The 243,376-nt window shown below is 35.6% G+C and overlaps 8 protein-coding genes across 37 annotated transcripts; 3 read left to right on the forward strand and 5 right to left on the reverse strand.

The window, feature by feature from the left end:
* Positions 1-21,163: 21,163 nt before the first annotated feature.
* LOC106079579 (uncharacterized) lies at positions 21,164-75,525 on the reverse strand. Its single transcript, XM_056026421.1, has 3 exons — positions 75,389-75,525; positions 30,024-32,817; positions 21,164-27,385 (listed from the first exon to the last, which is right to left on the reverse strand). Exons 2-3 carry the CDS (start codon positions 31,806-31,808, stop codon positions 24,758-24,760), a joined length of 4,413 nt encoding a protein of 1,470 aa, XP_055882396.1. The 5' UTR covers positions 31,809-32,817; positions 75,389-75,525; the 3' UTR covers positions 21,164-24,757.
* On the forward strand, positions 66,302-75,435 carry LOC129925947 (uncharacterized). The gene is made up of 2 exons (XM_056027549.1): positions 66,302-66,448; positions 73,549-75,435. Exons 1-2 carry the CDS (start codon positions 66,302-66,304, stop codon positions 75,433-75,435), a joined length of 2,034 nt encoding a protein of 677 aa, XP_055883524.1.
* An 18-nt stretch (positions 75,526-75,543) lies between the features above and the next one.
* Positions 75,544-112,786, forward strand: LOC106072114 (uncharacterized). Of its 10 annotated transcripts, none has more exons than XM_056026422.1 (23): positions 75,544-75,665; positions 94,165-94,287; positions 94,988-95,383; positions 96,109-96,340; positions 99,571-99,663; positions 99,932-100,009; positions 100,782-100,875; positions 100,962-101,195; positions 101,348-101,506; positions 101,776-101,887; positions 102,008-102,139; positions 103,072-103,170; positions 103,334-103,446; positions 103,581-103,777; positions 105,037-105,205; positions 105,299-105,440; positions 106,037-106,173; positions 106,311-106,512; positions 106,828-106,970; positions 107,126-107,278; positions 109,025-109,084; positions 110,445-110,496; positions 111,379-112,786. In XM_056026422.1, the coding sequence occupies exons 1-23, from the start codon at positions 75,567-75,569 to the stop codon at positions 111,511-111,513; spliced, it is 3,354 nt and encodes a 1,117-aa protein (XP_055882397.1). In that variant the 5' UTR covers positions 75,544-75,566; the 3' UTR covers positions 111,514-112,786. The 10 variants fall into 10 exon arrangements, with proteins under 10 accessions (XP_055882397.1, XP_055882398.1, XP_055882399.1 ...); XM_056026423.1 differs by having other exon boundaries at positions 110,448-110,496; XM_056026430.1 differs by lacking the exon at positions 75,544-75,665 and adding an exon at positions 93,064-93,085.
* A 2,348-nt stretch (positions 112,787-115,134) lies between these two features.
* On the reverse strand, positions 115,135-131,202 carry LOC106072113 (cell division cycle protein 123 homolog). 6 transcript variants are annotated; one of them, XM_056026432.1, is made up of 14 exons: positions 131,063-131,202; positions 129,928-130,007; positions 128,051-128,119; positions 126,929-127,028; positions 125,399-125,437; positions 122,241-122,336; positions 120,680-120,786; positions 118,763-118,896; positions 118,285-118,407; positions 118,134-118,162; positions 117,928-118,029; positions 117,701-117,835; positions 117,377-117,462; positions 115,135-117,068 (listed from the first exon to the last, which is right to left on the reverse strand). In XM_056026432.1, exons 1-13 carry the CDS (start codon positions 131,093-131,095, stop codon positions 117,397-117,399), a joined length of 1,113 nt encoding a protein of 370 aa, XP_055882407.1. In that variant the 5' UTR covers positions 131,096-131,202; the 3' UTR covers positions 115,135-117,068; positions 117,377-117,396. The 6 variants fall into 6 exon arrangements, with proteins under 6 accessions (XP_055882407.1, XP_055882406.1, XP_055882411.1 ...); XM_056026431.1 differs by having other exon boundaries at positions 115,135-117,236; XM_056026436.1 differs by having other exon boundaries at positions 115,135-117,236; positions 131,125-131,195.
* A 202-nt stretch (positions 131,203-131,404) lies between these two features.
* LOC106078250 (ribonuclease P protein subunit p14-like) lies at positions 131,405-139,088 on the forward strand. 8 transcript variants are annotated; one of them, XR_008777490.1, is made up of 9 exons: positions 131,601-132,089; positions 133,555-134,344; positions 134,625-135,055; positions 135,420-135,500; positions 135,619-135,724; positions 136,188-136,281; positions 136,412-136,485; positions 136,595-136,676; positions 138,935-139,088. XR_008777490.1 is itself a non-coding variant. In XM_056026440.1 (7 exons), the coding sequence occupies exons 3-7, from the start codon at positions 135,421-135,423 to the stop codon at positions 138,983-138,985; spliced, it is 381 nt and encodes a 126-aa protein (XP_055882415.1). In that variant the 5' UTR covers positions 131,564-132,089; positions 133,629-134,344; position 135,420; the 3' UTR covers positions 138,986-139,088. The 8 variants fall into 8 exon arrangements, 5 of the variants coding, with proteins under 5 accessions (XP_013094533.1, XP_055882415.1, XP_055882414.1 ...); XR_008777489.1 differs by lacking the exon at positions 134,625-135,055; XM_056026440.1 differs by lacking the exons at positions 134,625-135,055; positions 135,619-135,724 and having other exon boundaries at positions 131,564-132,089; positions 133,629-134,344.
* Positions 139,089-139,118: 30 nt separating this feature from the next.
* Positions 139,119-197,882, reverse strand: LOC106064033 (trichohyalin-like). 6 transcript variants are annotated; one of them, XM_056026414.1, is made up of 52 exons: positions 197,567-197,882; positions 196,231-196,345; positions 195,685-195,858; positions 195,035-195,141; positions 194,127-194,221; positions 193,261-193,443; positions 191,664-191,767; positions 191,459-191,500; positions 189,949-190,021; positions 189,602-189,819; positions 189,314-189,379; positions 189,121-189,220; positions 187,843-187,857; positions 186,323-186,510; positions 185,195-185,257; positions 184,824-184,925; positions 184,076-184,225; positions 183,100-183,165; positions 182,905-183,000; positions 181,599-181,769; positions 179,389-180,120; positions 179,228-179,265; positions 178,661-178,781; positions 178,032-178,195; positions 177,355-177,515; positions 176,807-176,939; positions 176,380-176,460; positions 175,987-176,085; positions 175,447-175,531; positions 175,177-175,299; positions 174,751-174,828; positions 174,415-174,519; positions 173,980-174,114; positions 171,551-171,630; positions 171,318-171,402; positions 171,100-171,156; positions 170,742-170,861; positions 170,603-170,649; positions 169,044-169,185; positions 168,430-168,618; positions 167,444-167,659; positions 164,426-164,545; positions 164,033-164,104; positions 162,484-162,582; positions 156,782-156,811; positions 156,580-156,653; positions 155,907-155,976; positions 155,158-155,253; positions 152,044-152,229; positions 151,567-151,745; positions 151,050-151,222; positions 139,119-142,499 (listed from the first exon to the last, which is right to left on the reverse strand). In XM_056026414.1, the coding sequence occupies exons 1-52, from the start codon at positions 197,782-197,784 to the stop codon at positions 142,378-142,380; spliced, it is 6,558 nt and encodes a 2,185-aa protein (XP_055882389.1). In that variant the 5' UTR covers positions 197,785-197,882; the 3' UTR covers positions 139,119-142,377. The 6 variants fall into 6 exon arrangements, with proteins under 6 accessions (XP_055882389.1, XP_055882393.1, XP_055882391.1 ...); XM_056026418.1 differs by lacking the exon at positions 162,484-162,582 and adding an exon at positions 163,885-163,917; XM_056026416.1 differs by lacking the exon at positions 191,459-191,500.
* A 4,012-nt stretch (positions 197,883-201,894) lies between these two features.
* Positions 201,895-217,744, reverse strand: LOC106064032 (probable glutamate receptor). 4 transcript variants are annotated; one of them, XM_056027771.1, is made up of 10 exons: positions 217,589-217,744; positions 216,265-216,315; positions 212,086-212,280; positions 211,259-211,366; positions 210,812-211,046; positions 208,484-208,680; positions 205,407-205,527; positions 205,157-205,280; positions 204,555-204,867; positions 201,895-204,277 (listed from the first exon to the last, which is right to left on the reverse strand). In XM_056027771.1, exons 1-10 carry the CDS (start codon positions 217,598-217,600, stop codon positions 203,948-203,950), a joined length of 1,686 nt encoding a protein of 561 aa, XP_055883746.1. In that variant the 5' UTR covers positions 217,601-217,744; the 3' UTR covers positions 201,895-203,947. The 4 variants fall into 4 exon arrangements, with proteins under 4 accessions (XP_055883746.1, XP_055883748.1, XP_055883749.1 ...); XM_056027773.1 differs by having other exon boundaries at positions 212,086-212,296; positions 217,589-217,741; XM_056027774.1 differs by lacking the exons at positions 216,265-216,315; positions 217,589-217,744 and adding an exon at positions 215,911-216,013.
* A 2,075-nt stretch (positions 217,745-219,819) lies between these two features.
* On the reverse strand, positions 219,820-225,059 carry LOC106070093 (uncharacterized). Its single transcript, XM_013229921.2, has 3 exons — positions 223,543-225,059; positions 222,610-222,717; positions 219,820-222,412 (listed from the first exon to the last, which is right to left on the reverse strand). The coding sequence occupies exons 1-3, from the start codon at positions 224,693-224,695 to the stop codon at positions 222,252-222,254; spliced, it is 1,422 nt and encodes a 473-aa protein (XP_013085375.2). The 5' UTR covers positions 224,696-225,059; the 3' UTR covers positions 219,820-222,251.
* Between the last annotated feature and the right edge of the window lie 18,317 nt (positions 225,060-243,376).

Consider the following 243,376-nt stretch of genomic DNA (forward strand, 5'->3'; position numbering starts at 1 on the left):
GTTGTTTCATCACTCTATCTCTTGTTGTTGTTTCATCACTTGTTGTTTCATCACTTCATCTCTTGTTGTTGTTTCATCACTTGTTGTTGCTTCATCACTCGTTGTTGCTTCATCACTTGTTGTTTCATCACTTCATCTCTTGTTGTTGTTTCATCACTCTATCTCTTGTTGTTGTTTCATCACTTGTTGTTGCTTCATCACTTGTTGTTGTTTCATCACTTCATCTCTTGTTGTTGTTGTTTCATCACTCTATCTCTTGTTGTTGTTTCATCACTTCATCTCTTGTTGTTGTTTCATCACTTCATCTCTTGTTGTTGTTTCATCACTTCATCTCTTGTTGTTGTTTCATCACTTCATTTCTTGTTGTTGTTTCATCACTCTATCTCTTGTTGTTGTTTCATCACTCTATCTCTTGTTGTTGCTTCATCTCTTGTTGTTGTTTCATCTCTTGTTGTTGTTTCATCACTCTATCTTTTGTTGTTGTTTCATCACTCTATCTCTTGTTGTTGTTTCATCACTCTATCTCTTGTTGTTGTTTCATCACTTGTTGTTGCTTCATCTCTTGTTGTTGTTTCATCACTCTATCTCTTGTTGTTCTTTCATCACTGTATCTCTTGTTGTTGTTTCATCACTTGTTGTTGCTTCATCTCTTGTTGTTGTTTCATCACTCTATCTCTTGTTGTTGTTTCATCACTCTATCTCTTGTTGTTGTTTCATCACTCTATCTCTTGTTGTTGTTTCATCACTCTATTTCTTGTTGTTGTTTCATCACTCTATCTCTTGTTGTTGTTTCATCTCTTGTTGTTGTTTCATCTCTTGTTGTTGTTTCATCACTTGTTGTTGTTTCATCTCTTGTTGTTTCATCACTCTATCTCTTGTTGTTGTTTCATCACTCTATCTCTTGTTGTTGTTTCATCACTTGTTGTTGCTTCATCTCTTGTTGTTGTTTCATCACTCTATCTTTTGTTGTTGTTTCATCACTCTATCTCTTGTTGTTTCATCACTCTATCTCTTGTTGTTGTTTCATCACTTGTTGTTGCTTCATCTCTTGTTGTTGTTTCATCACTCTATCTCTTGTTGTTGTTTCATCACTCTATCTCTTGTTGTTGTTTCATCACTTGTTGTTGCTTCATCTCTTGTTGTTGTTTCATCACTCTATCTCTTGTTGTTGTTTCATCACTCTATCTCTTGTTGATGTTTCATCACTCTATCTCTTGTTGTTGTTTCATCACTCTATCTCTTGTTGTTGTTTCATCACTCTATCTCTTGTTGTTGTTTCATCACTCTATCTCTTGTTGTTTCATCTCTTGTTGTTGTTTCATCACTTGTTGTTGTTTCATCTCTTGTTGTTGTTTCATCACTCTATCTCTTGTTGTTGTTTTATCACTCTATCTCTTGTTGTTGTTTCATCACTCTATCTCTTGTTGTTGTTTCATCTCTTGTTGTTGTTTCATCACTTGTTGTTGTTTCATCTCTTGTTGTTTCATCACTCTATCTCTTGTTGTTGTTTCATCACTCTATCTCTTGTTGTTGTTTTATCACTCTATCTCTTGTTGTTGTTTCATCACTTGTTGTTGCTTCATCTCTTGTTGTTGTTTCATCACTTGTTGTTGCTTCATCTCTTGTTGTTGTTTCATCTCTTGTTGTTGTTTCATCACTCTATCTCTTGTTGTTGCTTCATCTCTTGTTGTTGTTTCATCTCTTGTTGTTGTTTCATCACTCTATCTCTTGTTGTTGTTTCATCACTCTATCTCTTGTTGTTGTTTCATCACTCTATCTCTTGTTGTTGTTTCATCACTTGTTGTTGCTTCATCTCTTGTTGTTGTTTCATCACTCTATCTCTTGTTGTTGTTTCATCACTCTATCTCTTGTTGTTGTTTCATCACTCTATCTCTTGTTGTTGTTTCATCACTTGTTGTTGCTTCATCTCTTGTTGTTGTTTCATCACTTGTTGTTTCATCACTTCATCTCTTTTTGTTGTTTCATCACTCTATCTCTTGTTGTTGTTTCATCACTCTATCTCTTGTTGTTGTTTCATCACTTGTTGTTGCTTCATCTCTTGTTGTTGTTTCATCACTCTATCTCTTGTTGTTTCATCACTCTATCTCTTGTTGTTGTTTCATCACTTGTTGTTGCTTCATCTCTTGTTGTTGTTTCATCACTCTATCTCTTGTTGTTGTTTCATCACTCTATCTCTTGTTGTTGTTTCATCACTCTATCTCTTGTTGTTGTTTCATCACTCTATCTCTTGTTGTTGTTTCATCACTCTATCTCTTGTTGTTGTTTCATCTCTTGTTGTTGTTTCATCTCTTGTTGTTGTTTCATCACTTGTTGTTGTTTCATCTCTTGTTGTTGTTTCATCACTCTATCTCTTGTTGTTGTTTTATCACTCTATCTCTTGTTGTTGTTTCATCACTCTATCTCTTGTTGTTGTTTCATCACTTGTTGTTGCTTCATCTCTTGTTGTTGTTTCATCACTCTATCTCTTGTTGTTTCATCACTCTATCTCTTGTTGTTGCTTCATCTCTTGTTGTTGTTTCATCTCTTGTTGTTGTTTCATCACTCTATCTCTTGTTGTTGTTTCATCACTCTATCTCTTGTTGTTGTTTCATCACTTGTTGTTTTATCACTTCATCTCTTGTTGTTGTTTCATCACTTGTTGTTGCTTCATCACTCGTTGTTGCTTCATCACTTGTTGTTTCATCACTTCATCTCTTGTTGTTGTTTCATCACTCTATCTCTTGTTGTTGTTTCATCACTTGTTGTTGCTTCATCACTTGTTGTTGTTTCATCACTTCATCTCTTGTTGTTGTTGTTTCATCACTCTATCTCTTGTTGTTGTTTCATCACTTCATCTCTTGTTGTTGTTTCATCACTTCATCTCTTGTTGTTGTTTCATCACTTCATCTCTTGTTGTTGTTTCATCACTTCATTTCTTGTTGTTGTTTCATCACTCTATCTCTTGTTGTTGTTTCATCACTCTATCTCTTGTTGTTGCTTCATCTCTTGTTGTTGTTTCATCTCTTGTTGTTGTTTCATCACTCTATCTTTTGTTGTTGTTTCATCACTCTATCTCTTGTTGTTGTTTCATCACTCTATCTCTTGTTGTTGTTTCATCACTTGTTGTTGCTTCATCTCTTGTTGTTGTTTCATCACTCTATCTCTTGTTGTTCTTTCATCACTGTATCTCTTGTTGTTGTTTCATCACTTGTTGTTGCTTCATCTCTTGTTGTTGTTTCATCACTCTATCTCTTGTTGTTGTTTCATCACTCTATCTCTTGTTGTTGTTTCATCACTCTATTTCTTGTTGTTGTTTCATCACTCTATCTCTTGTTGTTGTTTCATCTCTTGTTGTTGTTTCATCTCTTGTTGTTGTTTCATCACTTGTTGTTGTTTCATCTCTTGTTGTTGTTTCATCACTCTATCTCTTGTTGTTGTTTCATCACTCTATCTCTTGTTGTTGTTTCATCACTTGTTGTTGCTTCATCTCTTGTTGTTGTTTCATCACTCTATCTTTTGTTGTTGTTTCATCACTCTATCTCTTGTTGTTTCATCACTCTATCTCTTGTTGTTGTTTCATCACTTGTTGTTGCTTCATCTCTTGTTGTTGTTTCATCACTCTATCTCTTGTTGTTGTTTCATCACTCTATCTCTTGTTGTTGTTTCATCACTTGTTGTTGCTTCATCTCTTGTTGTTGTTTCATCACTCTATCTCTTGTTGTTGTTTCATCACTCTATCTCTTGTTGTTGTTTCATCACTCTATCTCTTGTTGTTGTTTCATCACTCTATCTCTTGTTGTTGTTTCATCACTCTATCTCTTGTTGTTGTTTCATCACTCTATCTCTTGTTGTTGTTTCATCACTCTATCTCTTGTTGTTTCATCTCTTGTTGTTGTTTCATCACTTGTTGTTGTTTCATCTCTTGTTGTTGTTTCATCACTCTATCTCTTGTTGTTGTTTTATCACTCTATCTCTTGTTGTTGTTTCATCACTCTATCTCTTGTTGTTGTTTCATCTCTTGTTGTTGTTTCATCTCTTGTTGTTGTTTTATCACTTGTTGTTGTTTCATCTCTTGTTGTTTCATCACTCTATCTCTTGTTGTTGTTTCATCACTCTATCTCTTGTTGTTGTTTTATCACTCTATCTCTTGTTGTTGTTTCATCACTCTATCTCTTGTTGTTGTTTCATCACTTGTTGTTGCTTCATCTCTTGTTGTTGTTTCATCACTTGTTGTTGCTTCATCTCTCGTTGTTGTTTCATCTCTTGTTGTTGTTTCATCACTCTATCTCTTGTTGTTGCTTCATCTCTTGTTGTTGTTTCATCTCTTGTTGTTGTTTCATCACTCTATCTCTTGTTGTTGTTTCATCACTCTATCTCTTGTTGTTGTTTCATCACTTGTTGTTGCTTCATCTCTTGTTGTTGTTTCATCACTTGTTGTTTCATCACTTCATCTCTTTTTGTTGTTTCATCACTCTATCTCTTGTTGTTGTTTCATCACTCTATCTCTTGTTGTTGTTTCATCACTTCATCTCTTGTTGTTGTTTCATCACTTGTTGTTGCTTCATCTCTTGTTGTTGCTTCATCTCTTGTTGTTTCATCACTTGTTGTTGCTTCATCTCTTGTTGTTTCATCACTCTATCTGTTGTTGTTGTTTCATCACTCTATCTCTTGTTGTTGTTTCATCACTTCATCTCTTGTTGTTTCATCACTTCATCTCTTGTTGTTGTTTCATCACTCTATCTCTTGTTGTTGTTTCATCACTTGTTGCTTCATCTCTTGTTGTTGTTTCATCACTTGTTGTTGCTTCATCTCTTGTTGTTGTTTCATCACTTGTTGTTGCTTCATCTCTTGTTGTTTCATAACTCTATCTCTTGTTGTTGTTTCATCACTCTATCTCTTGTTGTTGTTTCATCACTTCATCTCTTGTTGTTTCATCACTTCATCTCTTGTTGTTGTTTCATCACTCTATCTCTTGTTGTTGCTTCATCTCTTGTTGTTTCATCACTCTATCTCTTGTTGTTGTTTCATCACTCTATCTCTTGTTGTTGTTTCATCACTTGTTGTTGCTTCATCTCTTGTTGTTGTTTCATCACTCTATCTCTTGTTGTTCTTTCATCACTGTATCTCTTGTTGTTGTTTCATCACTTGTTGTTGCTTCATCTCTTGTTGTTGTTTCATCACTCTATCTCTTGTTGTTGTTTCATCACTCTATCTCTTGTTGTTGTTTCATCACTCTATCTCTTGTTGGTTTTTCATCACTCTATTTCTTGTTGTTGTTTCATCACTCTATCTCTTGTTGTTGTTTCATCTCTTGTTGTTGTTTCATCTCTTGTTGTTGTTTCATCACTTGTTGTTGTTTCATCTCTTGTTGTTGTTTCATCACTCTATCTCTTGTTGTTGTTTCATCACTCTATCTCTTGTTGTTGTTTCATCACTTGTTGTTGCTTCATCTCTTGTTGTTGTTTCATCACTCTATCTTTTGTTGTTGTTTCATCACTCTATCTCTTGTTGTTGTTTCATCACTCTATCTCTTGTTGTTGTTTCATCACTTGTTGTTGCTTCATCTCTTGTTGTTGTTTCATCACTCTATCTCTTGTTGTTGTTTCATCACTCTATCTCTTGTTGTTGTTTCATCACTTGTTGTTGTTTCATCTCTTGTTGTTGTTTCATCACTCTATCTCTTGTTGTTGTTTCATCACTCTATCTCTTGTTGTTGTTTCATCACTTGTTGTTGCTTCATCTCTTGTTGTTGTTTCATCACTCTATCTTTTGTTGTTGTTTCATCACTCTATCTCTTGTTGTTGTTTCATCACTCTATCTCTTGTTGTTGTTTCATCACTTGTTGTTGCTTCATCTTTTGTTGTTGTTTCATCACTCTATCTCTTGTTGTTGTTTCATCACTCTATCTCTTGTTGTTGTTTCATCACTTGTTGTTGCTTCATCTCTTGTTGTTGTTTCATCACTCTATCTCTTGTTGTTGTTTCATCACTCTATCTCTTGTTGTTGTTTAATCACTTGTTGTTGCTTCATCTCTTGTTGTTGTTTCATCACTCTATCTCTTGTTGTTGTTTCATCACTTCATCTCTTGTTGTTGTTTCATCACTTCATCTCTTGTTGTTGTTTCATCACTTCATTTCTTGTTGTTGTTTCATCACTCTATCTCTTGTTGTTGTTTCATCACTCTATCTCTTGTTGTTGCTTCATCTCTTGTTGTTGTTTCATCTCTTGTTGTTGTTTCATCACTCTATCTTTTGTTGTTGTTTCATCACTCTATCTCTTGTTGTTGTTTCATCACTCTATCTCTTGTTGTTGTTTCATCACTTGTTGTTGCTTCATCTCTTGTTGTTGTTTCATCACTCTATCTCTTGTTGTTCTTTCATCACTGTATCTCTTGTTGTTGTTTCATCACTTGTTGTTGCTTCATCTCTTGTTGTTGTTTCATCACTCTATCTCTTGTTGTTGTTTCATCACTCTATCTCTTGTTGTTGTTTCATCACTCTATTTCTTGTTGTTGTTTCATCACTCTATCTCTTGTTGTTGTTTCATCTCTTGTTGTTGTTTCATCTCTTGTTGTTGTTTCATCACTTGTTGTTGTTTCATCTCTTGTTGTTGTTTCATCACTCTATCTCTTGTTGTTGTTTCATCACTCTATCTCTTGTTGTTGTTTCATCACTTGTTGTTGCTTCATCTCTTGTTGTTGTTTCATCACTCTATCTTTTGTTGTTGTTTCATCACTCTATCTCTTGTTGTTTCATCACTCTATCTCTTGTTGTTGTTTCATCACTTGTTGTTGCTTCATCTCTTGTTGTTGTTTCATCACTCTATCTCTTGTTGTTGTTTCATCACTCTATCTCTTGTTGTTGTTTCATCACTTGTTGTTGCTTCATCTCTTGTTGTTGTTTCATCACTCTATCTCTTGTTGTTGTTTCATCACTCTATCTCTTGTTGTTGTTTCATCACTCTATCTCTTGTTGTTGTTTCATCACTCTATCTCTTGTTGTTGTTTCATCACTCTATCTCTTGTTGTTGTTTCATCACTCTATCTCTTGTTGTTGTTTCATCACTCTATCTCTTGTTGTTTCATCTCTTGTTGTTGTTTCATCACTTGTTGTTGTTTCATCTCTTGTTGTTGTTTCATCACTCTATCTCTTGTTGTTGTTTTATCACTCTATCTCTTGTTGTTGTTTCATCACTTCATCTCTTGTTGTTTCATCACTTCATCTCTTGTTGTTGTTTCATCACTCTATCTCTTGTTGTTGTTTCATCACTTGTTGCTTCATCTCTTGTTGTTGTTTCATCACTTGTTGTTGCTTCATCTCTTGTTGTTGTTTCATCACTTGTTGTTGCTTCATCTCTTGTTGTTTCATAACTCTATCTCTTGTTGTTGTTTCATCACTCTATCTCTTGTTGTTGTTTCATCACTTCATCTCTTGTTGTTTCATCACTTCATCTCTTGTTGTTGTTTCATCACTCTATCTCTTGTTGTTGTTTCATCACTTGTTGCTTCATCTCTTGTTGTTGTTTCATCACTTGTTGTTGCTTCATCTCTTGTTGTTGTTTCATCACTTGTTGTTGCTTCATCTCTTGTTGTTTCATAACTCTATCTCTTGTTGTTGTTTCATCACTCTATCTCTTGTTGTTGTTTCATCACTTTATCTCTTGTTGTTGTTTCATCACTTGTTGTTGCTTCATCTCTTGTTGTTGTTTCATCACTTCATCTCTTGTTGTTGTTTCATCACTCTATTTCTTGTTGTTGTTTCATCACTTCATCTCTTGTTGTTGTTTCATCACTTCATCTCTTGTTGTTGTTTCATCACTCTATCTCTTGTTGTTGTTTCATCACTTGTTGTTGCTTCATCTCTTGTTGTTGTTTCATCACTCTATCTCTTGTTGTTCTTTCATCACTGTATCTCTTGTTGTTGTTTCATCACTTGTTGTTGCTTCATCTCTTGTTGTTGTTTCATCACTCTATCTCTTGTTGTTGTTTCATCACTCTATCTCTTGTTGTTGTTTCATCACTCTATTTCTTGTTGTTGTTTCATCACTCTATCTCTTGTTGTTGTTTCATCTCTTGTTGTTGTTTCATCTCTTGTTGTTGTTTCATCACTTGTTGTTGTTTCATCTCTTGTTGTTGTTTCATCACTCTATCTCTTGTTGTTGTTTCATCACTCTATCTCTTGTTGTTGTTTCATCACTTGTTGTTGCTTCATCTCTTGTTGTTGTTTCATCACTCTATCTTTTGTTGTTGTTTCATCACTCTATCTCTTGTTGTTTCATCACTCTATCTCTTGTTGTTGTTTCATCACTTGTTGTTGCTTCATCTCTTGTTGTTGTTTCATCACTCTATCTCTTGTTGTTGTTTCATCACTCTATCTCTTGTTGTTGTTTCATCACTTGTTGTTGCTTCATCTCTTGTTGTTGTTTCATCACTCTATCTCTTGTTGTTGTTTCATCACTCTATCTCTTGTTGTTGTTTCATCACTCTATCTCTTGTTGTTGTTTCATCACTCTATCTCTTGTTGTTGTTTCATCACTCTATCTCTTGTTGTTGTTTCATCACTCTATCTCTTGTTGTTGTTTCATCACTCTATCTCTTGTTGTTTCATCTCTTGTTGTTGTTTCATCACTTGTTGTTGTTTCATCTCTTGTTGTTGTTTCATCACTCTATCTCTTGTTGTTGTTTTATCACTCTATCTCTTGTTGTTGTTTCATCACTTCATCTCTTGTTGTTTCATCACTTCATCTCTTGTTGTTGTTTCATCACTCTATCTCTTGTTGTTGTTTCATCACTTGTTGCTTCATCTCTTGTTGTTGTTTCATCACTTGTTGTTGCTTCATCTCTTGTTGTTGTTTCATCACTTGTTGTTGCTTCATCTCTTGTTGTTTCATAACTCTATCTCTTGTTGTTGTTTCATCACTCTATCTCTTGTTGTTGTTTCATCACTTCATCTCTTGTTGTTTCATCACTTCATCTCTTGTTGTTGTTTCATCACTCTATCTCTTGTTGTTGTTTCATCACTTGTTGCTTCATCTCTTGTTGTTGTTTCATCACTTGTTGTTGCTTCATCTCTTGTTGTTGTTTCATCACTTGTTGTTGCTTCATCTCTTGTTGTTTCATAACTCTATCTCTTGTTGTTGTTTCATCACTCTATCTCTTGTTGTTGTTTCATCACTTCATCTCTTGTTGTTGTTTCATCACTTGTTGTTGCTTCATCTCTTGTTGTTGTTTCATCACTTCATCTCTTGTTGTTGTTTCATCACTCTATTTCTTGTTGTTGTTTTATCACTTCATCTCTTGTTGTTGTTTCATCACTTCATCTCTTGTTGTTGTTTCATCACTCTATCTCTTGTTGTTGTTTCATCACTTGTTGTTGCTTCATCTCTTGTTGTTGTTTCATCACTTGTTGTTGCTTCATCTCTTGTTGTTGTTTCATCACTTGTTGTTGCTTCTTCTCTTGTTGTTTCATAACTCTATCTCTTGTTGTTGTTTCATCACTCTATCTCTTGTTGTTGTTTCATCACTTGTCGTCTTATCACTTGTTGTTGTTTTATCTCATTGATCACACTCTTTGAGTTTTTGTTATGAATTTTGTCTCGGGACAGTTTTAAAGGAGAGATAACTCCTGGACTATAGTCTCCATAGAGTAAGTCCAAGGGCTATTAGTCTGTTTAGTTAGACATGACGGAAAGTTTGACAGATACTCCTGGACTATAGTCTCCATAGAGTAAGTCCAAAGGGCTATTAGTCTGTTTAGTTAGACATGACGGAAAGTTTGACAGATACTCCTGGACTATAGTCTCCATAGAGTAAGTCCAAAGGGCTATTAGTCTGTTTAGTTAGACATGACGGAAAGTTTGACAGATACTCCTGGACTATAGTCTCCATAGAGTAAGTCCAAGGGCTATTAGTCTGTTTAGTTAGACATGACGGAAAGTTTGACAGATACTCCTGGACTATAGTCTCCATAGAGTAAGTCCAAAGGGCTATTAGTCTGTTTAGTTAGACATGACGGAAAGTTTGACAGATACTCCTGGACTATAGTCTCCATAGAGTAAGTCTAAAGGGCTATTAGTCTGTTTAGTTAGACATGGCGGAAAGTTTGAAAAATTATTTAGAATTTTATTTCGTCATAAGAATTTGTTTTTGAAACCCATTCAGTTTTAAATTGGAGACTTGATCGATTACATTCCATTGATTGATTACATTATGAAGATTAACCAACAGCAAAAAGAAATTTCAAAAGATTGGGGAGGCATTAAATTTTTTTTTTATTTGGTAAACTGAATCCAATGTTAACAATCACAAACAATTCATGAATTAGATTCCTTTGGTCTAGTATCTAGTTCAGGATCACCTCTCCCTCCCTAGCCCAACTCTCTCAAATCATCTTATTGACACTTTCTGTTGTATCTAATAATAACAACTTTTGACTTAGCACAGTGAAAAAAAAATATAATAAATAAATTATGGCTTTTATATAGCGCTACTTTCATGCTTATAGCATGCTCAGAGCACTATGGTCCGATCTCATATGTGGACCAGTGGAAGGGAGGGGGTATATGGGAGAAGGTTTTCCGTGCTGCCTAGTTACCCTAACTGTGTCGAACCTGGTGCCCCTTTATAGGTAGCCAAGTTCAAGCCTCTCGACCACGCTTCCCATATAAGCCTAAAATGTAAATCCAAAAACTTTGTTCTCCATAGCTATAAAGTGGAAGTATTGTCTTTAAGGAAACTATTGGAGTTATTTTCAGTTGTTGTTTTTTCAAACAGCGAAACTAGATCTATTTAAGAAACTTAGTCAATTAAAAAACAACAACAATGAAAGTAAAAATCAACCAAGAGGGAAGATCACCCCCCCCCCACCTCCTACATACACTAGGGGAGTATTTTTCGACTTTTTAGTTCTTTATGGAACTAGTGGAAAGTGGCACCGGCACACCTTTTTAGTTCTTTCTCGAACTAGTTGAAAGTGGCACCGGCACACCTTTAAAGTTCTTTATGGAACTAGTTGAAAGTGGCACCGGCACACCTTTTTAGTTCTTTATGGAACTAGTTGAAAGTGCCACCGGCACACCTTTTTAGTTCTTTATGGAACTAGTTAAAAGTGGCACCGGCGCACCTTTTTAGTTCTTTCTCGAACTATTTGAAAGTGGCACCGTCGCACCTTTTTAGTTCTTTATGGAACTAGTTGAAAGTGGCACCGGCACACCTTTTTAGTTCTTTATGGAACTAGTTGAAAGTGGCACCGGCACACCTTTTTAGTTCTTTATCGAACTAGTTGAAAGTGGCACCGGCACACCTTTTTAGTTCTTTCTCGAACTAGTTGAAAGTGGCACCGGCACACCTTTGTAGTTCTTTCTCGAACTAGTGGAAAGTGGCACCGGCACACCTTTGTAGTTCTTTATCGAACTAGTGGAAAGTGGCACCGGCACACCTTTGTAGTTCTTTCTCGAACTAGTAGAAAGTTGCACCGGCACACCTTTTTAGTTCTTTATCGAACTAGTTGAAAGTGGCCCCGGCACACCTTTGTAGTTCTTTCTCGAACTAGTTGAAAGTGGCACCGGCACACCTTTTTAGTTCTTTATCGAACTAGTTGAAAGTGGCCCCGGCACACCTTGTTAGTTCTTTATCGAACTAGTTGAAAGTGGCACCGGCAAACCTTGTTAGTTCTTTCTCGAACTAGTTGAAAGTGGCCCCGGCACACCTTTTTAGTTCTTTATCGAACTAGTTGAAAGTGGCTCCGGCACACCTTTTTAGTAGTATTGCATTCTGAGCATCGAACTAGTTGAAAGTGGCACCGACACACCTTGTTAGTTCTTTATCGAACTAGTTGAAAGTGGCACCGGCACACCTTGTTAGTTCTTTCTCGAACTAGTTGAAAGTGGCCCCGGCACACCTTTTTAGTTCTTTATCGAACTAGTTGAAAGTGGCTCCGGCACACCTTTTTAGTAGTATTGCATTCTGAGCATCGAACTAGTTGAAAGTGGCACCGACACACCTTGTTAGTTCTTTATCGAACTAGTTGAAAGTGGCACCGGCACACCTTGTTAGTTCTTTATCGAACTAGTTGAAAGTGGCACCGGCACACCTTGTTAGTTCTTTCTCGAACTAGTTGAAAGTGGCACCGGCACACCTTTTTAGTTCTTTATCGAACTAGTTGAAAGTGGCACCGGCACACCTTTTTAGTTCTTTCTCGAACTAGTTGAAAGTGGCACCGGCACACCTTTGTAGTTCTTTCTCGAACTAGTGGAAAGTGGCACCGGCACACCTTTGTAGTTCTTTATCGAACTAGTTGAAAGTGGCCCCGGCACACCTTGTTAGTTCTTTATCGAACTAGTTGAAAGTGGCACCGGCACACCTTTTAAGTTCTTTATCGAACTAGTTGAAAGTGGCTCCGGCACACCTTTTTAGTAGTATTGCATTCTGAGCATCGAACTAGTTGAAAGTGGCACCGACACACCTTGTTAGTTGTTTATCGAACTAGTTGAAAGTGGCACCGGCACACCTTGTTAGTTCTTTATCGAACTAGTTGAAAGTGGCACCGGCACACCTTGTTAGTTCTTTCTCGAACTAGTTGAAAGTGGCACCGGCACACCTTGTTAGTTCTTTATCGAACTAGTTGAAAGTGGCACCGGCACACCTTTTTAGTTCTTTCTCGAACTAGTTGAAAGTGGCACCGGCACACCTTTTTAGTTCTTTATCGAACTAGTTGAAAGTGGCACCGGCACACCTTGTTAGTTCTTTCTCGAACTAGTTGAAAGTGGCACCGGCACACCTTTTTAGTTCTTTATCGAACTAGTTGGAAGTGGCACCGGCACACCTTTTTAGTTCTTTCTCGAACTAGTTGAAAGTGGCACCGGCACACCTTTGTAGTTCTTTCTCGAACTAGTGGAAAGTGGCACCGGCACACCTTTGTAGTTCTTTATCGAACTAGTGGAAAGTGGCACCGGCACACCTTTGTAGTTCTTTCTCGAACTAGTAGAAAGTTGCACCGGCACACCTTTTTAGTTCTTTATCGAACTAGTTGAAAGTGGCACCGGCACGCCTTTGTAGTTCTTTCTCGAACTAGTTGAAAGTGGCACCGGCACACCTTTTTAGTTCTTTATCGAACTAGTTGAAAGTGGCCCCGGCACACCTTGTTAGTTCTTTATCGAACTAGTTGAAAGTGGCACTGGCACACCTTGTTAGTTCTTTCTCGAACTAGTTGAAAGTGGCCCCGGCACACCTTTTAAGTTCTTTATCGAACTAGTTGAAAGTGGCTCCGGCACACCTTTTTAGTAGTATTGCATTCTGAGCATCGAACTAGTTGAAAGTGGCACCGACACACCTTGTTAGTTGTTTATCGAACTAGTTGAAAGTGGCACCGGCACACCTTGTTAGTTCTTTATCGAACTAGTTGAAAGTGGCACCGGCACACCTTGTTAGTTCTTTCTCGAACTAGTTGAAAGTGGCCCCGGCACACCTTTTTAGTTCTTTATCGAACTAGTTGAAAGTGGCACCGGCACACCTTTTTAGTTCTTTCTCGAACTAGTTGAAAGTGGCACCGTCACACCTTGTTAGTTCTTTATCGAACTAGTTGAAAGTGGCACCGGCACACCTTTTTAGTAGTAGTGCATTCTGAGCATCGAACTAGTTGAAAGTGGCTCCGGCACACCTTTTTAGTTCTTTATCGAACTAGTTGAAAGTGGCACCGACACACCTTTTTAGTAGTATTGCATTCTGAGCATCGAACTAGTGGAAAGTGGCACCGACACACCTTTTTAGTTCTTTATCGAACTAGTTGAAAGTGGCTCCGGCACACCTTTTTAGTTCTTTATCGAACTAGTTGAAAGTGGCTCCGGCACACCTTTTTAGTTCTTTATCGAACTAGTGGAAAGTGGCACCGGCACACCTTTTTAGTTCTTTACCGAACTAGTTGAAAGTGGCTCCGGCACACCTTTTTAGTAGTATTGCATTCTGAGCATCGAACTAGTTGAAAGTGGCACCGGCACACCTTTTTAGTTCTTTATCGAACTATTGGAAAGTGGCTCCGGCACACCTTTTTAGTTCTTTATCGAACTAGTTGAAAGTGGCACCGACACACCTTTTTAGTAGTATTGCATTCTGAGCATCGAACTAGTTGAAAGTGGCACCGGCACACCTTTTTAGTTCTTTATCGAACTATTGGAAAGTGGCTCCGGCACACCTTTTTAGTTCTTTATCGAACTAGTTGAAAGTGGCACCGACACACCTTTTTAGTAGTATTGCATTCTGAGCATCGAACTAGTTGAAAGTGGCACCGTCACACCTTTTTAGTTCTTTATCGAACTAGTTGAAAGTGGCACCGACACACCTTTTTAGTAGTATTGCATTCTGAGCATCGAACTAGTTGAAAGTGGCTCCGGCACACCTTTTTAGTTCTTTATCGAACTAGTTGAAAGTGGCACCGACACACCTTGTTAGTAGTATTGCATTCTGAGCATCGAACTAGTGGAAAGTGGCACCGACACACCTTTTTAGTTCTTTATCGAACTAGTTGAAAGTGGCTCCGGCACACCTTTTTAGTTCTTTATCGAACTAGTTGAAAGTGGCTCCGTCACACCTTTTTAGTTCTTTATCGAACTAGTGGAAAGTGGCACCGGCACACCTTTTTAGTTCTTTACCGAACTAGTTGAAAGTGGCTCCGGCACACCTTTTTAGTAGTATTGCATTCTGAGCATCGAACTAGTTGAAAGTGGCACCGGCACACCTTTTTAGTTCTTTATCGAACTATTGGAAAGTGGCTCCGGCACACCTTTTTAGTTCTTTATCGAACTAGTTGAAAGTGGCACCGGCACACCTTTTTAGTAGTATTGCATTCTGAGCATCGAACTAGTTGAAAGTGGCACTGGCACACCTTGTTAGTTCTTTCTCGAACTAGTTGAAAGTGGCCCCGGCACACCTTTTAAGTTCTTTATCGAACTAGTTGAAAGTGGCTCCGGCACACCTTTTTAGTAGTATTGCATTCTGAGCATCGAACTAGTTGAAAGTGGCACCGACACACCTTGTTAGTTGTTTATCGAACTAGTTGAAAGTGGCACCGGCACACCTTGTTAGTTCTTTATCGAACTAGTTGAAAGTGGCACCGGCACACCTTGTTAGTTCTTTCTCGAACTAGTTGAAAGTGGCCCCGGCACACCTTTTTAGTTCTTTATCGAACTAGTTGAAAGTGGCACCGGCACACCTTTTTAGTTCTTTCTCGAACTAGTTGAAAGTGGCACCGTCACACCTTGTTAGTTCTTTATCGAACTAGTTGAAAGTGGCACCGGCACACCTTTTTAGTAGTAGTGCATTCTGAGCATCGAACTAGTTGAAAGTGGCTCCGGCACACCTTTTTAGTTCTTTATCGAACTAGTTGAAAGTGGCACCGACACACCTTGTTAGTAGTATTGCATTCTGAGCATCGAACTAGTGGAAAGTGGCACCGACACACCTTTTTAGTTCTTTATCGAACTAGTTGAAAGTGGCTCCGGCACACCTTTTTAGTTCTTTATCGAACTAGTTGAAAGTGGCACCGACACACCTTTTTAGTTCTTTATCGAACTAGTTGAAAGTGGCTCCGGCACACCTTGTTAGTAGTATTGCATTCTGAGCATCGAACGCTTACATATTTTGGCCGACCCCCCCCCCCCCCATTTTATGGCTCATCTAACCTAACTTTGGCCCAGGATTTTGAATTTGTTACGTTGAATTCGAATGTCCCTCTTCTATCGACCTTCCATACAAAAAACACATACTTCTGGTCGGAGAACAGTCCCATTTCACTGTTCTAGCTTTCAGCCATCACCACCCCTAAAAACAAAGTATACATATACTTACTGACTTTTCTTCGGCTTCTCAATTTCTGATTTCATTAGGTCTGTGATGCTTTAGGTCATTCTTTTTTGTTGTTCTCACTCTGGCATCTCTCACGCAAGAATTTTATTATTCTTTTGTGTTTTTACCTCCACCATCCACACACACACACACACTACTAGTTCTACCAGTTCAACTTATACCTACATTTCAGTTGGTTGTTTTCAATTATTTATTTTAAACACAAAAACACTTTTCAATATGTAGGCTTTAATAACAACATATTTTGGGTCGTTTCTGATAAAAGGGAGAATTAGTGATAGGTGAGCTAGTGAGGGCCCTTGAGTAGGCCTACATATAAATATATATACAGTGCTTTTTTTTTTGTAAAAAAAAAAAAAGGTGCCGGTACTCAGTGATAGATTGCCTAACTTTTAACTACTAATAAACTAATAATAAACATTAAAATTCAAGAAAAGTAATAATTTTTTACCCATATAGAAAAAGGTGCGGTACCGGTACGTCGTACCGGTGCGTACCGTTACAAATATACATATATATATATATATTGTCACCAAATTCCAGATGGGGTTGAGATCCCCTCCCCCTATACAAAACTAAAGCAAAACTATATATATATATATATATGTAAGTTTATACCCATGCTTCGCTACTGTTGAAATTTGTTTGTTTTGCTCTGAACACTTTTTTCATTCTCCAATAGGACGGCCAGTGGCGTAGCATCCATGGCGCGAAAGGGTTCGATGAACCAGGGCCCACGACCATTAGGGGCCCACAGTAGCAACAATGACGCAAAGGGGTTCATTGCACTTGGGCCTATGACTATGACACTTGACTAGATGGTGCCCACGTGAGAACTTATAGATAACACTAATAAGTCCTAATGTTCAAAATTAAAATTTCGACACAGCTGCTAATTATTCAATTTTCTCAAAGCTCAATCTGTTTCTTTATTTTTTTGCATTTAAAATCTGTTATAACAAGATTTTTATGAGGGTAATAGTATTATTTAGATTTAAAGCATATCCGATATTTTAACTGACTTTCAACTTTGTTAAATAAGTAACAAACAAAGTAAGTAACCAACTATCTCAACAGGTGTGAGTCTACAACGCTCGTATCCGCGCCAAAGAAATAAGATACTTTTTTTATTGATTCAATCCAATGGAACTTCAGTTTGACAAACTCGGAAGTATTCATCACATTGTCTTGTCATCCTTAGAGTGTGTAAAACAAATGTGATGTAATCATTAGGAAAGAATAAAAAAAAATGGAGATGAAATCCAAAACAAAAATATAAAAAAAAATAACATAAATATTTAGCAAGCCAACGAAACACCATTGTAGACCTGTTTCATATGTCTTGTTCATGTTGACTATGTTTGTTCTGCTACAATGGATGGCGAAACCAAATTGGGCTGCAGCTTTATAACAAAGATCTAGAACAGTGGTTCCCAAACTTTTTTGTCTCATAGACCCCTTGCCATGTTTTCTGATTTTCGGTAGACCCCCTGCTCAGCTTGCAAATTTTTGCAAATTCATCAACATTTTTTTGAGCAAATTTCTAACTGTAGTGAGTTGAAGAGTGAAAAAATGATTTAAAACTACACAACTATGGATATTATGTTTCATATACGAATTTGTTGTCTGAAGTAGTGTTTCCAAAATTAAATTTTAATTAATTAATTAATTAATATGCCTTAAGTATCATTGTAAAAGGTTTCGCAAAGAGCAGTTTCTTGTGTATTTCTTGATCTTTCACGTGTGGCTCAAATATTAAATCTGCGGAACTGTTTTCATTAACAGGAGAAGGGGCGAAGGCGAGTAACTGGAGCGTAAACCAGTAAACTTCGAGCAGGGCTCATTAGCCTTGGCTTGCTACCCACCTAGCAGAAGGAAAACTTAATTCAAAACTCTACTGCCTTGCAACTATACCCAAACATGAAAAAGGTCTCGTGGGTCAACCCTAAGGAAATATACGGAGACGGCAACCATTAGACCATAAGACAGTTTGTAGGACACAGCGCTACACCTTGTCAGGACAAACTGTATTTATGTCGTTTGCAAAGATTTACATAAGAAGCTTTTAATTTTAGAACTCATGCCACCAAAGCGACTCTGAACTGTTGCTTTAAGAAATTCTTATAATTATAACAAATGTAGGTTTGTGTAAAACGGCTAGTAAATTCAATATTTGACCTTTGCTGCTTTCCGTATTTTGCTATAAGTAAAGAAATCTTGAAAGACGCTCACAAACCATCATCTTAATTTATATGATGTCGAACAGAGATTTTGTGGGTCTATATCTGAACTTTATCTTTGAGTGTTTTAAAGTTTTTCAAATCTTTATTTTTGTCAGGGTGGCATTGTCTCAGATGATCCTCCAGCGTAACTGGTTTCATATTGTCATAAAAAAGTCACTAAGACAACCAATTGTTTGAAAAGGAAGGAATGAATCCCAATTTTAAATAATCAACGCTGTATAGTCTACATTTATTTTTTTCTAAACATTAGTTACATGTAGACAAAAGCTATTTAAATAAGTATTGGAATTGAATACAACAATTTTTCGTTTGAATAGAAGGGTAAATATTGAAAGGATTAACAAAGGTACTAATCATATATTAGTGTAGGAAATAATTACATTAATGGAATCTTAAAATTAAGTAATGACCTGCATAAATGAAATCTACTATCGTAGACCCCCATGGACATCTCATGGACCCCCAATTTTTTTTTTCACTTTCGTAGACCCCTTGGAGGTCTTCGTAGACCCCTGGGGGTCTATATAGACCACTTTGGGAATCACTGATCTAGAAGATAGAGAGATGTCCAAATTAATCAGGAATAGCGTCTTTCTCTGACCAATGCTTAGTATTTGGTTCATAGTTCTTAAAGAAAGTTAACATCATTATATTTATACAAAATCCACTGACCAGGCTTTATTTAAAATTGTTAGGAATATTGAAATTTGACAGGAAAACAAAGCCGCACAAATTCCAAACGAGATAATAGACCTGTTGGGCGATGCAGTTCTGGACAAAATACCGAGGTCCAATCAACACCATTGTTCTTTTTCATTTTCACTATGCTAACCACGACTTCAACTTGGTCCTAAATGATTTCGTCAGCTGGGTTAAAGAAGTTACAGATTTCTATTATGTGTTTTTTTGCTCACAGCATCTCAAGATGGGCGCGTTTTAAATTCAATAGGCAGAGAATAGATTACATTACACTCAAATACTTTTGTCCACAGGTGGTCATCAAGGAATGCTCTAAGAAAATGAGATTCATATATTTTGATTGACTAAAGTTGATCACTCAAATGACTTTGTGTTCTTCAAAAGAAAAAGAGCGCCTGGAAGCTGCAGCACTTTGAGGAACATTAGAAATATTCGATACAAATGTTTTGCTTATTGTCAAGTACACAATTGTAAGTGCAGTCAGTGTTACGTGATATCAAGTAGAAAGTAGTGGAATGTCTTTTGGTGAACGTACCCATACATTGAAAGTAGTGGAATGTCTTTTGGTGAATGTACCCATACATTGAAAGTAGTGGAATGTCTTTTGGTGAATGTACCCATACATTGAAAGTAGTGGAATGTCTTTTGGTGAATGTACCCATACATTGAAAGTAGTGGAATGTCTTTTGGTGAATGTACCCATACATTGAAAGTAGTGGAATGTCTTTTGGTGAATGTACCCATACATTGAAAGTAGTGGAATGTCTTTTGGTGAATGTACCCATACATTGAAAGTAGTGGAATGTCTTTTCGTGAATGTACCCATACATTGAAAGTAGTGGAATGTCTTTTGGTGAATGTACCCATACATTGAAAGTAGTGGAATGTCTTTTCGTGAATGTACCCATACATTGAAAGTAGTGGAATGTCTTTTGGTGAATGTACCCATACATTGAAAGTAGTGGAATGTCTTTTCGTGAATGTACCCATACATTGAAAGTAGTGGAATGTCTTTTGGTGAATGTACCCATACATTGAAAGTAGTGGAATGTCTTTTGGTGAACGTACCCATACATTGAAAGTAGTGGAATGTCTTTTGGTGAATGTACCCATACATTCAGATGACTCAAATGTTCTATCACACACTATATTCGTTTTATTTGGAGGAGGGGGGCCCACCAAGATATTCTTGAACCCGGGCCCACGGATACCCTGCTACACCACTGAGGACGGCCCACGTTACAACGCCCACCCCCCACCAACGCAATTTGGTCCATCGGTTATATGCAGACGGTTGTCTTTTTTTTTTAATGCAACTGTATTTTAACGTATGTATTTAATTGAGTCCACGACATATCTAATATATATATACAACTATTTCATATTTTGAAGCAAAAAAATAGAATGACATGTATTATTAGGTTTTTCTAAAGTATCTACAAGAGCGAGTTACACCTCCTGGAGGTTGTTCTTCAGTGTCATGACACGATTCCGGTTTTATGAAAACGTAATGGGACGGGACAAACATTCGTCAATTCGGTGTTTGGATCATATTACACTAGGTCAACGATATATTAGGTTTGATATCTTACAACTGGTCAGTGAAACGTATGTTGGAATACATAGGCGTAGCCGGGTGGGGGGTGGGTTGAGGTTAAGATTTTTTTGGAAACAGCTTGCCGCCCAATGCGCCGAACGGCGCCTAAGGATATAAGTAAGTAGGAATAGCAGATTATGTTTTTGAAATAAAACTTTTTAATAGCAGGATAATGTTGGCTTTCAATAACGGAAGTGGTGTTTGGCGGCGCACAGCGCTCCCCCAGACCCTCTTGCTGGCAAGGGCGGAGAGTCTACAATTTTTGCACTAACTCCAGAAAGAACCTACTCTAGGGTACAATAAACGTCTTCCGAAAGAATGAATCGTCAGAATTTAATAAAGATCAGTTATGTTCACACACACGCATATATATATATATATATATATATATATATATATATATATATATATATATATACGCGGTCTATATGTATATGCGCGGGGGGGGGGGGAAAGAAAATCCCACCCACACCCCCCAAAAAAAATCCTGGCTACGCCCATGTTGGAATCGTATACCAATTGGTAATTGATTAGTATGCTGTAATCATTTTCAACTTGATCTTTGATAAATATATTGATATCATTTTACATTTGGTCAGAGATAAGCATGTCTGTGTCATACTACTTTTGGGCAAAGATAAGTATATATGTGTCGTATTACTTTTGGGCAAAGATAAGTATGTATGTGTCGCTGACCACGTCAAGAAAAGAAAACAACTATTCCGTAAGAGAGACACACATTACAAACCGGGAACAAGTTTTTCTTCATTTCTCGAGTTACAAGAAAATTTATTGACATAAATCAGCAGTTTGAGCAAATACACATTTTGGTCTTCAAAAAATAACTTGAACAGATGAACACAAGAAATCCAATTAGAGTACACTTTCAGACCTCAAAACAAACATTTTCTGATTCTTTCAATTATTCTCACATAAAACTATCATTGATACAAATATCTTTGTATCTGTCCCTTTTGACTCCTTTGTTTTAATGAGTCCGTGTTATGTAGCTGCGAAACACATTTAAAAAATGAACGGACACACACACACAGAGACTAAATCATTTGGTATAATAGAAAATATTTGACAAATAGAAATATTCAACCATTTTTAGCAGTGGTCTTCTTCAACATGTCAAGTCTAACAATTCATAACTTTAACGCCACGAAGCAGTCTGTTATTAGATTTGTGCAATAATTTTTTACGCCGATAGAACAATGTAGAGTGTTGACAAGAGATGAGATTGAAGAGTTATGTTACATGATTAGAGTTCTGTCCATGACCTATAGTTTGTAAAGTTAAGGTAGAGAATGAATGTAGTGGAACTAGGTCTATCTTACACTGGACAAACTCAAATGAAATGACTTCCTTGAATAAAACCCAATTCTCAAGATATGTTGACGTAGTAGTTCTGTAGCCAACCTTTTCTTATGACCACCTTTTCAAAATGAATCTTTTTTTTTTTTTGTAGTGAAACTTAGAGTTTCCCACAGTAACACGCAGAATAGTTGTTGTTTTTATTTGCTATTTTTACATAATTCAGCAACTTCTGAATTGCACAAGCATTTTCTATTCAATATTTGTGCACAGAGGTCAACAAACACGTCTACACATAATCCTGTGTTGGGTTTGGCATTCACTGACAAAAAGTCATCCGGAACTAATGCTAGCCAGATATGCTTCGGTGACATTTAGCTCTGATGTTTTAACAGGTGACTTTTTTTTTTCAAAGAAAACCCACTTAATTTTGAAGAGATCAATTTACGCAACCTGTCAAATTTCAGGGATATTGAAATAAAGTGACATAGCTATTTGTTGTGTTTCCCTGGTGACACAAATGACAATTTAGTGCGTATGTGTTTATACTGTTTATGCAGAGTATATATATATATATATATATATATATATATATATATATATATATATATATATATATGTGTGTGTGTGTGTGTGTGTGTATACACTACTCTCTTTCCCTTCTTTCCTCGCCCCCCCCCCTCTTCTACTACTGAGATCAAGAAAGATGTTTGTACAAAGTTTTCTCGACACGAGTTAAATGTGAGTAGAGGAACTCGTCAACTCAACTTCATTTTCTAAATGCAGATAAACGGGCTGCAAATAAACGCATAGACAAACATTGCATGACACGAATGTCGCGAGCAAACCAAACCAAATAGTTCCCAGAATACACCGTTAAGTGTGTACCATTGTAGCCGTGACGCATGCTCTATCAGCTAGGATCTTTCTAGAAACCTCGTGGAAAAAAATGTATTAATTTAGTGAAGCACACAGGACAAATAGAAACCCGAATACTAATACTTCCATTGTATCTAACGAATGTTTCTTTATATAGGAGTGCGTCATCACATATAAAGATTGTGACTCTGCATATGGCGTACATATCAGACATAAGACATACAACGCTTTTAATCATAATAATAATGGGAAAGGTATAATGAATCATAAAAGTTTTAAAAAAAAATAAATTAACAAAACGAAACAAATAGTAATGTACAAAAATGTGTAAATTGGCAAACCATAGACCTATATAGGTCTGTGTTGTTAACCATCTCATTTACAGCTGTCAATGTAAACACACATATAGATACTTTCTCTAAATATTGAAATAGCTAGATTAGCTATTAATCACAAGGTTTATATAATAGTATATATGTGTGTGATATAGAATCTATAGATTTCTAGGAGAAGCATACAGTTACTTCAAAGGATGCACTACAACTGTACTAAGGAAACAATGTCATTCAAATAGTTGACAGTTTTAAAGAGCGCAGTAAGTGATAGGCCAACGCAGAAGTAGTCTGGCCTCTCCCAGCCGTGTCCTAGAGCAGATGTTATTGAGGTCACCAGGCTAGACTGACTTACAGTCAGACACGAACATAAATCCTGAAACTTTCCATCGTGTCAAACAAGGGGAGAGAACAAGGCCAACAAAGTGAACTTTGTGCTTAGGTTCTAATGAATAGTTGACACAAGATGGATGCACTTTAGACAAAGGAGAACGTCTTCGTCGTTTGAATGTTATCAAAAGTTGTAGGTAAACATGCAACAAGCAACTAGACTCGCAGTGTAAGCATGCAACAAGCAACTAGACTCGCAAGTTTCTGTCAAATTCAAGAAGAAATGCAGATACACAAAATTGTGTATTGCGCCTGGTAATCTCTTCCTTTGAAAAGATCAAACATTAATCAACTAACGAAGACAGAGAAAAACTTTGATAGTTAGATGTTCCTGTAGAGCAACCAAAATAAAATTATAACTAATAGCAAAAAGGCAAGACTTTGTTAATAAACAATCAAATAAGAGAATGAAGAAAGTCTTGTTTATGCATTCTTTATATAGAAGAATAGACCAAACACAATCTTACTAGACCTTACCCTTTTCCATTCCATAGTCTAGTGCTAGTCCATTGTGCAGTCATCATTGTTGTTTTTTTTAATGAAAAACTTTAAAAAAAACACAAAAGATCTAAAAAATTAAATGTAAAATGAAATGCAGAATGTAGAACTAAAGAAAGAGTTCCTTTGAAAATAGAAATTTCATTGAAATACAGAGCCAGCAGATCAGGGAGATAAGTGCATATCCAAGTACAATAGATAGCAGGGGAGATAAGTGCATATCCAAGTACAATAAATAGCAGGGGAGATAAGTGCATATCCAAGTACAATAAATAGCATGGGAGATAAGTGCAGATCGAAGTAGAATAGATTGCAGTACAACTGAGGTAACGGTCAAAGTCAGGGAAGTGATACACCTTGAGGTCTTTATACATATGTGGATGATACGAGTGCTATAGCACCTTTCCTTTAGATCAGGCCAAGTGTATACATATGTGGATGATACGAGTGCTATAGCACCTTTCCTTTAGATCAGGCCAAGTTTATACATATGTGGATGATACGAGTGCTATAGCACCTTTCCTTTAGATCAGGCCAAGTTTATACATATGTGGATGATACGAGTGCTATAGCACCTTTCCTTTAGATCAGGCCAAGTTTATACATATGTGGATGATACGAGTGCTATAGCACCTTTCATTTAGATCAGGCTAAGTTTATACATATGTGGATGATACGAGTGCTATAGCACCTTTCATTTAGATCAGGCTAAGTTTATACATATGTGGATGATACGAGTGCTATAGCACCTTTCCTTTAGATCAGGCCAAGTTTATACATATGTGGATGATACGAGTGCTATAGCACCTTTCCTTTAGATCAGGTCAGGTTTATACATATGTGGATGATACGAGTGCTATAGCACCTTTCCTTTAGATCAGGTCAGGTTTATACATATGTGGATGATACGAGTGCTATAGCACCTTTTCTTTAGATCAGGTCAGGTTTATACATATGTGGATGATACGGGTGCTATAGCACCTTTTCTTCTTATTAAGCCAGGTTTAGAAAGTGCTGGCTTTGAATCAGCAAGTGTTGTTGGACTAAGTGATGTCACGTTAGAAAGAAGTCCGCGGCTCAACAGTCGAGACTCAATCTCCAAGGATTCCGAAAATTTGGCGCGAGTTTTCTTATTGTTGAGCAAGATGTAAATGTTTTCCCTTCTTTTGGACGCCATGGCGTCGTGTAGACCATCGATGTAATCCAATACGTCACCCGACTCCCACGACGTCATACTCTCTGCTGATGTCACCGGTGCCAAACGCCAGTAGTTTTCCGATGAGACGGCGGAATGTTCGGGTCGGTGCGGTTTCGGCGGCGCATCAGAAGGGGGTGTGGAGTGAGCGAATGTGTAGCCTTTAAGTTTGTTCACTTCTGCGTAGTTGTAACTGTGGGGTGACATCACTTCCTGTTTGACGAAAACAGGCTGTGGGGGCGGGATGGAGTCTTGCTGTTCTCTGGGTGCAGGGGGCGGAGGTTTGCTGAGCGGCTTAATGTGGTGGTGATGGTGACGGTGTTGATGGTGATGGTGGTGTTTCCTGCCATGCGACTTGCAATGACAGCTGGAGTGACCGAGCCTAGGTGAGAATGACCCACAGTCACTATGACCTGGACTGTTGGGACTGTCACTATGGTGCGAGTTAGATCGAAGTTTAAGTCTGCTGATGTAAGTTCTCTCCGGAAGTGCTGGAGGGATATCAACCGGAAGTGTTGGTGGGATATCAAGGACAGTTGCACTATGGTCTTTATTGTTTCCAATAAATGTGGTTGATTTACTATTTACAAACGTTTGGTTTAACTCCTCACCAATAACGTCATAGACATGGTCCTCTTCCTTGTGACTAGACTTGTTCCCTGGACTTGGTGCCCAGATAGTATCCCAGTCAACATAACCACGAGAGTTCCTAGTCTGAGCGGTGGGTTTCAGGTCAGTTCTACCCAGCCAACCAGAACAAGTTCTCCACTCCACATAGCCACGTTCTTGTGTGTTAGCCTCTGGAACGATTTTGACGTTGCTCGCTCCTGGTGTACAAAGAACTTCCACAGACATAGCCCTATGGTTGGCACTTAGTTTTTTGTCCAGGGACGATGTCATTGTCACGTAGGTGGCATGATCATTTGACATGGACAGTGTGTTATCGGGTTTAACTTGACACTGGCCACCGCTGTCACTGATGCTTCTGTGAGCCATGAAATCAAGTAAGTTAACATTATTGAATCGAGGCGGCTCTGCCAATGTCCTGTCTTCCACAACGGTAGGGACGATGAGGTAGGTATTGCCCTCCCATACGAACTGAGGGGATGAGAGGGATTTGTGCAGCGGTGACCTGACCATCTGAACATAATCATTCACACTTTCATAAATTCTGATTCCTTTAGATGCTAACATTTCCTCCTCTGCTTCAGTCACTACAAGAGAACTAATGCTGTCAGCACCAGATTTCTTTAGTACAGATGACAATATAGAGTTTGTGTCCCTAGAGGGAACGGGAAATCTATCCGGTGGACTGTGATCAGTTTTTGTCTGTGCACTAATTACACAACATTCACTCTGAGTGCCACAATGACGTGCTGTATTTAGAATGTTGTAATTATGAACTTCAGTCTGTGAGTCTGACCTGATCCACTTTGAGGAGAGTTTTTGATGTGACTCAAAATATTGTTCGGAGATGTGATCATTTCGTGCTGCTGGACAAGTGTCGATACCGTGTTGATTGTCTCTAGAATGGGGGGGTCTGTTTTCTGATGAGAATTGGGAAACCGAGGTCAAACTCTCTTGTTGACAGCTACTTAGAGATGTCAGTGAAGAGCACAAATCTTGATCGTCAGCAAACAGAAGACGCAGCTGGTGTACTGAGGAATGGTTCAAGACCTGGCGAAGATATTCGTTGTGCTTTGCAATGTCTGAGACTTGAACAAGTTTCCCGATAACAGACGTCTGGAAGCTGAGGGGATGAGACTCTTGTTTTGGACTGTGTTGGATGTTAGCAGTTACACAGTGGCTGTCTGTCTGCCTACTTGTTGTACGGCTGATGGAAGTTTCATGGACTAAAGATTTAGAAACATTGTTTTCATTGTTAGAGCTAAAGGTGGACTGTCTTGAGCCTAGAGGAGTCTCAGAAATATGAGAAGTAAGAACGTCCGTCTCCAGACAGTTACTGTTTTGAAATGTCTCGCTCACTAATTTGACTCTTGGTGGAAGGGGCGGTGGTACCAATGTTGGTGTTGAGAAAGAATTTTTCAGAAGTTCTGAATCTATCTCCGTATTTGAATCACTCGCATATTTAAGATTCAAGTTTTCTTTATTTCCAGCAGTTACAGCTTGTGTCCTTGCAGCCCTGTCCCTCTCAAACCTGGCTCTGGGAGATTCTTTATGGTCGTACAGTGTCACCTTAGTAGAGACGTCTCTCTGATCAGTGCTTTTGATCTGTTGCAAAGAGTCGATCTGAGCTTGTACTTTCTCATCCCCTTTATTGTGACGTCTTTCAAATTGTTGTCGAGGTGTGACTTTACTCTCTTGACCACATTGTTGTGACAAGTGATCAGATGGAATGTTACTTTCTAACTGTTTAGTCTGGAAGTACAATTGAACAGTGTTATTAGTGTTGAAGTGGATAATGGTGTAAAATTTCAGGCCTAAAATAAATAATAATAAGATAAAAAGATCATTTTATTGGTCCAAACAATTATTAATTTTTAAACATAGGATAATTAACAAGCACTTAGAATGTAGGTCTAAAGAAAAAGTTTAAATTAGGGTTTTAAATTACATACTTGATATGTAGGATTCAATTTAACACCAACTGACAATGAAAGCTTAAAATGAATGCGCGTACTTATAACGATAATTTATGAAGTAGCATTTTTGAACAAATTTAGAACTAGAACTTTAATCGGCTTAAAATAAGTTAAAATGGGAAAAAGGTGAATTTTAAATTAGAAGTTGAATTTAATCTGCTATATTTATATTTACGCGAAAAAATGTCATATCTAGTTGCTAATAAGAAAATATACGACTGCGAAAGAATAAGGGAATTATTTCCATTGAAGGAATCTATGTCTATAAATCCTGGCCTAAGAATAAGAACTCTCTTGCTTTTTAGAACATCAGATCTAACAAGTAACATTTGAAAAGGATGTAGACCAATCCTGCTGACTGAAGCCTATAACTTTGTATGAGTGACAGCACTACCATGTTTGTAATAAATAAGAAGTGATAGATTTCAAACCATTACACTACCTTGTTGTTAATAATAAATCAGCAATAGATTTCAAAACGTTTACATTATGGCACTTCACTTATATTGGCCAGTGAATGGTCAGTTTAAAACGATTACACTACCTTGCTTTTAATGACTAATGAGAATTGTAGATTTAAAAAATGGACATGTTTTAAAACCCTGCTCCAATGCTCAACTCTCCAAAACTATTCCTCGTTGAGCGCATGTGTATATTTAAACTACTCAGAGTATATGCAATTCTAATTAGACCTATTGATTCAGACCTTGAAAACGGTGTGCGAAATGTATTGATTTATTGAACTCTTTTATTATGTCTGAAAACCGTCTGGTGTATGTGTGTTCAATATATGGAATGTCTAGACCTCCAGACCAAATTGTATTTTTTAAATTATATTTTGAAAAACCATAATCAGAGTTTAACCCGTGTAGCTAATTCATAAATAATTCTTTTCCCAAAGATAAACATTAACTGTCAAATTTCTAGAAAAATCATAAAATCCGTTTTCGAGAACCGTGTCCAGGTTCCAGGTTTTGATATTTCCTGTTGTTGTTTTTTTTTTCATTGAAGAATTTGCAAGCTAAAAAGAGGAATTGTAAAAAAACAAAAAACTTGGCTTCAAGTCTCAATATGAAGGAAGATTGCCAGCAATGTTTCCTGGCTCCCCAGACTTAGCCTAAATAGTAGATCAAAACCAAAACAAAGTTATGACTATTTGTCCCAGGACTAGTGGCAAGCATATGGTTCATGGGTTACTCAGGATACCGACAGAGAAACAAACATTGATTTCGTTGTAGATTTTTGATAACAAAATAATCAAAGAAATAAGCATTTGTAAATTAAAGGCATAAAAAATCTAAAAATAAAGCTCTGTTAAAAAGTTACAAAACAAAAAACATACTGTTAGTGTTATCGTGAAAACACACTTGTTAAAACTATATTTAGATGACCTATATCTTGAATAATAAATAGGTTGAATTCCGGTTTTAAATCTATTACGATCCTCCTCCCCCCCCCCCCAATCCTTTTACAAACAAATGAATGTTATAGTGTAAGATTTAGATCTAGAGTCTAGAATGTGTTTGCTAAAAAATTGTTTAAATTGTTAATACCAAGATTACAAACCGTGCCTAGCACTTGTAAAGCGTTGTTGATGCCATCATTGGGAACAAATCAATGTCTTAGAACAACAAGGCATCTAGATAACTTTTCAATTCCTAACTTAAAACATAGGGCCCTATAGGGGCCTACCCAGAGTTTAGGGAATACAGAATGGAGAGAGAGCGATAAGAAACAAAAATAGCTAGAATAACCCAAGCATAACCCTAGCATAACCCAAGCCTAACCAAGTCTGCTTTGTGAAGTCTCTTATAATTCAAAGTTATTCCATTGAAAATATATTCCTATAAACCTAGAGACAAAATATTCCACTGTAAAATGTTTTCTTTGATACTAACTTCTTGATCAAATAAACAACTTTGAAAATGTAGGCCTATTCCTAAACGTCTATTGAGAAAATACAAAATACATGTTTTAAAATATATATATCTATATAAATAAATAAATAAATATCTATCTATATATATATCTATATATATATATCTATATATATATATATATCTATATATATATATATATATATATATATATATATATATACAGTGCTTTTTTGTGACGGTACGCACCGCCGGTACGAAGTACCGACACCTTTTTCAATGTGTGGAAAACATTTTTACTTTTTCTTGTATTTTAACGTTTGTTATTAATTTATTAGTAGTTAAAAATTAGGCAATCCATCACTGAGTATCTATTTTGTTTTTTTTACAAAAAAAGCACTGTATATATCTATATATAATATCTAGTTCTATTGATAAAACATAGGCCTAGAACTAAAAAAAATTGATAGTGTGGACAACAAAACGCCAACTTTTAAAGTATACAATAATGATACACTGTACTGTAAACAAACTGACCTGTGATGGAGTATGTTCTAATAAACTTAACACCGGCGGACGTGGAGAAAACTTCCAATTTTCTACTGATGATGTGTTGAACCAATTGTGGCTAGTCCAAATCTTTTCTCCACTGGTATCTTGTACGGAGATGGAACTCTGAAGTGATAGGTCAGTCACTTCCTTACCATCATGAAAGCAAGAGGAAGGCGAGCCTCTTCCACTCTCTCTAGGATGACTATCGACTTGACTCCCTTTAGGATGACTTAAAACAATCTCCCGAGGTTTTATGATGTACTTTCTCCTGTCTATAATATCTTTATGTGGTCCCGTGGAGCTAGGATTAGCGCTGGTGTGGTCTAGAATCGCTCTGTTTGGTCTCGCAGTAACGGTGCCGTGGTCTGGTGGCTGTAGCGCGCTGGACGTCGACAGTACGGTATGGTCACTAAACTGTACGGTATGGTCACTAAATTGTACGTTGTTGACTTTATGTCCAGGTTTCCCCCGCGAACAGTTCTCTTTGTTCAGCAGAATGCTTTTGATCTCCGCAGACCTGGTGACATCTATTTGGTCAAGTAGGTCATTCTTGATCGTTTGCTCGTCTCGTTTGACTGAAGCTTTCAATGTCTGGTCTCTGGTCACTCTCGACCTGTCAATGACACGAAGGTCAGCGGGTAAACGAGGATTTAATTCCTCGTTGATTGCCTCCTCTTGCTGACCGCTGACTGGGTGTCCGAGAACTGAAGCATGGAACTGAAGATTATGCCATCTATTTCTACGGTTCTTGTTGGACTGATGATCAAAGTTATTGATTTGAATCAGGCTTGGTGACGACGAAGTTTGTCCTGGGACTCTAGACTTATGTTTAGACCTTCCTGTGAATGAACCTCTTAAAAGCGAAGGTATTTTAGACAAACTGCTTAGACCGTGCTGACGACTCTCTTCTACATATTTTGAATTAAAATTGTCTGACACTGGAATTGTTTCGTTATCTGAGGCTACACCCGAATCATCGTTGTGTTCCTGGCAGTCTTCTAGAATCAAAAGTCGAACTGAATCCCCTTCACGTTTGAAGACTGCACGTTTTGTGAGTTTCAAGTTCTGAGAGTGAAGAGAGTTGAACGAATCATTTTGTTCTCCACTGAAATGCTCCCAATGTTCAGTCGCATGTTTGTACTCAGCTAGATGAGAGAATTCAGTGGAAAGATCGCAACTGGCGCCACTCTCCAACAAAAACACATCTTGAACAGACACTTCAGTTTTATCCAAGAATCGCCTCCCATTAAAAGTAGTCCTCTCCTGTGTGTGAAGTGGGGTATTGTAGCTAACGCCATTAGACGGGAAGATAGCGCCCGCAACTTGGCTGGCGACAGTGACGGGAAATCCCCGTTCATTGAATGTTTCCCCACACTCGTTTGTGTGGCTCTGCCGTGATACGACCAATCCCGTGGTCCTGTTTGGCACAAGTCTAGCGGAAATGTTTGTGGCTGGGTCAGAGCGGCTGTAAGTCTTGTCTACCACTTCTCGTCTTTTGTTTACTTCAGTTTGTTGACATTTTGAACCAGTCACGTGGCTTGCACTTAGCGAGCCTTTGAAATTACTGGCGACGTCTGACTCGGTTAATCGAACATTTTCATTCCACAAACTGGTTTCAATATTAATATTAGAACCTATCACTGATTGGGTGAACCTGTCACTCATGGGTTCATTCATTCGTGTCCCACAGCGGCCCTCGACTAGGTAAGACAGGGGGACTCGTGTGCCGGGCTCATACCTCAATGTCGCCCTCTCGGTAGACTTGTTCATCTCGAGGGGTGGGGGGCCCAAGGTAGAAGGTTTTGCCCGAGGGTAGTCAGGATTACCGCTGTCAAGCAGAAGAGATCGCTTGGGCCGAGGCGGGGTAACAGATGGTAAGTCGGACTCAGTGTGTCAGGGGTGGTGGGGGTAGACTTTCGGACAGGGAGGGGAATGGCGTAGTCCGAGTTCGTCTGGTGGACAGAGTCGGACAGTGTTTGCCTACCATCTCTGACGTCACATCCGCGTTGATTTGAGTCAAACACTCTGTCTATCATGTTGCGCTGACATTCACTAAACAAATGTTGGTGTTACATGCCTACACTTTATGGAATGTCATATGGTTCACTAAACAAATGTTGGTGTTACATGCCTACACTTTATGGAATGTCATATGGTTCACTAAACAAATGCTGGTGTTACATGCCTACACTTAATGGAATGTCATATGGTTTACTAAACAAATGTTGGTGTTACATGCCTACACTTAATGGAATGTCATATGGTTCACTAAACAAATGTTGGTGTTACATGCCTACACTTTATGGAATGTCATATGGTTCACTAAACAAATGCTGGTGTTACATGCCTACACTTGTGTCCAGATTTTCGAGGCTATACTATGACTAGAGCCAGTAGATCCATATGAGACGTAAAGGTGCCAGTTTTGTTCTGATCCCTAGACAGACCTGTATCAAGTCTACCTCCGGTTTTTAACGTAGGCTTAATTAGTCTTCAAAGTCACTTTCAGTATAATACTTCACTTTGAACTTGACAAGAAGTCATTGGTTGACGGATGAGTCAGGTGACATGATGCTACGACCTGGCCCATCCATCTCTAACGCGTAAACGTAATGCATTCACCAAATATTAATCCCGGCCCAAAACTCCGTCCGATGAATTGACCATTGTCCTCTTTATGTACTTTGCACTTCCATTCCTGACATGTCCAATGGGCAGTGTCCACCAAGTGTCCACAATTAGGAATGTCCATTGTTACGTCACAGACTCGAACCATTTTCTGAAACAAGTGAAAATGTGAAGTTTTTAACCAAGAAACAAAATTGTTATTTCAAAGACTAGAAGTCAAGTTTGAAACAGGCGATTGCTGGTCAAGAACTAAATGAACAACAACTAGACGAGGCTGTACGGCTTCTCTAGTTTCAAAGCCGTCTCTTGGCTTCAATTGGCTGTGGAGTTGTGAACACTACATACATTAAATCTAAACAGATAACAAGACTTGTTATTCAGATTAGTATTAATTATCATGATCTGTAATTCTGTACTACAATAAATAAAAATTATCCAACTGTAAATGAAGAAAGGTTCGTTTGTGTGTGTGTGTGTGTGTGTCTATGGAAGAGTGCAGGAACACCTCCCCAATAAAAGCGAAAGAGTAAGATTTAAAAAAAAGGAAGTTTACTTCCGAGCCATACTTTCGTTACGAAACAAATCAATATCAAATGGTTCAGTTATAGTTGAACGTAATAGCAATGTTGTACAAACTTTGACAATGCCCTAATTAGAAGTTGCTTTAAAAGATATTACTTCGATTTGTAGACAATGTTATTTCAAAACAACGAAGCAGTGACCAAGTTCTTGTAACATAGGCCTATTGAAAACATGTTTTTTTTTTTAATTTCAGTATATTCTACTTATCGGTATTGTAAAACCCACTCTTACACTTCCCCCCCCTCTCCCCCAACATTTCTGTTTTCTATAACTCCATCTCCAGTAACTAGTTCAATACAATGGAAGAGATTACAGTCCTGTTCCACTCGGTTGTCTACCCTATTGTCCCCCCTCCCCCCAAAGACACTTTTCAGGATCGCAAACAGTGACAGTTTTTGTATTATTTGGCAGGTTCTAAACTATTTCTACTTTTCTAAGCCTACACAGTGTCAGTAGACTACACAACAAAACGACGGATTGTGTTCAAACAAAACCAGGTTTAAACTAGCACTGTAAGGAGACAAAGAAAAAATGTGACTAAGATGTCAAAATATTTAAATATCATTTCAATTTAATGTTTCATTTCTTAATGACACTAAATGTTTCTTACATCTTGCGACGTAGTCATTGTTAGTCTAAAGTAAATAGTTGGTCTTCTGAACAGAACGTGAGTCAAAAAGTGGTCACCAGCGATACACAGAGAGAAAGAGAGAGAGAGAGAGAGAGAGAGAGAGAGAGCTCTTTCTGTAGATTCAGACCCAATGAAAGAAAAACTAGCCCCAAGTTTTATGACGGCAATAGTTTCACTTTTATTACAGATCGTATTTCTGTCCTAGGGCAACGCTTTAACTGTCTCCGGCATACTGGTCATCTAGCCAACACTTTCCCCGGCTGATGTCATCTGCGGACTCAAGATGACCACTGGCTAACTAATGATGAACGATATCCGTCATTCAACCGTGAAAAGAAATGTCCTACCCAAAAGCCCGTGATGGGGGGGGGGGGGGGAGGGATTAATGGGTTTTTTTTAGCGGCCCCCGAAAGGGGAAAAGACGCTATTAGTTTTGTGTGAAATGTCTGTCCCGTTTAGATCTCGTAAACTAGAAAAGATTGTGAAAATCAGACATCATGATATTTTAGTCCATTCAAAGATCTGATGCAACGGCTACGTTTTTTTCTTTTCTAAAAGCGAAAAATCTAATTTTTTAAATCACTTATGCAAGCAGTTTTTTCATAAAAATACACCACTTTTACAAGTATTCACTATTTATAGAAACAAACACTGGAGGCTCTTAAGTAGGGGTGTAACCAAATGGACATATTTCCAACACATTTATGCAAACGTTTTTGATTTCTTGTCTAAAAATATTTTTGTAAACATTTATATTGCTTAGTTAAATAAGTTCTGTCATACTAACTACTACATTTACACGAAAAAAAAAAGTTTACTTTTTTAAAAGAGAAAAAATTTATTTGGTATGTATATAAGCTGGACAAAATTTAAAACAACAATTAATAAGTAATATATCATATCGGGTATCCGAAATTTGATATAGCACAAAGTCTACTATAATACGTTTTACACATAACTAAAGGAAAAACAGGCCAGGTTCACATTTAACTTCAAATTCGCTTTCAGCTATCCTTCGTTCTCCATTCTTCTCTGTAATTTTTCCTTGATCGAATTTAATTCTGATGTTCTTTCTGAAAATAATGATACCTGCCTGGGTGGACCACGTCGGGGACCGATTTTGTAACCTTGTATTTTTTTGTCTTCTTAACCTTAAGATTTCCATTTCATCTTAAATATGATTTTAAAACAACATCAACACAAAACCTTGTATAACCAAAGTATTTTCGAAAGGATTCAGTGCAGAAATAATTTAACTAGCTAGTGTGTCTGTCTGACAGGGTGTCTGGAAATTATGGCACCCGGTAATTTAGCCACTGGGAAACTTAGGCACAGGTAAATGGGCCCTTATTGACAAGGCGGAAAATCAGGCACCGGAAAATTAGGCACTCTTTAATTAACTACCTTAATTTTAAAGATTATTTAAAAATGTTAACGTATTTTTAGCGGCCCCCAAAAGTGGAAAAGACGCTATTAGTTTTGCGTTGCCTGTCTGTCCGTGCGTCCCGTTTATATCTCAGAAACTAGAAGAGAAAATGAAATCGGACATCATGATATTTTAGATCATTCAAAGTTCTGATGCAACGGCTACTTTTTTCTTTTCCGAAAGAAATTAAAATGATATATGCAAGCAGATTTTTCAACAAATTACACCACTTTTAAATGAAAAACTTCATGGGAACAAAGTCTTATTAAGAAGTCCACATGCTTCTTCATTAATAAAGTAAGCTTGATTCATAGATTCGCACATTGGTAAAAAAAAAATTGCATCTAAGTTCACAATGGAAAAAGTATCAATGGATCATTATAAAATAGATTTTCCATTTATTAACTAACTCGTGGAATAGAATACTGATTCAAATGTTGTTTTAAAAAAGAATTTTAATACGAACTTCGTTTCAATTGTAAGTTTAAAAAGAAACAAACTACTTTTATACCGCGCAGTTTTCACATATCCTCATTAGGTTATACACTTGACAACAATCTAAATTACAATAAATAGAGGTCAGACACATGGGCGTAGCCAGGATTTTTTTTTCGGGGGTGGGTTTTGGGAGGGGGTAGATTTTTTTCTCCCCCCCCCCGACCCCCCCTCCCCCGCGAATTTTTTTTTGTATATGTATTTATATGTGTGTGTGTGTGTGTACATAATCTTTATTGCATTCTAACCATTCATTCTTCTTTCGGAAGACGTTTATTGTGCCCTAGAATAGCTTCTTCCATGAGTTAGTGGAAAAATTGTAGATTCCAGCCAATACTAGCAAGGGTGTCTGGGGGAGCGCTAGGAGCTCCCCCAGCGCGGGGCGAAGCCCCGCCGCCAAGCACTATTTCTGATATTGAAAGCCAACAAAATGCATATTCTGAGGTATCTACAGTGCATTTTCCTGCTATTAAAAAGTTTTATTTCAAAAACCTAATGTGCTATTCTTACTGACTTAGACCCTCCCGCGCCGTTCGGAGCATTTGATGTCAAGCTGTTTCCATAAAAATCTGTCACTGGTAATGTCTGAAGCCTCTTCCTACCTGCCATGAGGACCTCAATGAATGAGTGGCGTCAAGTTGTACTAGGATAACATAGCAACTCTTCTTATGCGTAATTCATTTTGTCGGAGAACATGTCCCGCAAACCTCATGCGTCGCTCTCTCACAATCTTACTAAAGGGTCGACTCCCAGTTCGGCATAGGATTTCCTTGATTTAAACCCGATCTCTATAACTGACTCCTAAAATCTGTCTTAGCCATCTCTGTTCAGCCACATTTAGTGCAGATGACTATTCACTGCAGTTTATTAATGGAGCCCTGCCACTGGTAAAAATGTGGAACCTCACTTGAATACGCTCTTGGAATTAAGTGACTGTAGTTTGCTTTAGATTTTATATCGAAAAGAGAAGTTTTATCGTCAATATCATCTGTTTTGGGTTTTCCACCTCAAAATGCTCCGTAAAGGGGATCTTAAACTCAAAACCATCTAGAGGGGTTTTAAACTTTAAAAAAAAAGCCATCTGTAGAAGAGGGGTTTAAACTCAAAACCCCCGATTGGATTGGCTACGCTCAAATAATTTTAGTGTGTCATTTGCTTTTTTTTTTTAATATTGAAGATGTATTTTTTAGCATCAAATCCATCTGAATGGGGTTTTAAACTCAAAACCCCTTTTGGCAACGCTCATAGCATTTTGAGTGCGTACTTTGCTTTTTTTCTTCAACTGATGATGTATTTTTTAGCCTCAACCCCCCCCCCTGGCGGGGGGTTTAAACTCAAAACCCTTTTGGCTACGCTTATAGATTTTAGAGTGAGTAATTTGCTTTTATTTATATTGAAGAGTTACTTTTTAGCTTCAAACTCCACTGGAGGGGAGTTTAAACTCATAACCCTTTGATTACACTCATAACATTTTGAGTGTATAATTTGCTTTTGTTTTTATTATTAAAGAGGTATTTTTTACCTTCAAACCCCGCTCAAGTGGGGTTTAAACTCAAAACTAAGTCAAAACCCATTTAGCTACGTTCATAACATTTTGAGTGCGTAATTAGCTTTTTTTATATATTGAAGAGGGGGTTTATCGTAAATTTTGGAGGTGGGTTTAAAATCAAAATCTCCCTTAACTGTGCTTTGGAATTAGGGGATTTTCGTTTGCATTTTTTTTTGTTTTGTTTTATAGAAGAGGGGGAGTTAACTGCAAAAGCCCCAAGTAGGGGGTTTAAAACTCAAAAGCCCTGGTAGGGGGTTTTAAACTCAAAACCCCTGGTAGGGGTTTTTAAACTCGAACACCCCTGGTAGGGGGTTTTAAACTCAAAATCCCCTGGTAGGGGGTTTTAAACTCAAAACCCCATTGGTTGTGCTGGGGCAAGTGATGGTTTAGTATTAAAATATCACCTAAAACAAACAAAATCAAAGCAAAATATCATTCACTAAATTCCGATTTCATTTCGGGGGGGGGGGGGGGTTGAACCCCCCCCCCCGGCTACGCCCATGGCCAGACATAGATCTAAATTTAATTGTATTGAACAATTTGAACAAAATTTACATTTATAATCCATTAAGAAAATAGTTTTTCTAACAGCTTAGGGGTGCAGATTTATTTATTTGTCACATTAAGAAGTGAATCTGATGCGAACAGCATAAGTGCACGATAACCCAGTAGCAGGCCTACTAATCCTGATCATAATATTGGCCTAGATTTACCTCTAGATTCTATTTATAGATTTCTAGATCTAGTCTAGATTCTAGTCTAGATTAGGCTATAGATTTAGTTCTGGATCTTTATTAAGAGGATGCGGTCCGCACCTTTCGACACCATTTTGGGGGTGACAACCAAGTTGGAAAAATTATAACTTGGTAAAAGCAGACACATGGGAAAAGAAAATAATAAAGTCTCTAGATATCTGCCCAAATATGCCTAGACACATCTAGATGGTAGTTTAAGTGTAAATGATACAGCACAACGTTATATCATTTATAGTATAATAAAAGAAACCTGTTAATATGATGTTAAGTCTGTTTATAATTTTAATTAAATATTATTGTAACATTTGCAATAACATTTGAATAAATGTAATAAACATTGGGATTTTACATTTTAGTAAAATTCAATAAAAGTAGACAATCAACTCACTGTATTGGTTCAACAAAAAAAAAAAAAAAAAAAAAAAACTAGCAATAGTGTTCATTGGAACATATTTCAAGAAAGTTGATGGGGAGTGGTGACACCCTGAGCTACCGCACTAGGTGCCACCGACACTGTATCGGGAGGTTTCCATGATCTTAGGTGATCACTTAACGCTACTCTACTTATTCCAGAAGAGTTAGAAGAGTCTTATCAAAGACGACGTGTTGCACTGTTTACTTTTATGTGAAAAATAACGTCAAATTTCATTAAGCGATCAAAACATATATATATATTATGTCGCTACCCCTCTCTAATTTAAAATTCAGCAATTAATAAATCCTTACTAAATACAAAGTTAGTTTGTGGGCAGGGTTGTAAATGTTACCAATCAACAGCCTACACCTAAACTATAAAGCAAAAGATTCTGATAGTAGGCGATACTATTTATCAACAATACTCCCCTCCCCGACACATTTTTTAATTATCTTCAGGATAAAAGTCGCTATGAAAAGAGTGCCTAATGCCTAATGCCTGCCGCCTTGTCAAAAAGTGCTCAATTTACAGGTGCCAAAATGTATTGTGCATGATTGTACACAACAGTTCATTTGATGCAAAGTTGTAGCTTATTATCTTTGTATTCAAGTCAATTAAACTCAGCACATCCATGGAGCTAAAGTCACTTTTATGTTTATTTACTCGATCTTGACTTATGTAGGAAGGGGAGAGAGGGGGGGGGGAGTGGGTTAAGACGTCTGTAACTAGAGTGTGGAGCAGACTTTGATTGATGGTAATTGTGTCAGCGCCCGTGTGCCAACATTGTTTCTCCTGACAAGGTGAAACTCCATCTGTTATTAGTGTAACAGCGGGGTGAATGAACAATTATGTAGAATTGGAAAGCGATGTATAAGGTGGGCAACAAAGAAAAAGCAGTGCACTATAGATCACCGTCTTCAAGGGGAGACAAACATTTGTGAAGGAGAACCGAGTGAAATAATGAAATAACAACCAGTGTGTTGGCTTTGTTCTTTGTCTCTACTTCTAGTTCTGGTGTAGGTCTTGTCTCTACATCTAGTTCTACTGTAAGTCTTGTCTCTACATCTAGTTCTAGTGTAGGTCTTGTCTCTACATCTAGTTCTACTGTTAGTCTTGTCTCTACATCTAGTTCTAGTGTAAGTCTTGTCTCTACATCTAGTTCTACTGTTAGTCTTGTCTCTACATCTAGTTCTAGTGTAAGTCTTGTCTCTACATCTAGTTCTAGTGTAGGTCTTGTCTCTACTTCTAGTTCTAGTGTAAGTCTTGTCTCTACATCTAGTTCTAGTGTAAGTCTTGTCTCTACATCTATTTCTACTGTTAGTCTTGTCTCTACATCTAGTTCTAGTGTAGGTCTTGTCTCTACTTCTAGTTCTAGTGTAAGTCTTGTCTCTACATCTAGTTCTAGTGTAAATCTTGTCTCTACATCTAGTTCTAGTGTAAGTCTTGTCTCTACATCTAGTTCTAGTGTAGGTCTTGTCTCTACTTCTAGTTCTAGTGTAAGTCTTGTCTCTACATATAGTTCTAGTGTAAGTCTTGTCTCTACATCTATTTCTACTGTTAGTCTTGTCTCTACATCTAGTTCTAGTGTAGGTCTTGTCTCTACTTCTAGTTCTAGTGTAAGTCTTGTCTCTACATCTAGTTCTAGTGTAAGTCTTGTCTCTACATCTAGTTCTAGTGTAAGTCTTGTCTTTACATCTAGTTCTAGTGTAGGTCTTGTCTCTACTTCTAGTTCTAGTGTAAGTCTTGTCTCTACATTTAGTTCTAGTGTAAGTCTTGTCTCTACATCTATTTCTACTGTTAGTCTTGTCTCTACATCTAGTTCTAGTGTAGGTCTTGTCTCTACTTCTAGTTCTAGTGTAAGTCTTGTCTCTACATCTAGTTCTAGTGTAAATCTTGTCTCTACATCTAGTTCTAGTGTAAGTCTTGTCTCTACATCTAGTTCTAGTGTAGGTCTTGTCTCTACTTCTAGTTCTAGTGTAAGTCTTGTCTCTACATCTAGTTCTAGTGTAAGTCTTGTCTCTACATCTATTTCTACTGTTAGTCTTGTCTCTACATCTAGTTCTAGTGTAGGTCTTGTCTCTACTTCTAGTTCTAGTGTAAGTCTTGTCTCTACATCTAGTTCTAGTGTAAGTCTTGTCTCTACATCTAGTTCTAGTGTAAGTCTTGTCTTTACATCTAGTTCTAGTGTAGGTCTTGTCTCTACTTCTAGTTCTAGTGTAAGTCTTGTCTCTACATTTAGTTCTAGTGTAAGTCTTGTCTCTACATCTAGTTCTAGTGTAAGTCTTGTCTTTACATCTAGTTCTAGTGTAAGTCTTGTCTCTACATCTAGTTCTAATGTAAGTCTTGTCTCTAAATCTAGTTCTACTGTAAGTCTTGTCTCTACATCTATTTCTACTGTTAGTCTTGTCTCTACATCTAGTTCTACTGTAAGTCTTGTCTCTACTTTTAGTTCTACTGTAAGTTTTGTCTCTACATCTAGTTCTACTGTAAGTCTTGTCTCTACATCTAGTTCTAGTGTAAGTCTTGTCTCTACATCTAGTTCTAGTGTAAGTCTTGTCTCTACATCTAATTCTAGTGTAAGTCTTGTCTCTACATCTAGTTCTAGTGTAAGTCTTGTCTCTACTTCTAGTTCTACTGTAAGTCTTGTCTCTACTTCTAGTTCTACTGTAAGTCTTGTCTCTACATCTAGTTCTAGTGTAAGTCTTGTCTCTACATCTAGTTCTAGTGTAAGTCTTGTCTCTACTTCTAGTTCTAGTGTAAGTCTTGTCTCTACATCTAGTTCTACTGTAAGTCTTGTCTCTACATCTAGTTCTAGTGTAAGTCTTGTCTCTACATCTAGTTCTAGTGTAGGTCTTGTCTCTACTTCTAGTTCTAGTGTAAGTCTTGTCTCTACATCTAGTTCTAGTGTAAGTCTTGTCTCTACATCTAGTTCTAGTGTAAGTCTTGTCTTTACATCTAGTTCTAGTGTAAGTCTTGTCTCTACTTCTAGTTCTAGTGTAGGTCTTGTCTCTACATCTAGTTCTACTGTAAGTCTTGTCTCTACATCTAGTTCTAGTGTAAGTCTTGTCTCTACATCTAGTTCTAGTGTAGGTCTTGTCTCTACATCTAGTTCTACTGTAAGTCTTGTCTCTACATCTAGTTCTAGTGTAAGTCTTGTCTCTACATCTAGTTCTAGTGTAGGTCTTGTCTCTACTTCTAGTTCTAGTGTAAGTCTTGTCTCTACATCTAGTTCTAGTGTAAGTCTTGTCTCTACATCTAGTTCTAGTGTAAGTCTTGTCTCTACATCTAGTTCTAGTGTAGGTCTTGTCTCTACTTCTAGTTCTAGTGTAAGTCTTGTCTCTACATCTAGTTCTAGTGTAAGTCTTGTCTCTACATCTAGTTCTAGTGTAAGTCTTGTCTTTACATCTAGTTCTAGTGTAAGTCTTGTCTCTACATCTAGTTCTAGTGTAAGTCTTGTCTCTACATCTAGTTCTAGTGTAGGTCTTGTCTCTACATCTAGTTCTAGTGTAAGTCTTGTCTTTACATCTAGTTCTAGTGTAAGTCTTGTCTCTACATCTAGTTCTAATGTAAGTCTTGTCTCTAAATCTAGTTCTACTGTAAGTCTTGTCTCTACATCTATTTCTACTGTTAGTCTTGTCTCTACATCTAGTTCTACTGTAAGTCTTGTCTCTACTTTTAGTTCTACTGTAAGTTTTGTCTCTACATCTAGTTCTACTGTAAGTCTTGTCTCTACATCTAGTTCTAGTGTAAGTCTTGTCTCTACATCTAGTTCTAGTGTAAGTCTTGTCTCTACATCTAGTTCTAATGTAAGTCTTGTCTCAACTTCTAGTTCTAATGTAAGTCTTGTCTCTACTTCTAGTTCTACTGTAAGTCTTGTCTCTACTTCTAGTTCTAGTGTAAGTCTTGTCTCTACATCTAGTTCTAGTGTAAGTCTTGTCTCTACATCTAGTTCTAGTGTAAGTCTAGTCTCTACTTCTAGTTCTAGTGTAAGTCTTGTCTCTACATCTAGTTCTACTGTAAGTCTTGTCTCTACATCTAGTTCTACTGTAAGTCTTGTCTCTACATCTAGTTCTACTGTAAGTCTTGTCTCTACATCTAGTTCTACTGTAAGTCTTGTCTCTACATCTAGTTCTAGTGTAAGTCTTGTCTCTACTTCTAGTTCTAGTGTAAGTCTTGTCTCTACATCTAGTTCTAGTGTAAGTCTTGTCTCTACTTCTAGTTCTAGTGTAAGTCTTGTCTCTACATCTAGTTCTACTGTAAGTCTTGTCTCTACATCTAGTTCTAGTGCAAGTCTTGTCTCTACATCTAGTTCTAGTGTAGGTCTTGTCTCTACATCTAGTTCTACTGTAAGTCTTGTCTCTACATCTAGTTCTACTGTAAGTCTTGTCTCTACTTCTAGTTCTAGTGTAAGTCTTGTCTTTTCATCTGTCTGGAAATAAATCCAATGGAATATTGACCACCGGAAATTTATTCACCTAGATAAAAGGCCACCTGAAAATGGGCACTCTTTAATAGTGACCTTGATCTTTAATATAATCTAAATTTTCTGACGTAAATTATATACTTAGGGCGTATTTCTCAGACATACGACATTTCACCAGAATGTTTTTGTACTTTGTGAAACCATTTTATAACAAAAAATAAATGATCACAATGGCCACCTGCCAAAATATGAACACTTAGATCTATATAATAATAATAAACTACCCTGGGTGGACCAAAATTTAAACCTACTGCCTTGAATGAAATGGAGGGATCCACCAAGACTAAAGCACCTTATCTTATCCGAAAAAAAGGCACCTATCTAGAGAGATTAAAGGAGCAGCCCCCGAGATGGTTATGCGCAGGGCTAACAACCCAGTCTTATAAAAAAAAATAGTTACGAAAGCGAAGGCACATATGAAAAAAGCAGACTAATCACAAAAGAAAACGACCTATGACTGGACTTTTTCTATGACCACGAGTACGGTGGCTTTATGACGTAGAGGCAGATCAACAGCTAAAAGCCCGGACATGGAGAAGTAAAGCACAGGCTAGATCAGAATGGAGAGATGTGGTAAATCAGGCCAGGGCCCTCCACAAGATAGATCAGAATGGAGAGATGTGGTAAAGCAGGCCAGGGCCCTCCACAGGATAGATCAGAATGGAGAGATGTGGTAAATCAGGCCAGGGCCCTCCTCGGGCTAGATCAGAATGGAGACATGTGGTAAATCAGGCCAGGGCCCTCCTCGGGTTAGATCAGAATGGAGAGATGTGGTAAATCAGGCCAGGGCCCTCCTCGGGCTAGATCAGAATGGAGAGATGTGGTAAATCAGACCAGGGCCCTCCACAGGCTAGATCAGAATGGAGAGATGTGGTAAAGCAGGCCAGGGCCCTCCACAGGATAGATCAGAATGGAGAGATGTGGTAAATCAGGCCAGGGCCCTCCACAGGCTAGATCAGAATGGAGAGATGTGGTAAATCAGGCCAGGGCCCTCCACAGGATAGATCAGAATGGAGAGATGTGGTAAGTCAGGCCAGGGCCCTCCACAGGCTAGATCAGAATGGAGAAATGTGGTAAATCAGGCCAGTGCCCTCCACAGGCTAGATCAGAATGGAGAGATGTGGTAAGTCAGGCCAGGGCCCTCCACAGGCTAGATCAGAATGGAGAGATGTGGTAAATCAGGCCAGGGCCCTCCACAGGATAGATCAGACTGGAGAGATGTGGTAAATCAGGCCAGGGCCTTCCACAGGCTAGATCAAAATGGAGAAATGTGCTAAAGCAGGCCAGGGCCCTCCATGGGCTGGTGCCTCACTGGGATGGATGGATAGATCAATAATAATACAGAAAAAGTTGTATTTATTATTGCATATATAATATAGATCTAAGCAACGGCTATTTTATCACAGATATAATACAACACTTAGTGTTTAGCTAGTAATGTAATAATGGACACTGACTGCAGAGCTAGAGAGGAGGATCCTAGCGATGGAATTGAGATGCTACAGAAGGATCTTAGGTATCACATTTAAAGACCGCATCACAAAACAAGAGATTAGAGAGAGGGTTACATGGATTCCATGATGACCTACTAACTATCGTAAAGAAAAAACGCAAGCTAAAAATCTATGGTCATATTACAAGATCTTCGGGGCTCGCAGAGACATTCCTTCAGGGAACAGAGAAATCGATGGGAGGACAAAATAAAAGAATGGACGGGCCTGCCATTGAAAGAGGTTTTAACTAAGGCAAAAGACAGAGAGGAATGGAGAAAGACGGTCGACGACAAATCTTGCATGGTGCCCCAACGGTCCAACAGACTAAGGGATAGGTTAAGTAAAAAGGTTAAATAATAGTACTTCTAATTGATTTGAGTAAAGTCCATTTGTTCCATTGAATTCAGATTATATACCAACTATTATGGTCCACTAAGCTATGTTACAAAATATTTAAACTGTCCAGTTTATGTTCGAATTATTTATAGACTGGAAAAACCAGAAGTGTGACATTTTACTTTTTTTTTACTTAAAAAAAATGTTTGTCTCTATTCAAAAATACTTTGATGAAAATTATATACAACAAAAGCTTTGTCTTTTGTTTTTCTACTTTATTATCAAAGTTGCAGTGAACTAGCTAAATCTTTGTTAGTTATAAGTCAACAAACTTGTAAGATTCGTTGGAACTTTTTTAAATAACAAAAAACATTTTCATTAGACTTTTTTTTTTGAAAATAGGCACACAAACAAAAGTAAGGCAGCTTAAGAATGTTTCATTAATTTTTTATTTTACTGTAAACATACACATACACTCTCTTTCAGAGACACTGAACACTCGACATACACGTACACGCTCTTTCAGAGACACTGAACACTCATTAGCAAACACACACACGCGTGACAGCCTAATGTCGGGAACCAAACCAGGTTTTTGTGAAGAAGTCGTACACACTGAGTGTGTGTGTGTACACAAAGGTGTACGTTCTTAAAGTCGTACTTACTGGATGTGTGTGTGTGTGTACACAAAGGTGTACGTTCTTAAAGTCGTACTTACTGTGTGTGTGTGTACACAAAGGTGTACGTTCTTAAAGCCGTACTTACTGTGTGTGTGTGTGTACACAAAGGTGTACGTTCTTAAAGTCGTACTTACTGTGTGTGTGTGTGTACACAAAGGTGTACGTTCTTAAAGCCGTACTTACTGTGTGTGTGTGTGTGTACACAAAGGTGTACGTTCTTAAAGTCGTACTTACTGTGTGTGTGTGTGTGTGTACACAAAGGTGTACGTTCTTAAAGCCGTACTTACTGGATGTGTGTGTGTGTACACAAAGGTGTACGTTCTTAAAGTCGTACTTACTGTGTGTGTGTGTGTGTGTACGTTCTGAAAGTGTACGTTTGCGTGCAGTATGCGCATGTGTTGATCTAGGTCAGTGTTGGATGCCAACTTGGATACAACAACTGACAGTGAAACACAAGACAAATGGCTGACGTTATACCGCTCCCCTCTCCTGTGAAACTTGAGAACAACACATTTGGAAAAGGAGGAGGGCTGGGGCGCTGGTATCTGAAGACTTGGGCGGAGGAGAGGGGCTGAGCGGCATAGACAAGATGAAACGATGCGTTACATCTGGGATACATTGAACTTAGATAAAGATCAGGTACAACACTCGACGGTTAGATGTGTTATTGGTGTCAGAAGAGAGCTGTTGTGGGCTATAGGAGACTATGAATTGTCCAAACTAGACATTTAAAAAATGAAAGAGATACTCAGATAGATAATTGGAAGTTTAAAATATCATAATAGGGTAGCACTAGGGAGCAGCGATTCTCAACTTGTGGAATTCCAACCGCTATGTCTAACAAATCGATAGTGACCAACCCACCAAGTCATTTAGCAGGTAGTCAATGAGCTGACGATCCAACCAGTCATTTAATTGGTAGTCAATGAGCTGACGATCCAACCAGTCATTTAGCAGGTAGTCAATGAGCTGACCGATCGAACCAGTCATTTAGTTGGTAGTCAATGAGCTGACCGATCCAACCAGTCATTTAGTTGGTAGTCAATGAGTTGACCGATCCAACCAGTCATTTAGTTGGTAGTCAATGAGCTGAACGATCGAACCAGTCATTTAGTTGGTAGTCAATGAGCTGACCGATCCAACCAGTCATTTAGTTGGTAGTCAATGAGCTGACCGATCCAACCAGTCATTTAGTTGGTAGTCAATGAGCTGACCGATCCAACCAGTCATTTAGTTGGTAGTCAATAAGCTGACCGATCGAACCAGTCATTTAGCAGGTAGTCAATGAGCTGACCGATCCAACCAGTCATTTAGTTGGTAGTCAATGAGCTGACCGATCGAACCAGTCATTTAGCAGGTAGTCAATGAGCTGACCGATCCAACCAGTCATTTAGTTGGTAGTCAATGAGCTGACCGATCGAACCAGTCATTTAGCAGGTAGTCAATGAGCTGACCGATCCAACCAGTCATTTAGCAGGAAGTCAATGAGCTGACCGATCCAACCAGTCATTTAGTTGGTAGTCAATGAGCTGACCGATCCAACCAGTCATTTAGCAGGTAGTCAATGAGCTGACCGATCCAACCAGTCATTTAGCAGGTAGTCAATGAGCTGACAGATCCAACCAGTCATTTAGTTGGTAGTCAATGAGCTGACCGATCGAACCAGTCATTTAGCAGGTAGTCAATGAGCTGACCGATCCAACCAGTCATTTAGTTGGTAGTCAATGAGCTGACCGATCGAACCAGTCATTTAGCAGGTAGTCAATGAGCTGACCGATCCAACCAGTCATTTAGCAGGTAGTCAATGAGCTGACCGATCCAACCAGTCATTTAGCAGGTAGTCAATGAGCTGACCGATCCAACCAGTCATTTAGTTGGTAGTCAATGAGCTGACGATCCAACCAGTCATTTAGCAGGTAGTCAATGAGCTGACCGATCCAACCAGTCATTTAGCAGGTAGTCAATGAGCTGACCGATCGAACCAGTCATTTAGCAGGTAGTCAATGAGCTGACCGATCCAACCAGTCATTTAGCAGGTAGTCAATGAGCTGACCGATCCAACCAGTCATTTAGTTGGTAGTCAATGAGCTGACCGATCCAACCAGTCATTTAGTTGGTAGTCAATGAGCTGACCGATCCAACCAGTCATTTAGCAGGTAGTCAATGAGCTGACCGATCCAACCAGTCATTTAGTTGGTAGTCAATGAGCTGACCGATCCAACCAGTCATTTAGTTGGTAGTCAATGAGCTGACCGATCCAACCAGTCATTTAGCAGGTAGTCAATGAGCTGACCAATCCAACCAGTCATTTAGTTGGTAGTCAATGAGCTGACCGATCCAACCAGTCATTTAGTTGGTAGTCAATGAGCTGACCGATCGAACCAGTCATTTAGCAGGTAGTCAATGAGCTGACCGATCCAACCAGTCATTTAGTTGGTAGTCAATGAGCTAACCGATCGAACCAGTCATTTAGCAGGTAGTCAATGAGCTGACCGATCCAACCACTCATTTAGCAGGTAGTCAATGAGCTGACCGATCCAACAAGTCATTTAGTTGGTAGTCAATGAGCTGACCGATCCAACCAGTCATTTAGTTGGTAGTCAATGAGCTGACCAATCGAACCAGTCATTTAGCAGGTAGTCAATGAGCTGACCGATCCAACCAGTCATTTAGTTGGTAGTCAATGAGCTGACCGATCGAACCAGTCATTTAGCAGGTAGTCAATGAGCTGACCGATCCAACCAGTCATTTAGCAGGTAGTCAATGAGCTGACCGATCCAACCGGTCATTTAGCAGGTAGTCAATGAGCTGACCGATCCAACCAGTCATTTAGTTGGTAGTCAATGAGCTGACGATCCAACCAGTCATTTAGCAGGTAGTCAATGAGCTGACCGATCCAACCAGTCATTTAGCAGGTAGTCAATGAGCTGACCGATCGAACCAGTCATTTAGCAGGTAGTCAATGAGCTGACCTATCCAACCAGTCATTTAGCAGGTAGTCAATGAGCTGACCGATCCAACCAGTCATTTAGTTGGTAGTCAATGAGCTGACCGATCCAACCAGTCATTTAGTTGGTAGTCAATGAGCTGACCGATCCAACCAGTCATTTAGTTGGTAGTCAATGAGCTGACCGATCCAACCAGTCATTTAGTTGGTAGTCAATGAGCTGACCGATCCAACCAGTCATTTAGTTGGTAGTCAATGAGCTGACCGATCCAACCAGTCATTTAGTTGGTAGTCAATGAGCTGACCGATCGAACCAGTCATTTAGCAGGTAGTCAATGAGCTGACCGATCCAACCAGTCATTTAGTTGGTAGTCAATGAGCTGACCGATCGAACCAGTCATTTAGCAGGTAGTCAATGAGCTGACCGATCCAACCAGTCATTTAGCAGGTAGTCAATGAGCTGACCGATCCAACCAGTCATTTAGCAGGTATTCAATGAGCTGACCGATCCAACCAGTCATTTAGTTGGTAGTCAATGAGCTGACGATCCAACCAGTCATTTAGCAGGTAGTCAATGAGCTGACCGATCCAACCACTCATTTAGCAGGTAGTCAATAAGCTGACCGATCCAACCAGTCATTTAGTTGGTAGTCAATGAGCTGACCGATCCAACCAGTCATTTAGTTGGTAGTCAATGAGCTGACCGATCGAACCAGTCATTTAGCAGGTAGTCAATGAGCTGACCGATCCAACCAGTCATTTAGTTGGTAGTCAATGAGCTGACCGATCGAACCAGTCATTTAGCAGGTAGTCAATGAGCTGACCGATCCAACCAGTCATTTAGCAGGTAGTCAATGAGCTGACCGATCCAACCAGTCATTTAGCAGGTAGTCAATGAGCTGACCGATCCAACCAGTCATTTAGTTGGTAGTCAATGAGCTGACGATCCAACCAGTCATTTAGCAGGTAGTCAATGAGCTGACCGATCCAACCAGTCATTTAGCAGATAGTCAATGAGCTGACCGATCGAACCAGTCATTTAGCAGGTAGTCAATGAGCTGACCGATCCAACCAGTCATTTAGTTGGTAGTCGATGAGCTGACCGATCCAACCAGTCATTTAGCAGGTAGTCAATGAGCTGACCGATCCAACCAGTCATTTAGTTGGTAGTCAATGAGCTGACCGATCCAACCAGTCATTTAGTTGGTAGTCAATGAGCTGACCGATCCAACCAGTCATTTAGTTGGTAGTCAATGAGCTGACCGATCCAACCAGTCATTTAGTTGGTAGTCAATGAGCTGACCGATCGAACCAGTCATTTAGCAGGTAGTCAATGAGCTGACCGATCCAACCAGTCATTTAGTTGGTAGTCAATGAGCTGACCGATCGAACCAGTCATTTAGCAGGTAGTCAATGAGCTGACCGATCCAACCAGTCATTTAGCAGGTAGTCAATGAGCTGACCGATCCAACCAGTCATTTAGCAGGTAGTCAATGAGCTGACCGATCCAGCCAGTCATTTAGTTGGTAGTCAATGAGCTGACGATCCAACCAGTCATTTAGCAGGTAGTCAATGAGCTGACCGATCCAACCAGTCATTTAGCAGGTAGTCAATGAGCTGACCGATCGAACCAGTCATTTAGCAGGTAGTCAATGAGCTGACCGATCCAACCAGTCATTTAGCAGGTAGTCAATGAGCTGACCGATCCAACCAGTCATTTAGTTGGTAGTCAATGAGCTGACCGATCCAACCAGTCATTTAGCAGGTAGTCAATGAGCTGACCGATCCAACCAGTCATTTAGTTGGTAGTCAATGAGCTGACCGATCCAACCAGTCATTTAGTTGGTAGTCAATGAGCTGACCGATCCAACCAGTCATTTAGTTGGTAGTCAATGAGGTGACCGATCCAACCAGTCATTTAGTTGGTAGTCAATGAGCTGACCGATCGAACCAGTCATTTAGCAGGTAGTCAATGAGCTGACCGATCCAACCAGTCATTTAGCAGGTAGTCAATGAGCTGACCGATCCAACCAGTCATTTAGCAGGTAGTCAATGAGCTGACCGATCCAACCAGTCATTTAGTTGGTAGTCAATGAGCTGACCGATCCAACCACTCATTTAGCAGGTAGTCAATGAGCTGACCGATCCAACCACTCATATAGCAGGAAGTCAATGAGCTGACCGATCCAACCAGTCATTTAGTTGGTAGTCAATGAGCTGACCGATCCAACCAGTCATTTAGTTGGTAGTCAATGAGCTGACCGATCCAACCAGTCATTTAGTTAGTAGTCAATGAGCTGACCGATCCAACCAGTCATTTAGTTGGTAGTCAATGAGCTGACCGATCCAACCAGTCATTTAGTTGGTAGTCAAAGAGCTGACCGATCCAACCAGTCATTTAGTTGGTAGTCAATGAGCTGACCGATCCAACCAGTCATTTAGCAGGTAGTCAATGAGCTGACCGATCCAACCAGTCATTTAGCAGGTAGTCAATGAGCTGAACGATCCAACCAGTCATTTAGCAGGTAATCAATGAGCTGACCGATCCAACCAGTCATTTAGTTGGTAGTCAATGAGCTGACGATCCAACCAGTCATTTAGCAGGTAGTCAATGAGCTGACCGATCCAACCAGTCATTTAGCAGATAGTCAATGAGCTGACCGATCGAACCAGTCATTTAGCAGGTAGTCAATGAGCTGACCGATCCAACCAGTCATTTAGCAGGTAGTCAATGAGCTGACCGATCCAACCAGTCATTTAGTTGGTAGTCGATGAGCTGACCGATCCAACCAGTCATTTAGCAGGTAGTCAATGAGCTGACCGATCCAACCAGTCATTTAGTTGGTAGTCAATGAGCTGACCGATCCAACCAGTCATTTAGTTGGTAGTAAATGAGCTGACCGATCCAACCAGTCATTTAGTTGGTAGTCAATGAGCTGACCGATCGAACCAGTCATTTAGCAGGTAGTCAATGAGCTGACCGATCCAACCAGTCATTTAGTTGGTAGTCAATGAGCTGACCGATCCAACCAGTCATTTAGCAGGTAGTCAATGAGCTGACCGATCCAACCAGTCATTTAGCAGGTAGTCAATGAGCTGACCGATCCAACCAGTCATTTAGCAGGTAGTCAATGAGCTGACCGATCCAGCCAGTCATTTAGTTGGTAGTCAATGAGCTGACGATCCAACCAGTTATTTAGCAGGTAGTTAATGAGCTGACCGATCCAACCAGTCATTTAGCAGGTAGTCAATGAGCTGACCGATCGAACCAGTCATTTAGCAGGTAGTCAATGAGCTGACCGATCCAACCAGTCATTTAGCAGGTAGTCAATGAGCTGACCGATCCAACCAGTCATTTAGTTGGTAGTCAATGAGCTGACCGATCCAACCAGTCATTTAGCAGGTAGTCAATGAGCTGACCGATCCAACCAGTCATTTAGTTGGTAGTCAATGAGCTGACCGATCCAACCAGTCATTTAGTTGGTAGTCAATGAGCTGACCGATCCAACCAGTCATTTAGCAGGTAGTCAATGAGCTGACCGATCCAACCAGTCATTTAGTTGGTAGTCAATGAGCTGACCGATCCAACCAGTCATTTAGTTGGTAGTCAATGAGCTGACCGATCGAACCAGTCATTTAGCAGGTAGTCAATGAGCTGACCGATCCAACCAGTCATTTAGTTGGTAGTCAATGAGCTGACCGATCGAACCAGTCATTTAGCAGGTAGTCAATGAGCTGACCGATCCAACCACTCATTTAGCAGGTAGTCAATGAGCTGACCGATCCAACCACTCATTTAGCAGGAAGTCAATGAGCTGACCGATCCAACCAGTCATTTAGTTGGTAGTCAATGAGCTGACCGATCCAACCAGTCATTTAGTTGGTAGTCAATGAGCTGACCGATCCAACCAGTCATTTAGTTGGTAGTCAATGAGCTGACCGATCCAACCAGTCATTTAGTTGGTAGTCAATGAGCTGACCGATCCAACCAGTCATTTAGTTGGTAGTCAATGAGCTGAACGATCCAACCAGTCATTTAGTTGGTAGTCAATGAGCTGACCGATCCAACCAGTCATTTAGTTGGTAGTCAATGAGCTGACCGATCCAACCAGTCATTTAGTTGGTACTCAATGAGCTGACCGATCCAACCAGTCATTTAGCAGGTAGTCAATGAGCTGACCGATCCAACCAGTCATTTAGCAGGTAGTCAATGAGCTGACCGATCCAACCAGTCATTTAGTTGGTAGTCAATGAGCTGACCGATCCAACCAGTCATTTAGTTGGTGGTCAATGAGCTGACCGATCAAACCAGTCATTTAGCAGGTAGTCAATGAGCTGGCCGATCCAATCAGTCATTTAGCAGGAAGTCAATGAGCTGACCGATCCAACCAGTCATTTAGTTGGTAGTCAATGAGCTGACTGATCCAAACAGTCATTTAGTTGGTAGTCAATGAGCTGACCGATCCAAACAGTCATTTAGTTGGTAGTCAATGAGCTGGCCGATCCAACCAGTCATTTAGTTGGTAGTCAATATGCTGATCCAACCAGTCATTTAGTTGGTAGTCAATGAGCTAATTAAACATCAATCGAGGGTTGTGATATAACTTTATAGCATAGATTTCTAACAAGAAGTAAGCCTACTTTCGGCAGTAGTAAAGTATTCGCGCCAACATTCGCGTGGAACTCGGTGCAAGACATTTTCTTTAATATCAACCAATTGACAGAAGTCTTTCAGCGCCTCCGTACGTCAAGTATAAGTAAACAAATAGTTTAAAACTTTAGCCCCATTATTTTAGCATCTGTCTATGGCATTTTACGTCTCGAGAGACGATCTTTTCCCTTTGCAACTTCTTGTGTGACTAAAGAGGCCAATCCTTGATACACAGCTGTGAACGCAGGTTGGGCATATGTAATCATCAGGCGCTGTTGCATTTTCACCTTTCTTTCTGCTTCTGTTGTGTATGACATCTGCAATCCGTGACCCTTCCTTTATGCTCTCTCTCCATGTGGATCTGTCCAGTGCCACCTCTTCCAAGCTGCTAGTGTCGATTTTGAAGAGCTTCATGTCGCCTTTGCATACATCCGTATAACGTAAACATTGGCGACCAGCGGCTCTCCTGCCTTCTATTAGATCGCCATACAGAATTTAAGAATCTACTGGCAGCAAATCTGCACCAATAAAGAATGTGAGCTGGAAGCCAACAAGCGGTTTCTTAAGCTCAGTTTTCAAATGTGAAAATACATTCTTTGACATGTTTCCTGTTAATGCCTCCAAAGTTCACAATGACATTGTCTACTCACTTTCCTGCCAACACAAATAAACCCTAAATCCTAAATAAACAGCTTTAAGAATGAGCTACATGCTAGATCAGGGGTCGGCAACCTTTTGAGTCGGAAGAGTCAAAAATTAAAATGTACAAATTTTCAAAGCTTTTGAAGAGCCAGAAATTTTTTTTTGCCAACAATAAATAGTACTCGCATTAATAAAGTTTTTTGATTTAAAAAAAAAATGAATCTATTTATTCATTAGAAAAATATATATTTATTTATATATAAGTAGTACTTTTCACAACAAATTAGATAATATATATGATATTATTAGATAATTACTTAATATATATGTAAAAAAAAAAGTAAAACAATTAAACATTTACATACAAAACGTGTACTTCAATAGCATGTATCTAAGCAGATAAATTCAATGGAAACGTTGGCTTTGCATAGTTTTAGAAAGTTTGGAAAAAATTTGGCTCATTACCGGTACTTGTTTTTCGTTTCAAACAAGACTCTAAAATTTCATTTGTTAGTTGACTTCTTATTTTACTTTTAATTATATTCATGCAAGAGAACGCTTGCTCGCACGAATATGTCGATCTGAAGAAAGTCAGTACTCCTAATGCCAAAGCTTCACCTCACTGTAACATTCTGGAAGCCTATTCCTTGTGTCGAATAAAAATGCCTCAACTCGCGGCATTTCTTTCAAAGCTGTCCACTTTTGTTGCTTCTCGTACATACATTTCTAGAGCTCCAACTTTTCCAACTTGATTTTCAACTCAGTAAATTTCCCTTTTCACAAAGCTTTACTTTTCAAATCAATCAATTGCATGTCTAGAGATCCAGTATCGATTCCAAACAGATCGATATGCATTTTGTTACTGTTTGTTTTGAGAGGATTTACTCTGAATACTAGAATGGTTTTGTTCGTTTTGATTTTCTCAAATCTGTCAGCAAATTCCTCTTTAATTTTTTATTCTAACTGTGCTGAAGTAATTTGTGCCAGCAGGCAGGGCCGGTCCAAACGAATGCGGGACACTATGCGAAATTGATTGCGCGGGGCCCAGTCTTGGTAGGGATAAGGATAATTTCAAAATTTTGATTTTGTATTAGAATAAATTGCAATAAATTTATAGCGCGTACGATTGGCACCCCAAAACGACACTTTTGTCTATTTTTCAGGAGATTTTTATGAGTTTTCAGAAGATTTTAATAATTTCAGGAGATTTCCAGGAATTTATTTGTGTAGGCCTATATTTTGCAATTTCAGATTTCCAGGAGGCCTTGGAAAATCAGGAGGCCGCGGAAACCCTGTTATTATATATAAGTTATAATGGTTTAATTGAATAATTTACACCTAGAATTAGCGCGGGGCCTATGAAAGTGCGGGCCCACTGCAGTGGCCTAAGGCCGGCCCTGCCAACAGGGGCACGGGTTTTATCAAGATATTGCTTTAGAAATTGAAAATTTATCACTCTGAATATCTTCTGCAAAAAAAGTATTATTTCTTCCAAACAAATCAATTCTTCTACCAAAACCTAGGCTGGGTTTCCCTTTCCTTACAGTTGTAGATTCAGCTCATTTTAGTTCGCTGTTATTTCCACCATAATGTAAAATTGTAGAAATTATTTGTCGTTCTCTAATTTAGGGAGATAATGCCTTTGTCATTTAGGAATGTATTTCTCGTCATTCATGCACAAAGCCAAACGTCTCCACGACTTACCTCATCGTACAACTTTATTGGAAAGAAGGTGGTCGGAGTCTCCGTTTCGTTGAAGATTTCTTCAAATTGACGAGATGGTAGAATGCTTTTGAAAAGAGCTTCTTGATGTATTATTCTGTAAAACGTAAGAATTTCGCAGTTTATTTTGGTTCGAGGAATCGTTGTGGCCCTTCTATTTTTTTTGTCATACTTCTGGCTCCATCAGTTGCTATTGAAAAGATTTTATCTAAATCGATCTTATTTCTTCAATGTATTTTGCACGGCATTTGCTGTACCTTCCCTTCTAGTTTGTCACGAGAACGGTAGCAATCCTAGAAGTTCTTCTTTTGGACCTTGGGAAGACATATACCTGACAAAAAAGGCAACTTGTGACTTGTGCCAACATGCTGCATTTGAAGACATGGGGGAGGGACGCGCTAAAAAGCGAGTACAAGTGGCTGAAAGATAAAATCGGTCCCTAATCCTCCTTAGTCAATTCAAAACGATTTTTAGATTTTTTTTTTCGATAAAATAAATCATACTAGCCGCTATTTTGCAGGGCCGGCCTTAGGTTGGCACCGCACTTTCATTTTACCCGCGCTAATTCTAGGTGTAAATTATTAAATTAAACCATTTATAACTTATAACAGATTACCTGATTTACCAGGAGCTCCTGGAAATTTCCTGAAATTGCAAAATATACTAAAAAAGTCATGGAAATCTCCGGAAATTATTAAAATCTTTTGAAAACTCAAACAAATCTCCTGAAATATAGACACAAAAATTGTCATTTTGGGGTGTCATTCCAATCCTACGCGCTATACAAAAAAAAAAAAACAACAACGGCTTTATGTAATACCATTTATTGTGGAATCTGGTGAAAGAAGCTTCTCGCGCCTGAAACAAATGAAGAATTACTTAAGGTCAACAATTCTCGTAAATAGATTGAAATATTTGGTAACTCTTGCTATTGAGCGTGATCTATGTAGGAAATTTTTATGATATACTGTATGACTTCGCTAAACGCAAAGCTTGTAAAGTAATTCTGTACGTAGTAAAGAATGAATAAAATGCAAAGACGAATTTCTTTTCTAATACAAAATCTTAATTTTCACTTATTATCAGTATCCCTACCCAAACTGGGCCCCGCGCAATCCGTTTCGCATAGGTCCCCGCAATGGTTAAGTCCCCCCCCCCCTCTTTTTTGTTGCCACTAAAGCTACGTGGGGTAACTCTAGTCCGACTTGCAGAAATAAAAGAGTGATATTTCCATGACTTCTTGGTCACAATGGTTAAGTCCGGCCCTGCTATTTAGTGACGGGTGAATACTATTTGTCCCCCCCCTCTCCTTTTTTTCGCCACTTAAGTTACGTGGGGTAACTCTAGTCCGCCTTGTAGAAATAAAAGAGTGATCTTTCTTTACTTCTTGGTGTTCAAACTGTTGAGACATCAAGAGAATTATATATATATAGATTTGCGTATGGAATTAAAGAGCCGCAGCTTAACATCCAAAGAGCCGCATATGGCTCGCGAGCCGCAGGTTGTCGACCCCTGTGCTAGAAAATACTGCACGTCATAGATCATTGAAAGGTGTAGGTCAATTGGATATTTCAAGGCTAGTAAATGGCTGAAAAGTTTTTGATTAAAAAGTTTTTAAATAGAAGAGGAGATAATGTCACTGTCCATTAGTATAGCAGCATAAAAAGAACAAAAAATCTTTGTTTTAAGTAGAATAATCTGTTTTTGTGTAAGTTGTAAAGAAACTCAGATTTTCATATCTATGGAGGCCAATCTAATATATAAGAACACTGTTTTTATGTATCCGACGTAAATAATACGAACGTATTGATAAGTTATAGATGGGTGCTGTAGTCTAATATTATAGATGGGTGCTGTAGTCTAATATTATAGATGGGTGCTGTAGTCTAATATTATAGATGGGTGCTGTAGTCTAATATTATAGATGGGTGCTGTAGTTTGATGTTATAGATGGGTGCTGTAGTTTAATATTATAGATGGGTGCTGTAGTTTGATGTTATAGATGGGTGCTGTAGTTTGATGTTATAGATGGGTGCTGTAGTCTAATAGTATAGATGGGTGCTGTAGTCTAATATTATAGATGGGTGCTGTAGTTTGATGTTTTAGATGGGTGCTGTAGTTTGATGTTATAGATGGGTGCCGTAGTTTGATGTTATAGATGGGTGCCGTAGTCTAATATTATAGATGGGTGCTGTAGTCTAATATTATAGATGGGTGCTGTAGTCTAATATTATAGATGGGTGCTGTAGTCTAATATTATAGATGGGTGCTGTAGTTTAATATTATAGATGGGTGCTGTAGTCTAATATTATAGATGGGTGCTGTAGTCTAATATTATAGATTTGTGCTGTAGTCTAATATTATAGATGGGTGCTGTAGTCTAATATTATAGAATGGTGCTGTAGTCTAATATTATAGATGTGTGCTCTAGTCTAATATTATAGATGGGTGCTGTAGTCTAATATTATAGATGGGTGCTGTAGTATGATGTTATAGATGGGTGCTGTAGTTTGATGTTATAGATGGGTGCTGTAGTTTGATGTTATAGATGGGTGCTGTAGTTTGATGTTATAGATGGGTGCTGTAGTCTAATATTATAGATGGGTGCTGTAGTCTAATATTATAGATGGGTGCTGTAGTCTAATATTATAGATGGGTGCTGTAGTTTGATGTTATAGATGGGTGCTGTAGTTTAATATTATAGATGGGTGCTGTAGTCTAATATTATAGATGGGTGCTGTAGTCTAATATTATAGATTTGTGCTGTAGTCTAATATTATAGATGGGTGCTGTAGTCTAATATTATAGATTTGTGCTGTAGTCTAATATTATAGATGGGTGCTGTAGTCTAATATTATAGATGGGTGCTGTAGTCTAATATTTTAGATGGGTGCTGTAGTTTGATGTTATAGATGGGTGCCGTAGTTTGATGTTATAGATGGGTGCCGTAGTCTAATATTATAGATGGGTGCTGTAGTCTAATATTATAGATGGGTGCTGTAGTTTGATGTTATAGATGGGTGCTGTAGTTTAATATTATAGATGGGTGCTGTAGTTTGATGTTATAGATGGGTGCTGTAGTTTAATATTATAGATGGGTGCTGTAGTCTAATATTATAGATGGGTGCTGTAGTCTAATATTAGATGGGTGCTGTAGTTTGATGTTATAGATGGGTGCTGTAGTCTAATATTATAGATGGGTGCTGTAGTCTAATATTATAGATGGGTGCTGTAGTTTAATATTATAGATGGGTGCTGTAGTTTGATGTTATAGATGGGTGTTGTAGTATGATGTTATAGATGGGTGCTGTAGTTTGATGTTATAGATGGGTGCTGTAGTTTGATGTTATAGATGGGTGCTGTAGTTTGATGTTATAGATGGGTGCTGTAGTTTGATGTTATAGATGGTTGCTGTAGTTTGATGTTATAGATGGGTGCTGTAGTTTAATATTATAGATGGGTGCTGTAGTTTAATGTTATAGATGGGTGCTGTAGTTTGATGTTATAGATGGTTGCTGTAGTTTGATGTTATAGATGGGTGCTGTAGTTTAATATTATAGATGGGTGCTGTAGTTTAATGTTATAGATGGGTGCTGTAGTTTGATGTTATAGATGGGTGCTGTAGTTTAATATTATAGATGGGTGCTGTAGTTTAATATTATAGATGGGTGCTGTAGTTTAATGTTATAGATGGGTGCTGTAGTTTAATGTTATAGATTGGTGATGTAGTCTACTGTTATAGATAAAAATAAATGGGTGTTGTAGTGTGGTGTTATAGATATGAGTGATGTAGACTGATATTAAAGATGGGTGCTGTATATAGTCTAATGTTATAGATGGGTGCTTTAGTCTAATGTTATAGATGGGTGCTTTAGTCTACTGTTATAGATGGGTGCTTTAGTCTACTGTTATAGATGGGTGCTTTAGTCTACTGTTATAGATGGGTGCTTTAGTCTACTGTTTTAGATGGGTGCTGTAGTCTAATGTTATAGATGGGTGCTTTAGTCTACTGTTATAGATGGGTGCTTTAGTCTACTGTTTTAGATGGGTGCTGTAGTTCAATGTTATGGATGGGTGCTGTAGTCTGATGTTATAGATTTGTATATTTAATTCTTTCAGTTTTCCTATTTTTCCGTTTTATTTTTTGATCTTTCAAGGGCCCTTAGTAATCATAAGCTAAGGACCAATGAACCACCTTCGCGCCAACGTTTCCATTGGCATGATGTCATACTTTGGTCACGTGGTGCACAAATATACGTTGCCATAATGTGATAGATAGTAGGTTACAAATATTAAATGTCACAGCGGGATACAATGCTGAGCTGCAATAATTAGTTCTATAACTAATCTTATAGTATAAAATACAGACGTTACTTAAATAAAAAAAAAGAAGTGTTCCTTGGTCATTCTAGTCACGCATGCTAATCAATGACTTAAATTCTGCCAAGTCATTGGTTTTCCTTGCTGACTCAGGCAACCCATTCCATGCTCTAATAGCACAATGGAGTATTTGTACACATTTGTCCTAGCATATGGGACGAGGAATGTACCTATATGTTTGTATCTTTCTGAGTATTTTGTTAGGTTTCTATTTGTATTTGGAGATTATGGTTCAGTGTTTTATGAAGGCCTATAATTGCAATATTTATATGTAGTGTAACTGAGTTGATTTTCTGCGTGCGTCCAGCGTGTCAGAAGGTCATGCCCAGTGTGTGTTTCATGTCCTGTGTGTGTGTGTATATAGTACTGCATCTGTGTTATGCGAGACGTGCTGGTTTCATTCACTGTTTACTGTAGTCTAATTTTGTCGAATAAAGCCATGCTATTGGTAGACTAGTATTTGTTGTTTCATTACATTATATCTATATGGTGTAGCAAGCTATCATAATGTGGCCCTATAATTGGATGCAATGTTTGCTATTGTAGAGAGGTTGCATAGTTTGGTGCAAATTGTTGGTGCCACAGTTTGATCCCGTGCACTAATGTTGTACGTGCATTAATGTTATACGACAGTGTGATGGCAAAGCAAGATCTCTATATTTGGTGTCTTAGTGAAGTGCAATAGTGTGTTAGGTACAAGACATGTCCTGGTGTGGCACAAAGAAAAGTGAAATGGTCTGTGTCCTGGCAGTTCCAGAATAAGTCGACCTGACTAAAAAGTGAAGTCATCAGGTCGCTTCAGTTTCTAAATAGAAATAAAAACAAACCATCTCAAACATATTGCTTCTAAATTCATGTATAACTGTATTGCACTAAAGTGAGAGAATGTAGAGCTCCGCACAATTGGGTTCAAGCTTGTAGGTTGTATATAGGTCAGTAAGTCAGTTTATGATTACTGTAAGTTGACTTTTAAAAAAAATTGATAAAAGATTATCGATTTGATTTGGCTCTAAAATAAAATCAATGCTTTTATTGAGCTATTACAAAATCTAAAGGTACTTTAGAACATATTACTTGCATTTCTTTGTTATACCAACTGAAAATAATTTAAACATCAGAGTAAATATAGACATCACAAAGCAAGGGCGACAATCAGTACAAACATTGCAAGTTAATGTTCAGTCAGAGTACATATTCTTTTTTTTTTTTTTTCACGTTTCTCGAAATAAAAAATAAACACGTAAACCACACACACACAAACAAAAAAAAAACTTTTGATATTTTAGTTTAAAATTTATTTTTGAAAAATCCTCTTCTCAAGCTATTTTGTATGGTGGTACACGCCAGATGTCTGTCACTCCAACAACTCGTGTACATGGTGCAGAACTCTGGCATACAATGGCCAAGTGGGAACACAACAACTCGTGTACATGGTGCACAACTCTGGCATAGAATGGCCAAGTGGGAACAAAGCGTGGTGGATGAGCCGGATCCGAACCAAAGGCTCTTAATTAATAAGAGGTCCTGAAATTGTGCTGGTCACATGACACCCTTATTAACCAAGTGCCTCATCCGCTCCATAGATCGCAAGGTCGGAAAGAGGTACTTATAACTTAAAAATAAAGTTCCCTTTTCAGACCGTGTGGTCTAGAGGGCAAATGATGTAAAGGTCATCTGTTTCTGTGGCATAGGGTTAACGAAAGGTGTTATGTGGCCAGCACAACGACTAACCACATATACTTTACCCCAACTAATGTCAGGTAGCCATTAGAGCTGGGTGGACCCAGAGCGCGAAATTAAAAACCCAGTGCTCACCGCGTGGCCACCTACTTTTAATTTACTCTAACGTTTTTAGTCTTTTAGATAACATCGTGACAGTCAAACGGACAGACATAACACTTAAAACTAATCTTAGAGGGCCACTAAAAGAACTGTGTTAAGGGAGAAATGCACGTTACAGTCACCTAGAAATAAATCGTAGATAGAGATAAAGGTATGACAACCATCAATCAAAAGGACAAATTTCAGCCTAGGGTCCATCAAGTTAGGTCAAGGACACACAATAAACATACATTTGAAAAAGTAACTTACTTCAGTGGGTGGCAGAGGAAATCCTTTAAAAAAAAACTGTTGTCCCCCTCTATGGCCTTCTTTATCAGAGTACACACACAGCTCCACTTTCTTAATAAAGATCAATGGAATTTTTTTTCTTTGCTAAATAAAAAAAGTGTGTGTGTGAAGGTATTTATTCAAACGATGAACTGCACTGTTACCTTTCTTCAAATGTCTACTATATAGTGTTCAAAGTCCTAATGATGTCTTCAAATGTCTACTATATAGTGTTCAAAGTCCTAATGTTGTCTTCAAATGTCTACTATATAGTGTTCAAAGTCCTAATGTTGTCTTCAAATGTCTACTATATAGTGTTCAAAGTCCTAATGTTGTCTTCAAATGTCTACTATATAGTGTTCAAAGTCCTAATGTTGTCTTCAAATGTCTACTATACAGTGTTGTTACGTGCGCATCTTAGTGTGAATGTGAAATGGTGCGAATGCGTGTTGAAAGTAAGAAGAAGAACCGAAATGGAGGACTATGAACAAGAAAGTGTTTTCAGTGTTAATAAAGATTAAAGTATTTATAAACTGTGATTTGTCGTTTACATGTCTAAAGAGTCTCATCCAATATAAAGAGGTAACAAGTGTTCAAAGTCCTAATGTTGTCTTCAAATGTCTACTATATAGTGTTCAAAGTCCTAATGTTGTCTTCAAATGTCTGCTATATAGTGTTCAAATGTCTACTATATAGTGTTCAAAGTCCTAATCTTGTCGTGAAGCCATTTCCACATGTTGATAAAACGAAGGCAACCAAGGATTTGGCAATGGCACCAACTGCTTATAAGATAAAATCACGACAGCATAGAAGCAAACTAGGTCTGGACACTGGCACCAACTAATACGGTTCTGACAACGAACATTTACATTGGCAATATACTACTAAAGGCGCCGACTGTTACAGAGATAAAATACTAGCTCGCCGCACTGATACCAACTAAAAATTACACATGGCAGGATCAAAGTATACAATAAACGCCTCAATGGAAATGTCACATCGCAGGATAACTAGCATCACCACGATGGAAATGTCACATCGCAGGATAACTAGCATTACCACGATGGAAATGTCACATCGCAGGATAAAGCTTAACTAGCATCACCACGATGGAAATGTCACATCGCAGGATAAAGCTTAACTAGCATCACCTCAATGGAAATGTCACATCGCAGGATAAAGCTTAACTAGCATCACCTCAATGGAAATGTCACATCGCAGGATAAAGCTTAACTAGCATCACCTCAATGGAAATGTCACATCGCAGGATAAAGCTTAACTAGCATCACCTCAATGGAAATGTCACATCGCAGGATAAAGCTTAACTAGCATCACCTCAATGGAAATGTCACATCGCAGGATAAAGCTTAACTAGCATCACCTCAATGGAAATGTCACATCGCAGGATAAAGCTTAACTAGCATCACCTCAATGGAAATGTCACATCGCAGGATAAAGCTTAACTAGCATCACCTCAATGGAAATGTCACATCGCAGGATAAAGCTTAACTAGCATCACCTCAATGGAAATGTCACATCGCAGGATAAAGCTTAACTAGCATCACCTCAATGGAAATGTCACATCGCAGGATAAAGCTTAACTAGCATCACCTCAATGGAAATGTCACATCGCAGGATAAAGCTTAACTAGCATCACCTCAATGGAAATGTCACTGTGTGCGACTTGTTTTCTATGCGATGCAGCACCGTTGGGGTGGCGAGTGGGGCAAGCAGCTCAGGTCGCAGTGACACTGTCAGTCCAATATTGATGTGTTCACGTGCAAACAATTTAGAGATTTAACAAGAGAAAAAAAGTTTCTTTATTGAATGAGAGGTTGGCCCTTTAGAAAACCTTCCATGAGATAATCATTCCATAACATCAGAGAAGCCAGCTTTAGATTGAACCCTATCTTCTCGGTCATCGGTTCATTGAATGCGAATGAATGTTCAGAATGTAATAATAATAAGATGAATATACACTTGTATCTCCGCATTAGGAAAAACTTGTTGCTACTAAATGAAAAAGACGAACGTAGTCAGGGCTATAGTTTTCATGTTATATTATTTACAATTAGTTATTTAGGTCATTTACTCAGCTAGCTTTTAAGTAATATGGGGAAACTGGATTCGCTTTCACTGTTCCTATTAAGCCAGTGGGCATCGAATCCTTACATGGCGTCACTCTTGTTGTGGCAAGTCAATACTGTGTCCAGGTCCTCAGCAACACAACAATTCAAACTTGCTCCCAGACCGCCAAGTGGTGTACCTCTTTGGTTTTGGTAGCTGCCTGTTTGTTCAGTCCACGTTCCTAGTTGTTGGTCAGTCAATTACGCTACGCCCGCGCCTCCAGATGGCCAGTGGACTCCGTGCAGAATGGACATATTTCGTCACGTTTCAATTTCCAGACAAAGATTGATTAGCCAGGACAAAATCAGAATGTCAAGGTCACACTGGGCATGTTGACTTTCAACGTCATACTCCGAGGTGGAGTGGGGGGGGGGGAGGGATAACAGGTCAACTTGACACTTTCCCTTAAAGCACGTCTTTATTTCTTTTGCTATTTTCTTTTTTGTCCAAATGTGTGTGCTACTTAGACATCTCAATGGTAGATAGCTGCCAGTAAACTAGAGTCTATGTGTGTGCTACTTAGACATCTCAATGGTAGATAGCTGCCAGTAAACTAGAGTCTATGTGTGTGATACTTAGAAATCTCAATGGTAGATAGCTGCCAGTAAACTAGAGTCTATTCGAAAACAAAAATCCAGTAATTATCCTCTGACAGAAATCCTTCAAACCATAAAGTGGATAAAAAAATATCTTTATGAAATAATATCGCAAGAACAATATCAACGTGAACCCTGATAGCGTCTAGTCTACCCACTGCTCGTACAGTCCTATAGTATAGCTTCTACATTAATTAGTTTGTTAAGAATCCACGTGGTAGAGAGCGTCAAGGTACGTCAGTTCTAGCACTATCATTCAATCTCAACAATGTTAAACTAAGGCACATTCAGAAATCTAATAATGATCTTGATAGTAATGTTTGTGACAGGGCTAGATATACGGTATCACATTAATCCACCTTATCCAACATCGGACAAACTAATCCACTAAGTTTATCGTCTATCTTGACCTATATCTTACTGAACACTTTGTTTCAACGCACCCAATAAGTGCCGCAGCATTCAGATACAGTCGACTGAAATAGTCAGTGACCCCGTCATTAGTTCAGGTCATGTAGTCCTTTTTTTTTTCGTTCGTAAGTTATTGAACAGGTGGGCAGTTGAGTGACATGTGACAAATGTCAAGTAACAGTTTACCATCGCCTGTAGAAATGATGTTAGTGATGAACAATATGTAGTATTATGTAGTAGTATTTTATGTAAATGTTAGTATTGTAAATTTGCATAATTCATTTGATGAAAACCAAACTTATCCACAAAAACAAAAATAGCAGACAATCGTGTTAGAACTTGCTCAAAATAGGGCGTTCTTGAGAGCCTTATAAAAAAGAGTCTGTTGATAGTGTTAGGATCTGAGACTTAGTTATCTGTGCCTGCACCACTGATCAGAGTACGCTATTGAAATGTTGGAATCTGAACTATGTCCTTCAAGTCGAGGCCAAAGTAATGCCTGACTAAGCACAGCAAGATTCAGCTCGTGCGGCCTAAGCCTTGATCTTTTTTTTGTTTTTTTGATTCTTCTTTCACTGTTGTTTTCCCCGCGTCCCCTCCACGACACACACACACATTTTAACAACTAAATGTTAAAGTTTCCCAAAAAGAATAGGGCATGCGCGACTGGACATTCCTTTGTTCAAGTCATTGGAAGGCGTATACAAACACACACACACTCACAGACGCATACACACACACTATGGTACACGTACACAATACAAACCAGAAACTTAAACATAGAGAAAAGATCAATACACACACAAACACAAAGAAATTACAAATTTTGAAATGAACTCAATCAACATGTGAATTAACCCTAACCTGTCATTACAAGATACTACTTATCCACAAAACTATATGAAAACAACTCATAGGTCAAGAATCTAGGCTAGACCATCAATTCATTTAGTGTGACCATCATTCCATCGAGAGTGACCATTATTCCATGTAAAAAGGCCATCATTCCATCTAGTGTGACCATCATTCCATCTAGAGTGACTATCATTCCATCTAGTGTGACCATCATTCCTTCGAGTGTGACCATCATTTCATCTAGAGTGACCATCATTCCATCTAGTGTGACCATCATTCCATCTAGAGTGACCATCATTCCATCTAGTGTGACCATCATTCAAAATAGAGTGACCATCATTCCATCTAGAATGACCATCGATACATCTAGTGTGATCATCATTCCATCTAGAATGGTCACCATTCCATCTAGTGTGATCATCATTCCTTCTAGAATGACCATCTATACATCTAGTGTGAACATCATTCCATCTAGTGTGACCATCACCAGACCGGGCGTTAGATAATAAACGGATATTCACATTTGACCATTTGTAAAAAAAAACAACAATCACTCAGTTATAGATACAGTTATAGATACAGTTATAGATGCAGTTATAGATACAGTTATAGATACAGTTATAGATACAGTTATAGATACAGCTATAGATACAGTTATAGATACTAAAAGACAGAAGACTAAATGTTCAATGACACACTGAGTCACCCAAAAGACAAAGAAAACAAAAAACAGATCAAGGTACATTTCTTATAGAACAGACTTTAAAGAGAGTGTTTTCACACCAACTGAGAAGCGGCCTCAGAATGCCCGCAAGTTTTAATATTTTCAGCACGACTATCAGAAGTTCTAAAATACATGTACAAAGTGGTAACAACCAATCAAATCCTCCCTCTCCAGACGTATGCGGGATGAAAGTGTTGCAGACGTGATTGTATTGTTTAGCCGACAGACAGCATGATACCGCGAAATGCAAAGATAAATCAATTTAATGTTATTTGTTAAAATGGAATTGGGTGGTGAATATTTCTAGGTATTTTCACAAGCTCTATCTGATGAGCTAATATGTCACTTTCATAAGCTCTATCTGATGAGCTAATATGTCACTTTCACAAGCTCTATCTCATGAGCTAATAAGCTATTTTCACAAGCTCTATCTGATGAGCTAATATGTCATTTTCACAAGCTCTTTCTGATGAGCTAATATGTCATTTTCACAAGTTCTATCATACAGTGCTCCCCCTGACCCCCTACCTGTAAAAAGAAGGGTCACCAACATATTTCTTTTTGCTGACCACTGCACTAATTGTAATATAGAATACTTTTTAGCCATATATTACCCGCGGCTCACGGGTCTTAATTTGCGTATCACTGTCGATACAGTCACTGATAGTGTTTTGGAAACAAGTAAAGGAAATAATAATGCTATAAGAAAGCGAATGCGTGAATTTAAAAAATAGTATGAACGGAGCTATCAAAATAGCTAATCGACCTAAATCCATTATTTTAAATAAAAACATTTGCTTGTAGGTCTACATATATTTAGATCTAGATCTAGAGTCTAAATACTATTATAATAGATGTAGACCTACATTTATAAGAGTGAATTTAATGGCTCAAGAAGCTTATTAATTATTATATGTTAGTATATTTAATATCCCCCACATAGAGCCTCATGTAGCCTGTCCAATCGTAGTGTGTTTACATAGCGGTGTGCACGACACATGAATGGGACTATTAAAATGCATGTTAACATGGAAGCTATAGCGAACGAATGTATGAATAATGTTTTAGGGTAAATTTGATTAAAATATGAAATGAATGGACTTTATTTTGTATGTTAACGTGTTAAAGTATTAAGTAGGTCTTGAGTTAGACATAGATCTAGATCTAGACTAATCTGGAGTTAAATATTGGCTTGGATAGAGCTCGTTCTGCGCGTGAATAAAGGATACGCTCTGCGCATGCGTGACCTATTTTTATTAGATGTACGCGATGTACACAGCTTCGCAGCTTCAGCGAACGAATGTATGAAAAATGCTTTAGAAAAACTAATTTGAATGTTAATTTGATTAAAATATGAAATCAATGGACTATAATTAGTATGTTCATGAATAGATAGATATACGTGTAACATTTCGGTATTGTCTAATGAAAGAATGTACCTCAGGAATTCTAAATTTGCAGATATAAGGAACGAATTTATGTAAAAATGCTTTTGAAACACAAATATGAAGGTTAATTTTTATTAAATAATGAAATCAATGGACTATATTTTGTATTTTCATGTGTTAAAGTACAAAACTGAGCAAAGTGTAGTTTTAAAAATTAGATATAGATCTATAGATTTTTTCGATTTATACATGGTAAACATGGCTTAGATAGATGAAATTATAATACTTTCATAGAGTTGGTCAACATTTTTTTTTGAGGGTCTTAAGTTTGTTTTAGGGCTACAATACATACACTACGTTCTCAGTTGGTAGGCCTATCCAAGGGACATTTGTGCCACGTTTTATCAAGATTGGTCAAACGGTTTTGATTTCTATTCGTAACACACAACACACACAACACACACAACACACGCACGCGCACACACACACACACACACACATACATACATACATACGCCTTACGTTCTACTTTATAGTATATATATATATATATATATATATATATATATATATATATATGGGTTCTAAAGGACTGTCAGTGCCAGGGGTGAAGGTGGGGATAAGCTCCCACTTTCCAAGAAATGCTCCCATGGCTTGTGTCTCTAAATGTCTCTGACAGTCAAATCCAGCTCCTGGCCTTCACGTGTGATTTTCCCAAAAATCTGGCGGAACCTGTTCTTAAAAACTGACAGAAGAAGGGATGAAAGGCGGAACACTGGCGCCTCAAAACCAGTTTAGCTTCGTGTTGATGGGGCACGTCAGCCTAAATAACGCAACCCATCAAGGAGAAGGAAAACTCCAAACCTCCACTTTGTGGCGAAACTCCACCGTGTCGGCTTGGAAATGACCAAGAGTAATAATAACCCCACTGCCTTTCCACTTGCATTTCATTTCACTAAGGCGAGTAATAGTGGAGCTCCCCCCCCCTCTATGTCCTTTTGACGGAGGTCTGGACTGCACTACTACAGACAGAGGTCTATGTCTCACTACTCTCTCCTACTGGATATAAACCCATCAAGAAGTTTTTTTTTCTGGAACTGGTGAATGTGATAGCATGAAGGGACCTGGATCCAGGATGTGATTATTCCACAGGGCATACCCAGGGCACAGTCCACCTTAAGCTTTTCTACTGCAAAATAGTTACATTTGGAGAGCTATGTGGACGGCGGAGAAAGGACCATTGGCCAACCCCACCTTGTCCCATGGATATTTCAGTTACAGTTTCAGACCCAGATGCTCTTTTAATTCAGTATTGGAGCAACTTGCCAAGACAGAAAACTTCCGTAAAATGCGGTGATTATATATATATAATATATATATATATATATATATATATATATATATATATATATATATAGAGAGAGAGAGAGAGAGAGAGAGAGAGAGAAGCCTGAGGAAACACCCAGCCAGTGTAGATTACATATTCTCCCCTCCCCTCTTTTTTTTTCGCCGCTAAAGTTACGTGGGGTAACTCTAGTCCGACATGCAGAAATAAAAAAGTGATCGTTTCTTTACTTCTTTTTGTCCAAACTATTGAGCCATGAAGAGATTTATATATATATATATATATATATATATATATATATATATATATATATATATATATATATATATATATATATAGTCGACCCACGGCGTAAGATACGCCGCTATTTAGCAGGGCCGGCTATAGGTCACTGCAACCTATTCGACCGCAGTGGGCCCCACACTTTCATAGGACCCGCGCTAATTCTGGGTATAAATTATTAAATTAAACCATTTTATAACTTATAACAGATTTCCCGCGGCCGCCGTAATTCTGTAATCTGGTGAAAGAAGCTTCTAATCCGTTTCGCATAGGGCCCCACAACGGTTAAGTCCGGCCCTGCTATTTAGTGACGGGTGAATACAGAGTGTATTACTTGTTCTCCTTCCTCCCCCCCCCCTCTTTTTTTCTCCGCTAAAACTATGTGAGGTAGAAATAAAAAAAAAAGTGATCTTTCTTGGTCACAACGGTCCGGCCCTGCAATTTTGTGACGGGTGAATACTACTTTTTCTCCTCCCCCCTCTTTTTTTTCGTAGGGTAACTCTAGTCCGTCCGACTTGCAGAAATAAAAGAGTGATCTTTCCTTTACATCTTGCGTGTCCGCTCTTGATCCATGAAGAGAATTATATGGTTGAGAGCAAAACAACGGGCGTAGCCGGTGTGTGTCATGCTAGTATGTAGAGTTTTATATATAGTGCCAGTCAACTTTGCAAGCTGCAAATATCATGATGAAATCAGATATTCGATGTCTCTAGTTTTTAAGATCTATAGGTGACATACAAAAGGAAAGACAGACAGGCCACACAAAGCATATAGCAACTTTTACCTTTTCAAGAACCGATGATAAATAATAATACATATTAGTATATTTATAATAAAAATCGATATTTGGTTAAAGACAAAAATCAGAAACCTACAAATGATCTTAACACTGTTAGAAGGACTAGAGCTAATTTGATTTGTGAACTACACAAATAATGTTTTCTTATTTTTTAATTAAAAAAAAATGAATGTAAAAATCAAAAGGAATGTACCTAATATAGGCCTTGATATAACCATGTTCATAGTAATAGTCGGACTTCAAAAGAGCTGATTGTAGTGGAGAAAGATATGCAATCTATAGTGTTGTGGAGAAAGAGATGCAATCTATAGTGTAGTGGAGAAAGATATTCAATCTATAGTGTAGTGGAGAAAGAGATGCAATCTATAGTGTAGTGGAGAAAGAGATGCAATCTATAGTGTAGTGGAGAAAGAGATGCAATCTATAGTGTAGTGGAGAAAGATATTCAATCTATAGTGTAGTGGAGAAAGAGATGCAATCTATAGTGTAGTGGAGAAAGAGATGCAATCTATAGTGTAGTGGAGAAAGAGATGCAATCTATAGTGTAGTGGAGAAAGAGATGCAATCTATAGTGTAGTGGAGAAAGAGATGCAATCTATAGTGTAGTGGAGAAAGAGATGCAATCTATAGTGTAGTGGAGAAAGATATTCAATCTATAGTGTAGTGGAGTAAGAGATGCAATCTATAGTGTAGTGGAGAAAGAGATGCAATCTATAGTGTAGTGGAGAAAGAGATGCAATCTATAGTGTAGTGGAGAAAGAGATGCAATCTATAGTGTAGTGGAGAAAGAGATGCAATCTATAGTGTAGTGGAGAAAGAGATGCAATCTATAGTGTAGTGGAGAAAGAGATGCAATCTATAGAGTAGTGGAGAAAGAGATGCAATCTATATTGTAGGATTCCCTTGGGCAAACTACTTTTTTTTTTAGTTGTGTGCCTCTAAGTTACAGAGAGCTCATTAGGACATTTCCATATGTAAGAACGAAAACATGGTCAGTTTTAAATCTTTCAGAGGTGGATTTCTGTTTAGGGGTAGTGGTCAGTTTTAAATCTTTCAGAAGTGGATTTCTGTTTTGGGGTAGTGGTCAGTTTTAAATCTTTAGAGGTGGATTTCTGTTTGGGGGTAGTGGTCAGTTTTAAATCTTTCAGAGGTGGATTTCTGTTTTGGGGTAGTGGTCAGTTTTAAATCTTTCAGAAGTGGATTTCTGTTTTGGGGTAGTGGTCAGTTTTAAATCTTTAGAGGTGGATTTCTGTTTGGGGGTAGTGGTCAGTTTTAAATCTTTCAGAGGTGGATTTCTGTTTTGGGGTATTGGTCAGTTTCAAATCTTCCATAGAGGGATTTCTGTTTGGGGGTAGAGGTCAGTTTCATGAGTACTAGGGGTAGGCAGAAAGTAAGATTCGCAGAACGACTTTGGCTCATCTCTTTGTCCTTGTGTGTCTCTCTTCACATTGTGAAGTGGTCAACATCTATTTCCACCGCATTGTAGTCTTGTTTGATTATATCCACATACGTGGGGGATTAGGCTGCCTTGACATTAGCTAGACCAAGACCAAGAGTTTGGAAATACCGGAATCTCAATACTGTTACAAATGACCAGTGACAGGAAGAGGTTAACGTGTGACCCCGGCGTACCCAGGGCACAGTCCACCTTAAGCTTTTCTACTGCAAAATAGTTCCATTTGGAGAGCTCTATGGATGGCGGAGAATGGACCATTGGCCAACCCCACCTTGTCCCATGGATATTCCGGTTACAGTCTTCAGACCTAGATGTTTCCTTTTATGTCAGTATTGGAGAAAATTGCCAAGACCGAAAACTCCCTTAAAATGCGGGGACTATATATTTATATATTTTTAAAAAGCCTGAGGAAACACCCAGCCTACACTAAATGACCCGGGCGATATAACAAAGCAGCGAGTGTTCTCTGGAATGTACATGTATAAACAAAGACAGGATGTGACGTGTCCTTACGTGTTATTCCAGAAGGTACTAGCAATGTCCAGTGACAGATAGAGGTCACTACTTGTGACGCCGGCAAGATGACACTGCAGCGGGTGTTTTCTGGAATCTACATGTATAAACAAAGACAGGATGTGACGTTTCCTCACGTGTTATTCCAGAAGATACAAGCAGTGTTTGTGCAACTTTGGAGAAGAATTTAGGGACCCTATATAAACCAGAGAGTTCATGTAAAAAGCTAGTCGTATGGAGTCGTTGGTAGAGTCGTAAAGTCAGTCGTCGTTACTGTTGTCTACTGTGCGAGACAGTAGAAGAGAGATGTGTACGACTCGATGCAGGTTAACTAGGGTAGAGTTAACTGGAGTGGACTACTGTCGTTAAAGTCTATACAGCGAACTACAGTGGCCTTGGGCCGTTACAGTCGATACAGTCGATGTAAGACGTGTACGGCTCTGATTCGGTAGACTTGAGTACGACATGGTTCAGCTTTGGGAGACCTGGAGCGACACTGGGAAGTGTGTCGGTGGTCTGTTCTGTGGAATACGGCTCGATGCAAGTTGAGAAGAGATAAATTGCAGCAAAGTGAAGAGATGAATAGCAACGAAGTATAACTAACTGTAAACTGACAGATATTGTATAGTCTTCTACGCTACATGTTACAGTGACGAATTGTTAGAGTTAATAGTCAATAAAGTTATATGAAGCTGAGAGTTGAGTCGTCAAGTTCTTTGCAGTGTTTTTATTTGTGTGCCTACTAGTACCTACATTTAGCCAGAAGATTCAGAAATACGTAACAATACAATGGCAAAAAAATGGAGGTCCATAAGGCATGTGTTGTACGCAACTGTACGGAAGTGGTCATGGACTCGCAAAACAAGAGCGAAAATTAATTTTATTTCATTTGCGCTGCCTCAGGGCGATCCTGAAACATTCCAAGCATCTTTACTATCCTCAACAATGCTGCCTGTGATAGCTTGGCCGTGTCCACCACTTTTAGAAATTAATCAATTAACTATATCACCTAGCCAGATTGCCACAATTATACTCAACTCAAGTAAATTAGCTGGCATATCAGTTCTACTCAACTAAGTCACCTATTCAGTTCTACTCAACTAAGTCACCTATCCAGTTCTACTCAACTAAGTCACCTATTCAGTTCTACTCAACTAAGTCACCTGGCCAGTTCTACTTAACTAAGTCACCTATCCAGTTCTACTCAAGTAAGTCACCTATCCAGTTCTACTCCACTAAGTCTTCTATTCAGTTTTACTCAACTAAGCCACCTATCCAGTTCTACTCAACTAGGTCACCTATTCAGTTCTACTCAACTAAGTCACCTATCCAGTTCTACTCAACTAAGTCACTTATCCAGTTCTACACAACTAAGTCACCTGGCCAGTTCTACTCAACTAAGTCTTCTATTCAGTTCTACTCAACTAATTCACATATTCAGTTCTACTCAACTAAGTCACCTATTCAGTTCTACTCAACTAAGTCACCTATCCAGTTCTATTCAACTAAGTCACCTATCCAGCTTTACTCAACTAAGTCTTCTATTCAGTTCTACTCAACTAAGTCACCTATCCAGTTCTACTCAACTAAGTCACCTATTCAGTTCTACTCAACTAAGTCACCTATTCAGTTATACTCAACTAAGTCACCTATCCAGTTCTACTCAACTAGGTCACCTATTCAGTTCTACTCAACTAAGTCACCTATCCAGTTCTACTCAACTAAGTCACCTGGCCAGTTCTACACAACTAAGTCACCTGGCCAGTTCTACTCAACTAAGTCTTCTATTCAGTTCTACTCAACTAAGTCACCTATTCAGTTCTACTCAACTAAGTCACCTATCCAGTTCTACACAACTAAGTCACCTGGCCAGTTCTACTCAACTAAGTCACATATTCAGTTCTACTCAACTAAGTCACCTATTCAGTTCTACTCAACTAAGTCACCTATCCAGTTCTATTCAACTAAGTCACCTATCCAGTTCTACTCAACTAAGTCTTCTATTCAGTTCTACTCAACTAAGTCACCTATTCAGTTCTACTCAACTAAGTCACCTATTCAGTTCTACTCAACTAAGTCACCTATCCAGTTCTATTCAACTAAGTCACCTATCCAGTTCTACTCAACTAAGTCTTCTATTCAGTTCTACACAACTAAGTCACCTATCCAGTTCTACACAACTAAATCTTCTATTCAGTTTTACTCAACTAAGCCACCTATTCAGTTCTACACAACTAAGTCACCTATCCAGTTCTACTCAACTAAGTCACCTATTCAGCTCTACTCAACTAAGTCACCTATTCAGTTCTACTCAACTAAGTCACCTATCCAGTTCTACTCAACTAAGTCTTCTATTCAGTTCTACTCAACTAAGTCACCTATTCAGTTCTACTCAACTAAGTCACCTATCCAGTTCTATTCAACTAAGTCACCCATCCAGTTCTACTCAACTAAGTCTTCTATTCAGTTCTACACAACTAAGTCACCTATCCAGTTCTACTCAACTAAGTCTTCTATTCAGTTCTACACAACTAAGTCACCTATCCAGTTCTACACAACTAAGTCACCTATCCAGTTCTACTCAACTAAGTCACCTATTCAGTTCTACTCTACTAAGTCTTCTATTCAGTTTTACTCAACTAAGCCACCTATCCAGTTCTACTCAACTAAGTCACCTATTCAGTTTTACACAACTAAGTCACCTATTCAATTCTACTCAACTAAGTCACCTATTCAGTTCTACTTAACTAAGTCACCTATTCAGTTCTACTCAACTAAGTCACCTATTCAGTTCTACTCAACTAAGTCACCTATTCAGTTCTACTCAACTAAGTCACCTATCCAGTTCTACTCAACTAAGTCACCTATCCAGTTCTACTCAAGCTACAGTTTTCTTGTTTTAAGTAAAAAGTACAAAGTAAATCTCAAACCTGTAGCCTTGAACTTGAGACATTACATCATTCTATCCGTAGAGTGAAAAGAATCACAACGATATTCCTTTTCTAGGTTCCTTTAGTTTGACACAGTTAATTTGTTTCAAGTTCTCTTGTCATCACGGATGTTATACTATAGACCACAACAATCACTTGAATAACGGTTTAACGTTAGATGCAATGGAAATCGATCTGTTTTGTAGTATTGAGTCTAGATCATAACATTGAAGATGTGTGGAGAATGTTCTCGTTGAATGTAAAATTGATTCGAATTGTAAGTAGACAAGATCTATTAAGAAGTCTAGATCTAGATCTAATTTGGTTCTCTGATGGTTGAGAGAAGAATTAACTGGTATCACCGATGGAATGTCATTTGTTTTACGCGAACGCCTCAAACAATATTGGAACAGCCCTCAAAACACTTTGGGGGGGGGGGTCAGATTGACGACCTTTAACCCTTGACACAAAGACGTCACTTATAGTATTGAACAGCAGAGGTAAACGAAAAAGAGGGAGTGCGGGGGGAAAAAATGTGAGGAGGGGGTGTCCTCACACCGCACAAAATTGAGTGTCTATTGAAGTCGAGCAAGTCGTGTGAATAGTTGTCGGTCCGTTGGTAGGGCGTCGAGGAACACAATGGCCACGCGAATAGCCACTGAGAAGTACACTTCATGCTTAAAAAATGTTAGAAAAAAAACACAAAACTTTGCCGTAGCCTGGGGGATGAAGTCTATGTAGATGTGTGTTGAGTGATAGGCAGATCAAACATTAGTATTGAGAACCAAGTGTAGTAGCTATATGTGAATGGATGGTGTGTGAATCATATACATTAGTCATTACATGTTTTTTTTTACTTCATTAGAAACATTAACAGACATTTAATATACTTCCTGACATTATTCTGAGATCTTAAACAAAACAGTAGATTAAAGAGTCAAGTAGTTAGGTCTATTTTCTGTGTGAAGTAACAATTTAATATTAGGCCTACACAAAACATTCAAGCGATATTTAGGCCCTACAAATGCAAAAATAGGTCTACTTAGTCAAATTACAAAGAACAGTATTTTTAGTTAATTCTAATCATCTACACTTCGATCATCTTTAAATAAAATATATTTTTTTTTATTAGATTGGGTTGCCCCCCGGACATTTACAGTCATATGTTATTTTTACAAATATAATTCACTTACACTACTACTTTTGTTCATTAACAAATACATCTTATGATGTCATGAGAAGTGTATACTTTCAAGAGGCCTGGTGGATCATATTCAAGAAACGTTAACAAGAAAAGAAATGACTCGCTGAAGCCATTACCAGATTCGTTCTACGCGTTATATCAGGAGGCCAACCGATAGTCAGTGCTTATCAGGTTAGTCTTCATCAATAAAGTATTATCAACGATTTATATGTGAATGTACTTCCTGAAGAATCAGAATGTATACACAAAGCTATTGACATTTCTACAGAAATTAATGTCTTGGAAACGTAGACATTTATTTCAGACGTTGACTACTTTATCCAGGGTGTATCCAGGGGATCAAGCACCTCTAGGGGACAGCCAGTCATACCCTCTAAGGAGGGTAGCTTTGCTCACTCTTGGTCCCCACTCGGTACACAACTCTCACCCGTGGCTCCCAGTAGCTGTAGCATGCGCAGCGGCCACACCCCATAAACGGCTTTGACTGGTTGGCTAAACCAGATAGAGGGTATTTGACGTGTCCGTGTCAAACCTAGCATGTGAAATCAGGATTTGGCGGCTTCCACGAAACGTCACAATAAATAAACCAATCGGACATAAAAGCAGCGACCAGCACAGCGCTGTGGACCACTCTAGTGCAGGACAAGACACACAGAAAGCCTCTGGTCATCCACTGCACCCAAACTGGTCCCCGGATGTCTTGATCAAATCTTGCTTCTGGAAAAAAGATGGTCTTTAGGGCGAGAAAGTGTTGCGTGATACCCCTAATTTTCATCCAAATTGACAGCGGAAGTCACTTAGTAAAACTATACTTTAGCCAAGACATAGTTACAATAAATCACGTGACCGAAGGTGCCTGTCCAATAAGACAGACTTTAAGATTTAAGGGATGCTTCATATTGGTACATGCCAGTATCCAGGGCCGCCACGAGGGCCCACGAGAAATTAAAGAATGCTGCCCCCCCCCCCTTTTTTTTTCTAGATAAAAAATTCATAAAGACTGAGCTGGATACTGTTCTAAAAATGCCCTTTGATTTAAATCCATCTTTTGTAGACCATTCCGTATTTCCCTTTCATATTCGCCCCGTTGTTGTATCCATGAAGTACAACCATGAAACATGAACTAGGAACAATTTTTTTTACAGAAATCAGACATTTTGGTTCTTTTTGAAAAACATTAAAAACTGATGAAGTTCTGACTACTCACTTATGCTCCTGTATTTGTGACGATCATAATTGATTAGCTGCGGCAGGTATATTATAATAAATAGTGTAATTGATCATGATCAATATACAATATTTTGATAACTACATGGTTAAGGTTACATGGTGTAGATGTGGTTATGTTAATTTGTTGTTTTTTTTATGGTAAGTTCAAGCATAATCCGAAAAAAAAAGCTCGAAATACAACAGCCAATGACAGTGGTGCTCCGACTCCAAATCTGCATTGCAAGCTTTGGGGCGGATGAAGACTGACATCCCATTGGTACATAAGAGCCTGAAGCTGTTGGACCTAATAACAGCCGACCATAGGGATGTCACCTTCATCTGGGTCCCCTCCCATGTTGGCATTGAGGGAAACGAAGCCGCAGACAGAGAAGCAAAGAGAGCCCTAAATCATGCGGTGTCAGGAACCCAAATTCCCTGCTCGGACCTGAGACAAAGTATTGCTTCTGCCACCTATCGAGAGTGGCAGAACCGATGGGAGGCTGAGACTCACAATAAACTCAGGCAGATTGTGGCGGATGTCAGGTGGCGGCATACATCTAAGGGCCTGACAAGGCGTGGTAGCACGACCATGTCCAGACTTAGGATTGGCCACACCTACATCACGCACTCTTTTGTGCTGAAGAGAGACGAGCCCCCACTTTGTGAGTACTGTGACTCTCGCCTCACCGTGGAACATATCCTCGTTGATTGCCCCAGATACCAGGATGTCAGGGAGAAATATTTTAGAGCCACTAACTTAAAAACACTATTTGATAATGTCGACCCTGGGAAGGTACTGGGCTTTATCCGGGAAGTGGGGTTATCTACGAAGATCTGATTTATGATTTTGTGAACATGTACTATTTACATTAGATTTTTACCAAATAGTTAAATGTTTACCACCTTTAATATTTTAACTGTGAATAGACCTTGATTTTAATGATATGACTGTATAGAATCTGGCCCTTGTTGTTTAGAGAGAGAATAGTCCTTAAAGGACTGCATGCACGACATGGCCTAAATTGTGCCGATGTGCCTAAAATCAAAACCAAACCAAACCTTTTCGACGTTCCTTGCACTTTCATAATAATATTCACGAATGTATTTTGGAGAAGTGTGCAGTGTATCCACAATCATCTGACATACACGGAGTCAGAGTTGCCTACACATTTTTCCAACAAATGAAGCAACTCAGCGCTGAATTATTTTTCTTGAGTTTAATACAAAGTAAATAATCCAAAGTACAAGTCACTTAAACAATGACTTGAAATAAAACATAGTAAGGCAGCTTGTTTCTCATATTCCAGGGTGGCGACTCCCTAGAAAACAACATTTTCGTTCGAGACCCCTTTAGAAGCTGGAGCCCAGAGGAGCGACGAAGGCTTCCACGGTGAGGCCCGTGAGTTTTTAAAGAATGTAATAAAAAAAGAAAGTCAAATTCCTTTAGGTTTTATTTATCATTTATATTAATTGAACACTGTGTATAGAATCCAAAGTGACGTCATGAAAGTTCATTGAAAGGTTGTTGTTTTTCTTTTCGGAAATTGTTTGCCTGCATAATTTTTAAGCCTTTGTAAAAGTTCTTCCTGGAGATAGAATAGGGTTTGTTGGACTAGTCCGTTTCGTTTCTTTGATATTGGGCCGGAAGTCGCTTTTTTATTTATTTATTTTATGAGTATTTTACCCAAGATCTGTGTTGTTTTTTTAGGACTAGCTTATTTCATGTACCCGGCATTTTCCGATACACAATTTAATACACAAAGTAATTGTTGAAAAAAATTGTAGTGATTTTAAACTTTAAATGATTACTTAAAAGGGTGTTACTCTAATCAATTTGAATATTATTTTGTTATGAATGTCACTGTTTATTTTGTGTCTGTTCTAGTTTCTTAAATTTTTCTTGAGTAAAGGGGTCGTTTTTCTCCTAGCAGCCTTTGTAAAATATTGGTCCTAAATAATGCTATGTTTATAAACGAAAAATCGCATGGCTGCATTATGATGAATGTACGTGTTAGTTCAATATATTTTATATTACTAGGTAACTATAAATAACGCATAAATAGATGTAAGTTTAATTTTTTTTTCTGTTAGATATAGTCATATGACAAATTTTTGTTTATATCCTAATTCTAAAAAGGAATAATAATAGAATTATACAGTAAAAATAATCACTAAGTTTTTCTTTTAATAGTTTTGAAAGTCTAACTGAGTTTGTGTTTTTGCAGATGTACACAAGCTACACTATGAGTCAGTCCATCTCTTCTGACTATTTAGAAATGAGAGTAAAAATGTAGGCTTCGATATTATTAGCCTGAATTTAAGAAGTTACAATCTTCAAACAACTAATATATTGCCTCTTCCATAAAACTTTGTACTTAAAAAATAGGCCTATTATTATAAAAAAATAATCAGTCATTATAGACATCATTCACAATTTTATTCTTAGGTTTAGGCATTGAAAAGTAAATTTATTAATAAACTAAAATCGATCTAAGTCTAAGTACTAACTTTTTAAATAAGTCATTATAAGTAGAAGTATTATAATGAATATTGTATAGATCTAGATTGACTATATTATAGATAGATCTATAGATCTCTAGTTTAGTAGATTAAGTATAGAGTATAGTAAACGTATTACAGTATTATTAGATCTATGTCTTATGTCTATATCTAATTAATTCTAATAATCTAATAATTAAAAAACTTTAGTCTTTATTAATATCTAGACTTTTTTCTTATAAAAACTGACTATAGGCATAGCATAGGCTAGACTCGGCAATCTAGTCTCAAGATAGAATCTATACTATTAGGCCTACTAGATCTATTCAATTTTTATATATAGATCTAGACTAGAATTAGATTATAGATCTAAATATACTAATGGATAGATGATATGAGGTGTTAGCTAATAGCGTTGCTCAAGAAACAAACCTGGATTTTTCAAAACTTTAATACTTGGTATGTAATAGTAAAACAGCACCTACCTAAATAAATCGTAACTAGCAATCAAAAACCTATATTTATTGTAGTATATATAGGTCTGTGGTTGTATTTTATATAGCCTTCGTAACTTCTTCTATAGAGAAATGACTTTTTGTAATTTCTTTTACTAAAAATTGGGCTATTCGCGTCTGACACATATATAAATTTTATGTTCAGCAACAAACCCCATTGAAGATGTGTCAGGTTTCGTTCAAGTTGGCAAGGAGTCTGAACTTTTTTTGCGCCCCCAACCCCCTTCTGTTGTTGATAATTGCTGGCCTGTAGCTCCAAACAGCTAGTACAACTGAACCAATGAAGGCGTTTAATATTTAAAAAAAATTAAACTTTAAAAAACTCGAACAAAGACTTAATATAACTTTTAGTGTTCACAGATTTAACTAGAGATGAGATATAGATCTAATAGTAATGGAAATAAACTGATATTGAAACAAAATCTAGCTTACAACAACAACAAAAAAGTCTTTACTCCTTCATGTCTTAAGATCGTCTCCCATTGACACTAGGTACGTCAACTTCATCATGGTCACTGCAGAACCAACCAATCAATCACTTCACTTCTTCTCACCCCACACTACATAACACACACACACACACCTTTTGTCAGGACGTTGTGTCCTGCCCCATCCATATGAGAGGAACTATAGCGCACCCCTCCTAGTGAAAATGTTTGTATAATCGACTTTTTAATTACCGGAAATAGATCTACTTACATGGCGGGGTATTCGACTTAAAACAAATATAAACTAACAACCCGCGAAAATTCAAGGCTAGAAATGAGCAGGCGCTTATGGAAAAAAAAATCGCGGGAATCCCTCGCACCTGCTCTGTTTTATTTGTTCTAGTTTCCAAAATAATTTCTTAAGTACGAATATCTTTTATATTTTCAAAGGATAATGGAATAATTAGAATTTATTTAAAATATTTAAGTAATTTTTTTCTATTTAATATATTTTTTTGAAGTAACTTTGGAATGATGATTTGACCGCCACCAAGGTCTGCCGCCAAGAGGTAGCGGCGGCCCGCCAGTATCTTATGATAAACAACATTAATACAGCAATTTATTTATTAAAAAAAAACGTTTTAAAAAAGCTTATCTAAGGGAAATAACAAAAACGCTACCATATATCTCTATACTGCATGAATATACCCCCTTTTCTATTTAAAACAAAATTATTTAATTACCACCAATTGATTACCTAATTATTTTTTTTTTTAATTGATTCATCTATTCAACTTAACATAGTGACACTTATATAATTAGGCAACATTTCAACTTGATCCGATTACGTTACTTCAAAAGATAAGATTAATTCCTACGCATTTCTTTGTGTCAATCATTCATGTACGGTAGTAATGGGAACTCTGCTAAGTCGTTGGTTTTCCTGGCTGATTCAAATAACCAATTCCATTTTCTAATGGCACTAGGTAGAAGGAGCACGTTGTTGAACTTATAGGAATTTGTGCTAGCATAGGGGAAAACGTGTATGCCTTTATCTTTGTGTATTTCTGAGTATTGTTTAGGTTTTGTTTTTCTATTGGGTAGATATGGCTGAATGGTCGTGTGGACTGCTGTCTCGAATTGATTATACCGGGTTCGAACCTTGCCCGCTGCTATCCTTCGTCGCCCTGCGGGCGTTTTGGGTTAAGATCTTCATCAGCACTTGGATTATTATTATTTGGGCATAATATCTAGATCTGTTTGTCACTGTTCTGAATCTTGATAAAAAATCATAGACTATATAGTTAATAATAAAAACTGATTTTAGATTATACGCTGCAACCTCTTTCGGTTTATTTATAAACCTCAGGAAAACAGAAGTCATGTTCCAGAAGTGACCCAATAAAACCTACTCAGTCCCAAAGATCATCGTAAACGGAGAGCCCCTCAACGTGGTAGACCACTTCACATATCTGGGTAGTGTGGTATCAAATGACGCCCCACTTTCAAGGGAAGGGACAGAAGCGCCTTTGGACGCCTTCAGGCGAGAGTTTGGCGGAATAAATCGCTCCGCCTGCCTACAAAAACTCCTTGTCTACCAGGCGGTGGTTCTCTCAAAACTTTAATATGGCTCTGAGACATTGACACTAGACAGAAAACAACTAAGTCTACTTGAGCGCATTCACCAAATGTGTTTGCGCTCCATCATGGACATACGGTGGCAAGACCGCAATACAAACAGCGATGTCCTTACGAACGCCGGTATGGACAGTATAGAGGGATTTCTTATGGTCCGACAGTTATGCTGGGCAGGGCACGTATCCCGTATGACGGACGAACAAATGCCAAAGGCAGTCTTTTTTGGTGAGCTAAAAGGTGATCGACGTAACAGAGGCGCCCAACGGAAACGCTTCAAAGACCAGCTTAGGCGCCAACTAGCCTTAGCTGACATAAAAGAGAGCAACTGATTGCATGCGGCCTGAGAACGAGACAGCTGGAGGTCACTCACAAAGGCCGCGGGATACACATTTGAGAAAATCCGCTGCCGAGGACAGACGCAGACGGCGAAAAGAAAATCTAAATCGACCACCTGCGGACAATGGTTATGCTTGTCCTGGGTGTGGCAAAATATGTAGTTCACAGCAGGGACTGCGTAGCCACGAGAAATATTGCATTCCTCACTGATCTTCGGACTCGAAGACAAGCCTTATTTATTATATATATATATATATATCATAAGCGTAGCCAGAATTTTTTTAGGATCCCCCCCCCCCCCCGCGAAAAAAAAATATATGTATATTTATATTTATATGTTTGTGTGTGTGTATATAATTAATCTTTATTATATTCTGACTCTTCATTCTTTCGGAAGACTTTTATTGTACCCTAGAATAGGTTGTTCCTGAAGTTAGTGGAAAAATTGTAGACTCCACGGTACCTTTTAGGAGCGGAGCCCCGCCGCCAAGAACTATTTCCGGTATTGAAAGGTAATGTGACGATCACACTTGCCGGGGATTATATTATCAAACTTGATAACTCAATGAAGTGAAGAAAGAAACATCTCTCTGTATTTTCTTAAAACTTCTTTAATAATACTTATTCAACTTTCACATAAAATTAACTTCTCAATTCAATAACAACTTGACTTGATACTTCATAAATAAAACTTAAAGATACATGAAACTTCACTTAGTATAACTTCAACTTCAACTAATAAAACTTTAATTAATGGACCCGCTTGTTGATATGGTGCGCAAAGGTGCACGCGTTCAATATAATAAAGTATCATTCTCCGCCATGACACTAATGGTTGTTGTTTGTTTATTGCTGACTGTGAACCTAGATCATAATTAACATGGTGGCAGCGGTATATTAATGATCAGAGGTAATCATTAATCAGTATATAAAAGTTTATTGTTTGCAATAATAAATAGACAACAATTCAAGGCTACGCCGTGCAATGGCAGCTAGAAATTTCCTTCCTGTACCCGAGCCGCTCGAGGTAGAAGGAAACATGGCCGCTAATTGGCAAAAGTTTCACCGGAGCTGGCGAAACTATGAGTTAGCCATTAAATTGTCGGAAGAATCAGATGAGGTCAGAGTGGCCACCTTTCTAACAATTATAGGAACAAAAGCGATGGACATATATGATGGTCTTGAAATTGAGAAGGTAAAAGAAAGAAAGATGGAAGAAATAGTGAACAAATTTGAAAGTTTTTGCATTGGAAAAACGAATGAAACTTATGAGCGCTATGTGTTCAATACTCGTGAACAGCAAGAAGGCGAGGACATTGAAAAGTACATAACAAATTTGAGAAGACTAGCAAAAACGTGTTGTTTTGAACGCCTGGAAGATAGCTTGATTAGAGACAGAGTAGTTCTTGGTATTAGACATGAATGCCTCAAAATGAAATTGCTACAAGATAGTAGTCTCACATTGGAAAGGTGCAGAGATATTTGCAGAGCATACGAGACCGCCAACAAACAGTTGAGACAAATACAAGCCGACCCTCCAATCATTGAGAAAGTATCAACACCTTCAAGAACAAACATTCAGAAAGGTAAATGCAGGTATTGTGGAAGGATTCACGAATACATTAAAGAAAAGTGCCCTGCATGGGGTAAAATGTGCCTAGCGTGCAAGGGGAGACATCATTTTACTGTGATGTGCAAAAAGAAAATTCAGCAGGTGTCAGATATGTCTAACGATGAAAGACAGCTACAGTCGGACACAAGAGATGATGTCATGATGGTAAAAAATGAATGGGTGATGTCTTTGGAGAACCACAAAACGAAAAGGATGACAGCAGTTATGACAGTAAATGGTCACCGAGTAAGGTTTCAAATGGATAGTGGAGCTGATGTAAATACCATCCAGGAAAAATACGTAAATAAGAATCAGATAGAAAAGGCAACGCAAAGATTACTAATGTGGAATAAGACTGAAATGAGACCCATAAGGAAAGCCACTCTAACGACGAGAAATGAGAAAACTAACGAAACATTCGAGGTGGAATATATAGTTGTACCAAATAATCTTGCATGCCTTCTAGGTCATGAAATTTAACAAGAATGAAGTTAATCAAAGTCAATAAAGATAGGTTCATAGCATCAGTAGTGAATAACCAAGAAGAAGACTATAGTCCAAGTTTACTGGTAATTTGGGTGACTTAGGAGAAGTGTCTTTAAAGATTGATAGCAGCATTAAGCCCAAGGTTCTGCCGTGTAGAAAGATCCCTATTGCTTTACAAGAAAGAGTTAAGGAGGAGTTAAAGACCCTAGTGCAGAGAGGAATCATAGAACCAGTGATAGAGCCTACAGAGTGGGTGAGTCAGATGGCAATTGTGGAAAAAGCTAATGGAAACATTAGGATCTGCATAGATCCACAAGCCCTGAATAAAGTTTTACTAAGGGAATTATATAATCTTGCTACTTTAGATGACATATTGGCAGATTTGAACGATGCCAAAATATTCAGCAAATTGGATGTGCAAGAAGCTTTCTGGCATGTCAGACTAGACACAGCGTCATCTAATTTGACAGCAATGATAACCCCTTTTGGTAGATACAAATGGAAACGATTACCCTTTGGACTGAAAGTGAGTTCAGAAATTTTTCAGAGACGATTAAATCTAGCACTAGAAGGACTGAAAGGCTGTTTCAATTACGTTGATGATATTATAGTGGTAGGAAGAGGAAGAACGAAAGAAGAAGCACTCAGAAATCATGATATTAACCTAAGAGAGCTGATGAAGAGATGTCAAGAAAAGAAGATTAAACTGAACCATGAAAAGTATGTTTTTAGAACAGCTGAGATTAATTTTAATTTTTTGGGTCATATTATTACAGAAGCAGGAATAAAACCAGACCCGAACAAAGTATCTGCGATTTTGAGTTTGAATGCTCCAAAAGATATTTCATCAGTCCGAAGATTCTGTGGCATGGTTCAATATCTTGCAAGATTTGTTCCAGATTTGTCGACAGATTTACAGCCCATAACAGAGTTGATCAGAAAGAACACACCATTTGTTTGGTCTGATCAATGCACACGAGCTTTCAACAAGATAAAACAGAAAATATCGACTCATGGCACATTGATATATTTTGACCCTAACAAAGAGCTTACATTACAAGCAGATAGTAGCCAAAATGGGTTAGGAGCAGCGTTATTACAAGATGGCAGTCCAATAGCATATGCTTCTAGATCATTAACTGATACTCAGAAAAGATGGGCACAGATTGAAAAAGAATTGTTAGCAGTGGTTGTTGGTTTGGAACGTTTTGACCAGTATACGTATGGCAGGACAGTTATAGTTCAGAATGACCATAAACCACTGGAAAACATCCTTCAAAAACACTCAGTTCTGCTCCGAGAAGGCTACAAAGTCTAATGATGCGTCTTTATCGTTACGATATCCAGTTTCAATATGTCAAAGGCAAAAATTTGTTCATAGCTGATACTTTGAGTAGAGACCCATCAGAGGAAAAGAGTGATATCCCTGATGTTTGTGTCAATACAGTCGGACTGGCAATACCAGATGCAGTGCTGGAGAAAGTCAGAATCGAGACAGAGAAAGATAGAACAATGCAAACACTTATTCAGTATATCCTAAATGGATGGCCAGACAAACATAATAGTTTACCTGAACTCAAACAATATTTTTCACTAAGAGACATGTTAACATACGAAGACGGACTCCTGTTGAAAGGAGAACAAATAATCATACCGATATCACTTCGCAAGGAAATAGAAGAAAAACTCCATGCAGCACATCTGGGAGTAGACTCAATGAAAAGAAGAGCAAAAGAAACAGTTTTCTGGCCTGGATTATCAGCTCGAATACAGGAAATAGCCAACTCATGCTACATTTGTCAGAAAAATAAACCAGCAAAACAGGGAGAAGAATTAATACATCACGAAATAGGTTCTAATCCGTGGGACAAGATTGGAATTGATTTATTTCAAATGTGTGACCAACAATATCTAGCCGTAGTGGACTATTATTCAAACTTCATAGAGGTAGAAAACATGCAGTTGACAACAACACACGCAATTATAAAGAAACTGAAAGTTTTATTTGCAAGATATGGGGTGCCCAAAGTTTGTATATCTGATAGCGGACCTCAGTTCACATCGGAATATTTTTCCAAATTTATGATGGAATGGGGAGTGACTCATTTGAAATCTTCTCCAGGACACCATCAATCCAATGGAAAAGCTGAGTCAGCAGTTAAAATTTTGAAGAACATAATGAAGAAATCTAGAGAATCAAAGTCAGATGCTTATGAAGCTCTTCTGGAATTTAGAAATACTCCAAGGCAAGACACAAATCTAAGCCCAGTTCAGATGTTTTTTGGTCGGATGACTCGAACACTGATACCAAACAAAAGGAGTAACATTAAGATTTCTACATGTCAAGAGAACATTGTGAGAAGGAAAGAAAAACGTCAGATGAGTGTAAAAACATCTTATGATAAGAGGTCAAGAAATTTAAGTCAGCTGAAAACTGGACAGATGGTCTATTTCCAATCTCCTAATGACCCTACATGGAGACGTGGAAGAATCCAGTCTCAAGTCAATCAGAGAGCTTACATTATTCGAGGTGACAATGGTGCAGTGTACCAAAGAAACAGAGTGCATATTAACCCGAACAGAGAAACAGAAGAAGATATATTTCCCGATACTGATAACAACATACAGGACAATAGAACTCAGGATCAACACGTTCGCCACTCATCAACTCATCATTCCCTGCGACCAAGGGATCAGTTGAAGAAACCGACAAGATTCAATGACTATGTGTCTTAATGAACTATTGAATGTTGATTTTTAAATGTGATATGTTTCATATTGATTGAAGCGTATACATGTATGTTACTTTTAGTTGTTTATGTTGTTGTTTTATTTTTTTTTTCTATGATACTCCCCGAAATGTTTTATTTTTTAATATTTTTTTTTAAAGAAAAGGGGATGTTGATATGGTGCGCAAAGGTGCACGCGTTCAATATAATAAAGTATCATTCTCCGACATGACACTAATGGTGGTTGTTTGTTTATTGCTGACTGTGAACCTAGATCATAATTAACACGCTAATATCACAAAACTTATAACCATTACTAATCGAGGACTAAGCGAGGACCATCGCTCTACAAGAACTACAACTATGCGAGGACCCCGTCTAACTGACTTTCCCCTAATTTATACTTTCTTTGATCGTACGTTCCAGAATCATGGAACCTTCTCAGATAATTATTTTAGTAGCTTTGACCTTCTAGAAGCTGACGTGTGCTATTTTTTTCCCTTAACCTCTTTCTTTGATTGGATACCTAAAATTAACTTGTTTACGCTGGACACTTGCACTGGTTTGAACTCGCTTCTAGAAACTGGTCGAAATAGGTCACAGACTCGACTCGTGACAGGTATATACAGTGCATTATTCTGCTATTAAAAAGTTTTATTTCAAAACCGAAGGTGCTATTCTTACTGACTGAGATCTTCCCGCGCCGTTCGGCTCATTTGGCGGCAAGCTGTTTCCACAAAAATCTGTCACTAGCAATGTCTGAAGCCTCTTCCAACTTACTCTGAGGACCTCCATGAAAGTGTAGCGTGAAGTTGTATTAGGATGTCATTGATTGCGATTTCCTCGTATTGGCCTCCATGTCATTGCAACTCTTATTATGCGTAATTCAATTTGTCGGAGAACATGCCCCGCAAACCTCATGCGACGCTCTGTCACAAACTTACCAAGGGGTCGACTCCCAGTTCGGCATAGGATTTCCTTGATTGAGATCTATAACTGACTCCTAAAATCCATCTTAGCCATCTTAGTTGAGCCACATTTAGTCTTTTTCAATTTTGGCAGATGACTATCCACTGCACTTTATTAATGGAGCCCAGCCACTGGTAGAAATTTGTAACCTTTCTTGGCTACGCTCTTGGAACTAGGTGACTGTAGTTCGCTTTAGATTTTATATCGAAAATGGAAGTTTTGTCGTCAAAATTATCTGTTGGGGAGTTTTCAACTAAAAAATCTCTGGAATTTTTTTTAAATTTGCTGAGTGTAGTTTGCTTTAGAATAGGCCTTATCTTGAAGAGGGGGTTTTCAACCTCAAAACTCTCTGTAGGGGGATTTTAAACTCAAAACCATCTGGAGTGGTTTTAAACTTAAAAAAAAAAAGCCATCTGAAGGAGGGGGGTTTAAAATCAAAACGCCCCTTTGGCTTGGCTCTGCTCAAAGAATTTTTTTTTATATTGAATAGGTATTTTTTAGCATCAAACCCCGATGAAGGGGGGTTTAAACTCAAAACCCTCATTGGCTACGCTCATAGCATTTTGAGTGCGTAATTTGCTTTTTTTTATTTTGCAGAGGTGGTTTTATAGTAAACTTCGGAGGGGGTTTTAAAATCGAAATCTTCCTTAGCCATGCTCTTGGAATTTGGGGATTGTCATTTGCATTATTTATTGTTTGTTTTGTTTTACAGAAAAGGGGAATTTCAATGCAAACCCCCCTGGTAGGGGTTTTAAACTCAAAACCCCTTTGCTGCGCTGGGGGAAGTGGTGGTTTAGTATTAAAATCTCACTTAAATAAACAAAATCAAAGCAAAAAATCAGTCACTAAATTCCGTCTCCCCCAACCCCCACCCCCCGCAGGGGGGATTTCATTTCGGGGGGGGGGGAGGGGTTGAACCCAAACCCCCCAGCAAAATAATAAGAAAGTTAAAGCTACCTACGGGTCTAATCATTTAAAGTGTAAACAATTTATAAAACCTTTAAAACACAATAACTAATCATACATTAACCAATTTAATTTCATTATTTTTCTTCCATAAATTCCTAATGGATCAATGTACAATAAGATGGTGAGCAAATGTTTAATTAGGCCAATGGATTCATTAAAACTTGTTCTTGTTTGCCAAGAAAAGTCTTAGTGTACTGCTGTGAGCCTATTATAGTGACGTACTGGTAAGCGGTGTCAAGTTTTTTTTTCCCTTTGACGTCATGGACAAATTTTCATTCACAAAACATTCTAGCCAAAATTAATTTTTCTATAATGAGACATTTTCAAACCAATATAACGGTCGCAGTGACGTAACTAAGGGGGGGGGGGAGGGGGGAGAATTTGAAAATCCCCCCGGGCCCTCACCTGGGGGGGGGGGAGGGCAAATGGGTGTCCGAAATTTATTTGTGAATACATAAATTAATATATTTGATTGAAAAATAGTGTCAACCGGTGTCTTTTTTTTTTCAACATTTATGGATTAAATTTATCACAAAGACTAAACCTAGATCTAGGTCTATCAGTACGTTGACTTTGTTGACAAAACATAAACAACAAACGATGACGTAATATCTTATAATATTAGCACATCCTTTCTTTTGAAGTTATGATCACACCCTTCCTTTTAAAGTTCTTAAGAGTGATATCTACTAGCAGGGCCGGCCCTAGCATTTGCGGGGCCCTATGCGAAATGGATCGCGCGGGGCCTAGACTGGGTAGGGATAAGCATAATGTCAAAATTATTTTTTTTTGAATTAGAAAATAGGCCTACTTTCGTCTTTGCAATAAATTTTTAATAAATGAAAGCTCGCAATGCATCTTTTTATTTATTGGAACCCCAAAATGTCAATTTGGTCTATTCTTCATGAGATTTGAATAAATTCAAAAAAAGTTCAGGAATTTATCGTATATTTTGCCTTTTCATGAGATTTCCTGGAGGCCCTGGAAAATCAGGAGGTCGCGAAAACCCTGTTATTTTATATACGTTATAATGGTTTAATTTAATACTTAGAATTAGCGCGGGGCCTGTGAAAGCGCGGGGCCCACTGCGACCGCATATGCTGCAGTGGCCTAAGGCCGGCCCTGTCTAGTAGGAACTTTAACAATTCGTCCGCTTCTGGTTGTCTTGACTGGCACAACAAGTTCTCTAGACGTTGGTCTATAACTGTCTGTTTCGTTTTTTCCAACAGTTTGCAGTTCATTGTCTTCATCGGTATCATAGTACCCAGAGATGTCTTCATCGAAACTCTTATTCAAAAAGCGTTGATTTCTTCTGTATGTTTTTCCATAGTTTGTCTTTATGATGTAAGATCTGGGTGCTGAATGTTTTTTTATGACAACTGCTTTCTGCCATGTTTGACCTAGACGAACTCTCCGACAGAATAATCTTTAGGTAGTCTAGCTTTTGCATCATATTTCACTTTGCTTTTCATCTGTCGTTCGTTGAGTAATGTCTCTGCATTTTCAGCCACCGATGGTTTCAATAGTTTGGGATCAGTTGGAATGATTCCCTGAGTCTTCTACTCGTCAGCAGTTGTGATGGTGAATACGGCAGTCCACTTATCGGAGTATTTCTATACTCGAGCATAACGAGATATGGATCTTTCCCACTTTTGTATGCTTTGAATCCTTTTGCTTTCGCACAAAACATAAACAACCAACAATGACGTAATACCATATAATATTAGCACAGAATCTTCTTCATGCAGTGGAAAAGTAAGAATTTTTTGCCTAACTTGAATTCTGGTCAAAGCTCCTGCGCCCAATTAATATAGTTCAGAAGAAACTACAAAAGTCTGGACTGTATATACGGGACGCTGCTAAAGAAATTAGTACCCTTTCATGCTTTCTGCAAAATGATGAGAAACTGACAAAACCCAATCCATCGAAAAAGCAAAAGAAGGTAGTGAATACTATGGATTCCCTGTAATCAAAACAACCAGAAGAAAGAAAAGACTTGATGGGAAGTTGAGTTCTAATGTAGGACTGTCAATAGAACTGCAATTCAAACGTGTTGCCACAGAAGTGCTGTAAAAATTTCATATGGAGATGAAGGGCAGATTCCAAAGGCTGGAAAGAAAATGGATACCTTTGGGTTTCTTCTTGAACCTAGACACCTGTTAGATGAAGACACGCTTATGACAAACTGTGCTACTTTTCCTGTTTCTATGATGAAATAAATGGAAAATCGCTTTTTTAATGATGTCATTGATGCACGAGCATTTTTCATCAACAAACCAGTAATACAATCACCAATAGACATATTGAGGAAAAAGGCTTCATATGGGAATTACGTGTGCTCAAACTTTGCAACCTCCTCCGAATACCGCTAACTCAGGCCACTTCCATTACGTCATGTGAGAGATCATTCTCAAAGCTCAAGTTCATCAAAAACTATCTCAGGTGCACAATGACGCAAGAAAGGCTTATCATGGTTTGAATGTCAGTGAAGTCACAAATACTAGAAAGTATCGATGTAGTTGATGTTATAGATGTCTTTGCTGCACAGAATGGACGACGTGAAGCGATATCAATTTAGGTTTGTCAATTGTGCAGTATTTAACTAATAAACAACGCATTATTCATTAAAAGAGTCTTGATGATTACTTTTTGTTAAGTTTACTGATATACTGAACCAATTTAATTTGGGGCTTATATATTTTTGCATACATTATCTCATGTCATATGTCGAATGTCAAAATGCAAGGGGCCCCCAAAGAGGTTAAACCCCGGGGCCCCCTAATCCCTAGTTACGACCTCGAGTTTTCCCGATGTGACCAATGAGTTGAGAATTTTTTCCTCATTAATTTAATATTCACATACCTTGAAATTTTAAAGAAAATCGTTAGAGCCGTTTTCGAAAAAAAAATTATATATAAATAAAAATAAATAAATAAATATATATATATATATATATATATATATACAGAGAGAGAGAGAGAGAGAGAGAGAGAGAGAGAGAGAGAGAGAGAGTCTAATTAAAACATTGTCTATGGTCAATAAAAGAATAAAAAAGCATTTTTTTCTTTGCGACTTCCGAGTTAAAGGACGACAACTACTGAAGGTAACGGAAGCGTTGTTAAGTACGCACTAACCAACAAAATGGCCATCATAAATAAACAAACAGATGGGCCTAATCTTACCGTAGCCTTAGCTCCTCTGCTCCAGATAGATCTTGTCTAGTAGATATAGAATATATCTTACTTTGATTTTAAATGAACGATTTGAATATTATATTAAGTAATTTTGCCGTAATATTTTTCTTTATAAATAGATCTAGATCTAGATTCCAGTTTTTATTTTTAAATTATTAATAATTTTAAATTAAATTAAAATGATTAATCATTATCATTGATTATCATGATTATGATTAATATAATAAATATGATTATCATTATATTAATCATTTAATGACATTAATGTATTATTATTATATAATTATAATGATTATTCAATTATTCCAATATAATATTTGTAATCTAGCCTGCTACTGAGAATTTAACTATACTTAAGCTTATACTCTATACTCTATAGACTATACTATATTATAATATAATATATAATATAATATAATAATTATATATATAGTTACACTATAGTACTATAGTCTATAGTTATAGACACTAGACAGAATTCTGAGTATACCCAGGCCCAGGATTTGTACAGTCAGTATAGATCTACATCTAGATTGACTAGATGTAGATTTCTAGACTAACTAGATTTTACTAGGGCTAACTAGGGGTAGATCTAGATCTAGATCACTTTCCAAAAATAAAAAGAGACAAAATCACAAATAAAAAAAAATGATGTCCAACTAAAGGCACTATTTCATTTGGGGCCACCCAATTCACTTAGCTTAGGGCCTTCAAGGCCAGCCCTGACCTGGGACCATTGAGATGACCAAATGACGGTCTAGTGCACATACCACATGACCATGGGCAGAGTTTTAATATGATTTATTAAATTATTACTTAAATTTATGTCTATATTAAAATTATAGCTCAGACCGTAAGTTGATTTTCAATGTGCACATTCTTCAGAATATTCTAGATCTAATCTAGAAAATATTTTCAATATTTAATTTTTTAAAATTATTTAGATATGCATTAACATTAGACAAAATTCTGCTGCATATATTTGTAGGAACTGTCAGAAATGGATTCCGATTACTTTTTCTATGAGCAAAGTCGGCATAAACCATTTCAAAAACGTTTTAAGAAATTGCCTGAAGATTTCCCTGACAGTCTTAAGGCTGTAAACCCAAAGGTACTTTGTTGACTTAAGTTAGTAGTTATATGCTATCTTTATGTTTTATTGAATTAGTGTTCTAAGAGTTTCCAAATTTAGCAATCTTACTAGATTCTAGATTTACATCTAATGTTTGTTTTTCCATAGGAATAATATCATTTTACCCTATTGCTTACCATAAATTATGGACAAAAATATTTCAATTCCAGTACATTTCATGAATAATACCAAGTGCGTATTATATTTATAACATAAATATATCCCACCTGATGGCAGCTTTTCATTTGAGCTATGACCACCCAAAAACATGCTAAAATCATAATCTGTCTACAATTATAACCCTATTGATTCAACAATACTCATGTTACCATTATAGGTCAATGTTCATACTATGTAGCTCATTTCCCTTATTAATAGTGTTAGGTCTACATGGGACCACAATCTCTTTTTTTTGTAGCCAGCTAACATTTCTCTGGTCAGCTTCTGTTATGATCAATCTTTCTAGTTGAGGGGGCACTTGGATACAAGTGGGTAATTGTCACAGGGTATGGTCAACCTTTGGAGTCCAGTATTCCAATGAGAAGTGTGGCTGATAGGTTTATTGATATTCCAGCTTTATTGACAGTTTATCAAGGGATCCCTTCTTCAATATATGGTTACTATATTATTGGTCTCATTTGATGAAAATTAATCCTACATTTTTTGTTTATAACTCAAGGTTGCAGCTTATTATGCAAGTAAAGAAAAACAGGAACAAGATGAGGAGCTCTTTGGAGATGGTAAAAAAACCTTATTGCCTCAAATCAACCAGGCCTTCAATGCTTTAAGAAATCATCTGGATTCTTCATTATGTAATGATGAAGACTCACAGCGCTACATTTTTGAGGAAGCCAAAAATAATGCTGGAAATATTTTGTACCAATTGAGTCGTATAATCTACTATTATGAAAATATAGCATCATTAATTCCCAAGTCCTTAGAATGTCAAATGATGGTTGGATATTCTGAGCTGACAGCAGATGTTCAAGTTATCCCTAGAGAATGGCAAACTCAGGCCTCAAAAGAGGCTTACTTAAAGAAGCTGTCAGAAATTTCCAATGGAGAAGATGAGAAAGTAAGAAAATACTTCAAACTTATCTCAGCGCAATAAATCAAAGTATTTGAAGTTTATTATAAATAAATAAATAAGCGAACAGAAATAATCAACAAATACTATACTGCTCATAATCTTTCCACTCAAAGACAAGCCTTATTATAATTATTACAAAGCTTATATCTGCTCACTCTGTCTGCTAAACATTTTATACACATTATTTCACCCACACCTAATCTTGGATCAAGCTGAATATTTGCACAATTATTTCTTGTACCTGACAAAACAAGAATCAATAAAAAATTAACTAATTAGTTAATTAACTATTGGTAATTAGTTATTTTGTTTGAATTGAACAAAGGAAAGAAATTTTACTTGATAGATGTGGTGGTATAAGTTGAATTAGTTCCCTTGAGGAGGCTTGAGCCCAGATTTTGAATTCAAGTCATAGACCTTTTTTTTCAATGCATTTATAAAGTGATCATGGTAACATTCACCAAGATACCCCCTTCTTTCTCTTACCTCCTTTCCCAACTGGTCCAGCTAATCAAAAATAATTGGTCAAAATATATCTATAGCACAGATTTAATTATTGGTTCTTTTACAAATGTAATGACATGACTGATCCAAACTAATTGTTACAATTACAGTTAATACAAGTTTTATTTTATTTAAAAGTATTTTTTTATTATTAAATGTAATAATATTATTAAACTGATAATATGTGTACATTAAACATTTGATAGGTTTCACCAAGTGTAATGGAGGAAGGTCGCACAACTAGATCACAGTCCATTGCTTCAGAGTCAGGGAGAGGAAATAAAAGACTTTTAACAAAACCAGGAGCTGGATTACCAGAAATATATGAAGATGGAGAAACAATGTCTGTAACTGGACACCAGAATGTTAAGAGAAATGATAGTCGAATGTCTGGTGTATCTAAGCGAAGTAGTCGACCACGGCTGAGTGACTTTAGAGGTATAGTCTTAAACATAAAATCAAATATCAATTTATTTCTTACAATTATAAATAACTAGACAGATATTACCCGCTGCCCGTGGGTCTTAACTTGCGTATTGCTGATAAAGTCACTGAAACATTAACATTAGAAACAATTAAAGAAAAAAATAATGTTATAAGTAAAGCGAATGCATGAATTCAGGAATAAAAAAATATTATGAATGGAGCTAAAAATAGCTAATTGACCTGAGTTCAATTTTTTATGAAAACATTGGCGAACGAATGTAGATCTATGTAAATATGCTTTAGAAAAACAAATTTGAATGTTAATTTGATTAAAATATGAAATGTATGGAATATAATTAATATGTTCATGTGTTTAATTACAAAACTATCTTTGCGAAGAGAAGTTGTATCATCTTAGAGTGGAATTAGAGTTTTAGACCTAGGAATAGAGAGATGTGTAACATTTCGCGTAATGTCTAATGAAAGAATGTTCGTCAGGAATTCTAAATTCGCAGATATAAGGAGCGAATTTATGTAAAAATGCATTTGAAACACAAATTTGAAGGTTAATTTTATTAAATAATAAAATCAATAGACTATATTTTGTATTTTCATGTGTCAAAGTAAAAAACTATCTGTGCAAAGTGTCGTTTCTAAAATTAGATCTAGATCTAGATCCTTTCGATCTTTTCATGTAAATATGGTAAACATAGCCTAGATCGATGAAGTTATAATACTTTCATAGAGTTGGTCAACTTTTTTTTTTTTTGAGGGTCTTAAGTTTGTTTTAGGGCTACAATACATACCTACGGTCTAAGTTAGTACCCAAGGAATATTTATGCCAAGTTTTATCAAGATTGGTCAAACGGTTTTGATTTCTATTCGTAACATATATAATAATTAATTACTTTCTCCTTTATAATATAGATTAAAGAAAGTCTGAAAAAAAAAAGATTTTGAGTTGAATCATTTTGTACCTTAATGACTTTGATTTATGGTTTGAATTACACCATATATAAGCTAAATAATTAGTTTAATAAGTTCTTTTTAAATATTTTTAAGTTTTTACTTATATCACCTATAGTGAGAATAATCTTCTATCATTTAAAAATTTTTTTAAGATATCATTAATTAAATTAGTAAAAATAACATCTAATAACATCTAGTTCATAGATTTTCTTGTTTAATGTGTTTTTGTTTTCAAACTGGCCTAATGTGAGCTTTAGCTTTACATCCTAAAATGTTTAGTTTATAAAAAAAAATTTTTTTTTTAGTGTGTAGTAAACATGTTGCATTAGAAATGATTTCTTTTTTTTTTTTTTTATAGAATATTCAGTGCTTGTGAGTTTTTAGACTAAAATATATTTGAATAATATATATTTATATGTTAAATGTTAAATAAAAGTGTAATGGAATCATTTCTATTGCAACATTAAACCCTTTTAATTTGATAATTACCCACTAGCATTTTATGTGAATTTCTGTTATTATCCTTCTGATGAAGTGAGCAGCTCTCTACACAGCTCTGCAAATGTAAATGTTCTCTAAGTGTTAAATGAAGTTATCCTGTAGCCTAAATCAGATACATTCTATTGGAACAAAACAAAAATACATGCATATATCTGATATATCTATTGCTATAGACGTGAGGAGAAGGAAAAGATAACTTTTTTTTATATTGCTGGATGTACAGATTATGAGATGTAGACAATGGCTATACAAATAGCTTCCAATTTCATGAAATAAATAAGAACTACACTATCAATGAGGTAGTTCTTTATTTCTGACCTACTTTAACCAAAGTCACGGGATTGTTGGACAACAAAGAGAAGAATTGCCTTGTCTTCCTATATTTCCATTGCTGATGCTCCTCTATTTTTACGAAATTTTACATTTACAAACATTTTAAAATATACAGAGTACATCAACGAACTCCCTGAATGTTCAAATAATTATGCCAATGTTTTCATAAAGGGCCAAGAACCGTTTAAGGATAGGTTTAAATTATCAATGATATTTCCTTTATAGTCATGACAAGCGTCAATACTTTGCCGATGATAGATCTACATTCACATACAGAAGAAGATGTTTTTACAAACGTTCTTGTAAGATTAAAAAAAAGCTTGGTATAAACTACACAAAACACACACACATATATATATATTTATATATATATATATATATATATATATATTTATTTATTTATTTATTTATAGGCCTATATATGGGATAATATGCATATTAGTTGAAACATTGTTATTTTCATAAACTTCAGCTATTTTTAACGTTATGTATTTCATATTCCGCTAATTTGAAATACATTATGCACATTGATTACATTAAGAATTATTTTTTGTTTTAGATACATGATGTATTATTATGTTGTTAAAAGTTCTATCATTTTTAAGAAATTCACAAAATGTTACATTAAAGTTTCAAAAATGCGTCGACGAAATAGATCTAGATCCATTTTATTACTTAGAAACCAAATTTAACAATGAAAGGGCGGAGTAAGACACATTTGGCCTGTGTAACTGTAAGAGTAGATCTCGATTTATCCTTGACTATCAGATGTGTTATTTGTTCGCTAAACAACTGAAGCCTATTACGCACAAGGAACACACATGGCAGTCTTTTATCTTTTATAACAACTAGTCGACATATCGACTACACACTAGCCCTAGAGCTATCTGACCAATACAGGCTGGTCTGCTGTCCAACTTTAAGTGTTCTACTCAAGTTCAAGCTTGTTTACTTTTGGGCAGAGAGGAAAGGGGGGGGGGTGAAAGTGTTGCTTTTTTTTCTAGGACTGGTTACCCGAATGCTAAGAACTGTAAGTGTAGTCATTCATTGTAGATCAAGAAATCTTGATCTCAGTATGGCAGATTATAGGCCAACGCTTCGGTACCTTCTATCAAAGGTTTAACTATTTGTTTTAGTTGAAACTATTAAAAATATGTATCTCTAGATTCTCCTGTTATTAACAAATTATAGTTTAGCGCTAATGAGTAAATTGGAACCACTAAATATTGACTTAAAACGCTTCAGATTCCCACTACAAACTAACTAAAACTAAGCACGGTGCGCGTTGTATACACACAACCACGTGACTTGGGGGGAATACGAAACTACCTCATTGTGCAAACTAAACACATTTTTCAGTTAATCCATTCTGTGGCTTTTATGTACAAAAAAAACAAATGTTTCGCTTGGTTAAAAGATTTAGTGACCTATTTATTTAGGTCCAAGTTCCTTAGCTAGCAAGTCTCCAACATCAAAACAAGGTTTCTATGAGTTTTTATCAGCACTGACAGAAACAGCTTCTGAAACTAGATGTAGGTATAAACCTAGAAATCTCAAGCAAAGTTGAAAAATTTTTTGTAGCAGTAAATGTCTTTTTTTTTCTAACTTAAAGTATTTCTTTATTTATTGTTTTTCCTATAGTAGAGTTGTTTAGTGTAGTGTAGTGAGTTTTTATAGTTTAATTTCTAACTTTTATTAATTTTTTGAAAACCTTTCTATTCTACTATTTTTCTTGGTAGTATTGTTTTTGTTGTTCATTCAAATGATATATAATACTTTGAATTTATCTTGTTCCTTCAGCCTCATCTTTGGCAAATCCTCCCAACTATGTGTCTGTTCTACAGTTTCAGCTTTCTTCCAAATTATGTCAGGATAAAGGTAAGAATATGTAGCATTTATCATAAGAATATGTAGCATTTATCATAAGAATATGTAGCATTTATCATAAGAATATGTAGCATTTATCATAAGAATATGTAGCATTTATCATAAGAATATGTAGCATTTATCATAAGAATATGTAGCATTTATCATAAGAATATGTAGCATTTATCATAAGAATATGTAGCATTTATCATAAGAATATGTAGCATTTATCATAAGAATATGTAGCATTTATCATAAGAATATGTAGCAACTATCATTTATTAGAAAGCCTTTTTTTTTAAAAAAAAGTAATGCATGTTTTTTTGTGAGTGTTTTGGAAGACACACACATAGAAAATTAAGTTGTCATTTTTCTTTGTGAGTTTGTGTCTTATGCCATATGGTAATATAATTTGTTCATCTTTATTTAATTTATTTCCTTTTTTTGGTCTAAAGTTTGATTAAAAAGTCTCTTGTCTAAAGTTTAAGTATCTAGTCTCTTGTCTAAAGTTTGATTAACAAGTCTCTTGCCTAATGTTTGATTAACAAGTCTCTTATCTAAAGCTTAACAAGTCTCTTGTCTAAAGTTTAACAAGTCTCTTGTCTAAAGTTTGAGTATCTAGTCTCTTGTCAAAAGTTTGAGTATCTAGTCTCTTGGCAGCCTCTTTAATTTTTTTCTCTGGTACTGAAAAACACTTTTATTGATGTCCAAAAGATTTGTAAAACTTGCTAATCCAAAAGATATACAAGACAAAAACCATTCATTGAGTTTCTTTGTATGCCAGGCTGGATAGTTCATAAAGGTAAAGAGGACCAATTGGCAAAGGAAGCCATCTTGGAATACTGTGTTCAGCGTTTACATCAGGAACTCAAAGCAATGTAGGTTGATAATTGTTTTGTTTGGTCCCTAGTAAACTTGATTGCCTTCAATTTCTAAGGAGTTGTCTTTCTTTCCTTCATCCTAGAAAAGAACAAAAAGCTAAAGAAGCTTATCTAGGTCACAACCAAGATGTTGTTGTGCGTTACTATGGAGACACTCACAAAGAAACTGTTCTCAAGTATCGTAAGTCACCTGTGAAAACTTCACCTCCTGTTCTGATAAAAAATGGAAAACCACGTATTCCACGTCTGTTTAATGAAAATAATGAAGGGAGACAAATCATGCTTTCCACACATCCAGATGGCACCACTGTTGTATAGTATCCTTTAATGTGTGTTTGCAGATTAATCTATAGTCAGCTATATTGATGTTTTAAAATACAAATATTGATTATGTTACACAATGTTTTCTAATTATTATTATTATTAACTGAATAAAAAATATACAAATGAAATTAACATTTGAATTTAGCTATACATCTGGCCGTCCCGCTATAGTAGCCTCTGCTGCTGGAATCAATAGATATGGATTCTATACAATTGTTTATGATGATGATGCTGATATGAAAATGCTTGCAGCTTTTACACCAAGTGGTTGCGGTGTTTGCTATCATATGAATGGTCATATTAGGTGAAGATTTTATTGTTTGACCTTTAGCATGGTCTGTATCTATCAACTCATATATATTACCATATTTATTTTCCTCACAATATTGTTCCATATAGTCTTATTTTTTTTAAGGATATTTTGTGCCAGTGTATGAGAAAAATATTCAGAACATAGTATTATTTGTTTTACTAGTAAGCTATAAAAATTACATAATAAACACACAATTTTTCTATAGTTAAAATTGTTTCTTTAGGAAAAGTTAATTTTAGGCTTTTTCATTTCTTATTTAGATTTCTTTCTACAATCAAAGGGGGTCACATTGCAAACAAAGATGGTCGAGTTATCCGCCATTGGAAATGGCCACAAGCTCAAGTGAAATTAACCAGTCCAGTTCAATTTCAGGTTTTGTTTTTATAGTAGATAGATCAAGTTGATTTAAATTAATTCAATATATTTACAGACCCAGGCTAACTAAACACTAGTGATTAAAGTCATTCAAATCTGTTTGATGCTATTTTGTAGATGAACCAATATATAGGACTCCGCTGTGTGGCAGAGAATTACATAGTTCTAGTATTTGCCTGCCAGAAGGAATCAACCCGACTTTTTGTCAATATGACTTATGAAGCAAGGGAGAGAAAACATACTGAACATGTAAATATTTTATTTGTCACTAATTTACATTAAAACATAAGAGATTTGTATTTTGTGATGTTTTTTTTAAGTTGGATGTGTTCAAATTTTAAAAAAAAGTTCTTTGTATTTTATTCTTAAAGAAAGCTAACACTAAACTAATAAGCCTATTCAACCTTGATCTTAATGTTAATTAATGAATTGTAATTATTATACATAATGTTTGAAAAATGTTTTACATGTTTCGGATGTTCCTTCGTAGTTGAAGATAATCTCCCTAGTCTAAACCTCCTGCTGGATGACAGGGGAGGGCAGCTGGCAGGGTATAAACCTGGGACCATTGAGACAACTGAATGACAGTCTAGGGGGCATAACACATGACCAGGCTACCATCATAACATTGCTTTTGTAAAGAAAATATAATATTGTAATTGAAAAGAAAAGATGCTTTGTTATGGTTGTTTCCTATATATTTGTACACTTTGTTATGGTTGTTTCCTATATATTTGTACACTTTGTTATGGTTGTTTCCTATATATTTGTACACTTTGTTATGGTTGTTTCCTATATATTTGTACACTTTGTTATGGTTGTTTACTATATATTTGTACACTTTGTTATGGTTGTTTCCTATATATTTGTTGTTAATTTGGAGAGTAGAATGTGTTATATTAGCTGAATGTATTTTGTTGTTTCACGTTTGATTCTATAGTATTGAGATGGGAAGTCTATTACTTCATGGTATCCATGGACTATAGTTCCATGTTCTATCCAGTTCTTCAAAATTTTAGGACATTTACAACTTGGGCTTCAAGGCATATTATTTGGTGTTTTTTTTTTGTTTTTGTGTGACCCACATCATAATGCTGTGCAAAAGTTCACACAGTCTACTAATATATTTTTGAAAAATTACTTAACTAAAATCTTTTACTAGCTTTTTATTTTCTGAACAGGAACGTCTGCTCACAAATATAACGTTTACATCCAAATCAGCTAAAACTATTTTGTCAATGACAGGCTCTAGATCAAAATCAAAATCGAAGAAAAAAAAAGTAAGTATAGAAACAGTTTGATCAAAATGATAGATTCTTATTGTTTTAACATTTTTGGTAGGGTCATATATTTTGTGTGTTTTTATAATTAAAATGTCATGTGCAATACACAATAGTAAGACTAATTTCCTCGAAATAAAGATTACTATTCATTTTTTAAAAGGAGAAACTCAGTAAACAATTGGCTGAACTTGTCAGATCTGTAGACAATGAAGATAAACTTTTATATGACATAGAAGCTGATAAGGACCTTGCCAGGTTGCAAAGGAAGGCCAGGTTAGAATTTTTATGAAATTTCAAAGTAATCTTAATTGAAATAAATGTTTTTAATTTGTAGTTTAAATTAGCATATTGTTGACGATTTGATAAAATCAAAAAGGACAAAAAAACTTTAAATTTTATTCAAACAGGATTTTAGTTGATGATTGGCTGGAACACTACAGAATAACCATTGGACTTAAATCTCCATCATTAGAACAAGTTAGAGAGACACCAAGAAAGTCACGAGTGGGAGCTTACTCTGCCAAAATGACAGAAAGCAGAGAAGACAGAAAGAATACTTTTGGGTTTAGTTTAATATCAGCCAGAGTTCCATCAGCCCCAACAGGTACATAGAAAGTATACTACATTCTGCAACATGTTATATAGAGTAGACTACATTGTGCAACATGTTATATAGAGTAGACTACATTGTGCTACATGTTATATAGAATAGACTACATTTGTGCAACATGTTATATAGAGTCGTAGACTACATTGTGCTACATGTTATATAGAGTAGACTACATTCTGCAACATGTTATATAGAGTAGACTACATTGTGCTACATGTTATATAGAGTAGACTACATTCTGCAACATGTTATATAGAGTAGACTACATTGTGCTACATGTTATATAGAGTAGACTACATTCTGCAACATGTTATATGGAGTAGACTACATTGTACTACATGTAATATTGATTAGACTATGTTGTGCTACATACATGTTATATAGATTAGACTTCATTTGCTATAGGTTATATACAGTAGACTATATTCTGCAACATGTTCTATAATATAATTATACCTAAATGCTAGTGTTATATATAGTAATGTATATTGCTAGGGATATATATACTACACTACAATGATAGTTTTATAGTAAATTAAAGTAGAATACCCTTTTCAAAGCTTGCGATCGCTAAGGTTGATAATGTAAAGCTTATCTGTATCTATGGCCATCGATTGACGAGGTGTTATGTGATCCAGTCTATCTCTAGGGTTGATAATTTTTAATACTTTATCTGTATCTATGGCCGTCGGTTGATGAGGTGTTATGTGATCCAGTCTGATCTCTAGAGTTGATAATGTAAAGCTTATCTGTATCTATGGCCATCGGTTGATGAGGTGTTATATGATCCAGTCTAATCTCTAGGGTTGATAATGTAAAGCTTATCTGTATCTATGGTCATCGGTTGATGAGGTGTTATGTGATCCAGTCCTTACTGAGATTCAAACCTGAGACCCCTTGCTTTGGAAGTCAAGTACTTTACCACTCCACCACCATGCCCCATTAGTTCTATACAGTCTATATATTGATGTAAAAATGAAGGTTTACATTTAGTCATACTGACATTTGCCATTAAATCTATTGATAAAAAAAATGATCACTCTACATTACATTCTTGTGTACATTGTACATGTTGTCCTCTGAAACTCAAATAAATGTAAAAAAAACTTTGATATTAATTATAGATCTCTTTAAAAAATAAAACAAATGCTTTTCATAAAATATTGCACTAGAAGCAGTAAGATATACTAGATCTAAGTATTTCTAAGATATCTAGATCTAAGTATTTCTATGATAATTCTTTTTTTATGTAGCTACTGTAGTCAGACTTTTGGAAACACCAGTTGATAATGAGACAAAAGCTCCAGTTAATCCACCAACAGTCAGATTTGAACAGAATATCAATTCAGAAACTAAAAACAATGTTGACGAATTGAAATCATTTCTACCAACATTCAATGACAGAGTGGCAAAGATTTGGCAGTAAGATTTTTTTTTTTGCACCATATTATTTTCTAATAAATGTATCGTTTCTATAATTAAACAAAAAAGTAACATAACAATTTTAAACTTCAGATCTGGTCAACGAAGTAGGTCAGCTGGACAAAGCAGGAGTAAATCTTCTGCTGTTTCCAGACAGTCTACAGCTGTTTCTCTACCTGAAAAGGAAATAACAGTAGCTAATGTTACCCTTTGTCCTATGGCTCTACACACACTGGTAAATACTAATTGCTATGTAGAATTACTCTTGTTATAATATAGCACTATTGCTACCAACCAGCTGAAATAACTGCCATTTCCAAAAAAAGATAAAGCAAAGTATTAAAAATGTGTATATTTTTAGTTGTTTTTATTTCAATAGCTCTCCTGTTGATGGGATCTATGGTAACTTTCAACAACTTTGAATTAATAAAACCACGATTGATTTCATGAATAGGTTGGATGCTGTTAAACACTCTGGTTGCCATATCCTATGAGGATATTTGAAGACATTTAGTTAAGCTAGTGTGGCAAGTAGGGTACTAACATAGCTAACAACCTTCATCTCATTGTAAACAATTTTCATGAAATCAAACAATTTTGATTTTATTGATGAATATACTTTTTTTTTATTAACTTCATTTTATTTATTAGATAAACCAATAGCCTAGGAAATTCTGTTTAATGGCATAATTTTTTTTTTTAAATATGAAATCATTACAGTTTTAGAATACATGAAAAAAAAATTGCACTGAAAAAGCTTATATTATTGTATTATTATTATTATTATTATATATTGTTGTAAAATAAATTTAGGTTCTGTTTTCCTTCTAGATGCTTTCAGATCTAAAACCCATGTGTCGATGTAGTCGACATGCCATTCCATTCATATCTGATGTGGTGTATGATAGATACATACAGGAAGAAGCTCCAGAAAATCAACTTCAGATCATTGCAGTAGTATCATCTGCGTATGTTGACCTTCATTATTATTAGAAACCTTCAAGTAGTTTAAACAAGCCTCTCAATTAGTTTACTCTCTACATCTTTAGTAAAAACAGTTAGTAATAATAAAATTAATTAACGATGAATTGATTACTTCCATTAGATTTCCTGAAAGTAACCCTTCTGAGACCATGCTCAATGAAATTTATCAACACCAGAATCGAAACAGAACACGACCTTGCCTTCAGTGTCGTGCTGACAGTTTTCGTATACTTAAATATGACATTAATACAGCTATGGAAGGTTCAGATCATGCACAACCTCTTCTGTTGTCACGTCACAATGTTGTTCCTGGAATGTTTCTGGTTTGTAGCATGTCAGAAAGTGAAGAATTAATTGTATTTCAAATAAAGTCCTTGAAACTCTTCTAGTTTAAAAAAAATACTGAAAAAAAAATTCTCTTATATAACAATGTCCTTGCAAGAAACCTCACATTTTCTTTAATAGCATTTCAAACATGAAAGTTAAGGCTCTCAATAAAATTACTTGCAAATTTAAGTGATGCCTTAATTTGTATCTTTTACATTTTTCAAATCATATTCAACAGCTTTAAAGTAAATAATGAAATTAAAATTTCAAATGAATGTATCAATACATATACATTTTTTCTTATGCTCTAGATATATTGTGAAGGAAAGCTACTGTTCTGTGACCATATATTCAATGGCTATGGTAATGCCAGAAAAGATTTCCAGAAACAGGTCCTTCAGTCAAGATTAGATTTTACTCATGGTTTTTCACTTCCTCCAGATTTCAGATTCAGGTCAGTTGGAGAGTAAAGGTGCTGGAATATTATTGTTTTTATTAAATATAGATCTAGTTCAAATATATTTTTAAAGATGATATAATTTTTATCATAATTCTATTGCTCATACCTAGTTCTTAAATATAAAGATTTATTGTATTTGATTCCTCTAGTCCTTCCCAGGGACCACAAGGACCCAGAGCACCTTGGGGTGGGGAAATAGGAGGTGCTGGTGTTGACCACTATGGCAGCTCAGGTACCTTAAAGTCAGAGATAGTCAGTGACAACAATGTGGGTTTATCACAAAGTCAGGCCAACAATATCAGGTAAAGTAGCTATGCACATGTATATCTTTGCTTCTTGGAGAATGACTTTATAGTACCTGAGTCTCAAAATGTATTTTTATGATAATGAAAAATCCTAAGCTTTAGATATGCTCTTTCTGAGGTGGATAAAATAGAAAAACAGTTTGTAATGAAAGAATATTTGTTTGAGATGGCTGCAAGAGAAATGATTGAAGCCTGGACAGTAACAGTACACAAAATATTGTTAGTTTCAAACCTGTTTCAAAAAGTTGTTCAACTCTAAGTGGTCAACTTTGTTCAACAACTTCTCAGGCAGAAAGTTGAAGCACCTACACACAATAAATATACATTCAACTCATTTCCATTCTGGGTTATAATACTGGTTTATTTTTTTTTTTATCAATTTACAGGGCATATGCCAGGGGCAGTGTTGTAAAACCTAAGCTTTAAAGGAAAATATTATTTTCCTTTTGTAGCATTGTAATATAATTACTATATTAATTGTCAGGTTCTATTTAACATCAATCATGCTTGTTTATATCTGGGCCCAAACAGATTGTCTATCACTCAGTTGTTGACACAATTACAATGGATAACAATGACCATGAAATGGTAACAAAGCATTTAATATGGAATGAAACTATGAAATGGAAAGACCTAGACTAATGAGATATCCACTGTCTGTCTGAGATCACTGACCAACAGAACTCCATTAGCTCAACAGATATTTGCACTAGATACATTAGGCCTGTACTGGGACAACAAGGACTAAGTTCAAGCTGACTCCCTGTGAAATAAATGCCTTGTAATGCTCCTCTAATAAAATTCTGTATCAGTACAAATTACTCACACTAAATGGGGGACAGATTTCATACCTCATAAGAACATGCAAGAAACTTTAACTTAGCTAAGCACCAACAGATTGCATTGATCAAGGAAATGTGTGTAATGTGATTCTCATACAAAATCCTTTATCAACAAAAAACAATTCAAAAATTGCATGCTAAGAACAGAGGATACTCTAGCCGCACACAACATTAAGTCATCTTTATAACCTTCCCAGGTAGCCTGAACATTTTAAAGGAATATGGCTTGTGAAACTGTGGTTCAATAAAATAGAAAGAAAAAAATCAAAACTGTTTCTCTACAAAGCAATACAAAAGTTGTCACAAAGCCGTTTATTATATTTACTAGTTGTTTACATTGGGACTTTGATATCTATAATTTAATACATGAAATGCAACTGAGGTGTTAGTTGTTGGTAGTTTGAATATGTAATAATAATGAAGCATTAAATGTAGGTCACTTGTACATACACTGGCACTGTAGTAATAAGAAACTATAACATGAAATTAAATCATTATTGTGATAGATCAAATCAGTAGCAAGTAATAGTTATCTTTTTGGAGATACTGTTAAAAACAATAATGAATAATGAAACCATTTTTTTTTCTTCACTTTGATTGCTTCCCTTTATAAATCTTTAAATATGTGCTAAGAAAACTAAAATAAAAGCTTCCAACTTTCAGAAATGACTGTCATATTTTGAAAAACAAATTATATTACTAAAGTTTAATTGAATAGCAGTTCTTCTGCACAATAATTAATTGCTGCCTAATTTTGTAAACAGCCTTAAAAATACAGTTTGGGCATTGATGTAAGCTTTGGTTTAACTTGATTTAAACTGAAAACAATTACATGAGAATTTACTTTTTCTTTTGAAATCTGAAATTCAAGTTCTTATTTTTTCCCATTGAATGCCTACAGAGCAGTTTATAAATACATAGGAGAAATGTTAAACCTGCAACAGCAGCCTCTTCAGGAGAGGTAGATTGGAGATTAACAATATTTTCTTTTTTGGGGGGGCCTTATATCAGTTAACAAACTTGATCTCTCTATGTCATGTATTGTGTGTAACTCTAATCATCAAAAAAATATAATTATCCTTTCTATGATCCTTATTTAGTCTTAAAAAAACAATTATAAATCTTTATTGATGTGATATTTACAAAGCACAAAGTTGATTTGAAGTCAAATTTGTTAACTGTCAAAAAGATGACTCACATTTTGTTTTCATTTTTAACATATTTCTTGTTCATTGTCATGTTAACAAATTGGAAAGTGTGTACTTGAAGTCTCCATTGTGATGAATTCTTGTAAAAGTAGACCTACGAAAAACTGAAAACAGTAGAAAACAAATATGACTAACAATATAGATTAGAAGTGACTTTTGATTGTTTCTGTATTTCTTATTGATAAAAGATTCTCACTTAGATAATAGGATAATTATCTAAAATGTTCATGAGAATTTATTTTGTATAAGAGACCATATAATCTGTGCACTTGCATGTTATATTTACACAAAAAAAACAAAAAAGATCCAAATAAAAAACAATTATCACAAATTTGATCCTAAACAACCAGTGAGTTTCTTGTTACTTTCAAATTTCACTTCAACACAAACTTCTCAGTTCTAGAGAATACATAATCCTTTACAATTGTTTGGTTAAATCCAACTAACTAGATTGGTTGAACTAACTTTACCAAGTAAAACTAAACTAAATTAAGTTTAAATATAAATTCTACTAAATAATTTATATAAATATTTTATTTGCATGTTTATAAAGCTAAGATACCAAAGATCATGTTTATTGTATTTATTAATCTTTTAATGTAAACAAAACAGTCAATATTGGATCACTTAGCTTACCTAGAGTGTGCTAAACACACAATGAGCCAAAGAAATATATTTCTTGAATGATGCAGGAAACAAATTTTTATTGCATTGCCTAGTAACTCTTTGCTCAGATGTATTTTGCTTTAACAAAACTTGAATCAACTCCTATTTTTTTAATTACAGTTATTCTTGTGTGTCTTTTTATGAAGAGTTTTTTAACAGACTAACACTGTAGATTTTTTAGTATACATGTGTTTACTTATTTTTATTTTCATTATGTGTGTGTGTAATTATCTTGACCTTTGTAAAATAAAAAATTAACTTTTTCAAAAAAACAACAAAGTCATAAGTCAAACTTCAATAGATTAAATTTAAAAAAAATGATAATAAAAAGAACAATAATTTGATATAAAAGTTAACAGAAGTGAAACAATGTTTATTAAAGTGATCAGATACATATAATAAAAACAACAACACGATTTGATTACTACAACAAATATTTTATTTCAGCAGTTCTCAACTTCTGAAGCTTCCCCCTATTCATGTTTATCCACCACTCCAGGTAGCCAGCATTTAAATAGCATCTAGTTTTAAAACCATTTATAATGTTTGTTTAGAGTTATTACTGAAAATGAAATTCAGACCTTGTGAAAATGATGTATTCTATTGTCATAAATGTTTTTGTTTATTCTGTTACTAAATTTAACTCTTTCTCTCCGTAATTATTTTCCAATGGAATTACTCATTTGGCTCATTTGTATTTCACTTTCCTGTTTGGATTCAACTTCAAGAACCGTTTTGTTGGTTTTGAGAAAATGATATAATTTGGTATAGAATTAAAGAGGATTGCATGCTCTTTATATGCAATGCTAATTAATGTTCATAAAACCAAAAATTAATTAAATTTCATGGGGTCAAATTGACGTTGGTATCATCAATTAGGAGAGAAGGAGTTAATATTATGAATCTCTATGTGATTTGTACAGAGTCAATTTTATGTGACTTTTACAATGCCTATTCTTTGAAGAGTTTTTATTTAAGTGGATTAAATGTTGTGACTTTTTCAATTACCTACAGGTAGAGTGTGATAGTTTTGTCCCCCTTCAATATTCACTGCAGGAAATTGTGATGGTTGTTTGTATATACAAAATGAAACTCACCCACTTCAAATTATATTTCAGACAATACAAATATTTGTCTTAGTTTTGCATTCCATTAGGATATCCTATGCAAGATTAATACTGAAAAGTATTCAGCAAAATGCCATGTGTGTATTAAGTGGACATGCGAAGTCACTACAAAACAGTTTGACTGGTGCATTGAATTCTTTTATTTTGTCTAACAAACTTGCAGGATAATAAAATATCAAAAGTTGTTTTTTTTTTAACATCATATAAGTTAGCAAGAAATATACCCAGCTAATATTCAACTTGTATTTTCCTAGACAAATGGACACTTTGAAGCTACAAACTGTGAGTCTGTGGAAGACAAGAAACTACACCCCGTCGCAGCTCTGCCTACAAACAAGTTGCTACTTACCAGACACTCTAGCACTGCTCTCAAGTCAGTTACCTTGTGATGGTATTAATACTTGATTGGAGACTTGGCTGTCATTGTTGGTTATGTAAATGTTACTCCTGTGTTGTTTTTTTAATTGCAAGGCTAACCTTTAAGTATTATGAATACAGTTCAACTTCCTTTTATCAAAATCTAAACCAAGCTCTGAGGTCATTGGGAGAATGAGCATACACACAGTTTTACTAAAGTGAGGATATTTTAAACAAACTGAGCTGAAGAGCGCTATACTAGGGTTGAACTGTATTTTGTATATTAGTATGTGTACAAGCAATAAAACATTCCACTAACTTTGTAATATGTACATAGTATTTAAGTAGCACTGTGTAAGTTGTTCTTCTTTGATTTACACTATTCATTTGCTTGTTTTCTTCCAATTTATAGCTAGTTTATTGTACTTAATTAGTTTATTGTACTTGTTTTTGTTTAACGATGTATCTCTAACAATATTTATTAGTGTGATATTCAGAACTAACCTATACAATGGAGCAAAGTTTCTCTACCTGAGGATGCACTTAGCAAATGGTTGAGTTTCTAACTTCAAAGACAGTTTTCTGAGTAAACATAAGAACTGGAATTGGAAAAGTTCTTTGAAAAACTCAAATGGAAACTTTAGAAAATAAAGTTTGCAGTACAACTGGTACCCCCATTCATTTAAAGTAAAAAAATAAAAAAATTAATGGGATTCATTTCAAGAGAAAGTATAAATTTAACCACGAATCAAAGTTAGTCATATTTCAATTGAGCATCTCCTGCTATTTGAAAGCCTTAGCACACGTTTTCATATTTGATGAAAGAAATATTTACAGAATACAGATTGCTAACCGTTTTTCAAAGACATTTCTGTCAACTAAACGAGCTTTCAGTTATTTCACATTCACCATGGGAAGTTCTCACCCTTGTAGTGCAGTGCATGGACTCAACTGTCTAGTAGACAGCAAAATAGGAAGCTAACATCAGAACTTTTGTCTTGAGTAGCCCAGAACAACTGACCCTTAGTCTTGTTAGCAGACGTTGCCCAGCCAAGAAGCCAATTGTTTCAGGTTTAATATACAATTATTCACATTGAAAATGAAGCCAAAAAAACATTTGTTTCAAACCTGATATAGTTAAATATCATTTAAGTTTATGATGATGTTCTGACTCTACATTCAGTATGTTGTAAATATTTTGGTAATGGTGATAACACTTTGATATATGTAATGTGCTGTCATTTAAATATGGTCATTTTCAAATATAACAACATTCCATCAGTAGTAAAGATTTCTTTTATCAAACATGGACTTGTAATCTTCTTTTGTAAGTATGTGTGTTGATGCAATCCAATAAAATAATACACAACTTGTATGTCCTAGTAGACTGTGTCTAGAGGTCACATTTCTTAAAAGTAGTCACTTCAAATCTTTTGTTTCTTCCAAGATTATACACAGTACATTTGAAAAGAAAACTTCTCTTCTCAATAGTGCATTTCAAATCTGCATCGATATATTTTCTGTAAGGTAAAATAAGTATATTGGCTAGAATATATACTTTATATTTATACGTTTTTAAAATGGTATCAATAAGGCATTAACCTTGATTCCAAATATTAGGGATGAGTGAAGTATGTCAAATTACTATGCAAACCCAGTTGCAACCTGCTTATTGTAATAACTTAAGTGAGATGACTCAAGAAAACAAGGATGTTTATTCACATGAAATCACAAATACATTATAACAACATCTATCTCTAGCAGTCTTTTCACTTCGGCTCTAGACATGGGCGCGGAAAGGAAATCGTTCTTCTAATGTAAACATCCTTCCTAGTCTGGTTTCTAGAAGTGCACACCTTCTGCACTATCTTGAACGGTGGCGATGCGCATGGCAGAGTTATAATCACATTACTATGCAAACCCAGTTGCAACCTGCTTATTTTGCCACAATTGATACAGACAAAGCTGTTTTCTGCCAAGGGTCTATATTTAAGTATTCTTTTAATCATCTGTGCCTGTCTTTGGTAAGCCTTTTTTTGGGTCTCAAATGTGTGTCCTGTGCCATGCTAGTGATGACAAAAGGTATCTGAGTGGATATTGTTAGTGCTTCCAGGGGCAACTCTATTTCACCATCCTCCTTTTAAGCTTCCAAAAAAAGATCCCATTTGTATACTTGTTTGTCCAACCGAACAAAGCTGTCAAATAATAAGTAGTGCCTCTACATTGTCCACATAGACCTATAGCAGAACATGTTTGTTTGTAAGGTAGTCTTGCCAGCATGTGTCCATTTAAAACGCAATCACCTTTGATGAAAATGTGAAAGGAGCCTTAATAGATCACCCAGGTCAAACAAAAGTGTGGTTAGAACCACTGCTTTATAGACATTGATTTATAGTAGTCACTCAAATAATAAGTGACATTTCTGAAATCTAGTTATGACAGCAATGTTGACACAATGAAGTTTTTAAATTCAGTTCTTTGTTCTGATAAAAACATTCTTTTCACTCCTCTCATTTCTACCAGTGGTCTCGTATAGGCATAAGCCACCAACTAGCTTCCTAAGGCATCTTGGTTCTAGGCATAAGCCACCAACCAGCTTCCTAAGGCATCTTGGTTCTAGGCATAAGCCACCAACCAGCTTCCTAAGGCATCTTGGTTCTAGGCATAAGCCACCAACCAGCTTCCTAAGGCATCTTGGTTCTAGGCATAAGCCACCAACCAGCTTCCTAAGGCATCTTGGTTCTAGGCATAAGCCACCAACCAGCTTCCTAAGGCATCTTGGTTCTAGGCATAAGCCACCAACCAGCTTCCTAAGGCATCTTGGTTCTAGGCATAAGCCACCAACCAGCTTCCTAAGGCATCTTGGTTCTAAGCATAAGCCACCAACCAGCTTCCTAAGGCATCTTGGTTCTAGGCATAAGCCACCAACCAGCTTCCTAAGGCATCTTGGTTCTAGGCATAAGCCACCAACCAGCTTCCTAAGGCATCTTGGTTCTAGGCATAAGCCACCAACCAGCTTCTAAGGCATCTTGGTTCTAGGCATAAGCCACCAACCAGCTTCCTAAGGCATCTTGGTTCAAGGCATAAGCCACCAACCAGCTTCCTAAGGCATCTTGGTTCTAGGCATAAGCCACCAACCAGCTTCCTAAGGCATCTTGGTTCTAGGCATAAGCCACCAACCAGCTTCCTAAGGCATCTTGGTTCTAGGCATAAGCCACCAACCAGCTTCTAAGGCATCTTGGTTCTAGGCATAAGCCACCAACCAGCTTCCTAAGGCATCTTGGTTCGGGGCGAGTCTCTCCAACTGCTTGGCACCTGCTGTACCATGTATTCCACTCTTTCCTTGCCAGTTCCAGGTAAGTGCTTGTCTTGTAATGTTGGATGCAGGCTTGTGAAGGGTGTAAAATGTCTCTGAAGGATTATCTACTTCAATGGGCTGATGGTTTTCTTTGCCACAGTTCGAGATCTTGTCTGGCCAGTAGATCATAAGAATCTTCATGAGGTAGGTATTGATGAATACCTGGATTTTTTTTCATGGTGTTTCTTCATGTCTCAGCTCTATAAAGCAGTATTGCGGTATCTCTGGTACAAAAATTTAATCCTCAAAGCATTGCCTCTAAACATGTGGAAAAAGAATTGAATTCTGTTTAGTATTTCATAACTGATAATTATATTTTATTGGACTGGCTAAATTAAATAAACAAAAATGTGTTGCTATAGTTTAAATGATCTTTTAAACAGTTTTTTTGGTTTCTAGATCTGAGCTTTGATTCTTGGAAACAGAATCAGAAAATACTTAGCCCATGGAGAGATATGAAAGCTAACCTATCAATAGTTCTTTAATAAGAAATGAGAAGAGAATTGCTTGCTGCTAAGTTTGTTCATTAAACGTTTCTGCTGGCTGGGCTTGATAGTTTTGAAAAAAACTTCTCTCTATAAATTATTTTCTGCATTGAAAATGTTCATATTTAAGTTAATCACAGTAAATGTTTCCTTTGATATTAAAGTTGCAGTTTACAGTAATAGAGAAATATGAGCAGTATATGGAATGTCTAAAGAAAATGAAAGCAGGAAAAGACTTTGAAAGACAATTAATAGATGATATAAACAAGGTAAAAAAAAAAGCTCAAGTCAAAGATTACTATTGATGACAAAACATTCATGAATATCTAAGGATGATAAAAAAACTTTGAGAAAAACAGAATTAACTTTGTACATGTATTATGTACAGAGGAAAACCAAAAAAGTCACAGACCATCTCTTCCATTGCTATGTTTAACTAAATGAAATCATCCACCTGATGTATCTGTACAGGAAAATTTGCACTTGATTTAGTCTGACACCTATAGCTCTAAAAGAAATAAAATGTTTCAATTCCATCATGAAGTATGGAAATGTTGCCCTCAGATAGTCATTACACTAAATCAGCTAACTATTCATACAGAGAAAAGAATTGATGACATTATCAAGAATCTTAGAACACAGAAATAAGGTGAAGGGAAATGCTTCAAGTGTTTCTCTAGACAAATTTGATTCTTCTTTGAAATTGTGTTCTTTCTACTGAAATGTGATAGTTTCAAGTGGCAAATGAAGGAAAGAAATAGATACATTTGATGATATGTTTTTTTAATTAATTAGAAACAAATTCTTTCATCAAAAAAGTTGTACAAATTTAACTTCTAATTTATATATATATATATATATATGAATTGCCTCCTTCACTTGCAAAGCAGCTATGGATCATTGCATTGAGATGAATGCCTGGGCATTTGTTATGGTTGGAACAATGTTGCTCACACATCAGTTTCATCTCCCCCCTCTCCACACAGCTAAGGAAAAATCAGGAGCCAGCGACTTTTAGATAGTTTGGAGCACACAGTGCTACACCCTAGTAGAGGCTGTGACACAACTGACCTAATTATATAATGCTATCAGAATTGTACAGGTATAAACAAAACAAACAAACAAATAATCTATTATTAAATATGAAAATATTAAAAACAGACTACATAAATTTCACTAAATTAAAAAATGTACATGAAATATACATGAACTGTTGTTAAAAAAATCTGTACTATATTATGTCTATTTTTAAAAGCTAGTCAGAGAATAACAATCAATACTACATTAAATCTATCTGTATACTTTGGATGGCAGTCTATTCATATGGTATGTATGTCATATGGTCATGGATATGATTCATACCCCCTGCCATCCTAAACCATCCTGCAAGAGGTGTACCCTATGATGTAAAAATCTTCATTTAAGGAAGAATATTCAAAACGTATACAATAAAACAAACACTTTATGTGCAAAAAGATTTCTGTGACATACTGCATAGATAAGGCAATATATATAGTTCATGAACTGTCTCAATACAAAGATAATGGAAGAATCTACAAATGTGTCGCAGCCAAATCTGTTAACATCAGACATTGTGTAACGTATCTAGTTATAAAACACTGTTTCAAAATGTTCCAATGAGTGTTTTGTTTATTACTTTCCAATGGGATTGTTGCTAGAGGACCAACACAACAACAACAAATTTCTGTTGAACTCAGCACACAGCAGCTCTTGTGTTTTTAATCTGTTTGAAAACATAGAAGATAAACAGTTTGTCAATTCCAGTGACTTTGTTAAGCAGGAGGATGTCTTTTTATTAAGCAGGAGGATGTCTTTTTGTTAAGCAGGAGGACATCTTTTTGTTAAGCAGGAGGACGTCTTTTTGTTAAGCAGGAGGATGTCTGAGTGAAACCTGTTAAGCAGGAATTGAATCACTCATAAAAATACAATAACATCTTTAATACATGGACATAATTAGATTTTCTATAAAGAACAACATATTATTAATAATGTATTAACAATTGATAATCACAAATTGCAATAGTGACTGACCAAATGGAAGGCTCTATTCTCTATGTATTAGCTGTACCCTCCTCCTCCTCTGAACTAGAGCTGGTATCAAACTCTTTTTGTGTCAGCTAGAGATAAAATATGGAGTAGCTTTACATTCAGCAGGTAAATTGAACAACTAGTTTTTAATTCAAAACCTCAGAACTAAAGAAACATTTGTAATAATAATCACAGTTGATTTTATATTCTTACAATTCTTATTCTGATTATTACTCTCTTGCAATGACCTAAAAAAAATGAAAAAAATGAAACTTAATGGTTTAAAAAAAAAAAAAAAAAGAATTCAGGGTAGACTACTCAACCTACAATTTTCATCCAATCCATGAATTTGTATGGATCTTCTCCAGCTGCCAAGTCCTGAATGTCTTGTGGAAAAGCAAAGTTGGCATAGTCTGAGCACTGAACACCTTCTTCACTTTCAACACAGCGAAAACATGGAAGCTAAAATAATAAACATGTGTTAACTTATTTTTTTTGACCAAAACATACTGAATGATCTAGCTCTCAATGCAACCCTAATCAATTATATTTACCTCTTTTATCTGAGTGATGAGGTCACTGAGTTCAGACCAAGTAAACATCAGAGCATCTGTGACTGGACCAAATGGGTTAAAGTCTATTAGTATCACATGACCCTAGAGAACAATGAAACAAATATTTCAATAGAAACATCATTGAGGTGTATGAACAATTAATTCAACATTACTTTGTTCATTCTATCATCAACTGAACCAGTCACCTGCTTGACATGAACTACATCCACAACATCTGGAACAAAAAAAAAAAAGGTATCAATTGTATTTTGGTGAAAGGGATTTGATTACACTAAACATGTTAGGAAGGCTTATATAGAAATTCTTAAGTTGCTATCAAGTTCTCTACAAACTTACAATTAGTTTCTACAAATTTCTCAGCAATGTGAATCTTTACAAACTCGCAGATATCTTCTAGGACAACATTTTTATTGACAATAATGTGAGGGTAAAATTTATTGGCATTTCTTTGACATACTCCTGCGGAGATTAGACAAAAATGAAAATATTGTTTTGGATAGTATCCGGTCAAATTAATTATGATTATGGGTAAGACATTTGTATTTAGTCAGAGGGCATCATCTGGTAAATTCAACTGCAACATACTATATTTTTTTTAATATAAAGAAAAAATCAATAATAATCATCATCAGTTACTTACTTAACTAACTCTGCCCACCATTTGTTTAGATCCTTTTAGAAAAAGCTATCACTTCCAGCATTCCTTTGTTTGTTTTGTTTTGGACGTTTCAAACATAACAAAGAGACCAGTGTGATATTGACTTGTTTTGAAGCTTTACAAAAACAACTTTACAAGGGAGAATTAAAAAGTTACCAATGAGTTTGTTGTTATGAACAAAGCATCGAAACTCTGAAGCTGGGTTAGGAGGCTCCCATTTTCTGAGTACAAGTGTGTAGGTTAGAGATGGCAGTAGTGCATCCTTCTGGTAGTCTTCACATTGATCAAAACTAAAATAACAACAAACTTTGAAGTTCAATAACTAACAAATACTGCAGCTACTTCTCTTTTATTTCAAACTTTTAGGATGGTGGCATTGTACCCCAACCAAGCAGCTTATCAACAATGTGAAGTTTATAAGGATAAAGCAAATATATAATACAAAGACATAATGTACAAGTCGCTATATAATAACTTTCAATTTTGTCTTTTTCTCTTTAAAGTTTGTCAATGCAAAAAAAGAAAATACATTGCATTTAATACAGATATTGCATGACTACACTAATTTTTTTTATGTGAGAACTGCGACTGCTTATGACTAATATACTATACGACTTATACTAATGACTGCTAAGGCCAAATTATGCCTGTTAATATAATGCCTGCTCTCTGTACAGGCCAATTAATGTCTTTTTAGTATAATGCCTGCTCTGTGAACAAGCAAAATAATATCTACTCATTGTATAAGCCAAATAATACCTGCTCAGTGTATAAGCCAAATAATACCTGCTCAGTGTATAAGCCAAATAATACCTGCTCAGTGTATAAGCCAAATAATACCTGCTCAGTGTTTAAGCTAAATAATATAGTTCGTCCATCGTGGTTCGATGATTGACACTGTCATCCAGGGGGCTGAGGGCTTTGCACTGGGGTTCTATGCCTCCTCATGTGGCTGGTGAGACCTATGTGAGCCCGGAATGTTCGGCTGCACAATGGGCAGGATTTCAAGCTGGAGCTAGTGTCGCCAGCCTTGCTTTTCTTCTCTGGTGTTTTTCTTCTGTCAGCGTTGTTCTCTTTTCCTCAGCAACCTGTGCGCCAGTTTTCACAGCGCAATCCATGATGCTCTGTCATGTGCCTCTATCTCCCAGGTGGCTGGGTCTATGCTGAATGCTTTCAGAGAAGCTTTGAGGGTGTCCCTGAAGCACTTTCTTTGACCACCTTGCGAGCGCTTTCCTTCGCTTAGTTGGCCATACAAGAGTTGTTTAGGGATGCAAGGGTCTTCCATTCTGCAGACGTGTCCTGCCCATCGCAGCTGGAACTGCATCAGTATTTGTATGCTAAATAATACCTGCTCAGCATATAAGCTAAATAATACCTGCTCAGTGTATAAGCTAAATAATGCCTGCTCAGTGTAAAGGTCAAATAAGGCCTTCTCAGTGTAAAGCCTTCAAACACTGTTATTTTTTCTATGTTGATTTAAAGCAGAAAATGACTACTGTCTAGAATAAAAAAACTGGTGACTGTTATATAAATATGGAAGAAAAAAAATTTCACTGTCTGGAATTGTTCTTTAAAATATGGCCCAAATAAATATAAGTGGCTGCTCTGGTTAAAAAAACTCCCCATTAACATAAATCTTTTATAGATTAAACAAGTCTATTTCAATGTTTTTAACATTACTATTACGAGGAAATCTTCATGTAATATTTAGGATATCATTTTGGTAATTTTAGCTAATAGACAATATAGTAAACCTTAAATATTTTTTCATGATATTGAAACTTCTGAGGACAAAGCATGTTCACGTTTCTATGGTTTACCATCAATGAGGTTCACATGTGTCTACCAACATTACTTTTTCAGCCTAATTTCATGTCCTAATTAGAACCAGTTGGACTCAAGAACACAAATCAATTATAAATGAAGGAATCTTATAATTTTCAATTCATCCACTTTTTTTACCACTCAGCCAGCAAGCCTTGTTCATTGTAAAACAAGATAACTCAAAGTACTATAGATATGAAGAAAAAAAAACAAAACAACTAATCAAGTGTAAATTTTTTTTAGCCTTACGGTTGATCCAAGTCATGGGAGATAAACTGAGAACTCTTCAACAACAAGTACACATCACTGGGGCATGTACACATTAGACTTTTGTCAAAAGCTATCCAACTGGCATCCTGGAGATGACATACAACATTCATTTAATATTTATTATCCATTTGAACTTGGTCGGGTCAATGAAAGATCTTAGTCTACAATGTAATCAAATACCTTCTAATGACTATGAAAACAGAGGAACCCATTAGAAATAGTTTAGGACTTCATGGTAGTTTTATAGAAAAAACAAAATCAAAAGGAAAATTAAAAGTAACAAATTTGGTGCTTTTGAAATGATTTAACAATACCATAACATACAATAATAACTGTCAAGACTCTTTTCTTCTCTAATATACGTATGTGTACTTCAATACTGATTACTAAATGTACCTGATTCCTGGGCAATACCGTAACAACACATATAACGACAGAATTCACAGACATATAACATGTTTATTACATACGCTGTAATGTCATACAGGTTCAGTTCAGACAATTGAAATATCCAGTATCAATTAAAATATAACAGCTTAATATCCCATACACAGAATAATGACTACACAGAAAAATAATTTGAGTCTACACTTCGACTCTATCTATATCCAAAAAGTCCAACTGTCCTGGACTAGGAACAAAGCCACACTACTTTATTATGAGTCACATTCTATCCAAAAAAACATCTCACCAAGTAAAAACAATCCAAAACAAAAACAGTTTTGAAGTCAACAACCTGAATTTCCCCCCTTATGCTCTACAGTTAACAGGAGACCCAAGCTGACTATTGCTGTCAATAACAGGGCAAAATTTGAAACAACTGGACAGTGGCCTGTTTAGTACTTTGCTATGATAGCTTGTTCAGGTCTAAGAGGTCCCTAGCATGGGGAGGCCTGGTTAGGGCATTCCATTAGCTCCCAGAATGTGAAGTCTTTTCTGTACTTCTTAGAGCACTTAGAACAAGGATGGGCTCAACTGAAGGGAATAGCCCAGAAAGGAGTATGATGATGAAAGTCCTGTTGCACCCTACTAGCCCACTGGGAATCTATAGCCAGGAACAGAATCATGTTTCCATTTCTACAGCTGCTCAAATGCTATAATGAATGCAAAGAAATGCCTTAAGAAACACATGACAACATTAACAAAATGCCTTAAGAAAGACATCACAGAATTAATAAACAATGCTTTGCAAGCCTGAAAAACAAAAACTACTTATTACATTTATTATTCAAGACATGAACAAGTCTGACAAATGTGTAGAATGAAGAGATTTATCTGAATTCAAGCAAGATAAAAGTACAGACCCAATTTTCAGTCTTTGCATACAGAAACTAAAATCTATACCAGTATTAAAAAATACTATAATTAAGATAAAATAAATATTAGTTCTCTCAAGTGTCATCCACTTTGGAGCTAAAACTAAAAAAAAAATATTTATCTAATAATGTTTGGCCTACTGAGGAGCTGAATATGGACTAAATTTTTCTTCCACTACCAAGAAAAGTAGACTCTAATAATTTAAAAGTTTTGAGTCACTTACTTTGGGAGAGCTCCAGTTTAATTTTGGAAACACCCTTCCACCTAGTGTTTTAATGGCAGCCTTCACTTTAAGATCAAATTCACCAAAGTCAGGAGACTGAAGCAGATAAAGTGAATACAGTAAAAAAAAATATGTAAGAATCATTTAATCTTAATTCAGGCAAGACTGTGCGTCTACCCTTCCTCAGGTATTAGTGTAAACAAGTCAAAGTACTATCTACCTTTCCTCAGGTATTAGTGTAAACAAGTCAAAGTACTATCTACCTTTCCTCAGGTATTAGTGTAAACAAGTCAAAGTACTATCTACCCTTCCTCAGGTATTAGTGTAAACAAGTCAAAGTACTATCTACCCTTCCTCAGGTATTTAGTCTGAGAACAAGTCAAAGTATTATCTATCCTTACCTCAGCTATTTAGTCTGAGAACAAGTCAAAGTATTATCTATCCTTACCTCAGCTATTTAGTCTGAGAACAAGTCAAAGTACTATCTACCCTTCCTCAGCTATTTAGTCTGAGAACAAGTCAAAGTATTATCTATCCTTACCTCAGCTATTTAGTCTGATAACAAGTCAAAGTATTATCTATCCTTACCTCAGCTATTTAGTCTGAGAACAAGTCAAAGTACTATCTACCCTTCCTCATCTATTTAGTCTGAGAACAAGTCAAAGTACTATCTACCCTTCCTCAGCTATTTAGTCTGAGAACAAGTCAAAGTATTATCTATCCTTACCTCAGCTATTTAGTCTGAGAACAAGTCAAAGTATTATCTATCCTTACCTCAGCTATTTAGTCTGAGAACAAGTCAAAGTACTATCTACCCTTCCTCAGCTATTTAGTCTGAGAACAAGTCAAAGTACTATCTACCCTTCCTCAGCTATTTAGTCTGAGAACAAGTCAAAGTATTATCTATCCTTACCTCAGCTATTTAGTCTGAGAACAAGTCAAAGTATTATCTATCCTTACCTCAGCTATTTAGTCTGAGAACAAGTCAAAGTATTATCTATCCTTACCTCAGCTATTTAGTCTGAGAACAAGTCAAAGTATTATCTATCCTTACCTCAGCTATTTAGTCTGAGAACAAGTCAAAGTATTATCTATCCTTACCTCAGCTATTTAGTCTGAGAACAAGTCAAAGTATTATCTATCCTTACCTCAGCTATTTAGTCTGAGAACAAGTCAAAGTATTATCTATCCTTACCTCAGCTATTTAGTCTGAGAACAAGTCAAAGTACTATCTACCCTTCCTCAGCTATTTAGTCTGAGAACAAGTCAAAGTACTATCTACCCTTCCTCAGCTATTTAGTCTGAGAACAAGTCAAAGTATTATCTATCCTTACCTCAGCTATTTAGTCTGAGAACAAGTCAAAGTATTATCTATCCTTACCTCAGCTATTTAGTCTGAGAACAAGTCAAAGTATTATCTATCCTTACCTCAGCTATTTAGTCTGAGAACAAGTCAAAGTATTATCTATCCTTACCTCAGCTATTTAGTCTGAGAACAAGTCAAAGTACTATCTACCCTTCCTCAGCTATTTAGTCTGAGAACAAGTCAAAGTATTATCTATCCTTACCTCAGCTATTTAGTCTGATAACAAGTCAAAGTATTATCTATCCTTACCTCAGCTATTTAGTCTGAGAACAAGTCAAAGTACTATCTACCCTTCCTCATCTATTTAGTCTGAGAACAAGTCAAAGTACTATCTACCCTTCCTCAGCTATTTAGTCTGAGAACAAGTCAAAGTATTATCTATCCTTACCTCAGCTATTTAGTCTGAGAACAAGTCAAAGTATTATCTATCCTTACCTCAGCTATTTAGTCTGAGAACAAGTCAAAGTACTATCTACCCTTCCTCAGCTATTTAGTCTGAGAACAAGTCAAAGTACTATCTACCCTTCCTCAGCTATTTAGTCTGAGAACAAGTCAAAGTATTATCTATCCTTACCTCAGCTATTTAGTCTGAGAACAAGTCAAAGTATTATCTATCCTTACCTCAGCTATTTAGTCTGAGAACAAGTCAAAGTATTATCTATCCTTACCTCAGCTATTTAGTCTGAGAACAAGTCAAAGTATTATCTATCCTTACCTCAGCTATTTAGTCTGAGAACAAGTCAAAGTATTATCTATCCTTACCTCAGCTATTTAGTCTGAGAACAAGTCAAAGTATTATCTATCCTTACCTCAGCTATTTAGTCTGAGAACAAGTCAAAGTATTATCTATCCTTACCTCAGCTATTTAGTCTGAGAACAAGTCAAAGTACTATCTACCCTTCCTCAGCTATTTAGTCTGAGAACAAGTCAAAGTACTATCTACCCTTCCTCAGCTATTTAGTCTGAGAACAAGTCAAAGTATTATCTATCCTTACCTCAGCTATTTAGTCTGAGAACAAGTCAAAGTATTATCTATCCTTACCTCAGCTATTTAGTCTGAGAACAAGTCAAAGTATTATCTATCCTTACCTCAGCTATTTAGTCTGAGAACAAGTCAAAGTATTATCTATCCTTACCTCAGCTATTTAGTCTGAGAACAAGTCAAAGTATTATCTATCCTTACCTCAGCTATTTAGTCTGAGAACAAGTCAAAGTATTATCTATCCTTACCTCAGCTATTTAGTCTGAGAACAAGTCAAAGTATTATCTATCCTTACCTCAGCTATTTAGTCTGAGAACAAGTCAAAGTATTATCTATCCTTACCTCAGCTATTTAGTCTGAGAACAAGTCAAAGTATTATCTATCCTTACCTCAGCTATTTAGTCTGAGAACAAGTCAAAGTACTATCTACCCTTCCTCAGCTATTTAGTCTGAGAACAAGTCAAAGTACTATCTACCCTTCCTCAGCTATTTAGTCTGAGAACAAGTCAAAGTATTATCTATCCTTACCTCAGCTATTTAGTCTGAGAACAAGTCAAAGTATTATCTATCCTTACCTCAGCTATTTAGTCTGAGAACAAGTCAAAGTATTATCTATCCTTACCTCAGCTATTTAGTCTGAGAACAAGTCAAAGTATTATCTATCCTTACCTCAGCTATTTAGTCTGAGAACAAGTCAAAGTATTATCTATCCTTACCTCAGCTATTTAGTCTGAGAACAAGTCAAAGTATTATCTATCCTTACCTCAGCTATTTAGTCTGAGAACAAGTCAAAGTATTATCTATCCTTACCTCAGCTATTAGTGTGCTACAACCTGTTGACCAGTCAGACTAGTAAACAGAAATATGGTATAGAAAAAAATAAGTAACTAAACAAGAAAAATATTAAATTCTAATAAAACAACATAGATATAAAACTTTTTATCAATGTCACATAGAAGAATGAATGAATAAAATGATGTGAAGGGCTAAACCGTTTGATTGTCAAAAGAGCTGAGCCGAAGGCTCTTCGAGCTCTAGGCATGTAAGCTTGCTGGAACAACTGTTCTGTCTGGAAGAGATCCAAGTCAATGCCTATGTAAAGCATTGCTATTTCCAATATATCTGGCACTCTGGGCGCATGGACTAGAATGCATGGCCAGAGGCCGAGTACACTGAGAACCTCCGCCATTTTCTTATGTTGTACCAAGCAAACCGTGCAGGACTCGCCATTGGTGTAACGGTCCCTTGAGGAACGGCACATGGATTATCGACAGGGATGTGGCAGCTCTCTTTCAACTCCGCAATGTGCAATGGAAAAGCTCTCACATTCCCTTGGACACTCACAGGAGTTTTGTTTTGCTATTCATTTAGCCTAATTACTTCCTCAAGTTATGGTTTCCACCAGTCAGATAATGATATATTTGATATGTTTATATTAAGTGTTACAATACATAAGAGAAATGTTGATTTAAGAGCAGTCATATAATAATATGTTTATATTAAGAGTTACAAGAAAAGGTTTTGCAACAACCTACTACCCTTTGGGGAAAATATAAAAAATACTTTAAAAAAAAACAAACATAGCTTATACAAAGTGTAGTTGTATCAATAACTTTGGATCAGTCATGTAATTAAGTTTGTAATAGCTCTAGACCAACAACAATATGTGCGATTAGAAATATTTTTACCGATTGTTTTTGTTTAGCGCTATTTCATGCTTTTAGCTTTCTCAATACAATAATTGGTGGGGTTGGGGGGGGTGGGGGGGGGGTGGGGGGGAAAGGAATATTTGGTTGAATTTAACAGTAATCATTTTTTAAAAGCATTTATAAAAAAAAGTGGAACAACCTGAATTTGAACTCATGACTTAAGCCTCCTCAAGCGACATTCTAACTGCTCTGCTAGTGAGGTGTGTATAAAAATATAAGATTGTACAGTTATATATTGTTTGTTTCTAACTTACTTTAACGAACTGACCTATAAAGGGGACTAATGCAGCTTATACCACCACCACAGTCAAGTACATTTTTGTCCTTTATTTGAGATACCAAACAAAATAATTAATTATTAATATTTAATTAATTAATTGGTTAATTTTTTAAATTGATTCTTGTGTTGTCAGGTAGAAGAAATATTTGTGCAAAATTTCAGTTTGATCCGAGATTGGGTGTAGGAAAAATAACATGTACAAACTTTTTACCAGACTGACAGAATGAGTTGACATAAGCATTGTAAAAAATGAAAAACTTGTAACCAAATGGGATTTAATTGAAGACTTAAATAATCCTGTAGGTTTACCATGTTAGATGTTAACTAAGAAAAGAAATATCACAGTCTCACCTCATACATTCTCATTAGCTCATCATCTCTTAAATCTTCATCTTCAACATCCCCATCCATAATTAAGTTGTTAGCTTTACCATATACACCATGTGTAGAGCTAATGGAAAGAAAGACAATATTTTGTTAACAAATTGACTCCGTGTGTAGAGCTAACACTCCCTAATAAAGTTTGGGCCCATGATTTGTAGTATGCTTTGTTGAATTACAATGGCCCGCTTATATTGACCTCCCACAAACAAACACATGCTTCCAGCCTCAACAAACAAAATAATATAATTATACCTACATTTCATTTTGTTTTCATAAATGTTTACCAGTCAAGAAATCGAAGAACAAAAAGAGTTTAAATTAAATAGTGCATAAAAATGGAAGGAATTTAAATCTTGCACTTTACTAAACTAAATGTCAGCTTTAAATAAATGTATTGGGTCGAAATTGTTAATAAAAAATTGTTTCACGTAAATTTAACAACTGTGGTTTTGATCATGAAAATGTCTTAGTTGTCCTAAATCCAAGGTAAGTGATAACAGGTTAAGTTTTCATAGTTTTTCGTCTTGGGCAAGTAGGGCAATTAGCGATAGGTGAGGTTGTTTGCTCTTATAATACGGATTTGCACATTGCAGTTGTTGATCCATTCATCTTGTGTTGAATTTGTTATAACCTCCAGAATATAGGTTATAGGTTTCTTTGCCAAGAGGACTGTCACATCCAGCAATGTTTGCTATAGTCTATGGCATCCAGCAATAATTGTCCCATTTGAGTTATTGCATTGGTTAGGTATTCCATAGATAGCTACAGTGGAGAGAGTCTGGAGCCAGTAAGGAGCCTGTTCACTATAGTGTCAGAATCTGGGAGTGAGACAAGGCCCAGCTGAGGTGTAGTGTGGTCAGTGTTGGCCAACATCTGCATTTTGCCAAAGTCATTGTACTGCAAGTTTAATGTTATGTAATTTATAAGGTGTTGTAAACAATTGCAACTATCTAGATCAATACAAATGAATATACAATTAATTGTCAATTATTTGCAATATGTTTATATTGTATATATCATCATTTTTCCATTGTTCATCCTAATAAATACTTTAATGTTATCCTGTATAAAAAAAAACAACTTGTATACCTGTTTGGCAATACCAGCCCATCTGTATGTAGGTAAGTGAGGAATGACTCTGGAAGTGGAATCAAAATACTAAGTGGAAAAAAAAAACTAAAATTAGTTAAATAAAAAAAAATAATCTCTAAAGATTATAGATATCTGGCATGAAGTTAAAACATTTATTGCACACCAGATTATAGACATCATACATGAAGTAATCAATTTTATTGCACACCCTGATTATACTAGCATGAAAAGAATGGAAAGTGGGACTTGGAGTGGTGGGTGAAGGCATCAAAGCAGCAGTTTATGTTTCTACAAAGAGACTTGGAATATGGTGAGTGGTAGTTGAAGGCATCAAAGCAGCAGTTTATGTTTCTACAAAGAGACTTGAAATATGGTGTATTTTAATATGGCCATTGCATTTTCTAGCTTTGGCATGACCAGGTGGATAATGTACAATAATTAGATATAGCCAGTGCTTTCTTTATGTATCAGACAATGGACTGTAACACTTTGACAATACTCTCTAATGGCTACAAGATTAGACTTTAAGAAGTGAACAGAGAGAATCTAGAGCAAATTGTTTCTGCACTATCACAGTATCCAAAATAATACACAAGTAAATGATTCAGTTAAGTAAGAACTAAATAATCTCTAATATCTAATATCATTGTTATAAATTGACTTATAATGTGAATGAATTTGAAAAAGTTATTAACAACAGTCTAGTAAAGACATCAAGTCACTCAATATGTTACTATCCTTGTAATATCTCAATTTATGTAAACAAGAACATAACAAACAACATTGTTTATAGACTGTTGAATTTATTATATATTATATACCTTTTGTTTACTATAACAAACGAATATTCACATTAGACATTAGACTAGAGTAACACCTCTAGTAAAATCACTAAATTTAGAAAGCCTTCAGGACAGAAGACTCAAAAGTAAAGTAGCAATTATACATAAAACACTGAACCATAATCTTCAAATACAAAAACAAAATTTAATAAAATACTCTGAAAGACACAAAGATAAAGGCACATTCCTCGTCCCATATGCTAGGACAAATTTGTACAAATACTCCTTCTTCCCAAGTGCTATTAGAGCATGGAATGGGTTGCCAGAGCTAGCCAGAAAACCAGTGACTTGGCAGAATTTAAGTCATTGGTTAATATGCATGACTAAATGCATGACCCGTAGGACGTAATCATCTTCTTTTTTAAAGTAACGTCTGTATTATATAAGATAAGATATGTTTTTACTACACTTTCTTATCCAACAGGACTAAAACTTTCTAATAAAAAAAACCCTAAGAAACAATGTAATAATTCATTGCATGACTTATTATATAGCATTCATTAAATGGATTGTCATTTTTCTGTGTAAATTGCTCTGCTAAAACCATACAGCAGATGAAATAAGCTGATGTCAATAATAAACTATTAAAAAACAGAAAGCTAGAGTAAATAGTAAAGATTAAATCAATATATAACAGCAGAAGATTAAATCAATATAGAAAAGCAGTGTCTTTAAAGTCTGTTGATACTGTGGAGACTTGGTACTCTATAATTTGGGGAAATAATGCCAACTGGAAGAAAATTGTGAACTAAACTAATAATCATCTTCACTTAGAATGCAATACCGTGAGCAAGTCAAAAAAAAAATCTAATCTTTTACATTTTGCTACTTTTACAACATTTACAGTGACTGAAGTACTAAAAGATCATTAATGCTTTAACATGTCAAACAAAATCAGGTGACCAGCACTACAGATGTGAAAAAAAAATAAATTTTAAAGCTAGTGGAGGATATAATTTTTATTTGGCAACTTAAAAATCAAGAATAATTTTCAATGAAATCTGAATGGATGCTGATCTTTTATAAACTTACCTTTCAGTAGTAATGGTTTTAAACTTTGAATACCACTCAGGGAACGCACAGTTACAAACATTGGAAATCTTCATCTTAATCTGATAAAATGGAGGAAAACATTCAATACTACGTTAAATGTTAAAGTTAAATCTCTTTGAAAGAAATACTGATTAGCGTTTCTTCTTCTTCATTCTCAGGCTGTCCAGAGAGTAGACAATGAATTATTATATTTATATATTGTTGTAACTGAACTGTGATGCGGGTCAGTGTAGCCCCATGGGTAATCAACCGACACATGCGGCGCAGGCCTGTGTACTTAATAGGACTGATGTTTTCCAGGTAGATCATTGGTATTATGGTTATTTGACTATGGACTGTGTGTTGTTTTGAAACTTAATAGGACGATGTTTTCCAGGTAGGTCATTGGTATTATGGTTATTTGACTATGGACTGTGTGTTGTTTTGAAAAGGTTGGGTTGGGTAAGTCAGTCCGACTCAAAGAGGACCAGGAGAGTTAAGGCAAGAATCTAGATTCAGTATAAATTGTACTAAATCTAGATTCTAGTAGATCTATTCTAGATTCTAGTAGTACACACTAGTACTCACTCACTGTGACTATAGTCATAGTGCACTACTCATACAAATTATTACTAGTACCAGACTTTCTTAAGTCTAATATTAATTACTAAAACAGTCATTACTCATTTATATTTACTGTCATTTGACGTCATTAGACACCATTAGACAGTCACAGTCTAGTAAAACTAGCTAAAAGTCTAAAAAAAAGTAGTCTGCATACTACTAGATCTAGTACTAGATTAGGTTATTCTAGATCTAGATTCTATGCCAGACCTAGATCATGATAGATCGGTATTAGTTTACTATAATACTATATATAACTATATAATGATATATAATAATTATATATAGATCTAGATCTCATCTAGATTTCTATATATATATATATTATATCTAGTGACTAATTCTATAGTATAGTAGTCTATACTCTCTCTCAATATATAGATCTACCTAAATATATCGGTAAAACTTTACATCGAAGGACCCTCGATATATCTAGATCTATATCACTGTATTATCAGTATCATGGCTATGCATGAAATGCATGCTATGCTGAGTATTTTAAGATACGCACATGAAATTCGCTTTCCGCTTCTGCGGTTACCATTGAAATTAATGTTTTTTAAATAAATTTACCAAGAGCACAGATCTATATATAAATAAAATATATGTAGATTTATCAATGTAGAATTATAGATGATCAATACCATCTAAAGACATTAAATAAATATAGATATATATATATATATATATAGATCTAGAAGGATAGACTGGCCGATTAAAGAGTTTTATGAAACGAAAATTTGTGACTAGCAATTTTGTGTACTTTATTATACAGCATTTATGAGCAGTATAAAAGTTACGTATTCATATCTATTTCAGCCACCCACCTATATATATTGTAAATAAGGAGGCAGTGTAGTTTTGTTTAATCTCTAAGAATGAAGATCATGCAATTTTTCATAATTCGGAAATCCGAATTAAATAGAATTCAATAGATATAGTCTACATACATGTTTTCAAGTTACATGAAGTTACTTCCTTCGGCCAGTGTATGGGCAGTATAGGTGTGAATCAGATAGATCTAGATCCATCTGATTTTCTGTGTAAAAGAGCTAGATCTACATCAAAATAAAAATTAACAAAATACAAATAATACAATATTGATTATTATGAATATAATTTTATTTAAAATTAGATCTAGATCTACTAGAGAATCTAAATATATCAATATCAAAATAGACCTAGATCTAGATCTACATTAAAGACCTGACATATAAAAAGACTAGACTACTTAAACTACTAAATAGTTAATACTGACTACTATAGAGATCTTTGAATTTTCTATCTAGTAACTAGTTTGCTGCCTAGAGACGTAAATACGCCAGCTAAAAGCGGAAATTACCCTACTAGATCTAGTTTAAGTTACCTAGTAGTAGATCTACTAGTCTAGTTAAGTCTAGTACTGAGTAGTAGTAGTTACTTAGGTACTAGTCTAGAGCTAAAGGAAAGACTAGACTAGATTAGACTGAGTCATCACTGAGTAGACAGTCTGTAGACGAAAGACGTAGTCTAGTAGAAACTCAAACTGGCCTTCTGTAGTAAGTAAAGAAGACTTTATTATATAGATCTAAGTATGTCCTCACACCATACCAACATGGCTTTAGGAAATATAGATCATGTGAAACACAACTAATAGGAGTAATTGATGATTTTTCAAAAGGTTTAGATAATAGTGAACAAATAGATGCTATCTTACTAGATTTTTCCTAAGGCTTTTGACTTTGACAAAGTTCACCACCATAGTTTGCTTAAAAAATTAAAATATTTCGGCATTAATGGTCCACTGCATCAGTGGATTACAGATTTTCTGATAGGGAGAGAACAAACTGTAATAATAAATGGCTCTAAATTAACACAGATAACAGTAAACTCAGGTGTACCTCAAGGAACAGTCTTGGGTCCACTACTATTTTTAATTTACATAAATAATTTACCAAATAGCATTACTTCAGGAACAAAAGTCAGATTATTTGCAGACGATTGCATAATATATAATATAGAACAATAAAAACAACACAAGACACCTGTAGATATTTTACAAAGAGAATTAGATGAATTACAGAAATGGGAATCAAATTGGTGCATGTCTTTCCACCCAGAAAAATGTCAGTTGTAAGAGTAACAAAAAAACTAAAACAAATTAATTCCACTTATCTTATTCATGGCAAACCAGTAACAGAGACTAAAAATGCAAAATACCTAGGTGTTATAATAAATGAAAAACTGTCATGGAATCCACATATTGATGAAACTACAAAAAAATCAAACAAAGCATTAGGATTTATTAAAAGAAATTTCTATAAATCATATAAGAAAATAAAACTAAAATGTTATTTAACCTTGGTTAGGCCAATAATAGAATATGCATCCTCCGTTTGGGACTTCTCAACTCAAGAAAACATTAAGAAACTGGAACAGACACAAAATAGAGCAGTGCGATTCATAACAAACGAATATTCACATTTGACTAGAGTAACACCTTTAGTAAAATCACTAAATTTAGAAAGCCTTCAGGACAGAAGGCTCAAAAGTAAAGTAGCAATCATACATAAAACACTGAACCATAATCTTCAAATACAAAAACAAAATTTAATAAAATACTCTGAAAGACGCAAAGATAAAGGCACATTCCTCGTCCCATATGCTAGGACAAATTTGTACAAATACTTTTTGTTCCCTAGTGCTATTAGAGCATGGAATGGGTTGCCTGAGCTAGCCAGGAAAACCAGTGACTTGGCAGAATTTAAGTCATTGGTTAATATGCATGACGCATAGGACGTAATCATCTTCTTTTTTGAAGTAACGTCTGTATTATATAAGATAAGATAAGATTTTAAAATATTCTGATTTCTAAACTAATACCTTAGATTCAAGATCTAGTTAAATCTTGTAGCAATGCCCTGTTATGCAGCACTATGCATAAATTTTATTAAAATTAAAATAGTAACACATGACATAGCAATACTTAGTCAACTTAGATCTTATACTTTTATATATAGATAGAGCAGACTATCTTGACACACAGTATATAGCTCCTCCTTCATGTTCAAAGATGAGCACATTTCTCATTTCCTAAGGCCTTGAAGATGACTGTAAAGTCCAATCCTCGCTTTAAAAAGCCAGCCGCATGCATGGCATGGGAGGGTTTGGTCAGTTGCAGACAGGCCTGCTTCTTCCGAGACTCACAGCTTCTCGCCATGAGGAATGATCAAGAGCTAGTGCTTCCCAGTCATGAATGTCGATTTTGCATTCCTTGAAGGAGCTCTTCAGAGTGTCTATATAGCGCTTGTATTGACCTCCCTGGGAGCGCTTTCCTGCACACAACTCCCCTTACAGAAGTCGTTTGGGAAGGCGATATTGTTCATGTTGGACAGCTTTAAGATTTCTGTGTGGTATGTGTTCAGACCAACGCACCCTATGGATACTCCTTAGACAGCGTAGGTGGAAGGAGTTTAACTTTTTGGTGTGGCAGGAATATAAGGTCCAGGACTCTGATGCATAATATAGGAGTGACGGAAGAACTACAGTACTGTAGACTTTCAGTTTTGTGGATATGCTGAGTCCTTTCCGTTGCCACACTTGTCCTTGTAGTCTACCAAAAGCAGCACTGGCACTAGCAACACGGAAGTCTACCGCATCATCTAGGTTGATTTGCTGATATGGTGCTTCCGGTGCTTCCCAGAAGACAAACTTTTGACATTTGCTAATTTCTGGCCATCTATCAGAATGTCTGGTTCTATGACAGCAACAATGTTAAATTATTAAGCGTCTAACAGTCACCACTACTTTTCAGGTAAAATATTTACTGAAAAAAGTAACAATCAACTTCATTGAACTTATTAACTATTCTTTAATGATCAGATTTTTTAAAGCTAATAATATATTGAAAATTTTGTTTATTTATTAAGCTCGAATTATCTTTCAAGTTATCTTTTAAGTTAAGTGTTGATTTGTTAACTTTTTAATTCTAAAGGCTATTATTAATTGTTAATAATCACATTATAAATAAGCTAATATGTTAGAGTTAGACTTACATTTGTCACAAATCATTTAATGAATCTGATTTTATTAAGGAGTGTGTCATTAAAGCTGCCAAAGTAATTTGTCCAGAAAAGGTGAAAGCATTCCAAGAAACAACATAAACTAGGAAAATACTGGCAGATAAAATAAATGACCTGTCAGTCAACTTGCGTAAACAATTAAAGAACAAAATAGCTGATTTTGAATTAATTTTTATTGGCTCTCGATGAGTCAACTGATGTAGCGAGTGTAGCACAGTTAGCTATATTCATAAGTTACGTCATTGCTGGGTCTAATGTCATTTATCTAAGATCTCTAAGTCATTGCTGGGTCTAATGTCCTTTATCTATTGCCTGAATGTGATTATAAAATAAGTTGAAGTTGAATAGGGTGACACTTCTGAGTTCAGGATAAGATTATATACAAGTGATTGCTGTATTTGATGATTCATATACCTATGTCAGATAAAACATACAATTCTAAGGTTTCTTTTCATTTTTTAATTTATTTTTGTTGCATTGTTATACTTATGGTAAAGCATAAAGATTTACAAGAAAAACTGTTGGGGAAACTCCTTGACTCTGTAATATATGTAATATGGCAGAATATGTTGTTGCAAGGCTATTAGAACAAAAATAATACCAACAATCAAATGTTCAGTAATCTAATGTCAGGAACTAATACTTTGTGCTAATGGAAAGTTTCTCACATCAGCGTCCAGATAGTGGCTGCTAGAACAGAATGCAGGCTTGAAGGAAATAATTAGCTCTCTGTTTAAATCCTTGCTTCTGGAAAAGTTGAACAAACATATTGTTAATTGGCTAATTAGGAGTATCTTTTTATTCCAGAATGGAAGTTCAAGAAGAAGTCAAATCCAGTCTATTGATTTCTGATAAACATCACCCATTTGTTTACTTGAAGATACAATTGTGAGTCAACATTGACATTTTTTTGTCTTTCTCTTCTTCCCTCTGACTTCTTTAATCACTTACTGATTAGATTTTATTACAAATGTTTCACAATTTTGTCAATATTTTTATTCTATAGTCTCAAAAAACTTGCAGTGTGCTCTATGGTCTTAGTAGTCCTTAACGTAAAGATCAGTTTAGTGGGATCTTTGGTCACTGTAACAGTATTGTTGACAGACATACAGGTGTGTGTATACTGTCGGACTTAAGTTACCTGTAGGGTCATGACAGAATAGAATGACTGGCTGGACTGATTGTTGATAGCATACTTTGGTACAGGGAATAGTTGTTTATATTTGAATGAGTAATTTGATAGAAACATGCAGACTTAGTAACTATATAAAGGCTTGTAGTTTATTAAGTCAGTTAGTTAATTGCTTTACTTAAGAGTTTCTTCCTTGAGGTAGCGAGTGGGTCAATGAAAGAAATAAAATAAAACATTACTATCACAACATCTCTAAATGCTTGGGAACTCAAACAACTAAGTTGGAAATAAAAGTTGAAGCCCTGGAGATTGAATACAACCTCAAAACGGGTGCATTACATACATGTAGTATTGAAAGACTATCACTATATGTACTCCTTGTCACACCTTAATAGAAATTCTTTAAAAGTTACAGTTTAAATTTAATGTATTTTTTTTTTAAGAACTTTTGAAAATGGTGAAGAAGATGTGAATGAATTAACTCCAGTACAATTTAAATTTCTTGTAATGCAAGCAATCAAAGAAACACTTGGTGAAGTAAGCAATGATGTCTTTAAAAACTTCAATTAACTAGAACATTTTATATTAACTCTCTTTAACATTTAAAAAAAAAATTAACTCTCTTAAATAATTCAGCTTCAATTAACTCTATTGGCTCCAATTACAGATAGGAGCAAGTACACCAGTTGATATTCTGAAGCTCTGGGATGAAGGTCTGGCAATCTTGAGAGTTCCAAGCATGTAAGAATTGTCTACCATGTGTTCAATGCTTTTTTGGTTTGATTTTTTTTTCCCAAATAGAACAAAAAATTAAACATTAGTTTTTAAATAAATTTGTTGTGTTTTACAGTGAGGCTGAAAAAATCTGGGCAGCATTAACACTTTATAGCACTACAGCCACTCAGAAGAAATGTGCCTTCAGAGTCCTCCAGGTTAGTTGTCAAATTTATCTTGAATGGTCAGTATTGCTAAATGCTCATCTTCTCTTTGATGAAAAAAAAAATTGGGCCAGAAATACATTTTACCTTTTTATATCTTTTGTATTTTTCAGTTCTCCTTTTAAATGAAAGTGTTATTATTAGGCTTTGAATCTCAGTGTAATATTTTGTAAAAAAAAATATACGAGAGTTGGGATCAAACCTAATGCAGGCTATAAAATGAAGAGACATAAAACAAGGCATGTAAAACTACACATTAAAGATACTTTCTTTGACAAGTATTTTAATCAAGCTCTATTGTTTAGGTGTAGATTATTTTAAGTACCCAACTTTTTCCAATACCCAATTTTACACACAAAAAATATTTTTTTTAAATGATTATAAAATGATAGTAGTGTTAGAAATTACTTTGACCAGATCATTCATAAAATTTAACTATATAATTAAAGACCCAAACAAAGAAGTCATCATAAAAATAGCATCAATTCTGGCATTTTGTCCTTTCCCCAGTTGCCTTCCTCATATTCTTCCTCACATTTCTACCTGATTTCTCAAAGCAGCCTTGATGGGACTTTGGCATAAACATTGCTTACTATTTATAGGAATAAACAAAAATCGCATAGCTTCATTAGGATTTGTTTGTTAAAAATATATTTTATATTGCAAGACTGTATTTTAAAAAAATAAATATTTGCAGAGATAGGCATAATTTTCATTATTACTGTTGTTAAGACCAAAGGCATAATTTTCTTTATTACTGTTGTTAAGACCAAGTCATAATTACTGTTAAGACAAAGTCATCTGATAAATCTTTCTGTCCTAGTTAATATTATTATTCTAGAAAAGAATAATAAAATAGAATTATACTGGAAAAATGATGCTTAAGAATAATTGTTTGAACAAATCTGTTTGAAAGGCATACCTGATTACAAAGAGAGTTTGTGTTTTTTCACAAAATTAGAGAATGCACCCTATAGATCAATCCCCCTCCTCTGTTTGTTAAGAAATGAATGTAAAAGGCAGGGTTTGATATTTTCAGCAGGAATTTGAGAAGCTACAAACATTCAACAACCAAAATATTACATCTTCCTTAAAAATGTTTATTTGAGAAATGAATTTAACCAATCCTTATATGAATAGATCCATCGTCAATATTATGTAAATGTAGCATAGCATTAATAATAACTGAGCTTTAGAAACTTTTTTTTTGAAGTTATGCAAACTTAATTTTAAAAAAGGGAGAGATTGAGGAATGGTAAATGTTACTCTTCAATATGATATCCTTTGTATTTTTGTATTATTATATGACCAATGACCATTCAGTTAGTCAACAAGTGTTTTATGAACCTCATTTTTATAAAAGAAATATTTGAAATTGAACAAAGATCTGAAAGTGGTATAAAAAAAAATGTATTGATATCTTATTTGTTCAACTCACATTTACATTATCTGTTTCTACTTGAAGGTCTCTTTCCTCTTTGCCATGGGTCAATAGATTATGGTGATAGTAGAGTGGTAATGCATGAAGACCAACTTTAAAAAAAAAATGTTTGTGTAAAATGTTTTACACGTTTCGAATGTTCCTTCAGAGTTGAAGATAATTTACTTCCTATTCCAAACCTCCCGCATGATGACGGGAAGTGGGATTGGGCAGGATTTGAACCTACTTTATTTTATTTAGACAGGTCGATCTATTTCTCCTAGTTGAGATTGAAATGCAAAACTTTATTACTTCATCCTTGTTTAAAATACACAAATTTAAAAGTAAGTTGTTTTTCCAGGACAGTCAACCATTTTACTATTTTACTAATTTTGTTTTTCAGAACTTTGCCTACTCACTTGTTGAATAAATTCACTTGTAGTTAGTAATATTACTCAAAATGCATTGATGTTCATGTATCATTAGTATGGGCCTGGTGGCTAAGTGGTAAATCACTTGGTTTCTGAGCCAACGGTCTCAAGTTTGAATCCTGGTAAAGATTAAGAATTTTAACCTTATTATATTCAGTATGACCTCAAGTCTACTGGGTTCCTGACATGAAATAGGGGAAAGTGTAATTACATATATATTTAATATTTTATTTAATATATTATTTAATATATATTTATATATATATATTTAATATTTTAATGGACTTAATATTTATCAAGTTCCCAAAACTAAGGTTACCCATTTCCTTGTGTGTGTACATGTTATTGGAATATAATTGAAATAAGTTTATTAATTTAATTTCATGGAACAACATCCACAGGCATCAGCATTTCTTCTAGCCTTATCTGTCAACAGCAGAGACTTGAGATAGCACTGGCTGAGTGATAATAGACCCAATACTTGTATTTTTATAGAATAAAATGACATCAATAAATTAATATTTATGTAAAAAAAAGTGTTTTGTTGTTTTAATAACATGGAAAGTAAATCAACACATAGAACACTGAAGTTAGAATACTTGTCTTTAATATGATATTGTGATATTACAAAGACTTGAATACACTTGGTGACACTCTGAACGCTACATACATGAGCATACTATAAGCAACTATAGAAAATTGTCTCAACTCTAAAGATACACTTTTTACTTCTCTGTTATTAACTGTTCAACTACTTTCTAAAATTCAAGATTTCTATTCACACAGTACTAATGTCTGAAAGTCTAGATTTCCATTCTTCAGTACTAATCTCAGAAAGTCTAGATTTCTAATTACTCAGTATTAATGATTGGAATGGACCTTTACAAGTCAGCTATTATTTAATCACTAGAGAAGTTTATTTTATAATCCAAGTATCTATAATTACAGTACAGCTAATTACAATACTACTAGAAGCCAAAATTCGTACAGTCATTTAGTAATCAAAGTTTCTAAAAGAATAATTTTTAAAGAAAAATATGAGATGGAAAATATTTCCTCAAATTAATTCTTAGTACAAATCTTGCTAGACAGAGAATTAGTTTGTAAGAAAAAGATGGATAATAAAATTAAAGTGCTGAAAATAAAATTCAGTCTGGCTAGTGGTTAGCTGTTTCATATGATAAAAATTAGGAGTAGTTTGATAAGAATGGTATAAGAGTTACCTCACACATCTTAGCTGATTTCATTTTCTTTAAATGTTATTATTATTTTAATTATTTTTATGATTTTTTAATAAAAAGTAACATTAACAATTAATCAACAAGGCTAAAAAAAATAAAAATGCTGTATATTATAACGTTTAATACATTGTCAGACTTGTGCTTGTTATCAGTACATTAGTATTAACTAAAAAAAAAAGAAATGTAAAGGAGCATTAAAATCAATAAGACAATTTTTATTTCAGAATGATTAGAAGTAATAGAATAAGTAGAATTTTATTAGTTAATAACTAAAATTGTAAGGTTGTCTATAAATAATTATTTATAGAAATTAACACCATTTCACTCAGCTCAATAAAACTTTGAGGAATATTTCTCAGATTTTTGCAGTGGTCATAAATATTGTGTCCCTCAAACCTGGGCCTTAAATTCTTATTTCAATTGCCCCTTTCTTTTACATATTAGAATAAATATCCATGTATTTCTGTGAGTTAGCTTGCAATGCATCATTTCCTAAATATGTGAATCCAATAGAAGGGGATGGCAATAACCACTCATTTATCTAGTTCAATCTTTTCTTGATTGCATGTTGTCTAGCAACAGAATAATGTACTATAATACCAAATATTCAAGTTTCTTAATATAGATAGAACCTTTTGAAATATCAACGTCAAATTTGTATAAGCTACACAAAAATAATTATGGACGGATTAGTACATAAGTAAGAACCAGAAAAATAACATGTGAAGTACAGGTATCATATATCAGATCTTTGTGTATTTATTAACCATGTATAGTTAAATAAAAAAACAATTAACTTTGATATGGAAGGCTTAATAATAAACTGTATATTATGTTAAAGTAAAAACAACAACACACATATATATATCTATATTGATATATGCAATGGACGGTAAAAACAAAACTTAAGATTGACACTTATCAATGTCAACTTATAGTGATTGTAAAAAAAATTATTAATAATATTGACACAGATTAGCTATTAATTCTATTTCAGAATATACTTGTTTCTTTGTTCTTTTGATATTCTATAAAAAAATTTTAGGAAAATATTTGTACATACGATGATATTGTTGCACAAAATAAGTTTCCACACATTTTAATGTGGGATATTTATCACCAATCAATTCACCATTAACTGCATTCATTCTTACCCCACTTAAGACAAAGCCTTATTATGGTAAGCCTCAAGAATCAAATGTTACAACTCAAAGTTACACACCATTTAAAAAACAGTGTGCTATCCAAAACTGGAAAAAACACAATTCTGCTCAGGTAGAGAAGCAATGCATAACAAGAAGAGAGAAATGTCACACATGTGTTCTATTGAGATATTTAGAAACAGAAGTATTCTATAAGCTGTTCAAAGGGCTGTCATGGAGGAATAACTGTTCTGAAGTTAAGTAATTAACAACATTTATTCTACTAGACATTTAAATTTTTATAAATCTAAAAAAGAAATTCAAAATTCTTTGTGATTTGATATTTTTTTTATATTGGGCTTGTATGTTTCTATCTTCCCACCAAGAGGTAGATATTGTGCTGTTCAATGAGCACTCTATTAAGTACCACTTACTAGACTATTTCATGTCTACAGACTGAACTAACATACTGGTGTTCAATGAGCACTCTATTAAGTACCACTTACTACACTATTTCATTTCTACAGACTGAACTAACATACTGCTGTTCAATGAGCACTCTATTAAGTACCACTTACTAGACTATTTCATGTCTACAGACTGAACTAACATACTGCTGTTCAATGAGCACTCTATTAAGTACCACTTACTACACTATTTCATGTCTACAGACTGAACTAACATACTGGTGTTCAATGAGCACTCTATTAAGTACCACTTACTACACTATTTCATGTCTACAGACTGAACTAACATACTGGTGTTCAATGAGCACTCTATTAAGTACCACTTACTACACTATTTCATGTCTACAGACTGAACTAACATACTGCTGTTCAATGAGCACTCTATTAAGTACCACTTACTACACTATTTCATGTCTACAGACTGAACTAACATACTGCTGTTCAATGAGCACTCTATTAAGTACCACTTACTAGACTATTTCATTTCTACAGACTGAACTAACATACTGCTGTTCAATGAGCACTCTATTAAGTACCACTGACTATTTCATTTCTACAGACTGAACTAACATACTGGTGTTCAATGAGCACTCTATTAAGTACCACTTACTAGACTATTTCATGTCTACAGACTGAACTAACATACTGGTGCAACGTTTTGAACAAGCAATCAATTGTCTAGTGATTAAAAACCCAGATTGGAAATTGATAGGGAGATAATTATGCACATCTCACGTTTCCAAACCAACACATTTTTTAATCGAAAAAAGAAAATAAAAAAATGTGTTAGGTATGACATTATACTATTTATAATTGTGTAGCGACTTGCTGTACAGCTTCACATGCAAACTGACCAATCAGTTTACATTCAATTTATTGTTCTTCTCTGTGTATATGTCAAGTGATGTAAACTAGTCATGTGATACTATCTAGTCAAGTCAATTTATACACTAAGTTTGACAGCTAAAAAAATATATTGTGTATTGTGTTTCTATCAAACACAATATTTCCTCTTTAAGATCTCAAAGTAATCACTGCTGGACTGAGTGAGTGAGGAAGTAAATCTGTCAGTTTCACTGGTTGGTCTGACGAAAGCTTTCTTGTAGTCATGTGGAGCTGAAAACAAAACTCAATTTCAGCATTAAAGAAAACTGAATTTTAAAAAAAAAATTTACTAGAATGTTAATAAATAAAAAAAAAAATTGATAATTAAAATATAGCAAATAAAATAAGAAAATACGATAATCAAGAAAACACACAATTCTTTCATTTGAACACACTCTTACACTCTTTCCTGGCTAGTCTAGGTAACCATCAAGCCAGAATAGGTTATTTGACAGGAGCTTTGGGCATTGCCTTCAACAATAAGATAATGAATCAGCACTAACAAAAGGTCTTAACCCTAATACAGCTTATCTTAAAGTCCAAAGATTAAGGAGGAGTGCATTATTTTCATGAGGCTTTGGAGACTTAGATGTGATCTACATATTGTTTTGCCACATCCAGTAAAGACAGCCAGTGTTAGGTTTAAGTTCTCTTTTTGCCTCTCTGTCTGTCCTAAACAGTAGATTTCCATTTGGTTTCAAATATGTATTCTGCGACCTATGTAAGAAATCTCCAGCTATCTTGTTTGGAATCCCTCTACTAGGTGCTCTCTTCTGTCAGCTAAAGCAAGCAAGTTTGTGCCTGAGCTTCTCTTTAAAGTGCTCTCTTATGCCGACTACCTTTTAGCTCATCAAATAAGAGTGCCTTTGGCATACAGTTGTACTCTGTACAGGAAATGTGCCCTGTGCAGTGTAGCTGCAGTCCCTCTACACTGTCCATGGAGGCATGCTGGCTGAGTGGTTAAAGCGCTTGGCTTTCAAACCAGGGGTCCTGGATTCAAATCCTGATGAAGACTGGGATCTTACTTACGCCTCTGAGTCCACCCAGCTCTAATGGGTACCTGACATTAGTTGGGGAAAGTAAAGGTGGTTGGTCGTTGTGCTAACCACAAGACACCATCATTAACCATGGGCCAGAGAAACAGATAACCTTTACATCATCTGCCCCATAGATCACATGGTCTAAAAGGGAAACTTTTTTTTTTTGTACTACACTGTCCCTACTGACGTTTTTCCTGATCATTGCTATTTGCAGATCTTGCCTTGTGCCCATGTACAGGCATCTATGGTGAAAGCATCAAAAAGTCTTAGTTGCTTCTTTCTGTATAGTAGCCATGTCTAAGATCTATACAGAAGGGTACTGTTGAGAGAACTGCTGATTTTTGTTGGCAGATGGATCAATGGTGGTCACAAAGCTTCTCTATGCCAACAATTGTGTACTACTTGCTCATACTGAACCTGAGCTTTGACTCACTGCCAACCAATTTGCATTTGATGTCACTTGCTAGGTTTTAACAATCAACCTCAGAAAAAAAAAATCATGTTTCAGAAATCTCAATAAAATCTACTTGGCCTCACTGATCACTGTGAATTAAGGCTTTAGATCACTTAACATATCTAGGAAACACATTATGTAATGATGTATCTCTTTTGAGAGAAATATGTCTAAGGCTAGAAGCACTTTTAAACACCTTCAAATAAAGAAAGTGGTGGAATAAATGGCTTCATCTCCCAAACAAAAGGCTAGAGACAATGAAAGTAGAATATGAATGACCAGTTTTTCTGAGACTAGATTACAAATACATTTTACTTCACTAATTGCACCTAGATTCAAACATTAAAACTCTAACCACATGACACCATGGGCCTGAGAAACAGATGGCCTTTTCATCATCTGCCACATCATCATTATCAAACTCCATTTGAATGAGGGCCTGAGAGGCTCAAATCTTCTCTTGCAAAATCCCTGGACAGAAACCCTGCTGCAAACATGTCACAATACAGATCGAGAATTTTTGGTATCCCAGACCTGTCGAGATGGAGCAAGTCTGGGGCAGTCCAACAGCAAGTCTGGGGCAGTCCAACAGCAAGTCTGGGGCAGTCCAACAGCAAGTCTGGGGCAGTCCAACAGAATATGACACATGGTTTCCCCTTCTTATCCCCAAGGGCACAACGTGAATCAAATTTTGGCCATAGCTGTGAGAAATATGAGCCAACAGGACAATGGCCTGTCAAGCTTGCTCAGGCTTGGACAGCCTTCACCACGCCGACCCATCAGTATATGCAAAAATGGCACTGGGCTTGAAGGCATTTATGGTCTCCAGTGCTAGAATTTGAAGGTCGTTAGATGAACGACTTAGTGGCATTATGGTCTACTAGTTTCAAGCGTATGTCTGGAGTCATTGGGCGACACCAATGGTGAAGGGGATGAAAGCGTTGAATGTTTTGTCGGTCAGATAGTCTAGTGGCATGGTGCATAAAAGACTGCATCTTAATAGTCTGCTGCATCTCCAACCATCCACTAGTTTTCTAGCTGGGAGATATTCATCCAGCCTTTTCTATCGCTCAAAGCAAGTCAGTATTGACCTTTCCCTCTTAAGGTTTAGTGTACCTACATTAACCATTATTTCAGCGGCATTTACTGGGCTTGTCCTAAAGGTTCCATAGACAAATCTTAGTGCTTGGGACTGTATTTTATCAAGTTGTTCAAGAGCTGTCATAGAGCCATAAATTTGCACAGGTAGGCTGTAGTCTATCTGTGATCGGTCCTAAATACAGGGATCGGAGCATGTCTGCTCGGGCTCCCCACTTCGTGAATGCCAGCTTCCGCACAATTCAAAGTTTCCCTGAGGCCTTTCTTACAACATCCTGGATGTGCTCACACATTTTTAGTTTGCGATCTAAAGTTACACAAAGGTACTTGGGTAGCTTTTCCATGCTGAGAGCCACTCCGTTGAGCGAGAGCTGAAAAGGTTGCCCGAGAATGTCAGTCCCGAGCGTGAACAGAGAATAGACAGTCTTGGAGGTGTTTATTTCTAGCCTCCATTTTTGTGTGTATGAGCAGAGCGTATGGAGAACTTCTTGCAACACTTTTGTATTTAGGTTGCGCTCCTTCTGGGTTTCCAAATGACAATATCATCAGCACATAGCAGCTTTTGGCAATTTAGCTGAGCCGGTAGGTCATTTATGAAGGCCGTGAAAAGGACGCATGACAGGACGGAACCCTGGGGGAGACCGTGCTCGAGGTTCATTTCCCCTGAGACTTCTCCGCACATCCTGGTTCTTATTGTACGCTCTTGTAGGAAGTCTCTAATCCAGTAATATATCCGTCCCTGCTCCCCCACGGCTCTTACCTTATGAAGCAAACCAGACCGCCATACTTTATCATATGCCTGTTTGGTTCCCGGTCATTTCATCCCCGGTCACTTCATCCCCGGTCACTTCATCCCTGGTCACTTCATCCCTGGTCATTTCATCCCCGGTCACTTAATCCCCGGTCATTTCATCCCCTGGTCACTTCATCCCCCAGTCACTTCATCCCCCGGTCACTTCATCCCCGGTCATTTCATCCCCTGGTCACTTCATCCCCGGTCATTTCATCCCCTGATATTTTCATCGTCTGATCATTTTTATCTGTAATTGTAATTTTAAAAATCATGAAATGAGCAATATTTAATATATTCATTTTTTATTTAAATGACAAAATTGTAACACGTTAATGTTTAAAAGGAATTAAAGCAAAACTTATACAGGCGACATGATATCACGAGGATGGGTGAACTCCGCCTTTATTAGAAAAAATAAAACCTTATTTCAAGGCTAAAAATGACCGCCCATTTTCAAAAAAAAAAAAAAGAGCGATTGAAAAATAAAATAAAGTGAAACATGGTCGTACTTTCACCACACCTTGGCCTTTGATGATAAGTTATCAGCGGCATGATCATAATTATTGAAATCGCACTTCTATCTCTCAAAAGATTTCCACTACTTGCACTACACCTTGGTCTTTGATGATAAGTTATCAGCGGCATGATCATAATTATTCTAATCGCACTTCTATCTCTCAAAAGATTTCCACTACTTGCACTACACCTTGGCCTTTGATGATAAGTTATCAGCGGCATGATCATAATTATTCTAATCGCACTTCTATCTCTCAAATGATTTTTTACTACTTCCGCCAAACCTTGGCCTTCGATCCGGATAATATTATGATATTACAACCCCCACATCCAATAGAAGCGCTATAGCTAAGTACACATCCAGATTTACCATATAATATAAGATTTCTCATTAAGAAAACAAAGTGGAAGAGGAAACACTATAAACGCATTAGTAACAAGTCATGAAATGTCAAAAAGCATTCTACACAATCATATTTATATATAAAATATTTAATTGGGGATGAAATGACCGGGGATGAAATGACGGGGATGAAGTGACCTGGCTTTTCTTCTGCCAGCTTTGTTCTCTTTTCCTCAGCATTTTGTGCGCCAGTTCTCACAGCGCGACGCCATGATGCTCTGTCATGTGCTTCTGTCTCCCAGGTGGCTGGATTTATGCTGAACGCTTTCAGAAAAGCTTTGAGGGTGTCCCTTAAGCGTTTTCTTTGCCTTGTGAGCGCTTTCCGTTCCTTAATTGGCCATTGTTTTATGGATGCGGCGGTCTTCCATTTTGCATATGTGTCCTGCACATCGCAGCTAGGACTGTATCAGGATTGTGTGGATACTTTGCAGGCCCGCTTTTTGAAGGACTACAGAATTTGGTATTTTTTCTTGCCATTTGACATTCAATATTTTTATTAGACATGTCATATGGATTTTTTTTTTGGATGCATTCTGCATAATGTCCACGTTTCTGAGGCATAGAGCAATGTAGGGAGGATGACAGCTTGATAGTTCCCTAGCTTTGTGTTTGTGGTGATACCTCGTCTGTTCCAGACATTTTAAGACAGTTTGCCATAGGATGCACTGGCCTTGGTGATAGCAGGTCAATTTCATTATCGATCTTTCTGTTTCTGGAGAGTGTGCTGCCAAGATAGGTGAATCTGTCCACTGCATGTATATCATGTCCATTTATCTTGATGCTTGGATCCGAGTATGCTTTCCCTGGATCGGGCAAATATAAGACTTCAGTCTTTTTTGTGTTAATGGTAAGGCCAAAGTCTGAGCATGCTCTTGAGAAGTCACTGCCAATGATAGCGCCCTACTAGCACACAATGAACATGATCTCCAGATCGCGGTCAATGAATTTGCATACGCTGCCGCCTCTTTCGGTCTATCTAGTGGGAAGTCAAAAAGAGGAAAATTCGCAATCTCTATATAAACAAGGAATACTGCAGCGCCAAGAATGTGAACATCAGGAATAAATTTGTGACCCTAACATTGAACTTATGTGTGTCACACTTAGGCCTTACTACTTGCCTAGAGAATTCACACTGGTGTGTGTTATTGTTGTGTACATACCACCGACGGCTGACACAGTGACTGCGTCGGAAATAATTTTTGATGTGCTTCACAATGTAGAATCAAAACACCCAGACTCTGTTTGTATCGTAAATGGAGATTTCAACAACCTAAATATTGACAACACACTGCCAAACTATTGCCAGTATGTCTCCCTCCCCCACAAGGCAGGGTAGAACGCTCAACAAATGCTACGTAAACATTAAGCAGGCTTACAAATGTAAAAGTTTGTTCCCACTTGGAGAAACTAACCATACCCTAATCCATCTTATACCTAATTACAAATCTACTCTTAAAACTACAAAGAGAGTAATAAAAACGGTCAATATGTGGTCTGAAGAGGCTGTAGAAAAACTACGAGGATTCATTGAGAAAACTTTTCTCAAACTGGGAAATCTTCATTGAGAACTGTCCAGACATAAACGAACTAACAGAAACTGTGAACTCGTATTTATTATTCTGCGAGGAGTCAACTATTCCAACAAAAACAATACAAGTCTATGGAAACAATAAGCCCTGGATGACCAAAAAAATCAAACATCTTATTATTGAAAAGAAAATAAAGTATAAGGCAAGCAATGAAGGGTTTACAAATGCTAAAAATTCACTAAAAAAAGCAATAATTGAAGGAAAAAAAACATACAAAGAAAAACTTGAGAATTTCTTTGGAAATAATAACTCAAAAGTATGCTGGGAAGGATTAAAGAAAATAACAGGCTGCGCCTCAAGACGAGAACGACTTTCAGTGGATGATGAGGAGAAACTCGCCAACGAACGAAATTATTTTTATTCTCGTTTAGATAAAGAAGATTTTGTTGACCTACAAAAAGAAATTTTCAACACTCTGACCAAAGAAAAACAAGAACCTTACGTCAATTTTGTAACGGAAGATGAGGTGACCTTGTTATTTAAAAGAATAAACGTAACAAAAGCTTCTGGACCAGATAAAATTAGTGGCAAGCTGATCAAGCTATGTGCGGAACAAATCTCTATTATCTTCTCTCACATCTTTAACCACTCGTTGCGAACGTGCGTAATTCCAAACATCTGGAAAACTTCAGAGATCGTACCAGTACCAAAGAAGCCAAAAAATAGATAGCTTAAATGATTTCCGCCCAGTAGCACTAACATCTATTGTTATGAAATGTTTTGAAAAATATGTGCTTAAAAACTTGTAGCAAAAGTCAGTAACAGCCTAGACCCTCACCAATTAGCATATAAAGCAGCTAGGGTCTATTGCTTATGGACCAGCTTTATAAGCATCTAGATACACCCAAAACATATGCACGAGTGCTCTTTGTAGATTTCTCCTCGGCTTTCAATACCATACAGCCACATCTAATGATAAACAAACTGAGTAACTTAAATGTAAGCCCTTACTTACAAGCTTGGGTTCTAAACTTTTTAACCCAATGGCCCCAGTAAGTTAAAGTCAACAACACCAAATCTTCAACTCGAGTACTATGTACGGGTGCTCCACAAGGTTGTGTACTTTCTCCTGTACTGTACACTCTTTACACTAATGACATAAGAAGCATCTATGACTCAGTTAAACTCCATTCGCTGATGATACTGCCATAGTCGATCTTATTTCAGAAGACGAAACTCAGTATCGAAGCTCGATAGAAGAGTTTACAAACTGGTGCACTGACAACTTTCTAGAACTGAATGTCACAAAAACTAAAGAACTTATTATAGATTTCAGAAAGAAAAAACAAACTATACATGAACTGCAAATAAACACTACATCTATAGAACAAGTAAAGGCATATAAATATCTAGGCGTTATCATTAATAACAATCTCTCATGGGAAGACCATCTTGGAACTCTGACAAAGAAAACAGCCCAGCGACTTTTTTTTTATACAAACTCAATAGCTTTAAACTAAATAAGAAGATCCTAAATACTTTTTACGGCGCGACTATACAAAAATCTGCTAACATACGGAATAACTTGTTGGCAAGGCAACGCTTCATCTAACCTGTTGCGCAGTCTAGAAACCATCATAAAAAATTAATCAACATTACCACATTTAAAGGAACTTTTTGAACAAAAGTGTCCAAGGAAAATCAAAAAAATCTTGGAAGACAACGGCCACCCGCTCCATCAGAACTATGTCAGGTCGTCGCGAAGTGGGCGACTACTATCAATCAAAAAAAGAACAGAGCGATACAAAAACTCGTTCGTACCTCACTCGGTCAGACTATATCAACGCCACTCGTTGATCAGGAAACGTGAATAGGACCAAGATGCTTGTGTGTAGTCGCTGAATGAACTCTTTATGTTGTGTCTGTTGTATTTATGTGTATGTTTCTGTTGTCTTGTCTTTTTATGAGAAAATAGTCCTTGCAATCACAACAAATTTCCATAAGGATCAATAAAGCAGTCTTAGTCTTATAAACCTCGGGAAAACAGAATCATGTTCCAGAAGTCACCTAATAAAACCTACTTAGCCCCAAACATCACCGTAAATGGACAGCCCCTTAACGTGGTAGACCACTTCACATATCTAGGAAGTATAATAGCAAATGACGCCTCACTTTCAAGGGAAGTTGATAACCATCTGGCCAGGGCTAGTAGTGCTTTTGGACGCCTTCAGGCGAGAGTTTGGAGCAACAAATTGCTCTGCCTGCCTACAAAAATCAATGTCTACCAGGCGGTGGTTCACTCAACCCTTCTATATGGCTCTGAGAGATGGGTATTATACAGAAAGCTACTAAGATGTCTTTCCAAACGCCCGTGCGGACAGTATACGCTGGGCAGGGCACGTATCCAGTATGGGGGACAAACGTATGCCAAAAGCAGTCTTTTTTGGTGAGCTAAAAGGTGGTTCACATAACAGAGGTGCCCCACAGAAATGCTTTAAAGACCAGCTTAGGCACCAACTTGCCTTAGCTGACATAGAAGAGAGCACCTCGTTGCATGCAGCCTCAGAACGAGACAGCTGGAGGTCACTCACAAAGGCCGCAGGAAATACATTTAAGACCAAAAGAAAATCCGCTTCCGAGGACAAATGCAGATGGCAAAAATAAAATCTTAATCGACCACCAATGGACAACAGTTATGCTTGCCCTGGATGTAGCAAAATATGTAGATCACAGCTGGGGCTGTGTAGCCACGGGAAATACTGCATTCCTCATTAATCTTCAGACTCGAAGACAAGCCTTATTAAAACATTAAAAGTAATCATCCTTTTATTAAGACTCAAAAATCATCTTTTACTCTCCAAACATTTAAGTAGCCAAAATGTAATAAATCTAGATTAAAAGTATCTATGGATCACTAACTTTGCATTGTACTACTCACAAAAACTTACCTGCTTCTAAATGTTTAGCAATACTGCGATCCAGCTCAGCTTGGATTTTACTAGACAGTTCATCATCATGAAATCCATTCACTCTGCTGAATTCAAAACCATTGTTGCTTAAAACAGAACTATTCAAATTTCCTATACTTCCTGTAAGTCTGTTGCGATGATGGCGCTCATTGCTGTACAGAAAATATAGAAATAGGTAATGCTAAGTATTGACTGAATGTTTTCATATAGATCTATGTGTACATAAAGCTAATGTAACAAATGAGAATATCTAACAGATTAATTGAATTAAAATTGCAATTTTTGTAAAGCAATGGAAAAAAGGTTTTAAAAAAAAAGAAAATAGTTATATAATTCTTTTTTTTAAACTATGTTTAGTCAACATGTTTTTATCAATTTCATTATTGTTATTAGTAGTAAATCAGACTAATTTTAGTATCAAGTTGTCTATAACACTCTTGGAATCTATTTTAAACTGGAAGTCGCCATCAAACAAGGAAAGAAATGTGGAACTTACGTGAGTTTGGATTGTAAACTAAAACTTTTCTCAGTGGCCAGTTGAAGCTGATCACTAACACGAATTCTCCACTTCATCTCTGATTCATAAAGTTCTCTGAAACGTTTGGCTTCCATTTCCTTCGTCTCCCTCTGAGCAACAGCTTGTTCATATTTAATGCGCAAATTATTCATTTCTTCCTGTATAAATACACATTGCATATTTTTCTCAATGTGTTGATGTGTATCATTCAATTTTTCATTACTAACATGTACAAAAATTTATTCAAGAACATTATATTATTTATATCAAGAACATTATATTATTTATATCTAGTATCCATCAATCTCTTATTGCTGAACTATCAATTCCATGCAAGTCTATCCTAATTTATAAAACTGTTAGTTCATTTGCTTAACAATAAGGTTACCAGGTGACTAATGACAATTAGTATTTCTAACCTCAAGTTTTCTAAAGACAGTCAACATAATATCTAACCTCCAGTTTTCTTTTATCAAACACTAAGTTTGTCTCTAGATCTGCTCTAGAAGTATCAAGTCTTTCACGTAGCTGGGACTGAGATTCTAAAAATTTGTTGACATCACTTAGTTTTCTGTTCAGCTCCTTACGATATTTTGCTTCCAGTTGAGTTTTGATGTCATCAATATTTTCTTTTGCATGAATCTAATTAAGCATATAATAAATGGATTTTGTTTTGAAATCCTATTTTAAAGTGAAAAATGATTTAAATAATTTAATTTTATTCAGAGAAACTTAACTATAATTTTATTTATATAATTTCATATCTACAACTTAAAGATAAAACCATGTAAAGAACAAGATATAATTAACTTAAATGGCATAAACCATAAATAAGATTACAAATTATATAAATTGACTAACATTTTTCTTATATTCCATTTCTGTTTTGATAAATTACACTTGAATGATGAATTAAAAACTAAACTACTGTTCTACAGTGACCAAAAGAAATTCACATTTGAACAACACAAAAGTTTAAGAAACATGAAACATGAAGTAAACAATCTTTACACACAATTGTACACCTGTTTATGCACTCCCATCATATTTGTACCATATAGAAGTATAGATATACAGTCAAAAATTTCATTCAGTTCCATTGAAATTTATCTCTGGCTACAATGTACACTATGGCCTATGTAGTTCTATTGAAGCTTATCTCTGGTTACACTGTACACTATGGTATATGTTTTTCTATTGAAGTTTATCTCTGGTTACAATGTACACTATGGTATATGTTTGTCACAGTCTCAGTTGACATTGCATGATCTAAAGTTCACGTCATGTTAAGAGTTAAAAGACACGTGGAATTCTTGATGTAGAAAACAGGAAGTAGAATGAATAAAGTGACTTTGAGTTCAGTCATTCAAGTCAAGCAGACAAGTGAAGTCAAGTTAGTTAAGTCAAGTGGTATTCTTTGGACCGAGTGGTCAAGTATATTTTGCTCTGGGATGGACAGTAGCGACTTAGAAAAGTCGGTAGTAATTTCAGTTATAAAGTAACTTGTGGGCAGTTGTCACCAGTGGTCTTTTGAGACATGTATTAGTTGATCTATATTTCTGCACAGTGTTACCCGCTGAGATGCGGATGTGATTTGTAACTAACATATATTGGATACATTTGATACCGCTGTTATGCGGATAGGATTGTTTATTATTTCTTGACTTGTAGCACTAACACGGAGTATTATTATTATTGTGTTGTAAATAAAACTTCATGTTTGTCTGCTGAAACGGACTTAGGTCAGTTTATAGTATTTGTCTTGTCAAGTGTCAAGAGTACTTCAGGAAGCAAGAACCCAGCATTACACGACATTCACATTCTGCAACCTTACACCATTCAACATTCATTTACAATGTTGTTGTATTGAAATGTTAGAGAGCTTGCAATGGACTTGAAATGAAAGCTTTGAACTACACAGCAAGTGAAGTTCACCTAAAACTTGGACTTTATTCCTAACAAAAAGGATACCTAGCAGTGGCGTTGTTAGAAGGGCAAGAGATGCAGACCACATTCTTCAGGGTGGGGATTTTAAAGACTTGATAGTGGCTAGATACCCTCATATATAAGATTCCGACTAAATGTCATGACCATCACAATATACTTTATATCCCCTGCAATATGTCAAACCATACTTTTAGCTATGTACCACCAACATGTATTGCTTTGATGCAAAGAACTTTTGTCTAGTTAGTCCTAATCAATGGTGTACAAGAAATTTGAGAATGCTTAACAAAATTTGAAAAATGGCAAAAATTGGCAGCTGATCTTAGCTATAAACAAATTGACAGGGAGGGAAGCCACTACAAAAGAAAACTGGAGACACCCCCCCCCCACACTGTTTCTATGAATTAAAAGAAACAACCAACAACTGTTGAAGCTCAGGAGAATCATACTAAAGAGTACAAAGACAAAGCACAAGAGTTATTGCCCACTGTCTGTGATTTTATCTTTTTAATCAGATGTACTGGATGAACTCAAAGATGCACAAGAATACCTTCAGACTAAAGGTTTAACTATTGACAAAAGTGAAGCCAAACTAAAAGTGCTTGAATTATCTCTATTGAGATTGGACCAAAGTACACTCAGCAGGCTTTAGATGCACTATACACATTTTTTAAAAAATTCTCCTCAAATCAAAGTCACATGATTTTCAACAGAAAATCAATATTTATCCATACTATAAATTCAATAGCTTCAATTATCCGACATTGAGATAACTTTGAGTAAAACACCATAAACATTAAAATGTTTAGATTTCTAGTATATATGCAGTGTGCATCAATCATTGAATGAAGGTCAATGTATTCTATTTGTAGTAGGTTTCAAAAAACAAAGAGTAGTCAAATACTATCTAGAATTGTTTCAATAGAAATGAATGTTTTATGTTCAAATGAAAACATTTTCATGTTTAATACTTTGCACAGCTTCTTGCTATTGTCTGCTTTAATGAAACAAATATCTTCATTGCTGGCACAAACAGATCTACAAATGTGAAGTAATAATGATGCAATAGAAAGGATAGCCACAAAAAACTGTCTATTAAAATAAAACAAAAACTAAGTTATAGAAAGACAAATATCTAATCTAGACATAATGCTTTTGTGTTCTTGTATCCAGCACATCTGCCTGAGAGGTGTCTCTATGTCAATGTATCTAAATAGATGGTGGACTACAAACAAGTGTTAAAGAATAAAAATATTGTCTACTTTTTCAAGCAATTAATTATACACTATACTTCCACTTGCACTGAGAGCTAAGGACAATTTTTATAAACTATGTAAATATAAATAAAAAAAACTAATCATAATTAAAACATATTTAGATGAAAAAAAAAAAAGTAAAAAAAAAAAATTCTAAGTTTGAAGAAAAAAGTATAAAAAGTCTAGTTTGAAAACAAAATTAATTAAACAGCCTGTGCAAAAGATGGAAAAAAAGCTCTCTAAAAATGGAAACAATAAAATGTCCTAATTGATCCTAAGAAACTAAAGAAAACGAAGGAATTAAGTGGCGGGTGTAGAACTAGAAGCTTGACATATATATATATATCTATCTTGACATCTTGAGTACCTGATCTCTGGGTGTTGAGACAAAGGTTTCTTTTGTGAACACATCTGTCTGAAACTCTGTATAGTCAGGGTCATGGGGAGACAACCCTCCCTCTTCCTAAAGTTAGCACAAAGTATTACTTATCATCAAACATTTGAAGCTAATGAATACAATTCCACCCACAGGTAGAGGTTGAGAAACAAAGCTTTTAAAAAATAATTGCTTAACTGGAGATTTGGATAGAAGAAAGACCAAAATTATTCTTGAGTTTTGCAGCTACTATTTCAAATGAACATAAAGTAATAAAGTAGCTCAGTTTCTCTGTAACAAATTCAATTCACGATATCCTACAATATTATTATTTGAGTTCTTTGATGATATTTGAGAACATAAATTGTACATTTCTAAAATTGAAAATTTTTATTTATACATTTGAAACTGACTTTCAAAAAATGATAACAAATTTAAAAAAAAAAAAAAAAAAAAAAGAATGCTTTGACAGGAATATTTAAAAATCAAATGTCAAGGAAACTAAAAAAGTTTCATCTTAAAAAAATATTTGACATTTGATAGCTGCTATTTCAATGATTTAATTAGGAAATGCTTGTAAATGAGGAGACTGTCTGTGATGAATATGAATATCAATTTGCTTTTTTTTTTTTTACATATAAAAATAAAACTACAGTTTATAGCAAAGCAAACAAATATCAATATTTATAGATGATATGATTTCATGAAGAGTAATTAGTAAACCAAAAATGTGACAATACCTTCATTTTATTCTTGGCTGACTTCAGATGTAGTTTTAATGTGGTTACATCTTTCTGTAACTTTTGATTTCTAAGTGTAAAGTAAGAAAGCATTGGTCATTACTAAAACTAGTTCAACAAAAAGAATTAAAGAGTTGACATGGAAGAAACATATTTTAATTTAATTTAAATGAAAGATTTTCTGACTTTTAAAAAACATGCATCAACAATTTTTGAGATCAAATATTAGACCAGCTTGAATGATTACAAAACCTAACCTGGTCCACAACATTAAAGGTATATTTAGGGAAAGAAAAAGCAGCACAAGTATTAAGAATGATACAATAAAGAACTGAACAAGTCCAAAGCTATTCATCGTCTCAATAAACTTCAAAGATTACAAGTTAGCAGATCAGCTACTTTGTGGTGCACAATTTGAATTGTAATGTCAGCCATTGGTGACTAAGGTGTGTACTACTTCTTCCAATTTAAGTTTTGAAGTACTGATTAGATTAAAGTAGTGATTAAAGTACTGATTACATTAAAGTATTGATTAAAGTACTGATTAGATTAAAGTAGTGATTAAAGTACTGATTACATTAAAGTAGTGATTAAAGTACTGATTAGATTAAAGTAGTGATTAAAGTACTGATTAGATTAAAGTAGTGATTAAAGTACTGATGAGAGAACTTACTTTTCCTTTTCAAATTCAAGCTGCAACTCAAGATGCCTCAGTTTCTCATCAGCTAAGTTAGCTCTTGTCATTTCCTGCCAGCATCAAATCACACAATAAAGCTAACAAGTGAATAGCATTGAACATATCTTAAAGTACAAGCAACATCTCTATGTGAAGACTAGATTTGAAACTAAGGACAAAGTAATGTATAACTACTGACCTCTCCCTTGTTTCTCTCTAAATCAGCAATCTAAAGGTTCAAAAAATGATATAAAAAATAAAAATAATAATTCCACTTCATCTACAAGCATAAACTTGAACATTGTTCAAAGTAAAACTGACTTCTTAACTATTGTTGGTCTCTATTTAAAAACATGCAATCCTAAAGGCCAACTAATTACATAGTGTTTGCATATAAAAAGTTTGTATCTTTTCAAATATTTTTGTTCTACTTACAACAAAGTTTCAAAACAAAAGGTAGATGTAGTTAAATAAGAGAAAGTTCAAAACTTCAATCCAAATAAAATATTGTATGAGTCAAACATTCAGATTGTGTCATATAAATATGAATCTATTTCTAAAGGCAGCACAAGTTAGATATATTTGTGATTCACTAAGTGACGATGTTAATAGTGCAGCGGTTCTCAACCTTTTTAGCTTTGCGACCCCCTAATACAATTTTCCACTAGACGGCGACCCCAAACGATAAAATGTTTTTCGTTCATTGGCTTAGGTAAATGTGATTACGCTAGTGTTCTAAAATGTATCTATCTGATATCCATGAGGTTCATTCCATTGTTAGAAACTGAACATAAAAAAAGCTTTATTGAGTGTCAAATAAATTTGTGCTTAAATAACAAAAAAGGTGTATCTTTTATGACTTTCATTTATTTACCTTTCTATTGTGGGTCTATAATATTCTTTTTGCATACATAACAGACAATTTAAAAAGTAGGCCTACGGCTAAGCATGGAAAATGTACAGTCTTCGATACAGTAAACTAAATAGCTACAAAATTGTTGCAACAGTATTTTCAAACACGCCAAAGTTAGGGTGAAGGTTGAGCTTGTTTTTATTTCAATTGATTAGGATTTCACATCTTCTGCATCAAGTTTATTTCTGTATTTAGACCTGATAACTAATAGCAGAAAAACTATGTTTCGTAAAGAGATATATCATTGGAAATGAAAGAGGAAATCAAGAAAAAAATCTCAAATAGAACAGAATGACTGCAAACAATTGATCCAGAATTGTGTAACTGACATTGAAGAGAAATCATAAGAGCACAATATGCAATGACACCACAAATATTTTTTACTTTTCAAAAGTCAATAAACTTTGTTAATTACTGGCACATCACATGCTGTAGAGGTCGCTTCAAGAGGTTTGCATAGAAACTAATCTTTATATTCTGGCCATTAGTATATATCTCAAGTAAACCAGTAATTGTGAACAATTTAAAATGTCTGTGGATTCATCAAGCTGAATGCTAAATATTGATAAAGGATCATACATCATTTCCTGAATTACCTGATTGATAATATCAGAAGACATGTCAACTATTCCCCAGTGAACAGTGTCATTACATATAGAAACAAATTCAATTCCAATTCAATCATAACTCATGCAATGTACTTGGTCGCTGACAATAGTTTCTTAGAAACATAGTGTGATGTTTCATAGCTCTGATAATTATGAAAGCCACCAAATAAGAACTTCAAGGGCTGGAATGTTTTAATTATGATACTTGTCACCTGAGTCAAGTCTGAATTTCTTGACTCTATCAGAGTTCAAAACTAAAATACTGGATGTCCTAATTGGCAAAGCTCAGACGTTTGTTTGGCTTCATACTGTTGTAACCCTGCCTTGCACCAGTGCTTGAGGTGCGCACTAGCGCACTAGTGAACGTAAACAGGAAGACACTAGGAGAGAGAGAATAACAGTGCATCAGGGATTGTGAAGAGTCTGAATGTTTGGAAACTAAGAAGCCAGCTTTTGGTGCTGCCTGAAGGTTGTAGAAGGGACCTGGAGCGAAGCGGGGAAGGCTGTCGTTGGTCCACATTCGGGTTGCTGTCTAAAGGACTGGTAAATTAGTAGGAAGACTCTGAGGAAGCTGAAGGATGCTATGTGTTTGCCCTAGTGAATAAACACCTGTCTTTATTTCCTGTTACACTGTGTTGAGTTGCATGCCTATTCGTTGAGTGCCTTAACCTAGAGTTACAACAATTGGTATCAGAAGTGGGATTTAGGCAGCTCAACGAAAGGAAACAATGACAACGGTGAGGAAGCTAGATGAACTTAGCTGTAAACAGTTAAAAGAGGAGCTCCGAGCCAGGGAGCTGAGGATCTTCTGTGCCAAAGAAAAAATGAGAGCCAGTCTTTGGCAGGCTCTTGTTGATGAAGGGGAGGATCCGGAAATATACCTGTTTGAGATAGAACCAGATATTGGTGAGGTGCTGAACACCATGCAGAACTGGTTAAGAAGTGAACTTTGTACCTTCCAGGATTCGATGAATCATTCTATGGACAAACTGATACGTAACGTGCAAGGCCAGATCAATCCTGTAAGAGAGAGGAATCTAACATCATTCAACAACAATGAACCGTTACTCATTCAAGACTGTGGCTGTACTGATAGTTACAAAGAATGCGTCAATCTTAACAAGAAAAACGCAGATGAACAGAAAGAGACAGTCGAAGCAATAGAAGAAGTCTGCTACGCGACTGAAACTTTTGATGTAACAGCTTTGAGTGCAGCAACGACCTGGACGGAGCAGGAAAACTTTGAGCCTGCGTTAGAGCCTGTCACTTTGGACCTTAAGGACCCCTGTCGATCTGCCAGTGCCTACGAGGGAACTTGAATTTTGATTGTTGGATTCAGGCGGTAAGCAACAACTGTACATGCGGTGCTTCACGAAGGGAGTGCAAATGTCAAGAAACCCATCAACAGGGTCTGAAACCAGTGAACTTCGATACTTCTATTTTCACCAGCGAGAGAGGCCCTGAAGGTGGTCAGAAGAACCCTGCAGCTGATGAACTTTTGCACCTTAAAAGTTGTAAAGGTGCCTTACAGACAATTCGCCCTGAGACGGCTGAGGCTGACAGTTTGTTAAACAGCGTGGCTTCATGTGGGTCTACAGCTCTTTCACAAGTCATCCTTAGAAAGGGTCTGATGAAGCGCAGTTCTGAATCAACTGCATTAACAACAAAAAGAGCTTTCACTACCACTCTATGTGTCAGGTGGCTGACGCCAGCGACAACCGCCAAGATGGAGAGGCCACGTTTGCAACATCGTGTCGAAAGAAACTTGGTCAACTGGAGAAGGAGAAAACGGCACCTGCAGAGAGCAGTGTGGATCGCTTTGTGGGGAGCACGCTCTATGCAATCTGTGACTCCCACTGACCGACCTCCACCTGCATTGATCAACCGTGAACATATTTCTTTTCGGGACGAAAAGACTAAGGTGGGGGTAGTGTTGTAACCCTGCCTTGCACCAGTGCTTGAGGTGCGCACTAGCGCACTAGTGAACGTAAACAGGAAGACACTAGGAGAGAGAGAATAACAGTGCATCAGGGATTGTGAAGAGTCTGAATGTTTGGAAACTAAGAAGCCAGCTTTTGGTGCTGCCTGAAGGTTGTAGAAGGGACCTGGAGCGAAGCGGGGAAGGCTGTCGTTGGTCCACATTCGGGTTGCTGTCTAAAGGACTGGTAAATTAGTAGGAAGACTCTGAGGAAGCTGAAGGATGCTATGTGTTTGCCCTAGTGAATAAACACCTGTCTTTATTTCCTGTTACACTGTGTTGAGTTGCATGCCTATTCGTTGAGTGCCTTAACCTAGAGTTACAACAATACATTGGGCAAAGAGAACTTCATTACAAATGACCCATAGGGTCATTTCAATTCTTGCTTAAACTATTGAAGTAAAAGCATGTCGCACAAAAATGTCATTTTCTTTTCTCAATGTTCTTTCGTCCGTGTTCATGGGTCATTATTGTATACATAATGAATTGATTTCCTTCAATAATGTGGACTATACTACGATGGCGTATTATGAATTAAATTTTTTTCATGACATGATTACATCGTACCATAGAAATGTTTCATTTGGCAATAGTGTTACAACACATTTAATCCACAAAGAAGTTGTGGTCTGCAACAACTATTTTCGAATAACACTTATGAAAAAAAACAATAAAGAAAAAAAAGAAGTAAATACGAATGAAAATCATGTATATTTTCCAACAATAATGTTACATTGACTTAAAGTCTCATTCGTATCCTCTGGTTTTATATCCCTGTTCTTAGATCTAAATTTATAACCCCTACTTTTATTTTACTCTATTGATACTTCACAATTGTTTCATAATTTGTTTAATAACAACGTATTCTGCATAATCTTTCTTTCCTGCAGCATTTCATATATAAATGTAGATCAACTAAAGTACAAATAAAAAAATGAAAAAAAAATACAGATGAAAAATAGCAAAAAAAAAAAAAAAAAATTTCCGATGGTCCTAGGCAACCCATAGCAAATGGTCATTCGACCCCCAAAGGGGATGGGACCCACAGGTTGAGAACCCCTGTCATAGTGTGCTCAAACAATGGGAGATAAATGGTTAAGAAAAAGAAAATTTACTGCACAAATAAAAGACATGTGTGTTCATGTTCATGTGTTAAAATAAAAATAAAAAAAAAAAAGATAAATCTTAATCAGTCAAAACATGGTTACAAAGACAGTTTGTGTGGAAACAAACTCAAAATCGGCCCCTGAAGTGGTTTACCCCCAGATGGTGAAAAGGCATGTTTCAATATTTTCAGCATGAATATCAGTAACCACAACTTACAAACTATCAACAACTACAACTCTATCTCTGTCAATACAAAGGAAAAGATGTGCTCATGTCAAAAGTGTTGCAGATACTATTGTACTATTAGTCTGACTGATGATATTGTACCACAGGATATGGAGCTTTATTAATGTTATTATTATTAAATTGTTAATGGGAAGCATGGCCAGGAGGCTAAGTACGTTTGAACTTGGTGTGGCTACCTATAAAGGGGGCTCGAGGTTCGACACCCGACTCTGGCAGAATTGTGTTTACTGAGCGCCTAAAGGCAGAACGGTAAACCTCCCAGGTTGGACCATAGCGCTCTGAGCATGAAAGTAGCACTATATAAAAGCTAGAATTTATTTATTTTATTTAATATTCATATTATTCAATGAACTGATAGGAAGGTACGGTTCAATGTGAACCTGCCTAATTGATGAAATTGAAGGATTATCTAATTGATTGAATTGTTTTGTAAATCTCTCATTCAACGCTTCAAGGAAGAAACTTTTCCTTTAAGTTATATGATTGAGTGTATAATGTGAATCACTTAATGTATATAATATGAAAGACTGCTTATGAACTGTTGTTTTCAATAACATCCAAACTAAAGACTTTTAGAACAAAAGTCAACAACCAATGAACGTAGCTTGTATTTCATGTAGTAATGCACATTTCAACACAAATAATTTTGAGGAAAAAAAAAAAGAGACTGTTTGCATAAATGTGTTAAGAATATGCTAAATAGACATCCACCTTACTAATAAAGCCTCCCATGTTTTTTTACTATTAAAAGTGAATAGTCATAAAATGGTGTGTTTTTATGAAGAAACTGCATGCATAATTAATATTTAAAATCAAATGATATGCATTCAGAAAAAGTCTAAAATATGAAGTTTTCAATATTATTTCTAGTTCCTGTGATCTAACAGGCAGATAGACAGACACAGACCACACAAATAGCAGCTAGTCTAAACACATTCCAGTAAAGAAACAACTTGAACAAAGTCTGTGATCAGTGAAAGATTTATGAAACCATGCAGTTGAACATGCCATTGGTAGCATCAACTGTTTGTACTGGCATGCCCACTCACCCTACGACCCAACTTTGACCTTGATTTCATTTCAAGGTCATACAAGTCCTTGTGCTCACGTGCCTCAGCTTCATATAAAGATTTTGCTGCAATTTCTTCCTGTGTAGACATAATGTCTCAGAGGTCAATGATAAGGTCATGATCAAATTTTATTTAGAAGTCGCTGTGTAGACATAATGTCTCAGAGGTCACTGTGTAGACATAATGTCTCAGTGGTCAATGATAAGGTCATGATCAAGTTTTATTTAGAAGTCACTGTGTAGGATACCATACAGTCTAACTAGATTAAAGTACATTTCAATAGTTGAAACAAACAAGACAATGAATGTGAAGATCCACACACACACACAAAACTCTATGTAAAGTGTTTCTTACTTAAAATAGTTTACCTTTGAGTAATAAAGTTTTTGACTAAAAAACAGATATATCTATTTTTTTAAATCATGAGAAAATTTTGAATTAAATTTCTTAAAGAAAAATGTATAATCTGACAGAAGACATAGAAATGTTATATTTATTTGTTTACATCTTAAAACTATATTTGGATTAGAATTTAAAACAAAAATTAATTAATTTAATTTATTGAAATATATCTAAATTTTATAATAATTGATTAATATGTTAAACTTGAAAACTGAAAACCAAGCAAATAATCTACAGTCTAATACAAGATTTTACTATAAAGAAGTGTAAATAGAATTCTCTTTAGGTTCAAAAGATTTTGAAATAGAATATTCAGTCTTATTGACATCAGCTCCATTGTGAGCTCATTAGAAATCATGTAATCTAGAAAAGCTCAACCCTTCAGAATGGCTTTCAATCCAGAAGCTACATCTCACAGTAGAAACTTAAAAGTATTTTGTCACTTGTTTCTTCTTCATATAAACTAAACATTGTTTGGGTTGAATCCCTCAAGAGGCAGGTTTTTCTTCTTCATATAAACTAAACATTGTTTGGGTTGAATCCCTCAAGAGGCAGGTTTTTCTTCTTCATGAAAGTACTTCCCAATATTCTTTGTGTACAATGTGTCAAGACATTAACTACAAAACAATATTTAGTTTCACTGCAATACACTGGAACCAAACTAATACAATCTGTGCTGGAACATGAATAAAGATTACAATTTGAGGAAAGTTATTTGCAATGAAAATAATGACCTTGATGACCTTGCCAAGTTGTATGCAAGATTAAGGTGTTATTGATTTAGCAAAAAGCTTGAAGTGTAAAAGAAATATAATAATAAATCTATAAACTGAAATAAAGTCAAGTTTTAGTGTGTTTGTTTTTTTTTAGAACTATTTTTAAAAGAATAAATTAAGATGTCTACTGAAATAAGGTCACTTTTTTTTATAAAAAAAAAAAACAAGCTCATCTACAAAATAAAACCTACAAAAAACTTACATCAAGCCTAGTGTCTTCATATCCATTCCCTAACTGAAAACAAAACTTCATTTAAACATTTGAAGAAAGATTGAAGTTTAAATAGACAAGTTTGAAGGTAAAAAGTAACAGCCCAATGATTTAAACAGCTTCTTGGAATGGTACTTACACCTAGTCTATCTTCTAAATGAGCTGAACTGGATTTCAAGTTAGCACACAATGCTTCTAAACTGCTCCGCACCTATGGATAATAGTTTAACAGCACAGTATTAATAAGACAAGTCAAAGTATAAATCAGGTAATATTGATCAAAAAGTATCTAGGCCACAATATGCAATTATGAATGAAAGTAGAGATGTGACTCTATCAATGTAACATCAACATGATAGCATTGATGTGTTTATGAAAGTAGAGATGTGACTCTATCAAAGAGGTAAATTAACAGCAATAATGTGCAAAAATCAATATAGGTAAGAAATGAATACCTCCCTACTAATGGTTGTATTTAAAACCATGAAATAATAAATTCTACTAATTCTACTGCAAAAACTAGAGTGTTCACCTTCATTGAATCTTGTAGATCCTGATTCAACATGTCTGCCCTTTGTTTTTCATACTTGAGTTCAGCTTCCAGTTTAGTATTTTCTATCTGAAGCTGTTGCATGGTTTCATCCAGTTGAGACTAGAACAGATCCAGTTGAGATATTTGTCCATGCAAGATTTGTGTGACAAAGACATGACAAGGAAACTAGATCTTGAATTAGTAGCTGAGCAGAACTTATTAATAGCTTCTTACCAGTAAATACAAAAATATCAAGATAGACTCATTAGTTCCCCCTTTCAGACGATGATGTAAAGGTTATCTGATTCTGTGGCCTATGGTTGCAAGGGTGTCATGTGGCCAGCACAAGTAACAACCGCCTTTACTTTTCCCCAACTAATGTCAGGTACCCATTAGAGCTGGGTGGGCTCAGAGGCGTCCAAAGATCCCGAAATTAAAAATCCCAGTCTTCACCAGGATTCGAACCAGAGACCCCTGGTTCAGAAGCCAAGCACTTTACCAATCAGCCACTGCACCTCCAAGATAGACTCATTAGTAAACAAAAATGAAATTTATAATGATTGTATATGTGTTCAGATTTAAAAATTGATTTGAAAGCTTTGATAAAAATGAGATCAATATAAATACTTTTTTTTTATATTTGTAGGAGCTGGAGAATCTACTTTAGGTTACTATAGAAGTGAATTGTTTGCATTATGCATCCTAATGTGGTTGAGTTTTAGTATTAGGAATTAAATTATTTATCCATCTTTTTCTTCTTTCTCTTCAAATCATTCTGGTTGAGTCACCAACTGGCTGTCTTGAAGGAAAGATCACAAACGTCTGACCAGAAAGATTGTTGTTGAAAGTTGTCTTTGCTCTAACACCACAATTTTTTTTTCTAAAGAGTTCATATTTTTCTATCAACTGTCAAGTGATTGAGAGAGCGTTTTTTGTTAAAAGTAATTAAATTTGTGAAAAATGTGCCAAAATGTACCAACTTTATTTGATTGAGTAGACCCAGTACACATCACATGTATGTTAGTAAGTAAAAACTTAGAGTACACATCACATGTATGTTAGTAAGTAAAAACTTAAAGTACACATCACATGTATGTTAGTATGTAAAACTTACAGTACGTATCACACATGTGTTCAGGGCCGCCGTGAGGGTTGTGGCCGCCTGCGTTCGAAATTTTAAAATGCCCCCCCCTCCCATTTTTTTTTCTAGAAAAAAAATTTCATTAAGACTGAGCTGGATACTGTTCCAAAAATGCCCTTCGATTTCAATCCATTTTTTTTTTGTAGACTATTCCATTTTTTCCTTTCATATTCGCACAGTTGTTGTACCCCTCAAGTACAACTATGAACCATGCACTTAGAACGATTTCCGATTTAAGTGTCTTCAGAAATCTGACATTTTGGTTCTTTGTGATAAGCACTAAAAACTCATCTCGTTCTTATCATGGAACTATATAGTTCCATGTTCTGACTACTCGCTTATGCTCCTGTATTTGTGAAGATTATATATAATTAATGAGCTACGGCAGGTATATTGCAATGAATAGTGTAAATAATTAAGATCTATTTAAAATTTCTCTATAACTTTGACGTCTCAACAGGGTCATATGGTTAAAAAAGTAAAGTTCCCCTTTCAGACCTAGTGGTCTATAGGGCAGATGATGTAAAAGTCATCTATTTCTGTGTCCTACCGTTTAACTGGGGCATCATGTGGCCAGCACAACGACCAACCGCCTTTACTTTTCCCCTACTAATGTCAGGTACCCATTAACTGGGTGGACTCACTTTCATAATAATTATCACGATTGTATTTTGGAGAGATGTGCATTGTATCCACAATCATCTGACATAAGGGGATTCAGAGGTGCCTAGAAATTTATCCAACAAATGAAGCAACTCAGCGCTGAATATTTTTATTGATACAAAATAAAGAATCCAAAGTACAAGTCACTAATACAATGACTTGAAATAAAACTTAGGCAGTTTTTCTGACATTTCCGGGTGGCGACTCAATAGATAACAACATTTCCGTTCAAGCCCCCTTTAGGAGCTGGAGTCCAGAGGAGAGATGTAGGCTTCCACAGTGAGGTCCGTGAGTTTTTTTTTAAGAATGTAATAAAAGGAAAAGAAATTTTGTCACAATTTTTTCTTCATTTAGCCTATGAAAATTCACAAAAAATGTTATTGTTTTTGGGACATTGTGTTGCCTACATCATTTTTAAGCGTTGTAAAAGTTCTTCCTGGAGGTAGAATTGAAGATATGGCAGGTTTACGTTCAAGTTGGTAAGGGGTCTGAACCGATGAAGGCGTTTTATATTTTTTGATAAATAAACTTTGAATAACTTCCACTAACTTCTTTGTGAACAAAAAAAACTCAATATAACTTATTATTTACGATTTAATTTGAGATGAGATATAGATCTATTAGTAATGAAATAAACTGTTATTTAAACAAAATCTCACAACAAAAATAAAGTATTTACTCTTTCATGTCTTAAGACCGTTAATTTTATCCTCGTCAATCAATCGCTTAACTTCTTCTCACCACCGCTAAGGAAACACAATACACAATCCATAACACCCATTTTTGTCAGGACGTTGAGCCCCTTCCACATGAGAGGAACTATAGCGCTCCACTCCCAGTGAAAATGTTTTTAAAATTGACTTTTAATTTCCGGTAATAGATCTACTTAAAAATATTACAAACAACCCGCAAAAATTCTAGGCCAGGAATGAGTAGGCGCTTCTGGAAAAACGTGGGGATCCCTTGCATGATGCTCTATTTTTTTTGTTCAAGTTTCCAAAATAATTTCTTATGTACGAATATCATTTATATTTTCAAAGGATAATGGAATAATTAAAATTTATAAAAATATTTAAGTAATTTTTTAAAATTCAAATATTTTTTAAAGTAACCTTGGAATAATAATTTTGCCGCCCCCTAAAGTTGGCCGCCTGTGTGCAATGCACACATTACACAATAGGTAGCGGCCGCCCTGCATGTGTTAGTATGTTTACCTTACTGATGACTAGACCCTGCATGTTGGCAGATGTGTTGGCCAAATGCTGGTGACTTAGAAGAGATGTACTTTCTGCTTTCTCCAGTCTATCAACAAGTTCAGAGATTCTGGCCTGAGACTCCACAGACTTGTCATGAGTCTCTTGATACTTGTGTTGTAGTCTGTCTAGCTCAGACTTAAGAGACATTCTTTCTTGTTCAGCTTGTTCCTTGGCCTTGAACATAGTTTACACAGCTTTGAATTTCATCTATCTCAATTCTAATTTACTTATTTACTGATTTGTCTTTCTTATATTTTTCTCTCTTATACACTATTAAGGTAACTAAAGCAAAATCCCATTCTTTATAACATTAACAGAAGTGCCACTTTAAACATCAGTTCAGCTATCAGCTTTTTTTTACAACTAGACTAGAGAGCTATAACAAAGACTAGAGCACATTTATTAGAGATCCAAAGATAGGTGTGGAAGTAAAAAAGAGAAATTAAATAGACCACCATTAACTGGGTATGCACATATATGTTCTTAACTAAAATATAATGCCTTATATTATGCTGATCTTTACTAATTGAATATAATTTTCAGATTTAAATATGTTCCAGTTTGTTACAATAGCAATTAAAACCTCCAATCGTTGAAAATAGTACATGTAATATTCAACTGAATTTGAAACTTATTAACACAGTTCAAATGATAATTTAAACTCTTTATATCTATTGCTTCTAGCTGTGTTTAAATGTACAACCATATCATGATTTGTACTTATCCATTGAAATCAATTGGTATTCACTTAAAAATAAACCACTGTAATTTCTCATGAAAAACAAACTAAAATACATGTAGTTCAAACCCTAATGAAACTATATTTCCCTGTGCATTTCCTTGTCTGTTTTTTTAAAACCATTTTCTAATTGCTAACTTAAATATTTTTAGTAGTTTATTAACTTTTTGTCTTGTAAAGAAAGTGTTAAAGTAAAAACGAAAACCTTTAGTGCTATCTGTAATGATGCATCTGTTTGAGACAATTTCTTCACCAAGCTGTTGTGTTCCTCCTGTAGATGTTTGAGATCTTGTTCCAATGAAGATCTTCTTAACTCAGCTGCCTTCACTTCCTCCTTCAGCCTTGCAGCTTGTTCTATTAAACTACTGTTCTTTTCTTGCAGACTGGCTTTAGCCTACAGGAAAGTCAACATGGGTAGTAATATATTTTTGTATGAAACTATAACGCTCTTAAAACATGTCCTAGATCAAATATTTATGGACAAAAGCTTTGTACTTATAAACAAAGCTGTCTGAAGCTAATGTTTGCTGACAAAAACTTTTTCAGCATATAAACAAAGTTGTCAAGATAATGTTTGTTAACAGCTTTTTTTTTTCTTTTTAAAGTATTTAATTTTTTTTTCAATCAGAAGTAATAGTAGTTTAAAAGAAAGTGAAAATAACTAATTACATAACCAACTCAATACTAGCATTACATAGAATATACCAAATATATCCACAGCTCAAAATTTACATAATTCTTTATGTCAAAGTTCAGCATGTTCACAATATGGTATGTTTACAGTTGGACATGTCAAAGTTCTATATGGCTAATCTTTACCCTATCATTGTCCAATGTTAAGCTGGCCAGAAGACTGTTCAGTTTGTCTTGGCTGTCAGTTCCCTGGGTATGGCCAGAATTCAATTTGAGTAAGTCCAACTGTTGTTTGAAGGAGAAAGTTTCCTGCTGCTGTGTATTCAGCCTGAGAAACAAAATAAGGTCAGGATGTGATAACAAGAAACAAAACTATGTCAGGATGTTGTAACAAGAAACAAAACAATGTCAGGATGTTGTAACAAGAAACAAAACAATGTCAGGATGTTGTATATGGCTCCTTTTGTCTCGAAAGGCAATGGATGCGCCCAAGTGAGTCACTGGTTTTGGCTTAATCTTGATAGGGGGCAGAATCTGGTGTGGCTAATCAAGCCAATTCTAGAACGGCAGACTTTGCCACAATTCGTACATTTGTATGCCTCTGATTTAGGGCTAGCAGACAGGGCAGCTTTCTTTTTTTCCCTCTTGATTAAAGCCGCTTCAATTCTTTTGTTCTCAGCAAGGGTTGTCCCAGCACGCACAGTCTGTCTCCATGCACTCCGGTCTTTGGCTATGTTTTCCCACATACTTTCACTGATGCCTGAGGCTCTCATGTCTCGCTTGCAGACATCTCTATATGTTAGTCTTGGGCGGCCCTTGGGTCTGACTCCTTCCACAAGCTCAGCATATAAGATATCTTTCGGGATTCTACCATCTGGCATGCGGGTGACATGTCCGAGCCAGCGTAATCTCCTTTGTGTCAGGAGAGCATACATGCTGTTCATATTGGCCAGTCTCAAAACTTCCTGATTGGAGACATGGTCCCTCCAAGAGATGCCCATTATGCGTCTCAGGCAGCGCAAGTGGAAACTATTCAATCTGTGCTCTTGGTACATGTATGTTGACCAAAATCCTAGTCTACAACGCCTGTGTTGTGAGCACTCTCCTTTATGGCAGTGAAAGCTGGTCAACATACAGGATGTTGTAACAAGAAACAAAACTATGTCAGGATGTTGTAACAAGAAACAATGTCAGGATGTTGTAACAAGAAACAAAACTATGTCAGGATGTTGTAACAAGAAACAAAACTATGTCAGGATGTTGTAACAAGAAACAAAACAATGTCAGGATGTTGTAACAAGAAACAAAACAATGTCAGGATGTTGTAACAAGAAACAAAACAATGTCAGGATGTTGTAACAAGAAACAAAACTATGTCAGGATGTTGTAACAAGAAACAAAACAATGTCAGGATGTTGTAACAAGAAACAAAACAATGTCAGGATGTTGTAACAAGAAACAAAACTATGTCAGGATGTTGTAACAAGAAACAAAACAATGTCAGGATGTTGTAACAAGAAACAAAACAATGTCAGGATGTTGTAACAAGAAACAAAACAATGTCAGGATGTTGTAACAAGAAACAAAATAATGTCAGGATGTTGTAACAAGAAACAAAACTATGTCAGGATGATGTAACAAGAAACAAAATAATGTCAGGATGTTGTAACAAGAAACAAAATAATGTCAATGAAAATTAAAAATGGAATTATCTATACACTAGCCAAAAAAATCTTTTGACTTACCGTTCTTGTAAGGTTTCAATTTTAGTTTGCAGTTTGATATTCAATTCCTGAGATAGAGAGAAAAAATATAATTTCCTCATGGTCAAATCTACAATAAATTTACTACCCAAATATTAACAAATACAAACATATGACTCACTTTCTCTTGCCTATAGTTTTGGTCCAAAGTTTGTTGTGCTGCTATCTGTCTGTCCAGCTCATGTTTCATAAGTTGGTACTGTGAACTTCTCTCTGTCAAGGATGTGTTGGAAACATGTAGCTGTCACATAAAAGAAGGTACAATATTTGTTTCAGACATAATTGCAATAAAATGTTTTTAAAAACTTATGAATGATAAATAAAAAAAATAATACTTCTGAATAGACTTGTTTAGTATTAAAAATATGATATTTTAATTAATACTTATGAATATACACTAGTTTAGTATTAAAATGTGATATTTTAATTTTTGACATTCAAAGATGTTATTCTACAAATCGAAGCACAATTTAGCAAACCTCATTTTCAATCACATTGAGTCTGGCTTCAGTGTTATGTAACAGCTGACTTAGATTCTGAAAGAATCAAAATAAAAATTGATTGATAACTTTGAATTGTTCAATAACTAAGGTTTCTTTTCTCCACAACCAAACTTGACCAAAAGAATGTATTATATGTTTGTAAAGGGCTCTATAAAAATGTAATTATTCTTATTATTACAAATGTGAATAATAACCTGGTTTTCTTCTTTGTTCTCTTTCAATTCTCTCTCTTTCCTTTCCAGTTCATTAAGCCATGTTTCTTTGTCTCTTTTATGATCTCTGGGGAATAGAACATAGAGCTACAAGGCAAAGGCAATAAGCAAACAACTTTTAAAATAGTGAATCAAAAGATTATAGCAAATTCAAATTTAATTTGTTGTGTTTTTTTTTTTAAATCTTGTTATGAAAAGCTAAAACAATAACAAACCTTTCCATTTCATTTCTAGCACTAATAGCTTTCTCCATTTCTTGATTAGAAGTGAGCAGTCTTGTTTTGAAAGATTCAATCTAGAGGAAAACATTGGAATCATTTATTTTTACAATGAAAACATGCACATCATAAAATGATGTTAATGGTGTTTGGTCACGGAATCTCCAGTTACTTAAATGCTGGTCACTTGATCTCTGGTCATTTAATCTCCTGGTATTTTATTTTAAAAATGATTAAATCTGCAAGATATTGTTGATAGATAAGGTTGTTTTCAAATGTTTGTGAAGTAATAGCTGTACATCAATAGGTCAGGGAAGATGATGATCAAAACAAAGATTGTTAAGGAATAAGGGATCTGCATCACCACCACAATATGATACTTGATGACCACAACTTGATGACCACAGCTTGATACATGATGATGACAACTTGATAGCCACAACTTGATACTTGATGACCACAACTTGATGACCACAACATGATACTTGATGACCACAACTTGATACTTGATGACCACAACTTGATACTTGATGACCACAACTTGATGACCACAACTTGATACTTGATGACCACAACTTGATAGCCAGAACTTGATAGCCACAATATGATACTTGATGACCACAAATTGATACTTGATGGCCACAACTTGATGACCACAACATGAGACTTGATGACCACAACTTGATGACCACAACATGATACTTGATGACCACAACTTGATACTTGATGGCCACAACTTGATGACCACAACATGATACTTGATGACCACAACTTGATACTTGATGACCACAACTTGATACTTGATGACCACAACTTGATGACCACAACATGAGACTTGATGACCACAACTTGATACTTGATTACCACAACTTGATACTTGATGACCACAACTTGATGACCACAACATGAGACTTGATGACCACAACTTGATGACCACAACATGATACTTGATGACCACAACTTGATACTTGATGGCCACAACTTGATGACCACAACATGATACTTGATGACCACAACTTGATACTTGATGACCACAACTTGATACTTGATGACCACAACATGAGACTTGATGACCACAACTTGATGACCACAACATGATACTTGATGACCACAAATTGATACTTGATGACCACAACTTGATGACCACAACATGAGACTTGATGACCACAACTTGATACTTGATGACCACAACTTGATACTTGATGACCACAACTTGATGACCACAACATGAGACTTGATGACCACAACTTGATGACCACAACATGATACTTGATGACCACAACATCATACTTGATGACCACAAATTGATACTTGATGACCACAACTTGATGACCACAACATGATACTTGATGACCACAACTTGATGACCACAACATGATACTTGATGACCACAACTTGATACTTGATTGCCACAACTTGATGACCACAACATGATACTTGATGACCACAACTTGATACTTGATGACCACAACTTGATGACCACAACTTGATACTTGATTGCCACAACTTGATGACCACAACATGAGACTTGATGACCACAACTTGATGACCACAACATGATACTTGATGACCACAAATTGATACTTGATGACCACAACTTGATGACCACAACATGAGACTTGATGACCACAACTTGATACTTGATGACCACAACTTGATACTTGATGACCACAACTTGATGACCACAACATGAGACTTGATGACCACAACTTGATGACCACAACATGATACTTGATGACCACAACATCATACTTGATGACCACAAATTGATACTTGATGACCACAACATGATACTTGATGACCACAACTTGATACTTGATGGCCACAACTTGATGACCACAACATGAGACTTGATGACCACAACTTGATACTTGATGGCCACAACTTGATGACCACAACATGAGACTTGATGACCACAACTTGATGACCACAACATGATACTTGATGACCACAACTTGATACTTGATTGCCACAACTTGATGACCACAACATGATACTTGATGACCACAACTTGATACTTGATGACCACAACTTGATGACCACAATTTGATACTTGATGACCACAACTTGATACTTTATGACCACAACTTAATACTTTATGAAATATGAAATGTCTGAGAATGAAGTGCCTTGGGATGAAATGGCCACAGGTTTAAGTAGTAGGGATGAAGTGACTGGGAGTTAAGAGCTTTTTTTCTCTGGACAGTCAAAGAAGTTCATCGCCATCAGTGACTGAGGTCAACAATGGTGATAAGTGACCAGCATAATTAACATTTATTATTGTTTCTCCAATGCCTGTAAAGAGAAGTCAGGTAGAGCTGAATGGACTGGTATATGTCTTCAAATCAAAGTTAAAAAAAACACTCAACATTAAAGTAATAATTTACAATTTTTTTTTAAAGATAAGAAAAAAAATGTTGACAGACCTCCAATTCCAGTTTTTCTTTAGATGCATGTTCTCTCTCAAGAGCTGACTGCACAGAACTGATCTCTTTGTCTAGATTTGCCAGTTGACGGTTGTAATGTATGGCAGACTGGTCTAAGGCATCTTCACTTAGTTTCTAAAAACATTATTAAATGTAAAATGAGGCAGACTGATCTAAGATATCTTCGCTTAATTTCTAAACATTATAAAATGTAAAATGAGGCAGACTGATCTAAGACATCTTCACTTAATTTCTAAACATTATTAAATGTAAGGTATGCCAAACTGAACTAATTTCTTAACATTATAAATCAAGCATTGAAAATTGTATATCAATAACAATTGAATAAAATTCATCTTAATCTACTAAAAGCCAGACACGTATCAAGTCTGTTGTGTAAGAAATGTGAAGAAACTAATTGAATATTCTACTTACATATGAATTTTTAAGTTCCTCATTTCTAGCAGCTAACTCTTCATTTTCCCCAGCCAACATGGCTAGTTCATCTTTGAATCTTCGTCTCTGCTGATCAAGTTCCATCTTTGGTAGGAAGACAAAAAAAGAAAGAAGTAAAATCCTTCAAAGATTCTACTAATAAGAAAGAAGAAAGATTAATATGGACATTGTCTTTCTGAGAAAATAATTCAAAATTATTTAAATATTTAATTCCCTATGACAATATCTGACACTAATTTCATTATTAGATAATAATATTTGTTTCCTCATGATCACAATTCTGTGTAATGTTCTAAGAGAATACAATTTGTTTACCTGAAGTGCGTAGAGCTCTGGGTTGTGTTTGTCAAGCCTGCCCGTTGAATCAAGGGAAGATTCCAATGAGGAACTCTCCTAAACATTTAGATATTTTTTTTTTAAAGTAATAAAAGAAAACAATTGCAATCATCCCTATAAATATATAGAAGAATTGTCTAACTAATTTTATAATATCAATACAAAAGTCATTAAAATGTCAAATTCATTTATGTTTCTCAGGTTTCAAATCAAAATGGTTTTTTAAAAGCATTAATCATCTAAAAAAACAAATAAAGAGAAAGAAATAAAGGTTTCAGGCTACAAAGTCCTTAAGAGAGTTCTGAATAGCCACACAAAACAGTTTCAAAAACACTCATAAGGAGAAGTTCTGAAGTGACAGAGACTCAGTTACTGAAGATGAAAGAACAAGAGAGATCAATGTACCCTGGTTGTGTGCTGCAATTGGAGAATCAATTTTTGTTGGTCATCATTCATTTTTTTCTGGGCATCTCGGGCATTACTAATATGTTCCATTTGCCTTTCTAGTTCTTCTTTTTCTTTTTTCAGCTAAAAAACAAAAACAACAAATCAAACCAATGAATTTCATCAACAATAACCCATTCAATGTATTATGTCTGTATGTATGTAGTATAAATGCTATGTCAAAAAAACTTATTACGCTGCTATAAGCGATGTAAGAATGAAAGTATTTACTTCCTGAATACTATTTTTAGCAGAACGAAGATCATTCAGAAGATTTCTCATTTCCAGTTCAGCTGATTGTTTAGCTTCTAGTTCACTGAAAGAAACAAAGTCTCTAATGAAAATGTCAAGTTATATTTACATAAACTATCTATACAATGTACACACATCATTTGAAATCAATGACAGGCACAGAAGGCTAGGAACTTCAAGCTCAACTAATTTAAAAACATCGAAGGTCACTCAACTAAATAACAACATTAAATGATACTTGATAAAGTGATACTAAATAAAGTGGTACTGACTCAGTAAAGATACTAAAGTTTGATATTAATAACATAAAATGTCTATATCTGAAATTATGCAGAATATCAATATTTATCAATCACTTGATGCAGTCATTTTTAGAGTGCCCATTTAAAACTTTGTCAAGAAGAAATTGTTGTAAGTATTTTCATAAATTTTATCATTTTTCAGCAAAAGTATGTCACTCATATAAACTTAACAATTGAAATTTTGCTTTTCTGTCAATCATTGAACACTTGTACAGACCTGGAGAATTGACTTTCTTTTCTTTCCAATTGTTCTTTTGTTTTGGTCAACAACACTTGGGCATTTTGTCTTTCTTCTTGTTCATTGGAGATTTGAAGTCTGATTGGTGATGGGAACAAAAGGGACTTTTCAAATATGTGTGGACAATAATAATACAGTAACAAACATTGGCATACAATTAGCACAAAAATAAAGATGTATAGTTGTGCACATTCCTCAACCATTTGTCAAGTTTGAAGGTTGAGTGATTAGATGTTATATTTATTTACCATCAACTCTTTTAGACTTAAGAAACAAAAAGACACTAAATCAACAAAGCCAATATTATTGATTATTTCATTAATGTATTAAATTAACATTTGTTTGATGTCACTTATTGTGTACCAAACTTACTGAAGTGATCGGATTTCCTGACTTAATACTAGATTTTTCTGTTCCAAATCTGACTTTTCTTGATTATTGTTTTGAAGTTTTCTAAAGTAAAACAAATTTTAAAAATTACACAACAGTAGATTCACAAAAAACAACAACATTCAAAGCAGTATAAAACTTCATTATTTCACTATTTTTTTGGTCAAATCTTAGATGACTTCTATTATAATCAGTCATGATGTTTCAAAGTCACTTGTTGTCATTGGAAGCACAAAGTAGCCTTATTCATAAAGTGCTGGTCATGTGTGTGTATGTTTTGTGTGTCAAAGCTGTTAGTGTTTGCATCTATATTGTTATTGTAGACTTTTGTTGTCAAACTGAATGTCCATTGGTCTGGACCAATAAAATTATCTTAATTTTAAACATGTTAAAACTAAAGGTAATATACCTAAGAATTTCACTTTTCTCATTTGCTGCAACCTTCAGTTTGTTTTCAAACACAACCCTCTGGTTCTTTTCTTGTTCAAATAGTCGTCTAGCATCTCTCACATACTCTTGGACTCTCAGAAGAGCAGTTGGGTCTAACAAAACAATCAAATTTAAATATCAATAAAATTAAAACATTTTGAAATTATTAAGAAACACTAGCCAGCAGACGTAATGATTTACTGTGAAGTCCAGTTAATTAAATAGCTCATTAATAGGACAAGCCAATTATTCAGACCAAATCCTAAAGTACTTCAACTAATCCTATCATACTGTTGATCCCAGACCAAAACTATCACTTTCAGATGTGGTATGATGAACCCAATTTGACTGCATACATAAACAAATATTAATGCCCTATTATTTTAATAAGGAAATTGTTTTTTTTCAAATGTGTAACAAAACTGATAACTAAAAAAAAATCAAAAACATTTTGAAATTGTATAAGACTAGTCTCCAAAGAATAAATCAGCAGACCAAGATCCTATCTAAATGAACATATACCGGTACCTTCTAAATTAATATTAGAAAAGAATTCTCTGTCCTTCCAATAGGAAACAGTGGTGTAGCTATTGTCTTCCACTTCTGTTGATGTGTAGCTCAGTGCATCATCATCAAGAGGGTCATTTGGTCTGTACATGCCTGGGTAGTAGGAGACTGGAAGCTTGACTCTGTGATACAAAGCATGGAGTTCAAACATGAAACTGAAGATACATTTGTTAGATTCTGTACACTAAGTTCAGTATTGAAGGAGCTTAAGATCAATGGTGTTGATAGAAAAAAAGATTACAGAAGAGCCAGCAGAGTGATGAGCAACTTGTATAGTCCTGAATAATGTTATGTTTGAAACAAGAATGTTTTCTATGGACAACTCTTGAAATAGATGTGAAATTTGAGCCTTCAGTTAAAGGTTTGACCACATTTTGTATATTTCAAGCCTCATATTCACTGATAGGCCAAGAGCGTCTAAACAAAGCAAGTATTGTGCTGGCTAGAAAGTACCAATAGAATCTAACAAATATTTAGCAAAAGAATCTGTGTTGGTCATTATCCTAGCATTTGAATGTAAGTTTGATCTAAGGACTACATTGACCTAAAGCTTCTTGACTGTGAATCTTGAAATGTGGTAAAAAATGTTGAATGGGAAAAAAGAACAATTTTAGATGAGGATGAAATGAACAATGCACCTATCATCTCCAGCATTGTCAGAAAGTTGTGATTCATCATCCTCATTCATCTCACTTGACACTTGCTGGAACTGGGCAGGAGACAAAGAAGAGGTCACCTGTAGCCTCTGTTTGATCTCGTCTACAGCTGAAGAACTTGTGCTGCTTGTGTAAGTGTTCAGCAACTGCAGCCAGAAAGAACAAGTTCAAGCTCAATACAATAAACATTCAAATTGTTTGATATGTTTTTTTTTAATACACTTGATGTTTTTGTTTTGAAGTCTTTTTAAACAGGAAAAACTCCACTCTTTGATTAAAAAAAAATTCTTGCCATCCAACTAAAGAGTTCTAAATAAAAATATATAAAATTGTTTAGACAAACTAGTGTAATTAATTAAGATAATTTACAATAACTTTGATAATCAAAATACATACATATGCAAATATATAATTCTAATAACCTCATAAAATTGGGAGAACATTTCTTAACAATACAAATGCATAATAAAAACCATGTTATATTGCTAAATAATCTCAAAGTTAATTTCTTCTGGTAACTCTGTAATATTGAATATTTCAAACAAGCAATACAATTTGTTCATATAATAAGGTTTGATTTTTATTTTCAAAATATAAAAGTAATCCATTACTCCTTGAGATTTTATTCCTTTTGGTGACTTGAATGGAACAGGCCTATAGTGTGGAGGGGTATCAGCATTACTCAATGGCTGCTTTCTGTCATAGTCCACTACAGCAGTCATCAGATCCAAGCTATGTGGAGAGATTAACTTGTTATGTAAAGGCAAATTAACAGTTTGATGTCTTTTCATCAATGTATTCAAAAACAAGAAAAATGTCATAGGTTAATATAATCATAGAAACTGGAGATAACTCTAATTCTCATAATTTTCATGACAACTATGAGGCCACTACTGTCTGATGAAACAGATAAAAAAAAAAACAACAACTGAAACTGCCTTACCTAAAAGCTTCCATAAACAGGAAACTCTTATACCCTTACAGATTGAAATCCAAATACCTTCAAAAATAAATGGATAATCCAATACCCTAAATCCAAATAAGCTTGTATATAAATGGGTACCCTAATTCTTGTAACTCTAGCTCAGAAAAATGAATTTATTCTATATCATATAGATGGAATGTGTTACTAAAAAGAATTGTAGGTTAACATATATGGCAACAAAATTTTGACTTACGGAGCAGAAGTTGAGTTTGCAATTTGTTGATCGAACTTCTGAAAGAACAATTGAAACCTATATCAAAACTTTATCAAAAGATTTCAATGATTACTTGTCTATATTTTTATTATTGTTAATAGAAATCACAGAAATTCGCCTAAAATATAAAAACTTCTTACTTCATCAACAGTTTTTCTTAATATTTCTTGTTTCTTGAATTCCTCAAGTTCCCAAGCTTCTTCTAGCTCAGCTTGTCTCTCCATCTCTTCACGTTCCCATTCAAGATTATTGTTTTCTTCTCTTTTTTCTGTATCTAATTCAAATCTGGCATTTAATAACTGCTTCTTTTGTATGTATATATCTTCCACTTCCTCCTCTTGTTTTCTTATTCGTTCAGTTTCCTCCACTTTTCTTTCTTCTTCCTCTTTTTGTCTCGTTATCCTTTCTTCTTCTTCTTTTTGTCTTCTTATCCTTTCTTCTTCTTCTTTTTGTCTCTTTATCCTTTCTTCTTCCTCTTTTTGTCTTCTTATCCTTTCTTCTTCCTCTTTTTGTCTCTTTATCCTTTCTTCTTCTTCTTTTTGTCTTCTTATCCTTTCTTCTTCTTCTTTTTGTCTCTTTATCCTTTCTTCGTCTTCCTTTTGTCTCCTTAATCTTTCTTCTTCCTCTCTTTGTCTTAATTTGTCTTCTTCTTCCTTTAATTTTTTTCTATAATGTTCTTCTGCCTCTTTTTGAATTGTCAATCTTTCTTTTTCTGCTCTTTCTTTAAGCAATCTCTCTTCTTCCTCTTGTCTCTGAATCCATATTTGCTCTTCTTGTTTCTCCCGAAGCATTATTTCCAGTTCATTGTCAGGTTCTATTCCCCAAGGGAGTGCTTCTTCCATATTTGGTCCAGCCATCTGCAACTGTTTTTGCTAAACAGAACCAAAAAAAAAAAAAAATTTGTTTTGTTATTATAATGATTAAAGGAAAACACTGATATTTAATAATAAATGAAAATGCATACTAATGCATATAACAAAAAATTAAAATGACTTTTCTGTTTGCTACATAGAATATTACAAATTGACAATAACTAATAACATAATGAGAGAATAGAAAACAAGCTGCAGTAAATCGTAGACTTAACAAAAGAAATTAATAATTACACAAGTTTCATTGTTAAATAGCAAAATCAGGTAAATAGAGACAATGAAATTCACAGGGCATAAAGTTTTGTTTCTCTCTAAAACTTAGCTGTCTCACTTTGTTTCATACCACATTCTGTCCATCACCAGTGTTGAACATTGCGCTAATGCACACCATAACTATCTGTGCAGAAGCAGAGTTATTACATTGCCCCCTTCTTAGATCTGTTCGTCCTGAACAGATAAAGGTGCACTATAGGGTAGTGAAGGTTGATCAGTGAAGGTGGAGGTCAATTGGTGGGATCCACAGAAGGCAGAGAACGTGTTTCCCATGGAGCCATCCACACAGATCTCTCGACGTACCACTTTCTCTTTCTCCAGTTGGCCATGCTGCTATTGAGTCAATGTCATGGTAATTACTTCACCTTCTTCAGCCATCAAACACAGAGATCTTTGTATTTGTCAATCATACCAGTTGTTTCAACTTGCCGATTTAGCAGACCTTCCTAATGGACATCTTATGAAAGAGTTGTAGCACCTTATAAAACCAGGTTGTCCAACACATTGGCATTCTCAGCCATGTCAGGAAGACCTTTTATATACAAATGCTCATCAACCACTCCATAATGGTTGGTTGGAATTGATACACTATCGTTAGTATTGATCTCACTAAACAGAAGGATTAGAATCTTTCGAGTCCCGAGCTTGTTTCCTGGCACTTGCATTCTCTATTCATGCACCACATGTACGATTCTTGCTAAATGTTTGAGTGCAGTTATCAAGCTTGAAAATCCCTTTGTATAAGGTCCACAGCAGCAGGCTGTCTCACTTTGTTTCTCAACACATTATATCACCAGTGTTGAAAAAGCCCAAGTGTACATCATATGTGTCAGTGCAGAAGTTATTACAATAAAAGTAACTGCTTTGTTTATGTGAAGATCTGGTGTCAGAGTGTTGCATAATTAACAGTAACACTAGGAGTTCCACTTTGAAAACAAAAGTCTTCTTTCATTAGTATTTTATTGTGTTCATTTATCATTTGCTCTGTAAAATATTTAACAATGACTAAATTTACAAGTGAAGTTATCCTACTTGAAAGAGAAAAGAAGTAACAAGTAATCATTACACTCTAAACCTATTCCCATATAAATATATAATTTAAATATCAACATAGCACAAACAAAATGTGTGTGTAGCCCTGTCTCAAAAAAAGAGAAACTAAACAGAAATTTTTTTAGATAAATTAGATCCTGTTACTGACTTACTTTTTTTCTCTCCAATTCCCAAGAGCTGACAGACTCTGACTCTTCCTCAGCATCTTCAGACTTTGTAATATCTTGGTTTTGTACCTTCACTTTAGGAGAGCTAGGGGCAGGAGGAGGTTCAGTGGGAATATAAGCTGTAGTTGTTTTATCACCTGATGGCAGGTCTTCTGCCTGTTTGACAGAGAAAACATGTGAAAAATGTCTGAAATGATTACCAGTAGCAAATGTATAGTTTCAGAAATGTTATTAAACAAACTTTCAACAGAAATTTTTGGATTAATATTTATCTTGTTAAAGTTGATAATTGAAATTAATTGCTTAAGTTATCCTCTATGGACAACTAGAGACTGGCACAAGGAAAGCTGATTGCCCCTCACCTCTGATATGTCATCAAACAGTATCTCAAAGCAATACTGACTACTGGAAAGACATAACCCTAAATGACACTATGTGGAGAGTTGTGACAAAGAAAGCTTTGGACAGTGAAAAAGCAATGACAACAACTCTAGAAGAAAAGCAATCCAAATGAAAAACAGCTGGTTCCTCTACCACCAAAGCAAATACCAATTTTGCCAGCATTACATGTGGATAGGAATGTCAAAATGGAATAATAGGGTTCTACAGTTAGATGAAAAAAAAAGCTCTACAAGATGAAACATAGTTTTTCTACAACTAAATGATGCCAACAGAATGGAGTTAAATTATCTTGTTATATATCATGTCTACATCTAGCTAGTGAAAGGTTCATTAAAATACAGTAGTTTCTTTCTCTTATCTAATACTTTTTGTTCTTGTCATAAGTCAATACATTTCATTTGAATGCCAACAAAAGTCAAAGAACTGGTGGTGGTGTTACACATCAAAATGTTTCCTTATTCAAACAGTAGTTATGAACTTTTGAAGTCTAAGCATTCTGAGGTGGCCAACGAACATGTCAAAGTCTATACAATGCACAATGGTGAAGGTCATGATGAAAAAATATACAAGTGGAAGAATTTAGTTCTTCTGGACATAAATATTAACATAAAATACTCCAGATAAGCAAATCAAATCAATAAATTATTGTGGTCTAAAAAAAGATTTTTTAAAAAGTAAAAAGTAAGACCATGTGGTCTATAGGGCAGATAATGTAAAGGTCATCTGTATCTATGACCTATGATTAACAAGGGTGTCAAGTGGCCAGAATAATGACCAACTGCCTTTACTTTTCCCCAACTATTGACAGGTAGCATTTTCCTAATAAAAATGTCTAATTATTTCATGTGTAACAGTTGACTTTCTTGAAGAAATGACACAACTAGGTTACCTCTGAATCCCAATCACTGGAAGAAGCAGTACTCTCTTTGTCATTGCTTTCATTCATGGGCTGACCAACAGTTTTTGTTGGGACTTGTTCTAATTCCTAAATATAACACTGTTGTTGTTAGAATCACTATAGACACATTAGCTCTAGTTTTAAGCAAAACTATTAGATCCACATGATAATTTTGTTAATTTTTACCTTTTCCAATGAATTGGCAAAGTTTAGCTCAACAGTAAATGCATCCCTGAAGTCCACAGTTTCATTCTGAGAAAAAAAATTGACAATCGTAAAACTTTGATAGCAAAAAAAAAAAAAAAAAAAAAAAAAAGTTGATAGTAAATTAAAGATCTTTCAATTGTTTAGTTTTAACAATATTCTGAAACTAAATTAATGCAATAAGTTTTTTTTAACTCTTTCTCTCAGAGATTAACTTTGATAGCCCCAGCAAGTGTGGGGTTACTCTCAGCGAGTAACTTGGAATATAACATTTGTTTCACTATTGTTATAATATTAAAATTTTTATTTCTCTCTTTATTTTCTGCATGTGAGAATGATTGTTCTTTGTTTTAGTTGTAAATTGGTTGCAGGACCAAGTCATTTTATTTTTAAATGACAATATTTTTTAGTTTATATCAAGGGACCCAAAATATTTCAAAAAAAAAATTTTTAGTGCATTTTTTCATCTTTTATAAAATTTAAAGTGACAAATATGTTTAGGTTTGTGATTTTTCCATATTAAATGTAGAATTATAAAACTGAATCTCTCAGTATATTGATTTTTAAATTAATTTTTTTTTTATATTTTGTTTTTCTGTACTCACTTCAAACGTATAAAAAAAAATATTTTCTAAAATAATTTATTTTTATTGATTACACTTTTGTAGCCAGTTCATTTGTCTTTGAAATTAAATCAGATATGTTAGGTTATATAATAAAATAAAAAAACAATTCTAGTAAAACTAACCCCTGCAAATTTTTTAGCGTCCCGGAAAACTCAATTTTTTTTGGATCAAAATACACACTGAAAGAGTTAATATAATACTATAACTTTCATTTTTAACTCAATTTAACTTACAATTATTTTTCTGTTAGCAAAAAAAAGTAGTCATAACATAATGAAATATAAATAAGTACATAGCAATGTATTCCACTTGACAATATACAGATAACATACTGAGTTGTTAATGAAAACTTGGCCATTGAAAGAGTCATTGGATGCTGCTGTTGGAGGGTTGGCCAAGTAATCAATTGTCGGAGGATTGGCCAAGTAATCAATTGCCTGAGGGTTGGCCATGTCCTCTATATCACTGTCCCACTCTGATACCTGCAAGGTTTGAAATTAGATCTAATAACTCAGATTTAAGGTGTTTTTTTAACCTTTTGTAGAAAGTTAAAATCTTAGAGAATACAATGGGACTAAAGTTGTTAGAGCCACACATCCTACTATTTATCATCTTAATGTTTTATTGCTATTGTTTATTCATGTTTGAAATGACAATGAAACTAGTAAAAAAAAATAAAGTTCCCCTTTCACACTTTGCAATATATAGGGCAGATATATTGCAAAGGTCATCTGTTTCTGTGGTCCACAGTTAACGAGGGTGTCATCAGGCCAGCATAATGACCAACCGCCTTTAATTTTCCTCAACTAATAGAGCTGGGTGGAGTCAGAGGTACCCTAAAGATCCAGTAATTAAAAAGCCCAGTCTTCACCAGGATTTGAACCCGCGACTCTCGGTTCGGGAGCCAAGCACTTTACTATTCAGCTATCGCATCTCACTAAATATAATGCTTAAATTTTTTTAGTTTCCAATCATTTATTAATATTTTTGTCCTTTATTATATACTTCAAACTAATAAACACAGAAACTAAAAAGATAATGATTGATGTGTGAAGATTAAGTATGTGTTCTGAAGCTTACACTGTTTTTTTTCAAAGCTGCTGGAAGACTTGGTTTAAGTTCTGGTTTACTTGGAGCAGTTTCTGTAGAGTCCCATCCACTACTGTCATCATCTGATTCAACCTATAGTTTAGACAGACACAATTTACTTTCAATTACTTTTAGTACTAGACAGATATTTAATATCACTAAGCAAGATCAGTAAAATATAATAAGTAAAACCTGGCACATGTCAAACCAATTATTTCTATGACAGTAATGTGTAACAAATGATTTCTGTGATGGTAATATGTAGCAAATGTATAATATCTCTAAGCAGACAAAGCAATTAAAACATAAACAGTGAGACCTGGCATATTTGTAGCAAATGTTTTCTATGATGGCAAACTTACATTCATGTCAACTTCTTTTTGAACATTGGCTTGAATATTTTGTATAGATTCATTTAAAATTGACTGGGGAAAAAAAACATCAACATATCTGGATCTAAATTCTATAGAATAAGTATTATAATTTCCAATAGAATTAACAGGCAGTTTTTCGATACATAAAAAAATTATCAACAGTAAAGAAAAAAGTAAAGTTCCCCTTGTGGTCTATAGGGCAGATGATGTAAAGGTCTTCTGTTTCTGTGGCCTATGGTTAATGAGGGTGTCATGTGGCCAGCACAAAGACCAACCACCTTTACTTTTCCCCAACTAATGTCAGGTACCCATTATAGCTGGGTGGACTCAGAGGCACCAGAAAATTCCGAAATTAAAAATTCCAGTCTTCACCAGGATTCGAACCCTGGACCCCGGTTTGGAAGCCAAGCACTTTATCTCTCAGCCACCATGCCTCCAACAGTTAATAAACAGACATGTAAAAGTTTTAGCAAAATATAAATAAAATAAATTAATGGAAAACAAGATTACACTCAGATGCAGCCCCCAAAAAGTCCACCCATGGGTCATCTATTAGCAGTGCAGGTAAAAAGGTAGATTTCACTATTTTCAGCACAAATATCAGAAGCTATGAACTACTAACTATCAATAACTTCATTCTTCCTTACAGATATTGACTAACATCTATATTTGTTTGGCAAATGACAAAACCCTGTGCATAAATATTATATAACTAAACAAAATAAACACCTAGTTTAAATAGTCTTAAAAAATGGTGTGTTTTTATGAAAAAAATGGCTTACATATTTTAGTTTGAAAACAATATAGTTAACTTCAAAAGTAGCTGTTGAAATTGGATTTTCAATCCCTTTTTTTAAATCATTTTTTGAGATCTAAACATCCTGGAAGGATAGATGGACAGCAGACAGACAGACCACATGAAATTTATAAGACTATTCCCCTTTCTATGGCTGCTAAAAAACACTAAACTAGAAAATCATTCTACCAATCAGATGTCCAGTCAGCAGTTTGTGTGAAACATTTAGTACTTATATATTTCTTTTGTTGGAGATTCTCAAAATATTCAAGTAACAAAAAATGTATAACTTTTGGTCTCAATAAAATAGCCCAACTCACATTGATGGGTTTTTTCAAAATGCCAGGCCTTGGTGTGGACAGAGATGAATCCCAGTCATCAAACTGTTTCCGCTGAGTCCCAGGGACAGCAGGAGGTGGAGAGGCAGGTAGGGGGGGTGGCTGACCTGCTCCCTCTGACACTTCACTAATGTCATCCACATCACTGATGCCAAGATCTTCCAAAAATGCTAATTAGACCAAAAAGGAAGTAGCTCTTCATTTATTTTTTGCCTTGATGACACTTCAAGTAACACAGAACTGTTTTCACATACAAGTAGGATCAGATGAACTGAACATACACAATTATCAAGTGACATTTTCAAGGACTAGGATAGTAGCTAAACAAACGTAGTTTAAGGGAAAAGAAAACAGGAAAAGAATAAGGATTATTCAATGAGAATTAAAGGGAAAGCACTAAATCTCCTTTTAGATTTCTATAGTTCTATATAAGCATTTCCAATAAATGATTGACTGTATTTTCGCGCATATTACAGGTGGGATGTACAAGTGTTTACAAATAAATTGCAGCTGTGCAGGTTATACAAAGGTGCGGGGTTTACAAAATGTATTTTACTCAGAAACATAGAATAACGGAAACTATGGACATATCGGTGTGTCTTTATACCTCCTATAGTTCACTATGTGGTTGTGAAATGTACATTGTAAAGCTTTATGAACATCTCCTAAGCCTTTCTCCACCATCACCAGGGAGACAACTAGGTAAATGACTTTTTGTCAAAATAAGATGCTAAAGGCTTGTATTTCACACGTGTGTTGCACTCTATGTATTACTTGTTGGAATACCAAATGAAGCTTGATTGTTTCTCTAGGGACAGACATCTAATGAGCAAGTCAGACTTCGCACATGCAAGGTATATAAGGGGCAGGTTGTATGATTTTGTTTTTCTTTATTTTGTAACTTGTGGTTAATTAACACGCCTGCAGGGTATATGCATAAGCGGGGTGTATGCGCAAAAATACAGTAATAAAATCAGGTTCAGCATGGTATATATATATTATTATTATTATTTAAAAAATCTATATAATATGCTAATTATAAGCAATTTTATATTAGTCAAAGATATAATTAAAAAATGAAAAAATTGCAATATATAAATACTATAAAGATAATCATAACTTTATCTTTTATGTACTTATGTACTAATAAATTACTAAATGAAGAGGCACATAGTTTCAGTAAATTTAAACACAAAAAGATGTTAAAATAATATCACAAATTATATACATATAAATGTTTGTAGTTAATTTGTTATATATTAATAGAAAAAAAAAAAACTTTTTCAGCTATTATTAAACAATTATGTCTGAAATTTGTCAAATAGAAAAGAGATTTAAAGATTTCTATGATACAAATGACATTAAGCTTATAATTTGTCTTAGAAAATTAAGAGAAAAAAAAAAAGAAAGAAAATTTAAAAAAAAACTTTAAAAAATTCAAAGAGTAATAAAAATGTCTATTTCAAAAAGCTGATCACTCTGGCACAATAGTGGATACAGACCTGACTTTTCGCTTCCTGGTGGTAGTGAAAATGTATCAGAAAAAAAGTTTCAAATAAAAAAATATTTTACTTATAGTTTATTCATGTTTGTCTAATACATTCACCTCTTTTACTACAAACATAAAAGTGTACAAGTTAATAATTATGATTCTTACCAATAGATCGAAAATATTAGACCTATATATAATTCTAATAACATACTAAAATCTAATTGTACAAAAACTAAGTTTTCTTTTTAATTTAAAAAAAAATGTTTTCCTTAATAATAATTAGTCAAGCTTTAAAAAAATAAATAATGCATTTTTTTTTAAAATCATGTTTCAGGTACAGACTCTGATATTTGATATTTTATGTAGTTGGCACATCGTCACAATTTAGGCCATGATGTGCCCTGTACAGATTCTGATTTATGAAGCAATTAAATAAACCTCAGTGGTACCTTGGTATTCAAGAGACTCTGAACAATTTGGTATTTGATCAAAATATTTGAGTAAAAAATGTCTCAAAACCTGAGAGTGTTCTTTAAAACTCGAACGTCTGAGACAAGATTGCCAACACCCATTCATGCTGATATCCCAGTTAGATTCAGCCTGCTGCTGAAGGAAGACCTGAACTTGTGCCTTATGTTTATGATGGATTTTCTTATCCATTACTATTGCTATAGAGCTGATAAAGTAAATACTTGCTAGCTATGAAGACAATGTGCATCTTTTGGACCTTGCTTTCCATTACAGATTACCCAAAATCAGGGGTTTCCATGTTTTTAAAGAATACAGCGGGAATACAATCAGCTGATATTGCAAAGGAAGCTAAGGCAAATTCTTTCTGCCCTCCCCTTACACCCTCCAAATGTTGGTAAGAGATGGGGAGGTCATAATAAAATAAGTTTTTCAATTGACTTTTGATTTACTTGATTAATTTACATTTAGGTTTTTTACATATATTGCTACTGGTTTTAGTTTTACTATATACATATTAATATTGCATCTGGTTTGTAAGAAGCCATTGAATCATATTACATTATTTATTAAGAAAAAAAAATGTAGTGTTCTAATTGGTTTTGGACAAAAATTCTGGAAGGAAATATTGCTGAAGAACCATGGTACCACTGTACACATTTTTACTGAATACATCACTGCTGTCTAAATTATCTTTCATTGCAATTAGAATTTACTTTAATTGAAAACTAACTTTTGAATGGAACATTTAAAACAAACATTTTGATTCTCTGTTCACATTGTGCAGTTTTTTAACATTATTTTTTTTTATTTCACTGACCTCTCATTTTCTCAAGTGAAGCAGAGGCTCTAGGACCTACTCCTGATGGCTCATAACCTCCTGATGCCACTAAATCAGATTTTGCTGGGGTTGAACTAGCCTGCAACAAACGATACAAATTTAATTCGCTAAAATTATAAGTCATGGAGTGTTAATATGTAAGTGAAACATACAGTCAAGAAACATAACTAACCAATCCTAGAGGCTTAGACTTGTCCACTGCAGTATAAAAATCTTCACCTTCAGATTCAGTGTTTGTCTGTTTAAAAAAAAATTAATGTAAAATCAAGAAGCAATAAAAACAAAATGTTTCAAAGTTACATTCTCTTACAGCATAAAATGAATGAACAGAATGGTTTTGTCTAGAATGGATTGATTTAACTTTTGGAATCATGACAATGTAGTGAAATCTAATTGAAGAATAATTCTGTTTAGTTATGAATGTTAGCATTATAAAATGTATATATATATATTTCCTTACTATATCATGTATCTCTGAAAGTTCTTCATCCTTTTTAAATGACACGCCTTTCATAGAATTACTTCTTCTAGGAGTTACTTGATCATCATGCCAAGGGTCTTCATTCTGTGAAACTTGTTGGTTTAATTCTGGTTTGCCTGAGTATGACATCTGACAGTCGCCCATTGGGTTCCCCACTACAGAGATTTTACGTCTTGGTGTTGAGTTGGGTATGGACTCTTTGTCATGACAAAAAAAAATAATTTGAATATTTTCAACAAACAATACTTAGAAAGAAATGTATACAGACGTACTAATGGATGAAAATTTTAAAATAGAAAACCCTGAAAGAAATTTGTGTTGTTTACCTCCATCAGTATCGCTTTCAGAAATGTGAATGCTGCTGGCAAATTTGGCGACATTTATCTTGGGCCCACCAGGCTGGACATAAACAAAATGATAGATTAGCAGATATTTTATTATTTCTATAACTAAAACTATATATTACCCCTGAAAAAAAGAACCATTTCACATTGAATTATAAAATAACCCACATATAATCTATATTGAACTAAAATTAAATCATGTATATGTACATTGGAACAACTTTAATTTTTCTTTCTTTTCTGAAAGCTTGAATTATAGTATATGTTGTATTACGCTCATAAACTTTCTAAAAACTATAAAGATTTGTATCATGACAGAAAGAATATAGTATTATAGCATTAGCTTCAAGCTTCAAACTATTTAGTTTTTATTCTATCAAATTAAAGAATATAGTCAGGTATTACACAAAAAATAAAAATATTGTAATAAATTGTTTTGAAAAAAATTGCAACAGGAAAATCTATTATTCATTTTTTTTTTAACTCTATAAACAGTAATATTTTATTTCTGTTGAAATATATATAGAAAAATAGAATAAATACACATAATTTTTAAGCCAAATTAAAATCATAAGCATACTTTCCACTCAAAAATAATAAAATAAAAAAAATCCTTTTGTTTTTCTTCACCCTAAAAACTATAGATGAGCCCTATGACTCTGAACCATCAGTGAACATTTACAACTTATGAAATGGTATGACATAGTAGTTATATAGTTACAACCAGATTAAACTAAACATACAATTCTAGTAAACCCTATGAACTATTTCCAATAAAATTGCAAACATAACATACCCTCGACCCCACACACACACACACACAAAAAAAAAAAAAAAAAAAAAAAAAAAAAAAAAACTTGAAAGAAAAGTTTGGGTAAAATATTTCTGGTGTAGTCTAACAATAGAAAATCAAAATAATAATTTAATTAATAACAGGTCATGATAACAAAACAACACACCAAAACTTAAAAGTGCCACTATTCATTTTACACAAAAAATAAAATAATTTAAAAAGCTTAAAATCCCATCAGAGTAAAAAAAATAATCTTTTTTTTATAAAGAAAAAAAAAAAATTCTGTTTAGATATATCCAGCAGTTAAAACATTTTGCTCAAATGTAACAAAAATGTACTTCTTAATAGAGAACAATTTTAAAAAACAAAACAAGAAAAATTGAATTTTAATTCTAAGTAAGGTGTTTATAAAATACTTTCTTATTCATGTTTGTTTTTTTTTAGATTCACTAGCCATTCAAAAAATTATTATATTGCCTAATAATTAGTCTTATTACGTTATTCTTAATGTTTTTATTTTTTTATATAAACAAATTTTACAAATATATAAGCTTTATATATTTTAACAAAAAAAAAAAAATTTCTTCTTAAATGAGTTTTTAAAATTTCTTGGGAATTTAAAAAATATAACCATTTCAGAACAGAAAACAATAAAGACTATGGAAAAAGGTTTTGGTGCAAAATATGAACAGCACCAACCTTGTCATCAGCAAAAACATCTTCCTCAAGGTCAGAGTCATCCTTTGTTGTGAATATTGTAGAAACAAATAGGTTGAAATAAGAAAACTAATAAAGTCTTTCAAGAGAGTGATCAAGTTGGGGGTTCATTTTACATTCTATAAATTGTATTAACAATAGGAGTCACTAGATGTTATTTTTGGCTGTGTAATTTAAGAATAATTACCTTTTTTTTCACTTCTTCTCCAACTGATACGTCAGAATCAGCCCATGAATTACTCCCTGGAGCACCAGAAACTTTACTGATTGTCTCATTGTCTGAATCATCACCTATTTTGAAACAATTCAGTTTGAAACTATGGGGCCTTCATTTTTAAGACTCACATAATTTACATAAAGGGAGGATGAGTAATAGAATTAAAGAAGAAGACCATGGCTGTCTGTCATTTTATATGTGCTATTGGCATTGGTTCTAACTTCAAAATTTGTCCCTGATTTTGCAGGAGGTTTAGTCTAGGATAGAAGAGAAATGTTTTAATGTAAAGGCAGTAGAAGAAAGAAAGTGTGGGGGAGCGTCAAAGAATAAATTTTGTAAAAAAAATTATGGTAAAAGTAAATGTCCTAGTTCTATAATGGTAAAAGTAAATGTCCTAGATCTATAATGGTAAAAGTAAATGTCCTAATTCTATTATGGTAAAAGTAAATTTCCTAGTTCTATAATGGTAAAAGTAAATGTCCTAGTTCTATAATGGTAAAAGTAAATGTTCTAGTTCTATAATGGTAAAAGTAAATGTTCTAGTTCTATAATGGTAAAAGTAAATGTTCTAGTTCTATAATGGTAAAAGTAAATGTCCTAGTTCTATAATGGTAAAAGTAAATGTCCTAGTTCTATAATGGTAAAAGTAAATGTCCTAGTTCTATAATGGTAAAAGTAAATGTCCTAGTTCTATAATGGTAAAAGTAAATGTCCTAGTTCTATAATGGTAAAAGTAAATGTCCTAGTTCTATAATGGTAAAAGTAAATGTCCTAGTTCTATAATGGTAAAAGTAAATATTCTAGTTCTATAATGGTAAAAGTAAATGTTCTAGTTCTATAATGGCAAAAGTAAATGTCCTAATTCTATAATGGTAAAAGTAAATGTCCTAGTTCTATAATGGTAAAAGTAAATGTCCTAGTTCTATAATGGTAAAAGTAAATGTTCTAGTTCTATAATGGTAAAAGTAAATGTTCTAGTTCTATAATGGTAAAAGTAAATGTTCTAGTTCTATAATGGTAAAAGTAAATGTTCTAGTTCTATAATGGTAAAAGTAAATGTTCTAGTTCTATAATGGTAAAAGGGAATGAAAGTGTTTAAAAAACTATTAGTAATGATATTAACAGTAATCAATGCCAAATGCTTTTTGTGAAAACTAAATATTTAAAAAAATCACTGTGTCTTTGGATCAATCAGGATAAATGTTTTTTTTAAAACAATTATCTCAATTTATATGAAATCAACTTTCTCTTAAAGTAGTTCATGAAACTTTCAGATAAGGTCAATAAAATTTTACTTTCAATAAACATTTAAGTAAACTGATCTCAGACAAACAACATGCTTCACTACTCTTGTGTTTATGTCTGTTGTGTTATTATACTACCTTGAGCCTAAATTGTTTATTAACAATGCTTTATAAATTAAATTGTTTTATCATTAACAATTAAATTTAACTGCTAAAATTTTATTGTTTTTTTTTTTTCCTTTTTTTTTTAACAAGTTAAGATCCATAGAGTTGGTAATTTGTATGTGCCAGTGTGTGTGTATGTGTATGTGTTGAACTGCTACCTCCTCCATCAGCCACAGGAAGACCAAGAGCTACTTGTTCTCTGGGAGTAGTTAGTGAACTGCCAGGCTGAGAAAGTGATCTTGGAGTTGACACTGGAGTTTGTCCCTTCATTGTGTAATCAGCAATAAGCTGACTGCAGGCATGGTGACTCTGAATTTCAGCATGGTCATCAGCTGACCAGCCTGTTAGAAAAAGTTTTAACAAGTATATTTCAATAGCTTTCTCATTTGTTCTTTCTTTCAAGATCAATCTCAAAAGAGTAAGTTAGGACAAAGGTAAACAAAATATAATTAGTTTTTTAACTAGCAAGAAAGGATGAAAAAAAAGGGAAATAAATGATTTCATAAAATCAGGAAAAGAAACTAAGAGATGTCATTCATTGGTAAAAAGAATGAAATTGAATAACAAAATGAAAGACACTTTCCTTATAAATTCAGTTGTTATGATGCTTATTATTTTAAATGATTGTTTTATCATTTTCTTAGTAAAGTAAAGTTCCCCTTTCAGACCATGTGATCTATAGGGCAGATGATGTAAACGTCATCTGTTTCTGTGGCCAACGGTGTTAACGAGGGTGTCATGTGGCCAGCACAATGACCAACTGCCTTTACTTTTCCCAACTAATGTCAGGTAACCTTTAGAGCTGGGTGGAATCAGAGGTGCCCAAAGATCCCGAAATTAAAAATCCCAGTCTTCACCAGGATTTGAACCCTGGTCCCTCATTTGGAAGCCAAGCGCTTTACTGCGCCTCCAACATTATCTTAAGTCATAACAAAATGTTTTGTAAAGAATACAAATTTGCATTCTAAAAAAAAGTTCCCATTAAAGCAACAACAAAAATGAACAACAAGGGAGGAGGGGCTACCTTTATTATCCTTTAGAGTGACATCAGCCTTATATTCTAGAAGCAGTTTTACCAGTGAAATAGAACCAACTGAACAAGCCATTATTAAAGGAGTTCTATAAAAAGAAATATATTCTGTAATAAGCAATACTGTATAGATCAGATGATAATGAATGAAACTAAATAAAATACAACTAGCATGGATATTTATAATGTCACATGTTTATTACAAAGCTTTTATCAACTCACTCTGTTTTTCTGTCTGGTAAAAAGATTGTACACATTATTTCTCCCACACCCAATTTCAGATTGAGCTGAAATTTTGCACAATTATTTCTTGTATCTGACAATACAAGAATCAATAAAAAAAAAACAATTAGTTAATTAACTATTGGTAATTAATTATATTATATTATATTATTTTCTTTGTTATCTCAAATAAGGGAAAGACATTGTAATTGACTGATGTGATGGTATAAGTTGAATTCAGTTTGTTCATCTATTTTTTTTTTATAAAAGCTTTTAAAAAGCAATCAACCAGATAACCCCTACCCCTTTCCAACTGGTCCAAACAAGTGATAGGATCATAGTGCATTGAGAAAGCTAAAAGCATGAAATTGCACTAAACAAAACAACTGGTAAAAATATTTTTAATCGCGCAGGTTAATTGTTGTTGTCTAGATCTATTAAAAATTTAATTACATGACTGATCTAAACTAATTGATATGCTTAATATAAGTTTGTTATTTTCTTGTTCATAGACATTTATATTGCTTACAAAATTTTAGTTTTTACTAAAAAAAATCATAAAACACATCTTTTTTTAACCCTAAACTAAATCAGACTTATAATTAACACATGAATAGTTAATAATTTATACGTAGAACTGATTTCATTCATAGAAAGAAGCACAAGATAACAAAAATTACTTAGAAGTTGCATCTGTTATATTGACATCAGCTTTGCCTCGTAGTAAAATATGACATGCGTCTTCAAATTTATTGATGACTGCAAGATGTAAGGGAGCATATCCAGCCTGATCAGATGACAAAATGAAATTTAAAAATGAATTAAAAATTATAATTTTTGTTATATTCTTTCTCATTTTTAAAGATACCTGCAATCAATCCATGTCAATGTAGAATAGAACAAAACAACAGTCAAATTGTTGTTTTCACTTAAGTCCTGTTTACTGATTCCTTTTTTGAAAAGTTTGTGTATCCATTAACATACACTACAACAAACATGTTTTTTTATTCATTAGTGAGTAAAATTATGTGAAGGCTAAATCAAACATAAATTTCTATACTGATTAACAAAACCTTTTCAAACACAAATTTCCTTATCCTTTAGTGAGCTAATATTAAACATGTTTCTTAGCCATTAAAGATACGAAATCCTAGACATGCTTCTTTAGCATAGATAATGAGATGCTATCATAAACCTGTTTCTTTAATCATATATTTTTTTATAAGGAATCAGTTTCACATCACAATTACTGTCTATACAAATTTCACTTTTCTAATTTTCAGGTGTGTTTAAAATATTTCTTCATTAAATAGTTGAACACTGAACATACCATGTCTCTGACATTCAAAGAAGCACCAGCCTTGATCAACAAAGTGATCACTTTTAAGTGATTATTTCCAACTGCAAGATGAAGTGCTGATATCCCATCTTTATCCACAGTGTCTATCTCGACATGGTATTCTAACAATAGCTGAACACATTCTTCATGCTGAAATTCAACTGCCTGGAAGAACAATGAAACTAACAAAAATGTTTGGGTTTCTTGAGGTTGAGTTAAGGTATTAAGTAATTAACAGAGAAATAGACTCACAAAAACTATGTTGAATAATGGTGAACTGAGACTGTTGGTCAATTAATACATATAAACAATTGTATTTTTATTACTGGTATTTTTAAACAAGAAAAAATTTTCAAACTTACAAAACAATATTTGTCTATGTATGGATGTTTAAAGAGCAAACAAAGTACTAATCATTAAAACTTTAAAACTGTCATATGAACAGAATATCCTTTTTTTTTTTAAATACGTAAAATCTTTGAAAAAAGTAGCCAAGCTAAGTGAATAATTTAGTCAACTAAATCAGTTCCAACTTACTCTCATCAAAGGTGTTCTGGAATGATTATCTCCAACATTGGCTTTCGCTTTCCATTCTAGTAATTCTTGAACAATCTCTGAGTAGCCTCGAACACAAGCTAAATGAAGAGGTGTTCTGTAACAGGAAATAGATTGTTGTTAAAACACAAGCTAAATGAAGAAGTGTTCTGTAACAGGAAATAGATTGTTGTTAAAACACAAGCTAAATGAAGAGGTGTTCTGTAACAGGAAATAGACTGTTGTTAAAACACAAGCAAAATGAAGAGGTGTTCTGTAATAGGAAATAGACTGTTGTTAAAACACAAGCTAAATGAAAAGGTGTTCTGTAATAGGAAATAGATTGTTGTTAAAACACAAGCTAGAGTCTATATGAAGAGGTGTTCTGTAAGATGAAGATTGTGTTTAGAACACATGAATACATGATAAATGAAGAAACATTCATGGTAATTCTGCAGGACTTCAAGGGGCAGCCATCTTTGTACTATTTTGTTATTGTTTATGTTCCAAAGAAATCCCAAGATAGTGTCTTAAAAAATACCAAGAATTAACATTACTTCTGTGTTTTCAAAGCAATGCTATTTTTTCTTTTACTTTTGACTTGGTGTCAACACAATACGTTTCTTATTGTTCTGTCTTTTTAATTGTTAAATATTGTCATCTATTCTGAATTATTCTGATATATATAGAGAGAATCTAAATTTAACTATGCCTACAATAAATATCAGCACAGTTTATTACCAAAAATTAATAGACCTTTATTGCCTTTAAGAACCTTGTCATATTTATATAGTAATTAGTCTAGTTCTAGGAATTAGATTATGAGTCTAATTAATAGACTTATAAGCACTAGATGATACCAGTATAGCTAGATCTAGCATATTATTTAGCTTCAAAAATAAAAAACAATCTAAAACCCAAATCTTAGAGAAAACCCAAGATACAAGATTACAGTCTAAACAATAACAAAGATGGCTGCCCCTTGAACTCCTGCAGAATTACCACATTCACATCTATTAAGTGTTATTGTATCAATTACTAAAATTACATGTATCAATCAGTGAATGGTAGGATTTAATTAAATTATTTATAATCTACTACTACTACTGCTCTACTAGTATAGTAGTATAGATTAGTATAGTTAGTATATTTTATATAATTATATTTTATTATATATTATATATAGATCTAGATCTATATATTATAATATATAGTCTATATATACATAATACATCTAAATCTAGATTAAATGAATAGATATTGAGTACAGAGACATAAAAGGCAAAGCTAGATTCTATCTAGATCTAGATAGACCTAGACGCTGCGGCTGGAGACCTACCTATTTTCTTTGTCTAGTGGGCTTGGATCTTTCTTAGCAAGTTGTTTAACTTTGTTCAAGTCGCGATACCATACAGCTTTATGAAGTTTTCCGAGCTCTTTTTCTTTAACCTCAAAGCTAACGTTTAAAGATGAAACAGATCCTCTAGTAGAGCCTGATTTCGGTGAGTATTCACCGGTCCTATCTTTGCCTCTTATCTTTTTCCATATTTTTTTCATTCTCGTAACTAAGAACGCTTATAGATCTAGTAGTAATTCAAGTATTCTTTCAGCTTAGCATTTCCGCCATTTGCAAAAGGTTGCTACCGCTAAGGGAGGTAAAAGGTACTACTAAATCACTGAGCTATATAAATATATTTTTCGTGAATTTGATTTGATATTTTTCAGAGGGTCTAGATCTATATCTAGAACTAGAATCTATGCCGTCGGTTATTTAAAATCTTATTATTGTTATAAGAAAAAAAAGCGCATTTATTTATTGGTTTTAAGTAATTCTGGATATTTTAATATTTGTAAAATATTTTACATGATTGTGATGTTCCTTCAGAGTTTTAGATAATCTTTTTCAAGTATTTCCTAGTCAAAACTTTCCCTGACCAAACCTCCCACAGTACGACGGGATGGCAGCGCGGTCAGGGTTTGAGCCTGATACCATCGAGACTAAGAGTCCAGCGCGCATACCACGGTACACGACCAGGCAGCCATCCAATAAGTCGCTTCTGTATTAGAATGGATTCATCTGAGATTAGGATTCGAGTTTGTCAACACGCAAAAGAATATATGTCGGGAATATGAAGAATGTTTTCTAATCTTTGGTTTAGGTCATCATTGAATACTTTGTAATACACATATTAAATAGTAGTGATTGACGAATTGATTATTATTCAAATTACATGGATAAACTGGCTTTTAGCAAAGAATTTTTTTTTTATTGTATAAATTTTTATCTTTCTTCTGACCCCCTACGGTTGTCTCAAGGACTCCTGGGGGGGGGGGGTCAGCAGTTTGAGAACCACTCCCTATAAACATGCCCATTACGGCCCAGTATCAGTTTTAATTAGGGTTATCCCCCTTTGCCCTAATTGCAGCCCTAAATAGCCCTAATGGGCGCGGGTACCGTTTGCACATTGGCGTCATTAGGTTCCCATTAGGGACCAATACGGGCAACCCTAATCGTACCAATATCGGCCCAGAATGGGTAAACCCACTTTCAGATTCATTGGGGATTTCCAGAATCGCGCCATAATCAAGCCCATACTAGCCACAATGGTTTAGTAACTGAGATTTTCATTGGGGTTCAATTAGGGATAACCCTTATTGTGCCATTATCGGTCCGATGCTGGCCTGAATGGTTTAGTAACTGAAATATTTATTAGGGCTCAATTAGGGATAACCCTTAAATTATTGTGCCATTATCGGTCCAATGCTGGCCCTAATGGTTTAAAAACTGAAATATTTAAGGCTCAATTAGGTATTATCATGCAAATACTGTCTCCGGTGGTTCAGTCATTAAATTTTATTATGGCTTAATTAAGGATAATCTTTAATGTTTTTCAATACTGTAGTTTAAAACAAATTCATTAGTGATTTTTTGTTTATAATGCCCTTTTTGTTCAGATGCAGCTCAATGGCTTAAATTAGTATGAGATTTTTAACCTTTTACATAGGTCTACTTTCACACTGATGATTTAGATCTAGCAATAGAATTATTTGACATAATTGTTTCGAAATTATAATGAATAATTGAATCATTGCATGATCTCTATATACATCTAGCTATAATGTCAACATATTTATAAAGTAATGGACATGTTATATTACATTTTTGGGTTTGAACACTAACATACAATACAATTTTTGGTAATGTACTATATAAGACTTGCATATGCTCTGATCATTCATTCTTAAATCAAACTTACACAATTAACTTTTTTTTATTTTTTATTCATGGAATAATTAACCAACATAAAAGACAAATATAACAGCACAAACAAGATATCAAGACAGTATTATATTTTCATTCAATTCTTAGCATTCTTTACAAGCTGACTTCGCAAGACTGGTGGCAATTTCATATTTCGACTTCCATATAGCAGCTGGAACAAACAAACAAACAAATATTATAGTCATGTAACAAAACTACCTTCAAGCTGTATTAATAATTTAAAAAATCTAACAATTAAACATCAGAAGACCTTATTATACATTTATCTATGTGGACATACTATTTACCGGTTATATTTCCAGCCCTTGATGATAAATGCTGCTAAAAAATTAGGTTGCTTCTAAAGCCTATTAATTTAAGCAACACAAAAATAATGGTATTTCAAAATTTGGAGTTCAATCTTCTTCTTAAATTAGATCTAAATGTTATGAATTGGTGTCAGCAAATGTGGCACTGGTATTTGACTATGCTAAAAGTGCAATGGCAGACTAGATCTAGCTAGGCTTCAATTCATTCAATATTATATTTTGTTCAATTTATTTATATTAACTTTATGAATGGCAATGGCAGACTAGATCTAGCTAGGATTCAATTCATTCAATATTATATTTTGTCCAATTTATTTATATTAACTTTATCACAGGCTCTTACTAATACAATATTCTGTAGTAATTAGAGTTCTATGGTAATTTTAAAAATAAGTTGGCTGAAAAGTTATTCTAGAATTAAAATAAACAATGATGTTTGTAAAATGTTTTACATGTTTCGGATGTTCCTTCAGAGTTGAAGATAATTACTTCCTAGTCCAAACCTCCCGCAGGACGACGGGGGATGGGAGCGGGCAGGGTTTGAACCCGGGACCATCGATAAATCTGAACGACAGTCCAGCGTGCAAACCGCACGACCAGGCAGCCATCATGTTGATCACAGTGAAACTTAAAAAAACATTAAAAAAAAAAAACACAACCAGCATATTTCAAAATTAGGATAGCTTTTCTTTATTTACATTTAATCAATTCCATCCCATTAACAATTTTCTTTCAGATTGCTGATCAGTAATCTATAATAAAAGCAAAATTTAATTCTTCTTACCTTCTTGAGCAGGCTTGCTTATGAAAAGATGATGAACAGCATCGAATCTGTACTGCATGCATAGCTGTTGTAGACCACCAGAATGACATTAATCAGATAACAATTCAATAATTTATTTCAAAATGTTTGCAATATAAGGTTACATTTTGAATTGTTGTAAAGTAATAATTGACTTTGTTTAAATTAAACACATTTGTCATTTTGTTACAGAACTTTTTTTTTAGATAAGCAAAATTTTGAGAAAAACAAAATACCGTAATTAAAGGTGATAGTAAATTGGAGTCAATTAATGATGATGAATTTGATGTATATTCAGTGGGAGACTTTTTGAGTCTTGAGACTTTGATACTTTTTACGCGCGACTATACAAAATCTGCTAACATACGGAATAACTTGTTGGCAAGGCAACGCCTCATCTAAATTGTTGCGACGTCTAACCCAAACCCTAACCCAAACTCTAACATCATTAAAAAAGCATCAAAAATTACACTCACAACATTACCACATTTGAACAAAAGTGCCTAAGAAAAATCGAAAAAAATCATGGAAGACAACGGCCACCTGCTCCATCAGAACTATGTCAGGTCGTCGCGAAGTGGGCGACTGCTGTCAATCAAAACAAGAACGGAGCGGTACAAAAACTCCTTCGTACCTCACTTGGTCAGACTCTATCACCGCCACTCATTGATAAGGGAACATGAAATGCACCAAGATACCTGTGTGTAGTCGCTGAATGAACTCTTTATGTTGTCTGTTGTATTTATGTGTACTTTGCTGTTGTGTTGTCTTTATATGAGAAAAGAGTCCTTGTAATCACAACAAATTTCCGTAAGGATCAATAAAGCAGTTTTAGTCATTTCTTTGGTAAAGTCAAGAGACTTCTTTCACTTTCCTTTTTTTTTTTTTTTTTTGCATAAAAAAAATTCAGCAATATTAGCATGTATATAGCTCTCAAACTTGTGAGATAATCAACATACATACTGCAGATCTTTTCAACCAAAATATGGTCAGAAAATGTCTACATCAGCAAAACAGTCATTGAAAACAATCCATACCAAAGATGCAACTTTGAGTAACAAAGTTAATGGTCAATGTTTTCTTTGGTTCATTGGGGGGGATCTGATATTTTTCACTGGAAAGAGACATCACAAATATTTATCAGAGTATGTTAAAAGATTGCTTTAAAAATCCCAGGTCTATTTTTTAATTAACAAAAAAGATGTTTTCATGTAAACACTATTAACACATCTTTAAAATCAAAAACAATATTTTCAGAAAGAATAACTCTCATGGATTTTTTTTTCTTTATTCACATATATTTGTATTAACTTATGCTGTCAATAGGACAAAATGAATGTTAAAATAAAAACTTCAAAGCACAAAACATGGCCTTGACATAAAAAATATGATAATCATAAAACATAAACAGTGGTATAATGTTTGTTCAAATAGGAAGATATAGATATAAAACCAAAAATATACAGCTAGTATAATGTTTAATATTTACATATTGACAAAAATTAAACAACATCAAACAAATTTATTTAAAAAGTTGAGCACCTTTTTCAGGCATTGAGAAATGCATAGAAAAAATATTATAATATTATATGAAGCATCAGTAAAGGTAGTCCCTTGATGTATGTATATGATTAAATCTTTTTTAAAAAGTAATATATATATTTTCTTTTCTAAAGAAAATTTTAAGATTTAGATCGAACTTGGACATACAGATTTTTGCACAGCAAATAAATTATATTCTGAATATTTTCTTTCCAAGAAAAAGAATATTTACATCTCTAAATAAATTATATTCTGAATATTTTCTTTCCAAGAAAAAGAGTATTTACGTCTGTAAATCTGATGTTGCAACATTAACAATGTATGTAATCTGATAGCTTAATGTTAGAAGTGGATGAACAAAAGGTCCTTATAATGATTGATAATTTTACTTGTATAGTACAATACTCATCAGTCTAACCAAATAATACTTTGGCTAATTTTATATATATCTATGCTTACTACTTTGGGAATAACAAAAAATAGTCCAAGATATTTCCATTGATATAGGAGAAAGTGGGGTAAACAAAGTGTTGGGGAATGGGTACAATAATATTATTTCATTTAAGAAAGAATAGAGATAAAAAGATTATATTTTTGGACTAATTAAAAGAATCATCAAATTTTTTTCTGGTCATGATTTTATAATAAACTTCTGAAAGATTGTAAATGTAATTTTTTTAAAATTGAGCAGTGTTAAGCAATTCTTAGATCTTAACTCTTCTGGTTATTAAAAGAGCTATATTATTCTATACAAATCTTTTAATAAAAATAAATTGTGGAGTATTATTGACAAAAAATGTAAAACAATTTTTGACAAGAACTCTTTTTAGAAAATAGCAATCATTATATAGAAAATTTACAATTTCAATTAAGTGCAAAAAAAATTGATTCCATAATTTGATCTGGATTGTACATGGTAAATGGTTAGAATTATATGTTGTTGAGTATTTCAAACTGTACAACAAAATTTCTCAGTTGAATGAATGCAAACACAGATACAGTTACTCATAGAGAGACAATACAATAGCAATGAATATAAACACTGTCACAATATAAACTGTACATAGTTGACAAGACACACATAACAGTTTTGTACAATTTGACACATTGTGGAGTCACTGTAATAAGAAGTTTTCTTCTCATTATTTCACATCAAAATGTTCAAGAACAACAAAATGTACTGGTCAAAATATTCACATTTCAAATATCATTTAAAATTTCACTAGTTATAAAATATTAACATCAAATAATCAAAAATAATTTTTTGAAGGGACTATTGACATATGCTTATTACCCATTCAAAACAAAATTTAGAATAAGAACGTAATCAGAATGTTTGATTGACAGAAACAAAATGTTAAATGGAGACAACAATGAGATAGAAAAAAGTGAAAAGAAAAAAAACTATTGTACAAATTAAAGCTGTGTTCACCTTTGGAATATGAATAAAGTTTAAAAAGAAATTACATTAATATATATAAATATATACATAACAAAATGAGACAGTTAAACTAAAATAAGATATTGCCTTGTGTAAATAATTTTGATACAAAAAAGTTTGTTAATAATAAATGGCCAATAGTTTAGAATTGAGATTCTGTGGCATTAATAACATTCATCAAAACTTTAAAAAATCACAAACTGATGTATTGATATGAAACTAGACATGAATGAAATACAGTAATACATTGTCCTTTTATTTGAGACTTAAACATTAAGGACACAAAAAAAAAAGAACACATCATTGGCTTTATATTTCTAAGAACAAATATTGGTTAAACCTCTCTATGCCATTTCATTTAATGTTTCTACTTTTATTTCTTTTTGGCTTGGCACTTCCTCAATCTGAACTTGAATCTCATCAGGTTTGTCTGATTCTATTTTATCTTCAAGGGCTATTATTTCAAACTGGTTCCCATCATTCTCTTCTTCACACTCTTGATCACTCCCTAGTTTAACAGTCTCGCCATAGTTCAAAGATTTCTCTTGATTGCTTTCTTGTAGTTTATTGTTGACTTTAGCCTTGTAAATTGGCGGTGGGGGTGGGCTTACTTTTGGAGCTTTACAAATGGATGAGTCTGTGTTCAATAGTTTTTTACCTTTATTGTCTGCATTCTAAAGAAAAACAAAACAAAATCTTGAACCCTTTAAAAAAAAAAGTAAAATAAAAAGTTTTCAAGATTAATCATGAAGATATCCATGATTACAAAATATAGTTGACAAAGGAATGACTAATATTTTCTCATTTATTTAAAATTGTATGCTTTTGAGTTTGAACAAATTAAGTTCACTTGATATTTAGGCTCTTGCAATGTTTTACAGATTAAATAAGATGCAATTTACTCATAATTAATGTTATTTGAAGCAGATAACTAATGGTTAACTCCCTTACTTTATTAGCTAGTCTGTGTTTGTAATAGTGCTCTGCTCCTAGTGCACCACCAGCACAAAGCACACCCAGAAATAAAAATAGGAAAGGTATAGCCATGTCTCTCATATCCATACTAGATGTGACATGGTTGTGTGTAGGGCTTCCACTTCGCTTCTGTGGGACAAGTTTGGTTTTATCATAAGCTGGGCAAACTTGTTTTTTATGAATGTATTTAGCAATCAGCTCCTGGATGTACATGTCTTCATTTAGGTCAAGGATGGCTAATGTCACTCTTTCCATTAAAGGTGATTTTTTTTGACCAGCAAAAGAGTACCTAATATATTATTGTAAAAAAAAGGACAAAAATATGATAAGTAATAAAACAAATGTCTAATATGTAGTGTGGAAAATCAATATTTAAAAACTTCTATCTTTATAAGATTATTCTCTTTTTTCATAGAAGTTTAAGTTACTTTTTTTTGTACTGCTACAGTACTGAAAATTACTTTTTACAAGAGTTATAATTGGAGGTTGATGTCATTAGTAATTAAACATTTAACTCAACTTAATTTGGTATTTAACATGAAATGAAATATTGCTTTTTTTAAAAACAAAAATCTTACCCAAAGGTAGAAAGTGTTTCTCCATAAGGTATTACATCACAATTAGTAGCAGCAACATAATCAGCTTTCACTGTCTCCATCAATAAAACATATTTACCTCCAGAATCTTTCACACGCTGAACACCTGCAGATAAGATACAAAACATAAAGCTTTCAAACATAGTGTGGGTACAGTGTTGTCTGAAACCCACATCCCATAAGTAATGCAGAATATTAGCTTGAAACTCAAAAGTGTTTTCTAAATCCTTACCTTCTTTGTTGTGTTTAATCCACTCTTGGGAATCATCAATGTACATAAAGAGTTTAGAGAAAATATTATTGTGAGAAACTTTTCCATGTTTTAGGACTTGGTAAACATGATGGTATTTCATCTGTAAACACAAACAATAAATTAACATGTATGGCTCCCCAGAAGACAAAGGATGCGCCCAGATGAGTCACTGGCTTAGGTTTCATCTTGAGACAGGGCAGAATCTGGAGTGACTGATCAAGTCAATTAACATAAGTATCATACAAATACTAGATAAGAATGGTTGACACTTTCAATATGGTTATAAAATAATGTGATCAATAGACTATATTTAGTTCTAACAAGAAACAATATCACAAATTCAACTAATATAATCAATTATGGCACCATTTTTTTTTTATTTATCTTAAAAAAACCTTTGTGATTTCAGGAATAAAGAAACCAAATTTATGCAAATAGCTTAATTAAAATAAGTGATTTTTTTTTTAAAAAGAAAGCATTTTTCATTGATTTCATTTTTCAAAATTATTTGAGATACTTTATGTTAATAAATAATAATGCTTACAACTTTGAAAATTAACCATATATCATCTCAGAGGAGATTTTTTTTTCAATGGTCTCATAAATAGAAATGGTGTCACATTAAATTAAATTATATTAAATACATGTTATGAATTTTTTTACAAATAATTTTTAAAGGGAGCTAAAGAATAAAAAAAGCTGCAATAGTATTTAAAAAATTAAATTAATATGTAAGAAAGATACATTCAAACCAAGTTAGATTTATATACTTGAAAAAAAGTCTAATTTATTCTTTTATTCTAACAGAGTTATAAAATGTTCTATCACAAGGTTCACGATTAAAAAAACAGCAACTAAATATTTTCAGAAACACATCAAGATTGAACTATGGATAGCATGTGATAATACACATTATAGGACATTGTTTTGTTCCAATTAAATTTTTTTTTTCATGCCAAGATATTTGGTTAACATATAGGTATTGAAATAATTGAAATTAGAGGCATTTTTCAAAGCAGATGAATAAATACCCAATTAATGGAGATGTTACAAACTTATAATTTCATTATCATTCTTATCATTTTATTTTGTTTTTCTACTCTATGAAATGACCCCAATAAATTTTAAATCTTTTTGATATCTACTGAAAATTTCATTTGTTGTACTTATCAACTTAATTGATGAAGTCTTGACATGAGTAATTAACTAACCTCCCCCTGACTGCTGTATTAGATGAGTAGCTAGCTAAACTCCACCTGACTGCTGTATTAGATGAGTAGCTAGCTAAACTCCACCTGACTGCTGTATTAGATGAGTAGCTAGCTAAACTCCACCTGACTGCTGTATCACATGAGTAACTACCTAAACTCCATCTGACTGCTGTATCACATGAGTAACTACCTAAACTCCATCTGACTGGTGTTTTAGAAGAGTAACTACCGAAACTCCACCTGACTGCTGTATCAGATGAGTAACTACCTAAACTCCACCTGACTGCTGTATCACATGAGTAACTACCTAAACTCCACCTGACTGGTGTTTTAGAAGAGTAACTACCTAAACTCCACCTGACTGCTGTATCACATGAGTAACTACCTAAGCTCCACCTGACTGCTGTATCACATGAGTAACTACCTAAACTCCATCTGACTGGTGTTTTAGAAGAGTAACTACCGAAACTCCACCTGACTGCTGTATCAGATGAGTAACTACCTAAACTCCACCTGACTGCTGTATCACATGAGTAACTACCTAAACTCCACCTGACTGGTGTTTTAGAAGAGTAACTACCTAAACTCCACCTGACTGCTGTATCACATGAGTAACTACCTAAGCTCCACCTGACTGCTGTATCACATGAGTAACTACCTAAACTCCACCTGACTGCTGTATCACATGAGTAACTACTAAACTCCACCTGACTGCTGTATCACATGAGTAACTACCTAAACTCCACCTGACTGCTGTATCACATGAATAACTACCTAAACTCCACCTGACTGCTGTATCACATGAGTAACTACCTAAACTCCACCTGACTGCTGTATCACATGAGTAACTACCTAAACTCCATCTGACTGGTGTTTTAGAAGAGTAACTACCGAAACTCCACCTGACTGCTGTATCACATGAGTAACTACCTAAACTCCACCTGACTGCTGTATCACATGAGTAACTACCTAAACTCCACCTGACTGCTGTATCACATGAGTAACTACCTAAACTCCATCTGACTGGTGTTTTAGAAGAGTAACTAAACTCCACCTGACTGCTGTATCACATGAGTAACTACCTAAACTCCACCTGACTGCTGTATCACATGAGTAACTACCTAAACTCCATCTGACTGGTGTTTTAGAAGAGTAACTACCTAAACTCCACCTGACTGCTGTATCACATGAGTAACTACCTAAACTCCATCTGACTGGTGTTTTAGAAGAGTAACTACCTAAACTCCACCTGACTGCTGTATCAGATGAGAATTTACCTAAACTCCACCTGCTGTATCAATTTTTCTGTCATTTTCAAAATGATGTTGCACCAATACATGAAAAAAATGTGTCAGAACCTAAAACAACAATCAATCGTCATTAAACCCCATGTTTAACCATTGCTAATTTCTGTCCATTATATGTTTACATTGGCATGGTGTGGTTTTACTTGAAAAATTTCTAAAAATTCAGAATAAGAATGAAATATGATAGATCTATGCTTGTTATTTTGGTTGATTTAGAATCTTAGAAACCAGAATGGTTGACTTCAATTGAAAGACAATGAGAGCTTCATTTAGATGGAGAGCTAGAAAGAGAGTAAGAAAAGGGAGAGTACCCTCTAGCATAGAATACAAGTTAAGGGACTAAAGTTTAGTGTAGGTTTCAACATCAGATAACATTTTTGGAATCAATTAAGATCTTTTTAACTTGTCACAGTAAAGTGTTGACATAATTGTTTAAACTTGTATTTGGTATTTGTGATAATCAACACGAGTTGATGGAAGCAGCCACAATGGCTACTACGACTGAAAACTTTCTTTTTGATTTAAAGTTGTGACTTACGGCCCCAATTTTGACGTCCTTGTTGTCTACAATGTCTTCATAGTCAGCAAAAGGTAACTGCTGTGGAACCGATTCACTTCTGCTAGTCAGTATAGCACTAAGACAGGCAGTGTAAGCCACAATGACAAATACTGTAAACATGAACCAGATACACATCAGTATTCTTCCAGAGAGTGAACGTGGAGCTTCTTTGTATCCTTAAAAAAAATATAAAGTTAAATTTAGTTTGATTAGTTTTTCATCTTGTAATTGTGTTTACATTTTATTTCTATATGTACACATTTTTTTTAAAACTTTGTTTATACTGTAAAATGAAGAAAAAAGATGGAAATCCTGAAAATACAGAAAAACTTAATAAAATTTGGATGGCTGCCTGGTCATGTGGAATGCAATTTGGATTATGGTCATGGTAGTTCCAGGTTTGAGCCCTGGCCATTGCTATCTCCAGCCCTCCTGTAGAAAGTTTTGTCTAGGTTTGAATTATTTTCATTTCTGAAGGAACATCTGAAGTCCAAATCTCTGCTAATAAGTATATTGCAGAAATGATCAACGAGAACAAAGAAATTCTAAAAGTTGTATTTGCATGAATGAGATCTTGCTGTATTTTTAAAGTTTGAACTTGTTATGATTTCTAAATGAATATTTGCTTCAAGTATTTTGTTTGCATCAACAAGCATTTCAAAATAAAACATACACCAATGTGAACGTTTACAAAATTAAGTCCATTTAGGTAGGTTGAGTAAATAGTAAGAAAATTTGGTTGCACTAGCTCAGTAGTTCTCAAACTGTGATCCAAGGATCCCCATTGGTCCTTGAGACTCTGTAGGGGGTCCACAGAAAGATGAAAATAGTATAAAATTAAAATAACTTATTCACTAAAAGCCAGTTTATCTGATTGGACTATTCAAATAATAATCAACTCAACCCTAACTACTGTTTAATATGTCTATTACATACTATTCTCTTACAACCTAAAGTTCTAAACCAAAGATTTGAATACATTATTTGCTTGGATATTCCAAACCAGGTATTGAACCCCTTTTGCCCATGGACAAACTCAAATCCCAATCACATTGGAAACCTTATAGAAGCAGTTCGTGAATATCCACAAGCGAGGAGCTTAAACCAATGTTGTATCCCGCATTTTTGCTCATTGTACAGAAGTTGTTGACTGCTTTTCCGCCTTCTTATTTGATACAATGTTGATTTATTGCCATAATGAGCATCATCACATATAAAAGAAAATGACTAGAATTTGTGCTTGTTGTAATTTGCAGTTGCTACTTACAAACATTGAGCAGGAAATAAAATCTCTTCAACCTCATCTTTTTTTTTTATTTATAATAAGAAAAGTTGCAATCTCAATAAACACTCCTGTAACAAAATGTTTTTTTTTGTTTTTTTACATTTGTAACTAATATACTAAGTATTTATGTAGATTTTTCACTAAGGAGTCCAAGGGCACATGTTGACTATATAATAATATATAAAGGGATCCACAGGTCAAAAAGTTTGAAAACCAGTAGGCCTACACTAACTAACTGGTCATGTAGTATGTGCTTTAGACTGTTTTAACAATGGCTTTCTTCAAACCCATTCTGTCCTGTATGAAATTTGAACATAATAATTTTCTTTTCTTCGTAACATCCAAATCTTATGAAACAAACAGACTATATTTGCCTAAAGAAGCAGGAATTGGTACAGAAATAAAAGATTTCAGTTTGAGGCCAACAGTTTCTAACCTTTATTTGTAATACTTACACAACATCAGGGCCAAAAGATAATTTATGTTATAATCTGCCTCCATTTCATGATATATTTATTGTAAGTTATAGCAAGATTAGAACAAAAAATTATATTAAAATCTTGATTTTGCAACTAATTCATAAGTCATTGGAAAAAGATGGACATAATTGTCCCAAAAAATAAATAATTAAGCATTTTTTTAATAATCTGCTTTTCTCAATTTACTAGCTTTAATTTTATCAAATTAAATGTAAAAATCATACTGTCCCTATTAAGTTTTGACATTTTTTTCCTTTTTTTTCCCATGTAATTACAAAGTTTTGATAGCATTAGAGGATTTTAAAATTTCAAGAAATAATGAATTTATATTTCCAGAAGTTCTGCTAATTGTATAAAAACATATTTAAAAAGTTGTGATCAAAAAATGTATTTCTTGTCAAACAAATAAAAAGAAATATATTCTGTAATAAATAATAATTTATAGATCAGATGATAATGAATCACAATGTAATCAGTTTAAGGAGATAGATACCAGTAATAGATTAAACAGACAACACTTAAGGTAAAAAAAACTAAACCTACCTTGCCAACCCAGGGTGCTAGCAGTAAAAAGAAAACTATTCTTCAAACCAAAACTTGTTCGAACTAGTCTGACATCTTTTTCCTTCACTACTTTTGCCCATTCATAAGGACTGAAACGCCCAATGAGAAACAAGGCAAGGCTGACAACTATGAAAGCAAGACAAATCATAACCCATACCTCTGTTGCAAAAGGCTCAAGCATCAGTCCAATGCCTCTCACAGTGTCAGGGGGATACTAAAACAATCAAAAAGTCTAATTTAAAAACATTTTTTAAAAACTTAAATTTTAAAATTCTTTGAACATAGAAAATATTCTTATTTAGTAGTAGAGAATTTTTTTTTTATTAGTTTGATGTTTTTTGTAACAATTTGATTTTTAAAGTTTTCTTTATTAGTGCATTTTTTTTATCTAAAGGATTAAATTAAGCTTTAAAATAGCAAAACTACCTTAATAAGCAAATTAATGCCACTTGACATATAAGGTTTTGAAAATTCTATATCACTGATATCTTGTCTAAGTGGTACAGGAATAGGTCCGACTGCAAGATCTGCATTCTAGTAGAAAAAAAATGTAGGTAAAACTATATATGTTGCTCAAAACAGATTTTGTGAGTAAACTTATAAGTAGTTTTAGAATGATGGAGGTTTTCAAAACTTCTAACCATATATGTTGAGAGTAGAGTGATGAACTAGCATGCAGTAATCTCACTATCATATATATGTTTAGAGTAGAGTGATGAACTAGCATACAGTAATCTCACTATCATATATATGTTTAGAGTAGAGTGATGAACTAGCATACAGTAATCTCACTATCATATATATGTTTAGAGTAGAGTGATGAACTAGCATGCAGTAATCTCACTATTATATATATGTTGAGAGTAGAGTGATGAACTAGCATGCAGTAATCTCACTATCATATATATGTTGAGAGTAGAGTGATGAACTAGCATGCAGTAATCTCACTATCATATATATGTTTAGAGTAGAGTAATGAACTAGCATGCAGTAATCTCACTATCATATATATGTTTAGAGTAGAGTGATGAACTAGCATGCAGTAATCTCACTATCATATATATGTTTAGAGTTGAGTGATGAACTAGCATGCAGTAATCTCACTATCATATATATGTTTAGAGTTGAGTGATGAACTAGCATGCAGTAATCTCACTATCATATATATGTTTAGAGTAGAGTGATGAACTAGCATGCAGTAATCTCACTATCATCAGAAAGAAATCAATTAATATAATTTTCTAGTAACCAACCTTATTAGAAATTTCAGATAACAGTCCATTCCAGTTGTCAGATTCTTTTTGATAGCCATAATCTTCATGATTAGTTATTTTTATGTTGTAGCTGAATTGTGCTTTTTCAGCTACTTTCTTCAGAAAGTCAATAGAAATGCCAGAGAATAAAAGTTTACCTTCACTGTCTTTGTCAACTATAACAAAGGGTGCTTCCTGTTAAAAAAAAAATCTGTGAATGTTGAAATAATCATTGTTCGAGAGCTTTAAATCCAAAATGTATTGTTACTAATTAATGTTTTAATATATTAATGTTTTAATATATCTTTGAAACAAAAGCATGCGTTATGTGTACACTACTGTATGGTAGTGAATCAAGGACCACCTACGCAAAGCAAGAGAGAAAACTTAACTCATTCCATTTGCGATGTCTCCGTAGGATCTTGAAAATCACTTGGAAAGAAAAAGTGTGCAATACTGAGATCCTTGCAAGAACAGGTATTCCCAGCATCTTTACAGCCCTCAGACAACACAGATTGTGCTGGCTTGGACATGTTCGCCGGATGGAGGACAAACGCATCCCGAAAGTCATCCTCTATGGACAACTCGCGACTGGCTCAAGAAAAAACGGTCGCCCCCACCTCAGTTACATAAATATAATAAAACGGGACCTCAAATCAGTGAACATCAATACTGACCATTGGGAAGACATAGCTCTAGACCCCACCAGATGGAGAGAGTCAGTGACCAAGAAAGCTATGGATAGTGAAAGAACATGGGCCTCAGCCATGGAAGAAAAACGGACAATGCAAAAAATGGCCAGCTCCACTACCACCGAAGCAAAAACCACCTGATATTTGTGGACGGGAGTGTCTCTCCAAAATAGGGCTCCACAGCCACAAGAGGAAGTGTGCGAGATAAACCATAGTCGTTCTACGACTGAATGAGGCCGATGATATCTTTGAGGACATTGTTATGGGAAAAATGATTTTTATTCCTCTGTGTCTTCTGAAGACTACCCATGGGCGTAGCCAGGATTTTTTTTTCGAGGGGGGGGGGACCCCTCGGCCAAAAACTTAATCTGCTATACTTACTTACTTAGATCCTCAGACAACGTTCGCCACATTGGGCGGCAAGCTGCTTCCACAAAAATGAGTCACTGGCAATGTCTGAAGCCTATTACCATCTGCTCTGAGGTCCTCCATGAAAGTGTGGCGCCAAGTTATACTAGGATTTCCCTGTTTGCGCTTCATAATGGCCTCTATGTCATCGCAACTTTTATTATGCGTAATTCATTTTGTCGGAGAACATGTCCCGCAAACCTCATGCGACGCTCTGTCACAACCTTACTAAGGGGTCGACTCCCAGTTTGACAAAGGATTTCTTTGATTGAGACCTGATCTCTATAACTGACTCCTAAAATCAGTCTTAGCCATCTTCGTTGAGCCACATTTAGTCTTTTTTAATTTCGGCAGATGACTATTCACTACACTTTATTAATGGAGCCCAGCAACTGGTAGAAATGTGTAACATCTCTTGGCTAGGCTCTCGGAATGTGGTGACTATAGTTTGCTTCTGATTTTATATCGAAAAAGGGAGGTTTTATCGTCAAAATCATCTGTTGGAGGTTTTAAACTAAAGAATCCCTGGAGTTTTTTTTTAACAAATTCAAAACCCCCTTAGCTACGCTCATAGAATTTGGGGAATTTAGTTTGCTTTAGAATACTAGGCAATATTGAAGAGAGAGATTTTAAACTCAAAACCATCTGTAGGGGTTTTAAACTTTTAAAAAAAGCCCTCTAGAGGAGGGGGGGGGGTTAACTAAAAAACCCCTTTGGCTTGGCTACACTCATAGAATTTTGAGTGTGTAATTTGCTTTTTTTTATATTGAAGAGGAATTTTTACCTTCAAACCCCACTGAAAGGGCCGAGTTTAAACTCTAAATACCCTTTTGCTATGCTGAAAGATATTTGAGAGTGTAATTTGCTTTTTTTATATTGAAGAGGTGGTTTTTAGCTGCAAACCCTGCTGGAGGGGGGTTTAAACACAAAACCCTTCTTGGCTACGCTCATAGAATCTGGTGACGAATGTATAGTCTTATATTGAAGAGGGGGTTTTATCGTAAATTTCGAAAGGGGTTTTAAAATCAAAACCCACCTTAGCTATGCTCTTGGAATTTGGGAATTGTTGTTTACATTATTTTGTTTTGTTTTATAGAAGAGGAGGAATTAACCGCAAACACCCCTGGTAGGGGGTTTTAAACTCAAAACCTTTTTGGCTGCGCTGGGGCAAGTGATGGTTTAGTATTAAAATCTCTCCTAAAATAAACAAAATCAAAGCAAAAAATCAGTCACTTAATTTCAGGGAGAAACCCCCCCCCACCCCCACCCCCCACCCAGCTAAGCCCATGGGGCTACCAGACATCTAAGCATGCATAGATCTGAAGACAAAAAGTAACAAAGCTTTTAAATTTCGATTGCATAATATATAGAACAATAAAAACAACACAAGACACAGATATTTTACAAAGAGAATTAGATGAATTACAGAAATGGGAATCAAATTGGAGCATGTCTTTCCACCCAGAAAAATGTCAGTTGTTAAGAGTAACAAAAAAACTAAAACAAATTAATTCCACTTATCTTATGCATGGCAAACCAGTAACACAGACTAAAAACGCAAAATACCTAGGTGTTATAATAAATGAAAAACTGTCATGGAATCCACATATTGATGAAACTACAAAAAAATCAAACAAAGCATTAGGATTTATTAAAAGAAATTTCTATAAATCAAATAAGAACATAAAACTAAAATGTTATTTAACCTTGGTTAGGCCAATAATAGAATATGCATCCTCCGTTTGGGACCCCTCAACTCAAGAAAACATTAAGAAACTAGAACAGACACAAAATAGAGCAGTGCGATTCATAACAAACGAATATTCACATTTGACTAGAGTAACACCTTTAGTAAAATCACTAAATTTAGAAAGCCTTCAGGACAGAAGGCTCAAAAGTAAAGTAGCAATAATACATAAAACACTGAACCATAATCTTCAAATACAAAAACAAAATTTAATAAAATACTCTGAAAGACACAAAGATAAAGGCACATTCCTCGTCCCATATGCTAGGACAAATTTGTACAAATACTACTTCTTCCCTAGTGCTATTAGAGCATGGAATGGGTTGCCTGAGCTAGCCAGGAAAACCAGTGCCATGACTTGGCAGAATTTAAGTCATTGGTTAACATGCATGACTAAATGCATGACGCGTAGGATGTAATCATCTTCTTTTTTGAAGTAACGTCTGTATTATATAAGATAAGATAAGAAGGTAGAGTAGGTCTATAGAAAAATCTAAATCTAGACTATAAGAGTCTCTAGATTTATTCGATCTAGAGTCAAGATCAGCGCTTTGTTAGAATTAAAATGAAAAAGCGCGAGTGTGTTCAGAAAAATATCGATTAGTTTTTACTTCCGACTGCTGGGCGAGCCGGCACAGCTGTTAGTGCCAGCTAGTCTAGTCAGAAGCTAGATTCTAGATCCGGATCTATATATATAGATCTACATCTCAATTAGTGAATGGAATCATTATATTGTTGTAAATCTACGGCAAGCACTCAACGAAAGGCAGGAGGTAATAATAGCCGAGGTATTTATTAACAGTACAAAAAGTTTGGAAAAGGGATGGACTTCAGCTATCAACTCCCAGAGTGTCTTAATTTTAATATGTTAAGTGACACCAGTCCTTTTCTACCTAAATATCAGAACAGACCACCGACACACTTCCCAGTGCCGCCCCAGGTCCTCAACACAGTTCACTGATAGCACAAAGGACGTACGTTCTCTCGAGTGAAGACAGCTCAGACCTCAATAACTTGCAGATCACTCCATCCGGATCACAACAGTCATTCTTCCTGTAGAAAAATCATGTCCTCTCCACTACTTGTGTATAATAGTGCTCTGATGCGCACCATCAGTGTGGCGCGGGAGCGGCGCGGTGGAGTTACAACAATATTGTTATTTGAAATATGATGTCGTGTCTTTTTATTATTTTTACTTTAATAACTAGAATATTGGCCCTATCATATGGCGCGACCGCTAAAGTAAAAACCTATAGCCTATGTAAGCTATAAATAAATATATAGGAATAAGAGATATCGAGAGATCTATAGCTGATTCTATATATTACTCACCTCCTTGACTACAACTTCATAGTTCGGAAATATGGCACTCATTGTGGAATTCTGTAATTAATGAAAATAGAAATAATCAGAAAATGTAGCCATTCGAAAACACAAGGCATACATTTGATAAAAATCTCTTGTATATGTTTGGGTTGTCTTATAGCAGACAGTCTTTGAAAGAGCAGCCTCTAATATATATGTAGATAAGGGGCCTATATATGTTTCGAGTCAACTAGATCTAATGCTGATTATAAACGTTTAAGTTGTTTGCAAAATAATTACATTTGTTGTTAAAGCAATATATATAGGCATATAGTTTGTTTCTGTATTACTCATTTAATTATACTTTTTCCCCTCTAATCGGGTCAAGAAGTGCGAACTCTGGTTTTACTCAAGCTTGAAAAAAACACAAAATATGATTTGTAGATTTATATCTTAGTAGTAGCCAAGTAGCCTTAAAGCACGGAATAATTACCAGTTAGCATTTCTTAAGGTTAAAAAACAGCTAGAATGAGGAAATTTGATACTTTTTTAAAATAGAGAAGCGAGACTGGATGGAAGGAAATAAAATGAGAAGAAAGAAATATGAGAGAAAAGGGACATATATATCTTTAACAACAGAGAGAGAGAGAGAGAGAGAGAGAGAGAAAGACAAAGAGACCGAAGAGAACGAGTATAAACCAAAAAAAAAAATTGAATGAGCTCAATAAAGTCTGTTCAATCTCAATTAGTAGACCTAGAGCTAGGTACCCTACATGTTGGACGTTTTCAAAGGGGAATGGCGAACAAATGCTCGAGCCTACTAAAGACAAGCATTACGGCTATAGGCCTAATGGGATAATTTGTTAGGCCTAAAGTAAACATTTAAACAATTATATGATAATTATATGATAAGATTGTTCGTGGAACCATACAGTGTCAAAATCAGTTAAGCTTTTACTTTTTTTTTCTTTGATTTCAACTAGCACATTTTGTATGATGCACAATTTATCGTGTCTGTTTATTCATTAATTCATATCCTATCAATAATTTTATACGTCGATATGTTTTTGAGGTTATAGTTAGTTTTGCAATGATCAAGTAGGCATACTAGTGGACCTATCTACATCTTTTTTTTCTAAGTAAATTCTAAGATTTGAACTAACAACAGCTTTACCGTGTTTTTTTTATTAATAGATCCTAATCGTTACTTTCAAAGTATCGATACCAGATAAAACAATCACATACAATCTCGTTATAAATCATTCTAGGCCATTAAGTTGTTCTTTTGTATCTTTATAGTTATTTAAGTTTGGTCACAAAAACGTATCGTGTATCAATTTCTTGTACATACCTTAGTAGTCATACTTCAGTTGGTATCGAGCTCAAAGCAACATGTCCACTAGTTGTGTGAGAAAGTCTCCGTGGGTTTACTCACCACTGATGAGTCAATCAGGCTCCGCTCTCATCTGCTGAGCTCGCGTGGATGGCTCTTTGTTCTCGCGACAATCGCACAGGCAGACCACAGGCGGAATCATGGTGTACTTTCAAAAAATCGATAATTCACTTGTAAACATTTGAGAATTCCATTTATAAATTATAAATAGGCATAGTAGATTACTATATTTTCATTGTAGGCCTATTTATAATCACACACACACACACACAAAACAACCTCAGCCGACAAAAAAAAAAAGAGAAAAAAGTGGTGGAAATGAATAAATCCTAGGCTTACAAATGTAAAATGACTTAATGCCAAAGTGAGTGTGATCTAGGAAGAAACATAATACGTGAACGGCATGGCTTAAAATGACGCCTGTTTTGGTGGTAGCACTATACTTACGTTACGTAGGCTACTCATGCTACTGAACTAATGAATGGGAGATAACCTTTAAAAAATACCTTTTTTTAAGTTTCTTAAATAATTATAACAATACAATATACTATAGAAAATGTATTTTTCCTCTCCCTCTCATTAAAAAAAATTCTTTTATATATTTATTTATAAATCAAAATTTTATTTCGACAACTATTTTTTTCTTGAAAATGTCAAGGTCTTATATTAGACCTATATCTACGAGGAAAAAATGCTAGCCCACTAGCTCCTTCCTTACCGCCACATTATATTCCTTTGTCTGTTAGATTGGGGCAACACACAAGACCGGTTGTTGTTTTTTTTTTTTCATTCCTGTCTTTTACCTTTGATAGAATCTCTTTCAATGACAAAATTCCGCCCATACTTTTATGTTGTCTTCCCATCGCCAGAGGCGGCCTATAGCGGGGCCCTACATGGGCCTATATATTGTACCGTACCGCCTCTGTGTTGGCCTTATGTTTGTTACAAAACATAGTACCGGTACCTTACATAAGTATATATATTGTACTATTGGTAGTTTGACAACATTAAATGTGTGTGTGTGTTGGCCTCCTTCAGTCCTAACGACAACGGTTCATCTCGTAGAACACTTTGTCATGTGACTGTGGAGCCCTATTTGGGATAGACACTCCCTTTCACATATAGCGCAGGTTAAGGTGGCGTTCGCTTTGGTGGTAGAGGAGCCGGCCATTTTTTCGTTTGGCACGCTTTTCTGCTAGAGCTGAGGCCCATGTTTTTTCGCTGTCCATAGTTTACTTGGTCAACATCTCTCCATTTACTGCGGTCTAGGGTTAGGCCTTCCCAATGGTACTCACTATCAATGTTCACTGTTTTAAGGTCCAGTTTGAATTTTTCCACGTAACGGAGGTGGGGGCGAACAGTTTTTCTTGAGCCAGACGCGACTTGCCCGTAATGAATGCGTTTCGGGATGCGATTGTCCTCCATCCGGCACACATGACCAAGCCAGCTCACTACATTAAATACTGTCTTGTAATTGTTCTGCATGAAAGATTTTGCCTTTAATGTAAATAAACGTAACAAATGATTCAGAAACATTTTGAATGAAAAATAAACAAACTAGATCTGGATCCCAGATAGCACAATTCATTTACGACATCTAGCTTTTTTATCGTCTATGAAGATGGAGGGTGATGGTGCTGTAGCAGGTGGTCCCATAACATTTGTTTTCTTCATGCTAATTGTTAAGCCATATTCTTTACAGGCCTGAGAGAAGCGGGGCATTAGTGACTGAAGCTCCTCTTGTGAGTGTGCTACTACCGCTGCATCGTACGCGAATATCATATCTCTTACGAGTGTGGTTCTGATTTTAGTTTTGGCCCTATCTGGCAATATTTAGGAGTTTGCCATCAAATCTGGAATGGACATAGATGCCTTAAGTGGATTTGTCAAGCGCGTTGTGGATTAGCAGTGAAAATAGTATTCCAAAGAGGGTTGGGGCCAGGACACATCCTTGTTTAACTCCGCTGTTTATGCTGAAACTTTGGGAGCAGGCGCCGTTGAACTGCACAGTAGCCTACCCATCATATTTTGATGAAAGGAGACAATTACATTTAGTAGCTTGGGTGGACAGCCTATGATCATTACAATTTTTTAAAGGCCATAATCTAAATATATAAGGAAAAAATGCAAGCACGATATAGTTTATAGTCTATTAGGTCCAATGGTTTAACAAAATAAAAAAAAAAAAGAAATCAGAAATACATTTAATATTTCTGACAAAATGTGTCAACACTGAATAAGATCTACAATTAGTTATGATCAGATTTATTCATTGAGTTTGATATTCAATATGTAGAGTTTGAATTTAAAATGCCTTTAATATACGTAGGCCTACACTGATGTTAGATATCTTGATGCAAATGTTTTGAATAATGACATCAGGTACTGGGGACCAGAAACACCTCTTTTCTACTCGATGTATTCCAATGTTGAATTGAAAATAGATAAACATATTCTGTCTTCAAGTATACAAATAGGCTTGTCACAAAAGAGCAGACATTCTAGTTAGGTCTAAGTATATGTCTGTAGGTCCAAGTAGACACTCCTTGTAGCAGAGACACTGAATTAGTGAGTGGTCATTTGGCATGCGCTCAAGAGTGATGTTCTGATAGTCCTTGGAGGCAACAATGTTTCTCTGTCTTTAAAGAAATTTTAATACTTTTATCTGCTTTGTTTACATACTTTTTATCTGCCTAGTTTACACTTGCATGAGCTAACATAAATTTGATACTCAGAAAGACAAATATTGACCAGTTGAAAGTACATAATTTAGAACAGTTTAGAAAATAGACACAATTCATTGTATCTATACATGGACCAATGATTCGTTTTAAAAAAGTCATATCACACAGACAAAACACCTAAAAAACGTGTATCTATGTTCACATGTCTTTCAACAAACTCAATGAACTAGTAGTAGTTAAGGAGTAAGAAGGTTTGTTCATAGAAATCTATTTCTGATTCAAATGTAAGAGGAAATAACATTGCTGAAATGTTTGACAAGAACAAAATGCAATGTAAATTAAGTCTAAACCGAAATACTAAGACAAATACTTAACACAATAAGGGAAAACTAATAAAATTTAGAACCAAAGATTCTAAACAAATGAAACAAAATGGAAGACATTTTGATAAATGATACAGGAATTAAAGTCAAGTGATAAGTACTTAATGTAAGTAGCTTAAAAGCATACTTTTACTAAATACAAATCACATAATTAACAAAGAAAATACTGTTAAACTTCTGATTAAAATATAACTATTAATGACCTAATTAAAAATATGATTATTGTTATCTTAATTAAAAATATTAAACAGCCTGTTTGCAAAAAGCAAGATTAAGATATGAGTTTAATAAAATTTTTACTACTTTTATGAAAATTCTGATAATTAACCTCAACGTTACACTAAATGTAACCTAACTGAATGCTACATTAGTTCTAATCTTACAAAATAAGGTACACTAGATGTAACTAAGACTAAGACTTCTTTATTTATCCTTATGGAAATTAATTGTGATTACAAAGAATTCTTTTTCTAATATAAAAACAACACAACATAAACATTCACATAAATAGAACAGACAAAATAAAGAGTTCATTGAGCGACTACACACAGATATCTTTGTCCTTTTTATGTTTCTTGATCAACGAGTGGCATTGATATAGTCTGACCGAGTAAGGAATGAACGAATGCTACATTAGTTCTAATCTTACAAAATGAGGTACACTAAATCTTAACTGAATACTATATTAGTTCTAATCTTACAAAATGAGATACACACAAATTTTAACCTAACTGAATGCTACATTAGTTCTAATCTTACAAAATGAGATACACACAAATTTTAACCTAACTGAATGCTACATTAGTTCTAATCTTACAAAATGAGATACACACAAATTTTAATCTAACTGAATGCTACATTAGTTCTAATCTTACAAAATGGGGTACACTTGATCTAGTTAAGCCTTACTAAATGTGACCAGTTTTGTTAAAGGCAATCTAGATAAACAAAACAAGTTGACAATGAATTATGAAACTAGATACTGAAAGAAACTTGAGTAAAGTTCAAGTCTACTCTATATTTTGGGTACACAGTCTGCAATCAGCAATTCAGTTTTTAAACTGTTTCAACTTCTATTTTTACAAAGCTTATATCAACTCACTCTGTCTGAAAAAAGTGTGTACAGGTTATTTCTCCCACACCCTTTCTCGGATCAAGTTGAAACTTTTACACAATTTTTCATTGGCATAAACAAGACATAAATCAATAAAAAAAAAAAAAAAGTAACCAATTAGTCAAGGCTTGAAATAAAAAAGGATAACATTGTACCATTTAAGAGAAAAGTTTTGAGAAGAATTAAGTACATTTTACAACAACATTGTACCATTTAAGAGAAAAGTTTTGAGAAGAATTAAGTACATTTTACAACTCATAAATAAATAAAACGTATGCATCATAAAAAAAGGAACTATTACTAAGTGAATATTGTAATTATTAAAAAAAAATACCATGGCAACTGACATTACATTATGAAATATGAATGTTTAAAAAAATGTTTGCTGTCCTCTTGGTTTATGCTCTGCAATAATTCCAAATATTGTTTACTAATGTCACTTAGAGCTCTGTTTTTTGAAGTGTTAAATATTTTTCATAAACTTTGTACACATTTGGGTATGCATCCTGGGTGATGCCAAAACCAAGTTCCTTCAAACGCTGAAGAGCCCAGTCAAGTGGCAGATTATATTGTATTGCTGAAGTCAGTACTGCAACTGTAGCTGAGGAAACAAAAGAGTTTAATTACTATTATTGTAACTCAAGTGACTTTTTAACATTTTTTTTTGTTACACAAAAATATCTTTGGTGCATAATAAAATATAATTAGTAAAACATGAGATGTAGTATTATTTTGCATAAAAATACATTCAATGAAAAAAAAAAACTTTGATCATTTTAAGATTGTAAAATGTCCTACCAGCTCTAAACCCAATGGCACAATGTACAAGAACAGGTCCATCGTTTCCAATTTTTAAAAATAACTCTTTGTTCGATTCAAACACCTCACTGAATTCTAATAATTGAACTGTTGATGTAATAGTTAATAAAATGATTAATATGGTGAAAAAAATATAGTTTTAAAATTTGCATCCAAACAACAAAAGTTAGAGCTAACCAGTTTTTATCACCAACAGTTGATTAGTTGTCAGGGTACATTACTAGTAGGATTAGGATATATAGATTTATGTATTGGGCATTTTGTAATCTTGAATCAAAAGAAAAGAAAATATGATGGCAGTATAAGATAAAGATTAGATAGAAGTATAAAGGTAAACAGAGGACGATATATTTTCTTTTGTATGGAATAAACTACATCTATATATTTTTATAATTGAAGAATTATTTATTTAGATGTCAGACAGTTGTGTGAAGTATTACTGTATATTACTATAACACAGGCTATCATATTGACACCATATAACCATTAAAAGTGAATGATATCCAAGTTTCAGTTTAGTTCTTGAACTCACAGTACCATAATAATTTATCACCAGCTTTATTTGAGCCCAAACAACATTATATTTGTTATTAAAAATTTTTTTACAACAAAAGATCTTGCAAATATTTTGGCTAACTATACTAATCCCCCTACACCATTGTAGAATCACTTAGAAACAAAACTGAATGATGCTGTGATACAATCATTTAAGCAATACATTTGCTCTATATAGTAAGATGCTAGTTTACCCACTCACTTAGAAAAAAAAAGAGTCTAGAGTTGCTGTAAACACTCAACGCCATAAATACAAAATATATATGAAGGAAAATTACACATCGGCACAAGCTTTCTAATGTAAGACTTCAATATTCAATTTATATTATGCAGTACTCAAGAACAAAATATAATTACCGTCGAAATCATAAGGCAAATGATAGTACTTCAAGTCCTGATTATCAAATACTTTTTTCTCTAAATCTGAATTATATCCAAAATTATCTCCAAACTCTTCTTCATTGGTGGTTTCATAATTTATTTCAGAAGTTTTACTAATGTAAGAGTTAGGTAAATTAGGATTTAATCTGGTTTTCAGTAGACGTTCAGTAGACTGGCGTGGAGGTGTATGAGTGTCTCCATATGTTCCAGTGTAATCTTGTATGTTCAATAAGGTCACCTCCTCTTGATTTGGTTTTCCTTTATAAATTATACCAGGTCTCAGATTAATAACACTTTTATATCCAAAGTCTTTAAGTAGATTCACATGAGATTTATAGATCTGCCCTGCTATAAACCAGTTTTGATAAACAGGTTGGGCAAGCCAATAGTCATACCACTCTGTAGGCTGGAAATTTGGCTTTGGTACACTTTTATCAGTAAATTTTTCTATAGGTTCTTTTGTTATTTCAGAAACTACTTCTAGTGGAATGCGATCAAAGAAATTGTATCCCATTGCAGCAGCTATTTCAAAAAATTCTTTGGAATGAATTTTTGGTTTAAAATTGGTATTATGTATTGTCTGGTTTGCCATATAAAGCAGCACAATGAACGTTATTGTATAGCCTCTATCACAATGAAGCAAAACTGGTTTTTCCAATTTAGGAGCCAAGGAGGTAAATTTTGCTACAGCTTCCACACTAGCCCATTCATCCATTGGATCTAAAACTACATGAAATTGAAGGCCAGTTACGTCTTCTACAACTCGTTTTTCTTCTTCTGTATTTAATAAGGGGACACTTCCAAATGTATCAAAATCTTCAGCAGGATAAGTAAATAATGAAACAATACTTTTAAAGCCAGCTTCTGATGCATACTTTAATTGACGCTCTGTTAATCGGCCACTGACATGAAAATCTGGAGTTATTTCCTTAACCCACCAAGCTTTCTTATGTGACTTTAGACCTGCATAATTAAGCCTACTTGGGAAGATTGATGGAATGTCTTCAAGTGAATCATGCCTAAAGCCAAAACATATCTGAAAACTTAACTCTAGTATTAGCAATAACGGTAAAGACAAAACTGAAATTATTATTGAAATCTTTGATATTAGGGAAATTCGTAGATGCATTTCAGGCTATAGAATAGAATCAATAGATCTACTCCTAGTCACTAGTGACTATTGTTACTATAGATTGTCACTATCAGAATACTATCACTATAGTCGAGTATAGATCTAAATCTAAGTAAGTATCTGCACACTCTGCACAGTCCTTGTGTAGCTCTCTACAATTATCGTGTCTTGATGATTCAAATCGAATCTCTTGTAGCGATTTTTCTACTTGTGATGTCTTGTCCTTGTTTAAGTTGTTACTTGTTTTCCTAATTTAATACTAATAGTATAGAGTCTAGTCAGTATAGATTTACTATAATAGTGTTTATAGTATAGATCTATCATCTAGTGTTGTGTGTTGCGTTGTAGATTTTACGAAAAGAAAAAAGTTCATGTTTTAAATTTTATTCACCTTCACCTACAGATCTAGATTCCATCATGGAACTTGATTTTAATATATAATCTTATATCTTATCTTATATAATACAGATATCTAGATATCTAGATATAGACGTCTAGTACTGATATTATATAAGTATAGTTCCATGATTCCATTATGATATTATATTTAGTCGTCATTGGCATTCCTCTCTGCTTTTTGCCGGGAGGGGGAGGGTTCTGGGATTCAACTCCCCCCCCCCCCCCGGACCGAAATGAAATATCTCCCTCTGGGGGAAGGGATTTTTTTTTTTAAAGGTATAATATATGATATATATAAGGGTTAAAACAATATCTTTAATGAAAAACTAAAGCAAACTACATTCAACAAAATTCCACGAACGTAGCCGCGGAGGTTTTGAGTTTAAATCTACCTCCAGAGGGTTTTGACTTTAAATACCATCCTCCAAGGGGGTAGACCTGAGGGGGGGGGATACGCGGTGAAATTTTGTGGGTTGTTTTTATTTAGTTTAGTTTATTGGATGGTAGACTCTATGTTAAACCATAATAACTTTATTTATTAGTTTCTTTTATTGTAGGGTAGACACTGTTAAACCATATTATATAGGCTAACTCTCACCAGCATATTACCAATCGTAAAAGGGGGGGGGGTGAAGTTAAATAATAATTTAAAAAAAAAAACTAAACTAAAGCAAACTACATCGCAGTCACCTAATCCATGAGCGTAGCCAACTGGTTTTGTGTTTACTCCCCCCCCCCCCCCAAGGGTTTTGAGGCTAATTAAAAGTTAAAACTCCCTACAATGGGGTTTTGAGGTTAAAACCCCATACAAGAAGTTTTGAGGTTAAAACCTCCCATCTTCAATTAATAAAAAAAAAATCAAACTAAAATCATCAAATTTTATGAACATAGCCAATTTAAGGGGGGGTTTGATCAAGTTAAAAAAAAAACATAGGGTTTTGATTTTTAACCTTCCTCCAAGTGGTTTTGAGATTAAAGCCATATACTATATATAGGCTATAGAAAAACTAAAGCAAATCAGTCACCAGAAGGAGCGTAGCCAACGTTTTTTTTTTTTTTTTTGTTTAAAACCCCCTCTTCAGTTTAAAAAAATAATAGTACAGCCACCAAATTCCATAAGCATAGCCAAAGGGAAGCTCCTCTTTGATGAAATACTAAAGCAAACTACATTCACCAAATTCCACAAACGTAGCCAAGGGGTTTTGGGGTTAAAAACCCACCTCGAGGGATTTTTGAGTTCTAAAAAAACCCTCTCCAGTGGGTTTTGAGTTTTAAAAAAAACTCTTCGATAAAACGTAAAGCAAACTATGTAGCAGTCACCCACTTCCATGAGTGTATAAAGCCATGGCGGGTAAGTGTGTTTACCCCCACCCCCGGCAAAAACAAATATTTATATGTATGTATGTGTGTGTGTGTACAAAATCTTTATTACATTCTGACCCTTCATTCTTTCGGAAGAAGTTTATTGTGCCTCTGAATAGGTTCTTCCTGGAGTAAGTGGAACAATTGTTGACTTCCCGCTATCGCCAGCAAGGGGTCTGGGGGAGCGCTAGGAGCTTCCCCAGCGCGGGGCGGAGCCACGCCGCCAAGCACTTTTTCTGGTATTGAGAGCCAACAAAATGCATATTCTGAGGTTATCTACAGTGCATTTTCCTGCTATTAAACAGTTTTATTTCAAAAACCTAATGTGCTATTCTTACTGACTTAGACCTTCCCGCGCCGTTCGGCGCATTTGCTGTCAAGCTGTTTCCACAAAAATCTGTCAATGGTAATGTCTGAAGCCTCTTAATTCCCACCTGCTCTGAGGACCTCCATGAATGTGTGGCGCCAAGTTGTACTAGGATATGTCATCGCAACTCTTATTATGCGTAATACATTTTGTCGGAGAACATGTCACAACCTTACTAAGGGGTCGACCCCCAGTTCGACAAAGGATTTCCTTGATTGAGATCTGATCTCTATAACTGACTCTTTGTTGAGCCACATTTAGTCTTTTTTAAATTTCGGCCAATGACTATTCACTGCACTTTATTAATGGAGCCCAGTCACTGGTAGAAATGTGTGTGGTGGGTTTGGCACAGAATGTAATAACCAAAATGACGAGGCAAGTCAGGAGGCTTATTTCAAGTTTAATGTACACAAAAAACCTGCAGCCTTGGTCAAAACAATGAATATAGGAAGAACACAGCAGGATCAGACAAGGTGGTATTGGAGTGGATGCGGCCCAGTGAGTTTCAATGCAGGATGCCAGCAGGAAAAGGAATTCAAATTGAGGATGTCAACCGGAAAAGGAATTCAAATCCCGGCTTCCGGGGCAGAGGTCAACTTGATCCTATGCTGACCGATGCTTGGTGAAGTTCAGCCGACCCGTATGTCATGTCCTCCCCACTACATGTGTAACCTCTTTTGAATACCGGTACGCTCTTGGAATTAGGTGACTGTACTTTGCTTTAGATTTTATATCGAAAAGGAAAGTTTTATCGTCAAAATCATCTGGTTTTTTTTTGGGGGGGGGGGGGGGGGTAAACTAAAAAATCTCTGGAGTTGTTTTGTTTTTTAAATCAAAACCCCATTTAGCTACCATCATCATCATCATCATCAAACTCCATTAGAGTGAGGGCTGGAGAGGCTCAAATCCTCTCTTGCAAAAGCCCTGGACAGAAACCCTGCTGTCTTGCGTAGTGCATGAATGTCGCCATACAGGTCGAGAATTTTGGGTTTCCCAGACGGTGCCCAGACCTGTCGAGACGGAGATCAGCAAGTCTGGGGCAGTCAAACAGGATATGAGGCACGGTTTCCTCTTCTTCCCCGCAGCGGGGGCACCGTGAATCAAAATTTGGCCACAGCCGCGAGAAATATGAGCCAACAGGACAGTGGCATGTCCTACACTGTGCTATAATAGCTTGCTCAGGCCTGGACAGCCTCCACCACGGGGAAGTGCGGTCAGGGCGCCTCTCGTCCCGAGACATGACGTTAAACTGCGCTCCTCTTTCCTTGGCACTTTTGGAGCTCAAAAGTGCCCTACTTCTTTTCTATCATTGTGTCTGCCTCCTCTTTTCCTAAGTCTAAGGCTTTTTTTTCCAAACCCTAACCCTAAGCATTAACATTCGTCCAACATATATATATATATATATGTATATATTAGCATTAAAAACTTCCAGTGTTTCTCAACATTTGGAGAAAAAAAAAACAGCCATGTTGAGCCCTTTCTCTTGACAGCTAGGGGGTCTTGGGAAGCGCTGTAAGCCCCCCCTCCCACCTCAACGAATCAGCTAAGATATCAGAGGTGCAGCGATATAATATAACAATTATATAGTAATTCCACTAATTTTGTTCACAAACTATGATTTCTAAATAAAAATAGGACCCCCACACACTTAAAGGGTTTAGGTGGAAGGGCAGTAGAGGTATTCGCCCCCCTAAGGGGGTGTGTATGATTGCACCCCCCCCCAACCGATCCACCAGAGAGGTATGCTGTAGTGTAATTCATACACATTTATACTTTAAATATACCCAGTACATACACACACACACACATATATATATATATATATATATAATAATAAGGCTTGTCTTTGAGTTTGAATATCAGTGAGGAATGCAGTATTTCTGGTGGCTGCGTAGCCCCAACTGTGACCTACATATTTTGCCACACCCAGGGCAAGCATAACCATTGTCCACAGGTGGTCGATTTAGATTTTCTTTTTGCTGTCTGCGTCTGTCCTCGGCAGCAGATTTTCTTTTGGTCTCAAATGTGTATCCCGCGGCCTTTGTGAGTGACCTCCAGCTGTCTTGTTCTGAGGCTGCATGTCAACTAAGGCAAGTTGGCGCCTAAGCTGGTCTTTGAAGCGTTTCCTTGGGGCACCTCTGTTACATTGACCACCTTTTAGCTCACAAAAAAAGACTGTCTTTGGCATACGTTCGTCCCCCATACAGGAAATGTGACCTGCCCAGCATAACTGTCGGACCTTAAGAAGTCCCTCTATGCTGTCCATACTGGCATTTGCAAGGACATCGCTGTTTGTAGTGCGGTCTTGCCACCGTATATCCATGATGGAGCGCTAGGACCTTTGGTGAAAGCGCTCAAGTAGTCTTAGTTGTTTTCTGTATAGTGTCCATGTCTCAGATCAATATAAAAGGGTTGAGAGAACCACCGCCAGGTAGACATTGATTTTTGTAGTGTAGGCAGGCAGAGCGATTTATTCCACCAAACTCTCACCTGAAGGCGTCCAAAAGAGCCACTGGCCCTGGCTAGACGAATATCAACTTCCCTTGAAAGTGAGGAATCATTTGATACCACACTACCCAGATAAGTGAAGTGGTCTACCACGTTAAGGGGCTGTCCGTTTACGGTGATCTTTGGGGCTGAGTAGGTTGTATTCTGTGACTTCTGGAACATGACTTCTGTTCTCCCGAGGTTTATAGATAAACTGAAAGAGGCTGCAGTGCATGCAAATTTGTTGACCGCGTTCTGGAGATCATGTTCATTGTGAGCTAGCAGGGCGCAATCATCGGCATAGAGAAGCTCCATTATGACCAACTCCTTTGTTTTTGTATGGGATAGTAGACGTCAAAGATTGAATACATAGCCTTCCTGCAATCACTGCCTCATTTGAACCAGCATTACGCCAAAGAAGTTAACGAATAGCAAAGGAGCAGATACACAGCTCTGCTTCACACCATTTTCTATTTGAAAGTGATCAGACAGGTCACCATTGTGTCTGATCTGGCCTTGTTGTTCCACGTGAAACTGTTTGAGAATGGATAGGAACGTAGGTGGGCATCCCAGCCTGGCCAAAATCCTTCACAAACCATTGTGATTGACTGTGTTGAAAGCCTTGGTTAGGTCCTCAAAGGCAGCGTATAGGTTTAGGTTCTGCTCTTTGCATTTTTCTTGTAGTTGTCGCATGTCTGATGTACCTCTACCTGCTCTGAAGCGCATTGGCTCTCAGATAACACCTCGTTTACTAAAGAGTGGGTTATTTGGTCAAGCAATACTCATGTAAAGATCTGTCCTGCTACTGACAGAAGTGTAATGCCTCGATAGTTGGAGCTGTTAAACTTGTCATCCTTTTTGTATAGTGATCTGATTACGGAATCTCAAAGTTCAGGTGGGACCACACACTTCTCCCAGCATAGAGCAAACAAGTCTGTTAGCCTCTCGGTTAGGGCGACACCACCCATTTTAAAGATTTCACCCAGAAGCCCATCAGAGCCAGGTGCTTTGTGCTTTTTGAATTTGCGTCCCGAGACATGACGTTAAACTGCGCTCCTCTTTCCTTAGCACTTTTGGAGCTCAAAAGTGCCCTACTTCTTTTCTATCATTGTGCCTGCCTCCTCTTTTCCTAAGTCTGCCTTCATTGATCATCACACTGTCTCCTTAACTTTAAATTCTCACTACGTCCTAGACCAGTCCGTTTGCCGTGGACTGCGACGGATAAGGGGGGATAAAGAGATCCTGGTGTTTGAGTGGTGGCTATCTGAGGATAAACCACAACAACACAATACTTTGGCTCCAAGTTCCCCTAGACCTGAGACCCAGATGGCCCGCTCTGGGTCAACTGGCTGGTCATGCCGAGCTACCAGCATAGGTCGTCGACCTATGCTGGAGGGCGGTGGCTGGAGGGTCAATCAGGGAGCTGCTGTATCGGACACATGTCCGATGTAGCAGCTGACTGAGTATAGCACCTGTGTAGCCCTGGCGGGCTCATTCTGGACATCCGAATGGCCCGTCCCCTTGTTGGACTCGATGGCGGGTGGGGAGCACAGGTGCCGAATTAACCAAAATATATATGGACAAAAAAACACACACAAAACTACTTGCCCCAGACCTATGTCTGGGCAAGAAACGACGAATTGACGATAAAAAAGAGGAGGTCCCAAAAAGCTGTGCCACCTGGCCATCATTTCTGGTGGTTAGATGCACAGAGGAGGGAAAAAGCCTGACCAAGTTGAGCCCTTTTATTATCTATAAGGGACTCAAGTCAGTAGTGGGAGAGCCCAAGAGTGTGTCTAAGCTACACAAAACAATGGAACTCCTTGTAGAAGTAGACAGCAAGACACACTCTGATGGGCTTTTAAGATGCAGAAGACTCTGTGATCTCCAAGTGGAAGTCATGCCACACAAGAGTCTGAACACCAGCAGAGGTGTAATCAGCTCTAGGGACCTACTGGAATGTTCCGAGAAGGAAATAGTGGAGGGCATTGAAGGAGTCACCCATGCCCGGCGCATTACCAGGCGCAGGGAGGGTGAGGAGGTCAAAACCGCCACTATTATCCTCACATTCGGAACTAGGACACCGCCAGAGTATGTGAAGGCAGGATACCTACGAGTTCCAGTGAGGCCCTACATACCTAACCCCATGAGGTGCTTCAAGTGCCAGGGTTATGGACACGGCGCGGCAGTCTGCAAGAGGAACACTGTGTGTGCCAGATGTGCTGGAGAGGGTCATGAGGACAAGGGCTGCACAGCCCAGTTCAAATGCCCAAACTGTCAAGCTGGCCACTCAGCCTACTCCAAGGACTGCCCTGTGTGGAAACAGGAGGTTGCCGTGCAGGAGTACAAGGCAAGAAACGGATGTACCTTTAGCCAGGCGAAATCGGCTGTACTGGCCCTACCCAAGGGCCAATTCGGCTTGACAAAGACCTACGCCCAGGCTGTTGCTAAGAAAGGAAGATCCATAGCCACACAGACGGACACATTGACCCCACCACCCCCTCCTCCTCCCCCAACTCAGAAGAAAACACCGCCAAAGAACACACCTCTGAAGAAACAAGAAAGCCCTGTTGTCATGCTAAAGAACAGGTTCTCTGTGCTCGCTGATGAGAGCATGGAGACTGAGCAGCATGTCAAAACCAATACTCCGGGAGAACCCGGAGACATCATGTCTGACACAGGTTCTCCTCAGAGAACCCAGCCAGACACCCCAACCTCTACCGAGTTAGAGGTTGACCAACTCCCTAAGGGGAGAAATCAAAGCGGAGAGGATGCCCGAGGTGAGAGAGGAGGAAATAACCTCCGCTCTAACCAGAGGGATCTCCCCTCTCCAGAGAGAAAGACTTCCCCCAAAAGGGGGTTGTCCTCCTCTCCATCCAAACCCAAGAATAAAAATACCAAGGTCACTGGAATAAAGGGAAACCCCTCCGGGGGCCTCCCAAGGCCAAATAGCTCCAAGTAGGTCATCTAGAATAAGCCATGGATTCCAGAATTGTACAGTGGAATTGTAGAGGCCTCAAGGCCAATTACGAGGAAATGCAGCTACTGATGGACTCTGAGACTCCTGTAGCTGTCTGCTTACAGGAAACATTTCTGAAAGATTGCATCAGCTTCCGAAGCTACCGTGCTTACACCAAGAATGTTGAGGATGCAGAGAGAGCATCAGGTGGAGTCTGTATCCTTGTGAAGGATAGCATCCCCCATGAGAGGGTAGAACTACAGACCACACTACAGGCCGTAGCAGCTAGGATAACCCTTCACAAGGTTATCACTTGCTGCAGCCTGTATCTACCACCAGGCGCTCCATTAAACCGAACAGACATGGAGGACCTATTGAAACAACTCCCCCGGCCTTATTTAATCCTTGGGGATTTCAATGCCCATAACACCATGTGGGGATCCAACAATACCGACACAAGAGGTCGTATGCTGGAGGATATCTTCCTCCAACATGATTTATGCATACTTAATGATGCATCACCGACCTACTTGCACCCAGGAACTGGATCATTCACATGCATTGACCTCACCGTATGCGTCCCCGGACTTCTGGACGATTTTAAATGGTCAGTTAGCAATGATCTACGGGGAAGTGATCACTTCCCAATCATCATTACTAACAATCTCCCTTCATTGGGACGACCTCAGCGGTGGAAACTGAATAAGGCCGATTGGGAACAATTCCAAAAAAGATGCTCTGAGGATATCACAGAAAATATCCTCCATGAACAGAACCCAGCTGATACCTTTGCTAGCAAGCTACTAAGTATAGCCAGGAAAGTTGTACCCCTAACCTCTGCAAATCCAAAACGGCCTAGCAAACCATGGTTTGATACAGCTTGCAAAAGTGCTATTGGTGATAGGAAAAAACGACTGGCTGCATTTATAAAGAATCCTTCCCAGGAAAACCTAAAGCTATTCAGGATAGCTAGAGCAAAGGCTAGACAAACCATACGGTCAGCCAAAAGGAATTCCTGGAGAAGTTTTGTCGGCAGTCTGGATGCCAAAACTTCTGCTAGAGCGGTTTGGAAGGCAGTAAGGCGAATCAAAGGGAAATAATCAAATGCAATAGGGCATTTGAAAAACCAAGGACGAACTGTCACGTCCCCCAGAGAAATAGCTGACTGCCTTGCATCCTCAATAGCAGAAAAATCATCCACTGCACACTACACACCAGAGTTCCAAAAAGTAAAAACCAGGGAGGAAAGACACCCCATTGATTTCAGGTCAGAGAACAATGAAGACTACAACAAACCGTTCTCGCTTGAGGAACTGAGGGAATCGCTGGACAAGTCACATGACACAGCGCCTGGAGAAGACGAAATCCATTACCAGTTCCTCAAGCACCTTCCCGAACCCTCATTGGCAGTCCTACTAGGGGTCTATAACTGTGTGTGGCAAACAGGCGCTTTCCCAAACAGCTGGAGGAAAGCCACGGTTATACCGATACCTAAACCGGGAAGAGACGGCTCTGACCCAGCTAACTATCGACCAATAGCACTAACAAGCTGCATCTGCAAAACCATGGAAAGAATGATTAACAGTAGGCTGGTCTGGTACCTGGAAAGGAATAAAGTGATCTCAAACTACCAGTGCGGATTCCGGCAGGGGCGGACAACAACTGACCACCTGGTAAGGCTGGAAGCTTATATTAGAAATGCATTACTCAGAAGAGAACATCTAGTAGCTGTATTCTTCGATATAGAAAAGGCCTATGACACAACCTGGAAACATGGCATTCTACGTGACCTGGCGCTTATGGGGCTTAAGGGACACCTCCCCCGTTTTGTGGAGGAATTCCTGAAAGATCGAAAATTTCAGGTCCGAGTGGGCAACTCCGCTTCTGACACTCATGACCAGGAAATGGGTGTACCCCAGGGCAGCATTCTGTCAGTCACCCTGTTCAACATTAAAATAAATAGCATCATAAATGCGCTGTCCCCTGGCATAGAGTGCTCTTTGTATGTCGATGACTTTGTCATTCTTACTTATGGGAAAAACATGAACACCTTAGAAAGGAAATTACAGTTATGTTTAAACAAAATTCAGGGTTGGGCAAACTATAATGGTTTCAAATTCTCTGACTCCAAAACAGTTAGTATGCATTTTTGTAATCTAAGGGGGCTCCACCCAGACCCTGAACTATTTATACACAAAAATAAGATCCCTGTCGTGAAAACTACAAAATTTTTAGGCCTCACCTTAGATTCCAAATTTAATTTTCTCCCCCACATTAAGGAACTAAATAAGAAATGCCAAAAGTCATTAAACATACTAAGAGTACTCAGCCATACGGACTGGGGAGCTGACAGAGATACCTTGCTGCTGCTCTATCGGAGTCTAATTCGATCCAAGCTAGACTACGGATCCATAATATATGGAGCAGCAAGGAAGTCGTACCTAAAAATACTGGAACCAATACAAAATGCTGCCCTGCGTCTCTGTCTCGGCGCGTTTCGTACATCACCTATCCCAAGTCTCCATGTGGAGGCTGGAGAACTCCCCATGGATATAAGAATGAAAAAGCTTGCAATGCAGTATATAGTCAAGCTAAAATCCAACCCCACGAACCCTGCTTTTGACCCCATATTTAACCCCACAGAGGTAGAATTATACAATCGAAGGCCTAACGTCATACAGCCGTTGGGCCTTCGAATGAGAGAACCCATCCAAAATTTAACCCCACCCATTGACCAAATCTCTAAAATAGAAACCCCTCAGAATCCTCCTTGGCTAATGAATAAACCCAAATTAAATTTATCCCTCCTTAATTTCAAAAAAGAAAATACAGACCCAAGCATACTACTAAGTCCACTTTAGGGAACTGCAGGAGAGCTACGGAGATTGTGGCACCATCTACACAGACGGATCCAAAATGGAGGGAAAGGTCGCGTGTGCCTGCTCCTTTCGGAACAAAACAATCTCCCGTAGACTCCCCGATGGCTGCTCCATCTTTACGGCCGAATTGCACGCAATATTGCTTGCACTTATGGCCGTAAAAGCATCAGAAAGGAGTAAATTTATAATCTGCTCCGACTTCAAATCTGCATTGCAAGCTTTGGGGCGGATGAAGACTGACATCCCATTGGTACATAAGAGCGTGAAGCTGTTGGACCTAATAACAGCCGACCGTAGGGATGTCACCTTCATCTGGGTCCCCTCCCATGTTGGCATTGAGGGAAACGAAGCCGCAGACAGAGAAGCAAAGAGAGCCCTAAATCATGCGGTGTCAGGAACCCAAATTCCCTACTCGGACCTGAGACAAAGTATTGCCTCTGCCACCTATCGAGAGTGGCAGAACCGATGGGAGGCTGAGACTCACAGTAAACTCAGGCAGATTGTGGCGGATGTCAGGTGGCGGCCCACATCTAAGGGTCTGACAAGGCGTGGTAGCACAACCATGTCCAGACTTAGGATTGGCCACACCTACATCACGCACTCTTTTGTACTGAAGAGAGAGGAGCCCCCACTTTGCGAGTACTGTGACTCTCGCCTCACCGTGGAACATATCCTCGTTGATTGCCCCAGATACCAGGATGTCAGGGCGAAACATTTTAGAGCCACTAATCTAAAAACACTATTTAATAATGTCGACCCTGGGAAGGTACTGGGCTTTATTCGGGAAGTGGGGCTATCTACGAAGATCTGATTTCTGAATTTGTGAACATGCACTATTTACATTAGATTTTTACCAAATATTTAAATTTTTACTACCTTTACTATTTTAACTGTGAATAGACCTTAATTTTAATTATATGACTGTATAGAATCTGGCCCTTGTTGTTTAGAGAGAGAGTAGTCCTTAAGGGACTGCAGGCACGACATGGCCTAAATTGTGCCGATGTGCCTCAAATCAACAAATCAAATCAAATCAAATCAGGGCGCCTCATGCGCTCCCAGACTCCACGGGCTTTTTGGGACTTGTCCCAGAACTCAAACCACTTTTCCATTTCTGTTTTTTGTATTATAGCCAGGGCTTGATGAAAGCTTACAGCCTCATCAGTGGGTGGGATTTGCCCTCCCTGGTGGGCCAAAGAGTCTGCAATTGTGTTGCCAGTCACACCTATGTGACTCGGTACCCACTGCATAATTACAGGGGTGCCATAGCATTGTTTAATGTTATGTGAAGCCATGATGACAGTGTTGATATTGGGGGGCCATGGTCCGGGGCTTTGCAAAGCCTGTAGTACAGATTTTGAGTCAGTGACCACAACAACCTGTGTTGCCCTCAAATATCCCTCGCCGAGCTGAGAGTCAATGACTTTTAAGGCTTCACAGACTGCCATGGTCTCCGCATCAAAACTGCAAACACTACCACATGGTCCAAAGATTTTGACTGTGTAAGAGCCAAGAAAGTCGATGTAGGCTCCATAGCCTGCTCTTCCAGAATCTATTGATGCCGACCCATCAGTGTGTGGAAAAATAGCACTGGGCTTGAAGGTATTATTGGTCTCCAGAGCTAGGATTTGAAGGTCGTTAGATGAACGGCTTTGCTTAGTGGCATTAGGGTCTACTAATTTCAAGCGTATGTCTGCGGTCGTTGGGCGACACCAAGGGGAAAGGGGATGAAAGCGTTGAATGTTTTGTCGGTTGGTAGAGAGGCCAGCTTCATCAGATAGTCTAGTGGCATGATGCATAAAAGATTGCATCTGGATACGTCTTCTGCATCTCCAACCATCCACTAGTTTTCTAGCTGGGAGGTATTCATCCAGCCTTTTATACCGCTCATAGCAGGTCAGTACTGACCTTTCCCTCCTAAGGTTTAGTGGACCTATATTAGCCATTAATTCAGCCGCATTTACTGTACTTGTCCTAAAGGTTCCACAGACAAATCTTAGTGCTTGGGACTGTATTTTATCAAGTTGTTCAAGAGCTGTCCTAGAGCCATAAATTTGCACAGGTAGGCTGTAGTCTATCTGTGATCGGACTGCTCCTAAATACAGGGATTGGAGCATGTCTGCTCGGGCTCCCCACTTCGTGGATGCCAGCTTCCGCACAATGCAAAGTTTCCCTGAGGCCTTTCTTACAACATCCTGGATGTGCTCACACATTTTTAGTTTGCGATCTAAAGTTACACCAAGGTACTTGGGTAGCTTTTCCATGCTGAGAGCCACTCCGTTGAGAGAGAGCTGGAAAGGTTGCCCGAGAATGCCAGTCCCGAGCGTGAACAGAGAATAGACCGTCTTGAAGGTGTTTATTTCTAGCCTCCATTTTTGTGTGTATGAGCAGAGCGTATGGAGATCTTCTTGTAACTTTTTGTATATAGGTTGCGCTCCTTCCGGATTTCCAAAGGACAATATCATCAGCATATAGCAGCTTTTGGCATTTTAGCTGAGCCGGTAGGTCATTTATGAAGGCCGTGAAAAGGGCGCATGACAGGACGGAGCCCTGGGGGAGGCCGTGCTCGAGGCTCCGTACATCCTTGTTCTTATTGTACGCTCTTGTAGGAAGTCTCTAATCCAGTAATATATCCGTCCCCGCACCCCCACGGCTCTTATCTTATGAAGCAAACCAGGCCGCCATACTTTATCATATGCCTGTTTTAAGTCAATGAAGACTGCGTATGTGCTTTCGGTCCTTTAGAATCCATCTGCTACGCTCTGCACAAAGATGTTGACTTGGTCTATAGCGGACATTCCAGCCCTGAAACCAGCCTGTTCTGGAGCTATAAGACGGGCACTCTCAAGGTACCAAACCAGACGCTCATTTACCTTTTTTTTTCAGCCATCTTTCCCACACAAGATGTGAATGAGATGGGCCTGTAGCCCACAGCAGTGGAAGCATCTTTTCCCTTTTTTGGTATAGGAATAATGGTGGCACGTTTCCAGGCCCTGGGCAGATGGTATTTACGAATGCCAAGAGCACGGCCCTTCCTTTCCCCCCTACATGCTTAAGCATTTCGGGGATGATACCATCCGGCCCGGGAGCCTTTTTAAGCTGGCATTTCCTTATGGCAGCATTAAGCTCGCCTATCGAGAAGGGGGAGTTCATCGTTCCCTCAGCACTTTCGGACTGTGGTTCCTTTCGGTCTTTTTTTTCATCAGCTTTGCGAGCTTTATCAATGGCTTTGGACATTGGGGACTTCTTGGCAGCCTTGTTGATCTTAGTAAAATAATTGTTCAACAAGGTGGCAATTTTCTTCTTCGATGAAATGGTTACCCCACTGGGTGAAGATAATGGGGTTGCTGTTTTCGTACGCCCAGCATTTTCGAGATTTCTCAGAAGACTCCAAGCCTTAGAGCTATCCCTTAGGTTTAACCTTGCACAGGTGTTGGTCCAACGTTCTCGTTTTTCCCTGTTAACAGACGTTTTGACTAGTAGGCTGAGTATGTTGTATTTCTGCCTGAGTGTTGGATTGTTTGGGTTCTTTTGGACCTTTTTGTATGCCCTTCTCCGAGCCATAACAAGTTTGTTGATTTCAGCCGTCCAAAAGTTTTTGAATTTTTTACAAGGGTAAGTTCGAGGAATAAACTTTTTAGCCATGCCCAGGATAGCTGTTGTTATTTGACGGTACACAAGGTCGACAGAGCTAGGCACTACATGGATTTTTTCAAGGGCATTGTCGACAGCTGTCTCGTATCCTTTCCAATTAGCCATAGAATTTGGTAACTGTAGTTTTCTTTAGAATAATATTGAAGATAGAGGTTTTTCACCTCAAAACGCTCAGTAGGGGTGTTTTAAACTCAGAACCATCTGGAGGGGGTTCAAACGATCTGTAAGACTCTCTCAAAACCCCCAATTAGCTTGGCTACGCTAAAAAAATTTTAGTGTGTAATTTGCTTTTTTTTATATTGAAGAGTTATTTTTTTTAGCATCAAGCCTCTCTGAAGGGGTATTTAAACTAAAAACCCATTTAGCTACGCTCATAACATTTTGAGTGCATAATTTGCCTTTTTTTCATATTGAAGAGGAGTTTAAACTCAAAACCCCTTTGACTACACTCAGAATTTTGGGTGTATAATTTGCTTTTTTTATTATTATTAAAGAGGTATTTCTTAAATTCAAACCCCGCTTAAGGGGGGGGGGGTTTAAACTCGAAACTGCTTTTTTTTTTTTTTTAATATTGAAGAGGTATTTTTTAGCTTCAAACCCTACTGAAGAGGGGGGGGGGGTAAACTCAAAACCCTTTTGGCTACTCTCATAGAATTTTGAGTGTGTAATTTGCTTTTTTTTATATTGAAGAGGGGGTTTATCGTAAATTTTGGAGGGGGTTTTAAAATCAAAATCTTCCTTAACTGTGCTCTTGGAATTTGGGGATTGTCGTTTGCATTTTTTTTTTTTGTTTTATAGAAGAGGGGGGATTTAACTGCAAACCCCCCTGGTAGGGGGTTATAAACTCAAAACCCCCCTTGGCTGTGCTGGGGCAAGTGATGGTTTAGTATTAAGATCTCACCTAAATTAAACAAAATCAAAGCAAAAAATCAGTCACTAAATTCCGATCCCCCCCCCTTGAGGGGGGATTTCATTTCGGGGTGGGGGGGGGTGAACCCCCAATACCTGGCTACTACTATGGGGTTTTGAGTGTACACCTCTCTCCCTTTTTTTTCCAATAAAAATCTCAAGGATAACTATTATATAGTCACATAATTTCATAATTGTTGCACCAAAGGAGGTTTAGATGTGGAAATCTCCCTTCAATAAAAAAAAAAAAGCAAAGTTATAGCCACTAGAGTCGACATATTCCTTAAGCATAGCCAAAAGGAGTTTTATGGCCCAAAAAAAAAAGCAAATCTATGGTTATCATGTTGAGCCTAGCAATAAGGCATTTCTGTCAGTTGCTGGAACCCATGCATAAAGAAAACGGAAATTCAAGCCGCTTATATACAGAACTAAAACAAGCAACAGTCATTTGAGTTTCAGCCCTTGCACAAATAAAACATTTCACATTGACTTATTTTTCTACCACTGGGCTCCATTTATAGTGATGGGAACTAAACTAACTTTTAAAAGTTAAACTAAAACTAGTTTTCAACTAAAATAAAGTAGTTAAACTATTAGTTTGTCATGAATTTCAAAAGATAGTTAAACGTACTAAACTAAAGAAAGTTAATTAAACTATAACAAACGTTTTTTTTTTTGGGACGGTAAAGGAAGGGGGGGAGGTTGAACTAGACCTATCTAAAGGGCTGCCGCTACCTATTGTGCAATGTGTGATTTGCACGCAGGCGGCCGAAGTTAAGGGGCGGCCAAATCATTATTCATTATTAGTTTTTAAATTTTGTTGTTTTTTTTAAATACTTCAATGTTTAAATATTTTGTATTAGTTCTAATTATTCCAGTATCCTTGAATAACTTACAAAACAAACAAACAAAACAACAAACGGTATTCGTGCATAAAAAGTTATTTTGGAAATTTATCAAAAAAAAAAATAGGGCGGAGCGGCAGGGGCGGAATTTTCCATAGGCGCCTACTCATTTCTGGCCTTGAATTTTGCGGGTTTGTAATATTTGTTTTGAATGACACTTAGAGAAGCTGATCAGTCAACAATTTTTTTTTTGTTATTAGCATCTACTTACTACATAGATCTATAACTACTATTGTTTAGTCGAATAGCCAGTCCTGAAAGTAGATCTAGTAGGCCTAATTCAAAAATCAATGTTTTCACTTTTGTTTTTTAAATGGCCGTTACTTAAGCAAGTGTATTGTTATAACAGTTATATTGAGTTTTTCGTTCACAAGAGAAGTTTGTTCAAGTTATTTAAAGTTTATTTATTTAAAGTATAATACGCCTACATCGGTTCAGCTGTATTATCTGTTTGGAACTACAAGCCACCTACCGACCAACAACAATATATTGGAAGGGGGGGGGGCAACTTGTTAATCCATGTCAGAATAGTATTAAAGTTACTTAATTTCCAATTTTTTAACAAATTAAAATATCATAAGTTAGAGACGTCGTTTCTTTTTCTAATAAGATGTTGATAAGTGTAGACCATTTTCTCGAGAGGTGTTTGCAACGATATGGGTCAAATCTTTTTGAAGAAAACATTGCAAAACGTTTTCGTTAGTGTGATTCATCCGGATTTTCTTGTCTCAGAATGGTCGAATTTATTCCGACCATAGCACTTTATTATAGTTTCGACTTTTGTGTGGAAAAAAATGGTCCACGACAGAGATGAACTTAACACAAAGATGGTCTTAAAAAACATCACACCCATTACAGACGTCCATGCGCTATACGTACCTAGAATGTCCCTCACATAACACTATTGACCAGGGCTGCCTATTTATTATTAGATTTGATATGGCCCTCAACTTTTTTTTTTACTAGGTTAAGTTTCTGAAAGAAAACACATCAACGATGGCGTTTTCGATATATTCTCTTCTTACTACAAGACAAAATTGAGCTGTAGACGCCAGGAGAAAGAATTTCTGAAGATGAAAACACCGGAATGCGACGGGCTCCGTCTCGACATCAGATGCCTTGTCGACTTTAGCGGAAACCCTCCGCATCTTCATTTCTATCTCCAGGAATAACTTTTTACAACGCCTAAAACTTGTATAGGCAACATTATTTCTGAACACACAAAAAAAAAATCAACGACGGACTCTTTTTGTGAAATGTCATTATGTAGATTTCGATTTGAAACATAGCGTTAAATTACTCTAAGTTGAAACAACAAAAAGAAATTATGAATAAGTTTCTTTTCTTTTTCATTATTATATATTTCCTTTAAAAAAATGCACGGACCTCTCTGTGGGATCCTACATCGCTGCTCTAGATCCCCAGCTTCTAAGAAAGGCTCGAGCGATAATTTTGTCATGTCACTGCCTTTTATTTCAAATCATTGCATGTATAAGTAACCTGTACTTTTGATTATTTATTTTGTATTAACGCAAGAAAAATATTCAGCGCTGTGTTGCTTCATTTTGTTCTGGTGGTGTATTGGATAAATTTGTACGCACTTCCGAATCCGCGTCTGTCAGATGATTGTGGAGACAATGCACATCTCTCCAAATTACATTCGTGATGATCATTCTACAAAATTACGGAAAAAGAAAAAGATTCACTATTAATGACTTTTATATTTCAAGGAATTTATTCTGCATTTTATGGTCCTTATAACCTAATGTTGAAATACATGAAAATTTTCTGCGGTTTCGCCCAATTACTTAGACAACTTGAGTCTGGAAAAGGACTTTGTGACATCGTAGAAGAACAAAATCAAAGTTCAAATTGGAAATAAAACATCTTAGAGGGCATGGGTGATACGACAACGGAGCGAATAGGAAAGGAACGGTCTACAAAAATGGATTTAAATCAAAGGACGCTTTTGTCCAGCCCAGTCTAATGAATTTAATTTTCTAGAAAAAAAAAAGGGGCGGGGCGGCATTTTAAAATTTCGCACGCAGGCGGCCACAACCCTCGCGGTGGCCCTGCTTTTATAGGCCTAGATATAATCATCCGACTGTATGCCTACGGTTCGATCTTATTCTTTTAACATTCTAGTAATATTTATTTATAATAAAATCAGTATTAAGGAATATGTTTCTTACATAAACGTTAATGCACAATAAATTAAAATGTCTAAATAAATATGTGTGCTTGTATTTTTGCCTTAAATTAAAACCTTTAGAAAATAATGGTACTTTTTTTTAAATTTTATTTTAACTTATTATGTAACGGAAAATCTTACTTATGCTGGTAAAGTTTAAAATTTCATTAACTAACATACATCGATTTAGAATTTCAAATTTAGATCTAGTATCCAAAGAAATAGAAACGAAATCGTTGGAGTTTTTAAAACATTTGACCCGTAGCCTATATAGTGTAAAATACATGCTTGACTATTTTATTGACTAACCATGCCTATGTGCTATTTTCTTGTCTGACCACTAAAAATACAACTAAGACTATTGCATAACCCTTAAACGCGCAAGGGAAAAAAACTGGCTGATCTTGTCATTATGGACTGCACACTCAGTAGGCCTACACTATATAGACCTACACGTGTAGGTCCACGTCTATCTGGCCAGGTTGTTAAAATCACTCGGACACACTGTCTATATTTACTATTTTAGTGTAATGATATATCTACGAACATGCTTAACTAGCCACGCC

Source organism: Biomphalaria glabrata, chromosome 4, assembly GCF_947242115.1.
Source record: "Biomphalaria glabrata chromosome 4, xgBioGlab47.1, whole genome shotgun sequence".
NCBI lineage: Eukaryota > Metazoa > Mollusca > Gastropoda > Planorbidae > Biomphalaria > Biomphalaria glabrata.

Excerpts from the sequence above, each read along its gene's own strand:
- LOC106079579 (XM_056026421.1), bottom strand. The coding sequence starts at position 31,808 with ATGAACAAGTCTACCGAGAGGGCGACATTGAGGTATGAGCCCGGCACA. Across the intron at positions 27,386-30,023 it reads TAGAACATACTCCATCACAG|ACTAAACAGTTAGAAAGTAA; the intron begins GTCAGTTTGTTT and ends TTGTACTTCCAG.
- LOC129925947 (XM_056027549.1), top strand. The coding sequence starts at position 66,302 with ATGACCATCGATACATCTAGTGTGATCATCATTCCATCTAGAATGGTC. Across the intron at positions 66,449-73,548 it reads TGACCATCACCAGACCGGGC|TTCTACTCAACTAAGTCACC; the intron begins GTTAGATAATAA and ends TCACCTATTCAG.
- LOC106072114 (XM_056026422.1), top strand. The coding sequence starts at position 75,567 with ATGCAATGGAAATCGATCTGTTTTGTAGTATTGAGTCTAGATCATAAC. Across the intron at positions 105,441-106,036 it reads CTATGGCTCTACACACACTG|ATGCTTTCAGATCTAAAACC; the intron begins GTAAATACTAAT and ends TTTTCCTTCTAG. Across the intron at positions 107,279-109,024 it reads AGTCAGGCCAACAATATCAG|AGCAGTTTATAAATACATAG; the intron begins GTAAAGTAGCTA and ends GAATGCCTACAG.
- LOC106072113 (XM_056026432.1), bottom strand. The coding sequence starts at position 131,095 with ATGGTAACCGCAGAAGCGGAAAGCGAATTTCAT. Across the intron at positions 120,787-122,240 it reads TAAACTGGAGCTCTCCCAAA|GATGCCAGTTGGATAGCTTT; the intron begins GTAAGTGACTCA and ends TGTCATCTCCAG. Across the intron at positions 118,408-118,762 it reads TCATAACAACAAACTCATTG|GAGTATGTCAAAGAAATGCC; the intron begins GTAACTTTTTAA and ends TAATCTCCGCAG.
- LOC106078250 (XM_013239079.2), top strand. The coding sequence starts at position 135,421 with ATGGAAGTTCAAGAAGAAGTCAAATCCAGTCTATTGATTTCTGATAAA. Across the intron at positions 136,282-136,411 it reads TCAAAGAAACACTTGGTGAA|ATAGGAGCAAGTACACCAGT; the intron begins GTAAGCAATGAT and ends CTCCAATTACAG. Across the intron at positions 136,486-136,594 it reads ATCTTGAGAGTTCCAAGCAT|TGAGGCTGAAAAAATCTGGG; the intron begins GTAAGAATTGTC and ends TGTGTTTTACAG.
- LOC106064033 (XM_056026414.1), bottom strand. The coding sequence starts at position 197,784 with ATGAAAAAAATATGGAAAAAGATAAGAGGCAAAGATAGGACCGGTGAA. Across the intron at positions 194,222-195,034 it reads ATAACAGATGCAACTTCTAA|AACTCCTTTAATAATGGCTT; the intron begins GTAATTTTTGTT and ends TTCTTTTTATAG. Across the intron at positions 155,977-156,579 it reads CTTGAATTTGAAAAGGAAAA|AAATCAAAAGTTACAGAAAG; the intron begins GTAAGTTCTCTC and ends CTTTACACTTAG.
- LOC106064032 (XM_056027771.1), bottom strand. Across the intron at positions 204,868-205,156 it reads GAAACACTTTCTACCTTTGG|GTACTCTTTTGCTGGTCAAA; the intron begins GTAAGATTTTTG and ends ATAATATATTAG. Across the intron at positions 204,278-204,554 it reads AACACAGACTAGCTAATAAA|AATGCAGACAATAAAGGTAA; the intron begins GTAAGGGAGTTA and ends GTTTTTCTTTAG.
- LOC106070093 (XM_013229921.2), bottom strand. The coding sequence starts at position 224,695 with ATGCATCTACGAATTTCCCTAATATCAAAGATTTCAATAATAATTTCA. Across the intron at positions 222,718-223,542 it reads TTTGCCTTATGATTTCGACG|TTCAATTATTAGAATTCAGT; the intron begins GTAATTATATTT and ends TTACATCAACAG. Across the intron at positions 222,413-222,609 it reads TGCCATTGGGTTTAGAGCTG|CTACAGTTGCAGTACTGACT; the intron begins GTAGGACATTTT and ends TTGTTTCCTCAG.